This window comes from Peromyscus maniculatus, chromosome 7, assembly GCF_049852395.1.
Source record: "Peromyscus maniculatus bairdii isolate BWxNUB_F1_BW_parent chromosome 7, HU_Pman_BW_mat_3.1, whole genome shotgun sequence".
Lineage (NCBI taxonomy): Eukaryota > Metazoa > Chordata > Mammalia > Rodentia > Cricetidae > Peromyscus > Peromyscus maniculatus.
Genome location: NC_134858.1, coordinates 34,621,400 through 34,907,426, shown reverse-complemented (window position 1 = coordinate 34,907,426; position 286,027 = coordinate 34,621,400). Strand labels below are relative to the sequence as shown.

General features: G+C 42.8%; 5 protein-coding genes and 1 long non-coding RNA gene across 20 annotated transcripts; 2 read left to right on the top strand and 4 right to left on the bottom strand.

Moving 5' to 3' along the window:
* The first annotated feature begins 50,102 nt into the window (after window positions 1-50,102).
* Window positions 50,103-57,954, top strand: Nrgn (neurogranin). The gene is made up of 4 exons (XM_006998268.4): window positions 50,103-50,324; window positions 56,268-56,494; window positions 56,727-56,745; window positions 57,112-57,954. The coding sequence occupies exons 1-2, from the start codon at window positions 50,310-50,312 to the stop codon at window positions 56,487-56,489; spliced, it is 237 nt and encodes a 78-aa protein (XP_006998330.1). The 5' UTR covers window positions 50,103-50,309; the 3' UTR covers window positions 56,490-56,494; window positions 56,727-56,745; window positions 57,112-57,954.
* Window positions 57,955-58,211: 257 nt separating this feature from the next.
* Vsig2 (V-set and immunoglobulin domain containing 2) lies at window positions 58,212-63,525 on the bottom strand. Its single transcript, XM_076576047.1, has 7 exons — window positions 63,241-63,525; window positions 62,635-62,798; window positions 62,122-62,329; window positions 61,123-61,281; window positions 60,148-60,267; window positions 59,889-60,033; window positions 58,212-58,414 (listed from the first exon to the last, which is right to left on the bottom strand). Exons 1-7 carry the CDS (start codon window positions 63,302-63,304, stop codon window positions 58,285-58,287), a joined length of 990 nt encoding a protein of 329 aa, XP_076432162.1. The 5' UTR covers window positions 63,305-63,525; the 3' UTR covers window positions 58,212-58,284.
* On the top strand, window positions 62,792-65,329 carry LOC143274228 (uncharacterized). The gene is made up of 2 exons (XR_013052701.1): window positions 62,792-63,324; window positions 63,519-65,329. It is a non-coding gene; the product is annotated as an uncharacterized LOC143274228 (long non-coding RNA).
* On the bottom strand, window positions 64,297-74,309 carry Esam (endothelial cell adhesion molecule). The gene is made up of 7 exons (XM_006998266.4): window positions 74,080-74,309; window positions 70,583-70,770; window positions 68,330-68,531; window positions 67,990-68,145; window positions 65,822-65,944; window positions 65,418-65,544; window positions 64,297-65,176 (listed from the first exon to the last, which is right to left on the bottom strand). The coding sequence occupies exons 1-7, from the start codon at window positions 74,147-74,149 to the stop codon at window positions 64,858-64,860; spliced, it is 1,185 nt and encodes a 394-aa protein (XP_006998328.1). The 5' UTR covers window positions 74,150-74,309; the 3' UTR covers window positions 64,297-64,857.
* Window positions 74,310-79,417: 5,108 nt separating this feature from the next.
* Msantd2 (Myb/SANT DNA binding domain containing 2) lies at window positions 79,418-114,373 on the bottom strand. 15 transcript variants are annotated; one of them, XM_076576041.1, is made up of 5 exons: window positions 94,510-109,627; window positions 89,514-90,032; window positions 86,166-86,265; window positions 84,870-84,930; window positions 79,421-80,916 (listed from the first exon to the last, which is right to left on the bottom strand). In XM_076576041.1, the coding sequence occupies exons 3-5, from the start codon at window positions 86,239-86,241 to the stop codon at window positions 80,064-80,066; spliced, it is 990 nt and encodes a 329-aa protein (XP_076432156.1). In that variant the 5' UTR covers window positions 86,242-86,265; window positions 89,514-90,032; window positions 94,510-109,627; the 3' UTR covers window positions 79,421-80,063. The 15 variants fall into 15 exon arrangements, 10 of the variants coding, with proteins under 10 accessions (XP_076432153.1, XP_042136588.2, XP_076432156.1 ...); XM_076576042.1 differs by having other exon boundaries at window positions 89,943-90,032; XM_076576038.1 differs by lacking the exons at window positions 89,514-90,032; window positions 94,510-109,627 and adding an exon at window positions 113,208-113,804 and having other exon boundaries at window positions 79,418-80,916.
* Window positions 114,374-135,621: 21,248 nt separating this feature from the next.
* LOC143274227 (uncharacterized) lies at window positions 135,622-270,371 on the bottom strand. The gene is made up of 52 exons (XM_076576037.1): window positions 270,272-270,371; window positions 266,684-266,733; window positions 265,459-265,483; window positions 262,097-262,168; window positions 261,849-261,926; window positions 260,870-260,947; window positions 258,039-258,103; window positions 256,758-256,782; window positions 253,954-254,061; window positions 252,519-252,605; window positions 249,787-249,845; window positions 248,964-248,988; window positions 246,084-246,185; window positions 239,766-239,807; window positions 237,440-237,504; window positions 236,164-236,188; window positions 233,358-233,465; window positions 231,926-232,012; window positions 229,195-229,253; window positions 228,371-228,395; window positions 225,438-225,539; window positions 219,071-219,112; window positions 216,724-216,788; window positions 215,448-215,472; window positions 212,634-212,741; window positions 211,202-211,288; window positions 208,470-208,528; window positions 207,647-207,671; window positions 204,755-204,856; window positions 198,438-198,479; window positions 196,112-196,176; window positions 194,836-194,860; window positions 192,030-192,137; window positions 190,598-190,684; window positions 187,867-187,925; window positions 187,043-187,067; window positions 184,110-184,211; window positions 177,743-177,784; window positions 175,396-175,460; window positions 174,120-174,144; window positions 171,306-171,413; window positions 169,874-169,960; window positions 167,142-167,200; window positions 166,319-166,343; window positions 163,427-163,528; window positions 157,010-157,051; window positions 154,706-154,770; window positions 153,426-153,450; window positions 150,466-150,573; window positions 148,444-148,485; window positions 144,597-144,638; window positions 135,622-136,078 (listed from the first exon to the last, which is right to left on the bottom strand). The coding sequence occupies exons 1-52, from the start codon at window positions 270,294-270,296 to the stop codon at window positions 136,020-136,022; spliced, it is 3,234 nt and encodes a 1,077-aa protein (XP_076432152.1). The 5' UTR covers window positions 270,297-270,371; the 3' UTR covers window positions 135,622-136,019.
* Window positions 270,372-286,027: the final 15,656 nt, after the last annotated feature.

Genomic DNA, 286,027 nt, shown 5'->3' with positions numbered 1-286,027 from the left:
AGAATAAGTAAAGATCCTGCCTTCCTGTAAATTGTACCCACTGATGTTTACTTGTCATAACAAGCAATCATTCATTGAAAATGTATTGCAGACCATTTATATGCTGGATCAGTGGTGAATATTTACTGCTTTGACCACACAGCTTACAGTTTTATTTTGTGTTCTGTCTTCTTGAGACAGGCCTTGAGTATGTAGCCCTCCCTGAAAGTCTTTTTGCATCCCTCCAGCTCCAACCTTGTATAGGCAACTGCCACTTAAAATTCCTATTGGGGTGTCAGGTTTCTCAAAATGAACTTGCCCAAACAACTCCTGATATTGCCATCTCCAGTCTGTAATTCTTTTGGTGGTTCCCACTTTAGAAAATAGTGTTCTATGTCATCTGGAGAATGGTCTATGATAGCCATACTTTCAGTTTTGAATGAGTGAGTTTATTAAGTATATAGTATGCCTAACAAAAGAATAAATGGGGATGGATGACAGAGGATAAATGGATAGACAGACAGACAGATAGAAACTGAATGCTTATTAAAACATGTAGCAGAAATCAACTGGTAAAGCCCCGTTGAGGCAGCCGGCTAGAGTTCCTGACAGAGAACATCCTGGGCAAGAACAGCATCCCCTGGTGAGGCTTCTAAGTGAAAGAGCAAATAACAGCAGGTATAGATGACATCATCAAAGTGGGCATTCATGCTATCCAGCAGAAACCAACCAGAGAAACTCAGGCTACCAGTTGGAGTTCCCAGTTGAGCTTCCTGTCCGTGGATGAGATTTCCCATGGCTGAACTTGTGGATTCTCCTTATAGGGTGGGTAAACAAGGAAGCAGAGTAACATCTGTTGGAGGCACTTCACCTTCTATCTGGCTGGTTTCAGGGGAAAGTTTTTACTCTTGGGCTGTTTTGAGGTTCTCTTTTCTCCCCGTCACATAGGTATGGGGCAGCCCATCCTCAGACAAGTGGCTTAGGAAGGACACTTTTGTTTTTTGTCTTTTGCAGACAGGGTCTCGCTATGTAGCTCTAGCTGTCCTGGAACTCACTCTGTAGTCTAGGCTGGCCTGGATCTCATAGAGATCTGCCTGCCTCTACCCTCAGAGTGCTAGGACTAAAGGCGTGCACCAGTACACCTGGTTTGGAGGACACTTTTGAGACAGACATGTCTGAAAATGGATGTTGGGGCAAACCAGCTTCCAGTGCCAGCTTCTCAGTGAATTCAAACAACACATGATAACTTACAAATATAACGTACATTGCAAATGGCCACTCCTGTCAGGGTGCTGAAGAAAGAAGGCACTCCAAGATGAAATTTTAAGGCCTATGTGGCAGCAGGAAGGTCCAGCCTCTCTGATAAACTGAACCCCAAACAGCCATACAAAGGCATATTTATTGAAAGTTACACAAAGTATTTCCTCATACCAAGGTCCATAATCTAATTTACATGTTTTACTAAAGGAGAGTATCACATACCCCCATGACTCTAGTCCTTTATTATGCATCATTCGTAAAAATACACAATAATACAAGAGCCTCTGGTTGCCTAAAGCATCTTGTGACCAAAGTCATGGGGTGGCTACAGTGCCCCTTCAGCAAAGCAATCACTGTCTTCCACATGGATTCTTCAAGGTCAAAGTACTTCTAAAAAAACAGCTGTTCATTTTAATATCTACCCCAAACACAGGGACCCTGCAAAATTCCTACAACACACTCCATTCTTCCATTTTTCCAGGCCCAACTCTCGAGATCCATCCTTAACTCACCACTTTCTCTCCCATCGAATAAAGGCTGGGCAAATCTGTGGTATCTACCCAGGAAGGACACTCAGAAGCTGACCGCCTCTCAGCACTCCCACTGTACACGTTGATCCTAGTTCCCATCATCCCTCCTGTGCGTTACTACAGTAGCCTTAACATGGAGGCATACTGTGTGCTCTCATCTCAGGTCACCTGCAGTGCCTCTCCCGAAAGGTACAACCCCAGACAAGCCCTTCCCATGATGGCCACAGAGGCAAAAGCAGGAAGACCCCAGGCAAATATCTCAAGTCTTTGCACCTGTCGCTTGGGCTCCAATCCCATTGACCAAAGAAAGTCACTTGGCCAAATACAAAGTCAAAAGGATAACCCCTTGCCTATTTGCAGCATAACAAAAGATTCTGTATACAAAATACTATTTTAGTTTAGGGTAGGGAATAATGGGGACCAATTTAACCTTCTGTAGTCTGCTTTCTTGGTTATAATTAACATCCTCCCCACATGCGAAATACATTCACTCTTGATCCTAACCCCTTAAAAGGTCCATCGAATCAAGTCTAGAAGCTCATGACCTCTACCAGGTCCAGGTGTCCCTTTTCCTGATGTAAAAACCTTTGAATTAAAAAAGCAAGTAATAGTCACAATGATGAAATTCCACTGAGTAGTCAGGTCCTGTGTCAGGTAAAAGGTGGAATAATGTTTCATGAATAGACACCTGGTACGTCCCCTGTACCTGAATCCCAAGTTTTCCTCAGGTATTTACAAAGAACAGCGGGGTTTCTCAACCTGCTTCCTGTTTGTAGGAAATTGAGGGCCTAAGGAGCTGTTTATAACTTACAGGAGTTTTTCTCTTTTTTTTTTTTTTTTTGTTTTTGTTTTGTTTTTTTGTTTTTTTGTTTTTCGAGGCAGGGTTTCTCTGTGTAGCTTTGTACCTTTCTGGGATCTCGCTCTGTAGATCAGGCTGGCCTCCAACTCACAGAGATCCGCCTGGCTCTGCCTCCTGAGTGTTGGGATTAAAAGTGTTGGGATTAAAGCCATCACCGCCCAGCTGAGTTTTTCTCTCTTTTAATTGGTGTTAATACTTATTTATAAATGACTTCTAAGCTTTATTTTTATTTTGTATGTATGAGTGTTTTGCCTGAGTGTATGTATGTGCACCAACTGTGTGCCTGATGCCTTTGGAGATCAAAAAAAAAAAAAAAAAAAATGCCCTGAAATTGGCATTACCAATGTTAGTGCTGGGAATGGAACCTGTGTTCTCTGCAAGAGCTGAGACATCTCTCCAGGCATTAGGTAATACTTGTGCTAATAAAGTTATCTTTAAATTAGTGAAGTACCCTTGTATTTGACTACCATCAACTCTATGTACTAAAAGCTAGAACATCTTTTCTATCTTTAAGATTTTCAAGAATTGAAACCAAATTTCAATAGAGCCAGTAACTGTAATATCTAACTAATCTCTCTGCTTCTATTCTGTCTTAGAATTTTCCAAAGGAAAAGAAAGAACTGCGCGGGCGCATATGTGTACACACACACACACACACACACACACACACACACACACACACACACATACTGGTTTAATTATGGAGGCTCGGAATGGTATGCCATCAGTAAGCAGGAGAATCGGGAGAACCAGTTATGTAATTCAGTCAGAATCGGAAGGCTCAGGAGAACCAGGGGCCAAAAGTGTAATTCTCAGTCCAAGACCAAAGGCCTGACAATGGGAAGGTGCCTGTGCTGTAAGTCCTGGGGTGAAAAAGGTCTGAGTCCAGAAGCTCTGCTATCTAAGGCCAAAAGAAGATGGGTTACCCCAGCTCCAAAATGGAGAATTCACTCTTCCTGTGCACTTTCATTCTGTTGAGGCCTCCTAGTGAGAGGAGGACTACGTCCCTTAGCATACTGATTTAAATGCTGATCACTAATAGAAATATCCAGAAGTATGTTTGGATAAGCTGTCTGGGCATTCCATAACCCACACAAAATCACCCATCTAGAACCACCCAGGAAGAGAGTCTCAGTGAGGGATTATCTACCCACTCCCAAAACCTCCAGCCCTATGAAATGTCCCTCTGCTTAAACCCTCAATGGCTTTTCATTTCACTGAGAATAGAAGCTGAAAGCATTAAAATGGGCCACAAAGGCCTTTGCAGATCTTTTTATTTCCAGCCCTGCTTTGCTTATTCATTAGGATCCAGACACACTGGCATCAGCGTCTTCATCAGACATTCTAGGCTTGCTTTCATCTTAGGGTTTTATGTGTGGAACGCTTTTTGCCAGATACCATCTCAGTTCAGGTCTTGACTCAGCAAATGAAAGTCAGTGAAATCTTCTCTTGATGTAACTTAAAAAAAAAAAAAAAAAAAAAAAAAAAAAACAACTTGGCTTCTGTCTTAGTTAGAGGTGATATTGCTGTGAAAAGACACCATGACCATAGCAACTCTTTTTTTTTCTGAATTTTTTATTTAAAAAATTTTTTTTATTCATTTTCATACACAGATTCCCCCTCTCATCCCTCCTCCCGCAACCACCCCTAGTCTTCTCCCCCTCTGACCCAACCTCCCATCCCTTCTTCCAAAAGGGTAAGGCCTCCCATGAGGAGTCATTTAGTTGAGGAAGGACAAAGCCCTTCCCCCCTGCATCAAGGCTGACCAAGGCATCCCACCATAGGTAATGGGCTCCAAAAAGCCAGCTCATACACCAAGGATAGATCCTGATCACACTGCCAGGGGCCCCTCAAATAGACCCAGCTACACAACTGCCTCCCGTATGCAGAGGGCCTGGTCCAGTCCCATGCAGGTTCCACAGCTGTCAGTCTAAAGTTCGTGAGTTCCTATGAGCTTGGTTCAGTTGTCTCTGTAGGTTTCCCCATCATGATCTTGACCCCCCCTTGTTCATATAATCTTTCTTCCCTCTCTTTGACTGGACTCACAAAGCTTGGCCTGGTGCTTGGTTGTGATCTCTGCATCTTACTGGATAAAGGCTCTATGATGACAGTTAGGGTATTCACCAATCTGATTACCAGGGTAGGGCAGTTCAGGCTCCCTCTCCACTATTGCTATTAGCCTAATCTGGGGTCATCCTTGTGGGCTCCTGGGAATTTCCCTAGCACCCCTTACCCCATAACAGCTCCCTCTATCAAGATTTCTCTTTCATGGCCGGGCAGTGGTGGCACACGCCTTTAATCCCAGCACTCGGGAGGCAGAGCCAGGCAGATCTCTGTGAGTTCGAGGCCAGCCTGGGCTACCAAGTGAGTTCCAGGAAAAGGCGCAAAGCTACACAGAGAAACCCTGTCTTGAAAAACCAAAAAAAAAAAAAAAAAAAAAAAAAAAAAAAAAGATTTCTCTTTCATTGCTCTCCCACTCCTTCCCTCTCGCAGCTCGGCCATCTCATTCCTTCATATTCTCATCCCCCATCCCCATCCCTCTATTCCCCCCCCCCCCATCATCCCCAATTTACTCATGGAGCTCTCTGTTTCCCCTCCCCAAGACAATCAATCCTCTTAGGGTCCTCCTTGTTTTCTAGCTTCTCTGGAGCTGTGGGTTGTAGTCTGATTATCCTTTGCTTTACATCTAGTATCCACTTATGAATGAGTACATACCAGACCATGGCAACTCTTATAAGAAAAACATTTAATTGAGGGGGCAGCTTACAGCTTCAGAGGTTCAGTCCATTATCATGGCGGGGAACATGGTGGCCTGCAACAAGAAGTCAACTGAGACACTGGGCATTATCCTGAGCATAGGAAACCTCAAAACCTGCCCCTACAGTGGCACACTTCCTCCAACAAGGCCACACCCACTCCAACAAAGCCACACCTCCCAATAGTGCCACTCCCTATTGGATTATGGGGGCCAATTACATTCAAACTACTACACCTTCCTTCCTCAATTTATCTTGTTGATTCTAAACACCAGCCAGTATATCCTAGAGAAGTGTCAAGAATGAAAGGAAAATATTAAAACAATAGGTGGAAGGTTAATATGATATGGAAATATGGAAATTTGGGTAGCCTGTCATGATTGTTTTTTAATTGTCCACTTGACACAATCTAGAACCACCCAGGAAGAGGGTCTCAGTGAGGGATTATCTAGATTTGACTGGCCTGTGGGTATGTCTATAGGGGTTTGTCTTAATTGCAAAAATTGATGTAAAACACATATCCACTGTAGGCAGGACCATTCCCTGGTTTGGGTACTGGACTGTATGGGTGGAGCAAATGAAGCCAAAGCAATGGCTTAGAGCACATACTGCTCTTATGGGAGACCTGAGTTTAGTTCCTAGCGCCCACATCAGGCAGCTCACAACCAGCTGCTGCTCCCACCAGCTCTAGCTCCAAGGGAATCCCATGCCCTCCCCTGGTCTTTGCAGGCACCTGCATTCCTGTGCACATTCCAACACGGAGACACACACGTAATCTACATTACACACATGTAATCTAAAAATAAAGCTTCAATGTGTTTAAGAGTGCACAAAACGAGCTGAGGAGTAAGCGTGCATGCATCCATCCCTCTCCGCTCCTGACTATGGATGTGACTGGTCATGTGACCAGCTGTTTCTGCCACCTTGACTTCCCTGCTGTGGTGGACTGTGAGTTAAAATAACGCCTCTCTTTCCTAAGTTACTTTTTGTCAGTATTTTATCACAGTGGCAGAGATGACAGTAAGACACCTGCCGCATAAATTGTACTCGTTAGAGTTGCGTTTGGAGTTAGAAGAAAATGAAAAATCACGTAAAGGGAAGGAACTTAAAATAGTTAGAAACATTGTGGTGGTTTGAATGGAAATGGCACCTATATGTTGTAGGGAGTGGTACTGTTGGAAGTTGTGGCCTTGTTGGAGGAAGTGAGGCCTTGTTGGAGGAAGTGTGTCACAGGGGTTGGGCTTTGAGGTTTCAAGTGCTGAAGCCAGGCCCACTGTCACACTCTCTTCCTGCTGCCTGCGGATCCAGAGATAGAATTCTCAGCTTTCTCTCCAGCACCATGTCTGCCTGCATGCTGCCATGCTTCCCACCATGATGAAAAGTTACTGAATCTCTAAACTGTAAACCAGCCCCAATTAAATGTTTTCCTTTATGAGAGTTGCTATGGTCATGGTGTGTCTTCACAGCAATAAAACTGTAGCTAAGACACACACAGTGTGCTCTGTAGGAAGATAAGTTCAAAGTTTGTCAACATCAATTTTTCATTAAATATTACTGGCAATGTACCTGGACAAATGCAAATGGAGTTGCCATTATGGTCATCGATCAATCCTTTCCAATAAATAAAATCCAAAATACCGGGGGTGGGGCTGTTCTTTTGTAGTGTGATAAGGGGCTTGGTCAGTCAGTGTCTCTCTGACTCAGAAATTAACCAGGATAAGCTCCTAAACTGCCACTGCCATTCTGCCTCTGTTCATATTATAGCATACACTTTTTTTGTCCTAAAGCAAACTGAATAAGGTTCTGCTGCTTAATTTCTCTAAGTTAACCCATTAATTTCTATCAAATCAACTTGAGTTGTAGCATATATATTTTTTAAGTTTTTTTTTCTCCATGAAATTATTCCCTTGTTTTGGGAGAGAATAAATGTGGGGTGTGGTTGGTTGGTCTGTAGTTGATTTGTCTGTGGTTAGTTGGTCTGTGGTTGGTTGGGTTGTGGTGGGTTGGGCTGTGGTTGGTCAGCTGGGCTGTGTTTGGTTGGGCTATGCTTGGTCAGTCTGTGGTTGGTTAGTTGGTTGGTTGGTTGGTTGGTTTGGTTGGTTGGTTAGATGAATGGTTGGTTGATTAGTCATTAGAATTCCAAAATTCCAAATAGTAGTAATGTTATAGACTGAATTGTACTCAGCCCTTTTGATAGATTGGGTCCCTAATTGGATCATAGTATTTGAATATAAAATCTTTAGGAAACAATTAGAATTAAAAAGTCCATGAGGTCAGGGTCCTTTTTTCCTTTGTGCCACTTGATGCCAGACTTCAGAACTATGAGCTAAATACACTCTTTTATTAGCCCATATCAGATGTTCTAAAAAAAAGAAAATGAAATAAGATAGTCAGGGCCAACAAGAGTTGATTTCCTACCTCAAGAGACACAGTCAATGTCTGGAGACATTTTCTGTTGTAACAGCTCTGGCAGGGAGGAAGAGGGTTCTAAATATCTGTAGGTAGAAGGCCAACATGCTTTCTACGCATTGTGCAGCACGCAGGTTAGATGCACCACCACCATAAACAACATTATCCAGGCCAAATGTCTACAGTTTAAAGATGGAAAACCCCTGAACTGAGTATTAAAAAATGTCATGTAGTTCCAAGCGAGGACAAGATTTTAGACAAAACTGACTGAGCAGGAAGTAGGGACAAAAGAAACACACCATGTCTGTTTGCTTAGTGATTATGTCAACAACATACTGAAGAAAAGCTACAATCCTTGGCCTTTGACTTGTGTGCACAAACTTCTCCATTTTTAATCATTTTCAGTAATGTATAAGAGACTGAAAACTCCTGTGCTATATAAGTGCTAGGGAGAGGGATAGAAAGGAAAGCTGAAGATAAGAAGGGAAAGGGAAAAGTGCGCAGATATGAACTATCAGCTAAAGGCAGCAGCCAGATCTGGATGCGCACAGAAGCACAGCCAGCCATAGCCCGCCTGGATCTACCACCTGGGGAGCACGGGGCTGGTGTCTGTAGAGGCTGGATGAAATACATCAAGTCGACTTTTCCTCAAGGGAAATTCCACATTCCCTAAAAAAATGAGACACACATTCACAAAAAGAGCACAGAGAACAGAGGCAGGCCTAAAGAGGACAGAAAAAAGCACAAGCTATAGAGAAACATTTGATAAATGTGACCACATTAAAATTTGACTTTCATATATTAAAAAAAGAAAAACACCACAAGCAAGGTAAAAAAAAAAACAGAATGAAAAAAGATATTTTCCATTTAAACTGCATAAAATTCACAAAAAAAATGCTAGTGTACGGAATACAAACTCCTACTCAGTATACATGGGAAGAGTGAATACTAAACTCGCAGTACTGATTATGGTAGCAGAGGAACAAGAGAAATCAGGATGGCGGCAGGCCACAGAAACACATATATGGAGTGTTTTGTTTCTCTTTTTTTTAAGGTTTGTTATTTTTAATTTTGTGTATGTGTGGGTGAGGGATATGTGCACATGAGTGTAGGTACCTACAGAGGCTAGAGGCATCCATCAGATCACCCTGGATATGGAGCTATAGACAGTTGTGAGACACCCGAAGAGAGCTGGGAACCCACCTCTGGCCTTCAGCAAGAGAAGTACTAGCTCTTACAGGCTGAGTTACCTCTCTAGCCCCTGTTTTATTTCTTAAGAAAGAAAGAGAGAGAGAGAGAGAGAGAGAGAGAGAGAGAGAGAGAGAGAGAGAGAAACGCTGGTTTCAGTGGCATACGCCAGTATTTCCAGCACTCACAAAGGTTGAGGCAGGCAGATTGTGAATTGGAGGACAACCTGATTAACTAAAATGGTGTTGAGTGATAATGAGGCTGGGTAGTGGCAACATGAATTATTATAACTTCCGTTCTTATTTATATACTTCAAATATGTTTCAGGAAAAAGAAACTGTAAGCATGCTTACAAGTCAATAAGAAGAAAAAATAGAAAACCAGGCAAAATGAAAGAACAGAAAAAGAAAAACCTGACTCTAGTGAGCATATGGAAAAATGATGCTAAGGCTCCCTAACAAAGAAAATATCAGTTCAAGCCAGGTATAGTGAGGCATGCCTGTAATCCAGACTCTGGAGGCTAAGGCAGGATGATCAGGAGTTAAAAGTCATCCTTGGTAATATAATAAGTTCAAGGCCAAATGAACTTATTCATGTAAATGAATGTAAATGAAACACAATCTTGGGGTGGCTCAGTGGTTAAAAGAACTTCGTGTTCTTGCAAAGGACCCAGGTTTGGCTCCCAGCACCCATATGGCAGCTCACAACCATCTCTAACTCCATTTTGAGGGCCCCTGATAGACTCTTCTGGCTTCTGTGGACATCGGGCATGAATATGGTGGACATACATACAGGCAAACAAAAGATTCATACACACAAAAATAAGCTTTTTAAAAGGAAAGACACTCACTATCAAAAACACAGACAACTCCCTTGTAGTATACTTGATAAACTATGCTTCCAAGGAAGAGAGAAAGGAAGGAAGGGGGAAGGGAAGAGAGAGGTGTAGCTGGACTTCCTTTGGGTCACCAACTCCCAAATAATGACACAGAGATTTCTTTGGGTTTTATTTTTTTTGTTTTGTTTTGTTTTGTTTTGTTTTGTTTTGTTTTGTTTTGTTTTGTTTTGTTTTGTTTTGGCTTTTGGTTTTTTGAGACAGGGTTTCTCTGTGTAGCTTTGTGCCTTTCCTGGAACTCGCTTTGGAGACCAGGCTGGCCTCGAACTCACAGAGATCTGCCTGTCTCTGCCTCCCAGATCTACCTGGCTCTGCCTCCCGAGTGCTGGGATTAAAGGCGTGCGCCACCACCGCCCGGCGAGATTTCTTATTAAGTATGAAAGCTTAGCTTTAGCTTAGGCTTTTTTCCAACTTTTCCAAGCTCTTAAAACTTAAATTAACCCATTTGTATTAATCTACATTCTGCCACGTGGCTCGTTACCTCTCCTCCATACTGTACATCCAACCTGCTCCACATCTTGTTAGTAAATCCCACCTTTCTTCTTCCCAGAGTTCCTATCTTCTCCCAGAAGTCCCACCTATCTTCTCCTGCCTAGCTATTGGCTGTTCAGCTCTTTATTAAACCAATCAGAAAGTGCCTCAGCAGAGACACATTTTCACAGTGCACAAAAAGATTATCCTACAATAGAGAGGTGTGATACAAATTTTTGTGTACAGCCTGGCAAAATTTTTTAATTTCCCCTAAATGGATGTCATGAACCAGAACCCATTTATACTGCTCTTAGAAATGAGATTTGCCACACTTGTGATAAAATTTATGATGAGCATACTATGGAACTTTAAGAAAGCCAACTGTGTTAGTCACCATTCTATTACTATGAAGACACTGACACCATGACCAAGGCAACTCTTACAAAAGGAAGCCTTTTATTGGGGATTTGCTGGTAGGTTCAGAGGCTTAGTCCATTATCATCGTGGCAGAAAGCATGGTGGCAGGTAGGTGTAGTGCTGGAAAAGTAGCTGAAAGACATCCTGATCCACAAGCAGAAAGACAGAGAGAGAAAGACTGGGCCTGGCACGGCCTTATGAAACCTCAAAACTCACCCCCATTAACACACTTCCTCAAACAAGGCCACACCTCCTAATCCTCCTCAAATAGTGCCACTTTCTGGTGACTAAGCAGTCCAAAATATGAGCCTATGGGGATCTTTCTTATTCAAACTGCCACACCAACAGAACACCTCCCTTCCCTATCCTAAACTGAACCAGCTGAGGAGGGAACAATGCAAAAGACAGCCTGTAGCTCTGTTGTGGGTTGAATGAGAACGGCCTGCATAGGCTCTTATATTTGAGTGTTTTGTCCCCAGCTGATGGAAATGTTTGGGAAGGATTAGGAAGTGTGGCCTTGTTGGGGGGCGGGGTGTCACTGGGAATGGGCTTTGAGGTTTCAAAAGCCCACACCATTCCGAGGTAGCACTCCCTGCTGCACACTTGTGGATCAAGATGTAAGCTCTCAGCTACTGCTCCAGCACCATGTCTGCCTGCCTGCTGCCATGTTCCCCACCATGATGGTCATGGATTCTAACCATCTGGAACCCAAATTCAGTTGCCTTGGTCATGGTGTTTTGTCACAGCAATAAAGAAGTGACTAAAACAAACTTTTTTTTTTCACATTTTAAAAAGCTCTGTGTGTGTGTGTGGGTGTGCGCGCGCACATACTTCACACTGCTGAGTGGAGGTCAGAGGACAACTTGTAGCAGTCAGTTTTCCCCATCCACAGTATGGGGTTCCAGACAGTGAACTCGAGTCACTAGGCTTGGTGGCAAGTGCCCTTACCTACTGAGCCATCTCCCTGGCCAAAAAGATGTTTAGAAACAAAATGTTTAGATGGAGCTCCAACTGGATTTGACATGTCATCAGTATTTCCCAGTAATAAATAGATCGTGAGACTTCATTCCCCTATGTGAGTACAAAGGTCATTGGGCTTTGCATCTCCTTTTTTGCAGAGAGCCAGAGACAGGGAAGGAATGAGGATTGGCTTTAATTATAGGAAGGCAAAATGCATGAAAATCCTGAGTATCGGATTTAGTAAGCTGAGGGGACAGTTACTGAGCTGTCCTCTCTGTTCCAAGGCCACTGTGACTGCCTCTGTGATGCAGGGCTGATCTCTGCACACCACATGTTTCCTTTGCCAGCTGCACCTCTTTAGGCTCTGGCCACAAGAAAAGACTGGCCTTCAGAAGAGACTTCAAGGCCACAGGAGGAAGATGCACCTCCTGTCTACTCCCTGTCCGCCCCCTGTACCTGACAGTGCTACCAACAGTGCTTTTTCCTGTCCCCAGAGCAGCAGCCCAGTCCAGAAGCATGCACAGCCAGTTTGCAGCACTCAGCCACCCACCAGGATCCTCACATGTCCAAGTTCCAGCTCCAGGAGACCCCTAAGCAAGTGTTAGTAATTCCAACTTCTCTTTGTCCTTTTAGACCAAGAATTGGCAAGTAGTTGCTTCTGGCCATGTCTGTTTCTGTAACAGCTATTGTCTCTACAACATTCTCAGTCATGTGGTAACTTCTGTGCACCTGACTAATAATTCTTAACATTCAATTCTATAAAGTATAGTGGTTTCTGATAAGACTGTGATTGATTCAAAATACCACATTGTGTTTTACTTAGAGACTTGTGGATTGAGATAGAAAGTTGAGCATGTGCCCCAAATTCTTTGTCCTCCAGAAACATCATTATTTTAAAAGCTAAGCCTGGTTTGGACAACAGAGAGAGAACAACACCAAGACTATATGAAACCTAGAAACCAGATTTACCTAGCAGAACAGGGACCCCTGAACCCCAAAGCCTCAGTGAGGAAGTCTGAGAAACAGTTTGTGCCACAAAATCCACAAGATAAAGGACTAGTTGGTGTCAGGTGTCAGAACTGGAAGTAAAAGACAGGGTAAGGGGGTGAGCATTTTTAAAAAGAAAGGACAGTCAAGGCCCTTGGAAAGTCAGTTATGTCCCTTGACTCTTTCCTGTGTTCATTCCTTGCCCTGACAGCTGAGGTTTATAGTCCCAAGAGTAGCATGATCTCTGAACTGGGAGATGCAGACCTTATAAAGACAGGAATGCCATGTCCAGTGTCTTAGTTGGGTTTTCTATTGCTGTGAAGAGACACCATGACCACAGCAACTTTTTTTTTTTTTTTTTTTTTTGAGACAGAGTTTCTCTGTGTAACAGCTCTGGCTGTCCTGGAACTTGATCTGTAGCCTAGGCTGGCCTTGAACTCACAGAGATCCGCCTGCCTCTGCCTCCCAAGTGTTGGGATTAAAGTTGTGCGCCACTACTGCCTGGCCAACCCCAGCAACTCTTATAAAGGAAAACATTTCATTGGGGCTGGCTTATGCGTCAGTGGTTTAGTCCATTATCCTCATGGCAGGAAGCATGGCAGCATGCAGGTAGACGTGGTGCTGGAGAGTAGCTGAAGAGTTCTACATCCCAATCTGCAGGGAGCAGGAAGAGAGAGACACAGGGCCTGACTTGGGCATCTGAAACCACAAAGCCCCAGTGACACACTTCCTCCCACGAGGCCACAGGTCCTAATCCTTTCAAATAATGCCATTCCCTATGAGCCTATGGGGGCCATTTTCATTCAGACCACCACACCCAGAGAGAGTGAACTCAGCCAGAGCACACTATGCCGTGAGTACAGAGGCTTCCCGACTCCTGACTCTTTTCCTCCAGAGAGGAGAAAGTACAGTGTCCTCGGGGCTGGCGAGATGGAGCAGTGGTGAAAGAGTGTTTACTCTTCTTGTGGAGGACCAGAGTTTGGCTCCCAGCACCCACCTTAAGTCTCTCACAACCATCTGTAATTCCAGCTCCAGGAGATCCGATGCCCTTTTCTAGGCCCCACAGGTACCACGCGCCACACACACACACACACACACACACACACACACACACACACACACACACACGTAAAAATCAATATTACAAGATCCTTTCCTAAGGCTAAGTGGCATTAGGTGATCTCAGCTACTATGCCATCAAATCAGCTAGATTTCAGTTCTGACTGTTAGAAACTCACAGGACCAAGACCATGATGCAGTTGGCTTTCTGGTTCTGCAATGTTGAATAAAATCACTACTAAACAGCCAAGGACCAGGTAGCTTCTAATACAGAAAATGAGGGTGGGTGAGGGAAAGTTGTTATTTTTGCAACCCAATGGTTTTTTGTTTGTTTGTTTGTTTGTTTGTTGCTTGCTTGTTTTTCTTGTTTTTTCACCCCTTATGCCATGAACCCAGGGGATCCAGCAGCCCAGGCTCCCTCTTTGTGGTTCTCACATAGTGAGCGTATTTGAACCAAGCAGGCTGGCACCTCCCTTGAACCAAGGCACCCTCTTCTTTGGCTTTTTTCCTTTGCTGACCCTTTTCCTGCACACTTTTCCAGAAGCTATCTTGGCTCTCAACACACAGACCAATCATCTTGAAAGAAGCTTCCCAGGAGGACCATTTGACCCCAGAAGTTTTGCATTCGACTGGGTAACAAAAGACCCTGTTTCCAGTGGTGAGGAAGGAGGAGGATGAAGAAGTGAGAGAGAAAAACGAGGAAGAAAAGGGAACAAGGGGAGGGAAGAAGGGAGAGGAGAAGAAGAAAACAGAGAAAAGAAAGGGGGTGAGAGACGGTTCAGTGGCCAGGAGTGTCCTGATGCTTTTCCAGGAGACTCTAGTTCAGTTCCCAGCAGTCACATCAGGGGGCCTGCTACCACCTGGAACTCTAGCTTCAGAGGGATCCAACACGTCTGGCCTCCATGGACACCTCTTTTCACATGCTACATACTACACACACACACACACACACACACACACACACTTAATAAAAACAAATCCCTAAGTTTTTAAAAATGAAAAAGAAAATTTTTAAAAAGAACAGAGAAACAGGAGAGGATTAAATTACGGAGGGCTGCTGAGATGGCTCAGTGGGTAAAGGCGCTTGCCACAAAGCCCGACAACCTGAGTTCAATCCCTGTGACCCATGTGGTGGAAGGAGAGAGCTGACCCTCAGATGTGGTCCTTGGACCTCTGCATGCATGTCCTGGTGTGCACACACCAGATAACACACATACACAACAAAGAGAAGTGTGGTTCTTTTAATGAATAATTCAAGAAGTAGTTGCTGAGTGGAAAGACTCTATAAATTGTCTAGAATAATGGATAAAGGCAGATCCACTGGAAGGAACATGCTATAAATTGGTAAAATCGGATTGAGGCAAAAGGAAAATCCCACTAGTTTCCAGGGATGGAAAACAATGAATGGTTCACACACAAAAGTTAAGAGTGCTGAGGAAGACAAGTGGTGGCAGTGCACACCTTGAATTCCAGCACTTGGGAGGCAGAGGCAGAGGCAAGCCGATCTCTGAGTTCCAAGACAGCCAGGGCGATACAGAGAAACCCTGTCTTGGAAAAAAAGAAAAGAAAGAGTGCTGAAGACCTGCCAATCTCTCACTAGTCTACTGGAAACTCCTTCACATTTCTGCAAGGAATCATCCCTAGCCAAAAATCCTGTACCCATCAAACTATCACATAATCACAAGAGTAGAACAGACATTTTCAGCAATGCAAAGTACATCCAACATTTTCTATTTTCCTGTCCAAATCTTCATCCTGCTTCAGTTGCTATGAAGAAGTGAGCTGTACTAATGGAGTCCTTGGAGAGCAGAAGACAGAAAGGTGATGCTGGTTATTCCCCTTGGCTACCACTCTGGCTTCCATGGATCCATCACCAAAGGTCACAGCTCTAGCCAAGTATCCTTTCCCATAACTACTCTCACTAGGTCCTAGTAACTTCTTCCTCTCAATCTTTTAGGCTCCGTCTGTACCATCTGTCTCATCCCTTTGTTTACTCTGGTGCACCAGGTTACTGTGACACCATGCGGCAAAGCCACTGTGTGTTTCTATAATCTCCAGGTCCAGGTCCACTAGAACTTGCTTGAGTCAGATGAGCTCAGCTAGACATCATTACTTCAAGCTTAAGCACCTAGAACAATAGAGTTTCACACTGTACATAATGTGTGGTTGCAGCTACTCTATTCCTGTATCTTTCATTCTCCTTAGCAGCCATATTTCTCTAGTGGCTGTGACAGTCTCATAAGTACAAACAAGCACAGATGTTCCTCAACTTACGATGGGTTACATCCAATAGACCCACCAAAGTTGAGAATATCAAAAATGGAATGACCCTGATACCACAGAACAACTCACCTACCTTAAATGTGCTCAGAACATTCATATTAGCCTGAAGTTGGACAAATCATCAGCATAAAACCTGTTCAAAGGTTGGATATCTTACACAAATTGCTATTATAGAAAAATTAAAATGTAAGCAACACAATATGCTACAGAGACTTAGTTGCTGATCACCTACAATCAATCATGTTACCATGTGTTGTATCACAAAGAGCTAGCCTGGGCAAATAGGAATTTCTGCTGAATCTGTATCACTTCCACACCATCATACAGCTGAAGATTTCTAAGGCAAACCATCATAAAGCAGGGGCAATATTAGTTTTCTTTCTCATCCCTGTGATCAATTTACTTGATACAGAACAAACTTATGGAAGTGTTTGTTTTAGCTCAGTTTCAGATTTCAGTACTTCAGAGCAGAGAAGCATGGAAGAGTTCATGGCCGTGGGAGTGGGTCAAAGGCTCCTCACTTACGGGTGAGCAGTCAGAATCAGGGATTGGTCTATGACTTTCAGAGGCCCGCCCCAGTGACCTACTTCACCAGCTTGGCCCCACTTTCTAAGGGTTCCACAACCTTCCAAAATAGGACCACCAGCTGAGGAACAACTATTCAAAACAAGAGCCTCTGCAGAACCTTTCACATTCTAATAAGAACAGGAATTGTCTTCCTGTGGTATCTCTTAGGCCTAAAATTAGAAATAGCATGACCTCACATTTCACCACCTGCTTGCTATTGGCCTCCTATGGCCAATCTAGCTCCTACCCACACTGAGGACCCGAGAGGGTATGGATGAGATAGAGCTGAAGAATTAAAGTCCATTGCTCTGGGGCTAGAGAGAGATGCTCAGCAATTAAGAGAGCTTGCTATTCTTTTAGAGGACCAATTTAGTTCCCAGCATCCACATCAGGCAGGTTACAATCATCTGTAACTCCAACTCTAGGGAATCCAATGCCCTCTTCTGGTCTCCACATGCCCTCTCATACACACGTGTACACACACACACACACACACACACACACACACACACACACACACACACTTCTGGTCTCCACAGGCACTCTCATACACATGTGTACACACACACACACAGAGAGAGAGAGAGAGAGAGAGAGAGAGAGAGAGAGAGAGAGAGAGAGAGAAATAAAACAAAAATATTTTAATTAAGTTGGGATTGGAGAGATGGCTTAGTGATTAAGAACACTTACAGGGGACCCAAGTTTTCCCTACACGGTGGCTTATAACTGTCTATAACTCCAGTTCCAGGGAATAGGATGTCCTCTTCTGGCCTCCAAGGGCAGCAGGTACATACATACAATACATACATACAATACATACATACATACATACATAAATACATACCAGCAAAAACACCTGTACATATAAAATCAATCTTTAAAAAGAATAAAGTCCATTACTCAATCTGCCACCCCTGCTTACATCTTTATAAATATTTCCTTTATTAAATCCATCTCAATTACCCCCATTTGAGTGTGCCATATGTTGCCTTCCTGGCTGCAGATAGATGCGGGGATAGGTACCAGGAGAGGCTCAAGAAAACACACTCTCAAAATAGTAGTCTGATATTTTGTTGCTCCCGTGTATTTGAGAAGCACACCACCACCCTCCTCACCAGGAGAAAGCAGAACGCTGGCAACCCAAGGCATTCAGCGAAATAACAGTGACGGCCTCTCTCTCCCTGGTGACAGCGCCAAGTGAATTCAGGTGGAGGGCAGAGGAAATCAAGTGACGATGGTACTTAGTTGCCATGGTGACAGTAGTGATCGTAGAGACTATAGTCAGCTGATGGCTTCTGATGGCTCTAAGGATGATAAACAAAGGGGAAAAACACATCAAGTGACTTGAATACCCACCTCAGAATCTGATGGAAAGTCGGAGGTTTCTATGGCATCTTTAAAAGAGTCCATCTCCTTTGGTCATTGAACTGATAGAAATGAGGACCGAGACTGAAAACTGTTTTAATAGTTGCAGGGTTAAAAAAACAAAAATATATAAAAAAAAAATCAGTTAAGTACTGAAATCTGGAAAGCTGGTGGTAAAACCAGTCTAGAAGAAAGAATCTTGTGTCCCTCACTTTGGCATTCAGACTACAAAAACAATATCTCTGAGAAATTACAGTCTCCCCAGGAATCTCATCCTAGGAGAAGACTGAAGCCGAATGGCAGCCAGAAGAAGAAATTGTCTGCTAGAAGGGAAACAGACTAAACTGTTTGGGCATACCTTGGCTGGGGCTACTGAGCTGTTCACACCTTGACTCCACTACTGAACCTCATGTCAGGGCCTTAAAGACAGACTAGGAGGGCTGCCGGCCATCTTTGCCCCTCTTTCCATGTGTAAATTACGTAGGTTTCCTTTTTCTGCTTTTCTCTATTTCTTTTCTCTGTGTTGATCTATTGAGAACAGAGGGCCAAACCTGGCTTATTTATAAGATCTGACAGACTTAGGCTTGGGCCTAATAATTCTGCTAACAGTATGACAATTACATGACAAGGCATTTGGCTAGCATGTAGAAGATTAGATCCTCACCGTTGGAGGGAAAATACCTCCAAGTCTCCAGCCTCAGTCTCCCACAATAAGCAAATTGTACTAAAGGAAAGTAGGGAGACCTTGAGATGTTGGAGAGATTTATACAGATACAAGTGAGACCAGAATCTGAGCGGAAAATCACCCTCAACCTCCAACAGGAGGTTTACAGCTGTTCATTTGTAATGAATTTAAAAAAAAAAATTCTGAAGACCATACCTTGGAAAGATACCATAAAATGAAATGTGATTTTCCTAAATATCTATTTCCAGGGTCTTCCATTGCTTCCAAACCCATAAGGAGAACTAAATGCCAATACAGTCCAGATGATAAAAATGTAAAACCCAAGAGGATCTGGAGTTTCTCCCTAGAGAGTAGCAGAAGTTCAAAACCTTAAACCGGGAGTCTGGGGATCATGTGTCCCAGTGAGGTTTAGAGTTGTTAGGCCAAGAGGAATATAACACGATTTGATTAGGAGGAGTGTGCTGAAGTGGATGCACGATGGGAAATTGGGGTTTACTGACATGATCCGAGGAACTAGCATGGAGTCAGCTAAGCCGTCCAAAAGTGACAGAGACAGCAGAACTTTCCTGGAACATAGCAGACATGGGTAAGTAGTTAAAATGCTAAAGGACATTACAAAAGAAAACTAGATACACCATATGTGCATTGATCCACGGCTGGCTGGTCATGCTCTCCTCAGAGGACCAAGGACATTAAGAAATCAACTGAAACTCCTACAGCTGATAAACACTTTCAGCAAAATGGCTGGATACAAATTAATTCTCTTTCCTCTCTCTCTTTCTCTCTCTCTCTCTCTCTCTCTCTCTCTCTCTCTCTCTCTCTCTCTCTCTCTCTCTCTCACACACACACACACACACACAGACACACACACACACACACACACAGCCTTCTTTATACACAAACGACAAATGGACTGAGAAAGAACCCAGGAAAACAACACCTTTCACAATAGCCTCAAATAATATACAATATCTTGGTATAACTCTAATCAAGCAAGTGAAAATCTTGTGTGATAAAAACTTCAAGTCACTGCAGGAAGAAATTGATAAAGGTGTCAGAAGATGGAAAGATCTCCCATAGTAAACTTGGCCATCCTACCAAAAGCAATCTACAAATTCAATACAATCCCTATTAAAATTCCAATCCTAGCCGGGCGGTGGTGGCGCACGCCTTTAATCCCAGCACTCGGGAGGCAGAGACAGGCGGATCTCTGTGAGTTCGAGGCCAGCCTGGGCTACCAAGTGAGTTCCAGGAAAAGGCGCAAAGCTACACAGAGAAACCCTGTCTCGAAAAAACCAAAAAAAAAAAAAAAATTCCAATCCAATTCTTCACAGATCTTGAAAGAATAAATTTCAGCTTCATATAGAAACACACACACACACACACACACACACACAGAAAAGAAAAGAAAAGAAAAAAAGCCAGAGTAGCTAAAACTATCCTAAATAATACAAGAACTGCTAGAACTATCACCATTCTCCAATTTCAAGTTGAACTACAAAACTATAGTAAATGAAAGTAGCATGATTTTGGTGCAAAGACAGTCATATTGATCAACGGAATCAAACTAAAGGCCCAGACCTAAGTCCACGCATGTATGGATACCTGGTTTTTTAAACAGAAGCCAAAAATACCCACTGGAAAGAAGACAGCATCTTCAATAAATGGTGCTGGTCAAACTGGGCAACTGCATGTAGAAGAATGCAGAGAGATCCACACTTAACACACTGTACAAACTAACTCCAAATGGACCAAGGACCTCAGCATAAAGCCAGATGCAAGGAACAAGATAGAAGAGAGAGTGAGGAATAGCCTTGAACTCACTGGCACAGGAAAAGACTTTCTGAACAGAACACCATTAGCGCAGGCACTAAGATCAACAATTAAATGGGACCTCATGAAACTGAAAAGCTTCTGTTCCTATCATTCAGACAAAGTGGCAGCCTTCAGAATGAGAAGGGATTTTCTTACCAACTACAAATTCAATAGAGGGCTGATATCCAAAACATATAAAGAAACCAAAAAACTAGATATCCAGAAAATAAATAACCCAATTTTAAATTGGGGATATATATATCTAAACAGAATTCTCAATAGAGGAATTTCAAATAGCTGAGAAACACTTAGAGAAATGTTCAATATCCTTAGGCATCTGGAAAATGCAAATTAAAACTACTTTGAGATTTCATCTTACACCTGTTAGAGTGACTAAGATCAATAAAACAAGTGACAGCTCATGCTGGTGAGGATGTGGAGTAAGGGGGACACTCATCCATTGCTGATGAGAATGAAAACTTGTCCGGCCACTGTAGAAATCAGTGTGGCAGTGCTTCAAGAAGATGGAAATCAATGTACCTCAAGATCCAGCTATACCATTCTTGGGCATATACCCAAAGGATGCTTCATCCTACCCGAGAGACACTTGTTCAACCATGTTCATTACTCTTACATTCATAACAGCCAGAAATTGGAAACAACCTAGATGCCCCGTAACAGAAAAATGGATAAAGAAAATGTAATATGTTTATACAATGGAGTATTACTCATCTGTTTTTTTAATGAGATTATAAAATTCATAGGCAAGAGGACAAAACTAAAATAAATCATCCTGAATCAGATATCCCAGACCCAGAAAGACAAATATGATATGTATTCACTTATATGTGAATATTAGCTGTTAAGTCATTGAGAAGCTACAATCTGTAGAACCACCAGAGGTTAGGCACACAGTAAGGGACTAGGGGTGACAGAGAGATCTCATTAGGAAAGGGGAAGAGAATAGATAGTTATGGATGGATGGAGGTCTGGAACAGAAGGATCAAATGGGGAAGGAAATAGGGAGAGGGGAACAAGGGAAGGAATACTGGGAGAGACAGCTCAAATTAATGACCATTCGAGGGGTGGCACTGAAACTTAATACAGTAGAATCTTCCTTTAGGCATATAAAGGCGATCTAAATGAAATAACCAAATAATGGGAGAAACAGTCCCGACTATACATCTCCTGTCACCAAATGAAGCTTCCAGTCCCAGGACTGGGTTACATCTAATTGAGTTGTTGGCCAAAGGGATCCCATGAGAACCCCCAAACAATCTAGCCCTTTGCCAAGACTATAAGTTGCTCTCCACAAACTGACAGCAAGAGCGCATTGCTAAAGAAAACACCTACACAACTCATGAAACATGGAGAAGCCAAGCTGGTGCCTGCACAGAGCCTTCACGCCTACGTTCTAGCATCTTCAGTGCAGGAAGGTGCTCTGGATGCTACCAAAAGAGAAACGTAAACACCAGTCCAGCCACAAACACTTTGATCTGCAATGGTGTCCTGCCTTTAAGGTATCACAGGGCAATGGTGGCACAAGACTTGTGGGATTAACCATCCAATATCTGATTAGACTTAAGGCCTGTTGTACAAGATAGAACCCATACCTGACACTGCTTGGGTGACCAAGAACCAGAGACTAGATAGATAGCCCAGGGACCCCAGGTAAAACCAAATACTCTGCTTTTCAAAACAAACAAACAAAAAAAAATAGCAATAAAATGACTCCTAATGACATTCTGCTATACTCATAGATCAGGGCCTTGATCAGCCGTCATCAGAGAAGCTTCCTCCTGCAGCTAATACAGAGACCCACAGACAGACAGACATGAAAAGAGTAAGAGACCTTGGAACACTCAGGCCTAAGTGGGATATCTCCATAAAATCCCTCCCCTCAGAGCTCATGGAACCCTAGAGAAGAAGAGGTAGAGTGTAAGAGCCAGAGAGGATGAAAGACACCTGGAAAATAAGGCCCTTAAAAAAAAAAGTTCATATGAACTCACAGAGACTGAGGTAGCATGCATAGGCCCTACACCAATCTGCGCCAGCTCCAGTTTAGTGTTTTTATAGGATTTCTGAGTGTGCAAACAAGTGTGTAGCATGAATCTTAAAAGATCTTATTAATAAAAACAAACCCAGAGCCAGGTATTCAGGTGAATGCTGAAAGATCAGAGAGACAGAACCAGCCACAGCCACCTCACCTTGCCAATTCCTCAGCTGATCCTGTTTCCTCAAACTGGAAGCCTCTGTGTCCTCATCCGAATGGATCTCAGCTGAACTGCTGCTCAAAAGCCAAAAAGCTTAACAGACTCTAGTTCCTGGTTTTCATGCCTTATATACCTTTCTGCTTTCTGCCCTCAATTCCTGGTATTAAAGGTGTGAGTCACCATGCCTGGCTGTTTCCAGTATGGCTTTGAACTCACAGAGATCCAGATGGATCTCTGCCTCCAGAATGCTAGGATTAAAGGTGTGTGTGCTACCATTGCCTAACCTCTATGTTTAATATTGTGGCTGTTCTGTTCTGTGACCCCTAGATAAGTTTATTAGGGTACACAATATATTGGGGAACACAATATCACCCACCACACAAATGGGTCTCTGCTTCTTGCACCTTCTCTTGGGTTCTTTTTTTTTTGTGTTTGTTTGGTTGGTTTTTGTTCAATTCTGATGTGTTAGCTTTTGTTTTATCTTACTGTATTTTATTTTATTATTATCCCTTAGAAGCCTGTTTGTTTTCTAGTTAGAGACAGGAAGGAAGTTGGTCTGGATAGGAGGAGAAGTGGAGAGGAGTACAGGAAGTGCAAACCATAATCAGGATATATTGTGCAAGGAAAAAATCTTTTTTAGTAAAAGGGGAGAAAACAACATGCTTTAAAATAAGAAAAGAAGAGAAAAAGAAAGAAAGACAGGAAGGAAGGAAGGAAGGAAGGAAGGAAGGAAGGAAGGAAGGAAGAAAGAAAGAAAGAAAGAAAGAAAGAAAGAAAGAAAGAAAGAAAGAAAGAAAGAAAGAAAGAATAATGATAAAACCTGAAATGCTAACTTGGTTAACTAATCCAAGTATCCTTCTTAAAAACAGATTCCTGGGGGCTGGAGAGATGGCAGCTCACAACTATCTCTAACTCCATTTCCAAAGGATACAACTCTCATGCCTCAGCCTCCTAACTGCTAGGATTTTAGGTGTGAGCCATAATGACTATTTAATTTGTTTTTAATTATCCCTAGAAGCACAGAATTGTACATATTTATGGGCTACCATGTAATTTTTCAATAATATGTAATCATAGTATAAGGTTTAAATCAGGACAGACATTGATCTCAAACACTCAACATTTATGATGACAACATTTAAAACTAGTATTTTGGGGGGGGTTGTAATTTGATTTGGCTTTGCTTTTGGTTTTTTGAGACAGGGTTTCACTGTGTAGCCCTGGCTGTCCTGGAACTCACTCTATGCATACTTTAGAAGCAATGTGACCTGTGTCACATGTGAAAATTTGCTTTCACTCTTTGTTCTGAAAACTCTATAGACCAGGCTGGTGTCTAACTCAGAGATCTGCCTGTTTCTGTTCCCAGGCACTGGGATTAAAGGCATGCACCACCACCGCCAGTTTAAAACTAATACTTTTTAGAAACATTTCCTACTACAGTTCCCTGAAAGACAGACTTCTTTATAGGAAAAGGACTTGGATATCTAGAGCTAGCTTCTGAGAATCTTTTTCTTTTTAATATTTATTTATTTGTCTATTTATTTTATGCATGTATGTATATGAGTATATACATGCCTGTGTATATGTGTGTCCACACAGAGGCCAGAAGAGGGTGTCAGATAGATTCCCCTGGAATTGGAGCTACAGACGGTTGTGAGCCAGCTTGTAGGTGCTGGGAATCAAACCTGGGTCCTCTGGAGGAGCAGCCAGTTCTCTTAACTGCTGAGCCATCTCTCTGGGCCCCAAATCAGCACTGAGAGGCCAGAGAGAGGGGAGGGACAGATGCCCGATGTCTGGCTCTGGCCAGGTTGAAGGTAAGTGGTGCCACGCACACACCTTCCTGACACTTGTGAGCAGGTGGGAACACCTGTGTTTGTCCTCCTCATGACTGGAGCCTATTCCCATGAGATGGCATTTTAACATGGAGTCTTTAGAGGCAGTTCAGCCTTGGGGGTGTGCTGTGGATATTGCTCTATATAAATAAAACACTGATGGCCAGTGACCAGGCAGGAAGTAGGTTGCCAGGCAGGAAGTAGGTGGGACAAGGAGAGAGGAGAATTCTGAGAAGCAAAAGGCTGAGGGGGGAGACACTACAGCCACCACCAGGAGAAGCAGCATGTAAAGACTCTGGTAAGCCACCAGCCACGTGGCAAGGTATAGATTTATAAAAATGGGTTAATTTAAGATAAAAGAACAGTTAGCAAGAAGCCTGCCACGGCCATACAGTTTGTAAGTAATGTAAGCGTCTGAGTGATTATTTTATAAGTGGATTGTGGGACTGCGGGGCTTGGGGAACCTGGAGAGAAGCTCTCCAGCAACAGGGGTGATTCCCTCCTGGTGAGATGAGTGACCTTTTCAGAAGAGAGGCCTGGTGGCCCATGCCTATGGTCCCAACACTGGAAGCAGAAGCAGGAGGATCACTCACAAGTTTAAGGCCAACCTGGGCTATGGAGTGAGTTTCAGGCCCATGTGGGCTTCATAGTGAGACCTTGACTCAAAAGAAAAACAAAAACAAATAGAACTGCTTTCCCCGATGTCTTCCCTCACCACCATGGGAGGGCACACAGAGAAGACCGTTGTCTGTAGAACAGGAAGACAGCCCTCTCCAGAGACACTGGATTAGCCAGCACCTAGATCTTGGTCTCTCAGCCTCCAGAACTGGGAGACATGAACAGTTGTCATCTAAGCCATCTGTCTCCAGTGTATCAGTGACAGCCATGGGCAGCACTAGCTAACAGCCAGTGGATTATTGATGTGCTTTCTTAGAAATCTTTTTGTTTTTATTTTTCTGGTTTTCAAAGTAAATACATATTAATGAATCTTTTTAAATGTTTTTGAGAATTTCGTACCTGCATACAATACATTTGATCATATTCATCCTCTCCTGGATACACCTCCACTCAAACACGTTACCCCTACCTCCTGCCCCTGCATTTCTTCTTCTTCTTCTTCTTCTTCTTCTTCTTCTTCTTCTTCTTCTTCTTCTTCTTCTTCTTCTTCTTCTTCTCCTCCTCCTCCTCCTCCTCCTCCTCCTCCTCCTCCTCCTCCTCCTCCTCCTCCTCTTCCTCCTCCTCCTCCTCCTCCTCCTCCTCCTTCTTCTTCTTCTTAGTAGCCCACTGATTCCAATTTGTGTTACTCATATACCCATGAATGTAGGGCCACACTGGAACATGGCTGACCTATCAGAGACCGCACCATTAAATCAAATTTACTGTCTGTCCCCCAGAAGCCATCAACTGTTAGCAGCCTCTCTGCTGACGATGGGGCTTTTCAGTTCTTCCCCTCTCCGTGCTGGAATATTGACCGGCTTGATTTTGAGCAGGTCTGGTATAGACATCTACAACTCCTATGAGTTCAGGAGTGGAGCAGGCCCTGTCATGTCCAAAAGGCATCGTTTCACTCTATTACTCCCTACAATCTTCCTGCCTCCTCTTTCACAGTGGTCTCTGGGCTGTGGGAGGAGAAGGGGTGAGTTAGAGGTCTCATTTGTGCCTGAGCACTCCACAGACATTTATTCTCTACATTTTGAACAGTTGTAAGTTTTTGCACTAATGGCCCATTCATTGCACAAAGAAACTGCAGTCATCAGTCCATTGATACAGAGATGCAAGTGTAGATGGTAGTACTACATCCATTCAGCCAGATAATAGTAATAGTTTTACAGCCATGGATTCCTAGGTGGATTTACAGTACCAGGCACACATTTCCTCCTGAAGAGCAGGCCTTAAATCCAATCACAGAGCAGTTGGTTAGCCCCATCGCAGGCAGGCCACGGCTGCACCCAGGAGCATATCTTGCCATGCTTGCCATTATAATTCACAACTGGGTAAGACTTTATATAACTTTTATACTCCCACAGCCTGCAAAGCTGCTTCAGAGAGGAAGTTTCCTGGTCAGTAGCCACTTGATTTCTCGCTGTCCTGTGTTGTGGAATATCTGTACACTGTGTGAAGATATATTGTTGTGATTGGTTTAATAAACAGCTGAGCAGCCAATAGCTAGGCAGGAGGTATAGGCGGGACTTCCAGGCAGAGAGAGGAAGTAGGAGAAGATAATCGAGGCATAGAGGAGAGCCAACAAGACATGGGGAGAACTGGACATACAGAATGAAAGAAAGGTAAAAAGCCATGAGGCAAAATGTAGATTAATATAAATGGATTAATTTAAGTTATAAGAGCTAGTGGGACAAGTCTCCATGTTGTTATTTGTAACCTGGCAGCCGACAACAAAGCTTACTATAGTCCTCTTGCTGTGTTTTGTGGCGTCTTCAGTAGCAAGAGCTTTTACCATCACGCTCAAGTGGACAACCAAAAGCAATAACAATGTATTATTGGATAGGTGGGGTCTCCAGGATACCCCTGGCCAACAACTAAAGGTAGGCTGATCTACACATGGCACTGGCCTTTTCATTTGGCATCCTGTGGCTTGACATACCAGTTGAAGTCCATGTACCCTATGGCTTCAACCACCATCTCCATCTCTTCAAGAAATGCATTAACAGTGAATGTCTGACCAGCTGAGTGTGCAGTGGCTGAGAAGCAAAGAGCACAGGACAACTTCGGAACAGTGAGCAGCCTTTGGAGTGGGAGAGCAGGAAAGAGTGTGATCTGGTCGCGATGTGCAGGCCCAGGCAGCAAAAGCATGGTGTTTGCACCATTTCCCAAAGGAGGGGGAGCAGGCAACCATGTTCCCAGGCCCTCCTTGCAGAGCTGCTGCATGGACAGAAAAGAGTGCAGAGCGCAAGCAGAGGCCAGCTGCAGCAGGGGCATCAACTGTCAGGCAGTCCCGGAGCCAAGGTGTCAGAGGCGCCCACACGCGAGTGCACGCCCTTCTGAAGGGACTGTGATGACGCCCCGGGGAGTTCTAGGCAGCATAATGAGTTGTTGCTCCCGAAGCACACAGTTGTCAGTGGTGGCGGAGCTGGTGTTATTGTTGTGGTTTAGCGCTTGGCAGCCTCCAGGCGCTGGTTTGCTGGCTCTCAACAGCGGTTCTCAGCAGCTCTCTGCCAACCCCTGGGCACAGCCTCCCCAGCACCTAAGTCCGAGGCAGGCTGGCCGCCTCCTCTCTCTCCTCCTCCTCTCCCTCCTCCAGGACCCAGGCAGAGCGCAGCTAGAGTGGGGGCAGAGGAGATGCTGAGGTACTAATTGTATTAATGAAAATGGCAAACACACATCCTTTCCATCTGGCAGCACAAAGAAGAAGCTGTTGGGGATGCAATTACCCACTACAGGAGAGAGTAAAATATTTGTCAGGGTTAGCAATAAAATTAATATCCCCCAATTACTAGAGCCTCGCTAATGAGATGAATACAAATTGCCTTCCTTAGTTGCAAGAAGAAGAACCTGTCACATAAAATCCAAAGTGTTATGTTTTGTTTTGCTTTTTTCTAAACCTGGGGATCTCTGCCACCAAGACAGGCATTTTGCATACCTGACAATTCGGAGTAGAGAAGCTAGAGATGACGCTCTGATGGCTGCTGGAGTCCCCTGTCATCACAAATGGGGGTGTTGGAGTGGGTGTCTTCTGTGCCAGAGGGCCCACAACTATCCCAGACTTCCCAGACAAGATGGCTAAGGACTCCAGCACCCTGACCCACTTAGCCACTTACCCACTCCATCTTCCAGGACTCCTGCAGTTCAGTGGAATAGTAGCCCACTTTCCATCAGATAATGCAATTTCCGACATATTTTTCCTTTGTGAAATTTGTATATAGCAAAAGCTGGGTTTGCTTTGAGCAGAGCATATGCTTCGTATTTATTGGAATAAGTTTCCTAGTTCCTTAGCATTCTGTTCACTGATATTCCGTATGTTAAAAATATCTCTGCTTTTCCCCTGATACTCAGTAGTAGGCAGCCACAGTTTTCCTCTATAGTTTTTCTGGGCAGAAACCAGAACATGTTCTCTACAGCCTGAGGGAGTTTGCTATACCTTGGCAGAGCCTGACCTGATTTCCTACCCATGAAGAGAAATACGACTCTCTTACTTTCCACCAGTTTCACAGATAATGATATCAGGCAGCTTCATTCCTGGGAGCCAGGACCTTTATTTCAGAAAGGAAAAGTCAAACACCATGTTTCTCACTGTGGAAGTCTGCGATTATAATCTCTGATCAATGAGTAGAATGAGTTTGTGCAGGAGGGAAAGGGAAAGGAATCTAAACTCCTGTGCTTTTGGCACTCCAGGAGATGTGGTGAGCTCAGCAGGTGAATACTTCCCAGGAGGGGTGGACTGTGATTCTCTGGGGACCTCACCTGCTGAGCACAATGGTAGGTTGTCTCTGTGATTCCCCAGAGGTCCAGTGCAGAGCCCCTTTAAATGCAGGAGCCACCATCTCAGCAATGGGATACTGATTTTTTTTTTTTTTTTACAACTCCATCATCAAGGAAACAACTAACAAGCCAGCACTACTCACAGTAATAAGAACTAGAGTTAAAATGGCAGGATCAAAATCCAAACTCACAGCTCTGTGTATGAGAGGGAGAGACAGTCAGGCAGACTGAGGTGGAGGGGGTCTGGAGTCATAACTAAGAGAAAAGAACAAATTCCTTGGAAGAGACTTTGGTGAAATGTGTCTTCATCTGTGCTGCTGGAACACACAGACATACACACAGAGAGACACAAACAGACTCTCTCTCTCTCTCTCTCTCCCTCTCTCTCTCTCTCTCTCTCTCTCTCTCTCTCTCTCTCTCTCTCTCCCCCACCTCTTCAAAATCTACTTACAAGAGTCCTTGCAAGCCTGTTGTCTTCATTGCTTCATTGAGTGAAGGAGCTGTCCACAGTAGGGTTACCGCTTGATAGGCTGTCTTCCTAGACCCAGCCTCAGAGAGAACCCTAAAACAGACCAACCATCCACTCATTGCCTTCAATATTCTTTTGTCAATTGGCTATCCATAGTTTGATGTATCTTTTGATATGTAAACAGCTTCTTCGGCAAATGTCTACTGTATGCTTGCTGTACTGGGGGATACAATGACGAACAACAAGACAGAGAAATGGCATGCCCAGATCAACCCATGAAAGCTGATTCCACCAATTATAAGAGCAAAGCCTTTTCTGTGTGAGAAAGAATTGTAATCACAGCTCCATCTTGGGCTACCTGGAAAATAGCATTCCCTGTCTTGGCAATAGCAGTTGAATCTCCCACCTGGTCTCTGAGCAACTGCAACCACAAGTAAGAAGTGTAGCAAGCAATATTTTTGAGTGCCTATTGTATGTCTGGCTATACCAGTTTTTCACATAGTTCTTTGAAACAGACTCATTGCCCTCATTTTACAGTTGAAGAAGTCGATACTCGGGAGCTAGGGAAGCTGTCACCGATCACATAGTTGATAACCTAAAATTACAGACACTAAAACTCCATGATCCTTCTAGTCCTCAGCTGCTCACCTCCATTTGGGACATTGACCAGGATGGGGAGGGCAGCAAAGGAAAACAAGAGCTGAAGACAGACACTCTGGGGTGCTGTGGGGATGTCCATGGGGAAGTGAAGCACACAGATGCGCATAGAGAGATCATATGTAGGCCAGTGTTAGGCCAGCGGCTCTGAAATCAAGCTCTGGATACACTAGTCTTCCAGATGCCTTTGTTTTTCTCTACCCCTGGGACCTGTAGGAGCAACCGTGTACCCAAGTCTCCAGTATCCAGCTGGAACTAAACCCTTTTCTCCCTGGTGTTTTCTAGGTGAGATGCTGTAGGAGTATTGCAGAAGCAAGCCAGGGTGTGAGTAATGAAGGAATTGCTTATGTAACAGGGATCCACACCATCTAAGGTACGCAGACCTCTCTGGGATTCCAGGAGCCAGAATCTTCTCCAAGGTTCTGTCTCCAGTCCATTTGGGTTAGTCCTCTTGAACAAGATGTAGTCACCTTCTCCAGTCTCCCAGTCAAAGAAGTGTTCTTCCTCCCTTTTCTCCAGGAAAGACCCCATCCCTACCCCACCCCACCAAGGTGTGCCAAGAACAACGCCTGGTATTCTTGCTGTCAGCCCCAGCTTGTGCTTTTTTTCTCGCTTTTACATGGCACCTCTCTGGGCTCGTGGCCACTCCTAGTTTCTTGCTCAAATGTCTTCAGCCTTTTTGGAAGTGCCTAAGATGACTGGGTCCCCCCCCCCCAGGGGCCCAGCAAGGTTATCATGGCTTCTAATTATCAAGCTGTGAGCAGAGGAGGGATGTCAGCAGCTTCTACTTCAGATGAAATGTCTCAGCCTGGAACCCTGTTTTCCAATTCCTCCTCCGCTACTAATTACTTCTGTGTCCTGGGAAATTCACTTACCTCCCTTGACCTCAGTTTCTTCCTTCAGAGCAAGGGATTAAACCAGATGTCTTAGAGAGTCTGTCTCTGCAGCTTCCCGGTGTTGATCTCTGTACTTAGGAACCCGAACTACCTGGCATCTTCTTTCTTTTCCTAACTTTGGAAATGACGAAGTCCCATGGGTTGGTCGCCACGAACCACGTAAGCGTGCTCACAAACCCAAGGCCCTTCCCAGCAGCTGTCCAGCCACTCACTGAGTTATCCCTCTTGCAGCAGGTTCTCTGAGAGATTTGGCTCCATCCACCCCACTAGGGAAGGGTGTCACACTAGGGCATGGCTCTCTGACCCCGGCTGTTCATCCTGCACCTTCTCTCCACACTTGGTCCTCTGACGATCCAGTTTATAGGTTTCCTCTGCCCAGCAGGTGGCTGCCTACTAATCAGTCCCTCCCAGAAGTTAGAGGAGGGCAGCTGGAAGAGGAGACTTCCTCCTCGCCCCAGCCACCCGCATCTCAGCCACAGGACAGTTTTGCACTGCTCTACACGCCCTGCGTGGGCTGGCTCCTGTTGCTAGGAGAACCTGACCATTTACATTTCCTGCTGTTTTTATTTTAGATTAGCAGCCACACTGCTGCAAGAACACGGGGTATTTTAAGAGAGACAGAAAAAGAAAGGGTGAGGGGAGAACCTAATGAGAGCCCTCCTCCCCAAGGTCCTCCCAAATACGCGGATCGAAGCGATAACCACGCCAGATCCCAACCCAGCCAGCTTCTTGCCTCCTCTTTTTTCCCTAACAGCACCACAGACCAGTTCTGAGACCTTCACCAGCACCTTTCAGCCAAACAGGAACATGACAGCACAGTATTCTTCCAGGAAAGGCAAAGGGCAAACCTCAAAATTAACCTAACACATACAGCACCAGTTTCCTTTTCTTAAAAAAAAAAATCAACCAAATAGAAACACTTCGAGACCCCAAACACCTGATGGCTAGACGCGTTGCAGCTTTCTCCTTTGCACTGGTTCGTTCCCTCCCGGGTCTCCCAGATACATGTGTGACTTTTCCTGCGAGTCATCACAGAAACCTGTGTTACCTTCCTAGGCTACCTTCTCTTCTAAAATCCCAGACCCTTATACCACTGCCTTTTCATGAGACCAATAGTTGAGTCTTCTGTCTCTGTGCTTCTAGAAGCTGATGTCTACATCATTTTTAATGCTAGCTCCTTTCTTGCTTTTGTAATGTTTTGCTCATAGTAGCTGCTCCTTAATACCCTTTAAATTTCAATGTGATAGTTTTTTTTTTTTATCATATCTTTATTTGGTTTTTCAAGACAGGGTTTCTCTGTGTAACAGCCCTGGCTGTCCTGAGACTCTCTTGGCAGACCAGGCTGGCCTCGAACTCACAGAGATCCACCTGCCTCTGCCTCCCAAGTGCTGGGATTACAGGCACCACCACTGCCCAGCCATCTTACTATATTTTATTGTGTTATCTTTTAATATTATCTTTTAGAAGCTTGTTCATTTCTAATGAGAAACAGAAATGGAGTGGATCTGGGTGGAAAGAGAGGTGGGGAGGAACTGGGGACATAGAGGCAGGGGAAACTACACTTAGGATATTATGTGAGAAAGTAATCTATTTTCAATAAAAAATAAATAAGCTGGATGATGGTGGCTCACACCTTTAATCCCAATACTTAGGAGACAGAGGCTAGAGGATCTCCAAGTTTGAGGCCATCCTGGTCTACAGAGTGAGTTCCTGGACAGCCAGGGCTACACAGAGAAACCCTGTCTCAAAAAACCAAACAAATAAAAAATGTAAATGAAAAACAAATAAACAAAAAACTTTATCTATTCCCCACCAGGCACATACTGAGCCCCACTAAGAAGTATATGCCATGAAAGCTTCTCTACCACTAGAGAGCTCTGTCCCTATGAAGGCAGAGACTTTAAACAACATGATGAATATGGTAATGAAGATATGAGACAGAGAGCTGCAAGAGAGCTCCTAGGATAGGGTCGGGATAGAGAGGGTCAGGGAGAGTAATTAAGGATGGCTTCTTAGAGCAGACCCTTGGAGAAGGGTTGAGAGTCCACTACAGATGTCCACTGATGTCAGTCAGACCAGCTTGTGCCAAGGTGCAAAGAACTAAGAGAAATAACCTGAACTGAGTACACCCCCTCCCTGTGGTCCTAAGCAGACAGACTTTCAATTCGCCCTCCTACATCTTTCCCGATTGTAGCTTTTTCAAGGCGAGAGAAATGTCTTCTCTTCCTTTGTCCATCTGTTCCAGATGTAGGGAGCAAAGTGCTGCTAGGATGGTGATAATTATCAGGGACCAAGCACAGCCATTCCTAGACACACACCACAAAGCTCCCTGGCCAAGCTACGCTCCTCAGTGAAACAAGCGCCTCTTTTATTCTTATCGTTATTATCGCCATTATTATTTGACAGTTTCATACATGTCTAATGTATTCTGTTCACTTTCAAGCTCCCCATTATATTCTTCCATCCTTCTCCCACTCCCACTGAACCCCTTCCTCTTCCCAACACATCCTTCTCCTATCTGCATGGCCCTTTCCTGTTGTTCTTTTTCGTGTGTGACCCACTGAGATTGATAGGGGTTGCTTTCGTGAGCGTGAACGAGGGTTTATTTGCTAAAGCATGGGTAATTTACTAATAACTGCACCTACACAGAAAATAACTTGCCCTCCCTCAGCATCCAAAAAGGGCTCCTCAGCTGAAGGAAGGGCCCCATGAGCTCCTCTCATATTCATGATGGAATGTTCACAGCCTCCATCTGGTACAGATCTTGCACAGGCAGTCACAGCTGCTGTGAGTTCGTGAGTCCTGTGGCCATGTCATGTCCAGAGGACGGTTTTCACAGCACTCTTCTACATCCCCTAGCACTTACCCGCTTCCCACCCCCTTTGTGATGATCCCCGAGGCTCCGGGTTTGGGGTTATATAGATGTCCTGTTTAGGACTGAGCGCTCAGCAGTCACTTTATTCTCAGGGCTTCTACCGGTTATGAGTAAACAATCGGTTAACCATTGCTCACTTCAGTCAGACGCTACTCTGGCCAAGGCAGACAGCAGCACTGATCTATAGGTACAAATGAAAATATTTGGAAAGTGATTTGATATCTTGTCCATGGAGCAAAACAACAATCATGGGTTGCCTGCTAGGACCTAGGACCTCCTCAGCCCTGGGCATTTGAACAGATTTAAAGTAATAGGTATAAGTTCCCTTTTGTAGAGGAGGAGGTCTCAGATCTTTAAAAAAAAAAAAAAAAGCAGTTTTTTTAATACCCCCACAACAATCATGCCACTATTCATCAGGGGGCACATCTGGCCCGGCAGATTGATGCTGTAGTTTCCAGAGTCCATAGCTGAGTAAGATAAGCATCTCCTTTGTAAGCCCCCTTTCAAATGACTGAGCCCTGCCAGCCTCAGTTAGAACAACCAGCTTCAGAAGCCCGATTGTGAGCTTAGGAGAGGCTGTGGAGACTCAAACCAAAGCAGCCATTTCAAGGCCAGGCACCTCCCTTCCGGTCGGTGTTGTCTGAGGATTTGGACTTGGAATCTTCCTAACATCTCTCTTCCCAACATCAAATGTTCTTATCTTTTCTGAGGCAGAGAATAGCAGAAACTTCTAGTCCATCTTCCATTTGCTCCTCTTTGCTCTTCAGTAACAAAAACACTGGTTTTATGTGGAGCTACATGTAGTCAGCGAGAAGACTATATTTTCCAGTCTCTCTGGCAGGTTTCTCTTACTTCCACCGGTAAGTTAGAAGGGAATTTCCAGGGAAACTCATTAACCCGTTTACCTGTTTCTCTGACTCATCTCTTTTTTCCTCTTCCCTCCTAGAATACAATCGTTCAGCAAGGGCTGTAGCAGACGTCTTAAGCACTGGGTGCCTCAACTGATAAATAGCACACCATGAGAATGATGCTGTAGATCTAGTAGCCCCTCTAGAAACCGGCAACTCTGTCTCCAACTTGCCTATGTGCACTCGCGCAGTTTCGAAAGCCGTTTCCAGAGTCTGATAAACCATCAAAGCGAATACATAAAGTTCAGGCTCAGAGCCTCACTTTACTCCAGAACACACAGGTTACAGGAACGTGCTCCGGACTTTGCCAAGATAGTCTCTTAGTCACAGGACTCTCCTGGGTACACTGGGTACACATCTACTGCAAGAGGAGACTCAGTGTCAAATACTGACCATTTATATAGTTTGTTACATTCCTGTTGCTTTGTTCATTGTTCTGTTGGTGGTGGGTTTTGCTATCTGGGTTTTAACCTACGGCCTCTTGCATGCTGAGCAAGTACTTTACCGCCGCGCTATATCCACTGCCCTTTTTCAACTTTTTGTTTTGATACAAATCTTCAAAGCTAACCAAGGCAGCCTTGAACCTATAGAACCCCCTTGCTTCAGCCTCCCAAGTGGTTGGATTGCAGGCCTGAGGCATCAAGCCTGGGTGTATAAGTATTTTTTGAATCATAAGAGATTTGTGTAAAGAACACAAATAAAGAACTCTGTCTAATAGACGTGAAAGGAGCCGCTACTATCCTGACTTCTCAGATCACTGTTGTTAGAAGGAGAGAGCCTAGAACTTCAGTGGAACCATGTCCTCTGTGATCAGCCAACCCCAGGCCTTCCTCTCAAATGCCAGCACCCAGATCTTCCCTGCCTCACGACCCTCTTAGTAGTTATGACGACCCCCGACCCTCACCATCCATCTCCTGCTTCCTTTCCTTCTCCAGCTAGGATCTCTGGGCTGCCAATCCCACCCCAGAGTTACTTTATACCTGTAAGGAAATTAGCATTTATGTTGGGACAGAAAGTGACACTGTTCAGTTCTCACTGTCATTCTGCTCTTAATTAATATTTAACCTCAGAGAGATTGTGTAGCAGACGGAAGTGGCTGATGGGAGAACAAAGCCCTGGCTGGCTCTCCTTGTCAACACTGCCTCCCCCACTTCCATCTCGAATGGAAGGGTTCTGAAGGACCCAGAGGCCCAGGGGGGAATGGAGAGGCGTGCCAGGAGCACCCTGAGGACCCTCCACTATACTTTTGGCGGATTACTCCCCCAGATCTCGAAGAGTGCCAATCCTTCTACCACTCAGTGAGAACAGCTGGTACCCAGAACCTGTCTCCCAGTGCCCAGAGCTGGACCCAGGCCTGGCACACCGATAAGGATGGAGAGATAGGCAAGGGGGAAGAAAAGCAATGCAAATGTGCCCCTCAACAGATTATATTTAATGCACTATTTTTAGTTGCCTTCAATCCCTCGGGGCTGTCAGGGCGGTTGCAGCCCCACTCCCCCGGGAGAGGAAATGACAGGCATTATTACCCAGCCCAGGAACACTGGTGCAGTGAGTGTGTGGTGGGTGGGGGAGGTGCGGCCTTGCCAGCTCCAAAATTTGGGAACTTAACTTCCAACGGGAAATCGAGGACACAGAGAGGCAGCCACAGGACCACCTCCTCCTCCGTTTGCAACCAGCCAGCCGGATCAGCCCCGCGTACTTGTCCACTGGGCCCAGACCAGGAGTGTGGGAGTCTCTTCAGTCCTCAAGTTGTCTCAAAAAGTAGGTTATACAACATCCTTCACTGCCAAGTTCTTCCTGCTCTCTAATCTTAGCCCTGCCTCCGGTCTAAGCCCAGTTCCCTTTGCTCCGCATGCAGAGGCAACAGAGGACAGCTGGCCATCATCCCCCAGCCAGAGCCCTTCTTTGTCTTGAAGAAAATGATTCAGTTTCCTCTCAGCCTTCTCTTCTCCAACCTGAGTCATCCAAAGTCTCTAACCTTTCCACGTGTCACTTTTTTTTTTCCCAGCTCTTATTGCTCCTCTAACCCTGCCTTGAATATGTCCCCAAGTTCCTCCTGGGGACCTGAAGAGACCCTAGACTTCTCCCCAGAAAGCACCAGAGCTTAAATGGAGAAACTTGTTACATGTCGTCCTGGAGAGGTTCGCTAATTGCCGAGGTTATCCTGTCTCTCCACAAGATCAGAGGCTCCACATAGGCTGCACCTCCCCTCTATTCCTGCAGCCTCCCTCACCTCCTCTGCACCCAGCTGAGTGCAAGGCTTATAACATGTGGCACATAAATTTTCATGATGTCTGATTTGAAATGAGGTGCACACAAAAATTTTTTTTGGCAAAGTACTTATAATTTACCGATAAATTATACAGACGCTTTTGAGTTCCAGTTTTTATTATTGTGGCCCACACTAGACAGACCTTTGGAGAATGCTTATAATTTTAACCACCGCATTGTAAACTATATAAACCATAGCGGTATATAACATTCATTCAGTAAATATTTCTTGAACTCCTACCATATGTCAGGCACTAAGCTAAATGCTGGGGTGTCGAAATGAAAGGCCAAATTCTGGTTCTGCAGGCATTGACAGCCCCCGTGGAGAAGAAAAGAGGTCCATTGAGCAAGCACTGTTACCAATGAGGTGCCAGGGGCCACTAAGAAGCAAAGATACGGCCCTCCGGCCCTATGGCTCGGGGTCCTAATGATTTCACCTTGCTAGAAATTGATGGAAATGGTTTTAACAGCCCATCCTTTCCCGGGGTTGGCCCACCATCTCCCTGCCTCCACACAGTCCTGGAGTGTTTGTCAGTATGGTGGGTGTTACGGTTTGTATCCTGAATGCTCTCCAAAGGCCCATGTGCGTTCAAGGTTCCATCTCCAGCCAGGGGCATTTTTGAGAGGTCAATAGTTTCTTCCTCATGGGAGGCAGTCAGGTCCCTTGGAAGCACCCTCTTGAAGGGGTTATCAGGAACCTGACTCCTTCCTCTCTCTGTTTCCTTGCCCCATGAGGTGAACAGGCTCTTATACCACACAACTGCCACCACAGTGTACTGCCCCACCACAGACCCAAAGCAACAGAACCAAGTAGATGTGGACTGAAACCTCGGAAGCTATGAGTTGCTAAAAACCATTCCTCCTTACGGCTGATTGTCTCAGGACTTTGTCATAGTAAAGGACAGCGACTGACATGGTGGGCAAATGCCCAAGGAGTCCTTAGAGCCCTTCCACAAAATATAGCAATACACAGAAAGACGATCTCTTTTCTCTTAAAGGTTTAGAATGTCACCAACTGTATTTCTTATGCCAGACCTATCTAAGGGGATAGCCAGCAGAAAGCCTCTGAGGGAACCCTTGCTGAAAGATGGGGAGAAAAATAAAAGACCCAACATCATTCTGAGCCCTGGGTCCAGCCCAGCTAAGCATCCTAATAAATGCCTGGTTTGGTTTAGGCTAGTTACTCTAGGGCAGTGGTTCTCAACCTTCCTAATGCTGCCACCCTTTAATACAGTTCCTCATGTTATGGTGACCCCCAACTATAACATTATTTTTGTTGCTTCCTCATAACTGTAATTTTGCTACTGCCATGCATCATAATGTAAATATATGATATGCAGGATATCTGAGCTGCACTCCAAAGGGATTGAGACCCACAGGTTGAGAACCACTGCTCTAGAAGTAAGCACACGCTTCAAAGGGCCTTTGATGCCAAGGTGGCCTCTCCTAGAAGAGAGCAAGGGGTTGAAAATTTCCTGATGTGCAAATGGATTTCTGACACTATGATATACAGATTGAGGAGAAATTGTCAAGGCAGTAGAGATGACCAAATGGTGTAGTGGCTGGAATTAAAGGGAACTCTAGGTTTTCTGCTCATCACCTGTATGCCCTTGCTCAATCTACTTAGCCGTTCTTTCCCCTTGGGGTCCTTACCTATGAATATATTTGCTTCATTGGATTATCTTGAGCATGACATGACCTGATGTACATTATTATGACAATCAGCTGAAAGAGTCAATTACAAGGAAGAAAGGTTTCTGGCTCACAGCTTCAGAGGCTCCAGCTCGTGCTTGCTTGGTCTTGTTGCTTTAGTCTGGTGACACCATACTTCACGGTAGAAGCATGTGGTAAAAAGGGTCAGTTTACCTCATGGTGGTTGGTTTGCTCATGAAACTCAACACCTGGGCCCTTCCAGTAAATGGATGCTTATGCTAAGGTAATTTGGATTTCTAGGGCCTTGATGGACACAGCATGGGTGCACTCAGTATAAAACAGATAGAATCTAATACATGCTCATAATAATGCAGGCAGATCTCTGTGAGTTCAAAGCCAGCCTGGTCTACAAGTTCCAGAATAGGGCTATTACACAGAGAAGCCCTGTCACAAAAAATTAATTAACTAATTATTAATATAATAAATAAAATAATTTTAAAGAGATAATGAAGTAAATGCTCATAATAAATATTTGACACAAGAAGTGCTCCCAAAAAACGGTTTGAGGCCTTCCACACTTACACACTCTATGCTTTAACATAAGATAAACTCAGAGTCCCATGCGCACATGCATGTGTGCAGGGTGAATGCTGGCTTATAATAACAATAATGATGGTGCTAATAATAATAATGAACAAGAGAGAAACAAAAAGAACCACACTCCCCTTTCCAGTGTCCCAGAGGTCTCAGCTTACCAGTACAAGCCAGACCTACCAAGTAGTTTCAAAGGAAACAAGCCCACATTTGCTGGAAAATGGGTAGCGAATCTTCATCATTGGGGAGTTTAATTGCCCCTTCTGAATATTGGGATAGCTAGATTGGTAGCTGTATGTGGATCATCAAGTACTCTCATTGCCTGAGGAACTGTAAAGGTTAGATGAACAAGCAGCTCGGCACAAACTCCCTTCCAGAGCTAACCTTAAAAGGCTTCACTTTTAAAGAAGTAGCAGACAGACCTGTTATCTGGCTAGAGATAAAATGCTCAAAGCCATCTCGTCCTCATCTTTCTCTTAAGGGACACCTCCTTAATTGCTGGTAATTCTAATGGTGGCAAGCTTGTGCCCCAGACACGAAACAACCGGGAAAGGTTATAGATGCTATAGGAATAATGAGACACTGGCGGACCAGGCTTTGAGTGTGACTGCAGAAACTGTGCGTGGTCCTCTCAAGTTCTATAATGGTTCCTTCGGCCAAGCAAAACTAAACTAAAACAACCAATTCAGAGAGCAAAGCTGCTTGAGGCTGCATGAACTCTTCTGTCTGAATTGCTGGTTGTCCCCGGAATTGTCAGAGACTGTCATCAAAAAATCCGTAGAAGTAACTAACCTGCATCCTGTCAAAACAATGGGTGCACTGTCATGACCTGGCACACTCTTGGCATATTGTAATCTCTCAGGGCTACACCCGTGCCTTCTACCCAGGGGCCCAGGATGTGTTGTGTCTTTTTTTTTTTAATAAACGATATAAGACTGTGTAAACCCAGTCTGTCCTGAGACTAAAGGACTGTGAAATTTCCTGATGCCTCAGGGTCAGAAGGAAGCATGGTTTTGCCTAGCATGTCTTCTCTCGAAGCGGCAGGAACATTCCCACTAACAATCCAATCCAGAAACAAGTCATGTTCGGCTCTCCTCCCACTCACCCCACTCCAACACACAACCCAGTGAAGGCAAAGCAAAAAATAACACAAATACATCAACCCAAACAACATGAACGCATACACTTCACTGTTCCACATGAACTGCTGAATAACAAGAGCTTAAGTTTAATCATCTCTTTTTTTTTTTTTCAGGGCTCTAGTCTGACCAAAATTTACACAAAATAGAAATCAAGAAAACAAATTCACTTCCCAAGGTTCTGCAGGAAGGGCGTGTTATCTAGATAAAAGTATTCTTATTTTTACATATGGAAATACATTGGCCCAAATAACCAAATTGCTAACATGATCCCACCCCAAGGTAGTGTGCAATGCCTTTCATTCCGGGTAGCACCCACAAGGAAGCTGCAATGACTGAGTGCTGATTGTTCGCCTCTCTCATGGCCATGTTGCACGGTAGCTGATGCAAACAATTCTGTTAACGTGCCCTTCCTCCCGAAGTTCAAGGTAAGAGATGTCTCTACACTGACGGGTTTACTGTGAGAAAGAAGCACCTGTGAAATTTCAGCAGGATATGATTTTTGTAGGTTTGAAGATGTGGTTGGTATGTGTTAGGCCCTTAACGCCGTATAATCAGCAGCCACACTTTAGTCTTTATTCACTCAAACAGGATACTCGCTTGTCCCAGTAGGCAGAAGCCATGGCAATGCTTGGTTTTTTTATCCACTCGACACAAACTAGAGTCACCTGGGAAGTGGAAACCTCAACTGAATGAGGAATTACCTCCATCAGATTGGCCTGTGGGCACGTCTCTGGGGAAGTCTCTTGATTAATTATTGATGTGGGAGGGCCACGTCCACTGTGGGTGGTGCCACCCTCAGGCAGGCAGTCCTGGATTCTATAGGAAAGCAGCCTGAGCAAGCCACGGGGAGCAATCCAGTAAGCGGCATCCCCTCCGGTTCTGCTTCAGTTCCTGCCTCCAGGTTCCTGCCTTGAGCTCCTTCCCCAGCTTCCCTTGATGGTGAACAGTAAACCACGAGATGAAATAAGCTCCTTCCTTCCCAAATTGCCTTTTGGTGGTGGTGTTTATCATAGCAACAGAGAGCAAACTAGACACTCATTAACATATGAACTTATTCAAGGAATGTGGGGTCGATAACATCTCACTAGCCCATGAGGGAAATAGCCTGACTTTTTAAAAATAAAAATAAGACTTCCTGAGATTATCCCTAGAAAGAGACTCTCTGAATGAGAGAGCTCTAAGACTTCAAACTCTGAGGCAAGTTTCTCTTGTGGGACCTGCTTAGAGTCACTGCTACCAAACTGGCTGCCTCACCTTGGCCTCTCTTATCCAATACCTAGGACACAGGTTTACCTTGAACATCCCTGGGCATAGGTGAGATGATGTTGGAATGCTTAACCAAGCCAAAGAAAGGAATATTAAAACTGATATAAAAATAACAGTAAGCCAAGTCAAAGGTACAAACATTGCTTCTTCCTGGTTTTCAGGCTCCGACATTCTTTATCTGCCATGCTCCCATGAAGCAGCCACCTCAATGAGGATATCTCCATGTCTCAGCTCATCAGAATGGAAACCTGACACCAGATTTCAGAGCCACGAAAATCTGTCTCCTTCAGAAAAGCTTGCCTTCTTATTACTTTGTTTGTTTGTTTGATTGATTGATTGATTTTCGAGACAGGGTTTCTCTGTGTAGCCTTGGCTGTACTGGAACTCGTTCTGTAGACTAGGCTGGCCTGAAACTCAGAGATCACCTGCCTCTGACTCCTGAGTGCTGGGATTAAAGGTGTACCCCACCACCACCTGGCTCTTACTTCATCTTTTAAAAATATTTATTTGTTTGTTTGTTTGTTGTTTGTTTGTTTTATGTATAGAGTGGTTTACCTGCACATATGTGTATGTACAATATGTGTGTAGTGCCACCAGATGCCAGAAGAGGGCATCAGATCCCTTAGAACTGGAGTTATAGATGGTTGAAAGCCACCATGTGAGTACTGGGAACTGAATTTGGGTCCTCTGCAAGAGCAGCAAGTGTTCTTGTTGAAGAGGTACTGAGCCTCTAATAGAACCATGTCCCACTTCCAGGAATGTTATATCTGATTATTGCAATGGTCAGTAATCTAAATCTTCATTCCTCTTGACATATATTCATTAATTTCACCCTTTATTAATTCAATTATTTGAAAAGTATTTATTGAGTGCTACTATATACCATAGTGTACTAGAGCTACAATGATCAAACAGTTCTAATTTTTCCTTATTGTTTTACATTTTATGTTTTCCCTAATAGTATAATTGACAAACGAAAATTTGTATATATTCAAGTATACAATGTGATGATTTGGAATAGGTGTACTGTGTTGGCTAGTTTTATGTCAACTTAACACTAGCTACAGTCATCTGAGAGGAGGGAACCTCAATTGAGAAAATGTCACCGTAAGATCAGGCTGTAGACAAGCCTATAGGGCATTTTCTTCATTAGTGATGGATGTGGGAGGGCTCAGCTCACTGTAGGTGGGGCCACCCCTGGGATGAATGCACTGGTTTCTATAAGAAAGCAGGCTGAGCAAGCCATAGAGAGCAAGTCAGTAAGCAGTACTCTTTATGGCCTCTGCATCAGCCCCTGCCTCCAGGTTCCTGCCCTTTGAGTTCCTGCCTTGACTTCCCTCAATGATGGGCTATGATGTGGAAGTGTAAGCCAAATAAACTCTTTCTTCCTGAACTTGCTTTTGGTCATGGTGTTTCATCATAACAATAATAACCCTAATTAAGACATATACATTATAAAATGATTACCACAATCAAATTAACTCAACGCACACACAGTTATTGGTGTCTGTGTGGTGTATATTAACATGTCACTCTCTTGGGAAATGTTACCATGTTACACTGGGTCCCAAGAATTTCACCTGTTTCCTTGTAGAAATCAGTATAATGATCATGTTTTAAAAATAAGTACTAAAGAGTCTTATATTTCAGACATACATAGTTGAGTATTTATGGATAAAATAATAATGAAAAATTATGAGACATAAATTGAAAGTTTGGTGATGAGTTGAAGAATACTGGTTATGAATGATGGGCACAGTGGAGATCATTATATACTGTGTGACTAGCTTTTGTATAAGTAAAATCAAAAGGCATTTTTAAAGTATTAGTACAAGGCAATAAATTCTAGCTGACCAGTGAACCACATATCCACAGACCAAAGCATATGATCAGAACAGCCCCTCCAAGCTTGCAGGGGGCATCAAAACATGGTGAAGCACAGGGCTGTGACACTGACCATACACACACACACAGGTCAGGAGATGGTCATTCTAGGTGGTTTTCAGAGGATCCTCATCCTGGATGAGTTGCCCCCAGGCTCCCCTGAGGGAGACAGCAACAGCAGAGTAATCAGAACCCTCATTTGGACAAGTAGACTCACTGCTGCTCAAACCAATAATTGTTTGTTGTGTTTTACCTAAGTGACCGACCAAAGGAGCCAGGGTCCTTAAATGGACTATGGGATAATATAAAAATTATAACTCATTAAGTCTCTCTGTAGAATTTTTAATTTCAATTAAAATGCTGCTGTGAATGCAGCTCAGTAGACAACGTGCTTTCCTAGCAAGCACAAATCCGTGGGTTCCATCTGCAGTACCACATAAACCAGGTGTGGTAGCACACGCCTGTAAACCCAGCTTTCCAAAGGTGAAGGCAGAAGCAGAGCAATTTGAGATCCTTGGCTATATATAGCAAGTTTGAGGCCAGCCAAGTCTACATACATGAGATTCTGTCTTTAAAAAAATAAAATAAAATCAGTTACAACAGACATGTGTCTAGACCTCTGACTGACGAGGTTATTTTTAGGTTTGTTCTGGAGTTTACTATTCAAATAATATTAGCTATTAAAATGCTCATGTTGGGCAAATGTTCCAGGAAGATGTGTTAGCCCAGCAGGTACACACACACTGGTCAGCCAGCAGAAGCTTTTACTCATGAACTTAGCAGGAAGCAAAAGGAAGGGAGGGAAGAGGCAATCTCTTAAGAACAATGAGGCTGAGCACCATTTGGTATGCTCCTCGGGACCCAGACACGCTCAGCATGTCCCCATAAATGGCACTGAGACACTGAACGTCAAACATCAAAACCCTGAGTGTAGGGAAGGAGATCAAGTCTTCCATCATCTGGGTTCCTCCAGCCAGGGGCAGAGATGCCATGAGTTCAGTGACATGAAATGGACGTTGTGGCTCACCACGCTTGCCCCCACCTTAAATGTCCTCCACCCTCTCTCAGCCCTCTCTCTTCACGTTCTTGAGTCCAAAGCTTGCCTCAGGCCAGCCTCCTTCAGAAAGTCTTTGTGATCATCCAAGTTCTCAGCTCCCATACTAGTTACGATCTGTGTCATTCACTCAGGGTCTATCATTTATTACCTTTTTATGCGTGAGACGTAAGAGAGAAGTGGATATGACTCATTTTTTAATCAAATACAACTCACCATACCAAGCCCAATATGATGTGAGAGGTTGGGGGTGGGGGAAGGTATGCATGCCCGTGAGAGAGTTGCGTGCTTGTAGAGACTTAACATTATGTGTCTTCCTCAATAACTCTCTAACTCGTTTTTGAGACAGGGTCTGTCACTAAACCTGGAGCTCACTGATTAGGTAGGCTAATTGGATAATGAGATCTAGACAAATATCCATTTCTTCCCCTCCCCGGCACCCAGGTTTTACAGGAAGGCTGGTATCCAAACAGGTCCTCATGTTTGCACGCCCGGCACCGTCTCCCCAATCCTATAAGGTGCTTTTGGGAAGAAAATCAATGTGCTGCAGCCCCAGTTCTGTATCACACTGGAGACCCGATACCACACAAACAACAGGGCATTCATTTCACATTATCTTGGTCCCAGAAAAGGGGGTTAAAATGCTAGTCTGTTCTTAAAAGTGCCACATTGAATGACACCACGGAAGTCCTTTGAACACACTATTTGGATTTAGCTTAGTATTCACTCATCATTGTTGGTTCTTTTTCTGTCTGAGTCTGTCCTGAATATTCACTGGGGGACTCCTAGAGGCTCAAGTCTCTAATACAAAATGACATATTTGGGGCTGGAAAGATGGCTCAGTCATTAAGAGCATGGACTGCTTTTACAGAGAACCTAAGTTTGGCTCCCAGAACTCCTGTCAGGTGACTGACTCACAATTGCTTGTAACTCCAGCTGCAGGGGGACCTAACGCCCTCTTCTGGTCTCCGTGGGCACCTGCATTCACATGCACATACCCACACAGAGACATATACATACACACATAAAACATTTTTAAAAATAATTTAAAGTGGCATGTATGCATGTAACCTATGCAGATCCTTCTGTATATTTTAAACTTTCTCTAGCTTATGCATAAGACTTAATTCAATGTAAATGCTATGCAAATGACTCTTATACTGTATTATGGAATGATGACAAGAAAGGAAGTCTGAACGGTATAGATGGGTTTATTTCTCCTGAATATTTTCAGCCTGCAGTTTGCTGAGTCCATACCTTCAACCCCATAGGCACGGAGGGTGAACTACATATTATACAGTTCTAGACTGTGTCCCTATAGCGTTATTCACAGCGCACGTTCTGGAAATATTTACTCTTCCTGATGATGTTGTGGACGGCAAGGCTGCTGGTGACGAACGATGAGTGCTAACAAAGATGACTTGTTGGTCACCTGCGTCCCGCCACCCTGGGTTTGAAGTGTGAGTGCACCCCTTCCACCATGCGCCCTCTTTCTCCCCCTCTTTTCTGACATGGAGGTTAAGGGTGGAAAGAGCCCTCCAGTCTGGCACAGGCCCCTTTAAAAATGTACCCAGGCTCCTCCTCTGCCAACCAGGTTGCTAAAAATACGGCTACAGCAAAAGCTGAAATATTTGCAGAGAAAACTGAATTTCCTGCTGCTACCCCCACTCCCTCCACTCAAATGGGTAAAACCCTGACCTTAGAAGACCCAGCGCAGCTCTGCCGAAGGCACAAGCCTCCAGTTTTCCCACCCCTTCTTATTATGGAGTCTCTCTGTGGGCTTGAGCGGGGATGTTATGTTCAGAGAGGGCCCACTCCCAGGAGGGGAAGCCACAAGTATTGGCAAATAGATTGTCACGTGACACCTCAGCTTTTTTTTTTCTCCCCTCTGCTTACTAGGACCAATCCTCTCCAAAACCCTCTCCGCCTGTCCCAAGAAGGATATGTATTGGACCGCAGAAGCTCTACACTAATTTATGTTTTAGCCTCTCACTGGGCCAACCATCTCTTCTACCTGCCTTACCTTCTAATCTTTACCTCTGCAATCCCTGCTGGCTCCAGCCCAGGGCAATAACATGCCCTGGCTCCCTCCCTACCCTGGCCTTATCTGGAACTCTTCTTCTTTCCAGGTATGCGATCCTTTCCCTCAGCAGCTGTGGGAGCTGGCCAATGGGCAGGGGAGTTGAAACTAGAAGAGTTAAGAAGCATATGGCCTAAGCCAAATTAGCTCATAAGTAGTTCTCTAAAACTCGACCTCTGGCACCAGGCCCTGAGGTGAAGCAGGCAATGGTGGGAAGCATAACCTGACACCCCTTTGCCAAAGGCCAGACTCACGCAGTCACACTCAAGGGCCCCAGACTTGCACCTGTCCCTTCTCCAAGCTCACCTAGAAATTCACAGGCAACAGTCCCATCAGCTCACCTGGCTGACCAAGTTCAGGCTCCTGGTCCAGAAGAGGGGCTTCCTACCAGCCTCAATGTGTGTGCCCCAAGGCAGTGAGGGAGTCCAACAGGATGAAGCGGTGTGACAGCCTGCTTGGGGTGTTTCTGAAGATATATAAGCAGCCAGTGTTGCGTGCCTTTGAGGCTGCATATATATGTCACTTGCCTCTGTGTGTTTGAATTGTGAGTGTGTCTGTCTTCTCATTCTGGGCTCTGCCTTCCTCTCTGTCTGTCTTTCCTCACCTTGAAGTCTGCCCATCCCCCAGGCCAAGCACTGAGGCCAGTTCTGTGTGGGCACTTCAAGTGGGCTGTTACTGAAATGGTTGTTTCGTGGATGGAGCTGACAGTTGCCGTATCTGGTATGCCATGGGTCTGCCAGTGTTCAGACACCCTCACCCCACACAAAGGTGTCTTGCAGGAGGAAGGGAGGGAGGTGCTGTGTGGGAGTTGGAAGAGGGGGATAAAGATACCCCTCCTTTCAGTTCTGACCAGCAGGAAGAAGGGCCCAGAGGCAGCACAGCCTGCAGAGCGATGTTGCCTAGCAACTCGGGAGACTTTACTGCAAACTCACCAAATCCCAGATTCCTCGGCTCTAATTTGGGAAAAGCAGAGTCCAGACCTGATATCCTCTCTGCCCCTCAGTTTCCCCCTTCTTTCCCCCCTCCCTCTGGATTCTGGAGTAAAAGCATAGAGGAAGCTGGCAGAACTAGGGGCTCCAGATGTGTTTGTCATTTAGGCAAGGACCTGAGTTCCTAGGACATCCTGCCATTTGGTGGAGGTGGGGGGGAGTAAAGATGTGCCAGAGACAGATTGGGGAACAGATTTGCTGTTACAGGGGTGGGTGGGTCCCAAACATGCTGGGAGAGACACCCCTACACCCCAACTCTGGAATCCCAGCCAGCCTCCAGCTCAGCTTGGAGCCCCAAGCTGGCTAATCCTGTCCCCAACCTGAGTGGACACTGGTATATCCCTCCCACTCATTCTCCCTTTAGCAAGGAAAGCCATGGCCCAAGTACTCAGTGAAATGGACATTCAGCAGTCCCATTGCTGGGACTGGCCTGTGACAGCGGATCCATTGCACCTCTGCTGTTTGGGGTGCCCTGTCCTGCTCAGAGCCACAGGGCATTTCTTCCTCTCTGCTTTAAGCAGTAGCCTTCCTTCCTTGTAGCCTCAGAGACCTCAGCTGAGCAGGACTTGAGTTTTCTCAGAGGTGTCCCAACCGCCTGCATAACATGATACAATCAGCTATACTACCTGGACAGTCTGGGAAGTTAAGTGACCGCAAAAAAAGAGCAAGTTGCCTGCCCTAGATGTCCCTTCCACATCTCTGCTTCCCAGCCTCTCCCCAACCCACATCCTTCTCCAGCATGGACTCAAGGGGCCAATACTAGTGATAACCCCCACGCTACTCGAGTTGACAGCAAGTGTGAGGGTGGCCAACTTTTGACTTATTTTGAGGCAGTGAATCAAAAGTTTAGGAAGTCTAGTGTGTGGAGTGGGATGGGTGGATGTGTTAAGTCTGTACCAGCACATAAGTACATTCAAAATAGGTGCTGGGCACAAGTGATTTCATTTGGTGCAGATGGGTGGAAGGACAGATCCATGGGTAGACAGACAGATCCCAGATCCATGGATAGATACAAAATAGATACTTGGTCAGTGACGACTGCAGACACTTATAACTAGCCAAAGTACTGATAATAAATGGCTATTGAATGCCCAGCCATAGAGTGGATATACGTATTGACCCTTCCAAGGCCCAGAAAACATCGTGGGAAAAACGGTGGAAAGAATGTAAGAACCGGAAGAAAGGCGGTGAGGTATGGAAGTCTGACTTGCAGGATCGATCGACTTGGCTGCTGCACTCTTGGTCCCACAGCAGCTTGGTTACCTGAACAAGATCTGGACGAGATTGGACCATCAACACTCTGTCATGGAAAGGGGCGGGGCTCATGAGGTCCCATCTCCCCCCTGAAGATTTATATGCAGTTAATGGTTGGTGAGGTAGGGAGGGACATTTTCTTCAGTGATGAGTCACTAATAAGATGCCTACCTATGCTCCTGTAAACAAACCTTTACCCATGCTCCTGCAAACAACCCTAATAAAATTCAATGGGTTCCTCTCCTCAAAAAACATGGTAGTAAAAGGGATACTTGGGGAAAGGATGGGGATTATAGGGAGGGGGGAAGAGAGGGTAACCAGGTGAAAATTATTTAAATACATTATGTACATGTATGAAAAGGTGATAATAAAACCATTTATTGTGTAGAATCAATATATGCTAACACAATGTTTTAAATAAAATTTTTAAAAAGGAATTTTTTATTTAAGTATTTTATTAAGTATTTAATGCAGATATTGCCAGTAGCGAGAATGCAAGCATTTTTTGTCTGTGTGCTAGCGCCCAATCCCAAAACAGGAAGTTTGCAATTTACCTGTGCCTCATAGGGTGTGTGTACAAGGCCCGTGTGGTTGTTTTTGCCTATTGTGTCTGCGGTGTCTGTATGTGGGAAGATAGGCACACTTCACCGAACCCGGGAGTGTATATGAATGCCTGAGACTTGACGCGTCTGCATCGCTATGTACCCATCTTGCAGGCTGTGTATCAACAGCTTTCTCCGTAGCTAGAGTGGTAAGGGCAGTTTCCTTGCAGTTTCTGGAGCTTTTCTTTGCAGAGTGGGGAGATAGAGGGAGCGATGTTTGGAACTCTGGGCTGTGAAAGTGTAGGAAGGTGGGTGGGGTGCGTGGTTTTCTATCTATGGGCGGTAAGGCGTGCTGCGCCCAGATGTGTGTTTGTGCCCTGGATGTTGGGGGCCTTGTGCCTACTCCGACATACATCTGCCTGGCAGTCTGTGGTTTAGAGCAGAGGGATTGAATTTGGGAGATGGGGTGTGTAGGAGGATGGATGGAAGTGTGTAGGCGGAGGGGTTGGGGCACCAAAGCGAGCAGGGCGGAGAGAGCCGAGAGAGGGAGTGGTCCTCGCTCCAGCTCTCCCCGCCCACCCTGCTAAAAGTGCCTCCTGATTGGCTTCGAGGCCGCAGGGCTCAGGTTACATTCGCAAGAGTTGCAGAGCGCGGGAGACCGGACCCAAGAGGAGAGAGGTTGGTTCTGCAGGGGTTCTGATCTGGTCGGGGAGTGCCGGACAGCCCCTGAGCTGCCACCCAGTATCGTACAGACCCACCCCCAGCTCTGCGCCAGGCTCCATCCCAGCCAAGGACCCTCAACACCAGCATGGACTGCTGCACGGTAAGTCTGTGCTCGAACTCAGCTTGGTCTGGGGCAAGGGGCGCCCGAGAACCCCTGGAGGATGAGTGGGGGATGTAAGTAGGTGCGGAGGACTTAGGAGTCATGTGGGGAAGGAGGGTGCTGAGATATTGTATCCGGTGGTGGAAGGCGCCTGCCTGATCTGAGCCAAGCCCCAGGGAAAAATGCTCCCCAGCTCGCGGGGGCGTCTGAGCGCCCAGGGGCCAGGCAGTCTATGTTGGCTCACAGCTGAGCAGAGCTTTCCTGCTGGGAAGCTGCAGGTTAGACGACAGGTGGAACTTCCCCCAGGGAGACACTGGAAACTGTTGCTTGTGTGCAAGTCCTTTCCCTTGGTATTTTTTGGCCCCATACCGTTTCCTATCCCACTGCTGCCGTCGTGGACCGTGGCAAGATCTTCACGACCCTCTCACGATCATCTGGCCCTTATATGGCTAAGACGGGGAGAATCCACCTGGTCTTGGTGGTGATGGGCAGCAAAGAGCCTAGTCAGTGTGGTTCTGGGGAGGAGCTGGCCCGGCCCCCAACGCCTTCTCTTTTAGAAGGTGCTGGGTGAGTGACCGTGACAGAGCCCTGCTGGCGAGGGGAGGAAGTGTCTGTGTCAGCGCCCACACGGAAACTGGATCCTGCAAGTGCCTAACGTCAAAGCAGATCCTGTTAAATGCACTTGTAAAAGGTCCGGCACAGGACCTGGCTCCTTAGCTGGCTAAAAGAGTAGAGTGGCCAGACCTATATAAAACGTGTTTGCTTATTCTTAGCCCCTATCTGCGGAGAAAGACGACTCCAAACTCCTGTCCGCCTGGCTAAAGATTCCAGAGGGTACTTAACGAGGGCACCCCACCTTTCATCCACAGTGTGCAAATAAATGAATGAATGAATGAGTTTGGAAGGAAGGATTAGCCCATTTCTTTAAGGGGTGAGACTTTCTGATGTCTCAGTGCCAAAAGGCAGCGAGAACTTAGGGGCAAGCCATGGTTGAAATTTTGACTCTTGTTAGAATCAGTAACAGCTGCCAGTGTGCCAGTTCCATGAGGCAGGTCTTTTGCAGTTATACAAACGGAGGTTTAGAGATGTGGTTTTTCCCAGGTAGGCATCGCTGGCAAATGTGGAGCCCTGTCCTCTCAAAAGGCTGCCCTCTAATCCCTCTTTGAAGTATATTGCTTTTCCATTGCTGTAAATGCTCATAGCCGTAAATGTAGAGACCAGAAAAACTGTGAAAAAGAATCATGCCAATCACATATAGTCCCAGCCCCTGAAGAAAACTGACAGACAGTTCCAGGGAAGCTGTTTGTTATTCTCCAGAGAACAGTTTGTTTTCTTATTTATTTATTTATTTATTTATTTATTTATTTATTTTACTTCCTTACTTATTTTTGGTGCTGGGAATTGAACTCTAGGTCTTCTGGGTGCTAAATATACACTCTGCGTCTGAGCTACACACCCAGCCCAGGAACCACTTCTGGGCTGTGAAAGGAGAAATGCAGGTCTTCAGTCTTGGTTGAGGAAGAGCTCCTCATCTCCAGCAGTGCATCATTAAGTACAGAAAATAAATCGATGGCAGGTTATGAGATATGAGCCAATGGGGGAAGGGTACTGCTGAGCAAGGAAGAATGGGATGAGAAGGCAAGGAGGATGGGGAAAGGGATCAGGAGACAGGGTCAGTGGGAAGACAAGAGTGAGTGAAGACTCTGGGAAGCCTGGGAAGGGATCTGCAGGGTGACGAGGGTGAGATGTGGGACCCCCGGCCTGCAAGCCCTGTCTGTCCTGGCTAGTGCTTGTGAATATCCAGGAAGCCACTGATGCATGGCTGCATAACAGTGAGCACCCAGGAAGCCATTGATTGGTACAAGGCTAGTAGATAGCCACAGAACAGATACCTGATGCTGGTAGTCAATAACTGAGGGTGTGGTTGACATGACTGAAATCGGTATCCCCTAAGAAGAGAAACTATCCACCTAGTAGGGCTACCAGAGGTAGTGAACACCCCAGGGCACCTCCTCCAATGGACCCTGACACAGAGTCTTCCGTTTTCCTGTCCCAAGTCCACTGAACTAAAGGGCCAGACAGTGGTCAGTGTCAATCTCAGCCTGTGGTGGTGGTGGGACGCAGGAAGAAGGAAAGGGGGCAAGAAGGGCGAGGGCTGGGGAAAGACAAGGCTGCTACCAGGCCTCTATCCTCTCCTAGGCTGTAGAGAGAGCAGTGTGCCTCGCCTCTTTAGCTTTTACCCCGGGGGCTCTCCTCCACGACCAACGCATCTGATGTTTGGAAAGAATCTAGTCTTTCCTTACTTGGTTTTTTCCCCCTTTGGTAAGCAAGCTTCGACGGAAATAAGGAAGAAGAAAACAGATCTGTGTTCTTTTTTTCAGGGAATGTTTTTTAAAGAGCTATTATTCAATGTTCCAGTGGCTGATTGACACAGCCAACATACGTTACTTTCCTGCCTCCATTTAGTAGGAAAGGGGAAAGAAATCTGTTTTGATATCTCACCCTCTACTTTTTTTTGTAGTCTAGTTGACTCTATACCAGTTAAGAGCATAGAAGTAACTGCCTGCCCCGATGCAGGGGATAACAGCACAAGCTTCTGAACCAGATCAATTCACTATCTGTTTGCTGTGCAACCTGGGGGAGTTATAAAATGCCTCTGAGGTTGTTTCTTCACTTCTAAAATGGGGATTACATAGGATAAAATGTGCCAAGTGCTTAGCACACGGCCTGACATATAACAGTCAGCAGACAGGCATAGTTCTTATAGCTGTTCAGATTTGGGGAGCTGAAGGATACTATTTACCTGAGCTCAGCTCTACTTGGCACTGAAGAAAATGAGAGTCGCAGAGGCAAAGTGATGTGCCCATCGATGGCTCCTCCTCTTTTGGCAAGTGCATTCCTCCACCCCCAGATGTCCCCAGTTCATTCAGAGCCCCCTCAGCACAGACTAACATCAATCAGCACAGACCAAGCACCAAGACCAGTGAGCGGATCCCGGGTTCCTTACCTCCAGTTCTACCAATGGGCAGCCAGGAGCCTCCTGCCCTAAGGAACCAGCCAGAGGGCCAGGGAGCAGACTCAGGGAGGAGCAGCATAGCCTTATGCTAGGCCCTGTGCGGGTGGCTTTGCTTCTTTTTCCAGGTTTTGATTCTGGAGCATCTGCGGTTGGTGATGATAAGAAAATACTCCTTGGGCACTCAACCCCACATGTCCGCAGCCTCTACAAGCTGCCAAGACTAAGGAGAGGGGATCTGAAATAGGTCTTTTCTGCTTGCTGTCCTCTTTCAAGATGCCTTTCTATTTCCTGAGACTATTCCAAGAAAGACTTGCACTCAGAGAATCAGAAAACCCAAAGGAGTTGATTTGGATTTTACGTGAAGAATAAGATGTCAGGAGAGCCCTAGAGCGAAGAAAGACAAAAAGACAAAGGATGTTTTAGGCCCATCCATCCACACTCATACTAGCCTCTTGGCAACTCCTTGAAACTGTGTTTAAATCGATTGAGAAACATCTTGAGCACAAATTAAGGAACTCTGAGGCCCAGGAAATGAGGACAGCTGGGGAAACATGATGAGCGGGGAGTCGTTTGTAAACTTGGGCTTGGGCTTCTGGAGTAGAAAGCTATGCTTACAGGCTGGGTATGGTGGTTCACACCTGTATTCCCAACACTCAAGAGGCAGAGGCAGGAGAACTGTGGGAAGTTCAAGACTAGCCTGGCCAACCCAGCAAGTTGCACATTGCCCAATACATGAGGAGTCCTTGTCTCAAAAAGTTAATTAATTAATGTCCCTAAGGCAAACCTGTCAAGGATAGAGGACACTGAATCCTCACTCATACCCTGCTCATTTCTGACAATTAAATAGCTGATGACCAGGATGAGGCAGAAGGAAAACTAACTTACAATATGAGGTCATGGCCACCCAATATGAGAAGAGAGAGACAGTGAAAACAGTGAGCACTATTCATCAAGAAACAAAGACAAAACCTCCGAAGCCATAGGAGGCAGATGAAGAGAAAATGCCCTTCTGACATCATAGCAACATCCCTCCCAGTCATTACTGATGCTGCAAGTGTTAAGCCTTGAAATTGATATCATCAACTTCCTCATCCTTCCTTTATTCTTGTTTTGTCTTGAGAAAGGATCTCCTGCAGTCCAGGGTGGCCTCAAACTCTTGATCTTCCTTCCTTGGGCTTCATAGCTTCGTAGTACTGAGAGTACAGGCATCGACCACCATGTCTGGTTTTAATCCTTTCCATTCGTACCTAGAGCAGGGTGACAGAGGAACAGACATTGGACATGAAAACATGCCCACAGAACCCTGTAGGTAGAGGCAGTAAGATTGTGGGTTCAAAGCTTGCCTAGAACACAAGTCACCTTCTGTAGGGATGTAGCTAAATGGTAATCATTTGCCTATCATGCACAAGGTCCTAGATTTGATCCACAGCTCTCTGAGAAACAGTAGGAGTGAGAGGAAGGAAAAGACAGGGAAGGAAAGGGATGTTGGGGCATAGAGAGGGCTTTAATTATATCACACATTCTTTAATGATGGGATATGTTCTGAGAATTGTGTCATTCGACAACTTCACGATGGTGCAAACATTACAGGGTATATTTATAAAACTAAGATGGCTATGGCATCACTAGTTGATATGATCATGTGGGGCTGCCATCATACATATGATGTGACCTGTCATTGGCCAAGCTATCGTATGGCGCCTGACATATTATTAGGAAAAACTGTGCAAGGTTGTTGTTATAGGACCACTTTGGGCTTACATAATCCATCATTTTACATCACCTTATTGTTTGACAAGACAATCGTCGCATGGCTACTGTTTGCTGATCAACGAGATTATGCCAGAAACGTTCTGGATACCATGCGATTTACTCTTCTCTAGAACCCAGAGAGGTAAATGTTACCATCCTGATTTTCTCAAACAGAAGAGTGAAGGCCTGGAAAGCTCAGATAACTTCCCCAAACCACACAGTTACAGCAAAGAGTAAGCTAAGCTGGTCAGCTGGTTGCATTTCCTCTCTTCGGCATTAAGATAAACCCTAGAACTTGACATACAAGGTTCAAATCTACCAGCTACTGATAATTGTCTGGGACCCTAGGTAGGTTTTTTTGTTTTGTTTTGCTTTTGACATTCTACTCATCAATTTTATCATGGTAAACTCAAGTAAGAGTGGGAAAGTGTCGCAGCTTTATTGTTGAGAAAGGATTAAAATGCCGGGAAAACAGAGCTGTTGCACCTGGAACAAGGTAAGGGCTTAAATGTAGCCGTTGGCCTAACTCCTTTCTTCTCAGGAGGACCCTGACGAAAGGGCTTTCTTGCCTTGTGTTTCTTTTCCTGTTATTGTTGTTAAACCTCTTTTTGGTGTTTGAGCCCAACTTGGAGCCCAGCAGGACATGGCGAGCCCAGTGTGAACACAGAATCCGGGCCCCCGGCTGAATCAAGGAGCGGTGGCCCTATCTTCTCTCGAAATTCCAGTCTTGAGCGCTGGTGCAGTACTACTCCAGGGGAAAAATGGCTCCTTAGCAGATACTTGTGTCTGCTCCCTGGGGGATCCTGTACACAGAACGGCCCTTCTGAGCGGGAGGCAGCTCGGAGCAAAGGGTGGTCAATTTCAGGAGTGCCGGCTGCTTTTTCTCCGCTTTTCCAGACCTTGCACTCAGCCACGCAGCCTCCTGAAACTAAAGGCTGCTTTCCGCAGGGCTAGCTGACTTTCTCCATCCTCCCATGCACTTCTTTCTGTGTCCGCCTGGCCCAGAACCTTCTTGGTGACTGCTGAGCTTCGCCTGCCTCTCGCCCCTCGAGGCTTCCCCACTCTGCTTCTCCCACCGTCCTCGAGGTCCCCTCAACCCTCCAGGGCATTAGTTTTACCCCATCCCCTCGCAGTCTGGGCCTTATCAGCCATAAGAACCCCTGCCCCATCCTCAGGAGAGCGCCTGCTCCAAGCCAGACGACGATATTCTAGACATCCCGCTGGATGATCCGGGAGCCAACGCCGCTGCAGCCAAAATCCAGGCGAGTTTCCGGGGCCACATGGCGAGGAAGAAGATAAAGAGCGGAGAGTGCGGCCGGAAGGGACCGGGCCCGGGGGGACCAGGCGGAGCTGGGGGCGCCCGGGGAGGCGCGGGCGGCGGCCCCAGCGGAGACTAAGCCAGGTGAGGCTGGCTGGAGAGCTTGGCAGGCCGGAGGCTCTCATTTTCCGGGCCTGCTCGGGAAAAGCTGGGGAAGTTTAAAGTTGGGCTGGGAGTGGAGAAGAATGCGGAGGGAGTTAAGGGTGGGAACCTACGATACCGAGACTGGTGGATGGAAGAAGGCTAAGGATGCTGACGTGCCAAGAGTTCACCTGTTTCTCCCTCTCTCTCTCTTCTGCCTCACCTTGGACCGAAGAACTGAACGTTTTTAGAAGGTAACTAATACGACTCCAAAGCTGCACAGTGTGTAGGAGAGGATGCTGGGTGGGAGAAATGACCCAGTTGCCCAGTCCTTCTCTCTGCTTGCCCCAACCCCTCCCTGCCAAGGAACATAACTTTTTGGAACCCCTGGTATGTCGAGACGCCTGAGGCTGCGGCAGGGACACATTTGAACCAACACAGACACGCAGTCAGTCACCCGAGGGCCCTAAGCACAGGGAGAAGCTCGCTCACATACCTGCCCTGGGGCTTATTTCAGCTCAGTGAGCAGGGGTGGGGTGTCTGGGTGACACTCCCGGAAAGGGAGGGGTGGGGAGATGGCGCTAGCAGAGGACCAATCCTCAGACCTTCTCTCTCCTCAGTTCCAGAGGACAGATGGATGCCGCGTCCCCTTCGCAGTGACAAGACTTACCTACTGTGTTTGTGATCCCCTCCTTCCCACCAACCAGCCAGCTTCAGGAGCCCTCCCCCATCCCCCATCCCCCACCCCCGCCCCGCCGCGTCCTAGAGACTCCCTCTCCCAGGCTGGCTTCGTAGCGGCGTCGCCAAGTCCGTACCCTTTTAGTTAGCTCTCCAGTCTAACGTGGCCCCCTTTCGCCTTTTCTCCCCACCCTCGTCCCAAACCCCATATTCGCAAAATTGTCCTTTTGCTTCACGCCCACCTGTCCCTGCGCCCAGCATGCAGCTCTGCCTCCGCAGCCTCGGTGCGCTTCGCTGCGCATACTGCAGAGGGCGCCCGATGCGTCGCCCAAGTACTCTCAAAAAAAAAAGAAGAAGAAAAGCAACCAAGTCCTTTCGTTCTGTGGGCAACGAAAGGGGGCGCCCCGCGTCTTTGTGCCGTTTCCACCCCAGCCTAGCCTCAACTCCTTAAACCTGGGGCTAGGAAAAAGAAGAAGAGGATTTTCATGGTGTCTGATGATGCCCCTTGCTCTGATGGGAAGAGAAGTCCTATCCCACACCTGCCTGTCACCCCCTTTTCCTTCCCAGCGCACCCTGAGAGCAGCCCCTCCCGCTCTCCTTTGTTTATGCAAAAGCCTCCTGAGCGCCTGGAGGCTCGGTAGGAGGAGTCTTCCGCGGCCCTGCCTCCAGATAGCCCCTCCCCCGCTGGGCTCCTGGGGTTGTGGCTGGAAGGTTTTTAATCTCTGCGTGTGCATGTTACCATACTGGGTTGGAATGTGAACAATAAAGAGGAATGTCCAAGTGTTCGGAGGGTGCAGGGTGGGAGGCGGGAGGGGATGGGAAGTGAGGGGGGCGGGGTTTGCACGAAGCCACTAATGGGAGTCCAAACAAATGGAATTGAAGGGTGGGAGCTGTGCAAAGACACCTGGGTTGAAACCTATCCTTTTGACCCAGCCGAACTCTCTGCTTGCCGCATCATCTCTGGGATTTCAAATCTATTCCTTCCCTTCACTGGTAGTGTTCTTTGGGTCACGAGGAATTCACCACGCCAGGAAAAAGAAAAAGGAGGTAACACGGTACCCAACGGCTTTAATTATTAACATCCCTCCCCCCACCACCCCTTCAGGGATCAGAAGTCAGACAACCATAGAGAGTTTGGACTTGGTCGTCACGGTGCTGGTGGATGGGGACTTCTCCAGGAGCCCTTTGCTGGAATCGGCCCTCACAGAGGCTTGGTCAGAAACCCCAGGAGCCGTGGCATCCTCCCTGAAGGATACAAGCAAAGTCATACAGAGGCTAGAAACATCCTTCAGGCAACTGTGATCCTCTAACACAGGAACATTTAAATTTTGCTGTCCTGATAATCATCTATAGAGCTTTGTTTAAAATCAAGAGAGTCCAGGCCCAGTCTCCCCTGACACACACATACACTTTGCCTTAGGAGGCACAGGAAATGGCCTGAATCTGAGTATATAAAAAAGTTCCTGGTGGATTTCTCTAGGTCATCTGAAGGCCACACTTTAAGCCCTGTCCGGAGAGTCGAGGTGATGGCTCAGTGAGTCAAGTGTTTCATTTTGAGTCAGGAAGACCTTACCTTACCCCAGAATCCTTGTAAAAGAAGTCAGACGCAAGCTTGTCACCCCACAACTGCAAAGGTGGAGGCAGATGGGTTTCCGGGGCTCACTTGCCATCTAGCTTACTTAGTCAGCTCCCAACCAAGGAGAAATGACTCCAAAAAGTTGTCCTCTGAATTCCACATGGGGGACAGAACACATATACCCCTCCACACAGGTACAACATGAACACACAATTAATTAAAATAAACAGAAATAAAGTGGACGGCCTTCCTAGAAAGGCCAGGCTATCTTCTGGCCACACACTCACGCACTTACCTGCACGAACACACGCACACATGTACAATTGTGCACATGCATACACAAAAAGAAACGATCAAGTATGGTGGTGCGCACCTTTAATCCTAGTACTTGGGAGCAGAAATATGAGGATCTCTGTGAGTTTAAGGCCAGTCTAAAATACACAGAGAGGTCTAGGCCAGCCAAGGCTACCTAGTGAGACCCTGTCTACAGAAAGAGAAATGCCATACCAATCCCTGTTCTGACTCCATGTCTTGCAGCTAAAGTGCCAAGTGTATATAACAAAGAGAGCTTTGGTCTTTTGTGTTTGCCCTACCCAGAATAACTAATCTCAAGACAAATGCAACTCTTGGCATCCACCATCCACCTTCCCCCAGTACCTCTATATATATATACACATAAATGCATTAAGTGAGGTGTGTGCATATATATGCACATGTGTGTGTGTGTGTATATATACACTAGGAACAGAAAGAAGCTAGCGATGGTGGCACCAGCCTTTAATCCCAGCACTTGAGAGGCAGAAGCAGGCAGATCTCTGAGTTCGAGGCCAGCCTGGTCTACAGAGTGAGTTCCAGGACAACCAGAGCTACACAGAGAAATTCTGCCTTGAAAACAAACAAAACAAAAAGAACGGGACAGAAAGAAAACACATGTTCGTTGTGAAGAGGAGGATCAGGGCAGTCCTGCCGACTGAGCCATTCCTAGCCTAGCTTGTGAACCAATCCCTCCATCCTCTGCCAGAGCTGGCAGTAACTTCCGCCCCTCAACACTTCTAATGACATCTGCTTGAAGGCTGAGGACATCCACTTTGAGCCCAAGATCTTTTCGTTCCCCTCGGCACTGCCCCCAGCTCCCCTGCTCACCGAAGGTCACTTCCCCCATATGTCTCCTTGGGTTCCTTTTTCCTCTCTTTCTGGAACCTGATTAGGCAGAATGCAGCCACTGACAGCAGCAGCACACCCAGGAGCACCCCAATCAGAGTTCCGGCCACTCGGCCTTCCGATGAGTCTAGGGAGACAGGACCCGCAGAGTTGCAGAAGTTTTTGGCCCACCCTCAGACAACGTCATGTAGTCTCCCCCAAGGCAAGCCTTTGGAGCAGGCTCTATCCAGCATCCCCCTACCAGTCACTGAGAGGTTCAGCTCGCAGGAGGCACTGCCCATCTGGTTGCTGGCCACACAACGGTAGGTGCCAGAGGAGGTCAGGGAGAGGTTGGTGAGAATGAGCTGGCCAGACACTTCATCTAGAGAGTGAGAAGGAAGTGTGTTACCATGCATTCAACTCACAGGGAGCCAGCCCATACTGCTACCACAAAAGCTCCATGCATTTAGTCCTTAAAACAATCTACCCAGAAAGGTCTAACCCCACTTATTGGTGGGAATCCTGGCTCAGAAAGGGAGTAATTTGAGAAGACCCAGGGAGGAACTCCAAAGCCATCGCAACTTCTGCTCCCTCGCCACCCCACACAGCTGCCTTCTCAGGGGAGGAGGAATGACGTGTACAGGAAGGTGATAACGGAAGGTGGGGTGCTTACTGGATAAGCTCAGATCCTGGATGGCAGCAAAAGTCTTAAGAACTAAACATCCATCCTCCAGAATAGATCTAAGCTGACCCAACTACTTTTCTGAACTCTACTGCCTCACAAGGCCGAGAACACATCAGGAAATGATCTGGGGGAGGAGACTTGCTGGATCAAGGACTTTACTGGGATGGTAGGTAGCTACAGAACAAAACAGGGCATCTGGAACCAACAAGAGGAAGCTAAGGCTCCAGAGAGATCTATCAAATGTTTGAGCCAGTCCATGCTACTCTCTGCTTTCCTCTCTAGGAGGTTTGGAAGCAATTTGTGAGCCTTAAGAAATCTCCAATGAGTGGACAAGCAGGAACAGTAAGACTGTTCCCTGCCCTCTACTCTCTTCCGGGCTATTAGGACATTTAGAATTATTTCCCAAGCACCAACAGGAAGACAGACAGGAAGGCATCAATAGAAGGAAGGAGGAAGGAAAGGTCCTTAGTCAAGAACTGATGTGGGGGCATGGGCTTTAGAGATCGGATCTTAGGTCTCCAATCCCATCTTCCCAATGGTCTGCACTCTTACCTTGAACCATGCTGCCAGGAGGAGGTGTAGGAAAAGATCCGAGTCGTACCCAGTTGTATACTGGCTTGGGCGCTCCCTCAGAGGAGCTGCATCTCAGGGCAGCGGAACCTCCCACAGAGGTTTGCCCACTGCGGCTGCATAGGGGGTTACTGGGGGGCACTGCAAAAACCACAGAAGACCCTCAGTGATCCTCTAACCCCAGACCTGTTGAGTCCAGCGTTTCCTGTTTGAACATCTCTGCCAAATCATGGTCCATGCCTCGGAAGTGATTTCCACGACTGGGAATTCTGAGTCTTAGAAAAGGCTTCCTCATGCTGAGCCCAGACACGTTGATAATAGAATATACACTGATTGGTTTCAGTTCTCACCACCGGGGCCCCATAAAGAGAAATTACAATTTCTCCTCCACCTGAAGGCCCTTCAGACATTTGAATATACAGGACACACAGCAGATCTTAGGCCTTCTCTTTTTCATAAACACCCCTGTCTGCTTTCAAAACTTCTTATTGCTCCGCTTTGAACAGGCTGTGATTTATGGAGAACACAATGTGGTACTCAGTTATGGAGGCTTTGTTCCTCTCGGCCTTTCCCTTCTTTGTCACTGACATTGGGAGGGGCAGAATGCAAACCTGAGTTACCAATAGGAAGTTCCTGGATGAGTGATGGAGCCAGTGGAATATGACTCAGCTCCCTGCCGCCTCTATGGTTCGTTCTGTTTCTCCCTCTTTCTCTCTGTCTCTGTTTTTCTCTCTTTCTGTCTCTCTCTTTCTCTGTCTGTCTCTGTCTGACACATCGATCCTAGGCCCTAAGGGAGATACTGTGGGGTGGAGTTTTAGTATGACCATCTAGATTAAAAGTCTTCAGAGGGGGTTGTTTTTTCTTGAGGCTCCCAAATGCATCTGTGTACCTGGACTGCAAATCAGGACGGAGGGGTTTGGGCAGGGTCAGTGCACACTTACAGGGTGGGAGAGCGGCTGGTGCATCCCCAGCATGCCTTACCCAGCACAGTAAGGTTGATTAACCCCAACCCATTGGTGTAGAAGTCTGGTGGGTTGTTAACATTGCAGAGGTAGGTTCCAGTGTCTGAGGGGCGGAGGTCAGTCAGTTTCAGGGTAGCCACTCCTCCTGTGGGGGGGTTGTGGAGAAGGCTGGCCCGATCTGCTTTGGAGCCGGTGGGATACAGGTGGTCATTGGTGAAGTACAGAATCTGAGAAGAGGCCCAAGGCAGTCATGTCCCCTTTTCTGCCTAGCAGCAGAATATATACTATATATAGATAAATAGATACATAGCGCTATACTATCAATCACAACACCTAAGGTTCAGTCAACGTAATAACTGAATCGGGTTACATTTGCTTAGGGGGGTTGGACACAGGAGCTGTGGGAAAGGAAGGGAGAATGTAGGGCCAAACTAGCTGAAGCTCCAGGAGGCAAACGCCCTGCCCACCCTTCATCCTGGGTGACTCCTCTGTCCCCGGCCAACCCCAGCAGGCACATCGGCTCTCAACTCACAGGAAGAGATGTGGAGATGGGCCTCCCAGGCTGGACAAAGCTCCACTCCAAGGCGAAGCTGTCTCCCACCGACGTCTTGTAACTGCAGCTCAGCTCGGCTGTCTTGCCCATTGGCATGCTCAGTGGCTCAGCGGGCACAGTCACCTCCACGGCTAGCCCTGGGACTGAGGACCCCAAGCCCACTGATCTGGAGGGTCTATCCTACACTACCGTGGTTGTTAGAGGCTGGGGCTTCCCTTGCCAGGACGCAACCCCGCTCCTTCAATTCAACCCCCTCTCTCCTGAAACGAGGTTTCCGGGAGGGAGGAGCCCACGGCCCAGCCCGGTTTTTGTGGGTAAAAGGTTCAAGACTGGGCCAGGAATGAGGATGTATTGACAGAAAAGGAAGCAAGAAAGGGCCCTGCAGTGGTAAATCCTTAGATGGTGAGAGAGGCCGAACTCATTAGCTGGCCAGCTTGCCTCTCTGCTCCTTCCTCCCCGCCTTCAGTGGCCCCTTCCCAGCCTGGCACAATGGCTCCTGGCCTAATGGACTGAGCCGGCCAGGGAAGCCCAGCCCTCCCCCCAGCTCTCTGTCGCCTGGGTTCGGCCCTCCCCACCTCTCCTCACCGCTCAGGCACAGGAAGCCCAGCAAGGGTCCGCAGAGGAAAGCCCCCACCAGGGCCCAAGCCATGTCTCCTGGTGCTGTGGTCGGTAAGTCTGGAGGACGTGAGGGTCTAGGAAAACCCGAAGGGCAGCTGCCTTGTGCTGGGCAGGAGAGAGACTGCCTATCTCAGAGCAAACAAGGGCAGAGGCGGGCACCCTCAGGTAAGGGAAATGCTCCTCCCTCCTCCAGGCCTGATTATGGGATACTTCTTCCTCCCTAATTTCCCCCCTAATTTCTGAAGCTTTCAGGCCCTGGAGAAGGAGCTGAGCTTGGGGAGGGCACCCTAAAGACAAAGATTCAGAACTGGAACTCCGCAAGGAAGTGTCTTTGTCAGGAGGGAAGGCATTCTGATACCCACTGGCCGATGCTGTCACCTTGGGGGCCAAAGACAGTGAGCATCCATCCCTGGGAGTAAGCTGTCCGGGACTCTTCAGACATTCTCTTCCCACCACTTGCTGGGGGTAAATAAGAGTCTCTCCGGGGAAACTATACCCACTTCTTCATTGGACAATCACTGGGGACAGAGAAACTGAGGTCCGAGGACCCCACTCTGGGTAGGAAAGAACAGGGTGGTATTAGGACATCAACCTGTACCACACCCTAAGTCTTCTCAACTGTCAAAGGGGACTGCTACCCGGAGAGTCGGAAGGCGTGTTTGTTAAGGATGCAGAGGCATGGGAAAGAGAACACAGGGGAACCTCACCCTGGAGAGGAAAAGCAATGCAGTGTGCGGTATGGAGACCCAAGCCCGGGGCACCAGCAGCAAGTGCCCCAGTTTCACGTCACCTCCTTGTTCAGATGAGGTGAGGAGCTCGGCAGCCCCGGGTTCTTGGCACCTTCCCTTTGCATGTGACCGTGAATGGCCCCTCTGCAGACTCTAGAAGAACCATAAGGCAGTATTCCCTGCAGTTGTAGTAAGGCTCCTGGATGCACAACCTGAGGAGGCAGGATCAACTTCATAGCCTCCCGCAACTCAGTTTCTGTGAAGCCCGGGTTAGCGAAAGTGATTGGATTACTAGTTCGTGAAAATGCAAAGTATCTTTATTGAAATTTGCAAAATAAAAACAAAAACACCGATTTCAAGTTAGTTTAAAAAAAAAAAAGTCTTCCTTATCCCCCGCTCCAACAAAACCCAGCCAAGCCAGCAGGACAGGTTATATTAATACAGGGAGCTAGAGTGGGTGGCAAAGGACAGCATCAGATGGGGTGTTTGTACAGATCCCAGAGCCAGCGGCTTCACTAATGGCGGTCTCCTCCAAAGCCCTTGGAGGGTAGCCAGTCTAAGCGCGTTCATCTGGCTTCACAGAGAGAAGCAGGGAAGAGGTGGAGCGCCCCTCCCCCGTGGAACCCCACCCCACCCTACTCCCACCCCCACCCCTCACCCCCCACCCCACTTCTCAGGTCCATTTCCTTTGTTTCTCCTTCGACCCCCACTTTAGTTTTCCAACAATAAAAGGAGGTAGGGGCAGAGGACTGGAGGTCTAGAGTGTGGCTATCCCCCCAAGATTCATTCCTCTGTACCACAGGTGACCTTTACAAGGAGGTGAGTTACCAGATTTAGTCAATGAGTGCCTGGGCCATCACACGAGAGACCCAGCCTGACTCTGAGCAGGCACCATCACAGGCACGGCGCCCATACGGCTCAGAGCAGAAGAAGAAACCCCACCTGGGCTCAGAGATACAGCCTGAGGTGGGGGCCCGTCTGTCCTGGGCAGTCTTGGTGAGGACAGGGCTTGGCTAGAGACACTGGGTGTGGGAGTAAATGTGCCAGGTCTTGGAGGAGCAGCCTTGGGTGGCCGGAGAGCCCGTGCTGAGGTGACGGAGGAAAGCGTCCCATTTTTGGAGATTGTGTCTGAGCCTTTGGTCCAAGGCAAAGTCCGGGGAGCTACAGCATCTTCCCTGGTCATCAAATAAGTCACACATCAGAAGCCAAAAGGAGAAAAGGGAAAAGAAGTCCCACATGTCTGTCTTACCGCCCCTCCACACACATCAAATCCCTTGCTCTCTTCCTTTAAATCTTCTCTTAGGAATGTGACGGCTACCATCCACCTTCCCGTTAAAAATGGGAGAGGCCTGAATTCCCAGACTCCAGAGAGGAGTCACAAGAGTTCCCACCTCCTCAAAGATCAGGGACACCTACTTGATATCATTGGCCAGCTCCTCCAGGGTCTTGCTCTGGCGTTGGTATAACAAGACCAGTCCAGCCAGCAGCACCAACCCAAGCAGAGTGCCCACAACTGCTCCAGTGACCATAGCAGCCTTAGATCCTGAAAAACCCTTAGTGTCAGAGGAGGGGACACTTACCTGTTCCTTATCCCCTCAAGTCCCACTACTCATTACATTCCCCTCTTTTCTCTGTTAGGATGGGGGTAGAGGACAGTCAAGTGGAAAATGGCTGGACAGTGACCAAACATTTGTCCCTGCCTTTGGCCATGTCCAATTCCCAGTCGTGATTCAATGAGAAGCCTCATCAGACAGGCGTCTTCCTCTCCTGTAAAGCCATCCACTGATCGTACTTCTTCACCACACTTACCCCTCACTGACCTGTCATCACTTCCAGGGTCACGTTGCACCGGCTAAAGCCCACTCTGTTTTGAGCCTTGCAGACATAGACGCCAGACATGGAAGTGGAAACGTTGGTGAGCTTTAAGGATCCACGGACAGCATCTACGGATGCAATTTAGCTATCAGTCGAGGAGCCAGCTTTTCCATTAAGAAAACATATACCATGCCCTACTTCTGGAATGCCCTCTTCTAGTCTCTGAAAGTCACTGCTTATCCGTGGCCTTATGAGCAGGAAGCATTGTGGCAGCACTCTGGGCTCTGCAGAGAGGCTAGCTCAATGCCTGCTCCATTTCCATTCCTCAGTAATTCCAACTGATGTCTAGAAGGAAGTGCCACACAGAAAATCAAAGCATCATTTTGACATTTGTTTCTGAAAGGCAATGTGAAGAGAGGAGGGAACAGAAGGAACATTTGAGTAGGAACTAAAAAAACTGGGGTCTCAAACACCTCATGTGACCCTTGTGGGTCCCCACTTCTTCATCTGTGAAGTGGGGACGATGCTCCTTACCTGGTGGGGTTGAGAAGATTGTAAAGATTTGTCATTCTGATCCTTTGGCTGTTGACTCTGTGCTGAAGCCCAGCCTGGGCTCTTTACGTGTACTAGCTTATCAAACAGTCACAAAAAACCTATTCACGGTGCCCTTTTAAAATTCTTATATAATTCTTTAAATGCTCAAATGAGGGGCTGAGGAAATCTTTCAGTTAAAGTGGTGGCCAGCCATGCTAGCCAACTCCGTAACCATAGATCCCAGTGAGAGACGCTGTCTCAAACACTAGAGCAGATCGCTCCCGAGAATGACACCCATGGTTGAGAGCCGGCCTCCACACATGTGCTCAACTTATATTTGAGGGAGAAAGTCAAATGGGTCCCAGGGGTTTAGTTTAGTAGTAAAATCAATGTTCAGTGTGTGAAAGATCCTGGGTTCCATCTATAGCACCAATAAAATAAAATAAATAGGTCCAGTGGAAAGTAGAAAAGGAGAGAAATAAAAATATTTATACCCACACCTACACCCAGCAGTTGTTAACACTGCTATACTTATGTATTTCTTCCTATTCCCCCACTGACACTTTAAAGTAATATTTTGGGGCCAGTGAGTAAAGACACTTGCCACACAAGCCTGGCCACCTAAGTTCAATCCTTGAAACCCACACAAAAGTGGAAAGAGAGAACCAACTCCACGAAATTGTCCTCAAGCACATGCCATGGCACACATGCTCACACACCCATCATACACACACACACACACACACACACACACACACACACTAATAACTTGTTTAAAATATTTACAATAATACTTCAAAATATAGCTTCAAAAATGATATCCATTGAGCTGGGCATAGTGGTGCCCACCTTTAATCTCAGTACTTTGGAGACAGAGGCAGGCAGATCTCTGTGAGTTTAAGGTCAGCCTGGCCTACAGAGTGAGTTCCAGGACAGCCAGAGATATTTAGTGAGACCCTGTCTCAAAAACAAAAACAGAAACAAACAACAACAACAACAAAAAACCCTCCTGTTATTTTATACAATCAAAAAACTATTGCAAACCAACAATTAATAATGATTTTCTAAAATTATCTAATGCTTATATTTAAAATATTCCAGTTGCTGAGCATAGCGGTGTAATCCTAGCACTCAGGAGGCTAACGCAGAAGGATTAGTTTGAGGCCAGCCTTAGCTATTTAGTAAGACTGTCTCAAAAACCAAAGATGTTTGGGGTGTGACTCAGTGTTAGAGTGCCTGCCTTTCATGTACAAGGTCCTGAGTTCAATTGCCAGCAACACACACACACACACACACACACACACACACACACACACACAGAGATATTTTCCATCGTTGGTGTGTATAAATCTCAGTTTAGAAATGGGGGATGGGAGCACAGTCACAGTTACTGAGTGGCAGGACTGGAATGTGAGGCAGGCAGTTTAGCTCCAGACCACAGTAACAGTATACTTGGAAGTTCGTGGGAGCATCGCGCATACAGCACCTCCACCTAATAGGACATCCTTCTCGCCCTCTTTCCACGTCTTCCTCCTGTCCCGTTCTGTCATGCCTACCCTTGTCACCCTAGTCTGTGGAACACCTCCCATCCTTCCCCATCTTCAGTCACCGTGTCAGTGACCTCCAGAAATTCCCTTACCTAAGGCTGGTCCAAAGAAGACCTGGGGGGATGGGGCCAGCTTCTCCCATTGGTATTGCGCAGTAGGCTTACTCCTTGGGGACTTGCAGTTCAGGGTCACATTGGTCCCCACATAGGGTACACCCTGGAAACTACAGGATGGAGGAGCTGGAGGGACTGGAGAAGGGAAGATGGGTTAAAATCCAGACCCGAGGGACCCACAGGTTCCCGTCCCCCCACTCTCTTTTGTCATTCCACATTTCATCCCCAGGTCTTCTACTTGGCCACTGGAGAGGGAGACCCAGCTGAGCTCCCTGTGCCAGGGTGGGAAGGGATCCGGAGAGGTACCCTCTCTACTCACCCAGCACTTTGAGTTCTAGGCTTTTGCTGCTGTGACCCAGGCCTGCGCTGTCACTCTCCTGTACATTGACAAAGCAGCGGTAGGTTCCAGAGTCTTCCTCCTGGACGGCCTCCAGCCTCAGAGACACGTTCCGTGAGGAGATAGAGTGGACAAGGGATAGTCGAGGTTTTTTTGTCAAAATTCCATTGATATAGGACAGCACCTAGTGGGGACAGGATATCCGTTACTAGTCTTTGAAGCATCTGTTCACACACAGGCTCAGCCTGTGCCCCTCCTCCAAAATGGATTTCTTCTCAGCCTCCTCACTTGTACCCAGCCTTCTGACCTGAACCACTTTTCATTTACCCATCTTCCTACCTACCCGCTCACAATGCCTGGCCGTTCTCCTTTCCCATGTGGACCATCTCTCAGCTTTTATGGTGGCTTTTTAGGTGAATACGTAGTGGGAGAAGAAGGGGAAATGCAAGAGGAAGTGTATATGGAAGAAACTTAGATTGTAGATTGTAAGATGGAAACGTTCTACCATTAAAGGGCACATCTTTTAAAAAAGAGAAAAGATTTTTATTTCTTTTTTTTCTTTTTTTTTTTTGGTTTTTCGAGACAGGGTTTCTCTGTGTAGCTTTGCACCTTTTCCTGGAACTCGCTTTGGAGACCAGGCTGTCCTCGAACTCACAGAGATCCGCTTGGCTCTGCCTCCCGAGTGCTGGGATTAAAGGCGTGCGCCACCACCGCCCGGCTTAAGATTTTTATTTCTTAATGTAAAAAGGTATGGCTGGCCAGGTGGTAATGGCGTTTGCCTTTAATCCCAGCACTCAAGAGACAGAGGCAGGTGGATCTCTGAGTCTGAGGCCAGCCTGGTCTACATAGGGAATTCCAGGACAGCCAGGGCTACACAGATGAAGCCTGTGTATGTGTTGGGGGCGGAGGGCAGGGTATGGCTGGGAGAGATAACTCAGTCTCTGAATGTGCTTATCCAGCAAGTATGAAGATCTTTAAAAAAAAAAAAATCAAAACAACCAAAAAACCCTAGCAAGGTAGAGCACTTATAACCCCAAATCTGGAAAGCTGCAAACAAGCGGTCTCTCGGACTAGCCCACTGGGTGCACTCCAAGCCTAGTGTGAGGCTCTCTCTCAAAAACAAGATAGATAGTGCCTGAAGAATAACACCCAAGCTTGACTTCTGGCTTTTACATGCATGTGCACATGTACACACACGTACAAACATCAACACATGCACACACACACACACATACAGACATGCATATGTGCAAAAAAAAGTGTCAGTGGGGGATTGAACGAAAAGGTAAATTGGTAAAGTGCCTGCCTCACGCGTGTGTGCAGGAATCCCTAGGTCCACACCCAGCATTGCATAATTCCAGCCCTTGGGAGGTGGAGGCAAGAGAATCATAAGTTTAAGGCCAGAATAAACTATGAGACTCTGTCTCAAACAAAACAAGACCAGGCATGGTGGCACACACCTTTAATCCCAGCACACAGGAAGGCAGAAGCAGGGAGATCTCTAGGAGATCTGCCTTCACAGATATAAAGAGTTTAGGGGCAACGTGGGGTTGGCAAGATGGCTCACTGGATAAAAGCATTTGCCACCAAGCCTGATGATCTGAGTTCAATCCCTGGAACGCATATAAAGACAGAAGGAAAATGCTGATTCCTAAAAGTTGTTCTTTGACCTCTGTACTAGCACCATGGCACATACAAGCCCATACATACACAAGCATGATGATGATGATGATGATGATGATGATGATGATGATGATGATGGGGGAAGAGGGGGCTGGAAGGCAAGTGGATCCAGGAAGAGATGTGGCCTGTACTTAACAACATCTCAAGCTCAGAAAATGCCTACACACAGCACATGTGGCGCTTTTAAAACTGATGATGCAGGCCATGGTGCCTCTGCCTTTAATCTCAGTGTTCAGGAGGCAGAGGCAGGAGGGCCTCTGTGAGTTTTGAGGCCAGATGGGTATATAGGGTGAGACCAGGTCTCCAAGAAGAAAAAGGTTGTGTTTTACTCACCCGGTGTTTCCTCGATCCTCAGCCCTACCCCCCCCCCCCACCCCCCCCCACACCTGCTGTGCTTTGACCAGGTTTTATCCACTGGATTTTACAATAAGCGCCAACCCTGATACTGTGAGGCCACTTGCTCTTTCCTAGGCTGTCGTCCTGCACCCTCATTTTCTTCGAGCTCAGTCCTACACACCCCTAGGTTGTCATTGGCTAAGATTTTCCCCTCACCTGGTTCAGTTCCTTCCCTTCTTGTTCCAAGAACCAAATCAGGGTGGGCACCTCCCAGGGGTGGGATGAAGACTCCTCCCGTGTCATCGTGTACCAGGCGGGCAGCACCACGTCCTCTCCCTCTACCGCCTCCAATTTGTTGAGGCCGGTGGGCATGTGCAGCTCCAGCTGAGCCAGTGAGAAGGAAGCTGAAAACAGAGCAAGGAGATGTGACCTCCCAGGGCTAGTTCCCTAGTCAGCCCAAGGGCCCTGTACAACGTCTGTCCCTTGAGGGGTGGGGGGTGGGGATAATGGAGGAGTGACAGGAGACCTCTTTCCAAAGGTCCTGCTCCTCCTCACTCTGAAGTCTTGCGTCTAGAGTGGGGGGTGGGGCCACAATTTTATGAATTCATACTAATCCAGAGGTACAGAATCTGAGCAGATTCCACGTCGAGGGAGGGCGATTTCAGAAGGGAAGGCAGACCTGCATTTGATCCACACCCCCAACGTTATACACTTGCTCTTCCAATCTCTTTGGTGAAAGGCAAGGGAGAATGGGGGTGCCGGTCCAGGTCACCCGGACTCCTCACACCCGGATGGATGACAGATCGAGGGGGTAGGCTGATCAGTTACTCATTAAACCCACAGCTGCGTCTGAACACCAGAGTGCGAATGTTAGTACTGTGCTTCCCAGCTTCATGCGGGAAACTAGGGGAATCCCAGACCTCGGCTCTGTCCCACTGAGTCTGCTCCCCTAAGAAACCGCACGACTGAGACCCAGCCAAATCCTCAAGAACACTTTTGGGTTCCTGGCTATCAAAACGAGTGCCGCTGGGTTGCAGGGAGTTTCAGGGAGGAAGGTGAGGACAATCTTCTCACAAGTACAAAGCTTGCCGGACGTGCATCCTGCGTCCTGCATTCGGGTGGACAGGGGTGTCAACTTCAGTGAGGGAAACACTGTTGGCACTACAGTGCTCAGATCACTTGCTTTTCGCCCTTTGGAGAACGGAGCGGGCGTGGAGTGCTAAAGCCTTTTGGGAAATAACTTTGGGTAAGTACAGAACCGAGCCTGGGGACGCTGACGGCCCTGGTCCTGGGCCCTGCTCTTCCCGGATCACAGCACTCGGCACTCAGGACAAGTTGCCACCTTGGGGAAGGTGAGCAGGCAGCAAGAGCTTAGAGGCCGCAGGCGGTCTGTGTTGGCAGAGCCGGGCGGAAGGCCGGGGAGACCCAGAGCCCACCGAGCCAGGATGCGCGCCTCCCCCATCGCTTCCCGGCCTCATCTTAACTCGGGACCCCACCCCTATTCCTTGTCCTTCGTGGCATCCCCCACCCCTGACATTTCCTGGCGGGTCCCTGTGGTAGGAGCAGGAAACTTGCGCCTGCCGATAAGGCAGAAGACAATGAAGCCGGGGCCGCTAGACCGGAGGCTCAGCAGGCGAAAACAACCCCGCCTTGAGAAGCTCCACTTCCCCCGGGGACTCCGCCTACAGGCGCACCTGGAGACACCAGGCGGCGGCCGCTCGTGCCAGCCTTTTCAGAAACATTCGCCAAAGACGGGAAATTGTCTGCGCCCAGATGGACTCGAGCATCACTCGCCAAGGGTGCCCTATCCACCTCCTCCTGGTTTTGCATTTGTAGTTTGCAAAGTGAGGGGCGGGGGATGGGGGGCGGGAGTGAGATGCAGCGATAGACACACTTATTCGAATCTTCAGTGAGAAACTAGGCGTGCAAGAGGTCCTAAGACTTCCCAGCCTTCTGCTCTGGCGTCACTTGGAGCCGAAGACCCCTGCTTGGTCAGACCTTTTGGTAACTGAGTGCCACAGGAGAAGAATGGGGAGAAGCTGGGTTCCAATGAAGACCTCTGGAGCAGCTCAAGAATAGCATCATTTGGCCGGATCTGAGAGACCAGAGAGAACAGGCGAAGGGCCTAAGCAGAGCGAATGGGCCCTGCTCCCCAGGGCTACTATTTTTAGTTTCCCTCTTTCTCTGAGAAACTCCCCTTGTGGGCTTCTCACGCTCCAGGGGCAGCTCTGAGCCATGAAAGAGCACTTGAAGCCGGAGGGCCTGGTTGCCTTGTGCCTTCCCCAGGAGCAGCGAGCACAAATTTAACCCTCCAGAGGCCAACAAGGGCAACCTTCATGCCAACAGCAACAACTTAGGCTCTGGGTCTTTGATATGACAAACTAGATGCAAGGCTGAAAGAAAGAAAAAAAAAAAGGAGGGGACCACGGGTGACCTGCAGAGGATGCCTGTGATGCCCAGGCAGCCAATGTAGGTTTTTCCTCCCTTGCTTCGGGACTGACGCTGCCCCTTCCAACACAGAAGGGCCAAGTTGAGGAAGAATGTAGAAAAGAAACAGAAGCCGAGGTTGAAGATGCAAAAGTAGAGCGGAGAAGCTGAAGGAGCAGGAAACTCTCGAAGCTTTGGACTGACTAGGGAGGGCGGAAGCTCATGAGACTTGTATCTGGGGACCTTAAGATTTCATGCCCTCCACACTACTAGCACACAAACTGAAAGACTGTGGGCAGGAGCAAAGAGATCACCATCAATGCGACTGAATTTTACTCAACCTTCTTTAGGGCTTGCTTGCTCTGGCATCCTGTAGCCTGAGAAATGAGTTAAAGCAGAAGATGCCAAACCCAGATAGCAAAACGGCCCAGGGGATAGCTAACAATGGACTTCATTTCTACTGGGTCTTTTCTCTCCAGATAAAGCGCTGGGTCACCGTCAACTCCCGCTAGAAGTCCTGGGGAGCTCTCCCAAGCACTTGTTTCAGGAGATTTCCTTCCTCTTGGACACTTCAGCACCCCCTCCCTGTTTTCCTTGGTCCTTCAGATCTGAGAAAAGATAAGGATGATGGTAGACCTGAGAATGTGCTGTGTGACTAGTCTCAGAATTTGACCTCTTTCCGAATTTCCTGTGTCCAAATGACCTCATGGTCAGGCTTTGGGGGCATCTCCTTTGATTTCCAGGGCAGGAAGCAGGAGGGAAAGAAGGGAACTGGTGGGGGAAATGCTGTGACGTGAAGTACTGACTTGAAGTACTTGCGTCAAGGCTGCGGACCAGATATTCCCCCGGGGATCTTTCGTATCAGCTCGAGTGTGTGTGTGTGTGTGTGTGTGTGTGTGTGTGTGTGTGTGTGTGTGTGTGGTGTGGGGGGAGGGCTGGAATTAAGTCTTTAAGCTCTTTAGTCACTGTTTCATCTAGTGCCTCAGCTTATCCAGCTGTGATGAGTGGGGGTGGTGAGGAGACTAACTCCCATAACTCATCCCAGGGGTCTTGCCTGGAGAGGCCCCTATCGCCCTCCCCCAAACCACACCCGACACCGAAGTTGGGAGCTGTTCTGGCCATAGAAGGGAGAAGACACAGCACCAACCATGGACACCCTGAAGTGGAGGGTGATGAAGAAAGACAAGAATGTCAAGCATAAGTCCCATCACAATTACTCCCCCAAAGTCCTCCCTAGGATCGGATCTATCTGATCAAAGACCCTCCAGGCCCGAGGTTTGACTCACCGAGGGTGCTCAGTCCCAGGAACAAAACCCGCAGCAAGCTGGTCTCGGGGGTGCCAGCCGGAATGATCATGGCCCTCTTTGGCCCAGAGTACTCAGGACAGTTGGGGGCACACACTGCCTACAGGTGCTATGGTGAGCGGCGGCGGCAATTTCCAATGTGCACAGGAACCGGGCTACTGGCAAGGGTGGCTCCAGCCCAAGTCTGCGAGTGTGCGGATGGAGAGGTGGGGTGGGGACCAACTGGGCAGGGGGCGGGGCATTCAAAGGGGTGGAGAGGTCACCGTCCTGACGGGCGCGGCGCGCTAGTGACCCGCTGCGGGGGAGGAGAGCTCTCTCCGGGCTCCGAGAGCCGGATCCCGCTGCCTCTACCCTAGTTGACTCTTCAGACTGGGGTTGGCGAGGTCGTGGTACCCCATGAGCCAGCCCTGGGAGTCATACACACCTTCCGCGCAGGTATCCGGCGTAGAGGTGACAAAGGAGGCATGCGGGACTAACCTAAGTCTAGGAGCCACCCTCGCCTGACACTTAAAGCCCAGCGGCTGCCGCCAGAACGGCCCGCTCCAAGCCTGGAGTGCCGCGTCCTCAGCCTAAGCAGGGCGGCCTTCTCGGAGGAAGAAGGGAGCCTTGCGGTGTATGGAGTGCTAGGTCAGGTAGGCCAGGTGCAGCTGCCGAGGTGGGGATTCGAACTTTCGCCTAGCCCCCTCTCAGCCCGGCTCAGGCTTGATGCTTCCGGGCGAGGAAGTCCAAGATAGCCCGACAAACCACAGGCCTTCCTTCTCCTAGGGCGAGAGAGGGGCGGGTTCTCCAGGGCTCCAGAAACTGAGCCCCGAGGCCTGGCCCTTTGCCTTATTGCTGAAGACAGGGAAGACTGGTACAAGAAAACTGAGCGGGAACCCTAACCCTAACCCTAACCCTGAGGCGACTGTCCCCAGCTCCTCATCCATGAGCTGCCCATAGGCTTAGTGCTGACTGGGGAGGGGGGGCAGCTGCGGGGGGGGGCGTGTATAAATTTCCTTCCCTTCTGTACAGCCGCTGGCGTCTTCGCTCCTGCTCATCCTTGCAGTGAATAGCTTAGGCTGCCTCTGATCCTTTAATTCCCAGGACTAGATCTTTCCTCTACGAATTTAATTTCAACCCCACACCCCTCCCCACGCCATTCGGTGGAGGCACCTCTGCGCCCTCTGATGGCCGAGGCTGCACCTCTGACGGCAGCCGCCAAAGCTGCACCTCTGACGCACCGGTTCTTGCCTTTGCCCAACAGCCAAGAAATAACTGGAAAAGATGCTCCAAACCGTTTGGGCAGAGCTTCACCACTGAACAAAGTTACGGGGAGCAGAGGCATAACCACGGATGCCTGGCGTGGCCTCTTCTGAGGAACAGACTGCCTGGTAGAAGACCCGAGCCGGGCCTCCTCAGCAGCACACACTCCACCCGCTCCAGCATTGTGCAATGGCTTTCCCTACCTGTAGAAACCCGGTAACGTTTCCCCCAGTGCAGCCAGCCTGGCTCCTCTTCAAATACCCGTCATGCAGTGGCTCTACGAAATGCCTGCACAAACACTAGACTGCTCCTGACATCTCTGGAATCTACCTCTTGGCAGCTCAGCCAAGTGCAGAGACCTTCAAACTTTGGGACTATCAAAGAGGTGGTGCTAGGGGGTAGGCTGGCTTGGTTCTCCTCGTCTATCAAACTCAAATTTTTCTAGATTTCAGAATAATATAAGCATTTAAAAAAAAAAAAACATGTTTGAGCATTTTGCCTGCGCACCATGTGTCCAGTGCCTGTAGAGGCCAGAAGAGGGTGTTGCACCTCCTGGAACTGAAGTTGTAGTTTGTTTTAAGCTGCCATTCTGAGTGTTCAGAATCAAACCCTTGTGCTCTGGAAGAGCAGCAAGTGCTCTTAGCCTCTGAGCCATCTCTCCAGGACCATAAAGTTCCTCTTGCAAAAGTCCTCATTTGTTTCTGGACCAGAGTTGTCACTCTAAATAACTCCTCCCAGGAAAAGGGAGTACAAAGCCTTGGGTCTAGCCCAGCGACACTGACGCATCTGATGACTCAGGTGTGCCCATCCCAGTCCAAAAGCTGCTTGCCAAATAGCTTACCTCGGGTAAGGGACATCACAAGGGTCTGAGGGGAGTGACTGTATCCATGTGACACAGATGCAGTCTCCTCGGGCTTTTACCCAAAGGAAATTTCCTCACTGCCTCCTATTCCAACCACTTCTGACTCTGATGAAGTCAAGATGTGGGCAAGGAAGCTCTATTACACCCCACAAGCTCTGGCTCACGTTTTAGGGTAGACAGCTCTGTCGTGTAAAAGTCGATGTCAAAACACACCTGTGCTATGAACTGCTTACATAAACATTTGATGTGTGCAAGCCTAGTTCACAATTTCATACTTTTCCTTCAACCACACTTCTCAGATCTTCCGAAGAATTTATAAACTGGGCTGGAGAGACAGACTGGGCAGAGGCCAAAGGTTTGATTCCCAGCATCCACATGGTTTACAACCATCCAGAACTCCAATATTAGGGGATCTGATGCTCTCTTCTGACCTCCAAGCACACATGTGGTACATATACATAGATGCAAGCAAAACACTCATACATGTAAAAAAAATTAAATAAAAAAAAAAGAATTCTGAAAGCTTTTGAAAAACATTTGACTAAAGGGCCTCCATCCCTCCTGGATCAGATAAAAAGCATACTTAAGGCCTCAATTAGTCTACTTGTTTTTAGCAATGTTCAGTTACCAGACAACCTGTTATCTTTTTTCCCCCTAGAATTTATTTTTATTTTATGTACATTGGTGTTTTGATATGGGTGTCAGGTCCCCTGGAACTGGAGTTCCAGACAGTTGTGAGCTGCCATGTGGGTGCTGGGAATTGAACCCAGTTCCTCTGGAAGGGCAGTCAGTGTTCTTAACCACTGAGCCATCTCTCAGCCCACCTGTTATCTTTTCTAAACTGCTTTGGTCAAACAGATAGGATACTCCTATCAGTAAATTACTGTCCTGACAAGCCTCCAATTCCCAATGCTCAATTTTGTCCACTTCCCTCACCTTTGAACCATTTCAAGCCAAATGGAAACTCAGGCTTCATTTCTTCTTTGTTCTCCATCTTGATCACAGGAGTCTAACAATGCCACACTCCCAGTAATACACAAGTAGACCAAGTCCTCACCAAATGTTCCTAAAACATTCTGCCCCATCTAGTAACTACTAGCCAAGGAAGGGATAGAGATAGATAAATTCAGTATTAAGGTTAGTTCCGGATTGGTCAGTGGCTGTATTGGAGGGGCCATGTAGTATTCCTGGTGATGCTTGTTCCTCTGGCTTAGCACTGGTAATTATGAGATTACTGCTGTCTGATCATCCACACACCTTAGCCTTAGAACCAAAGCTTAAACTCACAAGAATTTCCCAAGGCCTCTACACACACGCTGCACACTAAGCAGACGCTGCACTGAGTCTCAGGATATTTATACTCTCCCTGAGTGGCACCTATTTTTAGCAGCTTACATCAGAAAAAAAGGTAACTCCATAAGCCCAGACTCAAGTAAAGCATCCCAGTGGTTAAAAGTGCCCTAGATCACTAGAAAACCATGTAAGTATCAATTAGCCAAATGGTGTCAAAATAAAAAGGGGACAAAGTCACTGATTTGACTTCACTTTGTGAGTTGTGGGAAATAATTTAAATATGCAATTTTATTTTACCTCTGGTTTTTCAAGACAAGGCTTCTCTGTTTAGCCCTGGCTGTCCTGGAAATCACTCTGTGGAACAGGCTATCCTGGAACACAGAGATCCTCCTGCCTCTGCCTCCTGGGTGCTGGGACTAAAGGTGTGCACCACCACCACCACCACCTGGCTTGTGATTTTAATTTCAACTGTATAGAGTATCAGAGACTTAGGGAGACATCATGAGGTTAGGGAGAAACCTGGTTAGGGAAGTTCCCAGGAATACACAAGGATGACCCCAGCTTAGACTACTAGCAATAGGTGCCTGAACTGGCCTACCCTGGTGATCAGATTGGTGAATACCCTGTCATCATAGAGCCTTCATCTATTACTGATGGAAGCAGATGCAGAGATCCACAGCCAAGCACACCGAGCTCCAGGAGTCCAATAAGAGAGGGAAGAGACATTCTATGAGCAAGGGGCATCAAGAACATGATGGGGACATCTACAGAGACAACTGAATCAAGCTCGTGGGAACTCATGAACTCTACACCAACAGCTGTGGAGCCTGCATGGGACTGGATTAGGCCCTCTGCATAAGCGAAGACAGTTGTGTAGCTTGGTCTGTTTAAGGGGCCCCTGGTAGTAGAATCAGAATCTATCCCTGGTGAATGAGCTGGCTTTTTGGAACACATTACCTATGGTGGGATGCTTTGCTCAGCCTAGATGTGGGGGGGGGGGGAGAGCTTGGACTTGCCTCAACTGAATGTACCAGGCTTTGCTGACTCCCCATGGGAGGTCTTACCTTTTTGGAGGAGGGGATCGGAGGGTGGGTTGGGGGAGAAAGCTGAGGGGGGAGTGAGAGGAGAGATGAGAGGGGGATCTGTGGTTTGTATGTAAAATGAATAAAAACTTTCTTAATAAAGAAAGACAGGGACTTAAGAGTTCTCATCTGGATTTGCTGCCCATTTAAAGCAGAATGCCTGAGAGATGTTGAGGAACTATTAAAGACAAATACCAAACTAGCAAGCTCCTGCCAGGAGAACAAGTGACCGTTGACTACTAGAGACCCTTCTCCTCCAAGTGTGCCAGCCTCCAGGTGGAGTGCTGCCTGACCCACTGAAATCTTGGGAAAGGTCTGTGCATGCATCGTTGCCTAATAGACTGACACCTTCCCACTTCTTCTCTCATGGATCGCTTTCCAAAGGCATTAGGATTGTGTTTCTACTGGCTCCTCACTTCTTTTTTTAGACAAAGCAAGATGGCAGCAAGTCCTTTCAGTACTTAGGAGACTTAGCCAATTACTAAGTGAAAAAGATGAGGAGTCAAAGTACCCTGTAAATTTATACTCCTAAGTCAGAAGGAATATCACTGCAGTCATTTTCTAGTAAGAGATACAGTGTTGTTCCTAATGACCTCTGGAACTCTTACAAGAAATGACTATGGCCATTGTTAATATAGAGAGAAAACAGAGCATTTTTTGATTGGTCTGGTCACTCTTTTCTTTTCGTACTGGGGTCTGAACCCAGGGTCTTGTGCATTCTAGATGGGCACTAGCTCTGGGCCACATCCCAGCCTGGGTTTGTTCACTCTTCCAGCAAAGTTGGACATACTCCCCATAATCAATGCAGCCACACTCTGGTACAAAAAAGCTCAACTAACACACCCAAAAGGTCAGGAATTCTTTTTTTTTTTTTTAATTTAAATGGTAACACAACCATAAAAGTTGTACATCACATAAACAAAAGTCTTTGCAGGCAACACTGATTGGAAATAGCAAAACACTTGGTTGGTGAAAAAAATGAAACTCTAAATTATATACAATAGTAGCTAAAGGTAATATTGAAAAACAGCCTTATTTGCTGTGGCTCAAGATTTACTTGCCATTATCTATTGCTTATTTATTCAAGGTTGTAAATAATACTTATAGAGATGTGTAAAAATGAAACATTGTGAAAAAAATACAATTTTCAATTTCATATGAAACTCAAAGTATAAGTTTTGTCCAATATGGAATGTACCTATATTTGTTTACATCAGGGCTCTAAAATCCATTTAAAAACAGATGTTTTCTTTTTTTAAAAAAGAACTGACCCACCATGCAAGACCTGCTTACTCAAAATGAGCATTTCAGGTGAGGTCTGCTTTTTCTGCCCAGAGTCTACTATGATTCCTTAGAGGTTGCATTGGTCTCATCGTGGAAAGAGTTCCCATGAAGAGTCTGATGGCAGCATCTGGTTGTGGGGTAGTCTGGATAACGGGAAGAAGGGAGAAGAATGCACACGCCCAAATCCTTATGAAGGATGACATTCAGTTGTTAAATTTTAAGGGGTATCCGATGGCTTTTTCCAGGCACTCAACTAATGAGCCTGCAGAAAGAAAATCCCTCTCAACTTCTACAAATTTGATATAGATGGATTTGGGGGAAATTCCAGGATCCACAATACAGTTCTGAGACAAAAACCCATTAATACCAACCCAATCTTTACTGAAGGTTTTGGTATTTGCTTGAAAATGTAAAAACAAGCACTGCTGCAGAGTCCTGACCTCAGCAATACCTAGGTAGCAGTAGACGATCCGGGTGGGCTCTATTTCCACCTGTAATGAGGCTTGTGCAGAGAGGGTTTCCAGGCCAACCCGGCCCTCCTTTGCTGGGTCCAGGGCCTGGCGCTCCTCATCTGGTGAGAGAGGCCTCTCAATACATTCTTCATAGCCAATGGCATAAAGACCTGGACTTTTAGGAATCCCTCCTGGCAGTAAATACTGAACAACATTCCCACCAGTTGGCTTGGAGTGGGCAATGGGTATCCAGTCAATTTCCATGTGCAGCTCTAGGCATCTAGCTTCACTAATGGTGATCTCTAAAAATTTGTAGTACACGTTCTTCCAGTTCATTTTTTGCACTCGGGTCATAATTATGCGTCCCTCAGGCTTCTCAGAGTTGAAGTACTCCCGAAGACGCTTGCCAAGGGGCACCTGTGAGCTGATCTCGGCATAATGGTAACGGATATCCTCTTTCCAGCGGGTGTTATAGCCAATTCCAAAAATGGCCAGTTTATTGGAAAGATGGAGTCTTGAAAAGTCTGTCCAACTCTGAAACAGTTCCCATTTCAACTGCACTGACTCCAAAATCTGTACAATATTCTGCATAGTGTCTCGTTTCCTAGAAAGAGAAATTAACAGTCAAATTAATTAATCAGCAGCGACATCTAACAGAATTTTTTATGATAGAAATGTTCAATGCCTAGACCGTTCACTATGGGAACCACTATAACTTAAAACACAGCCAACAAGAGTAAAGTGTTACATTTAAACACCCACACCTGAGAAAGGCTTCCTTTCACACTGGAAGATCACTGCATTAAATGTCAGAAATATTCCATCAAGTCCCTAGAATTAAAAACAAACTGCTTTTCATGATCTCACTCTATCAAATTTAATAAATATAAATACTTAAGCTTCCAGGTGAATTTCAGGAACCATGAGCTTTCAGAGAAATAATTATTGTGTGTAGGTATGTGCCACGTCACTTGTGTGGAGGTCAGGAGAAAACTTTGTAGTAGTTCCTCTCCTACTTCTCCATGCATTCTGGGGACTGGAGTCAGGCTTTCAGGCTTGATCAAATGCCACCACTGACCCACTCAGGATCATGAAGGTTTTTTGTTTTGGTTTGGTTTTTGATTTTTGAGATCAGGGTTTCTCTGTGTAGCTCTGGGTATCCTGGAACTCACTCTGTAGACCTCAAACTCAGAGATCTACCTGGCCCACCTCTGCCTCCTGAGTGCTGGGATTAAAGGCATATGCTACTACTGCCCAGCAGATCACAGATTTTTTTAAGTGGCTATGATAACCCTAATAATAGGCTTCAGACCAAAGTGCCAAAAAGCAAAGGCTACTTTAACAGAGCCCCAGTGCTGCCTCAAATAACACCTTACTTTCTAACATGGGATTTATGACAGTCCAGTAATTTTTATACAGGTGCTGGAGGAAAATAATTCAGTGGTTATGACTAAGGACCTATTACAAGAGCAATATGCCATTTCCAATTAAATGAATTAGTATGAACTCATTACTACTCTCAGATTTAAGTTAAAACATTAAAGGTGAAATTACAGAAATGTTTCAGTTATGACTTGCATAATTAGCAGATCAAGATAGAACATGCTATGAAATTCTTGTTCCACAGGCTGCTTAACTAATGTACTGACTGATACTTCATGTAATTTACATAAATGCAATTATAAGTTATTTCTCGATAGGAATAGTGGTGCACTATTAATCCCAGAATTTGGGAGACTGGGACAGGTAGATCTCTTTGAGTTCAAGGCCAGCCTGGTCACATGGTGAGTTCCAGAATAGTCAGGGCTATATAGAAACCCTGTCTCAATAAAAAGGAGAGGTGGTGGTGGGGGGTTTGCAGAGATAGCTCAGCGGTTAAGAACACTAGCTGCTGCTCTTCTAGAGGATCTGGGTTCAATTCCCAGCACTCATATGGCAGCTTACAATTGTCTGTAACTCCAGTGCTAGGGGATCTGACACCCTCACATAGGCAAATGTGCACATAAAATAAAATATTTTTAAAAATGTTTAAGTATGGCCAAACTTTGATATGGTAAGACTGGCTTATTAGATATTAACTTGGCAATCAAGTTACTACATTTTCAAAAATTAATTGTAAGTTTAATCTACAAAAGTGCTCATTCCACACCCACAATCAAGAACAGGGGATTTGCTACGGGTATTTTTGTTATTACTATCTGAGGTGGGGAGGCAGTGAGTGTACATAGTGCTGATGGAGGCCTAGCAGTTAGAGGCAGCTGTGAGCCTCTGGACAGTAATGCTGGCACCTCAGCTTGAGGCCTCTACAAGAGCACCAAGCACTCAATCACCGAGCTTCTCTCCAGTCCTCTGCTAACAGCATCTTCAAAAGAGAGCCCCGGTCCTCCAGACTTTCCTTTTAAAATCTTGTCTCTTCTAGAGAGCTCTGAACAGTCTGGAGAGGCCTCACAGAGCCATTCTGTGTGTCCTCTTATCTCCTTGGCCTATCTTTGCAAAATGCAAAAAGCTAACACTGTGTTTTCGGCTGCTTCTTGGGACCTAAGAGTGCCCTAAGTTTATCCTTCACCCATGAGTCTGGCTTAGAATCTTCCACAGTGACCAAGCAGGCACCTACATGAAAGCACTGGATTCCTGGGAACTATTCCTCTCCTCAGGAAACATGAAGGTACTCACTCGATCACTTACACTATTTGATTGTGATGCTTTGTGAGGCAGATATGTACCTGGGACAATACTTGAAAAGAAAATTATTTTTCACAGCCATCAAATTGTTTTAAATTTTCCTTCTCTTAAAGTTTTGTATGTGTGAATGTGTGTTTGTTGTGTGCACACCTGTGTATGCATGTACAGAAGCCAGAAGAGGACATGAGTATCCTCCTGTGCACACCTGTGTGTGTGTGCATGTACAGAAGCCAGAAGAGGACGTGAGTATCCTCCTGTGCACACCTGTGTGTATGCATGTACAGAAGCCAGAAGAGGATGTGAGTATCCTCCTGTGCACACCTGTGTGTGTGCACACCTGTGTGTGTGTGTGTGTGTGTGTGTGTATGCATGTACAGAAGCCAGAAGAGGACGTGAGCATCCTCCTCTGCCATTGTCAGCGGTATTTCTTTGAGGTGGTGTCTCTCACTGAAGCTGGAGCATTAATTTCTTGAGTAGGGAGGCAGCTGCCAAGCCCAGAGATGGCCCTGGCTCTCTCCCTCAGTGCTAGCTTTACAGGTGAGAACACGACCATGCCCAGCTTTCTTACACAGGTGCTGGGATCTGAACTGCCATCTTCATGCTTTTACAGGAGGTGCTCTTAACCACTAAGCCATCTCTCCAGCCCTTACAATGTCTTATTGACCTCAGGCAGGACTACATTTAGGAGACGGAGTTGAGGGCAGAGATTTTTGTTCATTTTGTTCACTGAAATATCATAATGCTTTGCATACAGCAGATATTTACAAAAAAAAAGTTAACGGAATGACTAGGTGAGTATTTTTTGTGAAGCATGGATCAGTTGATTAACTAACCCCACAGATGCTGAGAGGGAGAGAACAAAACCCATCCCATGGCCCAGATCGAGGTTATTTTTATTTTATTCAACACTTCACATTATGAGCACTAGTTAGACACTGCAAGGAATTTCAGAAGTACTAAACTGAGAAGTAACTGGCCTACTGGAAGCTCTTTCAGAACCTCGCGCTCCTAGTTGAGCTGGCACCCAGAAAAAGAGCAGCAGAGGACACAGCATACCAAAGAGTGCCACTGGCCTCAGTACGAGGGTATTTCAGAAGCTTGGAGCAATTTGGCACCATAGTTATTTGAGTAGTCCCTGAGAACTGCCTACTTCCTGGTTTCTGAAGATCCAATGCCAAAAAAGTGCCAGGGTTTAAGGCTAGTGACAAGTGGCAGCTTGTCTCTTCCTGTCTCTCGAACGTCAAGATCAAATATGTGGAATGCAACACACAAGGCATGGGTACTACGAGTTCACGGTTACCAGAAGATGAGTGAGCAGTGCTCTTCACTTAGCCCCAAATTTTAGCTTTTCTTTTTTATGGCTTCGGTAAGGAACTCACTTGAAGCCATTTAAAAAGAACTGTGAATGTAACAGATGGTATTAAACTCTCAGGGGTAAGAACAACAGTTGGGCCAGTGAGGGGCTCCATCCTGGACCTCCTCAGTCCTTCCTCCAGGAGCTGTTTTCCACACGCATAAGTAAGTCGGTCACCTAAGATCTTAATTTCTGATTCTCAATATTATAAAGAATTTAAATGCTCCTTTGGCTTTCTACTGTTCCACCCAGTGCCATTTAAACTCAAGTCCTTGTGGCTCATCTTATCTCTTAGCAAGCACGTCCATACAGGGAAACACATATTTTCATGTAACATTTTTTTTCCTTCTTCCTGAACATAAAATTAGGCATTTCAGGTCCCCAGTGGTAGAAAGAAGAATGAGCAGACATGCTTCCATGGTGGTAAGGCTGGAGTTTCTACAGCATGCCTAGGTACCCATGATCCTCCCAGGTCACTAAACTTAAGACACGTTGGTACAAAAAACAAAACATCTACTTACTGTGCTTCTTCAGAAGACTCTTGTTTTATTTTTAACGTTCTCTTTGAAACTGGCATTTCATCTGAAAAACAAAGAATTTTGAAACATATTTTTGTAAGTGGTGGCATACATTTATGTGGATAAATAGCTCTATATACTGCCCTCTACCAGACTTAAAAATATAACTTTATATAATGAGATGCAAACATTTATATGCAAGATCAGAAACCAGGCTCCCCAAGTATAAAATTCTTCAAGGTCACCAGTGGATTTCAGGCAAGGAGCTTAAAGCTTAATTTCACTGCAAACATGATTTTAAAAGAACAAGAATGAAAATGACTCTGCTCTATTTAGGCTTTTCTACATAGGTTTTACAGAGTAAGTAATTACTCTCCCAAATACGAGGATCAGCATATTCTGCATGTTATTTTTTCTCAAGGTCTGGGTGATTTAACTCTTCACAGCAAACAGGGTCATGAGACACTGCAGCAGTCTAGGCCTTATTCTTCTTGTGAGATGGAACGGCAAGATCATTTAGCATCTATTCTTATTCTTCCAATCTTCATTTTCTTACATATGGCTGATAATCTTAACAATTGGAGAGCCTCTTTCTTTTTCCCTTCCCATATTTGGGAGAAGTTATAATAGTATTAATAGAAAATAAGCTAACAGTCTGCCCCTTTTCTTTATTTCTCTGTCACTGGGCAAGATTTCTGTAATTTTTTCCTTAAGGAAGGGAAACAAATGTACACAGCCAATCCGGCCTGCACTTTCTCAGAAGTCATCTGAGCACAGCACACGGGGAGGCCATTTACTCCTGACTTACTCATCACACAACCTGCTGCTGATGCACACGGGCTACAGCTAAAACCGGACCAGTACTTCCCAAGTAAGAGTGGAAATGGGAATACTTGACATAAAGAGATGCAACAAAATCTACATGTATCTTCTCAATGCAGCCACTCAAATGTCGATTTACAGGAGCTGGACCAAGATTAGTGCTCTTGGCAGAAATCTTAGAGCTACAAAGAGCAGGATACTTTGAGCTGCAGAAGATTCTGTCAGTGAACCACCTTGTATGACTCAGATTAGGAATTCTCCTATCTTCAGGGAGCTGAGTGGTACCCAAACCACCAAGTAACCAATACCAAGCACTACTTGGCAGTTCGATGCTAAGCCAAGGATGCGCACATTGGCTCAAATAGTTTAGCAATATGCCTTGTGCTGACAACACTAGAAGCTATCAGATACCAGTGCACATACCAGGTATACACACGCACGCACGAACGCACACAGCACATGCATTGGTGTTCTTACCCAATTCCTGATCTGTTGGGTAGCCATGGAGATCCTGACTGTGGTTTCCCCAGTCCTCCTGTGAATAGTCCTCCATAGTGCTGCCATCTGACTCCAGCTCCTGGTACAAGCCACTACTGTTAATAAGTACAGGCTGGCAGGGCTGAGCATCCCATCCTCCCTGACCAAACACCTGTTCCAACTGTTCAAATGTGTAACTGCTCTTTCTTTTCCCAACACCATGTTCTTTCACCCGACTGTAACACCTGCGAAGGGTCTAAGACACAAAGTCTTTTGTTATTCCTTTAAAGCTGTACTTCCTCCTCCAGATACGGACCACAGATATTAATTACTATCAGACAGACACAGACAGACAAACAAAGACACATTGTTACAGGAATGCTAGATTTCAAATTCATTATTATATTAGAAAAATACTAATTTAGCATTTACTCAAACATGTTATAATTCAAACAATTATTTTGCAATTATCAATTAAAACAACAAGAAACATTACAACATTATTGCATGTACCCATACACATACTTTATGCCCCCTCCCCCATTTAAAAAGGGTAAGGGGGAGAAAAAAAAAGAAATACCAGCCAGCCAATAGGATGCACACCTGCCCCAGGAGAGAGCTGTGGTGCCCAGAATTTGGAAGACGTGAGGGAAAGAGGACAGAAAGAAGAATTCCCCAAGTGAAGAACACCTTCCTTACCCTTGGTTAAGGAGTACAGGGGAAAACAGTTGCCTAGACAACGTAGCTAACAAAACAGGTCTCTACAGAGTCTGTGGTCCTCACTAACTCACTCTGTCATGGTAAAAACTTCTACAATTTAAGCAGAAATCAAATCAATAATGTCCTAAGTCTCCAGACTCAAACACAATGACCAAGAAGTAGTACATTAATTCCTACATTTTACTAGTCTACCAAATGAAACTGCCAGCTAAACAAACCAACAAACAAGGCCAACAGTCTCTCTTCGGAGGTGAGGGGAGTTACCTCACTCTTTCTGTCGCTCGACACACAGCAAATAAATACCATCTCCAAGTTCAAGGACAAAATCTGGGGAACATTGCTGCCTGTTCGACTCTCGTTTTTTGTGGTCTTGTTTCTATTACATATTTCAGACTAGCCCAGTTTCCCATATTTAATGGTACACACCTTATGCTCTTACTTGACCCATCAAAAGATAAATCAAGGACTTTGTCGTCTCAGCTTAAAAATCCAGTCACCTTCAGGCTCTACTGACTCTGCCTTCCTTCCCTCCTTCTAACGACTCTTCTACTTTATGGGGTTCCACTCAGAATTTTCTTGAGACAAAATCCCCTTTCCATGGTGGCTCCTAAATATTTTCTAACTTAACTGTTAAAACTAGTTTATCGCTAACTAGATATTATCAAGACTGTAAGATTCTCCTAAAGGAGAAGTTGCCTTCCATAAGCTAATACATGATCTATCTCACCAAACGAAAACAAGTCTGAGTCTTTAGGGCTCTCCATGAGTGCAGTACCTTTAAACCACAGCTGACAATCTGCAGACACTCCCTCAAAGACTCTTTAACTCTGTTCCTTGAGGCCAGAAATCCAAACAGGCAAAAAGAATAATAAAAGCATGAGACATGATCATCTCCCTCAGACAGAGTCACCCTCCCTGGAGCCTTGAACCCCCAAACAAGCATCTCACGTTCACAGCATCTCTCCCACCACCTCAAATGATAATACCTTACAGAACCGGGGCTTCCCATAGACCCTTTAAAAATCCTCTCAGCTTTCTTTTTGCAACAGAGAATCATGACCCCATAGAACAAAACTTTCTAGAACAATCCAGAAACATAAACTTGGAAAATGTGTGTCATGGTCAAATCTCCCAACGGAGAGAAGTGCTGCAAATCTCACTTGACCCTGCATATACTCCCCTTTCCCAGCACCCTCTGCCTCCTCAGAGATCGGAATTTGAATCGCAAACAACCCCTGACAATTTATTTTTATCTTACAATGTCTAGTTTCTGCCTCCAAGAACACCCCAACCACTCCACTCCATTCCTAAGGACTGTAAATAGAGTCCCAGTCCTGTCCCTTTCCCCTTCTGAGACCATAAATGGAGATGGAAAGCCGACCCTTCTCACTGCTTACTGGCTGCCTACAGAACAGCATTCGGAACACCCAAGTCCAGCTGACTGGCTGTCACTGGGTTACTCCAGAAGCCAAGGAACAAAGCTAACGTTTCCTTTCAAGAAAGGTGCCACACTTGTGAGAAGACGCCACACTCGTGAGGAGGTGACATGGGCACAAGCAAGTCTACCCATTCCTTCCTATATTTGCAAGCATTTATTCTCTTGATCAAAAATAAATTTAGCAAATTGTGATAATATACATGGGGAGGAACCAGAGAAACGATATTCTTCAAAGCCCACCAAGTTGAGCTTATCATTTCCTTTGGTTGTGTAATTGTGAATACTGAAATCAGCCATCTCTGACAGCTCTACACACCTCTTAGTTGCAGTATACACCTGTAACACATGTTTACAGTGTGCTGATATCTACCAGGTGTTTCGTAATGTCTAAAACCATAATAATCTGATATACTGAAATGACATTAAAAAAATTTCCAAATCAACTTCCTCTCTTTCAAAATACAAATACATGTAAGCAGTACCTTGTAGGTCTAATAAGTACCCCAAACTCAAGAACAGTCTGCTTAAACAGAGCACATCCACTAAGATGGTGGGGGTGAGGGGCTGACTCAAACATCGGCTTAACTGCTACCCTAAGACCCACTGGGATTCACTTGAGGGCTTAGACATAGATAAAAAGGACATTTGGAGATCTTCCAATTCTTACCACCCACAGAAAAGATTATACAATACATTATCCTCTAAATGCTTAATCAAAGCATATAATTAAAAGACTGGGCGGCTGTATCAACAATCCTAAATAAACCAACTAAAAATGCTCTCTAAATCAGGCATCATGATGCTCTAGAGTCCAGGAAAATGAGGCTGCAGCTCCCATTTGAGTCAGCCACCAATCCAACAAGACACACCATTTGGCTTTCTTGGTGAACCACGGCCTACTTCAACATTTAAAAAAATCTTCCTTCACTTTCTTCATTTACCTCAATTTAATTTCTAATTAGAAAAACTTAAAACTACTAAAGGCTATTCTACTAAAAGACAATAGTTAACTTCCTTACTGTGAGAAATCTCTCTGGTAAGTTGACTGCATGCTTTCATCTCCTCTCTGGTGGAGGGGCTGTAAGACTGTACTATCCACCCAGACAGAGGTCATGAGGAGGTAAGGAAATCTAGACAGAACTAAGCAGGGTAACAACTTCAGGGGGCCAAACCAGAGCTGTTCCCAGTACCTGATTCAGAAACTCCAGGTGAATGCTTATCAATCCACCTTAGCAAACGCTTGGTTTCAGGACTACGAACGGACAAGGACCAGAGAAAAGGCTTGAGGGGTGCTCCACTACCGAAGCAGGGTGAAAAGCTGGCTGACAGCAACAACTGATAGGACAGAGTGAAAGTCTCGCCAGAGCTTAAGATAAAGGAAAAGGAAACCGGAGAATAAAAAGATGGCATTCATTGTGGATGAATGCACGGGGAGTCTATGGGGAGGAGGGCAGGTAAACAGAGGCAGGAGCTTTAGATTGGCAGGGTTGGGGTTGACGGCAGCAATGCAGAGAAAGACCCAGGGTTACAGTACACGTAACATTAAATACAGTGCACAATGCAGCTATCTTGCCAAAGTAAGTAAATCCAGCATTGGGTTGTATAAGCAGAGGAATCACATGTAAGCTATGAAGGTGGCTCTTCCTCTCTATTCAGCACCGGTGAGGCCACAGCTGGAGCACAGCATTCAGTTCTGGGCATCGAACCAGCTACAAGAGAGGGAAATTGTAGAGTTCAGAAAAGGGCAAATCAAATACCGAAAGGCTTGGAAAATAAGATCTACAAGCAGGGCCAGTGGCTTCAAAGTCTGTCCTGGCATTATTAAGTTACTAAGGGTGAGACGGAGTTTTTTACTTCAGTGTCCTCTAATCCTGCTCTTGCACTCAGGAAGTGGGAAGAGCTAGTTCCTCCCTGGTTGGGGAATACGGAGGCAAACTACATAGCTCATCCAGGCATAGGCCAAGATTTCTGCTACTGGCTCCACACTTAACCCACTTCATTTAATAAAAGTCACTATGACAAAAACCACTGTTCTAACAGAGCCGAGAGCAAGTGGAACAGAGTATGTGATGAGGAGAAGCAGTAATCCGTCACAATGGCGGTATAAACCTGCTGTTTGGAAAACACGGGCTTCACTGTCTAAGATGTCAGGAGAAACCAAGTGCACCCGCGGGGGGGACAGCTCCGTCAGAACAGCAGGAAACGGTGGGAAAGAAAGAACAGCAGGGCACGGTTTTTCAGATGCAGTTGTCCAATGGCCACACTGAACATACCCAGCAGCCACCTGAACAGGACAAACCCAAAACTCCTCTCACTCAAACGCTTAAGACAAGTCCTCAAAACTCATAAACACCAAGAGATGGGGAATTACACAGGAAATGAATCTCCAAAAACTGGTTTTCTTATAAAAAGTGTCAAAATAACACTTCAAACTGGGCATGGCAGTTCACATCTATAATCCCAGCATGCAAGGCAGAAAGACTGCTGCAAGTTCAAGGCCAGCCTGGTATACAGGGAGACATTGTCTCTGGAAACAAAACCACCAAACTAATACCTCTAAGACAAATGAGTAGTCTCTGTAAAATAGATTTATTTCCTTTAAACTCCTATTATAATTACTACTAGTGGCTCTTAACAAAGGCAACAAAAAACAAAGTTTAATAAAAACTCAAAAGGTTCAGTGGAATACTTGCCTAGCATGTATAAGGCCTTGGGTTCAATCTTAAGCAACACACACACACACACACACACACACACACACACACACACACACACACACACACACACACACACACTAACATCTAGGGGCTGGGGATGTAACTTAGTTGAAAGAGTGCTTGCCTAACATGCTAACAGTAGCTGGCACATGCCTGTAATCCCACCATTGGGAGACAGAGGTTGGGTTGGAGAATCTCTTCTGAGTTCTAGGCCAGCCTGGTCTACATAGAGCTCCGAGACAGCCAGAGATAGAGAGGTCTGTCTCAAAAAAAAAAAAAAAAAAAGAAAGAAAGAAAAAAGAAAAGAAAAATAAAAAAAATCAAACCAATACAAAACAAAAGCATAAATTTGCAATTATATCTTTTGACATACAATTGCAAATTTGGGGGTAGAAAGTACCTAAAACAAAATCATTTGGGCAAAAATCTTAGTATTTATCAGACTGGGTTTCTGTACACTGATATCTAGCAAACTGACTTTCCAATTGACTAAATCCTTTAAAAACAAACAAACAAAAATAAGAATAAGAAAAAATATAGGAAAGTTTTGTCATTCCCCACCCCACGCCCCCACCATTCTATTGTTAAGAGAAAGCTTTGTCAAGTAAAAACCTTCTGTTCTAAACCCTTTGCTTTCCCTTTTTCCATCCAGGAGAGTCCTAGCTTATCAGGGCTGTGGATCCCCTCCTGAGGGAAATGTTCACATTACCAATGTCACACCATCTCTGAGGAGCCCATAGACCTCTGCTTCAAAGCTGCTGTGCACACCGGCTTTCTTCTATAAAGAGCGTGGTAGGTATTAGGAAGTCTAAGATAAGCAGACTTCATTTGTATGACAGGCTTCGGAAGAGATTCTAAAGACTGGCACAACCAGCGCCGGCAGGTGAGGGCTTCACCGCCATACATGGTAAACTGAGTGTAATCCTCAGGGCAAGTCTCACTGTGTTGCCAAGGCCGAACTCAAAATCAAGAGATTTCCTCACCTCAACTTCTCATAAGCTGGAGCCAAAGACATGCTACATAGCACCCAGATCTCCTGTTTTGTTTTGTTTTCCAAGAAATTTTAGTAAAGCTCACAATAAACAAATAAGTAAATAAAAACAAAAGAGAACAGTATCTGATTCAGAAAAAAAATATCTTATTGCTTGGTTTCTCAATTCATTTTAATCAATTATTTAAGTAAAAAAAAAAGTATCCCAGATGTGGTGGTGCACACTTGTAATTTTAGCACTAGAGAAGTAGAGGCAGGAGGATAGAAAATTCTGGGCTATCCTGGGCTAAATAGCCAGACCCTACCACAATAAAACAAAAAGAATGTACAAAGATCTCACTTTACTTGTTTGTTTGTTTTTTAAGGCCCCTTTTTTTTCTATGAAAAGCAACAATTTGTTTCTCTGAAGTGGCAAAAAGCAATATTTTAAAATTCATTCATTCTGGAAATACAAGGTCAGTCTAGGCTACTTAAGATCCCATCTCAAAACAAAACTAAAGAACTCCAACAAAACTGGCAGGTACTATGGAAAAGCTTGGCAAATGCTATATATGCAAGATTGGGAATGGACTCTCGGGCATGCTAGGGAATCACTTATAATGGAGCCTGACTTGGAAGGGAACGTTGAGCAGGGTGTGATATCCATATGGGATGGTACTCCGGGAAAAGCATCCCTCTAAAGTTGTTACATCAGCATCTTTTCCCAAGTGTTTGTTTTCTCAACACTTCACACTTGAGGCTCTGACTCCAAGTGGTATTCCAATAACATTAAAATTGTCACTAATTTACTAATAGGTGATAACAAGGCTGGAGGCACATTCACAAAAGCACTTCTAGCATAGCAGAAAGAAACATTCCTCCCCCCCCTTTTTTTAAATGTTTATTTATTATGAATACAGTATTCTGCCTGCATGTGTCCCTGCAAGCCAGAAGAGGGCACCAGATCTCATTACAGGTGGTTGTGAGCCACCATGAGGTTGCTGGGAATTGAACTCAGGTCCTCTGGAAGAGCAGCCAGTGCTCTTAACCACTGAGCCATCTCTCCAGCCCCATTCCTCCCCTTTTTAAAGTCTCCACACGGGACAGAAGAAATGGCTCAAGGGTTAAGAACACATATGGTTCCTGAGGAGGACCTGAGTTTGATTTTCAGCATCCACATCAGGAAGCTCACAATAACCTGTAACTCCAGCTCCAAGTGATCGGACACCCATCTGATCTCCTCAGACACATACACATAAGTAAACAATAACACAATATTTAAAACGTAAGTCCCCATACAAACACTTTATATTATGATTCCATAATCATGTTACTCCTCTAACAACAAAAACCCAAATAACAATAAAAATCCTGACCAGCTTTTATTGTAGTAACATTACCTTGCTGCTGAAACACAAAAGTGGGCTCTACTCATTCAAAGTTTACAAGTGAAACCACCGGATCAATGAGAAGGCTCATCAAGGAAAGATGCTTGCTCAAGAGGCCTGGCCACCTGACTTCCATGCCCAGAACCACACAAAGGGGGACAGAGAACCAACTGCAGAGTTGTCCTCTGACATCCACAAGTACTGTGGGGCACACCCAGAAAGTTTTTAAAAATGAACAGAATAGTAGGCCACTTAATCCCTTTCATATGCTGTCCACATGATTATCTCATTTTGAACTTGTTTTCTTTCTTCCTTCTTTCGAGACAGTTTCCCTGTGTAGCCCTGGTTGTCCTGGAACACCTTGTGTTGACCAGGCTGGCCTCAAACTCAGAGATCCGCCTACCTCTGCCCCCTAAGTGCTGGGATTAAAGGTGTGCATCACCACCGCCAACTGTACTTGTTTTCTTACTGGAAACTACAAGTGTTTCCACTAGTAAGTTTATGTATTTATGAAATCAATCCTGACATCCATAAGAGCTCACCTAAAAACTTAAGCTACTAGAATCCCCCATCAAGACATCTACCCCATGGCTGGAGAGATGGCTCAGTAGTTAAAAGCACTGAATGATCTTGTAGAGGACCCAAGTTCAATTCCTAGCACCCACATGGAGGCTCTCCATTGACTATAATTCTAGTCCCAGAAGATCTGATGTCCTCTTCTGACCTCTGAGGGCAACCAGCACATATATGCTGCAGATATACAGGCAGGCAACACACTCATACACAATTTGAAGATTAAAAAAAAATAAAAGGAAAAAGAAAAAAAGACTTCTAGGCCTAAACATTAAATCAAGATTTAACCAGTTCTAAAAATGTAAAAAAAAAATTTTTTTGTATTTACATGGTATAAACTATAAACTGCACGAGATCTTTTACCATTTCTATGAAAATTTAACAGAAGAGCAAGTTCTAACTTTACTCTAAGTTTCTGCCTTGGGGTAACCTAAGCTTATTTAGGAAGTTGTAAGAAATTTAGATGATCAGCATAGGACATGGTGGGTATATTCCTGTAATTCAGGCACTGGGAGGTGGAGGCAGAAGCATCACTCACTCAAGCCATCTTCAGTTACACAGGAAGTTTCAAATCAGCCTGAGCTACATAAGACCCTGTCTGAGGGTGGGAAAAAAAAAGGAGAAGAAATATACTGTTAGATCCTTTTGTCACGAGCAGAAATTATAGTGTACTTACTCAAACTTAACAGGCATGGGTCTATCATTGTACATGGCCTCTTAACTAGTATATGAGGGGCAGCCAGTGTAGTGAGTCTTACAGTAATGACTTTAAGTCAATACATTATAAAATGACTATAAAGTACGCAACTACACCACCAGTAGCACACTATCATTTTCAAGTCTTATGTACTATCCATAATTAAATGTGAGACTGTATGATATCTTTTTTGTTGTTGCTGTTTTAAATGATAGTCTCATTCTATAACTCAGAGTACCCAAGAACTCATAGAAATCCTCCTGCATCAGCCTCCCCTGCTAGCCAATTTTTTTGTCAACTTGACAGAAGCTAATGGCATCTGGCAAGTGGGAACCTAAAATGAAAAAAAGGTCTCTTTCAGATTGGCCTATGGCATGTCTATGGGACATTTCCTTGATTGATGCGGGAGGGCCTAGCCCACTATGGTCAATGCCACACCCAGGCAGGTGGTATAATAAAGCAAGCTGACCAGCCAGAGGGAGCAAGCCAGGAAGCTGCTTCAGGTCTTGTCTTCAGGTTCCTAAATGAGTCCAGGCCCTGACTTCTCTTCATGATGGATTGTAAGCTGTAACAATGAAGTAAACCCTTGCTTCCTCAATTGCTTTGGCCATGTTTATCAAAGAACAGAGAAAGCAAACTAGGAGAGCCTTCCAGTTGCTCAGATTGCAGACGGGAGCCCCGGCTTGGCTGTCTATACTTTTACTGACTGGCAACAGAGTAGGTTCATTCTACCAGTATCACGACATGTTGAGTCATGTTTTGTCATGGAACATAAGGATAGCTACAACAACTTGACTAAATGACAACAAATTTTTGGCTCCATTATAATGGGACTGCCTCTGTGTGCATCTCCATTGTCAACAAAAATGCCATTGTGTGGAACACAACTTGTATACACTATAGTTCATCTCATCTCCATTCTTATCGCTAAGGAGGTAAGTCTCCAACCATTTACTCATACAGCAAATAATAAAAAGCATGAGGAAATGGCCATAATCTATAACATCCTTTGGCAAGTAAGCATCATACTTACCTGTTTTAACAGTCAAAAAGTAATGGTACCTTGTAGATGTTTCCTCTGCTATAATCCAAGCGCCTCATTTAAGAGGAGTTGACTTGAGATGTGAATGAATGACAATGAATCTTCTATAATAAAGACTTTAATTTTATTTTCACATTTTAAATTCTTCCTTAAAACTTCCAAGCAGAACTTGTATTTGTTGTTGAGTAAGTCCTCTTTTGCAACCCAAAACTTGTTTACCATGAGTTTTGACACATAAGAAGGAATGATACAGCTCAAAGTTATGATGGCATTGATAATAAGGATGGATCTAGGAAGAAAAAGCTTATTGGAGGCTAGGAAGATGGCTTAGCAGTTAAGAGCACTGGCTGGCTACTCTTCTAGAGGATCCAGGTTCAATTCCCAGCACCACATGGCAGTTTACAACAGCCTGTAACTCCAGTTCCAGGGGATCTGATGCCCTCTTCTAGCCTCCTCTAGCACTGCATGCATATGATAGGCTTATATGCAGGCAAAATATTCATATAATAAAATCTATTTTTATGTTGATAATTTAAAAGCATAAGTGATGACAAAACTCGGATGTAATGGTTCATTAAGCCTTCCACTTCTCATGGGATAGATGAAATATGCCCTTTAGTTAAGGCCTCTGTCTTGGACATATCTGCAGTTGATATATGTCTTGCTGTAGATGGATGTTGAATGTAGCAAGCACATTATATTGTCACATTAAATCTTCATAGGTTTCACTTTAAGAGTTGGCTTTAATGTCCAACCATGACACAGACTTCCAAAAAGCAGCCTTAGATTCCAACATTCCCTAGTGATGTGGTGCCAGTTTTTATTTTACAAGAATTTTTGAGGAGTTCAAACCCAAATGACTCTGGAGAACAACTGTATTTCCCTGATCAACCACACAACATTATTTGAAATCAATACATAATTTCAAGTGAGATACAAGATTTATCACCATAATATAAAAAAGAATATAGCAAGCTCTAAGATTCCATAAATCGGAACGATGAAAATCAATTCAATGAGAAATACAGGCACATGCCCAGTATATAAAAGGACCTGGGTTTAATCTCAGAAACACACACACACACACACACACACACACACACACACACACACACACGGAAAAAAAATACTAAGAGGGTTGGAGATGTAGCTCGGTTGCTAAGTTGGTAGAATGCTTACTTAGCATGCATGTAGTCTAGTCCTGGGTCTGATCCCTAGCACTACTCAAATGAGAAATAATGACAAATGCCTATAATTGTAGCACTAGAGAAGAGACAGGAAAATCAGCAGTTCAAGGTCATCCTCAGCCACATACTGACTTTGAGGCCAGCCTGGGCTAAATGAGGACCCCTGCTTTGTTGGGGGGTGGGAGGAGATAGAAAAGAAAAAAGAAAAAATATGTAAGCACAGTGGTGTGTCCATCTGGATGCTACTATAAGGTTTGGGTATTACATTTATGCTTTATGCTCCAAAAACATTACTGCAGTTGTCAAATTTAAAGAAAGTGGGCTGATGATTTACAGGAGGAAATCAACCAAGTTGTCATAAACACAGGGTCTGGAGTGAGACTGCTTATTCCACTGTTGCCACCTGCTAGCTTTGTGACATTAGCCCAATTCATTTCTGTGCCTTAATTTCTCCATCTGTACGGCGGAGCTGAAGATAGGACTTCATCACAGATTTGTTGTGAGCATTAAATGAGAAGTAGAGCATTTAAAGCAATGTAGCTAATTGCTTTGATTCAACACATATTAGCTATTATAACTTACAAAATGATACAGCCGCAATGTGTGCAGACTGAGGAGCTTATGAACAAAGGTAAACTCAAGTACAGCCAAGTGGGAAATGAAGGTGTTATAGCAAAGCACACTGTAAGAATAAAGTGTGAATGGTACCTTCAAATGAACCCCACCACCAGGAGTGATCCCGGCACTTGGAGAATGGTCCCAAGTTCAAGGCCAGCCAGGACTACATAAAAGGACTCTATTTCAACATCCTTCAAAACCACAAAAAGAACCTTACTACAGTAATCAACATCAAGAGATGCTGGGTGATGGTGCACACTTTTAATCTCAGCACTAGGAAGGCAGAGACAGGTGGATTTCTGTGAGTTTGTGGCCAGTGTGGTCTACAGAGTGAGTTCCAGGACAGCCAGAGCTACACAGGAAAACCCTGTGTCTTGAAAAACAAAAGATTAAAAAAAAAAATTAAATGTACATGAATCGCCCATATAGTTTCTTGGAGTTTAATAGAATAAAGCCATCACATTCCTGTCTTGTTTTGGTTTTATTTTTTAATTTTTAATGATTTATTTTCATTTTGTGTGCCTTGGTGTTTTGTCTTGCATGTATGTATGTGTGATGGTGTCTGAGCCCCTGTAACTGGAAGACAGTTGTGAGCTGCCATGTGCGTACTGGGAATTGAACCCAGGTCCTCTGGAAGAATAGCCAGTGCTCTTAACTGCTGAGCCATCTCTCCAGCCCAAAATTCTTGTTTTTGACACATGAAAATATACTGAAATTAAAAGGTTTACCAATTTTGTTGAAAAATGAATATTTTAGGAATGTGTGGCTATACTATGGTGAAGAAACTAAAACTTCTATTTTTTTCTTAGTTTTGTAGTATGGATACATTGTTATATAAAGGGAAAACAATATTTTATTTTGTTCTAAAATGGGCACAACCTTGACCTCTCAAAGCCCACCTGCTGTTTCCTAATTTGAAGAAGAGAAGAAAATTGCCTGGCTTGGCTCCAGACTGGACACTGCATGGAACCTGCTTCAAGAGAATGTGGGTACTCTGCACCAGTCACTGGCAGAACAGTAACACAGTACTTTGCTGCTCAGTGAGGCAAATCTCAGGGTCACCTGGATGCATACAATGCAAAAGAATTGAAAAACACAGGGGCTGGAGAGATGGACCAGAGGTTAAGAGCACTGGCTGCTCTTCCAGAGATCTTGAGTTCAATTCCCAGCACCCACATGGTGGCTCACAACCATCTGTTACGGGATCCGATTCCCTCTTCTGGTGTGCATGAAGACAAGTCACTCATATACATAAAATAAATATATATTTTAAAAAAGAATTAAAAAGCATGAAAACCATTCTCAACAAAACAAAAGCCAATGGACCTATTCCTCTGGCAAAAGTTCAAAAGTATGGTGTTCAAACTGGGGCCAATAACACACTAACAGAAATATCATATCTGAGGTGCTTCTGTCCTTCCTGTGTTAATTGTTCTTACTTATTTTTGAAACAAGGTTTCTACTATGTAGCCAAGCTGGACTCAAACTCTTCTGCCTCCTACTGTCAGGTGCTGGAATTACAGGAGTAAAACCACTTGGTTTGAATTAGCGATTTACATAAACCTCTTTTCTCAGGACTAGAGTATGTGGCATCACGATAGAGTGCCTACCTAGCAGATGCAAGGCTTTACGTTCAATCCCCATCACTGCAAGAACATAACTATTATCATTTCTATTAGAATATAGGATCTGTGCTTTGTTTTTTAAAATCAGTTTTGTAACCAGGTTGGTAACAGCCCTGTAATCCCAGAATTTGAGAGACGAAGGTGGGCCAAACAGAAGTTCAGTCATCAGTTACACAGTAAAGACAGCCTGAGCTAGAATATTATTTGCATTGATATACTCACGGTGTCTTCAATACCTGGCATATGAAAATGGCTCCATAAATCTTTGATGGATGAGTGAATAAACATTCCTTAAGATTGTGTGTTAAGTAGTTCAGATACCACATATAACACAGAAGATTACCGTGCTGTCCTAACACAGTCTTCTTTATAAATTACAAACCAATCTTTCCATGGAAAGAAAAATACTTATAAATTAAATAAATAATAAAAAGCAGTTTTTGATTGATATGAACTTTTATTTTGGTTTGATTAACATCACTTATAAACATAATTGGCACATTTGAATAAATGAAGTCACCTAAGGAGAAAAAGTACTATAAATTTCAGAAGTTTGAGTATTACAATAAAGGAGTCTCACAGACTGAGGAACAACTAGAAAACACAGAAGTAAACAACTTCCTGTCTACTCTATCAATTACACCGAATCAATACTATTTGCTAGAGCAAACTATGTTATTCATTAACAGAGCTGAGAACACACAGAAAACAGAAATGATGACTGCTATTCCTAGAATACCTGAGAACAGATACAGATTTATTATTTCCCCAAGGCTTAAATAGCACATCCTAAGTGAAAAGGTAACACTCAGTTAGTGACAAGAAAAACAAGTATTTCCACAGGCTCTCGAGGATTCTAAGCTACAAGTGGGTGATAATTACAAAGATTTAAATATATGTCTTTTTCCAAGTGCAGATCCCTTTCACCTAGTATCAAAACAGTGGAAAGGCTCAGCACAGATTACAAACTCCAAATAATTGTGGCATATTCATAAGAGGCACTGGCTCATTAAGCATCCATTTTAAATATGGAAGTTTCTGCAAAGGCAAAAGTTTGCAGACTAGATAGAACATGGTGCATAAGTTCCCCCCTACAGTGATAAAATTATCCCCATAACCCTAAAAACTCTTCTAAATCTAAGGCACTGCCAGGCTTGGTGGTGCATGTCTTGAATCCCAGCATTCAGGAGGGAGAACCAGGTGAATCTCTGTGAGTCTGAGGCCAGCCTGGTCTACGAAGAAAGTTCCAAGACAACCAGAGCTACATAGTGAGACTCTGCCTCAAAATCACAAATAAATAAATAAATATCCAAAGCACTAGTAGTACTTGTTAGTTATTTTTGAAACTCAGATTTCTTTCCCATTTTATTTCATTTTCTAAACATGACTTTCCATAGCAGTGGGGGTGGGGTGGAAGGTAGGGCGTGCCTTTCCCACAAGGGTAAAAAATACAGTTAATGCAGCAGGTCTCAACCTTCCTAATGCTATGGCCCTTTAAAACAGTTCCTCATGTTGTGGTGACCCCCAACCACAAAATTTTCACTGGTACTTCATAACTGTAATTTGCTACTATTATGAATCGTAAATATCCTAATATGCAGGATATTTCATATGTGACCTCTGTGAAAGGGTCATTCAACTCAAGGGGTTGAGACCCACAGGTCAAAAACTGGTGTGCTAATGTATCTCAGCCTAGGGATAAAAGAATACTTGTATGACAATTAACACATGAAATCTAGCCCCATCTGGTGGCATACTCTTAAATCTGAGCATTCCAGAGGTGGAAACAGAAGACTGCTGCAACTTTGAGGCTAGCCAATCCGCCTAGGGAGTACTAGGCCTGCCAGAATATCATGTCTCAAAGTACTTTCAATTTGTTAAACTGAAATCTTAGATCTGAATTTAGTTCTTACCCTCTGGCAATGTTAAAAGAAAGAAAAAAGGGTAAGATAATCTACCTTCTGTCCACACCAGACAGACTGGAGGCTAAAAGAATGTATCTTCCAGGCCACAGGGCAGGGCTGTCCTGACATGGTGTTCTATTTGTGTCTCCCTGGGTTGTGAGTAATGAAGCCTAAAACTTAGCCATAAAGTCCCACGAAGGTCATCTGGGACCACAGCAAAGAACTGGCAGAGGTAGACAGGCAGTTCTAGAACAAGTGAAGATCCAACAAATCCCTCCACAACTGAGCCAGGTATGAAAGCTGCTCTCTGCTTCCAAGCTGCCACTGCCGCTGCTCTCCCATCCGCCAAACTCACTGCGAGGATGACTTCCAAGTGAACGCCATGTCTCCACTCTTAGCCTTCCTAGTCACACTGCTGCTAGTGACTGCTATAAAATGAAGGGTGGCCACAGCAGTAGGTGGCTGGAAATGCTTTGTTACATGATGATAAAGCCCCACTTCCCTGGGATATCACCTGACCTCCAGTTTCTCACCAGTCTCCTTTCTTCTTACTACTATTTTCCTTGGCCCTTCACTCAACCAAGTGCTCCACTGGAGACTCTGGGACTTCATGCCATGTTGTAATAACTCTAGAAGAGCACAGTGTGCGAAGGTGATGGATCAGCAGGCAGGTAAAAGCACTTGGTCTGCTGACCTAAGTTTGATCCCTAAAACACACCTTTGTCTGGCCTCTGTAGGCACCAAGCACAAGTGATGCACAGACACATATGCAGGCAAAAAGCCCAAACATACACAATAAACCATTTTAAATATAAAATAAAAAATGTTAGCAAGAGTACAAGGCTGGCAAGACAGCTCAGTGTGTAAGGGTGCTTGCCACCAAGCCTGACGACCTGAGTTCAATCTCTGGGATCCACACTGGTAAAAGGAGAGAATCATCTCCCAAAAGCTGTTGTGCTGACTTGCAAATGTGTCATGGCACTCGAACACCTAAGAACACACACCATATACACACTAAATAAATGTAATAAAATTTTCAAAAAGAGCAGAATGAAAAATGTTGGTTTCACCTCTGTATCCTCCAGGTCTTTTGCGGGGAGGTTAGGGAGTGGGTAAAGGAGAAGGTGAGACAGGGTCTCATGCCATACAGCCCAGGGTAATCTTCCCACCTCTATTCCCAAATGCTGGGATTATAGCTCAGCTCGGTTCTCGTGTATCAAACTGTAGGATGGGTTGAGAAGTCAATTTCAGGGCCTTATGACAACAGCCCACATCAGAGCTAGAGAGACAGTGCACACTGGTACCAGGCTATAGTCCCAGTATTATAGAAAGCTGGGGCAGGAGGAAGATCATGAGTTCAATACCAAACTGAGCTACACAGTGAGTTCTAGGCCAGTCTGAGCTACAAGGCAAAATCTTGCCCCCCTGCCAAAAAAGGGGAGTAAATGGGGAGCAGGAAGGGGAGGGGGTCATAGTGCTGCAAGAGGGTGGCTGGTAAGATGGTTGAACAGGGGCTGCCTTCAGTCAAAAGGATGGATTCAAGCAAGGGACATGTGAGGAAGGCCAGTCTGGGGAAAGGGATGGGTTAGTCTGTGGACACAGAGTAACAGGTGGTGTCCTGGCCCCTCTAGTGTCACCTTATAGCAAACTTTATCAAGGGGGCCTCAAGTATCTCTGGGCTACTCCATGACCCTGCGAATGGGTCCCTGCTGCTGCTGTAGACTCAAGGCAAAGGCTGACACCTACCATTGTTCTACTGCAGTGCAAGAGCGTAAAGAACCATACCCACAGAATTGCTAATGTAACAGGCTGGTTCATGAGAAGCACACAACAGACAGGAAGTCAGGCAGGCCTCTCTCCCCAATGTAAAGCTTGTGGGGTGGGACCATGGAGGAAGGGGCTCCATGAATCTTCCCTTTCTGTCTCTCCAGCTCTTCTATTCTGCCATCTCCAGAGTATACTCCATGTGGGGACAGCAGGACCCCGGGCTGCCGGTGTCCTCCTTCCTTTCATTTTCCTCCTATCACTTTTAGTGCACAATGTTTGGAGACCACTAGACTGCGCTACGGAATGGATGATGAGCAGTACCTCAGGTGGAGTTACCAGGGGACCAACACCGGCAAAGACAGGGCAGAAGGAGCAGCAGAGTGATGCCAGGGGGCAACAAAGAGGGCACAGCAGGGGCAGGGCGATCTCTGTTAGTGTCTCCATATCTATAGTTATTAAAGAGGCTCCAAAGCTGCTCTATGTTCAAATAGGACAGAACCTACTGGAGTAAAGTGCACAAAGTCTCAGTAAGTTAACGTTTGTAAAGCACTTAGTACACTGTGGCACATGCTTAATGCTACATTTATCATAGCACTATATAGTGTAAGCTATCGTAATTATTTTTGAAACTTATTTCTATTATATGTACATGTTATATTAATGTGAGTACTAGTCCTCAGAGTAAAACATATTCTTCTTGTGGGTTGTAGTCAAATAAAGATGTACAACTTTGGGTTTTCTTAAAATCAATTTTAAAAAATGCAATTATAGATATTTACACAAATACAGTTCAATACTACAAAAAATACACAACTCATGAAAAACATTACCTAGAATTGGCACATTCACTCAAATGCCATCCTGAAATTACCAGTTTACTCTTTCAGATATTTCTTTAAGATACTATGAAGCAATCATTCACAGATCCTAAATCATACCTTTACCACAGGCCATGTACTACATAGCAAATTGTTCTTTAATTAAAAGGCACTGCTTTTTAAATAATCACTTAAAATTTTTCTAATACGGCCAGGCGGTGGCAGAGCATGCCTTTAATCCCAGCACTCAGGAAGCAGAGTTCAGGGAATCTCTGAATTCAAGGCCAGCCTGGTCTACAAATCCAAGTTCCAGGACAGCCAAGGCTACACGGAGAACGTCTGTCTCAAAAACAAAACAAAACAACAAATTGGAACAATTTCACTATTTAGAAGGATCCAGATTACATTACTCCTGAGAACCACACAACTACTCATCTACTCTATCTACTGCCTTCTGCCCAAGTGAGCACCACTTTACCTTCAGGGAAAGCCGAGAGCCTGGGATGCCATGTGCTCGGCACTACAACTGCAGAGCCCACATCAGCTTCACATCAATGCCAACACAACCACACAAACTTCACTACCCAGTAACTGGTTCTTCAGTGTAGAACTCCGGTAAGGTAAAGGCACACCAACCACTGTACTTCTCAAATACTTACGGTAAATAATGAAAAATGAAGGTCTTCATTTCAGACCTTATTACTTAAACACTGGATCTCAAGGATTGAGTCCCACTGTTTTCAGGCAAGAAAGATATCCAAAAGCTACCCAGGGCTTTCCTCTGCTGATTGATCAGGGACCTGAAAACCGTGGAGATTAGTATCAACCCACTGTTTAATTTTAGGAATAAAGTTTGGCCTCTGATTCAGAATAACTAAAGCAACAATGGGTTCAAGACACTGCCTCTTTCAAATGTAACTAGACTATTTCCTACTCTATAAATCTGCTAACACAAGAATATTACTAGGATTCTTAAGTTTCAGAGCACATTATTCATAAATTTTACAGCCATCTTTGTCTTACTCATCCCAAACCATGTTTAGTATTTTAAGTATTAGTAATTCCCTATAAAATTTTAGAATATTTTTAGATTGATTTTCTTGTGTATATGATTGTTACCCACATGTATTTATGTGCACCACCTTCTTACTTGGTGCCCACAGAGGTGAAGAGAGTAACAGATCTCTTAGAACTGGAGGTATGAATAGCTGTGAGCCACTATGTGGTTGCTGGAAACCAAACCAAGGTCCTTTGTAATAGAAACAAATGTTCCTAATTGCTGAGCCATTTCTCCAGCCCCTCGTCTAAATTTTTACTATCTGCCTAAAAATGTTTTAGAGGGTATATGTAGTCTTGGGGACTACACAGCAGAAAGACCTGCACACCCTAATTCCAAAGTTGCCTTGGCCAATATAACAGCCCTGAGACATGTGGCTATTCACATTTATATTAAAGTAAATTCCAAACTCATCTGCAGTCACTCTGGTAACGTTTCAATTTTTCAACAGCACCTGTTAAGTGTCTGCTGTAGCAGGTAATGCAGGTGTGAAGAGGTCTTTCACCTACCACATAAAGACCTCCTGAACTTTGTGTGCTAGAGAACCAGGAACTCAATACCTGCCCTAGTCAATGTAGGTTAGAATACTTTTAGTTCTTCAACTAAAATCACCACCTAGATAGAACAGTGTACCATTTCAAGGTTCCTCCTAACGAGAAATAGAATGGTATGACAAGTCAAAGGAATTTTGACCTTCCCCTAGAGCTCTGTATGTGGCCAAGAGAATCCTTTTAAAGAGTGTTTTAGAGCTGGGCCGTGGTGATTAAGTAACTTAATGGAAACAAAAAATAATTTAAAATCCAGTTACTTGGGCACACTAGTCACATTCCAAGGAGCCAGTAGTCACATGTAACTGATAGCAATCAAGCTGAACTAACAGACATAAACATTTCCATCATCACTGAAAGTTTTATTGGATGACATTGTTTATTCTACAGGGCTTGTTTCATATTTTCCCTTTTTTGGGTTTTCAGATACGATCTTATGTAACCCAGGTCAGCCTCTCTATATAGCCAAGAATGACCTTGAGGTCCTGATCTTCCTGCCTCCACCTTCCAAGTGTTGGGATTTTGCTGTTCCACCATGTCCCCTCTGCTGTCCTGGGAGAGGAACCCAAGGCTTTTATCCATCCATGCTGGGCAAGTGTTTCTACCACAGCTATATACCTAGTTACACCTATACACTTTTTAAATGTTTCCCTTTACTTTTCTTGGTTTTTGTTTGTTTGTTTGCTTTTGTGATGGTTAAGATTGAATTTGGACTCACTTATGGAAACACAACTATGAACATATCTATGAAGATGTTTTCAGAAAGGTCTGAGGAAGGAAACCAACTGAACGCTGGTGGCATCATCCCCATGTGATGGGGTCTCAGGCTGAATAAAAAAAAAAACAGACAGCAAGCTACACAGCAGCATTCATCTCTCTGCTTCCTCACTGTGAACACAACACATTCCCAGCTGCCTTAATTCCTGCTGCCATGACTTTCCTGCCACCGTGGACTCCATGTGCAAACTGGTAACCAAAATAAATCCTTCCTTCCACAAGTTGCTTCTCTCAGATATTTTGTTACAGCAATGGAAAAAAGTAACTATACAGGATCACGCTGTGTATCCCAGCTTGGCACGTTTCAAGAAGCTCATGCCAGCCTTGAATTTGCAAGCCTCCTGCCTCTGCCTCCTCCTGAGTGCTGGAACTACAAATGTAAGCCACCAGACCCAGATAGACATTTAACTCTACTCTTCATTAGATAAAAGATTTTAAAAAAAAAAAAAAAAAAAAAAGGCCAGAATATAACTAAGAATCCTACTCATTCACAGTTCTAGTGGGAGCTAGTTTTATCTCTTTAAAGCTGAAAGCCCTAGTATAAGATTCATGAGACAGACAGGGCTTTGATAACTTAGCTCAGGAAGACCTTGACCTCTCTATATAGCCAGGCTGGCTTTAATCTGCTCAACCTCCCAAGTGCTGGAATTATAGGCATGAGCCACCATACTCTGCTCAAAGAAAACAGGTTTTGGTGGCTGTTACAGTTTCATACAGTGCTATGGATACAACCCAAGGTCTTACAATGCTTGGCAAATAAATGTTCTACCACTACCACTGAGCCACACTCCCAACCCCAAACAAGTAAACTTTTAAGTGATAAACAAGCTTTCACGTGACAGTAAGACAGGAACAACAGAATATGTAACAAACGATAAGAGAAAGATCTAACTGGATCTATTGATGTGGCTTACAACATTTCTTGGAGATCTTTCAATACAAAGAAGAAAAGTCTTATCAAAAACACCACAGAAAGTCCTCAGGGATGGGTAGTCCATTAAAATGCTTGTAAAGAGAGTGGCCTCTTTTGGCTCCAAGTTATCTCGGCTCTATTGGTTCTCACAAACAGATAATACATTGTATTGTGATTTGGGTGCTACACTACAAAATGTTTTTCAATGCACAAATCTAAGCAGTGTCCCAAAAAAACTGTTTTCTTTGCTAGACAGAAGACTACTGTGATGGGTAACCAGGAACACATACAGCAAAGTTAAGTTTGTTAGGTCACACACACCGTCACCTTGGCTTTCAACTGCAGGCAAAGCTAGACATACACATCTGTTCAGAGACATAAAGCCAACTCTCAAGAGGCACATTTTTGGTGAACATCCAAAAAGATGGGACTTGAGAATGAGGTTTGCAGTGCATCAGATTGACTGACTGAAGTGTGAATGCGGCATCTGGCTCAGAAGTGAATGCTTTCGTGAATTCTAAGTCAAGATAGATCTCTCAACTACTGAGGATGGATGGAGAAGATGGCTCCCCTTTTGAAGTTAGCACAGTTACAGTTTGCTTTTAGTCCTGTGTCATTTAATCAAGTACCACTCTGTCTACCATCATTTGTGCTTCACACATCTTCTCAACTCTTCGGTGTGTGTACACAAGGTTCAGCTGGAGTAAAAGCCCTTCCAACTACAGAAACTGTATTTAGCAGTTCTTTTTGTATCCTAACGACTAGCAGACAGCCCCACACATAACAAGGTCCATTTGGTGAACGAATATACAAAGAAAAAGTTTACAGAAAAAGGGAAAAAAAACATACAAGGTAAACAAAACAACACCAAAAAAGAAAAAGAAAAAAAACAGCCCTCTATATTTGTTTATCTGACTCCAAAACGAGGCTGGAATTGTTAGCGAACACATTTTCTTCTGGCAAACAAAATGCAAGAAAATTTCAGAATAAACAATCTGTGTAGCAAAGCAGTTTCAAACACTTCTATTTTGTCCAAAAAAAGAAGAAAGAAGAAAACCAGAACAAATACTAACATCGTGGCAGCCATCAAATGAAACTCTACAACTCTAAACAATGTTTATATCTGACCTTCAATTAAAATATAGCCACGTGAACAATATTAAAAAGTTGAACTTCAGTAACAGAATCCAAGTTATTAATGTTTATAATCTTAACACTTCCATTGTATAAATAACAAGCACACTCCAGAGAAGTAATACACTTAAAGAAAGTAACTGGGCAAGGGGCTACAAGAGGAGTCAACTTTCCCATGCTTTCTTATGAGGAAGGCTGCTCCATGTTAGAAATTATCTAAATGGGGCCAGGCAATGGTGGCGCACACCTTTGATCTCAGACTCTGGAGGCAGAGGCAAGTGGATCTCTGTGAGTTTGAGGCCAGCCTGGTCTACAGAGTGAGTTCCAGGACAACCAGGGCTACGGAGTGAGACCCTGTCTCGAAAAATCAAGAAAGAAAAGGAGAGGGAGAGGAAACGAGAGAGAGAGGAAGAGAGGAAGAGAGGAAGAGAGGAAGAGAGAGAGAGAGAGAGAGAGAGAGAGGAATTTTTCAAATTAAGAAGAAATTATTTACTAGAGATGGGCATGGTGGCACAGTCCTATAATCCCAACACTCACAAGGTAGAAGCAGGAGAATCAGAAGTTCAAGACCAGCCTCAACTACATATCAAGTTCAAAGACAGCCTAGGCTACATGAAACCCCGTCTCAAAAAACTGAACAATTTTACTGGTATCTATCTTTAAATACACCCCACACCCCATTTAAGATGTATGGGTATTTTGTCTGCATGTATGTCTGTGCATCACTGTGTGGCTGGTATCCCTGGAGGTCAGAAGAGGACATCAGATCCCCTGGAATGAGATGTTTGTGAACCTACATATGGATGCTGAGAACCAACCCCAAGATGCTGTGGAAGAAGAGCAGTTCTCTTCTCAACCGCTGAGACATCTTTTCAACTCCCCTTTCTAACTTTACATAACTGAGTATTTACAGCAATTTCAAATATATTACAAAAGAAATATAACTGACTCACATGGTATCTTTCTTCATGCAAGCCTGTTATTAAAGCTTTTGTTAATTTGTACTTCTAATAATTTATAGAGAACACTGCAATGGAGCAGTGGGTTGGGCAGTAACTACAGTATTGCCTACATCCTGTTAAGGAGTTTTTTTTTGTCTGCTCCGCAATGTTGAGAATGGAACCCAGGGCAATTCCACAAACTAGCACAAGCTCTAACACCTCTAACACCCTACCCCTGAGCTTACATTTAAATAAGCTGCATTATAAGGACTTCCTGGTTTGATGGCTGGAGAGATGGCTCAGTGGTAATGAGCACTTGCTCTTGCTGAGAACCCAGGGTTTGGTTCCCAGCACCCACCCACTTGGTAGTTCACAACCATCCATAGCTCCAGTTCCAGGTATCCAATGCCCTCTAGCTAACTTTGGCAATTGCACACACATGCAGGCAAAACATTCACTTAAGATAAAATAAATAGCTGGGTGGCGGTGGTGCAAACCTTTAATCCCAGAACTCGGGAGGCAGAGGCAAGTGGATCTCTGAGTTCAAAGCTAGCCTGGTCTACAGAGCAAATTCCAGGAAAGCCAAGGCTACACAGAGAAACCCTGTCTCAAAACCACCCCACCCACCCCACCAAAAGATACGTAAATCTTAAAAAACAAAAAACAAAAAACTTTCTGGTTCTCTTCATTTATTTTCTACAACTAAAGACAAAGGTTTTGTTTTTTTTTTCAGATTTATTTATGTGCATGAACGCATGCCTCTGTGTGTGTGTGTGTGTGTGTGTGTGTGTGTGTGTGTGTGTGTGTACCAGCATTCCATGTATGTGTGGGGGCCCATGGAGGCCAGAAGAGGAGGGCGTTCGATCCCCTGGAGGTGAAATTACAAGTGGTTGGAAGCTGCCCCATGAGTGCTAAGGAACCAACTCGGGTGCAGCAAGCATGTTTAAGCCAAGTCCTATCTCCAGCCCCTGCGTTTGTCTTTCATTTCTCATCAACACAACAGCGACAAGAGGCTTCCAAATTACCTGTTCTAAAAAGTGGAACCCAAAGATTTGTTTTCAGGTCAAGGACTCTGAGACCTTAAGGCTGCATTTTTCCTAAGTACAATCTCCATTCCCCGGGCAGCTTTCTCATAAGTACATGATTTCAGTGACTACATTTGCATCAATGCTTAGATCACATTTATACAGTTTTCTAAAGGGACAAAGCTTGGGAGTTTCTTGCGAGTTTGTTTTATTTGTCCACAGTGCTGGGGATTGACTGTAAGGCCTTGTAGAAAAATAGGCAAGCACTCTACCACAGAGTTGTAACGCCTCAGCCCTTCAAAGCTTAGCTTTAATACACTATTTTTTCAAATTTGGCTCCAAAATCTTTATGTTTAACTTTCCTAACAATGCTAAAAACTTTTACCCATTCAATCAGTTTTTATCAACTTGACGGAAACCTAGACATTCCTGAGAAGGAGGAACCTCAGTTGGAAAAAGGCCTCAGTCAAACTAGTTGTAGCCATGTCTGTAGGGCATTTCTCAATTGCTAACTGATAAAGCAGGGCCCAGCCCACTGTATATGGTGCCATCCCCAGGAAGGTGTCCTGGGCTAGTAGAAAAGGGTTGCTGACCAAGCCAGGGGAAGCAAGCCAGGAAGCAGTGTTCCTCTGGTGTCTCTGCTTCAGTTCCTGCCTACAGATTCCTTCCTTGAGCTTCCGCCCTTGTGTGGTGATCTGAAAGAAAATGGCCCCCACAGGCTCATATATTTAAATGTTTGGTCCCTAGTTGGTGGAACTATTTTAGGGAGGATTAAGGTATGTCCCTGGGGGTGAGCTTTAAGGTTTCAAAGGCCCAGCCAGGCCCAGTTTCTTTCTCTCTGCCTTCTGCATGAGGATCAGATATAAGCTCTTAGCTACTGCTCCAGCCCCATGCCTGACTGCCTGATGCCCTGCTTCCCACCGTGATGGCCCTAAACTCACCCTTTGAAACTGTAATCAAGCCCCCAATTAAATGCTGCCTTTAATAAATTACCTTGGTCATGGTGTCTCTTCACAGTAATTAAAAACTTAACCAAAATACGGTGGCTTCCCTAAATAATAGACTGTAACCTGTAAGCCAAATTAAAAAATAAACCCTTTCCTCCCCACATTGTTTTTGGACAGTGTTTTATCACAGCAACAAAAAGCAAAAAAAAAAAAAAAAAAGAACACCTTCCAAAATTCCTTCTAACTTCATTTGGTGACCGAAGTATTCAGTGCTTACTGTGTGGTGGTACACTGATGGACAAGGCAGATCAGAGCTTGTCCTTAAAGAATCTTTAATTCTGGCAGGAAATGGCAACATTAGCAAGAGAGTCTGAGTTCCTTGACCCACATTGTTTAGAGCGAAGCACTTTACAAAACAAAACATGTATCATCCCGTCTTGTCTGTGAATTGCTGCAGTGTATCAGAGAACCATCATCTCAGAATCTCAAAACACTCAAAGTTGGAGGTCAACTTGGTCTTACCTGTCTGAAAACAGGTAAACTGATCCTCTAAATTCTTCAGAGGCTCAATCTCCTTTCTTTGCTTTAGATTTCCTTCTCATAACTGGACAATGAAGCATTCCAACTAGATATTCCCTGGTTGTTTGAGAAACAATTTTATGGAGAGATTTATATTCAGCAAGGTTTTGATAGTACACTTTGAAAGTCCTATGAATAAAAATCAAGAAAACAGGCATAGTTTACAAATGCCCAAGACACTCTCTGAACTCCAGAAAAGTTAGTGGACAGCAGTGCAAAGAAACTGCCCCAAACTTAACAAGAATGACCTTGAACAGAGAGCAATGAATGAAATCCGAAGAACAACAGTTTTTCACCGTTACAATTATTTCAATGACTTTCTTGTTTAACAACGGAGTTCAGTAAGAATCCTCCAATGTACATTATCAAATAATCTAACGTAACTTTCTAATGGGTGCCAAATTCTGCGAACAGTTGGCAGTAATGAAACAGCTGATTCTAGACCAAGTTTTCTAAGTAACAATGTCTTCAAGTAAACAACACAGAAGCCAAGACTTCATGAACTCTGGCACAATCTCCTCGATTCAGTGTGCCTACTCTTAACAACTGTTCTTATTGGGTTCTACAGCTGTTTGCTAATGTGGTTATTCTCAGCTATGACTATTCTTGGTGGTTTTTCATTCCCCAGAAAAAGTACCTGCACTATCAGAAATGAACACTATGACTAAGTACAGTAAATGTTTTCAATGACAACTGGGAAAAAAAAAACTTTTAGCAGACTCTAGAATGAGGAAAAGAACCTAAAATACAGCTCCTTGTCTGCAAAGACAGATACGAACGCCTAGACAAATCATTAGAAAGAAACAGCAAAGCGATACTCGCGGGCTGATGGTAAAATTTAGCCCACATTAAGCCTCCGCATTTAAACATGCAGATGCACAAGGATAGCCAGATGCACCCTGTTTTACTTGTCAGCATCGGGCACCGTAACTAAAGCAGTATAAAAACTGGGTGTCAAGAAGGGGCATCCTCAGAAAATAGAAGCCCTCCGGCCAAGCTAACTTTAAAGACATCGCCAATCCAAATTCCAATGCATCCCTCATCCAGACTAGCGTTCAAGGTGTCCTTTACCTCCACGATAACAATACACCACCTGTCTCTCACTAAGCCTTTCCAGGTCTCCAAAAGCATCTCAAATCTTGCTAGTCCTTACCGCCTCAAGTGACAAGCAATGCGGCCGGCACAAAAGGCCAGCCGTCCCAAGGTTCTTTCTTAAAACTCCATCGCTTACTGAAAAATCTTCCACTGGACGTTCATCCGGCCCCCTGCTGCCCTTCCTCAACCCCATCCCAACTGGAAAGCTTCAGCCTGAAGAGCCCCTCTACCTGGGAACAAAGCAGGAAGGGGGCGACAGCACCGGCGACGGTGCGGCCCCGCGCACAATAAGAAACTTCAGAGCGCAGGAACATCCTCAATTGGCAAGAAAGAGGGGCGGCGGCAGACACGCCCAACTTCAAACTCAGGAAACCTACGGGCTGGCGGCCATCTGGAAAGAAGCGCCCCTTCCCAGCGAGAGAAGAAAGAGGCGGAGGAGACGCGAGGGGCACCCGGGGCCCGGGAGGGGAGCCCCGCGCTCGGCCCGGCCCCCGCCCCCAGGCCCGCTTCCCCCGCCTTCTAACGCCTCTGGTTCGCTGCCCCGGGCAGGGCGGCCGGTTACCTTGATGCGCTCCCGGCACTGGGACGGGGTCCGTTCGTAGCCCAGCTCGGCCAGGGCCCGGGACACGCGCTCGTACATGGCCGGCCCGGGGGCCTTGCTGCCGAATACCGTGCCGGCTCCCTCCAGCTGCTGGTACCGCGCCTCCACCAGCCGCTCGTTGCCCCACACAGCGATGAGCGCGTTAGTCTCTGCCGGTGTCCACGACATGCCCCGGCAGGCGGCGGCAGCGGCCGCCGCGGCCCCGCCACTGCCACCGCCGCCGCCGCCACCGCCGGGCGAGAAGGAGACCGAGGACGAGGCAGCGCTGCGGCCCCCCAGCCCCAGCCCGAGACCCCCGGACGCCGCGGTCCCCGAGCCCGCCGCGCTGCCCGGCCCGAGAGGGGAGGCTCCTCGCGGCGTGGAAGGGTCGGACAGGGATGGGTTCCCGTCGCTCAGGTCGCCGGGAGAAGCTGGGGAGAGCACCTCCATCTTAGGGATTTTTAGCGGCGAGTTGGCGGGCAGCTCCGAGCCACAGGGCGCAGCCATCTTCCAAGCCGCCGCCGCTGCACCGCCCGGAAGTGACGCGCCCGCGCATCCGGCCACCGCGGTCTCCGGGGTTGCCCTGGGGCCTGGCTCGGGGCTGGGCGGCTCGCTGCAGGCTCAAGGCGCCGTGGACCTGTCGGGTGGGCTCGAGCCGCCCGTGGATCTCCACTGTTGCCCCGGAGCGCGCTGGCGCCGGCCGCTCCCCTCCGGAGGCGACGGGCGGGGACCCGGCGCGCCGGAGCCCCGAGCGGAGGAGGGTGGGGGCATGAGGGCGCGGGAGTGAGGGACCGATTGGAGCCTCCCCACTTCCTCTCCAATCTCGGCCCCCACAGCAGGGTGAGGCCCGTGAAGGGCTCCAGTTAAGGACGAATTGACTTATTTCTGTTTTCCTGTCTCCTCCCCGTGCCTATCCTCCCTCCAAGCCCGCCTTTAGGTACAGAGACCGATGTCCAGCGGGGAGACTAGGGAACCCTGCGGAGGGTGTGTCCGGGAAGCAGAAAGCAGTTTTGGACGAGGCTTTTTTTAAGAGCAGATAGGAGCTAGAGTGTGTACGCTAAGCTTCGCAAAAAACTCATCTGCTATAGTAACTGATTCCACTCACGTGTTCTGCTGGGCAAACACCCTGCCACTGAGCCACACCCACAAGCCCTGGGTTCCACGCCTGGTCTGTTTTGTTACTAGGAGTAGGTGTGTGTAGCCAGTGAGTCACTACATGCCTTTCTTGCTTTTGTACAGTATTTATAATGGGGGCGCGAAAGAGCTCCAGAGCCCAGCGGAATAGCTACTCCAGTATCTCAATCCTCTGTGATCTGGAAGTCGTATACAACCTACCAGTTTTCCATAGGGTCAAATACAAGGAAATCAATAGCACCGCCAGTTGTGACAGCTTTTCTGGACTGGTGATAAGTTAGCACACATCTGCCTCTCCTGAATATTTCTGTAAAATCTTGAACACCGAAGTAGCACATAGCTGTAAGGTATATCTGTATTCTTTGTTTGTTTGTATGTTTTGGGGTTTTTTGGTTTGTTTTTCAACGCAGGATTTCTCTGTGTAGCTCTAGCTTTCCTGGAACTCGCTCTGTAGACCAGCCTAGCCTCGAACTCAAATCCACCTGCTTCTGGAGCGGCCAATTTTCATATTCCATATTCCTTAAAACTGGAAATTTTAGCTGGGCGGTGGTGGTGCATGTCTTTAATTCCAGCACATGGGAGGCAGAGGCAGGCGGATCCCTGTGAGTTCGAGGCCAACCAGATCTACAGAGTGAGATCCAGGACAGCCAGGGCTACACAGAGAAACTCTGTCTCAAGAAAACAACAACAAAAAAAACCCTGTAAACCTTAACTTGGTTAATCTAAATTAATGTTTATCTTGGATCATTAACTTTAAAACCTCTGTAGTGGCTGGATAGATAGCGCAGCAAGGTAAGGTATTTACTGCTAAGCCCTAAATTCCATCCCCAGGGACCCACCTGGTACAAGGAGATAACCAACTCCCATTTGTTGTCCTGTGGCCTTCACACAGGTGACGCGCCACCAGTGTTCCCACATATACACACACACAATTCATTTTAAATATGTTTGTTTTTGTTTTATATGTATAAATGTTTGCCTGCCTGTGTGTGTACCCTGTGGGGCTTGGTCCTAGTCAGGGCAGAGAAGGACATCAGATAGATCCCCTGGAACTGGGGTTCCAGGACTTTGTGAGTCATCACGTGGGTGTGAGCCCCTGTCAGGGTAACTACTGACCCGTCTCCCCAGCCTCCACACGAGATAACTAAAACAAAAACAAAAAACAGCGTTTAAGTCTCCAGGTTTCTTTTGTTTTAAAGCAGACTTGTAATGAGGCAACTGACCAATGATATTAATAAACTATGTGGTAGGTTTATTTTTTTTTCTTTTGTGTGTGTGTGATGTGTTTTTAACTAACAAATTTATGTTAGGTTTTTGAAAGGAAAAGAAAAAGCTGAGGTCAGCCACAGTTACAGAATGCTATGGTAGTTGTTGGAAAGCCAAAGGATTATGTAATTGATAATAAAGTCAGAGATAACTACCTTCATCTGCCATATTAAAATGCCACTATAGCCTCAGGAGGCAGAGGCAGATGTGCTGTGGGATGTTAATGTATGTCCTGTGGGAGCCCTTCTTGGGTTCCTTGTGGCGTTACCCAGCAGGTTTGCATAGAGGGTGATTAGGACCATGGGCCTGAGTGCAGGTGTCTGAGATGGTCTGCACTTGGCTGTACTGGGGGATGGTCTGTATGTCAAGTTGCTCTGATTGGTCAATAAATAAAACCTGATTGGTCGTGGCTAGGCAGGAAGTATGGGCGGGACTAACAGAGGAGAAATAAAAGAACAGGAAGGCAGAAGGAGACGCTGCCAGCCACTGCCAGGACAAGCAGCATGTGAAGATGCTGGTAAGCCACCAGCCTCGTGGCAAGGTATAGATTTGTAGAAATGCGTTACTTTAAGATGTGAGAACAGTTGACGGGAAGCCTGCCACGGCCATACAGTTTGTAAGCAATATAAGTCTCTGTGTTTACTTGGTTGGGTCTGAGCAGCTGTGGGACTGGCGGGTGACAGAGATTTGTCCTGACTGTGGGCAAGGCCGGAAAACTCTAGCTACACAGATGGAGTTCTGTGAGTTCAAGGCCAGCCTGTTCTACATGAGTTCAAGGCCAGAACTACATAATAAGACCTTGTCTCAAATACACACATATATACACATACTGCCACCATTGTTTATTAAGTTTGAAGAATAAGGAAGTTATGGAATTTATTTATTTGGACAAGTTCTACTATAGCCAAGGACTCCTTGTCTTCCTGGCTCTACCTCTTGTGTATTAGTGGTTCCCATTTACCTAAGAGTAAGACACAGTCATCTTGGGTAAGTCTACGGATTCTAAAATCTGAATGCCTGGCTTCAAATTCCACTTCTTTGACCTACAACAAGTTCTTCATCTAAGAAATGAGGCTAATCTCACAGCATTATTAAAATAATTAAATGGTTAGCTGGGCGGTGGTGGTGCACGTCTTTAATCCTAGCACTCTGGAGGCAGAGGCAGGTGGATCTCTGTGAGTTCGAGGCCAGCCTGGAGTTCCAGGAAAGATGCAAAGCTACAAAGAAACCCTGTCTCGAAAAACCAAAAAAAAAAAAAAAAGAATTAAATGGTTTAATACAGGAAGAATCTAGAATAGTGGACAATTTACAATAAACATTATATGAGGGCCCAGTTCTTTTTCTTCTTCTTCTTCTTCTTCTTCTTCTTCTTCTTCTTCTTCTTCTTCTTCTTCTTCTTCTTCTTCTTCTTCTTCTTCCTCCTCCTCCTCCTCCTCCTCCTCCTCCTCTTCCTCCTCCTCCTCCTCCTCCTCTTCCTCCTCCTCCTCCTTCTTCCTTCTTCTCCTCCTCCTCCTTCTTCTTTTTGGTTTTTTGAGACAAGGTCTCTCTGTAGCCTTGGCTGTCCTGGTACTCACTCTGTAGACCAGGCTGGCCTCGAACTCATATAGATCCGCCTGCCTCTGCTTCCAAAGTGCTAGGATTAAAGACCTGTGCCACCACAGACCTGCTAGGCCAATTTTTTTTTTTAATATAAATTATTTAGCATACATGAAAGGGAGAGTCATTCTTAAATCATATAAAAAACCAGAGTTTCCAAAGAGTTTTTAAATTTCTGCTTTATTTTTCTCTTAATATAGGCCTGCTAACAGTCCTTCCTTCTCCTATTGCCTGATTCTGGATGATTCTCAAATCAACTCTGACTTACTCAGGAAGCCTTTCTAGATAAAGCTGACTGAGAGGTCTCACCTCCCATAAACTTCAGTTACTATTTGTTATTTCTGTATTATTTCTCTTCCTTCCCATACCTTTGGGTTTACCTAATAAGAAAAAAACTGTATCAAGATTAAAATTTGCAGGAGCAGCCTAAAAGTAAGATTGAATGCAAATGATAGTTGTCAGTAGATAAACATCTATTTGTAAGGTAGTGTATGAAATGGAAGAGTATAAAATAATATACACTATCTACCTACTTCTGTTAATTTACACCATCCCTTTATTCTTTCAATCACTTCCTCCATAATCTATGTCAAGTGTTTGCCTGGATTTTAAATATTAATTTGTTGTGGGTAGCCATTCCAGCTTTGGTCTGGAAGTTCCAACCCCCATTGAGACTTAGGTAACTGTCACACCTACAAGGCAGGGCCAAGAGAGGACCCTGAAGACCCGAGCTCCGGATGTGCCGGCCCTCTTGGTTCCTGGACCCTGGACGCTGGAGGTAGACTGAGCAGAGTTCTCCAGAGAACACCGCCGGACTGCACTGCGTCTTTCCCAGATCCTGCACCCTACCTATCCCTTCATTTGTAAGTTATGCCACTAAATAAATCTCCCTTTTAACTACATGGAGTGGCCTTAATAATTTCACCAATATTAATTTGCTTTGATTTTATGTATATGTATGAGTGCTTGCAAGTATACATGTGTCTGCTGGGGCATATCCATCTGTGCACTGGGAATATGTGTTTCTCTCATTGGTTGATAATAAAGTTGTTGCCGGGTGGTGGTGGCTCACGCCTTTAATTCCAGCACTTGAGAGGCAGAGGCAGGCGGATCTCTGTGAGTTCGAGGCCAGCCTGGGCTACAGAGTGAGTTCTAGGAAAGGCGCAAAGCTACACAGAGAAACCCATCTTTTGGCCTATAGCCAGGCAGAATAAGGCTGGGAGGGACAGCCAAATGGAGATACAGGGAGAAGAAGGGTAGACTCCCAGCAACCCAAGCAGCAGCATCCCCATCCCCCCCACCAATTATCCCCCACTGTATCATTGACCACAGCTTCCACCTGCATTTATTGGCGGAAGAGGTGAGTGTCTGAGATGCTGGCTGGACACCCCTACCCTCTAGGTCCTAGCCCCCAGGGACACATCCCAGACTCCTCCCCCTCCCACCTCAGTCTCAGCAACAGCAGCAGCACCCCCCCCCAGCTATCCTCCACCACATCAGCGACCACGGGAGCCACGGTCCTCACCTGCACCTGATTGTCAGAAGAGGTGAATGACCTAGCACCTGCTGGACAGCCTAGCTGTCTAGGTCCTAGCAAGGGCACACCCCTCACCCTTCTCCCACCCACCTCAGTCCCACGTTGGTGGAAGAGCAACCATTGGAGCCACAGGCCCTACCTACACTGATTGGAGGAAGAGCCCCAAGCAACCTGGCAGCAGCATCCTCCCCGCCCCCCACCAACCTTCCACAGAAGCCTCAGCAACCCCCAGAGCCACAGACCCCACCTGTACTGATTAGAGGAAGAGACAGGTAGACACCGGTGCAAGAATACATTCAGCAACATAAAGAGCAATATACTACCACCAGAACCTAGTGGTTCTAAAACAGCAAGACCTGAACATCCCAACACAGATGAAACAGATGAAAATGACCTTAAAAATAACTTTATAAAGATGATAAAGGCCCTTAATGAGGAAATGAAAAATTCCCTTAAAGAAATGGAGGAAAAGACAAACAAAAAATGGAAGAAATCAATAAATCCCTTCAAGAAAGCCAAGAAAAAACAATCAAATAGGTGAAGGAAACAGTTCAAGACTCAAAAATGGAAATAGAGTCCATAAAGAAAACACAAACTGAGGGAATTCTGGAAATGGAAAATCTGGGTAAACAAACAGGAACTACAGATGCAAGCATAACCAACAGAATATAGGAGATGAAAGAGAGAATCTCAGGTGTTGAAGATACAATAGATGAAATAGATTTATTGATCAAAGAAAATATTAAATCCAACAAATTCTTAACACAAAACATGCAGGAAATCTGGTACACCATGAAAAGACCAAACCTAAGAATAATAGGGATAGAAGAAGGAGAAGAATTCCATCTCAAAGGCACATAAAATATATTCAACAAAATCATAGAAGAAAATTTTCTTAACCTAAAGAAGGACATGCCCATGAAGGTACAAGAAGCTTACAGGACACCAAATAGACTAGACAAAAAAATAAAATGCCCTTACCACATAATAATCCAAACACTAAACATACAGAATAAAGAAAGAATATTAAGAGTTGCAAAGGAAAAAGGCCAAGTAACATATAAAGGCAGACTCATCAGAATAACACCTGACTTCTCAATGGAGACTCTGAAAGCCAGAAGGTCCTAGACAGACGTTATGCAGACACTAAGACCATGGATGCCTTCCCAGACTACTATAATCAGCAAAACTTTCAATCACCATAGACAGAGTAAACAAGATATTCTATGACAAAACCAGATTTAAACAACACCTGTCCACAAATTCAGTACAAAGAAAGCACTAGAAGTAAAACTCCAAGCCAAGGAAGTTAGATGCACCCATGAAAACACAGGCAATAGACAATCCCACACTAGCAAATCCCAAAGAAGGGAAACACACATACCACCAAAAAATAACAGGAATTAACAATCACTGGTCATTAATATCCATTAATATCAATGGACTCAATTTGCCTATAAAAAGACACAGGCTAACAGGATAGATATGAAAACATAATCCATCCTTCTGCTGCATACAAGAAACACACCTCAACTTCAAAGGCAGACACTACCTCAAAATACTTTGCAATCAAACAGACCTAAGAAACAAGCTGGTGTAGCTGTCCTCATATCTAACAAAATGGACTTCACACTAAAATTAATCAAAAGAGATGGAGAAGGACATTTCATATTCATCACAGGAAAAATCTATCAAGATGAGGTCTCAATTCTGACCATTTATGCCCCAAATACAAGGGTACACACATAGATAAAAGAAACATTACTAAAGCTTAAACCACACATCAAACCCCACACACTAATAGTGAGAGACTTCAACACCCCACTCTCACCAATGGATAGGTCTGCCAGACAGAAACTTAACAGAGAAATAAGGGAACTAACAGATGCTATGACTCAAATGGGCTTAACAAACATCTATAGAACATTCCACCCACACAAAAGAATATACCTTCTTCTCAGTATCCCATGGAATCTTCTCTAAAACTAAGCACATATTGGTCACAAAGGAAATCTCAACAAATATAAAAAAATTGGAATAACCCTCTGTATTTTATCATATCACCATGTCTTAAAGTTAGAATGCAGCAACAACACGAATTACAGAAAGCCTACAAATCCATGGAAACTAAATAATGCTCAACTGAATTGCCACTGGGTCAAGACAGAAATAAAGAAAGAAATTAAAGACCTCCTAGAATTTAATGAAAATGAATGTACAACATATTCAGACTTATGGGACACTATGAAAGCAGTGCTAAGAGGAAAGTTCATAGCACTAAGTGTCTACATTGAAGAAAATGGAGCAATCTCACACTAGCAACTTAAAAGCACACTTGAAAGTTCTAGAACAAAAAGAGGCAAGCTTACCCAGGAAGATGATGCCAGGAAATAATCAAATTGAGGGCTGAAATCAATAAGATAGAAACAAAGAGAACAATACAAAGAATCAATGAAACAAAGAGTTGGTCTTCGAGAAAATCAGCAAGATAGACAAACCCTTATCCATATGAACCAAAAGGCAGAGAGAGAGAGAGCATCCAAACTTACAAAATCAGAAATGAAAAGGGGAACATAACATCAGACACTGAGGAAATCCAGAGAATCATCAGGTCATACTTCAAAAACCTGTACTCAACAAAATTGGAAAATATAAAAGAAATGGACAATTTTCTGGATAGGTAACAGATACCAAAATTAAATCAAGACCAGACAAACAACTGAAATAGAGCTATAAACCCTAAGGAAAGTCTCCCAACCAAAAAAAACAAAAAACAAAAAACAAAACAAAAAAAAAACTGCCCAGGGCCAGATGGTTTCAGCACAGAATTCTACCAGAATTTTAAAGAAGAGCTAATACCTATATTCCTGAAATCATTCTGAACAATAGAGACAAAAGGAACACTACCAAACTCCTTCTATGAGGCCACAGTTACACTGATACTCAAGCCACACAAAGATGCAACAAAGAAAGAGAATTACAGACCAATCTCCCTCATGAACATTGATGTAGTAATACTCAATAAAATATTGGCAAATTGAATCCAAGAACACATCAAAAAAATCGTCCACCATGATCAAGTAGGCTTCATCCCAGAAATGAAGGGATGGTTCAACATATGAAAATCTGTCAATGTAATCAACCATATAAACAAACTGAAAGCAGGGTAATGGAGGGCAAGGGTTGGGGGAAAGAGAGCTTAGGGCAGTGGGAGGTCCTAGCTGGGTCAGGAACAGAGTGGGAGAACAAAAAAAGAGATACCATGATAAATGAAGATACTATGGGAATAGGAAGAAGCAGAGTGCTAGTGAGGTCCCCAGGAATCCACAAAGATGATCCCACTATAGACTACTGGCAATGGTCGAGAGGGTGCCTGAGCTGACCTACTCTGGTGATCAGATGGCCAAACACCCTAACTGTCATGATAGAACCCTCATCCAGTGATTGATGGAAGCAGATGCAGAGATCCATGGCCAAGCCCCAGGCAGCGCTCCAGGAGTCCAATCAATGAGAGAGAGGGAGGGGAGGGGGAAGGGGAGGGGGAAGGGGAGGGGGAGAGGGAGAGGTGGGATTATATGAGCAAGAGATATCGAGACCATGATTGGAAAAAGACAACTAGCCAAACTAGTGGAAACACATGAACTGTGAACCAATAGCTGAGGAGCCCCCATGGGACTGGACTAGGCCCTCTGGATAAGTGAGACAGTTGTTTAGCTTGAAGTGTTTAGAGGGCCCCCACGCAGTGAGACCAGGACCTGTCCCTAGTGCATGAGCCGGCTTTTTAGAACCTAGGGCCTATGCTGAGACACTTTGCTCAGCCTTGATGCAGGGAAGAGGGGCTTGGACCTGCCTCAACTGAATGTACCAGGCTCTGCTGACTCCCCAGAGGAGACCTTGCTTTGTAGGAGGTGAGAATTGGGGATGGGTTGGGAGGGAAGGCTGGAGAGTGGGAGGAGGGAGGACAGGGGAATCCATGGTTGATATGTAAAACAAATAGAAAAATCTCTTAATAAAAATAAATAAATAAATAAAAAGAAAAAAAGTTGGCTAGAAACAAGTCAAGCTAAGGTTGGGCATTAAAAAAAAAACACATGATCATCTCATTTGATGCTGAAAAGCATCCTCTTGCTTCCTGTGGACACAAAAGCAGAGCCTCCTTTCCAAAGAAACATATTCTTAGATCCAAATTTTGAAGTCAAGATAACCTTTTAATATATATATATAAAGGTTTATATATATAAGGTTTAACTTAACAGCCTTTATAATCAAATGTCTTTCTGCAGTCAGCTCATTAACAGTCAAAAATTTAAAGAAAACATAATATACATAATCCAGACTCTGTAATTTCCATCTTTACATGGCTATTTTTACATTACTTTTATTGTCTCTTTAAAGACTTTATTTTTAAAAACTATTTCATTTCTTTATATAACTGTCTATATTCATTTTCCTCTGTCTTCTAAGCCTATGTACATTTTTACATACATTGTAAACCGTTTAGAGACTTATTCCATCTGAATCTGTCTTCTTGTGTATCTGTGATTCTTTTCTGACCAGGAGAGATTTTAACCTGCTAAGCTGCGTGGCTAGGATGAAAGCGGCGGCAGCCCTGGCTGCTGGTTCCACCCTGCTGGGCTTTTCAACATGGCGTGGGTACCTCGGGTACCAAGGTGTCACATTCACACCCCCAATTCTAGGAAGCAGTATTAAGCAATATGCCTGTGTTTTTAAGCCTCAGGCTGTGCTCCCAAGTGTAGATGTAACCAACCATCTTATTAAATAAGAAACACAGAAACAATGTAAAAGAGAGAGCCGAGAAGTCAGAGCTCAGAGCCAAAATCTCACCCTTCCTCCTGCTGTCCCAGCTTCGCGAAAAGAGACCTACTTCCTGTCGGTTCATTTTTTTAAAGTATGTTGTTCTGCCTTCTCATTGGTTGTAAACCCAAACACATGACTGCCTCGTCACTGTCTGAATGTACAGCCCCCTAGGTCTTAAAGGCATATGTCTCCAATGCTGGCTGTATCCCTGAACACACAGAGATCTTATGGGATTAAAGGCGTGTGCCACCACCGCCACACTCTTGCTATGGATCTAATAGCTCTGACCCTGAACACACAGATATCTATGGGATTAAAGGCGTGTGCCACCACCGCCACACTCTTGCTATGGCTCTAATAGCTCTGACTCCCAGACAACTTTATTTATTAACATACAATCAAAATAATAATTCAGTACAATTAGATTATCACCACATTTCCCCTTTTCTATTTTAATAAAAAGAAAAAGAAAGCAAAAGGTTATAACTAACAAAAGAAAAACTATATACAAAAGTACAATAACTATATACAATATATACAAGTAATAAATACCTAAACAGGTATTTGACAAATCAGAGAAAATAATTCCATTATCTATCCTATTTTGGTAATTCCAAGATGTATCTAATGTACTTTCTATCCTAATTAATGTTCAACTATAACTAACTAATCTTCAACCATAACTAACTAATCTTCAACTCCCTCAGAGACCCAAGAAGGGAATAATATTAGCTAACAAAAATAAAAACAGGAAGTGCATGCAAGCAACTTCCAAAAAATTTTGTGAGTTGACAGAAATAGCCAGCTGCCTGGGCAGTCACCTGAGGTTTCTCTGCAGTGTTGGGGCATCATCTTCAGCCTATAGGCTTAGTGTATCTGACAGACTCATTTGTGAAGTAGGATGTACACAAGGTCAACAGTTCAACCTCACATTGGGTGAGAGCAGTCCACGTACCAGAAACACCTGAATTCCACTAGTGTCCTGTCATGATTCAGGATTTTAAATTCTGGAAATTGTTGACAGTTTTTAAATTCAGCTGTCCATTCTTCTTGGCTGTGTATATATGGCTTCATCTCAGCATCCCCTTCTTCTCCACATCCCTCTATTAAATGCCAGTCTACTTTTGAGAGGCATGAGCTTTCAGCTGCTGTTCCATTGTACAACAGAATCCATCGGCCCTCTGTCTGTTAAGCTGCCTTCGAAGAAAAGGGCACCGTACCTTTTCCGGATGCGAAGGCCACTTCAGGGATGGGGCCATATTGTCCTGGCCTCAGAAGATGCCTTTTGATAAAGCCATAACCACACTTGTTTTGGCAAGAATCAGTAGTCCCTTGTTTCGTGATCTGTCTGTCCATTTTGTCCTGTTGATTCGAGGATACTTTGTTGTCCAGTGGCTAACTTTTGCCAGAATGAAAGTTGACTCCATATGCAGTTTCTTCAATGCCCATATTTTCTCTAAAGTAGATTGGTACTGCCAGGAGCCGACATGTCTCAAAAAAGAAAAATTTTCTAAGTTATTAAAACATTTTAAATGCCATATTCTGTAGATCTCTGAAGGGTTTGAAGATGACCTGTCTAAAACATCTCTGCTCAATTTTTAAAACATATCCAATATGACTACAAGTTCTATGATAATGTCTAACTACTAGCTTTCATTTCTTTATATCCTAATAGTTGATAATAATAACATTCAAGGATCAGAAATTTGCATTACATTGTTAAATGGATGGAATAAATACAATTAGAAATATACATATAGCATTTTCTAACAATATCAGTTTCAAATTTGTGTACAATATAAAACAATTCAATCCAATGTAAAGTATTTAAAACTAGTAATTGTCTTTCTCTTTTCTTTCTTTTTTCTTTTTTCTTTCTTTCTTTCTTTCTTTCTTTCTTTCTTTCTTTCTTTCTTTCTTTCTTTCTTTCTTTCTTTCTTTCTTTCTTTCTTTCTTTCTTTCTTTTTAAAACAAGAACCTTAAATCTAATCTCCTTTGCTTAGCCTTTTTCCTAACCCTTGACAATAACTTGTAACCAACCCCCCTAAATACTGAAAATTATCCCAGACCCAAAACCCATTATAAAGACCAAAAAACCACCTGCCCCACACCACCTCTTTGGGAATGTGGGCGTCGTATTCTTAAAATTGCTTCCTGCTGGGTATGGGCGAAGTTTTCTTTATCCTGAAAGAAAAATTTTAGGTTAATTGTCAAATTCTAAGAGAGGTAACTATATCCTTCACTATCCAGTCTGTGTATAATGCCAAAGTTCAGGGTTTATCTCAAGTCCTTATTCAAGTAGTCTTTGAGACTGGATCATCTCAGCTAGTCATCTCAAAATTGCTCTGAGCACCTTGTAGTTCAAAGCTGATCTGTGGATGATGTTGTCAGCTTAATGATATTATTATTGTCCACGTGGAATTGTTGTTGTTGTGGGGCCCCATCTTCTTTCTGGAGACTTCAGTTGATGTTAGGCCTGGCCGTGATTTCCTGCAGAAAACTGATAAGAGACTCGAACACAAAGACATATATATGCAGCTAGCCTTTTTTCTAGAATTAGTTAGTACTCTATGTGACCATTCATATCTTAACAAAGTTTAAAATGTATATATATATTAATCTTGTAAATTTTGATATAAAATTTATACTTTGAGAAAAGTTTAAAGAATCAGAATAGAATCAAAGAGTTGAGATTAGTAATAGAATAGTCCCTTAATTTTGCTTTTGTCCTGTACCATAGCAGAAGATGGCTCTTATTCTGGCATGATACAGGGAGTTTGCATTTTCCTTTTAACAACATGCTTGATTTTAAAGAAGGAGAGAGCCATTCTCCAACTCCAAAGTCAGCTTTAAATTTTAATTGAACTGGGACTATTAGAAAACCAAGAGTGTTAAATCTTTAGAGAAAAGCAGAAACAAACATTTAGGAAGACATAAATTTTTTTTTAGATAATATATACCCATACACCGTTTCACTCTGTTTCTTGGGATAGATGATTTGTCCCTTTTCTTCAGTTGTCTCATTTGTCCAGTGTTCTTCAGATTCCTTAACCTTCATTCTCCTAAAAGACAAAAACAAAAACCTTTCCCCAAGACTAATTTTGGGGATGTTCCTTTTTGGCAAGTTATTATCTGATGAAATGAAAAGGCATGTTTTATTGATACAAGTTAGTTTAAATTGGATGTTCATGCTGGTTGATGAACTATCCTCTAATTAAGAGGTCTCTCTTGTTCAAATCGAACCTTTATCAATTTTGATGGTACCCACAGCTTATCTTCTCCTGTAGAAACAAAAGCAAAACCACGTCCCCAATGTAATACATACCCTGGTTTCCATTCTGAGGTCAGCACATCCTTAAAGTATATAGGCTGATTTAATTCTGTAGTTTTTTCTATTATCCAATGTCTCTCTGCAGCTGTTGTTCCTTTCTCATTGGCATTCAGAAAATTCAAAGTTAGAAGAGCATTATGCAGTCTATTTCTGGGGGTTTTTGTTACCCATTTCTGTTTATTTAGCATATCCTTTAGAGTTCTGTTTGATCTTTCTATAACTGCTTGACCTGTAGGATTATGTGGTATGCCTGTAATATGCTTTATATTGTAATAAGCAAAAAACTGTTTCATTTTAACAGAGACATATGATGGAGCATTGTCAGTTTTGATTTGTGCAGGTATACCCATGATGGCCATAACGTCTAGCAAATGAGTGATTACAGAATCAGCTTTTTCAGAACTCAAAGCAGTTGCCCATTGAAATCCTGAATAAGTATCGATAGTGTGGTGTACATATTTCAATTTTCCAAATTCTGCAAAGTGAAACACGTCCATCTGCCAGATTTCATTTCTCTGAGTACCCTTTGGGTTACATCCTGCTGGTAATGGCGTCTGATTGTAGAAGGAACAAGTAGGACATTTCTTTACTATTTCTTTGGCTTGTTGCCAGGTTATGGAAAAATCCTTTTTTAAACCTTTACTATTGACGTGATGTTTTTTATGAAATTCTGAGGCCTCCAGCACATTTCGTATCAATAATTTATCAATCTCATCATTGCCTTGTGCTAGAGGGCCTGGCAGACCAGTATGGGATCGAATGTGAGTTATATATAAAGGATGATTCCTTTTCCTGATTGTATCTTGTAATTGAATAAATAGTGAAGTTAATTCTGAAGCATCAGGGATAAATTCTGCAGTCTCAATATGTAACACCACTCTTTCAGCATACTGAGAGTCAGTTACTATGTTGACAGGTTCTGAAAAATCCATTAATACCAACAGAATAGCATACAATTCTGATTTTTGAACTGAATTATATGGACTTTGAACCACTTTACTTAAATTTTCTGATTTGTAACCTGCCTTTCCTTCTTTGTTGGCATCTGTATAAAATGTATGAACTCCAGATATGGGTTTTTGCCGTACAATTCGAGGCAAGATCCAATCAGCTCTCTTTATAAGATCAATTCTATTGCTTTTGGGATATTTGCTGTTAATTTCTCCCAAAAAATTACTGCAAGCTCTTTGCCAAGGTTCACTTTCTGTCCATAATTTTTCAATGTCCTCCTTAGTTAATGGTACGACAATTTCTGCTGGGTCTATGCCTGCTAATTGACGAAGTCTCATTTTTCCTTTGTAAATCAAGTCAGAGATTTTTTCCACATAAGTTTTTAATTTTTTATTTGGTTTATTTGGTAAAAATATCCATTCCAATATAATATCTTCCCTCTGCATTAATATTCCAGTAGGAGAACGCCTAGAAGGTAAGATAACCAAAATGCAATCCAGCTTTGGATCAATACGATTCACGTGTCCTTCATGCACTTTCTTTTCTACCAAGGCTAATTCTTTCTCAGCTTCAGGTGATAATTCTCTTGGACTATTTAAGTCCTTGTCACCTTCTAAGGTTTTGAACAAATTAGTCAGTTCATCATTTTTTACCCCAACAATAGTTCGTAGATGAGAAATATCTCCAAATAATCTTTGAAAGTCATTAAGAGTCTGTAGTCTATCTCTCCGAATTTGCACCTTTTGGGGTCTAATTTTTTGTAGCTCTATTTTATATCCTAAATAATTAATAGAATCTCCTCTTTGTATCTTTTCAGGAGCAATTTGTAATCCCCAGCAAGGCAAAATTTTCTTTACTTCTTCAAACATTATTTCTAAAGTATCTGCATTTGAGTCAGCTAGTAAAATATCGTCCATATAATGATAAATTATAGATTTAGGAAATTTTTTACGTATCACTTCCAATGGCTGTTGCACAAAATATTGGCACAGAGTTGGGCTATTCAACATTCCCTGTGGGAGGACCCTCCATTGAAATCTTTTAACCGGTTGAGAATTATTATAAGTAGGCACTGTAAAAGCAAATCTTTCTCTGTCTTTTTCTTGTAAGGGTATTGAAAAGAAACAGTCTTTTAAATCAATAACTATGAGAGGCCATCCTTTTGGTAACAGAGTAGGCAAAGGCATCCCAGATTGTAGAGAATCCATTGGCTGAATTACTTTGTTAATTGCCCTAAGGTCTGTTACCATTCTCCATTTACCAGATTTCTTTTTAATAACAAATACAGGAGAATTCCAAGGGCTGGTTGATTCTTCAATATGCTGAGCATTTAACTGTTCTTCTACCAGCTCTTCTAAAGCCTGGAGTTTCTCTGTTGTTAAAGGCCATTGCTGGACCCATACAGGCTTGTCTGTTAACCATTTTAAAGGTAGAGCTGTTGGTGTCTTTGGAAGATCATCAGTTATTGTGCCCTGTTCTTGTATAATATGGATGGCTGGTGACCACTCATTAGAACAATATCTTCTAATATTTCTCTCAGTAACATGTGCTAGTTTATGATTTGTTTCTGAGATTGGAGGGATGTTAATCTGAGTATTCCATTGTTGCAACAAGTCTCGACCCCACAGGTTCATAGTTATGTTAGCCACATATGGTTTTAATTTTCCTCTCTGTCCTTCTGGACCTATACATTCAAGCCATCTTGCACTCTGTTTCACCTGAGATAATGTCCCAATTCCTAACAGTTGAACGTTTACCTCCTGAAGAGGCCAAGTTGGATGCCAAAATTCTGGTGCAATTATGGTAACGTCCGCACCTGTGTCTACCAGACCAGACAACAAAACACCATTTATTTTTATTGTTAATTTTGGTCTTTGTTCATTAATAGAAGTTTGCCAAAATATTTTCTTTATGTTTTCTCCTGAATTTTCTATTCTCTCTGTTTCATCATCCTGACCAGCATGATTTATTCCAATAGGCATTTGGTTATTTAATCGCTCTCCAGAGCAGGCATTTCCTCTATGGCTGCCGGAAAGGTTTGAACTGGATTTGCACTGGGGGCCTGCCTGAGGCCCCTCTGGGAGTTTCCCGAAGACTGAGGCAAAGGATTACCCTGTCTGTCCTTTGTTGATCTACATTCGTTGGTCCAGTGTTTTCCCTTACCACACCTTCTGCATACTCCAGAAGGAAGGGGCATTCTGTTGCCATTGTTCCTTGAAGAAACATTGTTTCTGGAAATGACCTGTCTACAGTCCCTTTTCAAATGTCCTTGCTTTCCACATCCAAAACATCTAACACTCCTCAAACCTTTTGAAATTACTTCTCCTACCCATGTATCATCATGCTCATCAGCTTCAACATTAATTGTTTCTCTAATCCAATCTTCCATAGGTGCAGATCTTGCCCTTAATGGCCTGATTATTCTTTTGCATGCTGTATTCGCATTCTCAAAGGCCAAAGATTCAATTATTGCCTTACCAGCTTCTGAATCCGAGACCATTCTCTTTACTGCTGAAGCCAGTCTTTGTAAAAAATCTGTAAAAGACTCTTTTGGGCCTTGCTTCACCTTTGTAAATGACTCAGATTTTTTTCCTGGTTCCTCAACTTTGTCCCATGCATTCAAGGCTGCCGTTCGACATAAAATTAGGGTTTGGACATCATATAAACATTGTGCTTGTGCTGAAGCATATTGGCCTTCGCCCATAAGCTGATCCTGGCAAACTTGTACTCCTTTATCCCTCCATTGTTTTTCTATGTTTTTAGCCTCCTCCTTAAACCAAGTCAGAAAATGAAGTCTCTGGCTGGGTTCCAGAACACCTTGTGCGAGGTCCCGCCAGTCCTGTGGTACTATCCTATTATATGTTGACCAAGTGTTTAACATTTGCTTTACATATGGGGAATGCATGCCATAAGATACTATTGCCTCCTTAAACCTTTTTAAATCCAACATTTCAATTGGAGCCCAAGTATTTTGTGTAGCCATTTGATCAGGCATCTGCTGTACTGTTACAGGATAAATTAAGGGTGACTGTGTGAAAACAGGCTTTCTTTCTGCAACCTTATGATCCCGACTTGAAACAACTTCACTGTTAATTTCTTCTGTCTGAATTTTTACAGGTTTAACAAGTTCTTCTAAAGCTGTTATCCTGGCACTTAAATTGACTATCTTTTTAAATATTAAAATGTGGATTATTATAGTGATAAGGTGCATAATTCCACCAATACTAATATTATATAGTTGTTCCATTGCCAGACTGCCTAAAATTTCGAACAAAAACCAATTTTCTTCCAATGTACACATAAAACCCATTTGTTTTTTAATGTGGAAAAAAATTCTCTTTTAGATAGTTTCCTTTAAAATATCTGATATATTATGACTTACCAAATCTGCGTAGAACAGTAGAAATCCGAGGGGATTTTCAAAGCAGCCACCTAGTGTCCCAGGTGTAAATCCAGAGAGAGAGAGAGAGAGAGAGAGAGAGAGAGAGAGAGAGAGAGAGAGAGAGAGGAAAGAGAGAAAGCACAAGAAAGCGTAGCCGGCTAAAGCTTAAATGCAGCCACGTGTTCCCTCTTGTGCCAAGTCAAGGCTTGGGTCTGGCTTCCTTAAGCTCCGACCACGTGCGTTGGCTTTACAGGCAGGGCCCTGTTCGGCAGGGCAGGTCTGAGTTGTTTGTAGCACCGGCTTTAGGCAAGCTGCTCACAGACCTAGGCCCGGGCTAGAAGTTGCTACCCGGACTAGGACGCCGGTAGCTCGGACTAAGACGCCGGCCGCTTCCTGCCGCTTCCTCCGCCGCCTGCCACCGCCTGCCGCCCTTGCGGGAAAGCGGACCTGCCGTCAAGCCAAGCGGTTTTTAATGGATTCTTGTCACGTTGGGCGCCAGATGTAGATGTAACCAACCATCTTATTAAATAAGAAACACAGAAACAATGTAAAAGAGAGAGCCGAGAAGTCAGAGCTCAGAGCCAAAATCTCACCCTTCCTCCTGCTGTCCCAGCTTCGCGAAAAGAGACCTACTTCCTGTCGGTTCATTTTTTTAAAGTATGTTGTTCTGCCTTCTCATTGGTTGTAAACCCAAACACATGACTGCCTCGTCACTGTCTGAATGTACAGCCCCCTAGGTCTTAAAGGCATATGTCTCCAATGCTGGCTGTATCCCTGAACACACAGAGATCTTATGGGATTAAAGGCGTGTGCCACCACCGCCACACTCTTGCTATGGATCTAATAGCTCTGACCCTGAACACACAGATATCTATGGGATTAAAGGCGTGTGCCACCACCGCCACACTCTTGCTATGGCTCTAATAGCTCTGACTCCCAGACAACTTTATTTATTAACATACAATCAAAATAATAATTCAGTACAATTAGATTATCACCACACCCAAGCCCACAGGCAGCAGCTGAGAGAAGCCTCTTTGTATTGTGGCCCATGAGAGGCCACCAGAGCCCACTGTGTAGCCGCTGAAGCCTGCCATGACCAAGGGACTCGTCTCTCCGTACCACTGCCAGTGATGAGATACACAAACTAGGAAACTGTTCTTAGCTCCATTTAGGATCTCCTTTTAAGTTCTCTCAGGTTTTAGGTGGAAACTCTTGCCCCGTATTGGGTGCCATTTGTAGGTGGTCATGGTCCCACCTGGCCCCGTGGTTTGGACAAATCTCTCCCATCCGCAGTCCCGGGACCACTTCAAAAGTAATTACACAGAGGCTTGTATTATTTACAAACTGTATAGACTATGGCTTTAATTTATATTAGCTAGCTCTTTCAACTTAATTCAACCCATGTCTTGTCATGTGGTTTCAAGGCTTACTGGTACTTTCATGTCTTCCTTTTTGTGTGGCGGGATCATCTTTCCTCACTTTGCCTTTCTTCTCTCTGATTTCCTGCCTGGCTGTAAGTTTTCTTGCCATAAGCCCAAACAGCTTTATTTATTAGCCAATGGAAGCAACACATATTCATAGCATATAGAAAGACATACCACAGCATGAGTGCAAATTTGTACAGCCATTTTGGAAATCAGTAGGGTGACTTTTCAGAAAATTGGAAATCAATTTGCCTCGGGACCTAGCAATACTACTCTTGGGCATATACCAAAGGGATACTCAATCATACCACAAAGACATTTGCTCAACAATTTCATATAAGCATTATTCATAATAGCCAGAACCTGGAAACAACCTAGATGCCTCTCTACCAAAGAATAAATTTTAAAAATGTGTTACATATACATAATGGGGTATTACTCAGCTGTAAAAAACAATGGCATCATGAAACTTGAAGGTAAATGAATGGAACTAGAAAATATCATCCCGAGATAACCCAGGATAAGAAAGACAAACAAGATGTACTTACTCATAAGTGGAAACTAGATGTAAAGCAAAGGATAACCAGATTACAACCCACAGCTCCAGAGAAACTAGGTAACAAGGAGGACCCTAAGAGGGACACATGGATCATGCTGAGAAGGGTAAATAGGTTAAACTGGGGGTGGGGGTGGTACACCCATGATGGGGGATGAGAACATGAGGGAATGGATGGTTAATCTTGGGGAAGAATGGAGGGGGAAAGCAATGAAAGAGATATCTTGACAAAGGGAGCTATTAGGGAGAAATCTGGTGCTAGGGAAATTTCCAGAAATCCACAAGGATGATCCCAGCTAAGACTACTAGCAATAGTGGAGACGATGCCTGGACTGACCTTCCTGTAATCATAATGGTGAATAACCCAACTGCCATCATTGAGCCTTCATCCAGTAACTGATGGAAGCAGACACAGAGATTCATAGCCAACACCAGGCTGAGCTCCAGGAATCCAGCCAGAAAGGGAGGAAGGATTGTATGAGTAAGGAGGGTCAAGATCATGATGGGGAGGTCTGCAGAGACAACTGAATTAGGCTCGTGGGAACTCACGAACTCTAGACGGAGAGCTGTGGAGCCTGCATAGGGCCTAATTGGGCCTGCTGCATATGGAAGACAGTTGTGTAGCTTGGTGTGTTTGAGGGGCCCGGGCAGTGGGATCAGGATCTATCCCTGGTGCATGAGTTGGCTTTTTGGAGCTCATTCCCTATGCTGGGTTGCCTTGCTCATCCTTGACGAAATGGGGACGGGCTTGGTCCTGCCTCAGCTGAATGTACCAGGCTTTGTAGACTCCCCATGTAGACTTACCCTTTTGGAGGAGTGGATGGGGGTGGAGTGGGGGTGGGGAGGTGGCAGGGAGAGCAGGAGGAGTGATGGGAGGGGCAACTGTGGCTGGTACATAAATTTAAAAAAATATGGCATGGTGAAATCCAGCAGCCTTCACAATCCAGTGTGTCTTAGTAGATATCACTCCTTTCCCAGCAGTCAAAAGGTCCAAAGACAACACAACATACAGTATCCACACTCTGTGTATTTTTCATCTTTATGTGGCTTAATATAATATATATGTATATATATTTCGTTTTTTAAGAATTTTATTTTAAAACTATATTTTTTATTCTAAGACTATTTTTTTTCTCTTCTCACTCCTGAGCACATTTTAAAAGACAGTGTGACCCTTTTAGAGGCTCTCTTTGTCTGAATCTGTCCTTATTGTGCATCTGTAACCTTTTTTTGTCTGCATGAGCAAAATCCAAACTGTTGTGGAACTTTGATCAAGGTGTGCTGGTGGCTGGCTCCTCCCTGACTTGGTTCCCTGAGAACTTAGCCTTACTGTGGAGGTCCCTGTGGGAGCCATGGTTACCTCACCAACTCTGGGGAGTTTTGGGGTCCACACTGCCACCAAGTAGTGAGCTGCCCAGTGTTTGATGCTAATGCTAAGTCAGGAAGCCATCTCTTAAAGGAGCTGTGCCTCTGCTCACTGCAAGAAAGCAGAGCTTACTCAAGAAAAAACGGTTACCAAGAAGCCGAGTTTGACTCCATTCATGTACGCCTAGAATCCTTTTCCAAGCTCTCTCAGGTTTCTCAAGGAAATTCAGGCCCCACATTGGGCACCATTTGTAGGCAGAAGATCCCCCTACCCCACATTCCCAAATAATCAACACAGAATTTTTTTAATTTAATTTTTTATTTTTATTAAGAAATTTTCTATTCATTTTACATACCAACCACAGATCTCTCTCTCCTCCTTCCTCCTGCCCCACTGCCTTCCTCCCCAACCCACCCCCATTCCCACCTCCTCCAAGGCAAGGTCTCCCATGGGGCCAGCAGAGCCTGGTACGTTTAGTTGAGGCAGGTCCAAGCCCCCCTCCCCCTGACCCCTGCACCAAGGCTGCACAAGGTGTCCCACCATAGGCACTGGGCTCCCAAAACCTGGCTCATGCACCAGGGACAGTTCCAATCTCACTGCCTGGGGACCCCCCAAACAGTTCAAGCTAAACAACTGTCTTGCCTATCCACAGGACCTAGTCCACTCCCATGGGGGCTCCACAGCTACTGGTCCACAGTTCATGAGTTTCCACTAGTTTGGCTAGTCATCTCTGTATGTTTTCCCATTATGTTCAACATAGAAGTTTAACATGAATTACAAATACTCGGCCAGTAGTTCAGGCTTGATAATAGCTAACTCTTACTCTTAAATGAGCCAATATTTCTTATCTATGCTTTGCTTAGTATCTTGTTACCTTATTTTTTACATGTCCTGTTTTCTCTGCATCTAGCAGCAGCTCTCTCAGATGCCACCCTTCTTCATCCCATCATTCTGAGTTTGGCTTTCCTGCCTAACTTTCCTGTACAGCTATTGGTCAGTCAGCTTGTTTATTAAACCAATCATAGCCATATATATTCCCACAGGTTTATTTCTCAGCATAGGCCAGGACCGTACTGCCTCCTCAGTGCCCAGGGTACTCTGCCCCAGGCCTGTGTGCATGTTTATCTTTGCCCAGCTGTCTGTCCATGTGCCGAGCAGCACCATACAAACTCCTCAGTGCCTGGGGTACTCTGCCCCGGGCCTGTATGTGTGTATACCTTCACCCAGCTGTCTGCTGATGCGCTGGACCATACTGACTCCTCAGTGCCTGGGGTACTCTGCCCGGTCCTGTGTGTGTGTATGTGTCTGTGTGTGTGTGTGTGTGTGTGTGTGTGGTGTGTGTGTGTGTGTGTGTGTGTGTCTGTGTCTTTGCCCCATCAGTTCGTTGTGGAGTTGGGCAGGATCATTTTTTCTCTTCCTTCTCATTCCTCTCATTCCTCCCATGCAGCCCGTGGAGGTCCGACAGAGGCTGTTTCCAGCTCAGCTGGATCTAGAAACAGAATAAGTTTCATCAGGAGACATGGATGAGGTTTTGACCAAGTTTTTTTTTTTTTTACAATGTTTGATATTCCCCAGACAGATCCAGGTGAGGTGACCACCCTAGGTCCCATCCCTGCTACCCTGTGTTTGGGGAAAGTTTCTGCTGGTTTTGATTCTTTTTCTGTGTCTTGTCTCAAGCTGGGAACAACACTTGTTAGGGCACTGAGCTCTTCCCTCTTGGGGCAATTCTCCTGCTTGTCACCAGCAACCTTCACATCTGTTCCCCAGTAAAAGGACCAAAACAGATGATGTACTATGTCTCACATGACTGTCTTTCTAAGAATATTCCTAAGAAGTGCTCAGTTATTCCTTTTCACCACTGGGCTTAAGTCTGTGGGAGCAGCTCTGTGAGGGACTCATGAGAAAGGGACAAGGTACTCGCATGGAGACATAGCAGATAAATGAAGAGTTATTAATAAAACACTCAGTTCTGAGGCTGGGGAAACACAACGAAGGTTTAGGTCAGGTCATGTGGGCAATGAGGCCAGGGACACAGGTCAGGAGCAAGTAGAGGGTAAAAAAGATCCCAAAGCCTCCATGGACTGCCAAGTACAAAACTCAGTGCCAAAATGGCAACTGGAGGAGGAGGGGAGTGGGCTCTGGGTAAGAAGAGGTAATCAGAGAAAGTGTGATTGAAGGATGTAGCCAGGGAGGTTCTTGCTCTTGACGCTCTAGGCAGGACACACAGGACAATCCCAATGGATGAACAATGAGAGAATGTGGTCATCACATCTAGTGATGAGCAAAGGCTATGACATCACTGCAGAGGCTCCTGGGAAGACAACTGGAGGAAAAAATAGTTTACAAACCAATGCCTACAGAAGAGGAGAAAGAGCTCAGAACTCATTGACTGGAACACACAGGAGTCCCACAGACCTCAGGGGGCAAACAGAGGTGGCAGGAAGCAATGACAACGTGATAGTACAAGATGGGAACAGGAAAGTGAGGGTTGCACATGTGTGAGTCTGTGGCCCTCACGTTCTAAGGAAAGGTGATGCCCAAGTGTCCAGGCTTTTTAGCCCTACGAATGTCTACCATAGTCATAGGGAGGACTGCAAGGCCCACCCTCTGCATCGTGAGTACTCACGCAAGAATATTTGAAATGCAGGCCAAAACCGGATCACAAGCCCATATCCCTCATCACTCACTAGGTCTGAGGCTCCCAGATGGACAGGCAGTGCTCTAACCTCCTTTGCCTGGTACCCGATAGCACCTCACGTGTGAAGAGCACAGGCTGCAAATGACGTGAAAGTAAGTTCTGTGCTCACCTCCCAGCTCCACGGTGAGCAGACCAGATGCAGAATCACTCTGTTCTCACTGCACGTGGGCCTTTTAAAGTGTGACTGTCAGGACAGAAGGAAACCTGCATGTGGTTGCACATGTATGCACAGACCAGAAAGAGATGTTCTTCTCTAGCACTCAGGGACCCAATCTCTAAGACTCATGTCTGCAGGTTTGTGCCACGGGCCCATGAGAGAGTTGTGCCCCACCAAGTAGATCCCTCTATCACGGGTCAGCATCCCAAAGCCAGACTTTGATGGACACAGTTGACTAGAGTGAGCACCACAAAGGAGACAGGAGGGAGCAGATGTTCTGGCAAAGATCCATTTGAATGGCGGAGCCTCCAGCACGCACGGCAGCGTCCACAGCCAGCGCTGCTCACCCTAGTGCATTGAAAGGAAAAGCATCTCTACCCACACAGATCTCAGCCTCTTCTCTGTTCCCTCAGCCTCTGAAGCACAAGGTGACCTGGCTGCTCCTGGTCCCTCACTGCATCCCACAGGGATGTGTTGACTTTATCCCATTCTCCTCCTCCCTCTTCAGGGTCCTTATATCCCAATGTACCATAACTGCTCTACTTGTCAAGAAGAATAGATGCTGGTTCCTACATTCCTGTCTTCACCAGATGAAGCCATACTGCCTCTCATAAGATCAACTTCAGTTTTCCTCTGGTTCATAGACTATCAATGGAGTTTTCTAAATACCAACATACAACAGTTTAGAAAACCAATTACGAGGCTAGAGAGATGGCTCAGCAGTTTAGACCTGAGTTGAGGTCTCAGCACCCATTTCAGGCATTTCACGACCACCTGTGATCTCAGCTCCAGGGATGGGATCCAACACACAGTTCTGACCTTCACAGGCACCGCACACATGTGGCATGCACTCACAGGGGTACACACACACACACACACACACACACACACACACACACACACACACACACACAATTAAAAAAAAGAAACATCAAAAATGTACTCAAGTATTTCTCACAGCATTTTGTCTACATACCCTTTTGTTGCCCTATGATGAGGAGTCAGAGGTTTTGGCCACTCTCCCTAAAGTTGCTACCCTTGAGATCTGGTCTCATTCTCAAAGGTCAAAATCATGGGGCTTCTGCACTTCCTGATGTCTGGTATTATAAACTGCTGCCCACTAGATTTACGTGAAAATTTAGGGCTGAACTCCAGTCCTCACAAGCATGTTCCTAGCTCCTGTCTTCTGGATGCGAAAAAGAACATCCAGAGGTTTGCTTTTGCATCCCATGTCTATGCCATCAGACATACAAAATGGTTTTTAGGGCTTCACAGATTTTTTTTTTCATTCAGTGATGCATGTTCATTGTCTTTTCTCTAATGTCAAAATATATTCTCTATATATGAGACTCTCCACCAAAGACAACATGTAATAAATAACTAAAATTCTAATAAATGCAAGAACAGAGAGGACCAGGAGACAGGAAAGCAAACTTGACTGGGTTTGACCATTTAGATAGTAACAAACTATTTTAAAATCTTGGGCAGATAACACAGGCGTTACTTTCTTCCTGGAACACACTATCTTCCTGTGTTGAAGGAAGACAAGGAACAAAGTATTAAAGAGAAGTTGAATCCTGTGTTGATGCTTAGACAACACAGTATGGGATGTGCAATGCCACTCTAGACGAGCGTGGAACCGCAGCCCTCTGCTCCAGTGACGCAGGCAGAGCACTACTCCCACACACCTGAAAACCACTGCCCGGACTCTCCCAGCCCTTTGCTGCCCCTAACGGAGGTGCAAACTCTCCACTCCCGGGTCCTTTCCCATTGAACCTGACCGGGGATGCATTATTTACCACTCCTGTATCCTGTATTTCTCAAGCTGACCACGTCATTCTTTGAGTCTGTAGTGTATGGAATAAAGTGAGTACAGAAAATAACTTACACACACATCATTGCCTCTAGCAGGGGAAGCCACACTGCTTCACTAAAGGACCACCTCAGCTTTCCTTTCATTCATATCATTCAATGAGTATTAAAATGGGTGTTTAAACACATTTGAAAATCCTGTGGTTGTAGTTGTACTGATGACTACATAATGTACACTTAACATAGTAAAAAATATTATAAAACATCATATACTTATGAAGTGCAAAATATTATATGATTACTCTAAATAACTCAAAGTAATTACAGAAACAATCTCTCTTAGATCAGGAAATTACTGAAATAAGTATTATAATTAAAAGAGATTTCTATCACTTCTTCGGGCCATTTTCAAACCAGGAAAATTGGCACTATTTTAAACATCAGTCAAACTGCTTTTCTCCACTGCAGATCAAATTCTATATATTGCGTTGTTAACCAAATATGCCTTTATTTTTAATTGCTTTTATATTATTATTAATAATACAATTATCATTATACCCGTGTAGGTACATGAAGTATGTGTTAGAGTACATGCCATGGCACATGTGTGGGGTTCAGAAGACAACTTGGAGCAGATGGTTCTCTCCTTTCAACTTTCTGGAGGTTCCAGGAACCTAACTCATGTCACCAGTTATAAAAGGCAAGTACATTTACTAAGGAAGCCATTTCCCTAGACAATTTAAATCTTGATAGAGTATACACTGTTTTAGAAAAAGGAACATACCACCAAGCATATGATGTAATCATACTGAAGTATTCACTCTTTGTGATACAGTGATAGCTTATTGGAGAGTGGGTAATACTTATTACACTTAAAAACCAACTACTACGTATCATTTATTCCTCCTTCTGGTTTTCCTTTATAATGAAATCATTTGTATTCACTGCATAAAGTATCTGCCCGGGTTCAGACCAGCAAACTGACATTAAGGTGAGCAAGAATAGTGATTTGGACCCTGCTCAACACCGTGGCTTGGAAACAAAGTTCCAAATGAGAATTTTCACAAGAGTGAGGCATTAGGTAAATACTGAGTGCTGCTCTGAGTAGTTATCTACTTCTGCCCCAGGGTGTGCAGCTCACACAGCCTCACAACTTCTAGATGCCACTTACACTGCCTTGACCTATCACTAAAGCATCTTCCCATTCCTAAATGCACTAGGACAGGGTGAGGGGTGATCTGGTACTCACAGGGTGTGGTTCTCCCAAATCGTGAGCCTCGACACTGTATCACCATTGGTTCTTTCTATGTGCTTTGGACATCACCACAGTGATGAGATCAGGATTCCTGCAGCAATGACTACCCTGGCCTATGTTACCTCAATCTCTACCTTATCGTATGCATTCATATTGGATTTGGAAATCCAGAAATTTACACAGACTACAGAACCTCTTGTATGATGGTTAATGATCTCAGATCCCTTTTTTTTTTTTTTTTTTTTTTTTTTTTTTTGAGACAGGGTTTCTCTGTGTAGCTTTGCGCCTTTCCTGGAACTCACTTGGTAGCCCAGGCTGGCCTCGAACTCACAGAGATCTGCCTGGCTCTGCCTCCCGAGTGCTGGGATTAAAGGCGTGCGCCACCACCGCCCGGCAGATCTCAGATCCTAATAATGAGCCCAATAGTGAGATTTAGAGCCACAGAATTTGGAACTCTGTGTGGGATTCCCCTCTCAGCCCTCTCACCTAAAAGCAACACAGGTTTGGGTCCATTCATCATTGTGTCTCCTTGATTCCACCCAGGGGATGTGAATAACTAAAGACATATTGTAGTGCTGTTCCTGAGTGACTCAATGAACACAAGGCATGTGGTGTAAATGCTGAGGAAGGTTAGTTATTGGCAGAATGTGCTGCCACAGACCTCACAACTTAGTTGGTTCACAGACACATAAACCCACGGGTAACACATTCTCAAGCAATTGTTCTTCTGGAACATAACCATGCTTTTTGTGAAAGTGTTCGTTTTTAATTTCACATGGACTTGGCTTGGACAGAGTTATAAAAAGGTTTTAAAATAGTTCCTAATTTGGCCTGAGTGCATCCTCAGAATCTACTTCTAACATAGGCCACCATTATTCTCCAGAATGTTGTCAATTCCTAACTATGGCTATTATATCCTGTTTGAATGAGAACTCAGAAACACTGAGTAGACTGAAATTCTACTGAAGGTCTACTATGGCTACAGAAAATTGACCATCCTACATTCATTTTTTTTTTTAAAGATTTATTTATTTATTTATTTATTTATTTATTATGTATACAGTGTTCTGTCTGCATGTATCCCCACAGGCCAGAAGAGGGCACCAGATCTCATTACAGATGGTTGTGAGCCACCATGTGGTTGCTGGGAATTGAACTCAGGACCTTTGGAAGAGCAAGCAGTGCTCCTAACCTCTGAGTCATCTCTCCAGCCCCACCATCATACATTCTTAATGCCTCACAAATATGAGGGCTACTATGTTTAGCCACTGGCCAAATCATAGGAAAGGCCATTTTATCAAGGTAAGCACTACATCTCCTGAGCTACCAACACAGCCCTCAAAAGGGGCATAAAGGACATAAAGTCTGACAGGTTTACCAAATGGAGTTTTTATGTTCAGTTTCTAAGTCATTAGACATGCACAATAAATCTCAGGAATTTGTTAATGTGATACATGTTCCTTCTGTCTGCATTCCCTATACCATAGGTGATATATGTTCCTCCCTTCTGCATCTGCCGTACCATAAGTGATATATGTTCCTTCCATCTGCATCCTCTATACCATAAGTGATACATGTTCCTTCCGTCTGCATCCTCTATACCATATGTGATATATATTCCTTCCATCTGCATCCTCTATACCATAAGTGATACATGTTCCTTCCATCTGCATCCTCTATACCATATGTGATATATGTTGCTTCCATCTGCATCCTCTATACCATAAGTGATATATGTTCCTTCCGTCTGCATCCTCTATACCATATGTGATACATGTTCCTTCCATCTCTATCTTCTATACCATAAGTGATATACGTTCCTCCCCTCTGCATTTCCCTATACCGTGGGTGATATATGTGCCTTCTGTTTCAGTAAGAAGTGGCACATGGAAAATAACTAAAATACATAATACTGAAAACTGTCAGGTCAAGGACACACGAGAAAATGGGATTCAGTCTGAGGAACTAAATAAGGATAAACAGAAACACAACAATGTCTTTGTACTCAGATGCTTTTGAAGAAGATGAAATAGAAGGAATAAATGAAGAAGTGAGTCTTCTTTTTTACAATTCACATTCATGACATGATGTGGATAATTCATACAAGACCATAAACTGATGACTACGTGTTCTAGTTTGAATGTAAAATGTCCCCCATAGCTTTGTGTGTTTAAACGTGTAGTATGGAGCTGGTGGTGCTGTTTGGGAAGGGTTTGGATCCTTTAGAGGTGGAGCATCCTTGGATGAAGTGAGGTTCTGAGAAGACCCCATTCCCACCTCAGTTAACTCTCTGCCTTCTGATTGTGGATGTGAATGCAATGTTAATGTTGTTGTTGGTTTTTGCTCTTTTGAGGGGTCCACCACCCAGTTCCCAAATAAATCACACACAATGGTGTATTCTTAATTATAAATGACTAGCCTTAGCTTGACTTGTTTATAACCAGTTTTTCTTAACTTAAATTAACCCATCTATTGTAGCATGAATCTTAAAAGGTCTTCTTAATAAAAAACAAACCCGGGAGCCAGGTATTGGGGTGAATGCTGAAAAGATCAGAGAAGCAGAACAAGCCACATCCAACCTCACCTTGACAATTCCTCAGCTGATCCTGTTTCCTCAAACTGAAAGCCTTTGAGTCCTCATGTGAATGGATCTCAGCCGAACTGCTGCTGAAAGCTAAAAGCTTAACCAGCTCTAATTCCTGGTACTCATGCCTTATATTTCTGCTTCCTGCCGTCACTTCCTAGGATTAAAGGCATCTATCACCATGCCCGGCTGTTTCCAGTGTGGCTTTGAACTCACAGAGATCCAAACGGATCTCTGCCTCCAGAATGCTAGGATTAATGGCCTGTGCTACCACTGCCTAAACCTATGTTTAATATGGTGGCTGTTCTTTTTTCTGACCCCCAGATAAGTTTATTGGGGTGCACAATATGTCAACCACAGTCTATCTTTTGCCTCTGGGTTTTTCTGCTTTTCTATTTCTTTTTCTTCTTTCTTCTTTCTTCTTTCTTTTCTTTCTTTCTTTCTTTCTTTCTTTCTTTCTTTCTTTCTTTCTTTCTTTCTTTCTTTCTTTCTTTCTCTCTTTCTCTCTCTCTCTCTCTCTCTCTCTCTCTCTCTCTCTCTCTTTCTTTCTTTCTGTTTGTCTGTCTGTCTGTCTTTCTTACTCTGTTGCTAGCTGTGCAGCTGGGGGGCTGGCCCTTTGCATCCTTCTCTCCTTGTTCTCGCTCTTTCTTCTTTTTCTCCCAGATTTCTTCTTTTTATGCTCTCTGCCTGCCAGCCCCACCCATTTCTCTCTGCTGCCTAGCTGTTCAGCTCTTTATTAGACCATCAGGTGTTTTAGACAGACAAAGTAACACAACCTCACAGAGTTAAACAAATGCAACATAAAAGAATGCAAACCAGTTTTGAATCATTAAACAAGTGTTCCAGAGAATAAACAAAAGTAAGACACCCTAAAATAATATTCTACAAGATGTTACTGTTGTCCCCTATACCTACAGCCCTCCCTGCCCTGCCAGCTTCCATGTCTCCACCAACATGATGCAGTGACCCACTTTAACAATAAGCCACAATAAACCCTTCCTCCATCAACCTGTTTCATGTCACTTATTTCATCATAGCAATGAGAAAAGGAGCTGAAACACGATGATTCCGGAATAGACCCTGGCTGATACTTCTGTCCAGTGAAGGACCCTTGAGGGGACTTTCTTCCCCTGCCTTCCAAGCAGAAGGAATAACTTGATTGCTGCTAGATTGTTCATTGGATCTGACCAGGAATGCCTTTACCTACCACTAACAGGTTCAGCATTTGCAGGTTGGTCTTTCTACCCAAGTCATTATCAATGTTGTCCTCATCCATTCCATTGAAATCTGGAGAAAGTCAGTAGGGAGATGGATCTGACCAGGAATGACCTACCACCACCAACATCATTGCTTTGAAGGCTGTTCTCCTTACCCAAGTCATCCTCAGAGTCATCCTCATCACTATCATTGATACATGGATATCAGTGGAGAGGTGGATGTGGCCAGGAATACCATTACCTACTACTACCAAGAGCATCACTTTGAAGGTTGTTCTCCTTACCAAAGTCATCTTCATTGTTGTCCTCCTCCATATCATCGATGTCTGGAAGGAAAAGTGGAGAGAGTGAGTGAATGACTCATACTTCAGTGACTGTAGTAGGTGAAGCCTTGCTACCTTACACAAGAACAAACTCAGCATTTCTTTGGTTCACATCACTCACTGAGAACCACAATAGACATTCTACTCATGAGTTAAAGTAATACTTCACATATTAAAAATACTGCAAACTATGTTCATTCTTTTTACAGAGGAGATACCATCTTATTTGCAGCTACTGTTAATAACAAACTAGGGACTTGAGAGATGGCTCAGTGGTTAAGAGCACTGCTCTTCCAGAGGACTAGGGTTTGATTCCCAGTACCAACACAGTGGTTCACAACCATGTGTAATTCCAATTCTTGGTGATCCAATGCCCTCTCTGGCTTCCACTGGTACTAGGCAACATGTGTACCAACATACATGGCAGGTCAAATACATTCAAATTGCTTAAATCTAAAACACACACTTGAATTTCCACAGTACCGTCATAAGTGCTACAGGACTTTTCGACTTTTTGCAAGGTCTTTTTTTGAGGTATGTCACTCTGTTCAGAGACCTTGGTACTTCTGAAACCCATTTTTTTCTGTGTAGCAGAAACTAGAATGCATCACAGCAAAAATAGGTTAGGTGAATCATAAAATGAAAGGAAAATTAGTCTTTGTTCTATGATAAACATTTGATCTCATTGCTGATTTGTAAGCACATTGTTTTAATTCAGAATGTCACTTCTGGAAGATCAAGGACATCAGTGAACATTTAAAGCACAGCCAACATGGTCAGTGTATGTAAGATCTCAATCCAGGTAGATGAGACAGTATTGACAGAAGAGCATTTGACTGAGTGTGCAGAATGGCCAGCATCCAAATTATCTTAAGAGCTATGTAAACACAGTGAAATCTGTGTAGTTCCTCACTTCTCTGTTCTTGAACCTGACAGTACAACTTCCTAAGGACTCCCATTAAGCCTAACGAATCTAAAAAAGTAAATGAATGTCGAACCCCAAAGAAAATCACTAGCACTAAAAGGGAGCTCTGTGGGGTTTGCCAAAGGCCAGAAAAATCAGCAAGAGGCCACAGTCAGATTCAGGGATAGTGTATGTACACTGCCAGGTCAGGGGAAATGGTTGCTTCTTTTCTTTTTCTTTCTTTCCTCTTTCTTTTTTTCTTTCTATTTCTTTCTTTCTTTTGAAATATTAAATTTCCTTTTTATTTGCTTCACCACGTTTCATTCCTTACATAACATGATGTTTTACAATCCGTGTAAAATATATAAGATCACCAACAAGCGGAGGCACTGGTAAGGGACCATCTCTACTTCTTGTTATTGTCTGAGGACACTGTAATAGTCACTTTAAGATTACAGACCAAGCTGGGCGGTGGTGGCTCACGCCTTTAATCCCAGCACTAGAGAGGCAGAGCCAGGCAATCTCTGTGAGTTCGAGGACAACCTGGGCTACCAAGTGAGGTCCAGGAAAGGCACAAAGCTATGCAAAGAAACCCCGTCTAGATAAAACCAAAAAAAGCAAACAAAACAAAACAACAACAACAAAAAAAAAGATTACAGACTGAATTATCTGACAGTACAAAGAAACTGAAACAAGGATCGCTATTCTACTTTTCCAACCCTGACTCATGAAAAATAAATAAATAAATAAATAAATAAATAAATAAATAAATAAATAAATAAATAAATAAATAAATAAATAAAAGACCATTTCCTTTAGAAGAAGCAATATGAGGAACCAGGTTAGTTCAAATGACTAGTAATTTATCACTACAATGTTAGGCTTCTCTCAGTGCAAATTTATAATGATCAGACAACCACACTAGGAGAAGGCCCTCACCAGGAGTCTGACTCCAAGTCACTCTGAAACACTTGTCACGTGATGACTGAGAGAAAAGATTCCCTTCAGTCAACAAACCCTGCATAAGACCTCAATCTTGACTGACAGGCTGGGACAAATCTGGGACCACACAGAACCCTGTCTCAAAAAAACCAAAAGAGAAAAAAAAATAGATTTCTCCTTTCTCTTACTTCTTCAGAACATTTTGAAGTCAGGACAACTGGCACTTCTTTCTAGATATCAGTCAAACCTCTTTTATCCCCATAGGCCAGCATCTATCTAGATGCATTAACCACATATGATTTTCAAAATCATTTTTATGTACTAATTGTGTGTGTGTGTGTGTGTGTGTGTGTGTGTGTGTGTGTGTGTATACCATGTCATGGGTGTGGGTTCAGAGGACAGATTTTTGGAATTTCTTCTCTCTTCATGTAATCTGGGAATCAAACACGTTGGGCTCTTTGTTTGTTTGTTTGTTTGTTTATCTATGAGTGCCTGTGTGGATGTATGTGCACCACTTCCATGCCTGACAACATCACCTACTCCATGCCTTGGCCAAAATCCACCGTATCACTGCAACGGAAGCCAAAGTTGTTTTCTTCCATTGTGATTCAGGTGTTTTATTATAGTAACAACAAAACAACTAATACAGAAAACAGTGCCAGAAAGATGGGTTATTGCTGTGACGGACATGATCATGTCGCTTGGGGGAGGATTATGGAAATGTGGTGTTTTGACACAGAAGATCCACTGAATGCTCAAAACTGAATAAGCTTGCATGTAGAAATTTGGAAAACAAGAATGGTGAAAGGAAGGTAGACAAGCCAGTCTTGGCTTGTGGAGGGGGAGAGGGCAGCCACGTCTCTTGGGAACTGCTTGTGAGAAGTTTGGGTTAAGAATCTGTGAAGTGAAACCTTCTGTCCTTTACTGGGACAATGGCTACTGGGTGTCCAGGACTGGGAAATCAGATGACTAGGGGACCAGCATCACAGCCACAAGCTCTTCTTAGAACTATTTCCTTCACATCTGCACACAGAAGCTCTGGCTCAGAGCGGGGCCAGGCCGCATCCCAAGCTGGCACCCAAACTTGGTGATGTGTCGGAGTCTCCTATGTGCTACTTGCTATGGTGGCAGAAAAGCTACAGGACTGAGGGGTCACGGAAAGAAGCTGAGGCTTGCCACCATGTGGAAGGGCCAGAGTCCCTAGAGAGAGGCTAGGCAAGGCCATTGGTGGATGTCCAGGCTCGGTTACTAGGAGACCTCAGCATATTAGAGATGGCAGGATGTGGAAGGCAGTGTTTTTGGAGGGGAGCTGGCATGAGCCTCCAAGACAGGCCTGTACGCTGTGGGTGGCTGTCTGAGAGCTACAACTCTGCAAGCCTTTGAGTTCCCTGCCAGCTTCCATGTCTCCACCAACATGATGCAGTGATCCACTTTAACAATAAGCCACAATAAACCCTTCCTCCATCAACCTGTTTCATGTCACTTATTTCATCATAGCAATGAGAAAAGGAGCTGAAACACGATGATTAGGGAATAGACCCTGGCTGATACTTCTGTCCACTGAAGGACCCTTGAGTGGACTTTCTTCCCCTGCCTTCCAAGCAGAAGGAATAACTTGATTGCTGCTAGATTGTTCATTGGATCTGACCAGGAATGCCTTTACCTACCACTAACAGGTTCAGCATTTGCAGGTTGGTCTTTCTACCCAAGTCATTATCAATGTTGTCCTCATCCATTCCATTGAAATCTGGATGAAAGTCACTAGAGAGATGGATCTGACCAGGAATGACCTACCTCCACCAACATCATTGCTTTGAAGGCTGTTCTCCTTACCCAAGTCATCCTCAGAGTCATCCTCATCACTATCATTGATACATGGATATCAGTGGAGAGGTGGATGTGGCCAGGAATACCATTACCTACTACTACCAAGAGCATCACTTTGAAGGTTGTTCTCCTTACCAAAGTCATCTTCATTGCTGTCCTCCTCCATATCATCGATGTCTGGAAGGAAGAAAGTGGAGAGAGTGAGTGAATGACTCATACCTCAGTGACTGTAGTAGGTGAAGCCTTGCTACCTTACACAAGAACAAACTCAGCATTTCTTTGGATCACATCACTCACTGAGAACCACAATAGACATTCTACTCATGAGATAAAGTAACACTTCACATGTTAAAAATACTGCAATGTTCATTCTTTTTACAGAGGAGATGCCATCTTATTTGCAGCTACTGTTATTAACAAACTAGGGACTTGAGAGATGGCTCAGTGGTTAAGAGCACTGCTCTTCCAGAGGACTAGGGTTTGATTCCCAGTACCAACACAGTGGTTCACAACCATGTGTAATTCCAATTCTTGGTGATCCAATGCCCTCTCTGGCCTCCACTGGTACTAGGCAACATGTGTACCAACATACATGGCAGGTCAAATACATTCAAATTGCTTAAATCTAAAACACACACTTGAATTTCCACAGTACCGTCATAAGTGCTACAGGACTTTTCGACTTTTTGCAAGGTCTTTTTTTGAGGTATGTCACTCTGTTCAGGAACCTTGGTACTTCTGATACCCATTTTTTTCTGTGTAGCAGAAACTCGAATGCATCACAGCAAAAATAGGTTAGGTGAATCATAAAATAAAAGGAAAATTAGTCTTTGTTCTATGATAAACATTTGATCTCATTGCTGATTTGTAAGCACATTGTTTTAATTCAGAATGTCACTTCTGGAAGATCAAGGACATCAGTGAACATTTAAAGCACATCCAACATGGTCAGTGTATGTAAGATCTCAATCCAGGTAGATGAGACAGTATTGACAGAAGAGCATTTGACTGAGTGTGCAGAATGGCCAGCATCCAAATTATCTTAAGAGCTATGTAAACACAGTGAAATCTGTGCAGTTCCTCACTTCTCTGTTCTTGAACCTGACAGTACAACTTCCTAAGGACTCCCATTAAGCCTAACGAATCTAAAAAAGTAAATGAATGTCGAACCCCAAAGAAAATCACTAGCACTAAAACGGGAGCTCTGTGGGGTTTGCCAAAGGCCAGAAAAATCAGCAAGAGGCCACAGTCAGATTCAGAGATAGTGTATGTACACTGCCAGGTCAGGGGAAATGGTTGCTTCTTTTCTTTTTCTTTCTTTCCCCTTCCTTCCTTCCTTCCTTCCTTCCTTCCTTCCTTCCTTCCTTCCTTCCTTCCTTCCTTCCTTCCTTCCTTCCTTCCTTCCCCCCCCCTCTCTCTCTCTCTCTCTTTCTTTGAAATATTAAATTTCCTTTTTATTTGCTTCACCACTTTTCATTCTTGTTTAGGTAGCCATACTGTTAGGTAGCATGGATGAAGCTTCCCTGCCATTTCTAGGAGACAACCTCACAGCAGAGTTCCTGGTCTTCTGGCTCTTACAACTTTTCTATGCCTTCTTTCTTAATGGCCCCTGAGCTTTAGGTGTATTGCAGATGTATCAATTGGGGCTGGGTACCCTCTGGGGATTTTTCAAGTTGAGCTAAAGGCATTTTGCATTATAATACGGTCATTAGCCTACAGAGGCCAGGAAGTGGAAAGTGGTTGTATGCTGAGAAATGTTTCTCATAGGCTCCTGTAATTGAAACCTTGGTCTCTGGTAGTTAATACTGTTTGGGAAAGTTGTAGCATGTTTAGGAAGTGGAGCATTGCTGGAGAAAATGCATCACCGTGGGCAGGCTTTGAGAATCTCTAGCCTCACCCAACTTCCAGTTTGCTGTTTCCTGTTTGCTGTTGAAAATGTGATCTCTCAGCCTACTGCTCCTGACAGTATGCCTGCCATGACTTTCACCCACCATGATTGATATTTACCCCTCTGGAAACGTAAGTCAACATAAACTTTTTCTTCTGTAAGTGTTTTTGGTCATAGTGTATTATCATAGCAGCAGAAAAGTAACTAGTACAATTATCATCACCAATGACTATTAATAACTCAAACTAATTACTGAATATCCACAGTACCGTCACTGGTGCCGCATGCCTTTTCCTTCACATGCACTGTCGATGTTTCAGATCTCACACTGAAGGTCTTGCTGTGCCTAAGCCCCAGCTTTTGCATCATAGATCGCACTGCAACGCATTCACAACAAAAAGAGGTCAGCTCAATTGCATTTAACAAATGCACAAATAAACAAATAAACAAATGACCCCTACCCCTGGGGAAAACTAACAACTGTCCTGTGTATAAACATTTGACCTCATTAGTGATTTCCAAGCATGACTCAGAATGTTACTCTGAATGGAGGATCACAAACATAAGTGTCCACTTAACACAAGAATGGCATGGTCAGTAAGGTCTCAATTCATGTGAATGGCCCAGTATTAGCAGAGAAGCAAAGTGACTCAGTGTGTGAGACAGCCAGCATCCAAATCATTTTAGGATCCATGTAAACCTAGTGAAATTTATGCAGCTACTTATGACACCAATTCTTGGCACTATGACACTGCAACTACCTAAGCACTTACATTAAACCTGATGAATCTAAAGCAGTAAGTAAACATGAAGCCTTACAGAATAGTACTAGTCTAGAGAAGTGGTCGGTGAGGTTTACTGAATGCTAGAACAATCCCAAGACAGCAATGGGTGGATCCAGAGACAGCTCCAGAACAGTGGACAACAGCTATTTCTTTTCATTCTTTACCTACCCATGGTGTTTTACAGTCCATGAAGATTGTGTACCACATTGAGGTAGGAAGCAGGTAAGGGGTTATCTTCATGCCACTGTGACATAATTGCCCTGACAGAAAAACCTCAAAACAGGGAAGGAAGTTCTACTTTTCAGTTCTTTTCTCCAAAAGAAGTGATATGAGAGAGTTTGGTTAGTTCAAATGTGTCCATCTCTTCTACACTGTCTTTCTAATGATGAGACAACCATGCTGACCAGACACCACATAATGACTCAGACTCCAAGTCATTCTAACACTGATATTACATTACAGTCGTGGTGGGGATAGGGAACACTTCCCTACAACTGACATACTCTGGATAAGATTCAAACTCAGATAACAGGACAAGAAGTTAGGTGGCGTGGTGATTTAATGGATGTGTCTGCGCACATCACTTTCTAGGTCACGACTGCCCTTGGCACTATCTGTGGAGCCTGAAAAAGTCCAGAGAAGAGAAGGGCAGAGCCTTCACTAGCTCTAAGTGCGCACCTCCCCTGCTCACGCTTCCTCAACCATGTCCAGTTTCTAAACTACAAACTCTACTATTCACAGTCCATCCCCAAGCAAGATACACAGTCCTATCTGCCCTTAACAAAAACAATCTGTAGCAGATGTCTTCAACCTATAGAGGTACTCTCAGTCACAAGGCATTTAGAAATCCTGACATGAAATCAAATTGTTCCATAATGACTGTATATATCCATTGAGTGTAATGGCTCCCTATGCTCACATTTCTTGGCCAACATGGAAACAGAGCATCTGTGAGGGGAAGTTCCCTTCAAGTATAAATGTACCTCATCTTGAAAAAAAGTGTGGTTGCCGGGTGGTGGTGGTGGTGGTGGTGGTGGTGCATGCCTTTAATCCCAGCACTTTGGAGGCAGAGCAGGCAGATATCTCTGAGTTCAAGGCCAGCCTGGTCTACAGAGTGAGATCCAGGACAGGCAGCAAAACTACTCAGAGAAACCCTGTCTTGAAAGAAAACAAAACAATACAAAAAACAAAAAAGAATAGAAGTATGGTCAAAATAATGAGACTGTATTAATAACTTAGAAGGCTTAAGTTCTGATGGGTGGCTCTTTGGACTTATACTAATGCCTTCTACAATGCTGAAGAATTCACCTGGAATCAGCCATGTTCAAGTAAAACCCAATTATGACACATGTCCACCATGTTTTCCAATGTAGAGTCCCCCATTGTCAAAATCAATTTGAGAACAAGCAGATAAGCTTTAACTTTTTTGAGTTTTGTTGTGGTGGTAGCTGTTTTAATTTTTCAGACAGGGTCTCATGTCACAATCTGGGCTGGCCAGAGAATGCTTCAGATTGATCACCATACACCTTACTCTACAGTCCTAGAATTACAAGAATTACCAACTTCCCAGGGTTTGCAGTGCTGAGGATCAAACCCAACACTTTCTGTATGATAGCCTAGTTTTCTGTAAGCTAAACAATCTGAGCCTACCTAGGCTTTATTTTTTAAACTTGTATCTCCAGCACAATACATAGATGCTATCTTCAGTTTTGACCAATGAGACAGCTAAGAGTTCTCTGTCAGTTGGAATTATTCTAGAAATGGAAAGCTAGGATTCCTCCATAATTTCTACCCATTTCTTGACAGGGTCAGAGGCAGAGTTTATAGCTGGGAATGTGACCTATATACTTCATATCTGGGAACACATTTTGTCCTTGTATTCCCTAGCTTGCCCTCTTGCTCATGTGCCTCCCTGTCCTGGTACATTCTTCTTTAGTAAGGTTATGCTGAGAAATGAATTCATCATATGTATCTGTAATGAGTTTTAAATTAATTGAGAGAACAACTCTTTAATTTTTTTTTTTTTTTTTTTTTTTTTTGGTTTTTCAAGACAGGGTTTCTCTGTGTAGCTTTGCGCCTTTCCTGGAACTCACTTGGTAGCCCAGGCTGGCCTCGAACTCACAGAGATCCGCCTGGCTCTGCCTCCCGAGTGCAACTCTTTAATTTTTTCATTGAAATTGAAAATTTGTTGGAAAATCAAGATATTTTGGGGGGAAGCACACATAAAGATATTGTCAGACACACAAAATCCCAAGGTTAGTAAGGTAAATAAGAGAGAACTAAAGACACATAACCATGATGTGTCTCTTGGAATATCAGTAGTTGTTTGAAACTAAACCTGCCATCCTCATGGCTACCAGGTCTCTCTGAAAATAGCGGTACAGTAAATATGCAATTCTTATCTACAGTGTGACTTTAAAAAAAAGTCATTCCAGAATACATACGGCATCGGCACTTCTTTGACTGGACCTGCAATTTAGAGAAAACACTCTTAGGTTCAGGTAATACTGAGTTCTGTTTGTCTTTGGTTCTTCTAGTGACTTGGGGAAGAGTGGCCAAGTGAAAGATTCTGTATTAATTTGTTATGTGATACTGCTACAAAACACCTGAGGCTGGGTAATGTGTGAAAAAAATAAGTGTTTTTCATACTCTTGATCATTTATCCCAGATCAGGCAAACATACCTCTTTGTCCCCTACAAATGCTTCCTGGAAGCTACACTGAAAAATGGCAGAGAACTATTAAGACAATCTGGTACTGTGAGATGAATCCCTACTAAGGGGTGCCTCTGTGTCAGATTATTTACATTAACTTCACACTTTAAAGATCTCAACACCTAATGTCCTTATAATGGACTTAAAAATCTTTTACCACATCAATAATTAGGAAAATACATTCCAATTGCCTTAACCTTAGAAGTCCCCTGAAGAAAGGTAAGAGGACACTTAGAAAAGAAACTTTTCACAGGTAATGTGTGTGGTGATATTTTATTTGTACTGAAATGTGATTTTATTTGTATGTTAATAAATAAAGTTGCCTGGGGGTCAGAGCTATTAGCAAGCCATAGCAAAAGCCGGGTCGTAGTTCAAGCCTTTAATCCCAGCACTTAGTAAGCAGAGCCAGGAGGATCTCTCTGTGTTCAAGGATACATCCAGCATTGGAGACACACGCCTTTAATCTCAATACCAACCATAGAAGACCTGGAGGTCTGTACAGACAGGCAGTGACAAGGTGGTTATGTGGTTGGGTTTGCAACCAATGAGAAGGCAGAACAGAAAGTCTTTATAAAGACAGACACACAGCAAGTAGGTCTCTTTTGGAGAGGAAGGACCACCGCGAGAGGAAGGGTAAGGTTTTTAGCTCTTAGCTCTGACCTCTTTGGCTTTCTTCTTTGCATTGGTTCTGTGTTTCTTATTGAATAAGACGGTTACTTCTACAAATGTGTGCCAATTTTTGAGTGAAAATTACTCAAGTTTTAATCTAGACAGAAAAACTTTTGCCAGAAGAAAGGTCCCCTAAAAATACGTGTGGAAACTGGCACTGGCATTTTTTTTACACCTTACCAAAAACTGCTTGATCTAGTTCTACTTCCTCCTTTTACTTAGAAAATACTGGAATACCTATAGTGTAGGTAATCAGTTTTATCATCCCAATGTGATAAAAGAAAATATAAAGGAATCCTAAATCCAACCTTTTTGTTTTAGAAAAGGGAAAAGATATTTTACCTTAATTAGTGATGGATTTATCTTCTCTTTTGGGGGGGTTTTCATCTGGTCCTTGTCAGACATCACTAGGAGAACACAAAATAAACCTGAGATCATGGTACCACTTATTGTATCACAGGGGATCTTGGATTGATGTGGACAGAGTTCTATGGATTCAATCTAAACATTCAGGCTTAATGCACATAGTTCATTAATAAACATAATTGTGTTGATGCAAGAACATCCTGTTGACTAGGGAGAAAAAAATCAAGACCTTGAGAAATGAGAAAGGTAAGTGTTGCCCTTCTATATAATGTGAATCTAAAGCAACCTGAAAATGTTTCATTGGGCAAACACTGAAATAAATGTTAAATGATGGGTTTCTAGCCAGGTGTAGTGGCCCATGCCTTTAATCCCAGCACCTGGGAACCAGAGGCAGATGGATCTCCAAGTTCAAGACCAGCCTGGTCTACAGAGTCATTTCTAGGACAGTCAGGACCACACAGAACCCTGCCTCAAAAAAACCAAAAGAGAAAAAAAATAGATTTCTGCTTTCTTACTTCTTCAGAATATTTTGAAGTCAGGACAACTGGCACTTCTTTCTAGATATCAGTCAAACCTCTTTTAACCCCATAGGCCAGCATCTATCTAGATGCATTAACCACATATGATTTTCAAAATCATTTTTATGTACTAATAGTGTGTGTGTGTGTGTGTGTGTATGTGTGTGTATACCATGTCATGGGTGTGGGTTCAGAGGACAGCTTTGTGGAATTTCTTCTCTCTTCATGTAATCTGGGAATCAAACACCTTGGGTTTCTTTGTTTGTTTGTTTGTTTGTTTATCTATGAGTGCCTGTATGGATGTATGTGCACCACTTCCATGCCTGACAACATCACCTACTCCATGCCTTGGTCAAAATCCACCGTATCACTGCAACGGAAGCCAAAGTTGTTTTCTTCCATTGTGATTCTGGTGTTTTATTATAGTAACAACAAAACAACTAATACAGAAAACAGTGCCAGAAAGATGGGTTATTGCTGTGACAGACCTGATCTTGTCGCTTGGGGGAGGATTATGGAAATGTGGTGTTTTGACACAGAAGATCCACTGAATGCTCAAAACTGAATAAGCTTGCATGTAGAAATTTGGAAAACAAGAATGGTGAAAGGTAGGTAGACAAGCCAGTCTTGGCTTGTGGAGGGGGAGAGGGCAGCCACGTCTCTTGGGAACTGCTTGTGAGAAGTTTGGGTTAAGAATCTGTGAAGTGAAACCTTCTGTCCTTTACTGGGACAATGGCTACTGGGTATCCAGGACTGGGAAATCAGATGACTAGGGGACCAGCATCACAGACACAAGCTCTTCTTAGAACTATTTCCTTCACATCCGCACACAGAAGCTCTGGCTCAGAGCGGGGCCAGGCCGTATCCCAAGCTGGCACCCAACCTTGTTGATGTGTCGGAGTCTCCTATGTGCTACTTGCTATGGTGGCAGAAAAGCTACAGGACTGAGGGGTCACGGAAAGAAGCTGAGGCTTGCCACCATGTGGAAGGGCCAGAGTCCCTAGAGAGAGGCTAGGCAAGGCCATTGGTGGATGTCCAGGCTCGGTTACTAGGAGACCTCAGCATATTAGAGATGGCAGGATGTGGAAGGAAGTGTTTTTGGAGTGGAGATGGCATGAGCCTCCAAGACAGGCCTGTACGCTGTGGGTGGCTGTCTGAGAGCTACAACTCTGCAAGCCTTTGAGTTCCCTGCCAGCTTCCATGTCTCCACCAACATGATGCAGTGATCCACTTTAACAATAAGCCACAATAAACCCTTCCTCCATCAACCTGTTTCATGTCACTTATTTCATCATAGCAATGAGAAAAGGAGCTGAAACACGATGATTAGGGAATAGACCCTGGCTAATACTTCTGTCCACTGAAGGACCCTTGAGTGGACTTTCTTCCCCTGCCTTCCAAGCAGAAGGAATAACTTGATTGCTGCTAGATTGTTCATTGGATCTGACCAGGAATGCCTTTACCTACCACTAACAGGTTCAGCATTTGCAGGTTGGTCTTTCTACCCAAGTCATTATCAATGTTGTCCTCATCCATTCCATTGAAATCTGGATGAAAGTCAGTAGAGAGATGGATCTGATGAGGAATGACCTACCACCAACAACATCATTGCTTTGAAGGCTGTTCTCCTTACCCAAGTCATCCTCAGAGTCATCCTCATCACTATCATTGATACATGGAAGTCAGTGGAGAGGTGGATGTGGCCAGGAATACCATTACCTACTACTACCAAGAGCATCACTTTGAAGGTTGTTCTCCTTACCAAAGTCATCTTCATTCTTGTGCTCCTCCTTGTCATCGATGTCTGGAAGGAAAAGTGGAGAGAGTGAGTAAATGACTCATACCTCAGTGACGGTAGTAGGTGAAGCCTTGCTACCTTACACAAGAACAAACTCAGCATTTCTTTGGTTTACATCACTCACTGAGAACCACAATAGACATTCTACTCATGAGATAAAGTAACACTTCACATATTAAAAATACTGCAAACTATGTTCATTTTTTTACAGAGGAGATACCATCTTATTTGCAGCTACTGTTAATAACAAACTAGGGACTTGAGAGATGGCTCAGTGGTTAAGAGCACTGCTCTTCCAGAGGACTAGGGTTTGATTCCCAGTACCAACACAGTGGTTCACAACCATGTGTAATTCCAATTCTTGGTGATCCAATGCCCTCTCTGGCCTCCACTGGTACTAGGCAACATGTGTACCAACATACATGGCAGGTCAAATACATTCAAATTGCTTAAATCTAAAACACACACTTGAATTTCCACAGTACCGTCATAAGTGCTACAGGACTTTTCGACTTTTTGCAAGGTCTTTTTTTGAGGTATGTCACTCTGTTCAGGAACCTTGCTACTTCTGAAACCCATTTTTTTCTGTGTAGCAGAAACTCGAATGCATCACAGCAAAAATAGGTTAGGTGAATCATAAAATGAAAGGAAAATTAGTCTTTGTTCTATGATAAACATTTTATCTCATTGCTGATTTGTAAGCACATTGTTTTAATTCAGAATGTCACTTCTGGAAGATCAAGGACATCAGTGAACATTTAAAGCACATCCAACAAGGTCAGTGTATGTACGATCTTAATCCAAGTAGATGAGACAGTATTGACAGAAGAGCATTTGACTGAGTGTGCAGAATGGCCAGCATCCAAATTATCTTAAGAGCAATGTAAACAGAGTGAAATCTGTGCAGTTCCTCACTTCTCTGTTCTTGAACCTGACAGTACAACTTCCTAAGGACTCCCATTAAGCCTAACGAATCTAAAAAAGTAAATGAATGTCAAGCCCCAAAGAAAATCACTAGCACTAAAAAGGGAGCTCTGTGGGGTTTACCAAAGGCCAGAAAAATCAGCAAGAGGCCACAGTCAGATTCAGGGATAGTGTATGTACACTGCCAGGTCAGGGGAAATGGTTGCTTCTTTTTTTTTTCTTTCTTTCCTCTTTCTTTTTCTTTTTCTTTCCCTTTCTTCTTTCTTTCTTTCTTTCTTTCTTTCTTTCTTTCTTTCTTTCTTTCTTTCTTTCTTTCTTTCTTTCTTTCTTTCTTTCTTTCTTTCTTTTGTTCTTTTGAAATATTAAATTTCCTTTTTATTTGCTTCACCACTTTTCATTCCTCACATAACATGATGTTTTACAATCCATGTAAAATATATAAGATCACCAACAAGCCGGGCACTGGTAAGGGACCATCTCTACTTCCTGTTATTGTCTGAGGACACTGTAATAATCACTTTAAGATTACAGACCATGCCGGGCGGTGGTCGCCCACACCTTTAATGCCAGCACTATGGAGGCAGAGCCAGGCAGATCTCTGTGAGTTTGAGGACAGCCTGGGCTACCAAGTGAGCTCTAGGAAAGGCACAAAGCTATGCAAAGAAATCCTGTCTCGAAAAACCAAAAAAAAAAAAAAATGATTACAGACTGAATTATCTGACAGAACAAAGAAACTGAAACAAGGATCACTATTCTACTTTTCCAACACTGACTCAAGAAAAATTAAATAAATAAATAAATAAATATATAAATAAATAAATAAATAAATAAATAAATAAATAAATAAATAAAAGACCATTTCCTTTAGAAGAAGCAATATGAGGAACCAGGTTAGTTCAAATGACTAGTAATTTATCACTACAATGTCAGGCTTCTCTCAGTGCAAATTTATAATGATCAGACCACCACACTAGGAGAAGGCCCTCACCAGGAGTCTGACTCCAAGTCACTCTGAAACACTTGTCACGTGATGACTGAGAGAAAAGATTCCCTTCAGTCAACAAACCCCGCATAAGCCCTCAATCTTGACTGACAGGCTGGGACAAATCTGGATGCTTTGCCGAGTTAATGGACTGCATCTGTACATACCACTTTCTTCATAACTACTGCCCTCAGTGCTATCTGTCTTGCCTGGACTAAACATGCCTAAGACGAGGGCAATGGCTTTTCTAGCTCAAAGTATGTACTTAAACTTGCTTGCTCCTTTCTCAGAGTCCAGTTTCTGCTCTACAAAATTTTCTGTTCATACCGTACCCAAGAGCAAGATAGTCCCACATTCCCTTAACCAAAGGCCCCCTTTACCTAATGCCTAATCACATAGATATGCCTCAGGGAACAAAAGGCATCTTAGAAATGATGACTTGTCAATGCTGGCTGTTTGGATCCACTGAGTACACGTGTTCCCCATGTTCTCCCTTACCAGCCAACATGGAGAACGACCATCAGTAAGGGCAAGTATTTTGTGGAGACACAGTCTAGATCCCCTGAAATATTTATGGTCAATAGAATGAGTGAAACCAGATTAGTAACTTAGTGTTGGGGGCAGGAGAGATGGCTCAGAGGTTAAGAGCACTGGCTGCTCTTACAGAGGTTCTGAGATCAATTCCCAGCAACCACATGGTGGCTCACAACCATCTGTAATGAGGTCTGGTGGCCTTTTCTGGCCTGCACGCATACTTGCACACAGAATACTATACATACAATCAATCAATCAATAAGTAAATAAAATAACTTAATGTTGACTGGGGTCTTAGTAGATAAGAGCTCTAAATGGCCTTACGATAGGGTGAGGGGAGATCTGGTAGTTACAGGGTGTGGTTTTCCCTTTTCCCAGATTGTGAGCCTCAACACTCTGTATCAGCATTGGTTCTTTCTATGTGCTTTTGACATCACCACAGTGATGAGAAAAGGATTCCCACAGCAATGCCCACCCTGGGCTATGCTTTAACATATTACCTTAAACTCTACCTTATCCTATGCATTCACAAAGGCTTTGGAAATCCAGAAATTTACACAGACTACAGAACCTCTTATCTGGTAATGACAGCAGAGGGGAGCCTCCAAATCTGGACCCACACGTTGGAGTCCCTCATTGTCCCTTTCACATAACAGCACTGGGTGTTTTCATTCACTCATCATTGTGTCTCTTTGAATCTGCACAGGGAATGCAGATCTTAATTGAAAATGGACACACATCTGTGCTGTTCCTGAGTGACTTAATGAACACAAGACACAGGACAGAAATGCTGAGGAAAGTTAGTTAGTGGCAAAATGCTCTGCCACAGACCTTACACGGTCCCACAGAAGGCCCACATCACGGTCTCTAAAGTGATTGTTTTTGCATATATCCTGCATAACATGACAGCAGTGTCCTCTCACACAGGGCTGGGTTGAACAGACAGAATCAAAAGTTTTAAAATAATTCCTATGTTTGCCTAAGCGCATAGTCAGTGTCCACTCCTAAGGAAGGTCAGTAATGGTCTCTACAACGTTCCAATTGCACAACCGTGGTGAATAGAGATTCTCTGAATGACATGAGCTGAGAACTCTGGGAGGAATCGCACTGTCTATGACAATGTCTTGTACTGTTAGGCCTAGAAAACGCACCATCTTACATTATTAATGTGGTGATATATTGTGAACCCTAATAAAGTTTACCTGGGGATCAGCGGACAGAGGCAGCCACTAAATTAGACATAGCTATCAGGCTGTGGTGGCACACGCTCTTAATCCTATCACTCAGGAGGCAGAGATCTGTCTGGATCTCTGTGAGTTCAAGGTCACGCTGGACTACACATGAGAGAAACAGAATCAGGCAGTGGTGACACACGCCTTTAATCCCAGGAAGCAATATGGCAGGACATAGAAAGGTACATAAGGTGTGAGGAAACAGGAACTTGCTCTCTTGAGGCTGAGGATTTCATAGAGGTAAGCTAGGGGCTGGCTGTTCTGCTTCTCTGATCTTTCAGCTTTCACTCCACTATCTGACTCTGGATGTTTTATTATAAGACCTTTTAAGATCAGTGTTACAAGTAATGCCTCACAAAGACGAGGGCTTCCCCCTTGAGCCACTGGCCTGTTTGTAGGAGCAGAAGAAGCCCTGAGGGAGTGAAGTCCTGAGCAAGTGTGTATTATTGACAAGGGCACAGCCCAGGGGAAATGGGCAAAGCCTTTCTCCCAGGTGGGCCAGGCTGGAAGTCGGCAAAGCCTTCTTCTTGTTCAAGTGCAAGTGTTTACTGGTGCCTGATCACTGTGTACAAAAGCCAGCAGCTGCATCTTCCTGGTCTGGAAGGTTAGGCCTGAGACTGCTTGCCTCTGGAGACTTCCTGCCAGCAAGCAGCCAGTCACTCCCCCTGTGATGTACCTAACACACACACACCGAAATTTCAGGTTGCTAGAGTTAGTAGATGCCCTGCATCAGAGCTTACACCTCAACCCTACACTCTGACCCCGTCTTTCTGTACATGTGTCTGTGTGTCTGTCCTTTCTTCACTCCCTAACATCCAACTCTAGCCCAGTGTGTTGATGTGCCAATGCATGGCAAAATTGTTATGTTAGTGAGGCAGGCACCTGATCGCCTGAAAAACCCACCCTATCAAGATGAATATAAACAGGGATAGCAACAACGCCTTTTTTTTGGGGGGGGGGTGAAATTCTACCCTTTCTACCAAAGTATAATTTTTGCATTTGCAGTCTCCACAAACTATCTGTGAGATGTATATTCATTCTGTCTGAATGTCTGTCTGACTATGATGATCCTGAAGATACTAATTTTACTTTCACACAGACTCAGGTTTGGAAGACTTAGAGAAAGGTTTACAAATAACTCCACTACTGGCAATAGTGCCTGTTCTTAAAGTAAGTCCAGCATTGTTCCCCAGAGTGTTCCAGTTGCCTAGGATCCATAGATCCTGCTTGAATGAAATGAACCCCAGAACAGAGGATGGATTAACATTATATATTAAGATTTCAAGTGTTGTAAGATAAAGAAAGGCCATCATCTTACATCATTAAGGCCTCATACATATGAAGGTGATTCCCTTTAGATGTGGGCCAATTGATGGAAGCCTCAGGCTTACAAAGCAAACACTTTATCAAACGAGTTACCTCCTTGGCCCTCAAAAAGATATAGAAAGGGACATGGGAAAACTTACTGTTCAGAGACAGGCTGATCTTTATACAACAAGTAAGTCCTTCCATTCTATTTATTCACATGCCCCTAGACAATAATTTTTAAGATTTCAAAGATTTTTGTTTGTATGACATGTGTTCATCTGATTGACCTTGTCAACAATCAGTCCCTACTTTCATATGCATATTTTCCATAAGTGATGGCATGAAGGAAATAATTATAAATGAAAGCATTGGGAAGAGAAGCCGGCAGGAACATGGGCTTTGGTTTGCTAGCACAGATGAAAACAAACTACATTCATTTTTGGACCACACAACACAGTCATTTCTTTGTACTTGGAATTTACTGTCTTCCTCTGTGAAAAAGAATGGCAAAGGGGCAATAAAATAGAGTGGGTTCTTGTAGCCTCTCAGTTTCCTAAGTAGACTCATATTAAGTGGCAGGACACGGTCAATGTACATGGCTATGTGTGTTCTGGATTGAATTGTATGCAGGTGGTGCTGCATGTGGAGTGTTTGGGAGCTTTGGGGTGTGGAGCCTATCCTGAGTTAGTGAGTCATTTAGGGCCAACCTCCAGGTGTTGGAGTCCAGTTCCACCTCTGCTTATTCTGTTTCCTTGGTATGGATGCAACATACCAAAGTGGTCTCCTGCAAATGAGGCCACCTAGCCTTCCCTGCCAGCTGCCAGGTACTCTCAAACATTACAGAATGATCCTCCTTCAATAAGTCACATGGACACTTCCTTCCTTTAGTGAATCTTCTTAGCTCATATGAAGGTGGAAAAAAAAAACCAAACAAAACCAATGAATGATTCCATGAGAGTCTCATCATGGTTTCTGTCTGTTTAGAAGGCCTCACACTGTATCTGACCCAGAGTCCATGACCTACAGGTAAGAGTCTTTGTTTTTCAGGTGGGTCTGACCACACAAGTCATTCTCAGCACTGTGATCATCATCATTAACCATGACTGAAAGAAAGCCAGGGAAGAGAGTGGATCACACACAGTGTCTGCCATAGGTGAAGCCACACTGCCTCACACAAGAACCAGCCCTGCTCTCCTTTGGTTCATATCATGCCACCAGAACCAAAATAGGCATTTCAATGTGGTTTTATGCTCTGTGGTGGTAGTTCTACTGGTGGACTAGAGAAATTAAATTCCACTTTAAAACTACTACAATGATTCTTCATTCTCTTTATAGTGGGGATACTATACAATCTACAACTACTGATAATAACTATAATTAATTACTGAATTTCCACTGTACCGTCATTAGTGCCACAGGTCTTTTGCAGCATTGTTTCAGACCTTTCATTGATTGTAGAGGTAACGGAGCACCGAATGCCTAGCTTCCGCAATATGGCTACAACTTGAATGCAATCAAAACAAGAATGTTTAGTTCTGCTGAATTCATTTAAAAAAATAAGGAACTAACAACTGTTTTATGTTTAACATTCCATCTCATTACTGATTTGGGAGTACACTCATCTGATTCAAAATATCACCTTTGGAAAATCCTGGAAATCAGTGTTGACTCATTGGAGATATGACATGGTCGGTATAGGTGGGGTATCAATTCACATGGATGAGACAGTATCAACAGAAGGGCAGTGTGACTGTGTGAAGTGACCAGCATCCAAATCCCTCGAATAGCCATGTAAACACATTGAAAATGCAATTGCTCACTTCTGCATTCTTGACTCTTGACACTGTAGTTTCCTAAGAACTTACATTGCACCTAAAGAATCTAAATAAGCAAATGAAGGAAGAGCTCTGGTTTGCTGTGGATAGTGCTCTGTATACTGTGAATGTGTTGCTATGATTGGTTAATAAATAAAATGGTGATTGGCCAGTAGCTAGGCAGGAAGTATAGTATAGGCGGGAAGAGCAGAGAGGAGAATTCTGGGAAGAGGAAGGCTGAGTCAGGAGTCTCCAGCCAGACACAGAGGAAGCAAGATGTGAAGACAGAACTGAGAAAAGGTACCAAGCCATGTGTCTAAACATAAATAAGAATTATTGATTAGTTTAAATGTTAGAGCTAGTCAGTGGTAAGCCTGAGCTAATGGCCGAGGAGTTTTAATTAATATAAGCCTCTGTGTGTTTATTTGGGTCCAAGTGACTGCAGGACTGGCAGTTGAGAGAGGTTTGTCCTGAGCATGGGCCAGGTGGAACACAGGAAAACTTCAGCTACACTGGTAACAAGCACTAGTACCACAAAGGTGCTCTATGGTGCTTGGTCTCTCCAGAACCACCACCTGGATGGTGATACTTACAACCAGAGAGGCTGTTTGGATGACTTCTGTTAAGAGCATAAACATATGCTTGCTTCATTATTTATACAGCACAGCTTTTTAAAGTTCACAGACATATCTTGTATTACCTTCACAGAAAGGCACTAGAGAAGAAGACAATCAACATCTCCTACTTTGGACCTGAAGGCACTGTGCTAGTTAGCTACTAATGGCACTGTGCCTGAGTAGATGACAGAAAAAAAGAACAGGACAGATGTTCTACTTTTCAATCCCTACTACAAAAAGTCACCATTCCTCACAAAGGAGTGGAGTAAGGCAACAACGCTTGTTTAATTGTATGGCATTCCTCTGCCACTACTTCACATGGTCAGCTCCTCTCAGTGAGTCTTTCAGGCATTTTCTTATGGCCTAGACTGGCCAGTGATTGGAGATGAGATTAAATTCATGAGAACCATGAGCCCCCTTCTAGAGTTCTAGATTAACCAACCTATGTTGTGTCCACATCACACTTTATGCACTGTTGAGTATCAAACCCAGAGACTCCTAAATGAAAACCTGCTACTCCAATGACACAGCAAAAGCACAAACCCAGTACACCATAGCTTTCTCTGTCTTTCACAGTTGTGAATGACTGTCACCTGATCCATGGATGCTACCTATGTTTTCTGATCACTGATACAGAAAGGGTACTGTTTGTGTTCTCTATAGGCAGGATTATTTCTGGGTATATGCTGGAAAGCTGAATGGATTCATGCAAAATGACAGCTCATGTCTCCATGGGGAGAAAATCTGAGCTAATTCTAAAAATGTCACTTTCATCCCAAATATCTGGGAACATGGTTGGCTCTTGTAGTCCCTAGCTATCTAGCTTGGTCACTCACATCCCTCTCCTAGTTGGCTGTCCTGTAGCAGCAGGGTATGCTGAGAAATGAATCCAGCATATATGGCTATGGTGAGCTCTGAACCAAGTAATGTAGGAAAGGCATGGCCTCAGAGCTCTTCATTGACAAAATTGGCATGTGTAATTGGAAAATCTCTTGGGAGAAAACACATAAAGATGTTTGTTGATACATGAAATCCCAACAAGAGTAAATGAGAGAACCACATACACAGGACCATGATAGGTCTCTTGGGATAGCTGCTGTTATCTTACCTAAATTTACAATCTTGTTGCCATTAGATTGCTTTGAAAAGAATGAGGAACCAATATGACCACATAGAGCCTGTGACAGCTTGACTTCACAGGTTTAAGCCAGACAGGCTCCTAGAGCTGAGAGTTGGAAGTAGACGTGGGCTCCCATCCCTAACCAAGAAGCTATCTGCAGCTGACAAGCTCTCACAAAGGAAAAAGTACTTTTCCCCAATGGTGTGTCAACCACACTCCAGGGCAGTCCCCATGCCCAACAGGAGATGGCCAACACAAAACAAACTCAATGGTGTTTTTCTAGATTTCTGTGTCTTACATTGTTTTGTTTGGCATTTTCTGTCTTACTGAGCTTTTCCTTGTATATTATAGTTTCTGATTCTGTGTTTATATGCGGGTGTGTGTGTATGTGTGTGTGTGTGTGTGTGTGTGTGTGTGTGTGTGTGTGTGCGTGCGTGCGTGTGTGTGTGTGTGTGTGTGTGGTGTGTGTATATGTGTGCTTTTTCCTTTTTTTTAAATTACTTTTATTGTTTTTCACCTGGCCTGTTTGCTTTCTAAAGAGAGAGGAGGCATGGAGTTATCAGGTGGGGAGGTGGGGAAGATCTGAAAAGAAATGGGAGAGGGGAATATGATGATTTCTTAAAATTTAAAAAAGATTTGTACATAAACAAGTAAATAGAAGTTGTGAACCAGACAAAGACAACAAGTATATGCAGAGTTCTTATCTACAGTGTGTCCAAAAATGTCATTCCAAGATACATACTGTATCTGTGCCTCCTTGACTGGACCTGCAATTCAGAGAAAAGACTCTTAGATCAGATCATACTGAGTTATGTTTGCACAGATTTCTGTTTTTTTTTCCTGTGACTTAGGACAGTTTGTAAACAGGACTGGGAAGAACAGCCAATTTGAAGATTCTATATTAGTCTGTTATGTGATTCTCTTACAAAACACCTGCAGCTAGTTACTGTGTGAAAAATATAAGTGAATTTTACACCTTTGCCTGTTTAGGCCACATCCGGCAAACTCACCCCTTTATTCTCTACTGAGGGTTTCCGTAAAGCTTCTTTGAAAGGTGGCAGAGAAATATTATAAGAATTGTGAGGTGAATCCCTCCAAGGAGTGTCTCTGTTGCTCAAGTATCTACTCTAACATCATGCTTTAAAGGTCTCACTGCCTCAATATCTCTTAACGGACACCAGAATCTTTTGCCACATCAATATTTGGGGAAACACATTCCAACTGTGTTAACCTTAGGAGACCCCAGCAGAAAGACAAGAAGACACTCACAGAAGAAACAGGAACTTTTCCTATGTAATATGCCTGTTGGCTTCTTATACATGTTTTAGTCTGAAGGGGAATCTTATGTGAGAAGAAAAGCTCCTGAAACCCACTGTGGTAACTGACATGGTTTACAATTTCCTCTCATGCTGTGTCGTATCATGGGTGACTTGTGTCCTTTTCCTATGTAAACACTCTAATACCTATAGTGTATGAACAGTTTTTTTATTGAGATCTGATGCCCATAAAAATAAAGTATCATGAAAGTAACCTTTCTATGTTAGGATATGGAAAGGCCATCTTACCGAAACCAACGATGGTTTTGACCCTTCTTCTGAGGCCTGAGGATGCTCCTCACACAAATCTAGGGGAACAGGATATAACGTTCAGCTCATGGTACCACCTGTTATATGTCAAGGGCTTTTACGTTGCTAGGGACAGTGACATGTGGACTTAGTCCCTATGCCTTGCCTCAGTGCACAGAATTAATAAACATGGCTGAAGGGCTGCACGACAGTTTTCCCTGCCAGGAAAAGTGAAAACAAGGCAAGACCTCAAGAGACATGAAGTAGAGACTTTTTGTTCTCCTACGTAAAGGGAATCTAACACACTGTGAAATAATCCATCTTGGATTAGGTTACACTTAAATAAATGTTATGTTAAATGACAGATTTCTATCACTTTATGACCATTTCAAGTCTTTCTAGATCTCTGCTAACCTCTTTCAGCTGCTACAGATCAACATAGACAGACTCTTCATTCATTTACTATGATCTTATTTTTTAAATTGCTTATTCGCCATTGCCTGTGTATATGCATATACAAAGTGTATGTACAGGAATACATACTATGTGACATCTGTCCAAGGGTCATAGGACAAGATTGTGGATTCTCTCTTTCTACCTTCATATGGATCTGAGAAATGACACTCAGGTACTAAGCACTGGAAGAAATATACATTTACCCTTTGAATCATATTGTCAGCCCTAGCATATAGAATTTTAATCTTCAAAATGTACACATTGTTCAAGAAAAATTCATACAGTATCAGGAACATGATGTAATGACACTAAATTTTTCACTCCTTGATACATAATCATACTTTACTGATAAGTGCAAGATACTGACATTATTACACTTGAAGAACCATTATAGATTGTTTTTTTTTTCCTGCTAGTTTTTCTTTACTGGGTCATCCTTTGTATTCATTCTATGAGGTGAATGTCCAGGTTCAGACTACCCAACTCACATTAAGGCAGAGAACACTGATCATCTGTCCCCTGGAATTCTACTTGCTTCCACAATTAAGAAATTTAGATAGAAGATAGATTCTTTTGTACGGTTGTTAATGTCCTCATAGCCTAAATATAAGTTAATGGTAACAGTTTGGAACCTCATACTTGGGGGCTATAATTCTGATTTCAACCTTGGCAGTTTCACCTGAGAACATCATGACCTTGAGTCTATTCATCATCACATCTCTTCAATTCCTGTGCATCATCATTAAAGAAGTAAACAATGTCCGTGTCTCTTTTCCTCCTGAGCAACTTAGTGAACCTAACTTATTGGTGTAAATGCTGAGAAAGGCTAGTTGTCAGCACAATGTACTGCCATAGACAGTGCATCCTCACATACTCCACAGAGTCACCAAAACCCTATAACAAATCCTCAAGCTATTGTTCTAGATAAATCCTGTTTTTCCTAAAAGTATTCATTTTAATTTCACACAGACATTTGTTGCACAGAGACAGCTAAAACTTTAAAAGTAATGCCTATGTTGTTCTGTGTTGGCCTAGATACATATTCAGATTCCATTTCTAAAGTATGGTCAGTATTGTTCTTTAAAATGTTCCAATTGCATGACTTCAGTTATTAGATCTTGAATGAATTGGCCAGAAAAGACTAGTAGGTTAACATTGTTTGTTTAAATGTCTAGTACTCTTAGACTTGGAAAATCCACCATCTTATATCTGCCTCAGAAATGTGGTCACATAATGGGAAAGTCTCTGTGCTTGAAAGCAAGTACTGTGTCAGCTAAGCTAGCCATTTACTGGTCTAGAAGAATGCAAAGACCCAGGAACTAATGATTCTGAATGAAAGATGGTCCTGTTACATAACAAATGAGGTCACGTGCTTTCTATGCCATTAGACATGCATAACAATCTTAAGTGTACACAGATGTCTGTGTTTTATATTTTCATTTTGTCTAACTTCCCCAGTATCCAAGCACATTCCCTACATCAGCTGTGCAGTCTCAGCAAAAAGAAGTACACAGGAAGTTACTAAAATACTTATTAATGAAAGGACAGGTAGGATAAAGACACAGGAAAGCAAGCAGACTTCAAATCAATTGCCAGGATTATGACAAACTATGTTAAACTCTTGATCAGATGTCATGGTCATTTCTTTGTTCCTGAAACATATTGTCGTGCTCTGAGAGAAGATGACAAAGTGGAAAAAATAAGAAAGCAGGTTCTTGTATTTTTGCCTAGAGTTCAGATTGTGTGACATGAAATGGTCAATCTATATAAAGCCTTAAACCATACCCTGTGTGTTCTGGTTTGATTAGGGAATGTCCTGCATAGTCTCATGAGTTTGAGCACTCTATCCTCAGCTTATGGTACTGCCTAAGAAAGGCTTCAGGAGATGGAGCATCCCTGGAGAAAGCAAGCCCCTGGGGAAAGACCTCTGTCTAACTTCTGTTTAGTCTCTGCTTCCTGAGTACATGTGTATGCAATTATGTACAGACGCAATGTGACCAGCCAGAGCCATACACCTGCTGAGACATTTTCCCTGCCAGAATGACCACCTTGTCATAATAGCCCAAATAAACCTTTCCTCCATTAAAATGCTTTTCTCAGTTATTTGGTCACAGAAAATAAGAAAAGCCACTAATCATTAATAGAATCTCATCATTGTTTCTGCCCATCTGGAAGTCCTTAAATTGACTTTCCTCTTTTGCCTCTCAAGCAGAAGGAACAACCTGACTGTTGATAGACCCTTTCACAGAGATCTGGCCAAGACTGCCAGGACCTACCATGATCTTCGAGATACTCGTTGGTCTCAGGAGACAACTCATTTTCAGTTTTGCCATCCTCCATGATGTCAATGTTTGGAACTATGTCTGTGGAGAGTGATTTACATAGTACTGTCAATAGTGGGTGAAGCCACATTGCCTCACCCGAGAACCCGCTCTGCTTCCCTTTGGTTCAGATCATTCAGGGAGAAGCACGACAGTCATTGAGATGCATTTTGAAGTTCTATCATTGCAGTTCTACTTTTGAATACTTCACACATTAAAAATACATGAGGCATTTTCCACCTTTTTAATAAGAGATGTAGACTGGGGTTTGAATCAGAAATATCCTGTTTAGGTTCAGCTATTTGGATATCTGGTACCCAGTTTGGGGCACCAGTTGGGAAGATTGTAGATCCTTTAGGAGCTAGCCTTGCTGAGTGAATTGTATTACTGGAGGTAGGGTTTGAAGCCTCATAGCCTCACCCTAATTCCAGTTCATTCTCTCTCCTTCCTATTTGTAGTTTTTTGAACATGTGACTTCTCAGCCTACAAATATAAATATAACTTATTCAATCCATCTGTTGTTACTTGTATGTATATGATTTCAGGGTTGACCACTTGTTATTGAATAAGCAACTGGGGCTTCGTCTCTGAAGAAGACTATATCTCCTGCTCTCAGTATTCCTTAGTTGTCTATATTTCTTTTTCTGTGAGTGGGGCTCCATGAGATCCCCCACTTCCATGTTAGCATGTCTATTGGTGTTGTACTTCCAGTCTTGTTTAGGTAGCCATACTGTTAGGTAGCATGGATGAAGCTTCCCTGCCATTTCTAGGAGACAACCTCACAGCAGAGTTCCTGGTCTTCTGGCACTTACAACTTTTCTATGCCTTCTTTCTTAATGGCCCCTGAGCTTTAGGTGTGTTGCAGATGTATCAATTGGGGCTGGGTACCCTCTGGGGATTTTTCAAGTTGAGCTAAAGGCATTTTGCATTATAATACGGTCATTAGCCTACAGAGGCCAGGAAGTGGAAAGTGGTGGTATGCTGAGAAATGTTTCTCATAGGCTCCTGTAATTGAAACCTTGGTCTCTGGTAGTTGATACTGTTGGGAAAGTTGTAGCATGTTTAGGAAGTGGAGTATTGCTGGAGAAAATCCATTACCGTGGGCAGGCTTTGAGAATCTCTAGCCTCACCCAACTTCCAGTTTGCTGTTTCCTGTTTGCTGTTGAAAATGTGATCTCTCAGCCTACTGCTCCTGACAGTATGCCTGCCATGACTTTCACCCACCATGATTGATATTTACCCCTCAGGCAACGTAAGTCAACATAAACTCTTTCTTCTGTGTCTTTTGGTCATAGTGTATTATCGTAACAACAGAAAAGTAACTAGTACAATTATCATCACCAATGACTATTAATAACTCAAACCAATTACTGAATATCCACAGTACCGTCACTGGTGCCGCATGCCTTTTCCTTTACATGCACGGTCGATGTTTCAGATCTCACACTGAAGGTCTTGCTGTGCCTAAGCCCCAGCTTTTGCATCATAGATCGCACTGCAACGCATTCACAACAAAAAGAGGTCAGCTCAATTGCATTTAACAAATGCACAAATAAACAAATAAACAAACGACCCCCACCCCCAGGGAAAACTAACACCTGTCCTGTGTATAAACATTTGACCTCATTAGTGATTTCCAAGCATGAGTCAAAATGTTACTCTGAATGGAGGATCACAAACATAAGTGTCCACTTAACACAAGAATGGCATGGTCAGTAAGGTCTCAATTCATGTGAATGGCCCAGTATTAGCAGAGAAGCATAGTGACTCAGAGTGTGAGACAGCCAGCATCCAAATCATTTTACGATCCATGTAAACCTAGTGAAATTTATGCAGCTACTTATGACACCAATTCTTGGCACTATGACACTCCAACTGCCTAAGCACTTACATTAAACCTGATGAATCTAAAGCAGTAAGTAAACATGAAGCCTTACAGAATAGTACTAGGTCTAGAGAAGTGGTCTCTGGGGTTTACTGAATGCTAGAACAATCCACAAGACAGCAATGGGTGGATCCAGAGACAGCTCTAGAACAGTGGACAACAGCTATTTCTTTTCATTCTTTACCTACCCATGGTGTTTTACAGTCCATGAAGATTGTGTATCACATTGAGGTAGGGAAGCAGGTAAGGGGTTATCTTCATGCCACTGTGACATAATTGCCCTGACAGAAAAACCTCAAAACAGGGAAGGGAGTTCTACTTTTCAGTTCCTTTCTCCAAAAGAAGTGATATGAGAGAATTTGGTTAGTTCAAATGTGTCCATCTCGTCTACACTGTCTTTCTAATGATGAGACAACCATGCTGACCAGACACCACATAATGACTCAGACTCCAAGTCATTCTAACACTGATGTTACATTACAGTCGTGGTGGGGATAGGGAACACTTCCCTACAACTGACATACTCTAGATAAGATTCAAACTCAGTGAACAGGACAAGAAGTTAGGTGGCGTGGTGATTTAATGGATGTGTCTGCCCAAATCAGTTTCTAGGTGACGACTGCCCTTGGCACTATCTGTGGAGCCTGAAAAAGTCCAGAGAAGAGAAGGGCAGAACCTTCACTAGCTCTAAGTGCGCACCTCCCCTGCTCACGCTTCCTCAACCATGTCCAGTTTCTAAACTACAAACTCTACTATTCACAGTCCATCCCCGAGCAAGATACACAGTCCTATCTGCCCTTAACAAAAACAATCTGTAGCAGATATCTTCAACCTATAGAGGTACTCTCAGTCACAAGGCATTTAGAAATCCTGACATGAAATCAAATTGTTCGATAATGACTGTATATATCCATTGAGTGTAATGGCTCCCTATGCTCACATTTCTTGGCCAACATGGAAACAGAGCATCTGTGAGGGGAAGTTCCCTTCAAGTATAAATGTACCTATTCTTGAAAAGCAGTGTGGTTGCTGGGCAATGGAGGTGGTGTGTGCTTTTAATCCCAGCACTTTGGAGGCAGAGCAGGCAGATATCTCTGAGTTCAAGGCCAGCCTGGTCTACAGAGTGAGATCCAGGACAGGCAGCAAAACTACTCAGAGAAACCCTGTCTTGAAACAAAACAAAACAAAACAAAAAGCAAAAAAGAAGAGAAGTATGGTCAAAATAATGAGACTGTATTAATAACTTAGAAGGCTTAAGTTCTGATGGGTGGCTCTTTGGACTTATACTAATGCCTTCTACAATGCTGAAGCATTCACCTGGAATCAGCCATGTTCAAGTAAAACCCAATTATGACACATGTCCACCATGTTTTCCAATGTAGAGTCCCCCATTGTCAAAATCAATTTGAGAACAAGCAGATAAGCTTTAACTTTTTTGAGTTTTGTTGTGGTGGTAGCTGTTTTAATTTTTCAGACAGTGTCTCATGTTCACAATCTGGGCTGGCCAGGGAATGCCTCAGATTGATCACCATACACCTTACTCTACAGTACTAGAATTACAAGAATTACCCACTATCCAGGGTTTGCAGTGCTGAGGATCAAACCCAACACTTTCTGTATGATAGCCTAGTTTTCTGTAAGCTAAACAATCTGAGCCTACCTAGGCTTTGTATTTTAAACTTGTATCTCAAGCACAATACATAGATGCTATCTTCAGTTTTGACCAGTGAGACAGCTAAGAGTTCTCTGTCTATTGGAATTATTCTAGAAATGGAAAGCTAGGTTTCCTCCATAAATTCTACCCATTTCTTGACAGGGTCAGAGGCAGAGTTTATAGCTGGGAATGTGACCTATATACTTCATATCTGGGAACACATTTTGTCCTTGTATTCCCTAGCTTGCCCTCTTGCTCATGTGCCTCCCTGTCCTGGTACATTCTTCTTTAGTAAGGTTATTCTGAGAAATGAATTCATCATATGTATCTGTAATGAGTTTTAAATTAATTGATGTAGCAAAAGTGAGAACAACTGTTTAAGTTTTTCATTTAAATTGAAAATTTGTTGGAAAATCAAGATATTTTGGGGGGAAGCACACATAAAGATATTGCCAGACACACAAAATCCCAAGGTTAGTAAGGTAAATAAGAGAGAACTAAAGACACATAACCATGATGTGTCTCTTGGAATATCAGTAGTTGTTTGAAACTAAACCTGCCATTCTCATGGCTACCAGGTCTCTCTGAAAATAGCGGTGCAGTAAATATGCAATTCTTATCTACAGTGTGACTTTAAAAAAAAGTCATTCCAGAATACATACGGCATCGGCACTTCCTTGACTGGACCTGCAATTTAGAGAAAACACTCTTAGGTTCAGGTAATACTGAGTTCTGTTTGTCTTTGGTTCTTCTAGTGACTTGGGGAAGAGTGGCCAAGTGAAAGATTCTGTATTAATTTGTTGTGTGATACTGCTACAAAACACCTGAGGCTGGGTAATGTGTGAAAAAAATAAGTATTTTTCATACTCTTGATCATTTATCCCAGATCAGGCAAACATACCTCTTTGTCCCCTACAAATGTTTCCTGGAAGCTACACTGAAAAATGGCAGAGAACAATTAAGACAATCTGATACTGTGAGATGAATCCCTACTAAGGGGTGCCTCTGTGTCAGATTATTTACTTTAACTTCACACTTTAAAGATCTCAACACCTAATGTCCTTATAATGGACTTAAAAATCTTTTTCCACATCAATAATTAGGAAAATACATTCCAATTGCCTTAACCTTAGAAGTCCCCTGAAGAAAGGTAAGAGGACATTTAGAAAAGAAACTTTTCACAGGTAATGTGTATGGTGATATTTTATTTGTACTGAAATGTGATTTTATTTGTATGTTAATAAATAAAGTTGCCAGGGTGTCAGAGCTTTTAGCAAGCCATAGCAAAAGCCGGGTGGTAGTTCAAGCCTTTAATCCCAGCACTTAGTAGGCAGAGCCAGGAGGATCTCTGTGTGTTCAAGGATACATCCAGCATTGGAGACACATGCCTTTAATCTCAATACCAACCATAGAAGACCTGGAGGTCTGTACAGACAGGCAGTGACAAGGTGGTTATGTGGTTGGGTTTACAACCAATGAGAAGGCAGAACAGAAAGTCTTTATAAAGACAGACACACAGGAAGTAGGTCTCTTTTGGAGAGGAAGGACCACCGCGAGAGGGTAAGGTTTTTAGCTCTCAGCTCTGACCTCTTTGGCTTTCTTCTTTGCATTGGTTCTGTGTTTCTTATTGAATAAGACGGTTACTTCTACAAATGTGTGCCAACTTTTGAGTGAAAATCACTCAAGTTTTAATCTAGACAGAAAAACTTTTGCCAGAAGAAAGGTCCCCTAAAAATACATGTGGAAACTGGCACTGGCATTTTTTTACAATTTGACCAAAAACTGCTTTATCTAGTTCTACTTCCTCCTTTTACTTAGAAAATACTTGAATACCTATAGTGTAGGTAATCAGTTTTATCATCCCAATGTGATAAAAGAAAATATAAAGGAATCCTAAATCCAACCTTTTTGTTTTAGAAAAGGGAAAAGATATTTTACCTTAATTAGTGATGGATTTATCTTCTCTTTTGGGGGAGTCTTCATCTGGTCCTTGTCAGACATCACTAGGAGAACACAAAATAAACCTGAGATCATGGTACCACTTATTGTATCATAGGGGATCTTGGATTGATGTGGACAGAGTTCTATGGATTCAATCTAAACATTCAGGTTTAATGCACATAGTTAATTAATAAACATAATTGTGTTGATGCAAGAACATCCTGTTGACTAGGGAGAAAAAATCAAGACCTTGAGAAATGAGAAAGGTAAGTGTTGCCCTTCTATATAATGTGAATCTAAAGCAACCTGAAAATGTTTCATTGGGCAAACACTGAAATAAATGTTAAATGATGGGTTTCTAGCCAGGTGTAGTGGCCCATGCCTTTAATCCCAGCACCTGGGAAACAGAGGCAGATGGATCTCCAGGTTCAAGACCAGCCTGGTCTACAGAGTCAGTACTAGGACAGTCAGGACCACAAAGAACCCTGTCTCAAAAAAAACAAAAGAGAAAAAAAATAGATTTCTGCTTTCTCTTACTTCTTCAGAACATTTTGAAGTCAGGAGAACTGGCACTTCTTTCTAGATATCAGTGAAACCTCTTTTAACCCCATAGGCCAGCATCTATCTAGATGCATTAACCACATATGATTTTCAAAATCATTTTTATGTACTAAAATTGTGTGTGTGTGTGTGTGTGTGTGTGTGTGTGTGTGTGTGTGTGTGTGTGTGTGTATGTGTGTGTATGTGTGTGTATACCATGTCATGGGTGTGGGTTCAGAGGACAGCTTTGTGGAATTTCTTCTCTCTTCATGTAATCTGGGAATCAAACACCTTGGGTTTCTTTGTTTGTTTGTTTGTTTGTTTGTTTGTTTGTTTATCTATGAGTGCCTGTATGGATGTATGTGCACCACTTCCATGCCTGACAACATCACCTACTCCATGCCTTGGCCAAAATCCACCGTATCACTGCAACAGAAGCCAAAGTTGTTTTCTTCCATTGTGGTTCTGGTGTTTTATTATAGTAACAACAAAACAACTAATACAGAAAACAGTGCCAGAAAGATGGGTTATTGCTGTGACGGACCTGATCATGTTGCTTGGGGGAGGATTATGGAAATGTGGTGTTTTGACACAAAGATCCACTGAATGCTCAAAACTGAATAAGCTTGCATGTAGAAATTTGAAAAACAAGAATGGTGAAAGAAGGTAGACAAGCGAGTCTTGGCTTGTGGAGGGGGAGAGGGCAGCCACGTCTCTTGGGAACTGCTTGTGAGAAGTTTGGGTTAAGAATCTGTGAGGTGAAACCTTCTGTCATTTACCGGGACAATGGCTACTGGGTATCCAGGACTGGGAAATCAGATGACTAGGGGACCAGCATCACAGACACAAGCTCTTCTTAGAACTATTTCCTTCACATCCGCACACAGAAGCTCTGGCTCAGAGCGGGGCCAGGCCGCATCCCAAGCTGGCACCCAAACTTGGTGATGTGTCGGAGTCTCCTATGTGCTACTTGCTATGGTGGCAGAAAAGCTACAGGACTGAGGGGTCACGGAAAGAAGCTGAGGCTTGCCACCATGTGGAAGGGCCAGATTCCCTAGAGAGAGGCTAGGCAAGGCCATTGGTGGATGTCCAGGCTCGGTTACTAGGAGACCTCAGCATATTAGAGATGGCAGGATGTGGAAGGCAGTGTTTTTGGAGTTGAGCTGGCATGAGCCTCCAAGACAGGCCTGTACGCTGTGGGTGGCTGTCTGAGAGCTACAACTCTGCAAGCCTTTGAGTTTCCTGCCATCTTCCATGTCTCCACCTACATGATGCAGTGATCCACTTTAACAATAAGCCACAATAAACCCTTCCTCCATCAACCTGTTTCATGTCACTTATTTCATCATAGCAATGAGAAAAGGAGCTGAAACACGATGATTAGGGAATAGACCCTGGCTGATACTTCTGTCCACTGAAGGACCCTTGAGTGGACTTTCTTCCCCTGCCTTCCAAGCAGAAGGAATAACTTGATTGCTGCTAGATTGTTCATTGGATCTGACCAGGAATGCCTTTACCTATCACTAACAGGTTCAGCATTTGCAGATTGGTCTTTCTACCCAAGTCATTATCAATGTTGTCCTCATCCATTCCATTGAAATCTGGATGAAAGTCAGTAGAGGGATGGATCTGACCAGGAATGACCTACCACCACCAACATCATTGCTTTGAAGGCTGTTCTCCTTACCCAAGTCATCCTCATCACTATCATTGATACATGGAAGTCAGTGGAGAGGTGGATGTGGCCAGGAATACCATTACCTACTACTACCAAGAGCATCACTTTGAAGGTTGTTCTCCTTACCAAAGTCATCTTCATTCTTGTGCTCCTCCTTGTCATCGATGTCTGGAAGGAAAAGTGGAGAGAGTGAGTAATGACTCAAAGCTCAGTGACGGTAGTAGGTGAAGCCTTGCTACCTTACACAAGAACAAACTCAGCATTTCTTTGGTTTACATCACTCTCTGAGAACCACAATAGACATTCTACTCATGAGACAATGGAACACTTCACATATTAAAAATACTGCAAAATATGTTCATTCTTTTTACAGATGAGATACCATCTTATTTGCAGCTACTGTTAATAACAAACTAGGGACTTGAGAGATGGCTCAGTGGTTAAGAGCACTGCTCTTCCAGAGGACTAGGGTTTGATTCCCAGTACCAACACAGTGGTTCACAACAATGTGTAATTCCAATTCTTGGTGATCCAGTGCCCTCTCTGGCCTCCACTGGTACTAGGCAACATGTGTACCAACATACATGGCAGGTCAAATACATTCAAATTGCTTAAATCTAAAACACACACTTGAATTTTCACAGTACCGTCATAAGTGCTACAGGACTTTTCGACTTTTTGCAAGGTTTTTATTTGAGGTATGTCACTCTGTTCAGGAACCTTGCTACTTCTGAAACCCATTTTTTTCTGTGTAGCAGAAACTCGAATGCATCACAGCAAAAATAGGTTAGGTGAATCATAAAATGAAAGGAAAATTAGTCTTTGTTCTATGATAAACATTTGATCTCATTGCTGATTTGTAAGCACATTGTTTTAATTCAGAATGTCACTTCTGGAAGATCAAGGACATCAGTGAACATTTAAAGCACATCCAACAAGGTCAGTGTATGTAAGATCTCAATCCAGGTAGATGAGACAGTATTGACAGAAGAGCATTTGACTGAGTGTGCTGAATGGCCAGCATCCAAATTATCTTAAGAGCAATGTAAACAGAGTGAAATCTGTGCAGTTCCTCACTTCTCTGTTCTTGAACCGGACAGTACAACTTCCTAAGGACTCCCATTAAGCCTAAGGAATCTAAAAAAGTAAATGAATGTCGAACCCCAAAGAAAATCACTAGCACTAAAGAGGGAGCTCTGTGGGGTTTGCCAAAGGCCAGAAAAATCAGCAAGAGGCCACAGTCAGATTCAGAGATAGTGTATGTACACTGCCAGGTCAGGGGAAATGGTTGCTTCTTTTCTTTTTCTTTCTTTCCTCTTTCTTTCTCTTTATTTTTCTTTCTCTTTCTTTCTTTTTCTTTTTCTTTCTTTCTTTCTTTCTTTCTTTCTTTCTTTCTTTCTTTCTTTCTTTCTTTCGTTCTTTTGAAATATTAAATTTCCTTTTTATTTGCTTCACCACTTTTCATTCCTCACATAACATGATGTTTTACAATCCGTGTAAAATATATAAGATCACCAACAAGCCGGGCACTGGTAAGGGACCATCTCTACTTCCTGTTATTGTCTGAGGACATTGTAATAATCACTTTAAGATTACAGACCATGCCGGGCGGTGGTCGCCCACACCTTTAATGCCAGCACTAGGGAGGCAGAGCCAGGCAGATCTCTGTGAGTTCGAGGACAGCCTGGGCTACCAAAAGAGCTCTAGGAAAGGCACAAAGCTATGCAAAGAAATCCTGTCTCGAAAAACCAAAAAAAAAAAAAAAATGATTACAGACTGAATTATCTGACAGACCAAAGAAACTGAAACAAGGATCACTATTCTACTTTTCCAACACTGACTCAAGAAAATTTAAATAAATAAATAAATAAATAAATAAATAAATAAATAAATAAATGACCATTTCCTTTAGAAGAAGCAATATGAGGAACCAGGTTAGTTCAAATGACTAGTAATTTATCACTACAATGTTAGGCTTCTCTCAGTGCAAATTTATAATGATCAGACAACCACACTAGGAGAAGGCCCTCACCAGGAGTCTGACTCCAAGTCACTCTGAAACACTTGTCACGTGATGACTGAGAGAAAAGATTCCCTTCAGTCAACAAACCCCGCATAAGCCCTCAATCTTGACTGACAGGCTGGGACAAATCTGGATGCTTTGCCGAGTTAATGGACTGCATCTGTACATACCACTTTCTTCATAACTACTGCCCTCAGTGCTATCTGTATTGCCTGGACTAAAAATGCCTAAGACGAGGGCAATGGCTTTTCTAGCTCAAAGTATGTACTTAAACTTGCTTGCTCCTTTCTCAGAGTCCAGTTTCTGCTCTACAAAATTTTCTGTTCATACCGTACCCAAGAGCAAGATAGTCCCACATTCCCTTAACCAAAGCCCCCTTTACCTAATGCCTAATCACATAGATATGCCTCAGGGAACAAAAGGCATCTTAGAAATGATGACTTGTCAATGCTGGCTGCTTGGACCCACTGAGTACACGTGTTCCCCATGTTCTCCCTTACCAGCCAACATGGAGAACGACCATCAGTAAGGGCAAGTATTTTGTGGAGACACAGTCTAGATCCCCTGAAATATTTATGGTCAATAGAATGAGTGAAACCAGATTAGTAACTCAGTGTTGGGGACAGGAGAGATGGCTCAGAGGTTAAGAGCACTGGCTGCTCTTACAGAGGTTCTGAGATCAATTCCCAGCAACCACATGGTGGCTCACAACCATCTGTAATGAGGTCTGGTGGCCTCTTCTGGCCTGCAGGCATACTTGCACACAGAATACTATACATACAATCAATCAATCAATAAGTAAATAAAATAACTTAATGTTGACTGGGGTCTTAGTAGATAAGAGCTCTAAATGGCCTTACGATAGGGTGAGGGGAGATCTGGTAGTTACAGGGTGTGGTTTTCCCTTTTCCCAGATTGTGAGCCTCAACACTCTGTATCAGCATTGGTTCTTTCTATGTGCTTTTGACATCACCACAGTAATGAGAAAAGGATTCCCGCAGCAATGACCACCCTGGGCTATGCTTTAACATGTTACCTTAAACTCTACCTTATCATATGCATTCACAAAGGCTTTGGAAATCCAGAAATTTACACAGACTACAGAACCTCTTATCTGGTAATGACAGCAGAGGGGAGCCTCCAAATCTGGACCCACACGTTGGAGTCCCTCATTGTCCCTTTCACATAACAGCACTGGGTGTTTTCATTCACTCATCATTGTGTCTCTTTGAATCTGCACAGGGAATGCAGATCTTAATTGAAAATGGACACACATCTGTGCTGTTCCTGAGTGACTTAATGAACACAAGACACAGGACAGAAATGCTGAGGAAAGTTAGTTAGTGGCAAAATGCTCTGCCACAGACCTTACACGGTCCCACAGAAGGCCTACATCACGGTCTCTAAAGCGATTGTTCTTGCATATATCCTGCATAACATGACAGCAGTGTCCTCTCACACAGGGCTGGGTTGAACAGACAGAATCAAAAGTTTTAAAATAATTCCTATGTTTGCCTAAGCGCATAGTCAGTGTCCACTCCTAAGGAAGGTCAGTAATGGTCTCTACAACGTTCCAATTGCACAACCGTGGTGAATAGAGACTCTCTGAATGACATGAGCTGAGAATTCTGGGAGGAATAGCACTGTCTATGACAATGTCTTCTACTGTTAGGCCTAGAAAACGCACCATCTTACATTATTAATGTGGTGATATATTGTGAACCCTAATAAAGTTTACCTGGGGATCAGCGGACAGAGGCAGCCACTAAATTAGACATAGCTATCAGGCTGTGGTGGCACACGCCCTTAATCCTATCACTCAGGAGGCAGAGATCTGTCTGGATCTCTGTGAGTTCAAGGTCACGCTGGACTACACATGAGAGAAACAGAATCAGGCAGTGGTGACACACGCCTTTAATCCCAGGAAGCAATATGGCAGGACATAGAAAGGTACATAAGGTGTGAGGAAACAGGAACTTGCTCTCTTGAGGCTGAGGATTTCATAGAGGTAAGCTAGGGGCTGGCTGTTCTGCTTCTCTGATCTTTCAGCTTTCACTCCACTATCTGACTCTGGATGTTTTATTATAAGACCTTTTAAGATCAGTGTTACAAGTAATGCCTCACAAAGACGAGGGCTTCCCCCTTGAGCCACTGGCCTGTTTGTAGGAGCAGAAGAAGCCCTGAGGGAGTGAAGTCCTGAGCAAGTGTGTATTATTGACAAGGGCACAGCCCAGGGGAAATGGGCAAAGCCTTTCTCCCAGGTGGGCCAGGCTGGAAGTCGGCAAAGCCTTCTTCTTGTTCAAGTGCAAGTGTTTACTGGTGCCTGATCACTGTGTACAAAAGCCAGCAGCTGCATCTTCCTGGTCTGGAAGGTTAGGCCTGAGACTGCTTGCCTCTGGAGACTTCCTGCCAGCAAGCAGCCAGTCACTGACCCTGTGATGTACCTAACACACACACACCGAAATTTCAGGTTGCTAGAGTTAGTAGATGCCCTGCATCAGAGCTTACACCTCAACCCTACACTCTGACCCCGTCTTTCTGTACATGTGTCTGTGTGTCTGTCCTTTCTTCACTCCCTAACATCCAACTCTAGCCCAGTGTGTTGATGTGCCAATGCATGGCAAAATTGTTATGTTAGTGAGGAAGGCACCTGATCGCCTGAAAAACCCACCCTATCATGATGAATATAAACAGGGATAGCGACAACACCTTTGGGGGGGGGGGTAAAATTCTGCCCTTTCTACCAAAGTATAATTTTTGCATTTGCAGTCTCCACAAACTTTCTGTGAGATGTATATTCATTCTGTCTGAATGTCTGTCTGACTATGATGATCCTGAAGATACTTTTACTTTCACACAGACTCAGGTTTGGAAGACTTAGAGAAAGGTTTACAAATAACTCCACTACTGGCAATAGTGCCTGTTCTTAAAATAAGTCTAGCATTGTTCCCCAGAGTGTTCCAGTTGCCTAGGATCCATAGATCCTGCTTGAATGAAATGAACCCCAGAACAGAGGATGGATTAACATTATATATTAAGATTTCAAGTGTTGTAAGATAAAGAAAGGCCATCATCTTACATCATTAAGGCCTCGTACATATGAAGGTGATTCCCTTTAGATGTGGGCCAATTGATGGAAGCCTCAGGCTTACAAAGCAAACACTTTATCAAACGAGTTACCTCCTTGGCCCTCAAAAAGATATAGAAAGGGACATGGGAAAACTTACTGTTCAGAGACAGGCTGATCTTTATACAACAAGTAAGTCCTTCCATTCTATTTATTCACATGCCCCTAGACAATAATTTTTAAGATTTCAAAGATTTTTGTTTGTATGACATGTGTTCATCTGATTGACCTTGTCAACAATCAGTCCCTACTTTCATATGCATATTTTCCATAAGTGATGGCATGAAGGAAATAATTATAAATGAAAGCATTGGGAAGAGAAGCCGGCAGGAACATGGGCTTTGGTTTGCTAGCACAGATGAAAAGAAACTACATTCATTTTTGGACCACACAACACAGTCATTTCCTTGTACTTGGAATTTACTGTCTTCCTTTGTGGAAAAGGATGACAAAGGGGCAATAAAATAGAGTGGGTTCTTGTAGCCTCTCAGTTTCCTAAGTAGACTCATATTAAGTGGCAGGACACGGTCAATGTACATGGCTATGTGTGTTCTGGATTGAATTGTATGCAGGTGGTGCTGCATGTGGAGTGTTTGGGAGCTTTGGGGTGTGGAGCCTATCCTGAGTTAGTGAGTCATTTAGGGCCAACCTCCAGGTGTTGGAGTCCAGTTCCACCTCTGCTTATTCTGTTTCCTTGGTATGGATGCAACATACCAAAGTGGTCTCCTGCAAAGGAGGCCACCTAGGCTTCCCTGCCAGCTGCCAGGTACTCTCAAACATTACACAATGATCCCCCTTCAATAAGTCACATGGACATTTCCTTCCTTCAGTGAATCTTCTTAGCTCATATCATGGTGGAAAAAAAAAAACAAACAAAACCAATGAATGAATCCATGAGAGTCTCATCATGGTTTCTGTCTGTTTAGAAGGCCTCACACAGCATCTGACCCAGAGTCCATGACCTACAGGTAAGAGTCTTTGTTTTTCAGGTGGGTCTGACCACACAAGTCATTCTCAGCACTGTGATCATCATCATTAGCCATGACTGAAAGAAAGCCAGGGGAGAGAGTGGATCACACACAGTGTCTGCCATAGGTGAAGCTACACTGCCTCATACAAGAACCAGCCCTGCTTTCCTTTGGTTCATATCATGCCACCAGAACCAAAATAGGCATTTCAATGTGGTTTTATGCTCTGTGGTGGTAGTTCTACTGGTGGACTAGAGAAATTAATTTCCACTTTAATACTACTACAATGATTCTTCATTCTCTTTATAGTGGGGATACTATACAATCTACAACTACTGATAATAACTATAATTAATTACTGAATTTCCACTGTACCGTCATTAGTGCCACAGGTCTTTTGCAGCATTGTTTCAGACCTTTCATTGATTGTAGAGGTAACGGAGCACCGAATGCCTAGCTTCCGCAATATGGCTACAACTTGAATGCAATCAAAACAAGAATGTTTAGTTCTGCTGAATTCATTTAAAAAAATAAGGAACTAACAACTGTTTTATGTTTAACATTCCATCTCATTATTGATTTGGGAGTACACTCATCTGATTCAAAATATCACCTTTGGAAAATCCTGGAAATCAGTGTTGACTCATTGGAGATATGACATGGTCGGTATAGGTGGGGTATCAATTCACATGGATGAGACAGTATCAACAGAAGGACAGTGTGACTGTGTGAAGTGACCAGCATCCAAATCCCTCGAATAGCCATGTAAACACATTGAAAATGCAATTGCTCACTTCTGCATTCTTGACTCTTGACACTGTAGTTTCCTAAGAACTTACATTGCACCTAAAGAATCTAAATAAGCAAATGAAGGAAGAGCTCTGGTTTGCTGTGGATAGTGCTCTGTATACTGTGAATGTGTTGCTATGATTGGTTAATAAATAAAATGGTGATTGGCCAGTAGCTAGGCAGGAAGTATAGTATAGACGGGAAGAGCAGAGAAGAGAATTCTGGGAAGAGGAAGGCAGAGTCAGGAGTCTCCAGCCAGACACAGAGGAAGCAAGATGTGAAGACAGAACTGAGAAAAGGTACCAAGCCATGTGGCTAAACATAAATAAGAATTATTGATTAGTTTAAATGTTAGAGCTAGTCAGTGGTAAGCCTGAGCTAATGGCCAAGGAGTTTTAATTAATATAAGCCTCTATGTGTTTACTTGGGTCCAAGTGGCTGCAGGACTGGCAGTTGAGAGAGGTTTGTCCTGAGCATGGGCCAGGTGGAACACAGGAAAACTTCAGCTACACTGGTAACAAGCACTAGTACCACAAAGGTGCTCTATGGTGCTTGGTCTCTCCAGAACCACCACCTGGATGGTGATACTTACAACCAGAGAGGCTGTTTGGATGACTTCTGGAAAGAGCATAAACATATGCTTGCTTCATTATTTATACAGCACAGCTTTTTAAAGTTCACAGACATATCTCGTATTACCTTCACAGAAAGGCACTAGAGAAAAGAAAATCAACATCTCCTACTTTGGACCTGAAGGCACTGTGCTAGTTATCTACTAATGGCACTGTGCCTGAGTAGATGACAGAAAAAAAGAACAGGACAGATGTTCTACTTTTCCATCCCTACTACAAAAAGTCACCATTCCTCACAAAGGAGTGGAGTAAGGCAACAACGCTTGTTTAATTGTATGGCATTCCTCTGCCACTACTTCACATGGTCAGCTCCTCTCAGTGAGTCTTTCAGGCATTTTCTTATGGCCTAGACTGGCCAGTGATTGGAGATGAGATTAAATTCATGAGAACCATGAGCCCCCTTCTAGAGTACTAGATTAACCAACCTATGTTGTGTCCACATCACACTTTATGCACTGCTGAGTATCAAACCCAGAGACTCCTAAATGAAAACCTGCTACTCCAATGACACAGCAAAAGCACAAACCCAGTACACCATAGCTTTCTCTGTCTTTCACAGTTGTGAATGACTGTCACCTGATCCATGAACGCTACCTATGTTTTCTGATCACTGATACAGAAAGGGTCCTGTTTGTGTTCTCTATAGGCAGGATTATTTCTGGGTATATGCTGGAAAGCTGAATGGATTCATGCAAAATGACAGCTCATGTCTCCATGGGGAGAAAATCTGAGCTAATTCTAAAAATGTCACTTTCATCCCAAATATCTGGGAACATGGTTGGCTCTTGTAGTCCCTAGCTATCTAGCTTGGTCACTCACATCCCTCTCCTAGTTGGTTGTCCTGTAGCAGCAGGGTATGCTGAGAAATGAATCCAGCATATATGGCTATGGTGAGCTCTGAACCAAGTAATGTAGGAAAGGCATGGCCTCAGAGCTCTTCATTGACAAAATTGGCATGTGTAATTGGAAAATCTCTTGGGAGAAAACACATAAAGATGTTTGTTGATACATGAAATCCCAACAAGAGTAAATGAGAGAACCACATACACAGGACCATGATAGGTTTCTTGGGATATCTGTTGTTATCTTACCCAAATTTACAATCTTGTTGCCATTAGATTGCTTTGAAAAGAATGAGGAACCAATATGACCACATAGAGCCTGTGACAGCTTGACTTCACAGGTTTAAGCCAGACAGGCTCCTAGAGCTGAGAGTTGGAAGTAGACGTGGGCTCCCATCCCTAACCAAGAAGCTATCTGCAGCTGACAAGCTCTCACAAAGGAAAAAGTACTTTTCCCCAATGCTGTGTCAATCACACTCCAGGGCAGTCCCCATGCCCCACAGGAGATGGCCAACACAAAACAAACTCAATGGTGTTTTTCTAGATTTCTGTGTCTTACATTGTTTTGTTTGGCATTTTCTGTCTTACTGAGCTTTTCCTTGTATATTATAGTTTCTGATTCTGTGTTTATATGCGGGTGTGTGTGTATGTGTCTGTGTGTGTCTGTGTGTGTGTGTGTGTGTGTGTGTGTGTGCATGCGTGCGTGCATGCGTGCGTGTGTGTGTGTGTGTGTGTGTGTGTGTGTCTGTGTGTGTGTGTGTGTGGTGTGTGTATATGTGTGCTTTTTCCTTTTTTTTAAATTACTTTTATTGTTTTTCACCTGGCCTGTTTGCTTTCTAAAGAGAGAGGAGGCATGGAGTTATCAGGTGGGGAGGTGGGGAAGATCTGAAAAGAAATGGGAGAGGGGAATATGATGATTTCTTAAAATTTAAAAAAGATTTGTACATAAACAAGCAAATAGAAGTTGTGAACCAGACAAAGACAACAAGTATATGCAGAGTTCTTATCTACAGTGTGTCCAAAAATGTCATTCCAAGATACATACTGTATCTGTGCCTCCTTGACTGGACCTGCAATTCAGAGAAAACACTCTTAGATCAGATCATACTGAGTTATGTTTGCACAGATTTCTGTTTTTTTTTCCTGTGACTTAGGACAGTTTGTAAACAGGACTGGGAAGAACAGCCAATTTGAAGATTCTATATTAGTCTGTTATGTGATTCTCTTACAAAACACCTGCAGCTAGTTACTGTGTGAAAAATATAAGTGAATTTTACACCTTTGCCTGTTTAGGCCACATCCGGCAAACTCACCCCTTTATTCTCTACTGAGGGTTTCCGTAAAGCTTCTTTGAAAGGTGGCAGAGAAATATTATAAGAATCTGTGAGGTGAATCCCTCCAAGGAGTGTCTCTGTTGCTCAAGTATCTACTCTAACATCATGCTTTAAAGGTCTCACTGCCTCAATATCTCTTAATGAACACCAGAATCTTTTGCCACATCAATATTTGGGGAAACACATTCCAACTGTGTTAACCTTAGGAGACCCCAGCAGAAAGACAAGAAGACACTCACAGAAGAAACAGGAACTTTTCCTATATAATATGCCTGTTGGCTTCTTATACATGTTTTAGTCTGAAGGGGAATCTTATGTGAGAAGAAAAGCTCCTGAAACCCACTGTGGTAACTGACATGGTTTACAATTTCCTCTCATGCTGTGTCGTATCATGGGTGACTTGTGTCCTTTTCCTATGTAAACACTCTAATACCTATAGTGTGTGGACAGTTTTATTATTGAGATCTGATGACCATAAGAAGAAAGTATGATGAAAGTAACCTTTCTATGTTAGGATATGGAAAGGCCATCTTACCGAAACCAACGATGGTTTTGACCCTTCTTCTGAGGCCTGAGGATGCTCCTCACACAAATCTAGGGGAACAGGATATAACGTTCAGCTCATGGTACCACCTGTTATATGTCAAGGGCTTTTACGTTGCTAGGGACAGTGACATGTGGACTTAGTCCCTATGCCTTGCCTCAGTGCACAGAATTAATAAACATGGCTGAAGGGCTGCACGACAGTTTTCCCTGCCAGGAAAGTGAAAACAAGGCAAGACCTCAAGAGACATGAAGTAGAGACTTTTTGTTCTCCTACGTAAAGGGAATCTAACACACTGTGAAATAATCCATCTTGGATTAGGCTACACTTAAATAAATGTTATGTTAAATGACAGATTGCTATCACTTTATGACCATTTCAAGTCTTTCTAGATCTCTGCTAACCTCTTTCAGCTGCTACAGATCAACATAGACAGACTCTTCATTCATTTACTATGATCTTATTTTTTAAATTGCTTATTTGCCATTGCCTGTGTATATGCATATACAAAGTGTATGTACAGGAATACATACTATGTGACATCTGTCCAAGGGTCATAGGACAAGATTGTGGATTCTCTCTTTCTACCTTCATATGGATCTGAGAAATGACACTCAGGTACTAAGCACTGGAAGAAATATACATTTACCCTTTGAATCATATTGTCAGCCCTAGCATATAGAATTTTAATCTTCAAAATGTACACATTGTTCAAGAAAAATTCATACAGTATCAGGAACATGATGTAATGACACTAAATTTTTCACTCCTTGATACATAATCATACTTTACTGATAAGGGCAAGATACTGACATTATTACACTTGAAGAACCATTATAGATTGTTTTTTTTTTCCTGCTAGTTTTTCTTTACTGGGTCATCCTTTGTATTCATTCTGTGAGGTGAATGTCCAGGTTCAGACTACCCAACTCACATTAAGGCAGAGAACACTGATCATCTGTCCCCTGGAATTCTACTTGCTTCCACAATTAAGAAATTTAGATAGAAGATAGATTCTTTTGTACGGTTGTTAATGTCCTCATAGCCTAAATATAAGTTAATGGTAACAGTTTGGAACCTCATACTTGGGGGCTATAATTCTGATTTCAACCTTGGCAGTTTCACCTGAGAACATCATGACCTTGAGTCTATTCATCATCACATCTCTTCAATTCCTGTGCATCATCATTAAAGAAGTAAACAATGTCCGTGTCTCTTTTCCTCCTGAGCAACTTAGTGAACCTAACTTATTGGTGTAAATGCTGAGAAAGGCTAGTTGTCAGCACAATGTACTGCCATAGACAGTGCATCCTCACATACTCCACAGAGTCACCAAAACCCTATAACAAATCCTCAAGCTATTGTTCTAGATAAATCCTGTTTTTCCTAAAAGTATTCATTTTAATTTCACACAGACATTTGTTGCACAGAGACAGCTAAAACTTTAAAAGTAATGCCTATGTTGTTCTGTGTTGGCCTAGATACATATTCAGATTCCATTTCTAAAGTATGGTCAGTATTGTTCTTTAAAATGTTCCAATTGCATGACTTCAGTTATTAGATCTTGAATGAATTGGCCAGAAAAGACTAGTAGGTTAACATTGTTTGTTTAAATGTCTAGTACTCTTAGACTTGGAAAATCCACCATCTTATATCTGCCTCAGAAATGTGGTCACATAATGGGAAAGTCTCTGTGCTTGAAAGCAAGTACTGTGTCAGCTAAGCTAGCCATTTACTGGTCTAGAAGAATGCAAAGACCCAGGAACTAATGATTCTGAATGAAAGATGGTCCTGTTACATAACAAATGAGGTCACGTGCTTTCTATGCCATTAGACATGCATAACAATCTTAAGTGTACACAGATGTCTGTGTTTTATATTTTCATTTTGTCTAACTTCCCCAGTATCCAAGCACATTCCCTACATCAGCTGTGCAGTCTCAGCAAAAAGAAGTACACAGGAAGTTACTAAAATACTTATTAATGAAAGGACAGGTAGGATAAAGACACAGGAAAGCAAGCAGACTTCAAATCAATTGCCAGGATTATGACAAACTATGTTAAACTCTTGATCAGATGTCATGGTCATTTCTTTGTTCCTGAAACATATTGTCGTGCTCTGAGAGAAGATGACAAAGTGGAAAAAATAAGAAAGCAGGTTCTTGTATTTTTGCCTAGAGTTCAGATTGTGTGACATGAAATGGTCAATCTATATAAAGCCTTAAACCATACCCTGTGTGTTCTGGTTTGATTAGGGAATGTCCTGCATAGTCTCATGAGTTTGAGCACTCTATCCTCAGCTTATGGTACTGCCTAAGAAAGGCTTCAGGAGATGGAGCATCCCTGGAGAAAGCAAGCCCCTGGGGAAAGACCTCTGTCTAACTTCTGTTTAGTCTCTGCTTCCTGAGTACATGTGTATGCAATTATGTACAGACGCAATGTGACCAGCCAGAGCCATACACCTGCTGAGACATTTTCCCTGCCAGAATGACCACCTTGTCATAATAGCCCAAATAAACCTTTCCTCCATTAAAATGCTTTTCTCAGTTATTTGGTCACAGAAAATAAGAAAAGCCACTAATCATTAATAGAATCTCATCATTGTTTCTGCCCATCTGGAAGTCCTTAAATTGACTTTCCTCTTTTGCCTCTCAAGCAGAAGGAACAACCTGACTGTTGATAGACCCTTTCACAGAGATCTGGCCAAGACTGCCAGGACCTACCATGATCTTCGAGATACTCGTTGGTCTCAGGAGACAACTCATTTTCAGTTTTGCCATCCTCCATGATGTCAATGTTTGGAACTATGTCTGTGGAGAGTGATTTACATAGTACTGTCAATAGTGGGTGAAGCCACATTGCCTCACCCGAGAACCCGCTCTGCTTCCCTTTGGTTCAGATCATTCAGGGAGAAGCACGACAGTCATTGAGATGCATTTTGAAGTTCTATCATTGCAGTTCTACTTTTGAATACTTCACACATTAAAAATACATGAGGCATTTTCCACCTTTTTAATAAGAGATGTAGACTGGGGTTTGAATCAGAAATATCCTGTTTAGGTTCAGCTATTTGGATATCTGGTACCCAGTTTGGGGCACCAGTTGGGAAGATTGTAGATCCTTTAGGAGCTAGCCTTGCTGAGTGAATTGTATTACTGGAGGTAGGGTTTGAAACCTCATAGCCTCACCCTAATTCCAGTTCATTCTCTCTCCTTCCTATTTGTAGTTTTTTGAACATGTGACTTCTCAGCCTACAAATATAAATATAACTTATTCAATCCATCTGTTGTTACTTGTATGTATATGATTTCAGGGTTGACCACTTGTTATTGAATAAGCAACTGGGGCTTCGTCTCTGAAGAAGACTATATCTCCTGCTCTCAGTATTCCTTAGTTGTCTATATTTCTTTTTCTGTGAGTGGGGCTCCATGAGATCCCCCACTTCCATGTTAGCATGTCTATTGGTGTTGTACTTCCAGTCTTGTTTAGGTAGCCATACTGTTAGGTAGCATGGATGAAGCTTCCCTGCCATTTCTAGGAGACAACCTCACAGCAGAGTTCCTGGTCTTCTGGCACTTACAACTTTTCTATGCCTTCTTTCTTAATGGCCCCTGAGCTTTAGGTGTGTTGCAGATGTATCAATTGGGGCTGGGTACCCTCTGGGGATTTTTCAAGTTGAGCTAAAGGCATTTTGCATTATAATACGGTCATTAGCCTACAGAGGCCAGGAAGTGGAAAGTGGTGGTATGCTGAGAAATGTTTCTCATAGGCTCCTGTAATTGAAACCTTGGTCTCTGGTAGTTGATACTGTTGGGAAAGTTGTAGCATGTTTAGGAAGTGGAGTATTGCTGGAGAAAATCCATTACCGTGGGCAGGCTTTGAGAATCTCTAGCCTCACCCAACTTCCAGTTTGCTGTTTCCTGTTTGCTGTTGAAAATGTGATCTCTCAGCCTACTGCTCCTGACAGTATGCCTGCCATGACTTTCACCCACCATGATTGATATTTACCCCTCAGGCAACGTAAGTCAACATAAACTCTTTCTTCTGTGTCTTTTGGTCATAGTGTATTATCGTAACAACAGAAAAGTAACTAGTACAATTATCATCACCAATGACTATTAATAACTCAAACCAATTACTGAATATCCACAGTACCGTCACTGGTGCCGCATGCCTTTTCCTTTACATGCACGGTCGATGTTTCAGATCTCACACTGAAGGTCTTGCTGTGCCTAAGCCCCAGCTTTTGCATCATAGATCGCACTGCAACGCATTCACAACAAAAAGAGGTCAGCTCAATTGCATTTAACAAATGCACAAATAAACAAATAAACAAACGACCCCCACCCCCAGGGAAAACTAACACCTGTCCTGTGTATAAACATTTGACCTCATTAGTGATTTCCAAGCATGAGTCAAAATGTTACTCTGAATGGAGGATCACAAACATAAGTGTCCACTTAACACAAGAATGGCATGGTCAGTAAGGTCTCAATTCATGTGAATGGCCCAGTATTAGCAGAGAAGCATAGTGACTCAGAGTGTGAGACAGCCAGCATCCAAATCATTTTACGATCCATGTAAACCTAGTGAAATTTATGCAGCTACTTATGACACCAATTCTTGGCACTATGACACTCCAACTGCCTAAGCACTTACATTAAACCTGATGAATCTAAAGCAGTAAGTAAACATGAAGCCTTACAGAATAGTACTAGGTCTAGAGAAGTGGTCTCTGGGGTTTACTGAATGCTAGAACAATCCACAAGACAGCAATGGGTGGATCCAGAGACAGCTCTAGAACAGTGGACAACAGCTATTTCTTTTCATTCTTTACCTACCCATGGTGTTTTACAGTCCATGAAGATTGTGTATCACATTGAGGTAGGGAAGCAGGTAAGGGGTTATCTTCATGCCACTGTGACATAATTGCCCTGACAGAAAAACCTCAAAACAGGGAAGGGAGTTCTACTTTTCAGTTCCTTTCTCCAAAAGAAGTGATATGAGAGAATTTGGTTAGTTCAAATGTGTCCATCTCGTCTACACTGTCTTTCTAATGATGAGACAACCATGCTGACCAGACACCACATAATGACTCAGACTCCAAGTCATTCTAACACTGATGTTACATTACAGTCGTGGTGGGGATAGGGAACACTTCCCTACAACTGACATACTCTGGATAAGATTCAAACTCAGTGAACAGGACAAGAAGTTAGGTGGCGTGGTGATTTAATGGATGTGTCTGCCCAAATCAGTTTCTAGGTGACGACTGCCCTTGGCACTATCTGTGGAGCCTGAAAAAGTCCAGAGAAGAGAAGGGCAGAACCTTCACTAGCTCTAAGTGCGCACCTCCCCTGCTCACGCTTCCTCAACCATGTCCAGTTTCTAAACTACAAACTCTACTATTCACAGTCCATCCCCGAGCAAGATACACAGTCCTATCTGCCCTTAACAAAAACAATCTGTAGCAGATGTCTTCAACCTATAGAGGTACTCTCAGTCACAAGGCATTTAGAAATCCTGACATGAAATCAAATTGTTCGATAATGACTGTATATATCCATTGAGTGTAATGGCTCCCTATGCTCACATTTCTTGGCCAACATGGAAACAGAGCATCTGTGAGGGGAAGTTCCCTTCAAGTATAAATGTACCTCATCTTGAAAAGAAGTGTGGTTGCTGGGCAATGGAGGTGGTGTGTGCTTTTAATCCCAGCACTTTGGAGGCAGAGCAGGCAGATATCTCTGAGTTCAAGGCCAGCCTGGTCTACAGAGTGAGATCCAGGACAGGCAGCAAAACTACTCAGAGAAACCCTGTCTTGAAACAAAACAAAACAAAACAAAAAGCAAAAAAGAATAGAAGTATGGTCAAAATAATGAGACTGTATTAATAACTTAGAAGGCTTAAGTTCTGATGGGTGGCTCTTTGGACTTATACTAATGCCTTCTACAATGCTGAAGCATTCACCTGGAATCAGCCATGTTCAAGTAAAACCCAATTATGACACATGTCCACCATGTTTTCCAATGTAGAGTCCCCCATTGTCAAAATCAATTTGACAACAAGCAGATAAGCTTTAACTTTTTTGAGTTTTGTTGTGGTGGTAGCTGTTTTAATTTTTCAGACAGTGTCTCATGTTCACAATCTGGGCTGGCCAGGGAATGCCTCAGATTGATCACCATACACCTTACTCTACAGTACTAGAATTACAAGAATTACCCACTATCCAGGGTTTGCAGTGCTGAGGATCAAACCCAACACTTTCTGTATGATAGCCTAGTTTTCTGTAAGCTAAACAATCTGAGCCTACCTAGGCTTTGTATTTTAAACTTGTATCTCAAGCACAATACATAGATGCTACTTCAGTTTTGACCAGTGAGACAGCTAAGAGTTCTCTGTCTATTGGAATTATTCTAGAAATGGAAAGCTAGGTTTCCTCCATAAATTCTACCCATTTCTTGACAGGGTCAGAGGCAGAGTTTATAGCTGGGAATGTGACCTATATATTTCATATCTGGGAATGTCCTTGTATTCCCTAGCTTGCCCTCTTGCTCATGTGCCTCCCTGTCCTCGTACATTCTTCTTTAGTAAGGTTATTCTGAGAAATGAATTCATCATATGTATCTGTAATGAGTTTTAAATTAATTGATGTAGCAAAAGTGAGAACAACTGTTTAAGTTTTTCATTTAAATTGAAAATTTGTTGGAAAATCAAGATATTTTGGGGGGAAGCACACATAAAGATATTGTCAGACACACAAAATCCCAAGGTTAGTAAGGTAAATAAGAGAGAACTAAAGACACATAACCATGATGTGTCTCTTGGAATATCAGTAGTTGTTTGAAACTAAACCTGCCATTCTCATGGCTACCAGGTCTCTCTGAAAATAGCGGTGCAGTAAATATGCAATTCTTATCTACAGTGTGACTTTAAAAAAAAGTCATTCCAGAATACATACGGCATCGGCACTTCCTTGACTGGACCTGCAATTTAGAGAAAACACTCTTAGGTTCAGGTAATACTGAGTTCTGTTTGTCTTTGGTTCTTCTAGTGACTTGGGGAAGAGTGGCCAAGTGAAAGATTCTGTATTAATTTGTTGTGTGATACTGCTACAAAACACCTGAGGCTGGGTAATGTGTGAAAAAAATAAGTATTTTTCATACTCTTGATCATTTATCCCAGATCAGGCAAACATACCTCTTTGTCCCCTACAAATGTTTCCTGGAAGCTACACTGAAAAATGGCAGAGAACAATTAAGACAATCTGATACTGTGAGATGAATCCCTACTAAGGGGTGCCTCTGTGTCAGATTATTTACTTTAACTTCACAATTTAAAGATCTCAACACCTAATGTCCTTATAATGGACTTAAAAATCTTTTTCCACATCAATAATTAGGAAAATACATTCCAATTGCCTTAACCTTAGAAGTCCCCTGAAGAAAGGTAAGAGGACATTTAGAAAAGAAACTTTTCACAGGTAATGTGTGTGGTGATATTTTATTTGTACTGAAATGTGATTTTATTTGTATGTTAATAAATAAAGTTGCCAGGGTGTCAGAGCTTTTAGCAAGCCATAGCAAAAGCCGGGTGGTAGTTCAAGCCTTTAATCCCAGCACTTAGTAGGCAGAGCCAGGAGGATCTCTGTGTGTTCAAGGATACATCCAGCATTGGAGACACATGCCTTTAATCTCAATACCAACCATAGAAGACCTGGAGGTCTGTACAGACAGGCAGTGACAAGGTGGTTATGTGGTTGGGTTTACAACCAATGAGAAGGCAGAACAGAAAGTCTTTATAAAGACAGACACACAGGAAGTAGGTCTCTTTTGGAGAGGAAGGACCACCGCGAGAGGGTAAGGTTTTTAGCTCTCAGCTCTGACCTCTTTGGCTTTCTTCTTTGCATTGGTTCTGTGTTTCTTATTGAATAAGACGGTTACTTCTACAAATGTGTGCCAACTTTTGAGTGAAAATCACTCAAGTTTTAATCTAGACAGAAAAACTTTTGCCAGAAGAAAGGTCCCCTAAAAATACATGTGGAAACTGGCACTGGCATTTTTTTACAATTTGACCAAAAACTGCTTGATCTAGTTCTACTTCCTCCTTTTACTTAGAAAATACTTGAATACCTATAGTGTAGGTAATCAGTTTTATCATCCCAATGTGATAAAAGAAAATATAAAGGAATCCTAAATCCAACCTTTTTGTTTTAGAAAAGGGAAAAGATATTTTACCTTAATTAGTGATGGATTTATCTTCTCTTTTGGGGGAGTCTTCATCTGGTCCTTGTCAGACATCACTAGGAGAACACAAAATAAACCTGAGATCATGGTACCACTTATTGTATCATAGGGGATCTTGGATTGATGTGGACAGAGTTCTATGGATTCAATCTAAACATTCAGGTTTAATGCACATAGTTAATTAATAAACATAATTGTGTTGATGCAAGAACATCCTGTTGACTAGGGAGAAAAAATCAAGACCTTGAGAAATGAGAAAGGTAAGTGTTGCCCTTCTATATAATGTGAATCTAAAGCAACCTGAAAATGTTTCATTGGGCAAACACTGAAATAAATGTTAAATGATGGGTTTCTAGCCAGGTGTAGTGGCCCATGCCTTTAATCCCAGCACCTGGGAAACAGAGGCAGATGGATCTCCAAGTTCAAGACCAGCCTGGTCTACAGAGTCAGTTCTAGGACAGTCAGGACCACACAGAACCCTGTCTCAAAAAAAACAAAAGAGAAAAAAAATAGATTTCTGCTTTCTCTTACTTCTTCAGAACATTTTGAAGTCAGGAGAACTGGCACTTCTTTCTAGATATCAGTGAAACCTCTTTTAACCCCATAGGCCAGCATCTATCTAGATGCATTAACCACATATGATTTTCAAAATCATTTTTATGTACTAAAATTGTGTGTGTGTGTGTGTGTGTGTGTGTATGTGTGTGTATGTGTGTGTATACCATGTCATGGGTGTGGGTTCAGAGGACAGCTTTGTGGAATTTCTTCTCTCTTCATGTAATCTGGGAATCAAACAGGTTGGGTTTGTTTGTTTGTTTGTTTGTTTGTTTGTTTGTTTATCTATGAGTGCCTGTATGGATGTATGTGCACCACTTCCATGCCTGACAACATCACCTACTCCATGCCTTGGCCAAAATCCACCGTATCACTGCAACAGAAGCCAAAGTTGTTTTCTTCCATTGTGGTTCTGGTGTTTTATTATAGTAACAACAAAACAACTAATACAGAAAACAGTGCCAGAAAGATGGGTTATTGCTGTGACGGACCTGATCATGTTGCTTGGGGGAGGATTATGGAAATGTGGTGTTTTGACACAAAGATCCACTGAATGCTCAAAACTGAATAAGCTTGCATGTAGAAATTTGAAAAACAAGAATGGTGAAAGAAGGTAGACAAGCGAGTTTGGCTTGTGGAGGGGGAGGGGGCAGCCATGTCTCTTGGGAACTGCTTGTGAGAAGTTTGGGTTAAGAATCTGTGAAGGGAAACCTTCTGTCCTTTACTGGGACAATGGCTACTGGGTATCCAGGACTGGGAAATCAGATGACTAGGGGACCAGCATCACAGCCACAAGCTCTTCTTAGAACTATTTCCTTCACATCCGCACACAGAAGCTCTGGCTCAGAGCGGGGCCAGGCTGTATCCCAAGCTGGCACCCAAACTTGGTGATGTGTCGGAGTCTCCTATGTGCTACTTGCTATGGTGGCAGAAAAGCTACAGGACTGAGGGGTCACGGAAAGAAGCTGAGGCTTGCCACCATGTGGAAGGGCCAGAGTCCCTAGAGAGAGGCTAGGCAAGGCCATTGGTGGATGTCCAGGCTCGGTTACTAGGAGACCTCAGCATATTAGAGATGGCAGGATGTGGAAGGCAGTGTTTTTGGAGTGGAGCTGGCATGAGCCTCCAGGACAGGCCTGTACGCTGTGGGTGGCTGTCTGAGAGCTACAACTCTGCAAGCCTTTGAGTTCCCTGCCAGCTTCCATGTCTCCACCAACATGATGCAGTGATCCACTTTAACAATAAGCCACAATAAACCCTTCCTCCATCAACCTGTTTCATGTCACTTATTTCATCATAGCAATGAGAAAAGGAGCTGAAACACGATGATTTGGGAATAGACCCTGGCTGATACTTCTGTCCACTGAAGGACCCTTGAGTGGACTTTCTTCCCCTGCCTTCCAAGCAGAAGGAATAACTTGATCGCTGCTAGATTGTTCATTGGATCTGACCAGGAATGCCTTTACCTACCACTAACAGGTTCAGCATTTGCAGGTTGGTCATTCTACCCAAGTCATTATCAATGTTGTCCTCATCCATTCCATTGAAATCTGGATGAAAGTCAGTAGAGAGATGGATCTGACCAGGAATGACCTACCACCACCAACATCATTGCTTTGAAGGCTGTTCTCCTTACCCAAGTCATCCTCAGAGTCATCCTCATCACTATCATTGATACATGGAAGTCAGTGGAGAGGTGGATGTGGCCAGGAATACCATTACCTACTACTACCAAGAGCATCACTTTGAAGGTTGTTCTCCTTACCAAAGTCATCTTCATTCTTGTGCTCCTCCATATCATCGATGTCTGGAAGGAAAAGTGGAGAGAGTGAGTGAATGACTCATAGCTCAGTGACTGTAGTAGGTGAAGCCTTGCTACCTTACACAAGAACAAACTCAGCATTTCTTTGGTTTACATCACTCTCTGAGAACCACAATAGACATTCTACTCATGAGATAAAGGAACACTTCACATATTAAAAATACTGCAAAATATGTTCATTCTTTTTACAGAGGAGATACCATCTTATTTGCAGCTACTGTTAATAACAAACTAGGGACTTGAGAGATGGCTCAGTGGTTAAGAGCACTGCTCTTCCAGAGGACTAGGGTTTGATTCCCAGTACCAACACAGTGGTTCACAACCATGTGTAATTCCAATTCTTGGTGATCCAATGCCCTCTCTGGCCTCCACTGGTACTAGGCAACATGTGTACCAACATACATGGCAGGTCAAATACATTCAAATTGCTTAAATCTAAAACACACACTTGAATTTCCACAGTACCGTCATAAGTGCTACAGGACTTTTTGACTTTTTGCAAGGTCTTTTTTTGAGGTATGTCACTCTGTTCAGGAACCTTGGTTCTTCTGAAACCCATTTTTTTCTGTGTAGCAGAAACTCGAATGCATCACAGCAAAAATAGGTTAGGTGAATCATAAAATGAAAGGAAAATTAGTCTTTGTTCTATGATAAACATTTGATCTCATTGCTGATTTGTAAGCACATTGTTTTAATTCAGAATGTCACTTCTGGAAGATCAAGGACATCAGTGAACATTTAAAGCACATCCAACAAGGTCAGTGTATGTAAGATCTCAATCCAGGTAGATGAGAAAGTATTGAGAGAAGAGCATTTGACTGAGTGTGCAGAATGGCCAGCATCCAAATTATCTTAAGAGCTATGTAAACACAGTGAAATCTGTGCAGTTCCTCACTTCTCTGTTCTTGAACCGGACAGTACAACTTCCTAAGGACTCCCATTAAGCCTAACGAATCTAAAAAAGTAAATGAATGTCAAGCCCCAAAGAAAATCACTAGCACTAAAAAGGGAGCTCTGTGGGGTTTGCCAAAGGCCAGAAAAATCAACAAGAGGCCACAGTCAGATTCAGGGATAGTGTATGTACACTGCCAGGTCAGGGGAAATGATTGCTTCTTTTCTTTTTCTTTCTTCGCTCTTTCTTTCTTTTTCTTTTTCTTCCTTTCTTTCTCTTTCTCTTTCTTTCTTTTGAAATGTTAAATTTCCTTTTTATTTGCTTCACCACTTTTCATTCCTCACATAACATGATGTTTTACAATCCATGTAAAATATATAAGATCACCAAGAAGCAGAGGCACTGGTAAGGGACCATCTCTACTTCTTGTTATTGTCTGAGGACATTGTAATAGTCACCTTAAGATTACAGACTGAGCCGGGCGGTGGTGGCCCACACCTTTAATCCCAGCACTAGGGAGGCAGAGCCAGGCAGATCTCTTTGAGTTCGAGGACAGCCTGGGCTACCAAGTGAGCTCCAGGTAAGGCACAAAGCTATGCAAAGAAACCCTGTCTCAAAAAGGAAAAAAAAACAAAACAAAACAAAAAAAAGATTACAGACTGAATTATCTGACAGTACAAAGAAACTGAAACAAGGATCGCTATTCTACTTTTCCAACCCTGACTCATGAAAAAATAAATAAATAAATAAATAAATAAATAAAAGACCATTTCCTTTAGAAGAAGCAATATGAGGAACCAGGTTAGTTCAAATGACTAGTAATTTATCACTACAATGTCAGTCTTCTCTCAGTGCAAATTTATAATGATCAGACAACCACACTAGGAGAAGGCCCTCACCAGGAGTCTGACTCCAAGTCACTCTGAAACACTTGTCACGTGATGACTGAGAGAAAAGATTCCCTTCAGTCAACAAACCCCGCATAAGCCCTCAATCTTGACTGACAGGCTGGGACAAATCTGGATGCTTTGCCGAGTTAATGGACTGCATCTGTACATACCACTTTCTTCATAACTACTGCCCTCAGTGCTATCTGTATTGTCTGGCCTAAACATGCCTAAGACGAGGGCAATGGCTTTTCTAGCTCAAAGTATGTACTTAACGTTGCTTGCTCCTTTCTCAGAGTCCAGTTTCTGCTCTACAAAATTTTCTGTTCATACTGTACCCAAGAGCAAGATAGTCCCACATTCCCTTAACCAAAGCCCCCCTTTACCTAATGCCTAATCCCATAGATATGCCTCGGTAAACAAAAGGCATCTTAGAAATGATGACTTGTCAATGCTAGCTGTGTGGATCCACTGAGTACACCTGTTCCCCATGTTCTCCCTTACCAGCCAACATGGAGACTGACCATTAGTAAAGGCAAGTATTTTGTGGAGACACAGTCTAGATCCCCTGAAATATTTATGGTCAATAGAATGAGTGAAACCAGATTAGTAACTTAGTGTTGGGGGCAGGAGAGATGGCTCAGAGGTTAAGAGCACTGGCTGCTCTTACAGAGGTTCTGAGATCAATTCCCAGCAACCACATGGTGACTCACTACCATCTGTAATGAGATCTGGTGGGCTCTTCTAGCCTTCACGCATACTTGCACACAGAATACTATACATACAATCAATCAATCAATAAGTAAATAAAATAACTTAATGTTGACTGGGGTCTTAGTAGATAAGAGCTCTAAATGGCCTTACGATAGGGTGAGGGGAGATCTGGTAGTTACAGGGTGTGGTTTTCCCTTTTCCCAAATTGTGAGCCTCAACACTCTGTATCAGCATTGGTTCTTTCTATGTGCTTTTGACATCACCACAGTAATGAGAAAAGGATTCCCGCAGCAATGACCACCCTGGGCTATGCTTTAACATATTACCTTAAACTCTACCTTATCATATGCATTCACAAAGGCTTTGGAAATCCAGAAATTTACACAGACTACAGAACCTCTTATCTGGTAATGACAGCAGAGGGGAGCCTCCAAATCTGGACCCACACGTTGGAGTCCCTCATTGTCCCTTTCACATAACAGCACTGGGTGTTTTCATTCACTCATCATTGTGTCTCTTTGAATCTGCACAGGGAATGCAGATCTTAATTGAAAATGGACACACATCTGTGCTGTTCCTGAGTGACTTAATGAACACAAGACACAGGACAGAAATGCTGAGGAAAGTTAGTTAGTGGCAAAATGCTCTGCCACAGACCTTACACGGTCCCACAGAAGGCCCACATCACGGTCTCTAAAGTGATTGTTTTTGCATATATCCTGCATAACATGACAGCAGTGTCCTCTCACACAGGGCTGGGTTGAACAGACAGAATCAAAAGTTTTAAAATAATTCCTATGTTTGCCTAAGCGCATAGTCAGTGTCCACTCCTAAGGAAGGTCAGTAATGGTCTCTACAACGTTCCAATTGCACAACCGTGGTGAATAGAGATTCTCTGAATGACATGAGCTGAGAACTCTGGGAGGAATCGCACTGTCTATGACAATGTCTTGTACTGTTAGGCCTAGAAAACGCACCATCTTACATTATTAATGTGGTGATATATTGTGAACCCTAATAAAGTTTACCTGGGGATCAGCGGACAGAGGCAGCCACTAAATTAGACATAGCTATCAGGCTGTGGTGGCACACGCTCTTAATCCTATCACTCAGGAGGCAGAGATCTGTCTGGATCTCTGTGAGTTCAAGGTCACGCTGGACTACACATGAGAGAAACAGAATCAGGCAGTGGTGACACACGCCTTTAATCCCAGGAAGCAATATGGCAGGACATAGAAAGGTACATAAGGTGTGAGGAAACAGGAACTTGCTCTCTTGAGGCTGAGGATTTCATAGAGGTAAGCTAGGGGCTGGCTGTTCTGCTTCTCTGATCTTTCAGCTTTCACTCCACTATCTGACTCTGGATGTTTTATTATAAGACCTTTTAAGATCAGTGTTACAAGTAATGCCTCACAAAGACGAGGGCTTCCCCCTTGAGCCACTGGCCTGTTTGTAGGAGCAGAAGAAGCCCTGAGGGAGTGAAGTCCTGAGCAAGTGTGTATTATTGACAAGGGCACAGCCCAGGGGAAATGGGCAAAGCCTTTCTCCCAGGTGGGCCAGGCTGGAAGTCGGCAAAGCCTTCTTCTTGTTCAAGTGCAAGTGTTTACTGGTGCCTGATCACTGTGTACAAAAGCCAGCAGCTGCATCTTCCTGGTCTGGAAGGTTAGGCCTGAGACTGCTTGCCTCTGGAGACTTCCTGCCAGCAAGCAGCCAGTCACTCCCCCTGTGATGTACCTAACACACACACACCGAAATTTCAGGTTGCTAGAGTTAGTAGATGCCCTGCATCAGAGCTTACACCTCAACCCTACACTCTGACCCCGTCTTTCTGTACATGTGTCTGTGTGTCTGTCCTTTCTTCACTCCCTAACATCCAACTCTAGCCCAGTGTGTTGATGTGCCAATGCATGGCAAAATTGTTATGTTAGTGAGGCAGGCACCTGATCGCCTGAAAAACCCACCCTATCAAGATGAATATAAACAGGGATAGCAACAACGCCTTTTTTTTGGGGGGGGGGTGAAATTCTACCCTTTCTACCAAAGTATAATTTTTGCATTTGCAGTCTCCACAAACTATCTGTGAGATGTATATTCATTCTGTCTGAATGTCTGTCTGACTATGATGATCCTGAAGATACTAATTTTACTTTCACACAGACTCAGGTTTGGAAGACTTAGAGAAAGGTTTACAAATAACTCCACTACTGGCAATAGTGCCTGTTCTTAAAGTAAGTCCAGCATTGTTCCCCAGAGTGTTCCAGTTGCCTAGGATCCATAGATCCTGCTTGAATGAAATGAACCCCAGAACAGAGGATGGATTAACATTATATATTAAGATTTCAAGTGTTGTAAGATAAAGAAAGGCCATCATCTTACATCATTAAGGCCTCATACATATGAAGGTGATTCCCTTTAGATGTGGGCCAATTGATGGAAGCCTCAGGCTTACAAAGCAAACACTTTATCAAACGAGTTACCTCCTTGGCCCTCAAAAAGATATAGAAAGGGACATGGGAAAACTTACTGTTCAGAGACAGGCTGATCTTTATACAACAAGTAAGTCCTTCCATTCTATTTATTCACATGCCCCTAGACAATAATTTTTAAGATTTCAAAGATTTTTGTTTGTATGACATGTGTTCATCTGATTGACCTTGTCAACAATCAGTCCCTACTTTCATATGCATATTTTCCATAAGTGATGGCATGAAGGAAATAATTATAAATGAAAGCATTGGGAAGAGAAGCCGGCAGGAACATGGGCTTTGGTTTGCTAGCACAGATGAAAACAAACTACATTCATTTTTGGACCACACAACACAGTCATTTCTTTGTACTTGGAATTTACTGTCTTCCTCTGTGAAAAAGAATGGCAAAGGGGCAATAAAATAGAGTGGGTTCTTGTAGCCTCTCAGTTTCCTAAGTAGACTCATATTAAGTGGCAGGACACGGTCAATGTACATGGCTATGTGTGTTCTGGATTGAATTGTATGCAGGTGGTGCTGCATGTGGAGTGTTTGGGAGCTTTGGGGTGTGGAGCCTATCCTGAGTTAGTGAGTCATTTAGGGCCAACCTCCAGGTGTTGGAGTCCAGTTCCACCTCTGCTTATTCTGTTTCCTTGGTATGGATGCAACATACCAAAGTGGTCTCCTGCAAATGAGGCCACCTAGCCTTCCCTGCCAGCTGCCAGGTACTCTCAAACATTACAGAATGATCCTCCTTCAATAAGTCACATGGACACTTCCTTCCTTTAGTGAATCTTCTTAGCTCATATGAAGGTGGAAAAAAAAAACCAAACAAAACCAATGAATGATTCCATGAGAGTCTCATCATGGTTTCTGTCTGTTTAGAAGGCCTCACACTGTATCTGACCCAGAGTCCATGACCTACAGGTAAGAGTCTTTGTTTTTCAGGTGGGTCTGACCACACAAGTCATTCTCAGCACTGTGATCATCATCATTAACCATGACTGAAAGAAAGCCAGGGAAGAGAGTGGATCACACACAGTGTCTGCCATAGGTGAAGCCACACTGCCTCACACAAGAACCAGCCCTGCTCTCCTTTGGTTCATATCATGCCACCAGAACCAAAATAGGCATTTCAATGTGGTTTTATGCTCTGTGGTGGTAGTTCTACTGGTGGACTAGAGAAATTAAATTCCACTTTAAAACTACTACAATGATTCTTCATTCTCTTTATAGTGGGGATACTATACAATCTACAACTACTGATAATAACTATAATTAATTACTGAATTTCCACTGTACCGTCATTAGTGCCACAGGTCTTTTGCAGCATTGTTTCAGACCTTTCATTGATTGTAGAGGTAACGGAGCACCGAATGCCTAGCTTCCGCAATATGGCTACAACTTGAATGCAATCAAAACAAGAATGTTTAGTTCTGCTGAATTCATTTAAAAAAATAAGGAACTAACAACTGTTTTATGTTTAACATTCCATCTCATTACTGATTTGGGAGTACACTCATCTGATTCAAAATATCACCTTTGGAAAATCCTGGAAATCAGTGTTGACTCATTGGAGATATGACATGGTCGGTATAGGTGGGGTATCAATTCACATGGATGAGACAGTATCAACAGAAGGGCAGTGTGACTGTGTGAAGTGACCAGCATCCAAATCCCTCGAATAGCCATGTAAACACATTGAAAATGCAATTGCTCACTTCTGCATTCTTGACTCTTGACACTGTAGTTTCCTAAGAACTTACATTGCACCTAAAGAATCTAAATAAGCAAATGAAGGAAGAGCTCTGGTTTGCTGTGGATAGTGCTCTGTATACTGTGAATGTGTTGCTATGATTGGTTAATAAATAAAATGGTGATTGGCCAGTAGCTAGGCAGGAAGTATAGTATAGGCGGGAAGAGCAGAGAGGAGAATTCTGGGAAGAGGAAGGCTGAGTCAGGAGTCTCCAGCCAGACACAGAGGAAGCAAGATGTGAAGACAGAACTGAGAAAAGGTACCAAGCCATGTGTCTAAACATAAATAAGAATTATTGATTAGTTTAAATGTTAGAGCTAGTCAGTGGTAAGCCTGAGCTAATGGCCGAGGAGTTTTAATTAATATAAGCCTCTGTGTGTTTATTTGGGTCCAAGTGACTGCAGGACTGGCAGTTGAGAGAGGTTTGTCCTGAGCATGGGCCAGGTGGAACACAGGAAAACTTCAGCTACACTGGTAACAAGCACTAGTACCACAAAGGTGCTCTATGGTGCTTGGTCTCTCCAGAACCACCACCTGGATGGTGATACTTACAACCAGAGAGGCTGTTTGGATGACTTCTGTTAAGAGCATAAACATATGCTTGCTTCATTATTTATACAGCACAGCTTTTTAAAGTTCACAGACATATCTTGTATTACCTTCACAGAAAGGCACTAGAGAAGAAGACAATCAACATCTCCTACTTTGGACCTGAAGGCACTGTGCTAGTTAGCTACTAATGGCACTGTGCCTGAGTAGATGACAGAAAAAAAGAACAGGACAGATGTTCTACTTTTCAATCCCTACTACAAAAAGTCACCATTCCTCACAAAGGAGTGGAGTAAGGCAACAACGCTTGTTTAATTGTATGGCATTCCTCTGCCACTACTTCACATGGTCAGCTCCTCTCAGTGAGTCTTTCAGGCATTTTCTTATGGCCTAGACTGGCCAGTGATTGGAGATGAGATTAAATTCATGAGAACCATGAGCCCCCTTCTAGAGTTCTAGATTAACCAACCTATGTTGTGTCCACATCACACTTTATGCACTGTTGAGTATCAAACCCAGAGACTCCTAAATGAAAACCTGCTACTCCAATGACACAGCAAAAGCACAAACCCAGTACACCATAGCTTTCTCTGTCTTTCACAGTTGTGAATGACTGTCACCTGATCCATGGATGCTACCTATGTTTTCTGATCACTGATACAGAAAGGGTACTGTTTGTGTTCTCTATAGGCAGGATTATTTCTGGGTATATGCTGGAAAGCTGAATGGATTCATGCAAAATGACAGCTCATGTCTCCATGGGGAGAAAATCTGAGCTAATTCTAAAAATGTCACTTTCATCCCAAATATCTGGGAACATGGTTGGCTCTTGTAGTCCCTAGCTATCTAGCTTGGTCACTCACATCCCTCTCCTAGTTGGCTGTCCTGTAGCAGCAGGGTATGCTGAGAAATGAATCCAGCATATATGGCTATGGTGAGCTCTGAACCAAGTAATGTAGGAAAGGCATGGCCTCAGAGCTCTTCATTGACAAAATTGGCATGTGTAATTGGAAAATCTCTTGGGAGAAAACACATAAAGATGTTTGTTGATACATGAAATCCCAACAAGAGTAAATGAGAGAACCACATACACAGGACCATGATAGGTCTCTTGGGATAGCTGCTGTTATCTTACCTAAATTTACAATCTTGTTGCCATTAGATTGCTTTGAAAAGAATGAGGAACCAATATGACCACATAGAGCCTGTGACAGCTTGACTTCACAGGTTTAAGCCAGACAGGCTCCTAGAGCTGAGAGTTGGAAGTAGACGTGGGCTCCCATCCCTAACCAAGAAGCTATCTGCAGCTGACAAGCTCTCACAAAGGAAAAAGTACTTTTCCCCAATGGTGTGTCAACCACACTCCAGGGCAGTCCCCATGCCCAACAGGAGATGGCCAACACAAAACAAACTCAATGGTGTTTTTCTAGATTTCTGTGTCTTACATTGTTTTGTTTGGCATTTTCTGTCTTACTGAGCTTTTCCTTGTATATTATAGTTTCTGATTCTGTGTTTATATGCGGGTGTGTGTGTATGTGTGTGTGTGTGTGTGTGTGTGTGTGTGTGTGTGTGTGTGCGTGCGTGCGTGTGTGTGTGTGTGTGTGTGTGGTGTGTGTATATGTGTGCTTTTTCCTTTTTTTTAAATTACTTTTATTGTTTTTCACCTGGCCTGTTTGCTTTCTAAAGAGAGAGGAGGCATGGAGTTATCAGGTGGGGAGGTGGGGAAGATCTGAAAAGAAATGGGAGAGGGGAATATGATGATTTCTTAAAATTTAAAAAAGATTTGTACATAAACAAGTAAATAGAAGTTGTGAACCAGACAAAGACAACAAGTATATGCAGAGTTCTTATCTACAGTGTGTCCAAAAATGTCATTCCAAGATACATACTGTATCTGTGCCTCCTTGACTGGACCTGCAATTCAGAGAAAAGACTCTTAGATCAGATCATACTGAGTTATGTTTGCACAGATTTCTGTTTTTTTTTCCTGTGACTTAGGACAGTTTGTAAACAGGACTGGGAAGAACAGCCAATTTGAAGATTCTATATTAGTCTGTTATGTGATTCTCTTACAAAACACCTGCAGCTAGTTACTGTGTGAAAAATATAAGTGAATTTTACACCTTTGCCTGTTTAGGCCACATCCGGCAAACTCACCCCTTTATTCTCTACTGAGGGTTTCCGTAAAGCTTCTTTGAAAGGTGGCAGAGAAATATTATAAGAATTGTGAGGTGAATCCCTCCAAGGAGTGTCTCTGTTGCTCAAGTATCTACTCTAACATCATGCTTTAAAGGTCTCACTGCCTCAATATCTCTTAACGGACACCAGAATCTTTTGCCACATCAATATTTGGGGAAACACATTCCAACTGTGTTAACCTTAGGAGACCCCAGCAGAAAGACAAGAAGACACTCACAGAAGAAACAGGAACTTTTCCTATGTAATATGCCTGTTGGCTTCTTATACATGTTTTAGTCTGAAGGGGAATCTTATGTGAGAAGAAAAGCTCCTGAAACCCACTGTGGTAACTGACATGGTTTACAATTTCCTCTCATGCTGTGTCGTATCATGGGTGACTTGTGTCCTTTTCCTATGTAAACACTCTAATACCTATAGTGTATGAACAGTTTTTTTATTGAGATCTGATGCCCATAAAAATAAAGTATCATGAAAGTAACCTTTCTATGTTAGGATATGGAAAGGCCATCTTACCGAAACCAACGATGGTTTTGACCCTTCTTCTGAGGCCTGAGGATGCTCCTCACACAAATCTAGGGGAACAGGATATAACGTTCAGCTCATGGTACCACCTGTTATATGTCAAGGGCTTTTACGTTGCTAGGGACAGTGACATGTGGACTTAGTCCCTATGCCTTGCCTCAGTGCACAGAATTAATAAACATGGCTGAAGGGCTGCACGACAGTTTTCCCTGCCAGGAAAAGTGAAAACAAGGCAAGACCTCAAGAGACATGAAGTAGAGACTTTTTGTTCTCCTACGTAAAGGGAATCTAACACACTGTGAAATAATCCATCTTGGATTAGGTTACACTTAAATAAATGTTATGTTAAATGACAGATTTCTATCACTTTATGACCATTTCAAGTCTTTCTAGATCTCTGCTAACCTCTTTCAGCTGCTACAGATCAACATAGACAGACTCTTCATTCATTTACTATGATCTTATTTTTTAAATTGCTTATTCGCCATTGCCTGTGTATATGCATATACAAAGTGTATGTACAGGAATACATACTATGTGACATCTGTCCAAGGGTCATAGGACAAGATTGTGGATTCTCTCTTTCTACCTTCATATGGATCTGAGAAATGACACTCAGGTACTAAGCACTGGAAGAAATATACATTTACCCTTTGAATCATATTGTCAGCCCTAGCATATAGAATTTTAATCTTCAAAATGTACACATTGTTCAAGAAAAATTCATACAGTATCAGGAACATGATGTAATGACACTAAATTTTTCACTCCTTGATACATAATCATACTTTACTGATAAGTGCAAGATACTGACATTATTACACTTGAAGAACCATTATAGATTGTTTTTTTTTTCCTGCTAGTTTTTCTTTACTGGGTCATCCTTTGTATTCATTCTATGAGGTGAATGTCCAGGTTCAGACTACCCAACTCACATTAAGGCAGAGAACACTGATCATCTGTCCCCTGGAATTCTACTTGCTTCCACAATTAAGAAATTTAGATAGAAGATAGATTCTTTTGTACGGTTGTTAATGTCCTCATAGCCTAAATATAAGTTAATGGTAACAGTTTGGAACCTCATACTTGGGGGCTATAATTCTGATTTCAACCTTGGCAGTTTCACCTGAGAACATCATGACCTTGAGTCTATTCATCATCACATCTCTTCAATTCCTGTGCATCATCATTAAAGAAGTAAACAATGTCCGTGTCTCTTTTCCTCCTGAGCAACTTAGTGAACCTAACTTATTGGTGTAAATGCTGAGAAAGGCTAGTTGTCAGCACAATGTACTGCCATAGACAGTGCATCCTCACATACTCCACAGAGTCACCAAAACCCTATAACAAATCCTCAAGCTATTGTTCTAGATAAATCCTGTTTTTCCTAAAAGTATTCATTTTAATTTCACACAGACATTTGTTGCACAGAGACAGCTAAAACTTTAAAAGTAATGCCTATGTTGTTCTGTGTTGGCCTAGATACATATTCAGATTCCATTTCTAAAGTATGGTCAGTATTGTTCTTTAAAATGTTCCAATTGCATGACTTCAGTTATTAGATCTTGAATGAATTGGCCAGAAAAGACTAGTAGGTTAACATTGTTTGTTTAAATGTCTAGTACTCTTAGACTTGGAAAATCCACCATCTTATATCTGCCTCAGAAATGTGGTCACATAATGGGAAAGTCTCTGTGCTTGAAAGCAAGTACTGTGTCAGCTAAGCTAGCCATTTACTGGTCTAGAAGAATGCAAAGACCCAGGAACTAATGATTCTGAATGAAAGATGGTCCTGTTACATAACAAATGAGGTCACGTGCTTTCTATGCCATTAGACATGCATAACAATCTTAAGTGTACACAGATGTCTGTGTTTTATATTTTCATTTTGTCTAACTTCCCCAGTATCCAAGCACATTCCCTACATCAGCTGTGCAGTCTCAGCAAAAAGAAGTACACAGGAAGTTACTAAAATACTTATTAATGAAAGGACAGGTAGGATAAAGACACAGGAAAGCAAGCAGACTTCAAATCAATTGCCAGGATTATGACAAACTATGTTAAACTCTTGATCAGATGTCATGGTCATTTCTTTGTTCCTGAAACATATTGTCGTGCTCTGAGAGAAGATGACAAAGTGGAAAAAATAAGAAAGCAGGTTCTTGTATTTTTGCCTAGAGTTCAGATTGTGTGACATGAAATGGTCAATCTATATAAAGCCTTAAACCATACCCTGTGTGTTCTGGTTTGATTAGGGAATGTCCTGCATAGTCTCATGAGTTTGAGCACTCTATCCTCAGCTTATGGTACTGCCTAAGAAAGGCTTCAGGAGATGGAGCATCCCTGGAGAAAGCAAGCCCCTGGGGAAAGACCTCTGTCTAACTTCTGTTTAGTCTCTGCTTCCTGAGTACATGTGTATGCAATTATGTACAGACGCAATGTGACCAGCCAGAGCCATACACCTGCTGAGACATTTTCCCTGCCAGAATGACCACCTTGTCATAATAGCCCAAATAAACCTTTCCTCCATTAAAATGCTTTTCTCAGTTATTTGGTCACAGAAAATAAGAAAAGCCACTAATCATTAATAGAATCTCATCATTGTTTCTGCCCATCTGGAAGTCCTTAAATTGACTTTCCTCTTTTGCCTCTCAAGCAGAAGGAACAACCTGACTGTTGATAGACCCTTTCACAGAGATCTGGCCAAGACTGCCAGGACCTACCATGATCTTCGAGATACTCGTTGGTCTCAGGAGACAACTCATTTTCAGTTTTGCCATCCTCCATGATGTCAATGTTTGGAACTATGTCTGTGGAGAGTGATTTACATAGTACTGTCAATAGTGGGTGAAGCCACATTGCCTCACCCGAGAACCCGCTCTGCTTCCCTTTGGTTCAGATCATTCAGGGAGAAGCACGACAGTCATTGAGATGCATTTTGAAGTTCTATCATTGCAGTTCTACTTTTGAATACTTCACACATTAAAAATACATGAGGCATTTTCCACCTTTTTAATAAGAGATGTAGACTGGGGTTTGAATCAGAAATATCCTGTTTAGGTTCAGCTATTTGGATATCTGGTACCCAGTTTGGGGCACCAGTTGGGAAGATTGTAGATCCTTTAGGAGCTAGCCTTGCTGAGTGAATTGTATTACTGGAGGTAGGGTTTGAAGCCTCATAGCCTCACCCTAATTCCAGTTCATTCTCTCTCCTTCCTATTTGTAGTTTTTTGAACATGTGACTTCTCAGCCTACAAATATAAATATAACTTATTCAATCCATCTGTTGTTACTTGTATGTATATGATTTCAGGGTTGACCACTTGTTATTGAATAAGCAACTGGGGCTTCGTCTCTGAAGAAGACTATATCTCCTGCTCTCAGTATTCCTTAGTTGTCTATATTTCTTTTTCTGTGAGTGGGGCTCCATGAGATCCCCCACTTCCATGTTAGCATGTCTATTGGTGTTGTACTTCCAGTCTTGTTTAGGTAGCCATACTGTTAGGTAGCATGGATGAAGCTTCCCTGCCATTTCTAGGAGACAACCTCACAGCAGAGTTCCTGGTCTTCTGGCACTTACAACTTTTCTATGCCTTCTTTCTTAATGGCCCCTGAGCTTTAGGTGTGTTGCAGATGTATCAATTGGGGCTGGGTACCCTCTGGGGATTTTTCAAGTTGAGCTAAAGGCATTTTGCATTATAATACGGTCATTAGCCTACAGAGGCCAGGAAGTGGAAAGTGGTGGTATGCTGAGAAATGTTTCTCATAGGCTCCTGTAATTGAAACCTTGGTCTCTGGTAGTTGATACTGTTGGGAAAGTTGTAGCATGTTTAGGAAGTGGAGTATTGCTGGAGAAAATCCATTACCGTGGGCAGGCTTTGAGAATCTCTAGCCTCACCCAACTTCCAGTTTGCTGTTTCCTGTTTGCTGTTGAAAATGTGATCTCTCAGCCTACTGCTCCTGACAGTATGCCTGCCATGACTTTCACCCACCATGATTGATATTTACCCCTCAGGCAACGTAAGTCAACATAAACTCTTTCTTCTGTGTCTTTTGGTCATAGTGTATTATCGTAACAACAGAAAAGTAACTAGTACAATTATCATCACCAATGACTATTAATAACTCAAACCAATTACTGAATATCCACAGTACCGTCACTGGTGCCGCATGCCTTTTCCTTTACATGCACGGTCGATGTTTCAGATCTCACACTGAAGGTCTTGCTGTGCCTAAGCCCCAGCTTTTGCATCATAGATCGCACTGCAACGCATTCACAACAAAAAGAGGTCAGCTCAATTGCATTTAACAAATGCACAAATAAACAAATAAACAAACGACCCCCACCCCCAGGGAAAACTAACACCTGTCCTGTGTATAAACATTTGACCTCATTAGTGATTTCCAAGCATGAGTCAAAATGTTACTCTGAATGGAGGATCACAAACATAAGTGTCCACTTAACACAAGAATGGCATGGTCAGTAAGGTCTCAATTCATGTGAATGGCCCAGTATTAGCAGAGAAGCATAGTGACTCAGAGTGTGAGACAGCCAGCATCCAAATCATTTTACGATCCATGTAAACCTAGTGAAATTTATGCAGCTACTTATGACACCAATTCTTGGCACTATGACACTCCAACTGCCTAAGCACTTACATTAAACCTGATGAATCTAAAGCAGTAAGTAAACATGAAGCCTTACAGAATAGTACTAGGTCTAGAGAAGTGGTCTCTGGGGTTTACTGAATGCTAGAACAATCCACAAGACAGCAATGGGTGGATCCAGAGACAGCTCTAGAACAGTGGACAACAGCTATTTCTTTTCATTCTTTACCTACCCATGGTGTTTTACAGTCCATGAAGATTGTGTATCACATTGAGGTAGGGAAGCAGGTAAGGGGTTATCTTCATGCCACTGTGACATAATTGCCCTGACAGAAAAACCTCAAAACAGGGAAGGGAGTTCTACTTTTCAGTTCCTTTCTCCAAAAGAAGTGATATGAGAGAATTTGGTTAGTTCAAATGTGTCCATCTCGTCTACACTGTCTTTCTAATGATGAGACAACCATGCTGACCAGACACCACATAATGACTCAGACTCCAAGTCATTCTAACACTGATGTTACATTACAGTCGTGGTGGGGATAGGGAACACTTCCCTACAACTGACATACTCTAGATAAGATTCAAACTCAGTGAACAGGACAAGAAGTTAGGTGGCGTGGTGATTTAATGGATGTGTCTGCCCAAATCAGTTTCTAGGTGACGACTGCCCTTGGCACTATCTGTGGAGCCTGAAAAAGTCCAGAGAAGAGAAGGGCAGAACCTTCACTAGCTCTAAGTGCGCACCTCCCCTGCTCACGCTTCCTCAACCATGTCCAGTTTCTAAACTACAAACTCTACTATTCACAGTCCATCCCCGAGCAAGATACACAGTCCTATCTGCCCTTAACAAAAACAATCTGTAGCAGATATCTTCAACCTATAGAGGTACTCTCAGTCACAAGGCATTTAGAAATCCTGACATGAAATCAAATTGTTCGATAATGACTGTATATATCCATTGAGTGTAATGGCTCCCTATGCTCACATTTCTTGGCCAACATGGAAACAGAGCATCTGTGAGGGGAAGTTCCCTTCAAGTATAAATGTACCTATTCTTGAAAAGCAGTGTGGTTGCTGGGCAATGGAGGTGGTGTGTGCTTTTAATCCCAGCACTTTGGAGGCAGAGCAGGCAGATATCTCTGAGTTCAAGGCCAGCCTGGTCTACAGAGTGAGATCCAGGACAGGCAGCAAAACTACTCAGAGAAACCCTGTCTTGAAACAAAACAAAACAAAACAAAAAGCAAAAAAGAAGAGAAGTATGGTCAAAATAATGAGACTGTATTAATAACTTAGAAGGCTTAAGTTCTGATGGGTGGCTCTTTGGACTTATACTAATGCCTTCTACAATGCTGAAGCATTCACCTGGAATCAGCCATGTTCAAGTAAAACCCAATTATGACACATGTCCACCATGTTTTCCAATGTAGAGTCCCCCATTGTCAAAATCAATTTGAGAACAAGCAGATAAGCTTTAACTTTTTTGAGTTTTGTTGTGGTGGTAGCTGTTTTAATTTTTCAGACAGTGTCTCATGTTCACAATCTGGGCTGGCCAGGGAATGCCTCAGATTGATCACCATACACCTTACTCTACAGTACTAGAATTACAAGAATTACCCACTATCCAGGGTTTGCAGTGCTGAGGATCAAACCCAACACTTTCTGTATGATAGCCTAGTTTTCTGTAAGCTAAACAATCTGAGCCTACCTAGGCTTTGTATTTTAAACTTGTATCTCAAGCACAATACATAGATGCTATCTTCAGTTTTGACCAGTGAGACAGCTAAGAGTTCTCTGTCTATTGGAATTATTCTAGAAATGGAAAGCTAGGTTTCCTCCATAAATTCTACCCATTTCTTGACAGGGTCAGAGGCAGAGTTTATAGCTGGGAATGTGACCTATATACTTCATATCTGGGAACACATTTTGTCCTTGTATTCCCTAGCTTGCCCTCTTGCTCATGTGCCTCCCTGTCCTGGTACATTCTTCTTTAGTAAGGTTATTCTGAGAAATGAATTCATCATATGTATCTGTAATGAGTTTTAAATTAATTGATGTAGCAAAAGTGAGAACAACTGTTTAAGTTTTTCATTTAAATTGAAAATTTGTTGGAAAATCAAGATATTTTGGGGGGAAGCACACATAAAGATATTGCCAGACACACAAAATCCCAAGGTTAGTAAGGTAAATAAGAGAGAACTAAAGACACATAACCATGATGTGTCTCTTGGAATATCAGTAGTTGTTTGAAACTAAACCTGCCATTCTCATGGCTACCAGGTCTCTCTGAAAATAGCGGTGCAGTAAATATGCAATTCTTATCTACAGTGTGACTTTAAAAAAAAGTCATTCCAGAATACATACGGCATCGGCACTTCCTTGACTGGACCTGCAATTTAGAGAAAACACTCTTAGGTTCAGGTAATACTGAGTTCTGTTTGTCTTTGGTTCTTCTAGTGACTTGGGGAAGAGTGGCCAAGTGAAAGATTCTGTATTAATTTGTTGTGTGATACTGCTACAAAACACCTGAGGCTGGGTAATGTGTGAAAAAAATAAGTATTTTTCATACTCTTGATCATTTATCCCAGATCAGGCAAACATACCTCTTTGTCCCCTACAAATGTTTCCTGGAAGCTACACTGAAAAATGGCAGAGAACAATTAAGACAATCTGATACTGTGAGATGAATCCCTACTAAGGGGTGCCTCTGTGTCAGATTATTTACTTTAACTTCACACTTTAAAGATCTCAACACCTAATGTCCTTATAATGGACTTAAAAATCTTTTTCCACATCAATAATTAGGAAAATACATTCCAATTGCCTTAACCTTAGAAGTCCCCTGAAGAAAGGTAAGAGGACATTTAGAAAAGAAACTTTTCACAGGTAATGTGTATGGTGATATTTTATTTGTACTGAAATGTGATTTTATTTGTATGTTAATAAATAAAGTTGCCAGGGTGTCAGAGCTTTTAGCAAGCCATAGCAAAAGCCGGGTGGTAGTTCAAGCCTTTAATCCCAGCACTTAGTAGGCAGAGCCAGGAGGATCTCTGTGTGTTCAAGGATACATCCAGCATTGGAGACACATGCCTTTAATCTCAATACCAACCATAGAAGACCTGGAGGTCTGTACAGACAGGCAGTGACAAGGTGGTTATGTGGTTGGGTTTACAACCAATGAGAAGGCAGAACAGAAAGTCTTTATAAAGACAGACACACAGGAAGTAGGTCTCTTTTGGAGAGGAAGGACCACCGCGAGAGGGTAAGGTTTTTAGCTCTCAGCTCTGACCTCTTTGGCTTTCTTCTTTGCATTGGTTCTGTGTTTCTTATTGAATAAGACGGTTACTTCTACAAATGTGTGCCAACTTTTGAGTGAAAATCACTCAAGTTTTAATCTAGACAGAAAAACTTTTGCCAGAAGAAAGGTCCCCTAAAAATACATGTGGAAACTGGCACTGGCATTTTTTTACAATTTGACCAAAAACTGCTTTATCTAGTTCTACTTCCTCCTTTTACTTAGAAAATACTTGAATACCTATAGTGTAGGTAATCAGTTTTATCATCCCAATGTGATAAAAGAAAATATAAAGGAATCCTAAATCCAACCTTTTTGTTTTAGAAAAGGGAAAAGATATTTTACCTTAATTAGTGATGGATTTATCTTCTCTTTTGGGGGAGTCTTCATCTGGTCCTTGTCAGACATCACTAGGAGAACACAAAATAAACCTGAGATCATGGTACCACTTATTGTATCATAGGGGATCTTGGATTGATGTGGACAGAGTTCTATGGATTCAATCTAAACATTCAGGTTTAATGCACATAGTTAATTAATAAACATAATTGTGTTGATGCAAGAACATCCTGTTGACTAGGGAGAAAAAATCAAGACCTTGAGAAATGAGAAAGGTAAGTGTTGCCCTTCTATATAATGTGAATCTAAAGCAACCTGAAAATGTTTCATTGGGCAAACACTGAAATAAATGTTAAATGATGGGTTTCTAGCCAGGTGTAGTGGCCCATGCCTTTAATCCCAGCACCTGGGAAACAGAGGCAGATGGATCTCCAGGTTCAAGACCAGCCTGGTCTACAGAGTCAGTACTAGGACAGTCAGGACCACAAAGAACCCTGTCTCAAAAAAAACAAAAGAGAAAAAAAATAGATTTCTGCTTTCTCTTACTTCTTCAGAACATTTTGAAGTCAGGAGAACTGGCACTTCTTTCTAGATATCAGTGAAACCTCTTTTAACCCCATAGGCCAGCATCTATCTAGATGCATTAACCACATATGATTTTCAAAATCATTTTTATGTACTAAAATTGTGTGTGTGTGTGTGTGTGTGTGTGTGTGTGTGTGTGTGTGTGTGTGTGTGTGTATGTGTGTGTATGTGTGTGTATACCATGTCATGGGTGTGGGTTCAGAGGACAGCTTTGTGGAATTTCTTCTCTCTTCATGTAATCTGGGAATCAAACACCTTGGGTTTCTTTGTTTGTTTGTTTGTTTGTTTGTTTGTTTGTTTATCTATGAGTGCCTGTATGGATGTATGTGCACCACTTCCATGCCTGACAACATCACCTACTCCATGCCTTGGCCAAAATCCACCGTATCACTGCAACAGAAGCCAAAGTTGTTTTCTTCCATTGTGGTTCTGGTGTTTTATTATAGTAACAACAAAACAACTAATACAGAAAACAGTGCCAGAAAGATGGGTTATTGCTGTGACGGACCTGATCATGTTGCTTGGGGGAGGATTATGGAAATGTGGTGTTTTGACACAAAGATCCACTGAATGCTCAAAACTGAATAAGCTTGCATGTAGAAATTTGAAAAACAAGAATGGTGAAAGAAGGTAGACAAGCGAGTCTTGGCTTGTGGAGGGGGAGAGGGCAGCCACGTCTCTTGGGAACTGCTTGTGAGAAGTTTGGGTTAAGAATCTGTGAGGTGAAACCTTCTGTCATTTACCGGGACAATGGCTACTGGGTATCCAGGACTGGGAAATCAGATGACTAGGGGACCAGCATCACAGACACAAGCTCTTCTTAGAACTATTTCCTTCACATCCGCACACAGAAGCTCTGGCTCAGAGCGGGGCCAGGCCGCATCCCAAGCTGGCACCCAAACTTGGTGATGTGTCGGAGTCTCCTATGTGCTACTTGCTATGGTGGCAGAAAAGCTACAGGACTGAGGGGTCACGGAAAGAAGCTGAGGCTTGCCACCATGTGGAAGGGCCAGATTCCCTAGAGAGAGGCTAGGCAAGGCCATTGGTGGATGTCCAGGCTCGGTTACTAGGAGACCTCAGCATATTAGAGATGGCAGGATGTGGAAGGCAGTGTTTTTGGAGTTGAGCTGGCATGAGCCTCCAAGACAGGCCTGTACGCTGTGGGTGGCTGTCTGAGAGCTACAACTCTGCAAGCCTTTGAGTTTCCTGCCATCTTCCATGTCTCCACCTACATGATGCAGTGATCCACTTTAACAATAAGCCACAATAAACCCTTCCTCCATCAACCTGTTTCATGTCACTTATTTCATCATAGCAATGAGAAAAGGAGCTGAAACACGATGATTAGGGAATAGACCCTGGCTGATACTTCTGTCCACTGAAGGACCCTTGAGTGGACTTTCTTCCCCTGCCTTCCAAGCAGAAGGAATAACTTGATTGCTGCTAGATTGTTCATTGGATCTGACCAGGAATGCCTTTACCTATCACTAACAGGTTCAGCATTTGCAGATTGGTCTTTCTACCCAAGTCATTATCAATGTTGTCCTCATCCATTCCATTGAAATCTGGATGAAAGTCAGTAGAGGGATGGATCTGACCAGGAATGACCTACCACCACCAACATCATTGCTTTGAAGGCTGTTCTCCTTACCCAAGTCATCCTCATCACTATCATTGATACATGGAAGTCAGTGGAGAGGTGGATGTGGCCAGGAATACCATTACCTACTACTACCAAGAGCATCACTTTGAAGGTTGTTCTCCTTACCAAAGTCATCTTCATTCTTGTGCTCCTCCTTGTCATCGATGTCTGGAAGGAAAAGTGGAGAGAGTGAGTAATGACTCAAAGCTCAGTGACGGTAGTAGGTGAAGCCTTGCTACCTTACACAAGAACAAACTCAGCATTTCTTTGGTTTACATCACTCTCTGAGAACCACAATAGACATTCTACTCATGAGACAATGGAACACTTCACATATTAAAAATACTGCAAAATATGTTCATTCTTTTTACAGATGAGATACCATCTTATTTGCAGCTACTGTTAATAACAAACTAGGGACTTGAGAGATGGCTCAGTGGTTAAGAGCACTGCTCTTCCAGAGGACTAGGGTTTGATTCCCAGTACCAACACAGTGGTTCACAACAATGTGTAATTCCAATTCTTGGTGATCCAGTGCCCTCTCTGGCCTCCACTGGTACTAGGCAACATGTGTACCAACATACATGGCAGGTCAAATACATTCAAATTGCTTAAATCTAAAACACACACTTGAATTTTCACAGTACCGTCATAAGTGCTACAGGACTTTTCGACTTTTTGCAAGGTTTTTATTTGAGGTATGTCACTCTGTTCAGGAACCTTGCTACTTCTGAAACCCATTTTTTTCTGTGTAGCAGAAACTCGAATGCATCACAGCAAAAATAGGTTAGGTGAATCATAAAATGAAAGGAAAATTAGTCTTTGTTCTATGATAAACATTTGATCTCATTGCTGATTTGTAAGCACATTGTTTTAATTCAGAATGTCACTTCTGGAAGATCAAGGACATCAGTGAACATTTAAAGCACATCCAACAAGGTCAGTGTATGTAAGATCTCAATCCAGGTAGATGAGACAGTATTGACAGAAGAGCATTTGACTGAGTGTGCTGAATGGCCAGCATCCAAATTATCTTAAGAGCAATGTAAACAGAGTGAAATCTGTGCAGTTCCTCACTTCTCTGTTCTTGAACCGGACAGTACAACTTCCTAAGGACTCCCATTAAGCCTAAGGAATCTAAAAAAGTAAATGAATGTCGAACCCCAAAGAAAATCACTAGCACTAAAGAGGGAGCTCTGTGGGGTTTGCCAAAGGCCAGAAAAATCAGCAAGAGGCCACAGTCAGATTCAGAGATAGTGTATGTACACTGCCAGGTCAGGGGAAATGGTTGCTTCTTTTCTTTTTCTTTCTTTCCTCTTTCTTTCTCTTTATTTTTCTTTCTCTTTCTTTCTTTTTCTTTTTCTTTCTTTCTTTCTTTCTTTCTTTCTTTCTTTCTTTCTTTCTTTCTTTCTTTCGTTCTTTTGAAATATTAAATTTCCTTTTTATTTGCTTCACCACTTTTCATTCCTCACATAACATGATGTTTTACAATCCGTGTAAAATATATAAGATCACCAACAAGCCGGGCACTGGTAAGGGACCATCTCTACTTCCTGTTATTGTCTGAGGACATTGTAATAATCACTTTAAGATTACAGACCATGCCGGGCGGTGGTCGCCCACACCTTTAATGCCAGCACTAGGGAGGCAGAGCCAGGCAGATCTCTGTGAGTTCGAGGACAGCCTGGGCTACCAAAAGAGCTCTAGGAAAGGCACAAAGCTATGCAAAGAAATCCTGTCTCGAAAAACCAAAAAAAAAAAAAAAATGATTACAGACTGAATTATCTGACAGACCAAAGAAACTGAAACAAGGATCACTATTCTACTTTTCCAACACTGACTCAAGAAAATTTAAATAAATAAATAAATAAATAAATAAATAAATAAATAAATAAATGACCATTTCCTTTAGAAGAAGCAATATGAGGAACCAGGTTAGTTCAAATGACTAGTAATTTATCACTACAATGTTAGGCTTCTCTCAGTGCAAATTTATAATGATCAGACAACCACACTAGGAGAAGGCCCTCACCAGGAGTCTGACTCCAAGTCACTCTGAAACACTTGTCACGTGATGACTGAGAGAAAAGATTCCCTTCAGTCAACAAACCCCGCATAAGCCCTCAATCTTGACTGACAGGCTGGGACAAATCTGGATGCTTTGCCGAGTTAATGGACTGCATCTGTACATACCACTTTCTTCATAACTACTGCCCTCAGTGCTATCTGTATTGCCTGGACTAAAAATGCCTAAGACGAGGGCAATGGCTTTTCTAGCTCAAAGTATGTACTTAAACTTGCTTGCTCCTTTCTCAGAGTCCAGTTTCTGCTCTACAAAATTTTCTGTTCATACCGTACCCAAGAGCAAGATAGTCCCACATTCCCTTAACCAAAGCCCCCTTTACCTAATGCCTAATCACATAGATATGCCTCAGGGAACAAAAGGCATCTTAGAAATGATGACTTGTCAATGCTGGCTGCTTGGACCCACTGAGTACACGTGTTCCCCATGTTCTCCCTTACCAGCCAACATGGAGAACGACCATCAGTAAGGGCAAGTATTTTGTGGAGACACAGTCTAGATCCCCTGAAATATTTATGGTCAATAGAATGAGTGAAACCAGATTAGTAACTCAGTGTTGGGGACAGGAGAGATGGCTCAGAGGTTAAGAGCACTGGCTGCTCTTACAGAGGTTCTGAGATCAATTCCCAGCAACCACATGGTGGCTCACAACCATCTGTAATGAGGTCTGGTGGCCTCTTCTGGCCTGCAGGCATACTTGCACACAGAATACTATACATACAATCAATCAATCAATAAGTAAATAAAATAACTTAATGTTGACTGGGGTCTTAGTAGATAAGAGCTCTAAATGGCCTTACGATAGGGTGAGGGGAGATCTGGTAGTTACAGGGTGTGGTTTTCCCTTTTCCCAGATTGTGAGCCTCAACACTCTGTATCAGCATTGGTTCTTTCTATGTGCTTTTGACATCACCACAGTAATGAGAAAAGGATTCCCGCAGCAATGACCACCCTGGGCTATGCTTTAACATGTTACCTTAAACTCTACCTTATCATATGCATTCACAAAGGCTTTGGAAATCCAGAAATTTACACAGACTACAGAACCTCTTATCTGGTAATGACAGCAGAGGGGAGCCTCCAAATCTGGACCCACACGTTGGAGTCCCTCATTGTCCCTTTCACATAACAGCACTGGGTGTTTTCATTCACTCATCATTGTGTCTCTTTGAATCTGCACAGGGAATGCAGATCTTAATTGAAAATGGACACACATCTGTGCTGTTCCTGAGTGACTTAATGAACACAAGACACAGGACAGAAATGCTGAGGAAAGTTAGTTAGTGGCAAAATGCTCTGCCACAGACCTTACACGGTCCCACAGAAGGCCTACATCACGGTCTCTAAAGCGATTGTTCTTGCATATATCCTGCATAACATGACAGCAGTGTCCTCTCACACAGGGCTGGGTTGAACAGACAGAATCAAAAGTTTTAAAATAATTCCTATGTTTGCCTAAGCGCATAGTCAGTGTCCACTCCTAAGGAAGGTCAGTAATGGTCTCTACAACGTTCCAATTGCACAACCGTGGTGAATAGAGACTCTCTGAATGACATGAGCTGAGAATTCTGGGAGGAATAGCACTGTCTATGACAATGTCTTCTACTGTTAGGCCTAGAAAACGCACCATCTTACATTATTAATGTGGTGATATATTGTGAACCCTAATAAAGTTTACCTGGGGATCAGCGGACAGAGGCAGCCACTAAATTAGACATAGCTATCAGGCTGTGGTGGCACACGCCCTTAATCCTATCACTCAGGAGGCAGAGATCTGTCTGGATCTCTGTGAGTTCAAGGTCACGCTGGACTACACATGAGAGAAACAGAATCAGGCAGTGGTGACACACGCCTTTAATCCCAGGAAGCAATATGGCAGGACATAGAAAGGTACATAAGGTGTGAGGAAACAGGAACTTGCTCTCTTGAGGCTGAGGATTTCATAGAGGTAAGCTAGGGGCTGGCTGTTCTGCTTCTCTGATCTTTCAGCTTTCACTCCACTATCTGACTCTGGATGTTTTATTATAAGACCTTTTAAGATCAGTGTTACAAGTAATGCCTCACAAAGACGAGGGCTTCCCCCTTGAGCCACTGGCCTGTTTGTAGGAGCAGAAGAAGCCCTGAGGGAGTGAAGTCCTGAGCAAGTGTGTATTATTGACAAGGGCACAGCCCAGGGGAAATGGGCAAAGCCTTTCTCCCAGGTGGGCCAGGCTGGAAGTCGGCAAAGCCTTCTTCTTGTTCAAGTGCAAGTGTTTACTGGTGCCTGATCACTGTGTACAAAAGCCAGCAGCTGCATCTTCCTGGTCTGGAAGGTTAGGCCTGAGACTGCTTGCCTCTGGAGACTTCCTGCCAGCAAGCAGCCAGTCACTGACCCTGTGATGTACCTAACACACACACACCGAAATTTCAGGTTGCTAGAGTTAGTAGATGCCCTGCATCAGAGCTTACACCTCAACCCTACACTCTGACCCCGTCTTTCTGTACATGTGTCTGTGTGTCTGTCCTTTCTTCACTCCCTAACATCCAACTCTAGCCCAGTGTGTTGATGTGCCAATGCATGGCAAAATTGTTATGTTAGTGAGGAAGGCACCTGATCGCCTGAAAAACCCACCCTATCATGATGAATATAAACAGGGATAGCGACAACACCTTTGGGGGGGGGGGTAAAATTCTGCCCTTTCTACCAAAGTATAATTTTTGCATTTGCAGTCTCCACAAACTTTCTGTGAGATGTATATTCATTCTGTCTGAATGTCTGTCTGACTATGATGATCCTGAAGATACTTTTACTTTCACACAGACTCAGGTTTGGAAGACTTAGAGAAAGGTTTACAAATAACTCCACTACTGGCAATAGTGCCTGTTCTTAAAATAAGTCTAGCATTGTTCCCCAGAGTGTTCCAGTTGCCTAGGATCCATAGATCCTGCTTGAATGAAATGAACCCCAGAACAGAGGATGGATTAACATTATATATTAAGATTTCAAGTGTTGTAAGATAAAGAAAGGCCATCATCTTACATCATTAAGGCCTCGTACATATGAAGGTGATTCCCTTTAGATGTGGGCCAATTGATGGAAGCCTCAGGCTTACAAAGCAAACACTTTATCAAACGAGTTACCTCCTTGGCCCTCAAAAAGATATAGAAAGGGACATGGGAAAACTTACTGTTCAGAGACAGGCTGATCTTTATACAACAAGTAAGTCCTTCCATTCTATTTATTCACATGCCCCTAGACAATAATTTTTAAGATTTCAAAGATTTTTGTTTGTATGACATGTGTTCATCTGATTGACCTTGTCAACAATCAGTCCCTACTTTCATATGCATATTTTCCATAAGTGATGGCATGAAGGAAATAATTATAAATGAAAGCATTGGGAAGAGAAGGCGGCAGGAACATGGGCTTTGGTTTGCTAGCACAGATGAAAAGAAACTACATTCATTTTTGGACCACACAACACAGTCATTTCCTTGTACTTGGAATTTACTGTCTTCCTTTGTGGAAAAGGATGACAAAGGGGCAATAAAATAGAGTGGGTTCTTGTAGCCTCTCAGTTTCCTAAGTAGACTCATATTAAGTGGCAGGACACGGTCAATGTACATGGCTATGTGTGTTCTGGATTGAATTGTATGCAGGTGGTGCTGCATGTGGAGTGTTTGGGAGCTTTGGGGTGTGGAGCCTATCCTGAGTTAGTGAGTCATTTAGGGCCAACCTCCAGGTGTTGGAGTCCAGTTCCACCTCTGCTTATTCTGTTTCCTTGGTATGGATGCAACATACCAAAGTGGTCTCCTGCAAAGGAGGCCACCTAGGCTTCCCTGCCAGCTGCCAGGTACTCTCAAACATTACACAATGATCCCCCTTCAATAAGTCACATGGACATTTCCTTCCTTCAGTGAATCTTCTTAGCTCATATCATGGTGGAAAAAAAAAAACAAACAAAACCAATGAATGAATCCATGAGAGTCTCATCATGGTTTCTGTCTGTTTAGAAGGCCTCACACAGCATCTGACCCAGAGTCCATGACCTACAGGTAAGAGTCTTTGTTTTTCAGGTGGGTCTGACCACACAAGTCATTCTCAGCACTGTGATCATCATCATTAGCCATGACTGAAAGAAAGCCAGGGGAGAGAGTGGATCACACACAGTGTCTGCCATAGGTGAAGCTACACTGCCTCATACAAGAACCAGCCCTGCTTTCCTTTGGTTCATATCATGCCACCAGAACCAAAATAGGCATTTCAATGTGGTTTTATGCTCTGTGGTGGTAGTTCTACTGGTGGACTAGAGAAATTAATTTCCACTTTAATACTACTACAATGATTCTTCATTCTCTTTATAGTGGGGATACTATACAATCTACAACTACTGATAATAACTATAATTAATTACTGAATTTCCACTGTACCGTCATTAGTGCCACAGGTCTTTTGCAGCATTGTTTCAGACCTTTCATTGATTGTAGAGGTAACGGAGCACCGAATGCCTAGCTTCCGCAATATGGCTACAACTTGAATGCAATCAAAACAAGAATGTTTAGTTCTGCTGAATTCATTTAAAAAAATAAGGAACTAACAACTGTTTTATGTTTAACATTCCATCTCATTATTGATTTGGGAGTACACTCATCTGATTCAAAATATCACCTTTGGAAAATCCTGGAAATCAGTGTTGACTCATTGGAGATATGACATGGTCGGTATAGGTGGGGTATCAATTCACATGGATGAGACAGTATCAACAGAAGGACAGTGTGACTGTGTGAAGTGACCAGCATCCAAATCCCTCGAATAGCCATGTAAACACATTGAAAATGCAATTGCTCACTTCTGCATTCTTGACTCTTGACACTGTAGTTTCCTAAGAACTTACATTGCACCTAAAGAATCTAAATAAGCAAATGAAGGAAGAGCTCTGGTTTGCTGTGGATAGTGCTCTGTATACTGTGAATGTGTTGCTATGATTGGTTAATAAATAAAATGGTGATTGGCCAGTAGCTAGGCAGGAAGTATAGTATAGACGGGAAGAGCAGAGAAGAGAATTCTGGGAAGAGGAAGGCAGAGTCAGGAGTCTCCAGCCAGACACAGAGGAAGCAAGATGTGAAGACAGAACTGAGAAAAGGTACCAAGCCATGTGGCTAAACATAAATAAGAATTATTGATTAGTTTAAATGTTAGAGCTAGTCAGTGGTAAGCCTGAGCTAATGGCCAAGGAGTTTTAATTAATATAAGCCTCTATGTGTTTACTTGGGTCCAAGTGGCTGCAGGACTGGCAGTTGAGAGAGGTTTGTCCTGAGCATGGGCCAGGTGGAACACAGGAAAACTTCAGCTACACTGGTAACAAGCACTAGTACCACAAAGGTGCTCTATGGTGCTTGGTCTCTCCAGAACCACCACCTGGATGGTGATACTTACAACCAGAGAGGCTGTTTGGATGACTTCTGGAAAGAGCATAAACATATGCTTGCTTCATTATTTATACAGCACAGCTTTTTAAAGTTCACAGACATATCTCGTATTACCTTCACAGAAAGGCACTAGAGAAAAGAAAATCAACATCTCCTACTTTGGACCTGAAGGCACTGTGCTAGTTATCTACTAATGGCACTGTGCCTGAGTAGATGACAGAAAAAAAGAACAGGACAGATGTTCTACTTTTCCATCCCTACTACAAAAAGTCACCATTCCTCACAAAGGAGTGGAGTAAGGCAACAACGCTTGTTTAATTGTATGGCATTCCTCTGCCACTACTTCACATGGTCAGCTCCTCTCAGTGAGTCTTTCAGGCATTTTCTTATGGCCTAGACTGGCCAGTGATTGGAGATGAGATTAAATTCATGAGAACCATGAGCCCCCTTCTAGAGTACTAGATTAACCAACCTATGTTGTGTCCACATCACACTTTATGCACTGCTGAGTATCAAACCCAGAGACTCCTAAATGAAAACCTGCTACTCCAATGACACAGCAAAAGCACAAACCCAGTACACCATAGCTTTCTCTGTCTTTCACAGTTGTGAATGACTGTCACCTGATCCATGAACGCTACCTATGTTTTCTGATCACTGATACAGAAAGGGTCCTGTTTGTGTTCTCTATAGGCAGGATTATTTCTGGGTATATGCTGGAAAGCTGAATGGATTCATGCAAAATGACAGCTCATGTCTCCATGGGGAGAAAATCTGAGCTAATTCTAAAAATGTCACTTTCATCCCAAATATCTGGGAACATGGTTGGCTCTTGTAGTCCCTAGCTATCTAGCTTGGTCACTCACATCCCTCTCCTAGTTGGTTGTCCTGTAGCAGCAGGGTATGCTGAGAAATGAATCCAGCATATATGGCTATGGTGAGCTCTGAACCAAGTAATGTAGGAAAGGCATGGCCTCAGAGCTCTTCATTGACAAAATTGGCATGTGTAATTGGAAAATCTCTTGGGAGAAAACACATAAAGATGTTTGTTGATACATGAAATCCCAACAAGAGTAAATGAGAGAACCACATACACAGGACCATGATAGGTTTCTTGGGATATCTGTTGTTATCTTACCCAAATTTACAATCTTGTTGCCATTAGATTGCTTTGAAAAGAATGAGGAACCAATATGACCACATAGAGCCTGTGACAGCTTGACTTCACAGGTTTAAGCCAGACAGGCTCCTAGAGCTGAGAGTTGGAAGTAGACGTGGGCTCCCATCCCTAACCAAGAAGCTATCTGCAGCTGACAAGCTCTCACAAAGGAAAAAGTACTTTTCCCCAATGCTGTGTCAATCACACTCCAGGGCAGTCCCCATGCCCCACAGGAGATGGCCAACACAAAACAAACTCAATGGTGTTTTTCTAGATTTCTGTGTCTTACATTGTTTTGTTTGGCATTTTCTGTCTTACTGAGCTTTTCCTTGTATATTATAGTTTCTGATTCTGTGTTTATATGCGGGTGTGTGTGTATGTGTCTGTGTGTGTCTGTGTGTGTGTGTGTGTGTGTGTGTGTGTGCATGCGTGCGTGCATGCGTGCGTGTGTGTGTGTGTGTGTGTGTGTGTGTGTCTGTGTGTGTGTGTGTGTGGTGTGTGTATATGTGTGCTTTTTCCTTTTTTTTAAATTACTTTTATTGTTTTTCACCTGGCCTGTTTGCTTTCTAAAGAGAGAGGAGGCATGGAGTTATCAGGTGGGGAGGTGGGGAAGATCTGAAAAGAAATGGGAGAGGGGAATATGATGATTTCTTAAAATTTAAAAAAGATTTGTACATAAACAAGCAAATAGAAGTTGTGAACCAGACAAAGACAACAAGTATATGCAGAGTTCTTATCTACAGTGTGTCCAAAAATGTCATTCCAAGATACATACTGTATCTGTGCCTCCTTGACTGGACCTGCAATTCAGAGAAAACACTCTTAGATCAGATCATACTGAGTTATGTTTGCACAGATTTCTGTTTTTTTTTCCTGTGACTTAGGACAGTTTGTAAACAGGACTGGGAAGAACAGCCAATTTGAAGATTCTATATTAGTCTGTTATGTGATTCTCTTACAAAACACCTGCAGCTAGTTACTGTGTGAAAAATATAAGTGAATTTTACACCTTTGCCTGTTTAGGCCACATCCGGCAAACTCACCCCTTTATTCTCTACTGAGGGTTTCCGTAAAGCTTCTTTGAAAGGTGGCAGAGAAATATTATAAGAATCTGTGAGGTGAATCCCTCCAAGGAGTGTCTCTGTTGCTCAAGTATCTACTCTAACATCATGCTTTAAAGGTCTCACTGCCTCAATATCTCTTAATGAACACCAGAATCTTTTGCCACATCAATATTTGGGGAAACACATTCCAACTGTGTTAACCTTAGGAGACCCCAGCAGAAAGACAAGAAGACACTCACAGAAGAAACAGGAACTTTTCCTATATAATATGCCTGTTGGCTTCTTATACATGTTTTAGTCTGAAGGGGAATCTTATGTGAGAAGAAAAGCTCCTGAAACCCACTGTGGTAACTGACATGGTTTACAATTTCCTCTCATGCTGTGTCGTATCATGGGTGACTTGTGTCCTTTTCCTATGTAAACACTCTAATACCTATAGTGTGTGGACAGTTTTATTATTGAGATCTGATGACCATAAGAAGAAAGTATGATGAAAGTAACCTTTCTATGTTAGGATATGGAAAGGCCATCTTACCGAAACCAACGATGGTTTTGACCCTTCTTCTGAGGCCTGAGGATGCTCCTCACACAAATCTAGGGGAACAGGATATAACGTTCAGCTCATGGTACCACCTGTTATATGTCAAGGGCTTTTACGTTGCTAGGGACAGTGACATGTGGACTTAGTCCCTATGCCTTGCCTCAGTGCACAGAATTAATAAACATGGCTGAAGGGCTGCACGACAGTTTTCCCTGCCAGGAAAGTGAAAACAAGGCAAGACCTCAAGAGACATGAAGTAGAGACTTTTTGTTCTCCTACGTAAAGGGAATCTAACACACTGTGAAATAATCCATCTTGGATTAGGCTACACTTAAATAAATGTTATGTTAAATGACAGATTGCTATCACTTTATGACCATTTCAAGTCTTTCTAGATCTCTGCTAACCTCTTTCAGCTGCTACAGATCAACATAGACAGACTCTTCATTCATTTACTATGATCTTATTTTTTAAATTGCTTATTTGCCATTGCCTGTGTATATGCATATACAAAGTGTATGTACAGGAATACATACTATGTGACATCTGTCCAAGGGTCATAGGACAAGATTGTGGATTCTCTCTTTCTACCTTCATATGGATCTGAGAAATGACACTCAGGTACTAAGCACTGGAAGAAATATACATTTACCCTTTGAATCATATTGTCAGCCCTAGCATATAGAATTTTAATCTTCAAAATGTACACATTGTTCAAGAAAAATTCATACAGTATCAGGAACATGATGTAATGACACTAAATTTTTCACTCCTTGATACATAATCATACTTTACTGATAAGGGCAAGATACTGACATTATTACACTTGAAGAACCATTATAGATTGTTTTTTTTTTCCTGCTAGTTTTTCTTTACTGGGTCATCCTTTGTATTCATTCTGTGAGGTGAATGTCCAGGTTCAGACTACCCAACTCACATTAAGGCAGAGAACACTGATCATCTGTCCCCTGGAATTCTACTTGCTTCCACAATTAAGAAATTTAGATAGAAGATAGATTCTTTTGTACGGTTGTTAATGTCCTCATAGCCTAAATATAAGTTAATGGTAACAGTTTGGAACCTCATACTTGGGGGCTATAATTCTGATTTCAACCTTGGCAGTTTCACCTGAGAACATCATGACCTTGAGTCTATTCATCATCACATCTCTTCAATTCCTGTGCATCATCATTAAAGAAGTAAACAATGTCCGTGTCTCTTTTCCTCCTGAGCAACTTAGTGAACCTAACTTATTGGTGTAAATGCTGAGAAAGGCTAGTTGTCAGCACAATGTACTGCCATAGACAGTGCATCCTCACATACTCCACAGAGTCACCAAAACCCTATAACAAATCCTCAAGCTATTGTTCTAGATAAATCCTGTTTTTCCTAAAAGTATTCATTTTAATTTCACACAGACATTTGTTGCACAGAGACAGCTAAAACTTTAAAAGTAATGCCTATGTTGTTCTGTGTTGGCCTAGATACATATTCAGATTCCATTTCTAAAGTATGGTCAGTATTGTTCTTTAAAATGTTCCAATTGCATGACTTCAGTTATTAGATCTTGAATGAATTGGCCAGAAAAGACTAGTAGGTTAACATTGTTTGTTTAAATGTCTAGTACTCTTAGACTTGGAAAATCCACCATCTTATATCTGCCTCAGAAATGTGGTCACATAATGGGAAAGTCTCTGTGCTTGAAAGCAAGTACTGTGTCAGCTAAGCTAGCCATTTACTGGTCTAGAAGAATGCAAAGACCCAGGAACTAATGATTCTGAATGAAAGATGGTCCTGTTACATAACAAATGAGGTCACGTGCTTTCTATGCCATTAGACATGCATAACAATCTTAAGTGTACACAGATGTCTGTGTTTTATATTTTCATTTTGTCTAACTTCCCCAGTATCCAAGCACATTCCCTACATCAGCTGTGCAGTCTCAGCAAAAAGAAGTACACAGGAAGTTACTAAAATACTTATTAATGAAAGGACAGGTAGGATAAAGACACAGGAAAGCAAGCAGACTTCAAATCAATTGCCAGGATTATGACAAACTATGTTAAACTCTTGATCAGATGTCATGGTCATTTCTTTGTTCCTGAAACATATTGTCGTGCTCTGAGAGAAGATGACAAAGTGGAAAAAATAAGAAAGCAGGTTCTTGTATTTTTGCCTAGAGTTCAGATTGTGTGACATGAAATGGTCAATCTATATAAAGCCTTAAACCATACCCTGTGTGTTCTGGTTTGATTAGGGAATGTCCTGCATAGTCTCATGAGTTTGAGCACTCTATCCTCAGCTTATGGTACTGCCTAAGAAAGGCTTCAGGAGATGGAGCATCCCTGGAGAAAGCAAGCCCCTGGGGAAAGACCTCTGTCTAACTTCTGTTTAGTCTCTGCTTCCTGAGTACATGTGTATGCAATTATGTACAGACGCAATGTGACCAGCCAGAGCCATACACCTGCTGAGACATTTTCCCTGCCAGAATGACCACCTTGTCATAATAGCCCAAATAAACCTTTCCTCCATTAAAATGCTTTTCTCAGTTATTTGGTCACAGAAAATAAGAAAAGCCACTAATCATTAATAGAATCTCATCATTGTTTCTGCCCATCTGGAAGTCCTTAAATTGACTTTCCTCTTTTGCCTCTCAAGCAGAAGGAACAACCTGACTGTTGATAGACCCTTTCACAGAGATCTGGCCAAGACTGCCAGGACCTACCATGATCTTCGAGATACTCGTTGGTCTCAGGAGACAACTCATTTTCAGTTTTGCCATCCTCCATGATGTCAATGTTTGGAACTATGTCTGTGGAGAGTGATTTACATAGTACTGTCAATAGTGGGTGAAGCCACATTGCCTCACCCGAGAACCCGCTCTGCTTCCCTTTGGTTCAGATCATTCAGGGAGAAGCACGACAGTCATTGAGATGCATTTTGAAGTTCTATCATTGCAGTTCTACTTTTGAATACTTCACACATTAAAAATACATGAGGCATTTTCCACCTTTTTAATAAGAGATGTAGACTGGGGTTTGAATCAGAAATATCCTGTTTAGGTTCAGCTATTTGGATATCTGGTACCCAGTTTGGGGCACCAGTTGGGAAGATTGTAGATCCTTTAGGAGCTAGCCTTGCTGAGTGAATTGTATTACTGGAGGTAGGGTTTGAAACCTCATAGCCTCACCCTAATTCCAGTTCATTCTCTCTCCTTCCTATTTGTAGTTTTTTGAACATGTGACTTCTCAGCCTACAAATATAAATATAACTTATTCAATCCATCTGTTGTTACTTGTATGTATATGATTTCAGGGTTGACCACTTGTTATTGAATAAGCAACTGGGGCTTCGTCTCTGAAGAAGACTATATCTCCTGCTCTCAGTATTCCTTAGTTGTCTATATTTCTTTTTCTGTGAGTGGGGCTCCATGAGATCCCCCACTTCCATGTTAGCATGTCTATTGGTGTTGTACTTCCAGTCTTGTTTAGGTAGCCATACTGTTAGGTAGCATGGATGAAGCTTCCCTGCCATTTCTAGGAGACAACCTCACAGCAGAGTTCCTGGTCTTCTGGCACTTACAACTTTTCTATGCCTTCTTTCTTAATGGCCCCTGAGCTTTAGGTGTGTTGCAGATGTATCAATTGGGGCTGGGTACCCTCTGGGGATTTTTCAAGTTGAGCTAAAGGCATTTTGCATTATAATACGGTCATTAGCCTACAGAGGCCAGGAAGTGGAAAGTGGTGGTATGCTGAGAAATGTTTCTCATAGGCTCCTGTAATTGAAACCTTGGTCTCTGGTAGTTGATACTGTTGGGAAAGTTGTAGCATGTTTAGGAAGTGGAGTATTGCTGGAGAAAATCCATTACCGTGGGCAGGCTTTGAGAATCTCTAGCCTCACCCAACTTCCAGTTTGCTGTTTCCTGTTTGCTGTTGAAAATGTGATCTCTCAGCCTACTGCTCCTGACAGTATGCCTGCCATGACTTTCACCCACCATGATTGATATTTACCCCTCAGGCAACGTAAGTCAACATAAACTCTTTCTTCTGTGTCTTTTGGTCATAGTGTATTATCGTAACAACAGAAAAGTAACTAGTACAATTATCATCACCAATGACTATTAATAACTCAAACCAATTACTGAATATCCACAGTACCGTCACTGGTGCCGCATGCCTTTTCCTTTACATGCACGGTCGATGTTTCAGATCTCACACTGAAGGTCTTGCTGTGCCTAAGCCCCAGCTTTTGCATCATAGATCGCACTGCAACGCATTCACAACAAAAAGAGGTCAGCTCAATTGCATTTAACAAATGCACAAATAAACAAATAAACAAACGACCCCCACCCCCAGGGAAAACTAACACCTGTCCTGTGTATAAACATTTGACCTCATTAGTGATTTCCAAGCATGAGTCAAAATGTTACTCTGAATGGAGGATCACAAACATAAGTGTCCACTTAACACAAGAATGGCATGGTCAGTAAGGTCTCAATTCATGTGAATGGCCCAGTATTAGCAGAGAAGCATAGTGACTCAGAGTGTGAGACAGCCAGCATCCAAATCATTTTACGATCCATGTAAACCTAGTGAAATTTATGCAGCTACTTATGACACCAATTCTTGGCACTATGACACTCCAACTGCCTAAGCACTTACATTAAACCTGATGAATCTAAAGCAGTAAGTAAACATGAAGCCTTACAGAATAGTACTAGGTCTAGAGAAGTGGTCTCTGGGGTTTACTGAATGCTAGAACAATCCACAAGACAGCAATGGGTGGATCCAGAGACAGCTCTAGAACAGTGGACAACAGCTATTTCTTTTCATTCTTTACCTACCCATGGTGTTTTACAGTCCATGAAGATTGTGTATCACATTGAGGTAGGGAAGCAGGTAAGGGGTTATCTTCATGCCACTGTGACATAATTGCCCTGACAGAAAAACCTCAAAACAGGGAAGGGAGTTCTACTTTTCAGTTCCTTTCTCCAAAAGAAGTGATATGAGAGAATTTGGTTAGTTCAAATGTGTCCATCTCGTCTACACTGTCTTTCTAATGATGAGACAACCATGCTGACCAGACACCACATAATGACTCAGACTCCAAGTCATTCTAACACTGATGTTACATTACAGTCGTGGTGGGGATAGGGAACACTTCCCTACAACTGACATACTCTGGATAAGATTCAAACTCAGTGAACAGGACAAGAAGTTAGGTGGCGTGGTGATTTAATGGATGTGTCTGCCCAAATCAGTTTCTAGGTGACGACTGCCCTTGGCACTATCTGTGGAGCCTGAAAAAGTCCAGAGAAGAGAAGGGCAGAACCTTCACTAGCTCTAAGTGCGCACCTCCCCTGCTCACGCTTCCTCAACCATGTCCAGTTTCTAAACTACAAACTCTACTATTCACAGTCCATCCCCGAGCAAGATACACAGTCCTATCTGCCCTTAACAAAAACAATCTGTAGCAGATGTCTTCAACCTATAGAGGTACTCTCAGTCACAAGGCATTTAGAAATCCTGACATGAAATCAAATTGTTCGATAATGACTGTATATATCCATTGAGTGTAATGGCTCCCTATGCTCACATTTCTTGGCCAACATGGAAACAGAGCATCTGTGAGGGGAAGTTCCCTTCAAGTATAAATGTACCTCATCTTGAAAAGAAGTGTGGTTGCTGGGCAATGGAGGTGGTGTGTGCTTTTAATCCCAGCACTTTGGAGGCAGAGCAGGCAGATATCTCTGAGTTCAAGGCCAGCCTGGTCTACAGAGTGAGATCCAGGACAGGCAGCAAAACTACTCAGAGAAACCCTGTCTTGAAACAAAACAAAACAAAACAAAAAGCAAAAAAGAATAGAAGTATGGTCAAAATAATGAGACTGTATTAATAACTTAGAAGGCTTAAGTTCTGATGGGTGGCTCTTTGGACTTATACTAATGCCTTCTACAATGCTGAAGCATTCACCTGGAATCAGCCATGTTCAAGTAAAACCCAATTATGACACATGTCCACCATGTTTTCCAATGTAGAGTCCCCCATTGTCAAAATCAATTTGACAACAAGCAGATAAGCTTTAACTTTTTTGAGTTTTGTTGTGGTGGTAGCTGTTTTAATTTTTCAGACAGTGTCTCATGTTCACAATCTGGGCTGGCCAGGGAATGCCTCAGATTGATCACCATACACCTTACTCTACAGTACTAGAATTACAAGAATTACCCACTATCCAGGGTTTGCAGTGCTGAGGATCAAACCCAACACTTTCTGTATGATAGCCTAGTTTTCTGTAAGCTAAACAATCTGAGCCTACCTAGGCTTTGTATTTTAAACTTGTATCTCAAGCACAATACATAGATGCTACTTCAGTTTTGACCAGTGAGACAGCTAAGAGTTCTCTGTCTATTGGAATTATTCTAGAAATGGAAAGCTAGGTTTCCTCCATAAATTCTACCCATTTCTTGACAGGGTCAGAGGCAGAGTTTATAGCTGGGAATGTGACCTATATATTTCATATCTGGGAATGTCCTTGTATTCCCTAGCTTGCCCTCTTGCTCATGTGCCTCCCTGTCCTCGTACATTCTTCTTTAGTAAGGTTATTCTGAGAAATGAATTCATCATATGTATCTGTAATGAGTTTTAAATTAATTGATGTAGCAAAAGTGAGAACAACTGTTTAAGTTTTTCATTTAAATTGAAAATTTGTTGGAAAATCAAGATATTTTGGGGGGAAGCACACATAAAGATATTGTCAGACACACAAAATCCCAAGGTTAGTAAGGTAAATAAGAGAGAACTAAAGACACATAACCATGATGTGTCTCTTGGAATATCAGTAGTTGTTTGAAACTAAACCTGCCATTCTCATGGCTACCAGGTCTCTCTGAAAATAGCGGTGCAGTAAATATGCAATTCTTATCTACAGTGTGACTTTAAAAAAAAGTCATTCCAGAATACATACGGCATCGGCACTTCCTTGACTGGACCTGCAATTTAGAGAAAACACTCTTAGGTTCAGGTAATACTGAGTTCTGTTTGTCTTTGGTTCTTCTAGTGACTTGGGGAAGAGTGGCCAAGTGAAAGATTCTGTATTAATTTGTTGTGTGATACTGCTACAAAACACCTGAGGCTGGGTAATGTGTGAAAAAAATAAGTATTTTTCATACTCTTGATCATTTATCCCAGATCAGGCAAACATACCTCTTTGTCCCCTACAAATGTTTCCTGGAAGCTACACTGAAAAATGGCAGAGAACAATTAAGACAATCTGATACTGTGAGATGAATCCCTACTAAGGGGTGCCTCTGTGTCAGATTATTTACTTTAACTTCACAATTTAAAGATCTCAACACCTAATGTCCTTATAATGGACTTAAAAATCTTTTTCCACATCAATAATTAGGAAAATACATTCCAATTGCCTTAACCTTAGAAGTCCCCTGAAGAAAGGTAAGAGGACATTTAGAAAAGAAACTTTTCACAGGTAATGTGTGTGGTGATATTTTATTTGTACTGAAATGTGATTTTATTTGTATGTTAATAAATAAAGTTGCCAGGGTGTCAGAGCTTTTAGCAAGCCATAGCAAAAGCCGGGTGGTAGTTCAAGCCTTTAATCCCAGCACTTAGTAGGCAGAGCCAGGAGGATCTCTGTGTGTTCAAGGATACATCCAGCATTGGAGACACATGCCTTTAATCTCAATACCAACCATAGAAGACCTGGAGGTCTGTACAGACAGGCAGTGACAAGGTGGTTATGTGGTTGGGTTTACAACCAATGAGAAGGCAGAACAGAAAGTCTTTATAAAGACAGACACACAGGAAGTAGGTCTCTTTTGGAGAGGAAGGACCACCGCGAGAGGGTAAGGTTTTTAGCTCTCAGCTCTGACCTCTTTGGCTTTCTTCTTTGCATTGGTTCTGTGTTTCTTATTGAATAAGACGGTTACTTCTACAAATGTGTGCCAACTTTTGAGTGAAAATCACTCAAGTTTTAATCTAGACAGAAAAACTTTTGCCAGAAGAAAGGTCCCCTAAAAATACATGTGGAAACTGGCACTGGCATTTTTTTACAATTTGACCAAAAACTGCTTGATCTAGTTCTACTTCCTCCTTTTACTTAGAAAATACTTGAATACCTATAGTGTAGGTAATCAGTTTTATCATCCCAATGTGATAAAAGAAAATATAAAGGAATCCTAAATCCAACCTTTTTGTTTTAGAAAAGGGAAAAGATATTTTACCTTAATTAGTGATGGATTTATCTTCTCTTTTGGGGGAGTCTTCATCTGGTCCTTGTCAGACATCACTAGGAGAACACAAAATAAACCTGAGATCATGGTACCACTTATTGTATCATAGGGGATCTTGGATTGATGTGGACAGAGTTCTATGGATTCAATCTAAACATTCAGGTTTAATGCACATAGTTAATTAATAAACATAATTGTGTTGATGCAAGAACATCCTGTTGACTAGGGAGAAAAAATCAAGACCTTGAGAAATGAGAAAGGTAAGTGTTGCCCTTCTATATAATGTGAATCTAAAGCAACCTGAAAATGTTTCATTGGGCAAACACTGAAATAAATGTTAAATGATGGGTTTCTAGCCAGGTGTAGTGGCCCATGCCTTTAATCCCAGCACCTGGGAAACAGAGGCAGATGGATCTCCAAGTTCAAGACCAGCCTGGTCTACAGAGTCAGTTCTAGGACAGTCAGGACCACACAGAACCCTGTCTCAAAAAAAACAAAAGAGAAAAAAAATAGATTTCTGCTTTCTCTTACTTCTTCAGAACATTTTGAAGTCAGGAGAACTGGCACTTCTTTCTAGATATCAGTGAAACCTCTTTTAACCCCATAGGCCAGCATCTATCTAGATGCATTAACCACATATGATTTTCAAAATCATTTTTATGTACTAAAATTGTGTGTGTGTGTGTGTGTGTGTGTGTATGTGTGTGTATGTGTGTGTATACCATGTCATGGGTGTGGGTTCAGAGGACAGCTTTGTGGAATTTCTTCTCTCTTCATGTAATCTGGGAATCAAACAGGTTGGGTTTGTTTGTTTGTTTGTTTGTTTGTTTGTTTGTTTATCTATGAGTGCCTGTATGGATGTATGTGCACCACTTCCATGCCTGACAACATCACCTACTCCATGCCTTGGCCAAAATCCACCGTATCACTGCAACAGAAGCCAAAGTTGTTTTCTTCCATTGTGGTTCTGGTGTTTTATTATAGTAACAACAAAACAACTAATACAGAAAACAGTGCCAGAAAGATGGGTTATTGCTGTGACGGACCTGATCATGTTGCTTGGGGGAGGATTATGGAAATGTGGTGTTTTGACACAAAGATCCACTGAATGCTCAAAACTGAATAAGCTTGCATGTAGAAATTTGAAAAACAAGAATGGTGAAAGAAGGTAGACAAGCGAGTTTGGCTTGTGGAGGGGGAGGGGGCAGCCATGTCTCTTGGGAACTGCTTGTGAGAAGTTTGGGTTAAGAATCTGTGAAGGGAAACCTTCTGTCCTTTACTGGGACAATGGCTACTGGGTATCCAGGACTGGGAAATCAGATGACTAGGGGACCAGCATCACAGCCACAAGCTCTTCTTAGAACTATTTCCTTCACATCCGCACACAGAAGCTCTGGCTCAGAGCGGGGCCAGGCTGTATCCCAAGCTGGCACCCAAACTTGGTGATGTGTCGGAGTCTCCTATGTGCTACTTGCTATGGTGGCAGAAAAGCTACAGGACTGAGGGGTCACGGAAAGAAGCTGAGGCTTGCCACCATGTGGAAGGGCCAGAGTCCCTAGAGAGAGGCTAGGCAAGGCCATTGGTGGATGTCCAGGCTCGGTTACTAGGAGACCTCAGCATATTAGAGATGGCAGGATGTGGAAGGCAGTGTTTTTGGAGTGGAGCTGGCATGAGCCTCCAGGACAGGCCTGTACGCTGTGGGTGGCTGTCTGAGAGCTACAACTCTGCAAGCCTTTGAGTTCCCTGCCAGCTTCCATGTCTCCACCAACATGATGCAGTGATCCACTTTAACAATAAGCCACAATAAACCCTTCCTCCATCAACCTGTTTCATGTCACTTATTTCATCATAGCAATGAGAAAAGGAGCTGAAACACGATGATTTGGGAATAGACCCTGGCTGATACTTCTGTCCACTGAAGGACCCTTGAGTGGACTTTCTTCCCCTGCCTTCCAAGCAGAAGGAATAACTTGATCGCTGCTAGATTGTTCATTGGATCTGACCAGGAATGCCTTTACCTACCACTAACAGGTTCAGCATTTGCAGGTTGGTCATTCTACCCAAGTCATTATCAATGTTGTCCTCATCCATTCCATTGAAATCTGGATGAAAGTCAGTAGAGAGATGGATCTGACCAGGAATGACCTACCACCACCAACATCATTGCTTTGAAGGCTGTTCTCCTTACCCAAGTCATCCTCAGAGTCATCCTCATCACTATCATTGATACATGGAAGTCAGTGGAGAGGTGGATGTGGCCAGGAATACCATTACCTACTACTACCAAGAGCATCACTTTGAAGGTTGTTCTCCTTACCAAAGTCATCTTCATTCTTGTGCTCCTCCATATCATCGATGTCTGGAAGGAAAAGTGGAGAGAGTGAGTGAATGACTCATAGCTCAGTGACTGTAGTAGGTGAAGCCTTGCTACCTTACACAAGAACAAACTCAGCATTTCTTTGGTTTACATCACTCTCTGAGAACCACAATAGACATTCTACTCATGAGATAAAGGAACACTTCACATATTAAAAATACTGCAAAATATGTTCATTCTTTTTACAGAGGAGATACCATCTTATTTGCAGCTACTGTTAATAACAAACTAGGGACTTGAGAGATGGCTCAGTGGTTAAGAGCACTGCTCTTCCAGAGGACTAGGGTTTGATTCCCAGTACCAACACAGTGGTTCACAACCATGTGTAATTCCAATTCTTGGTGATCCAATGCCCTCTCTGGCCTCCACTGGTACTAGGCAACATGTGTACCAACATACATGGCAGGTCAAATACATTCAAATTGCTTAAATCTAAAACACACACTTGAATTTCCACAGTACCGTCATAAGTGCTACAGGACTTTTTGACTTTTTGCAAGGTCTTTTTTTGAGGTATGTCACTCTGTTCAGGAACCTTGGTTCTTCTGAAACCCATTTTTTTCTGTGTAGCAGAAACTCGAATGCATCACAGCAAAAATAGGTTAGGTGAATCATAAAATGAAAGGAAAATTAGTCTTTGTTCTATGATAAACATTTGATCTCATTGCTGATTTGTAAGCACATTGTTTTAATTCAGAATGTCACTTCTGGAAGATCAAGGACATCAGTGAACATTTAAAGCACATCCAACAAGGTCAGTGTATGTAAGATCTCAATCCAGGTAGATGAGAAAGTATTGAGAGAAGAGCATTTGACTGAGTGTGCAGAATGGCCAGCATCCAAATTATCTTAAGAGCTATGTAAACACAGTGAAATCTGTGCAGTTCCTCACTTCTCTGTTCTTGAACCGGACAGTACAACTTCCTAAGGACTCCCATTAAGCCTAACGAATCTAAAAAAGTAAATGAATGTCAAGCCCCAAAGAAAATCACTAGCACTAAAAAGGGAGCTCTGTGGGGTTTGCCAAAGGCCAGAAAAATCAACAAGAGGCCACAGTCAGATTCAGGGATAGTGTATGTACACTGCCAGGTCAGGGGAAATGATTGCTTCTTTTCTTTTTCTTTCTTCGCTCTTTCTTTCTTTTTCTTTTTCTTCCTTTCTTTCTCTTTCTCTTTCTTTCTTTTGAAATGTTAAATTTCCTTTTTATTTGCTTCACCACTTTTCATTCCTCACATAACATGATGTTTTACAATCCATGTAAAATATATAAGATCACCAAGAAGCAGAGGCACTGGTAAGGGACCATCTCTACTTCTTGTTATTGTCTGAGGACATTGTAATAGTCACCTTAAGATTACAGACTGAGCCGGGCGGTGGTGGCCCACACCTTTAATCCCAGCACTAGGGAGGCAGAGCCAGGCAGATCTCTTTGAGTTCGAGGACAGCCTGGGCTACCAAGTGAGCTCCAGGTAAGGCACAAAGCTATGCAAAGAAACCCTGTCTCAAAAAGGAAAAAAAAACAAAACAAAACAAAAAAAAGATTACAGACTGAATTATCTGACAGTACAAAGAAACTGAAACAAGGATCGCTATTCTACTTTTCCAACCCTGACTCATGAAAAAATAAATAAATAAATAAATAAATAAATAAAAGACCATTTCCTTTAGAAGAAGCAATATGAGGAACCAGGTTAGTTCAAATGACTAGTAATTTATCACTACAATGTCAGTCTTCTCTCAGTGCAAATTTATAATGATCAGACAACCACACTAGGAGAAGGCCCTCACCAGGAGTCTGACTCCAAGTCACTCTGAAACACTTGTCACGTGATGACTGAGAGAAAAGATTCCCTTCAGTCAACAAACCCCGCATAAGCCCTCAATCTTGACTGACAGGCTGGGACAAATCTGGATGCTTTGCCGAGTTAATGGACTGCATCTGTACATACCACTTTCTTCATAACTACTGCCCTCAGTGCTATCTGTATTGTCTGGCCTAAACATGCCTAAGACGAGGGCAATGGCTTTTCTAGCTCAAAGTATGTACTTAACGTTGCTTGCTCCTTTCTCAGAGTCCAGTTTCTGCTCTACAAAATTTTCTGTTCATACTGTACCCAAGAGCAAGATAGTCCCACATTCCCTTAACCAAAGCCCCCCTTTACCTAATGCCTAATCCCATAGATATGCCTCGGTAAACAAAAGGCATCTTAGAAATGATGACTTGTCAATGCTAGCTGTGTGGATCCACTGAGTACACCTGTTCCCCATGTTCTCCCTTACCAGCCAACATGGAGACTGACCATTAGTAAAGGCAAGTATTTTGTGGAGACACAGTCTAGATCCCCTGAAATATTTATGGTCAATAGAATGAGTGAAACCAGATTAGTAACTTAGTGTTGGGGGCAGGAGAGATGGCTCAGAGGTTAAGAGCACTGGCTGCTCTTACAGAGGTTCTGAGATCAATTCCCAGCAACCACATGGTGACTCACTACCATCTGTAATGAGATCTGGTGGGCTCTTCTAGCCTTCACGCATACTTGCACACAGAATACTATACATACAATCAATCAATCAATAAGTAAATAAAATAACTTAATGTTGACTGGGGTCTTAGTAGATAAGAGCTCTAAATGGCCTTACGATAGGGTGAGGGGAGATCTGGTAGTTACAGGGTGTGGTTTTCCCTTTTCCCAAATTGTGAGCCTCAACACTCTGTATCAGCATTGGTTCTTTCTATGTGCTTTTGACATCACCACAGTAATGAGAAAAGGATTCCCGCAGCAATGACCACCCTGGGCTATGCTTTAACATATTACCTTAAACTCTACCTTATCATATGCATTCACAAAGGCTTTGGAAATCCAGAAATTTACACAGACTACAGAACCTCTTATCTGGTAATGACAGCAGAGGGGAGCCTCCAAATCTGGACCCACACGTTGGAGTCCCTCATTGTCCCTTTCACATAACAGCACTGGGTGTTTTCATTTACTCATCATTGTGTCTCTTTGAATCTGCACAGGGAATGCAGATCTTAATTGAAAATGGACACACATCTGTGCTGTTCCTGAGTGACTTAATGAACACAAGACACAGGACAGAAATGCTGAGGAAAGTTAGTTAGTGGCAAAATGCTCTGCCACAGACCTTACACGGTCCCACAGAAGGCCCACATCACGGTCTCTAAAGCGATTGTTCTTGCATATATCCTGCATAACATGACAGCAGTGTCCTCTCACACAGGGCTGGGTTGAACAGACAGAATCAAAAGTTTTAAAATAATTCCTATGTTTGCCTAAGCGCATAGTCAGTGTCCACTCCTAAGGAAGGTCAGTAATGGTCTCTACAACGTTCCAATTGCACAACCGTGGTGAATAGAGACTCTCTGAATGACATGAGCTGAGAATTCTGGGAGGAATAGCACTGTCTATGACAATGTCTTCTACTGTTAGGCCTAGAAAACGCACCATCTTACATTATTAATGTGGTGATATATTGTGAACCCTAATAAAGTTTACCTGGGGATCAGCGGACAGAGGCAGCCACTAAATTAGACATAGCTATCAGGCTGTGGTGGCACACGCCCTTAATCCTATCACTCAGGAGGCAGAGATCTGTCTGGATCTCTGTGAGTTCAAGGTCACGCTGGACTACACATGAGAGAAACAGAATCAGGCAGTGGTGACACACGCCTTTAATCCCAGGAAGCAATATGGCAGGACATAGAAAGGTACATAAGGTGTGAGGAAACAGGAACTTGCTCTCTTGAGGCTGAGGATTTCATAGAGGTAAGCTAGGGGCTGGCTGTTCTGCTTCTCTGATCTTTCAGCTTTCACTCCACTATCTGACTCTGGATGTTTTATTATAAGACCTTTTAAGATCAGTGTTACAAGTAATGCCTCACAAAGACGAGGGCTTCCCCCTTGAGCCACTGGCCTGTTTGTAGGAGCAGAAGAAGCCCTGAGGGAGTGAAGTCCTGAGCAAGTGTGTATTATTGACAAGGGCACAGCCCAGGGGAAATGGGCAAAGCCTTTCTCCCAGGTGGGCCAGGCTGGAAGTCGGCAAAGCCTTCTTCTTGTTCAAGTGCAAGTGTTTACTGGTGCCTGATCACTATGTACAAAAGCCAGCAGCTGCATCTTCCTGGTCTGGAAGGTTAGGCCTGAGACTGCTTGCCTCTGGACACTTCCTGCCAGCAAGCAGCCAGTCACTCCCCCTGTGATGTACCTAACACACACACACCGAAATTTCAGGTTGCTAGAGTTAGTAGATGCCCTGCATCAGAGCTTACACCTCAACCCTACACTCTGACCCCGTCTTTCTGTACATGTGTCTGTGTGTCTGTCCTTTCTTCACTCCCTAACATTCAACTCTAGCCCAGTGTGTTGATGTGCCAATGCATGGCAAAATTGTTATGTTAGTGAGGCAGGCACCTGATCGCCTGAAAAACCCACCCTATCATGATGAATATAAACAGGGATAGCAACAATGCCTTTTTTTTGGGGGGGGGGGCTGAAATTCTACCCTTTCTACCAAAGTATAATTTTTGCATTTGCAGTCTCCACAAACTATCTGTGAGATGTATATTCATTCTGTCTGAATGTCTGTCTGACTATGATGATCCTGAAGATACTAATTTTACTTTCACACAGACTCAGGTTTGGAAGACTTAGAGAAAGGTTTACAAATAACTCCACTACTGGCAATAGTGCCTGTTCTTAAAGTAAGTCCAGCATTGTTCCCCAGAGTGTTCCAGTTGCCTAGGATCCATAGATCCTGCTTGAATGAAATGAACCCCAGAACAGAGGATGGATTAACATTATATATTAAGATTTCAAGTGTTGTAAGATAAATAAAGGCCATCATATTACATCATTAAGGCCTCATACATATGAAGGTGATTCCCTTTAGATGTGGGTCAATTGATGGAAGCCTCAGGCTTACAAAGCAAACACTTTATCAAACGAGTTACCTCCTTGGCCCTCAAAAAGATATAGAAAGGGACATGGGAAAACTTACTGTTCAGAGACAGGCTGATCTTTATACAACAAGTAAGTCCTTCCATTCTATTTATTCACATGCCCCTAGACAATAATTTTTAAGATTTCAAAGATTTTTGTTTGTATGACATGTGTTCATCTGATTGACCTTGTCAACAATCAGTCCCTACTTTCATATGCATATTTTCCATAAGTGATGGCATGAAGGAAATAATTATAAATGAAAGCATTGGGAAGAGAAGCCGGCAGGAACATGGGCTTTGGTTTGCTAGCACAGATGAAAAGAAACTACATTCATTTCTGGACCACACAACACAGTCATTTCTTTGTACTTGGAATTTACTGTCTTCCTTTGTGGAAAAGGATGACAAAGGGGCAATAAAATAGAGTGGGTTCTTGTAGCCTCTCAGTTTCCTAAGTAGACTCATATTAAGTGGCAGGACACGGTCAATGTACATGGCTATGTGTGTTCTGGATTGAATTGTATGCAGGTGGTGCTGCATGTGGAGTGTTTGGGAGCTTTGGGGTGTGGAGCCTATCCTGAGATAGTGAGTCATTTAGGGCCAACCTCCAGGTGTTGGAGTCCAGTTCCACCTCTGCTTATTCTGTTTCCTTGGTATGGATGCAACATACCAAAGTGGTCTCCTGCAAAGGAGGCCACCTAGCCTTCCCTGCCAGCTGCCAGGTACTCTCAAACATTACACAATGATCCCCCTTCAATAAGTCACATGGACACTTCCTTCCTTCAGTGAATCTTCTTAGCTCATATCAAGGTGGAAAAAAAAAACCAAACAAAACCAATGAATGACTCCATGAGAGTCTCATCATGGTTTCTGTCTGTTTAGAAGGCCTCACACAGCATCTGACCCAGAGTCCATGACCTACAGGTAAGAGTCTTTGTTTTTCAGGTGGGTCTGACCACACAAGTCATTCTCAGCACTGTGATCATCATCATTACCATGACTGAAAGAAAGCCAGGGGAGAGAGTGGATCACACACAGTGTCTGCCATAGGTGAAGCCACACTGCCTCACACAAGAACCAGCCCTGCTTTCCTTTGGTTCATATCATGCCACCAGAACCAAAATAGGCATTTCAATGTGGTTTTATGCTCTGTGGTGGTAGTTCTACTGGTGGACTAGAGAAATTAATTTTCACTTTAATACTACTACAATGATTCTTCATTCTCTTTATAGTGGGGATACTATACAATCTACAACTACTGATAATAACTATAATTAATTACTGAATTTCCACTGTACCGTCATTAGTGCCACAGGTCTTTTGCAGCATTGTTTCAGACCTTTCATTGATTGTAGAGGTAACGGAGCACCGAATGCCTAGCTTCCGCAATATGGCTACAACTTGAATGCAATCAAAACAAGAATGTTTAGTTCTGCTGAATTCATTTAAAAAAAATAAGGAACTAACAACTGTTTTATGTTTAACATTCCATCTCATTACTGATTTGGGAGTACACTCATCTGATTCAAAATATCACCTTTGGAAAATCCTGGAAATCAGTGTTGACTCATTGGCGATATGACATGGTCGGTATAGGTGGGGTATCAATTCACATGGATGAGACAGTATCAACAGAAGGGCAGTGTGACTGTGTGAAGTGACCAGCATCCAAATCCCTCGAATAGCCATGTAAACACATTGAAAATGCAATTGCTCACTTCTGCATTCTTGACTCTTGACACTGTAGTTTCCTAAGAACTTACATTGCACCTAAAGAATCTAAATAAGCAAATGAAGGAAGAGCTCTGGTTTGCTGTGGATAGTGCTCTGTATACTGTGAATGTGTTGCTATGATTGGTTAATAAATAAAATGGTGATTGGCCAGTAGCTAGGCAGGAATTATAGTATAGGCGGGAAGAGCAGAGAGGAGAATTCTGGGAAGAAGAAGGCAGAATCAGGAGTCTCCAGCCAGACACAGAGGAAGCAAGATGTGAAGACAGAACTGAGAAAAGGTACCAAGCCATGTGGCTAAACATAAATAAGAATTATTGATTAGTTTAAATGCTAGAGCTAGTCAGTGGTAAGCCTGAGCTAATGGCCGAGGAATTTTAATTAATATAAGCCTCTGTGTGTTTACTTGGGTCCAAGTGGCTGCAGGACTGGCAGTTGAGAGAGGTTTGTCCTGAGCATGGGCCAGGTGGAACACAGGAAAACTTCAGCTACACTGGTAACAAGCACTAGTACCACAAAGGTGCTCTATGGTGCTTGGTCTCTCCAGAACCACCACCTGGATGGTGATACTTACAACCAGAGAGGCTGTTTGGATGACTTCTGGAAAGAGCATAAACATATGCTTGCTTCATTATTTATACAGCACAGCTTTTTAAAGTTCACAGACATACCTTCACAGAAAGGCACTAGAGAAAAGACAATCAACATCTCCTACTTTGGACCTGAAGGCACTGTGCTAGTTAGCTACTAATGGCACTGTGCCTGAGGAGATGACAGAAAAAAAGAACAGGACAGATGTTCTACTTTTCAATCCCTACTACAAAAAGTCACCATTCCTCACAAAGGAGTGGAGTAAGGGAACAACGCTTGTTTAATTGTATGGCATTCCTCTGCCACTACTTCACATGGTCAGCTCCTCTCAGTGAGTCTTTCAGGCATTTTCTTATGGCCTAGACTGGCCAGTGATTGGAGATGAGATTAAATTCATGAGAACCATGAGCCCCCTTCTAGAGTACTAGATTAACCAACCTATGTTGTGTCCACATCACACTTTATGCACTGTTGAGTATCAAACCCAGAGACTCCTAAATGAAAACCTGCTACTCCAATGACACAGCAAAAGCACAAACCCAGTACACCATAGCTTTCTCTGTCTTTCACAGTTGTGAATGACTGTCACCTGATCCATGGATGCTACCTATGTTTTCTGATCACTGATACAGAAAGGGTCTTGTTTGTGTTCTCTATAGGCAGGATTATTTCTGGGTATATGCTGGAAAGCTGAATGGATTCATGCAAAATGACAGCTCATGTCTCCATGGGGAGAAAATCTGAGGTAATTCTAAAAATGTCACTTTCATCCCAAATATCTGGGAACATGGTTGGCTCTTGTAGTCCCTAGCTATCTAGCTTGGTCACTCACATCCCTCTCCTAGTTGGTTGTCCTGTAGCAGCAGGGTATGCTGAGAAATGAATCCAGCATATATGGCTATGGTGAGCTCTGAACCAAGTAATGTAGGAAAGGCATGGCCTCAGAGCTCTTCATTGACAAAATTGGCATGTGTAATTGGAAAATCTCTTGGGAGAAAACACATAAAGATGTTTGTTGATACATGAAATCCCAACAAGAGTAAATGAGAGAACCACATACACAGGACCATGATAGGTTTCTTGGGATATCTGTTGTTATCTTACCCAAATTTACAATCTTGTTGCCATTAGATTGCTTTGAAAAGAATGAGGAACCAATATGACCACATAGAGCCTGTGACAGCTTGACTTCACAGGTTTAAGCCAGACAGGCTCCTAGAGCTGAGAGTTGGAAGTAGACGTGGGCTCCCATCCCTAACCAAGAAGCTATCTGGAGCTGACAAGCTCTCACAAAGGAAAAAGTACTTTTTCCCAATGCTGTGTCAACCACACTCCAGGGCAGTCCCCATGCCCAACAGGAGATGGCCAACACAAAACAAACTCAATGGTGTTTTTCTAGATTTCTGTGTCTTACATTGTTTTGTTTGGCATTTTCTGTCTTACTGAGCTTTTCCTTGTATATTATAGTTTCTGATTCTGTGTTTATATGCGGGTGTGTGTGTATGTCTGTGTCTGTGTGTGTGTGTGTGTGTGTGTGCGTGCGTGTGTGTCTGTGTGTGTGTGTGTGTGTGTGTGGTGTGTGTATATGTGTGCTTTTTCCTTTTTTTTAAATTACTTTTATTGTTTTTCACCTGGCCTGTTTGCTTTCTAAAGAGAGAGGAGGCATGGAGTTATCAGGTGGGGAGGTGGGGAAGATCTGAAAAGAAATGGGAGAGGGGAATATGATGATTTCTTAAAATTTAAAAAAGATTTGTACATAAACAAGTAAATAGAAGTTGTGAACCAGACAAAGACAACAAGTATATGCAGAGTTCTTATCTACAGTGTGTCCAAAAATGTCATTCCAAGATACATACTGTATCTGTGCCTCCTTGACTGGACCTGCAATTCAGAGAAAAGACTCTTAGATCAGATCATACTGAGTTATGTTTGCACAGATTTCTGTTTTTTTTTCCTGTGACTTAGGACAGTTTGTAAACAGGACTGGGAAGAACAGCCAATTTGAAGATTCTATATTAGTCTGTTATGTGATTCTCTTACAAAACACCTGCAGCTAGTTACTGTGTGAAAAATATAAGTGAATTTTACACCTTTGCCTGTTTAGGCCACATCCGGCAAACTCACCCCTTTATTCTCTACTGAGGGTTTCCGTAAAGCTTCTTTGAAAGGTGGCAGAGAAATATTATAAGAATTGTGAGGTGAATCCCTCCAAGGAGTGTCTCTGTTGCTCAAGTATCTACTCTAACATCATGCTTTAAAGGTCTCACTGCCTCAATATCTCTTAACGGACACCAGAATCTTTTGCCACATCAATATTTGGGGAAACACATTCCAACTGTGTTAACCTTAGGAGACCCCAGCAGAAAGACAAGAAGACACTCACAGAAGAAACAGGAACTTTTCCTATGTAATATGCCTGTTGGCTTCTTATACATGTTTTAGTCTGAAGGGGAATCTTATGTGAGAAGAAAAGCTCCTGAAACCCACTGTGGTAACTGACATGGTTTACAATTTCCTCTCATGCTGTGTCGTATCATGGGTGACTTGTGTCCTTTTCCTATGTAAACACTCTAATACCTATAGTGTATGAACAGTTTTTTTATTGAGATCTGATGCCCATAAAAATAAAGTATCATGAAAGTAACCTTTCTATGTTAGGATATGGAAAGGCCATCTTACCGAAACCAACGATGGTTTTGACCCTTCTTCTGAGGCCTGAGGATGCTCCTCACACAAATCTAGGGGAACAGGATATAACGTTCAGCTCATGGTACCACCTGTTATATGTCAAGGGCTTTTACGTTGCTAGGGACAGTGACATGTGGACTTAGTCCCTATGCCTTGCCTCAGTGCACAGAATTAATAAACATGGCTGAAGGGCTGCACGACAGTTTTCCCTGCCAGGAAAAGTGAAAACAAGGCAAGACCTCAAGAGACATGAAGTAGAGACTTTTTGTTCTCCTACGTAAAGGGAATCTAACACACTGTGAAATAATCCATCTTGGATTAGGTTACACTTAAATAAATGTTATGTTAAATGACAGATTTCTATCACTTTATGACCATTTCAAGTCTTTCTAGATCTCTGCTAACCTCTTTCAGCTGCTACAGATCAACATAGACAGACTCTTCATTCATTTACTATGATCTTATTTTTTAAATTGCTTATTCGCCATTGCCTGTGTATATGCATATACAAAGTGTATGTACAGGAATACATACTATGTGACATCTGTCCAAGGGTCATAGGACAAGATTGTGGATTCTCTCTTTCTACCTTCATATGGATCTGAGAAATGACACTCAGGTACTAAGCACTGGAAGAAATATACATTTACCCTTTGAATCATATTGTCAGCCCTAGCATATAGAATTTTAATCTTCAAAATGTACACATTGTTCAAGAAAAATTCATACAGTATCAGGAACATGATGTAATGACACTAAATTTTTCACTCCTTGATACATAATCATACTTTACTGATAAGTGCAAGATACTGACATTATTACACTTGAAGAACCATTATAGATTGTTTTTTTTTTCCTGCTAGTTTTTCTTTACTGGGTCATCCTTTGTATTCATTCTATGAGGTGAATGTCCAGGTTCAGACTACCCAACTCACATTAAGGCAGAGAACACTGATCATCTGTCCCCTGGAATTCTACTTGCTTCCACAATTAAGAAATTTAGATAGAAGATAGATTCTTTTGTATGGTTGTTAATGTCCTCATAGCCTAAATATAAGTTAATGGTAACAGTTTGGAACCTCATACTTGGGGGCTATAATTCTGATTTCAACCTTGGCAGTTTCACCTGAGAACATCATGACCTTGAGTCTATTCATCATCACATCTCTTCAATTCCTGTGCATCATCATTAAAGAAGTAAACAATGTCCGTGTCTCTTTTCCTCCTGAGCAACTTAGTGAACCTAACTTATTGGTGTAAATGCTGAGAAAGGCTAGTTGTCAGCACAATGTACTGCCATAGACAGTGCATCCTCACATACTCCACAGAGTCACCAAAACCCTATAACAAATCCTCAAGCTATTGTTCTAGATAAATCCTGTTTTTCCTAAAAGTATTCATTTTAATTTCACACAGACATTTGTTGCACAGAGACAGCTAAAACTTTAAAAGTAATGCCTATGTTGTTCTGTGTTGGCCTAGATACATATTCAGATTCCATTTCTAAAGTATGGTCAGTATTGTTCTTTAAAATGTTCCAATTGCATGACTTCAGTTATTAGATCTTGAATGAATTGGCCAGAAAAGACTAGTAGGTTAACATTGTTTGTTTAAATGTCTAGTACTCTTAGACTTGGAAAATCCACCATCTTATATCTGCCTCAGAAATGTGGTCACATAATGGGAAAGTCTCTGTGCTTGAAAGCAAGTACTGTGTCAGCTAAGCTAGCCATTTACTGGTCTAGAAGAATGCAAAGACCCAGGAACTAATGATTCTGAATGAAAGATGGTCCTGTTACATAACAAATGAGGTCACGTGCTTTCTATGCCATTAGACATGCATAACAATCTTAAGTGTACACAGATGTCTGTGTTTTATATTTTCATTTTGTCTAACTTCCCCAGTATCCAAGCACATTCCCTACATCAGCTGTGCAGTCTCAGCAAAAAGAAGTACACAGGAAGTTACTAAAATACTTATTAATGAAAGGACAGGTAGGATAAAGACACAGGAAAGCAAGCAGACTTCAAATCAATTGCCAGGATTATGACAAACTATGTTAAACTCTTGATCAGATGTCATGGTCATTTCTTTGTTCCTGAAACATATTGTCGTGCTCTGAGAGAAGATGACAAAGTGGAAAAAATAAGAAAGCAGGTTCTTGTATTTTTGCCTAGAGTTCAGATTGTGTGACATGAAATGGTCAATCTATATAAAGCCTTAAACCATACCCTGTGTGTTCTGGTTTGATTAGGGAATGTCCTGCATAGTCTCATGAGTTTGAGCACTCTATCCTCAGCTTATGGTACTGCCTAAGAAAGGCTTCAGGAGATGGAGCATCCCTGGAGAAAGCAAGCCCCTGGGGAAAGACCTCTGTCTAACTTCTGTTTAGTCTCTGCTTCCTGAGTACATGTGTATGCAATTATGTACAGACGCAATGTGACCAGCCAGAGCCATACACCTGCTGAGACATTTTCCCTGCCAGAATGACCACCTTGTCATAATAGCCCAAATAAACCTTTCCTCCATTAAAATGCTTTTCTCAGTTATTTGGTCACAGAAAATAAGAAAAGCCACTAATCATTAATAGAATCTCATCATTGTTTCTGCCCATCTGGAAGTCCTTAAATTGACTTTCCTCTTTTGCCTCTCAAGCAGAAGGAACAACCTGACTGTTGATAGACCCTTTCACAGAGATCTGGCCAAGACTGCCAGGACCTACCATGATCTTCGAGATACTCGTTGGTCTCAGGAGACAACTCATTTTCAGTTTTGCCATCCTCCATGATGTCAATGTTTGGAACTATGTCTGTGGAGAGTGATTTACATAGTACTGTCAATAGTGGGTGAAGCCACATTGCCTCACCCGAGAACCCGCTCTGCTTCCCTTTGGTTCAGATCATTCAGGGAGAAGCACGACAGTCATTGAGATGCATTTTGAAGTTCTATCATTGCAGTTCTACTTTTGAATACTTCACACATTAAAAATACATGAGGCATTTTCCACCTTTTTAATAAGAGATGTAGACTGGGGTTTGAATCAGAAATATCCTGTTTAGGTTCAGCTATTTGGATATCTGGTACCCAGTTTGGGGCACCAGTTGGGAAGATTGTAGATCCTTTAGGAGCTAGCCTTGCTGAGTGAATTGTATTACTGGAGGTAGGGTTTGAAGCCTCATAGCCTCACCCTAATTCCAGTTCATTCTCTCTCCTTCCTATTTGTAGTTTTTTGAACATGTGACTTCTCAGCCTACAAATATAAATATAACTTATTCAATCCATCTGTTGTTACTTGTATGTATATGATTTCAGGGTTGACCACTTGTTATTGAATAAGCAACTGGGGCTTCGTCTCTGAAGAAGACTATATCTCCTGCTCTCAGTATTCCTTAGTTGTCTATATTTCTTTTTCTGTGAGTGGGGCTCCATGAGATCCCCCACTTCCATGTTAGCATGTGTATTGGTGGTGTACTTCCAGTCTTGTTTAGGTAGCCATACTGTTAGGTAGCATGGATGAAGCTTCCCTGCCATTTCTAGGAGACAACCTCACAGCAGAGTTCCTGGTCTTCTGGCTCTTACAACTTCTCTATGCCTTCTTTCTTAATGGCCCCTGAGCTTTAGATGTGTTGCAGATGTGTCATTTGTGGCTGGGTACCCTCTGGGGATTTTTCAAGTTGAGCTAAAGGCATTTTGCATTACAATACGGTCATTAGCTTACAGAGGCCAGGAAGTGGAAAGTGGTGGTATGCTGAGAAATGTTTCTCATAGGCTCCTGTAATTGAAACCTTGGTCTCTGGTAGTTGATACTGTTGGGAAAGTTGTAGCATGTTTAGGAAGTGGAGCATTGCTGGAGAAAATGCATCACCGTGGGCAGGCTTTGAGAATCTCTAGCCTCACCCAACTTCCAGTTTGCAGTTTCCTGTTTGCTGTTGAAAATGTGATCTCTCAGCCTACTGCTCCTGACAGTATGCCTGCCATGACTTTCACCCACCATGATTGATATTTACCCCTCAGGAAACGTAAGTCATCATAAACTCTTTCTTCTGTAAGTGTTTTTGGTCATAGTGTATTATAGTAGCAACAGAAAAGTAACTAGTACAATTATCATCACCAATGACTATTAATAACTCAAACCAATTACTGAATATCCACAGTACCGTCACTGGTGCCGCATGCCTTTTCCTTCACATGCACGGTCGATGTTTCAGATCTCACACTGAAGGTCTTGCTGTGCCTAAGCCCCAGCTTTTGCATCATAGATCTCACTGCAACGCATTCACAACAAAAAGAGGTCAGCTCAATTGCATTTAACAAATGCACAAATAAACAAATAAACAAACGACCCCCACCCCCAGGGAAAACTAACAACTGTCCTGTGTATAAACATTTGACCTCATTAGTGATTTCCAAGCATGACTCAGAATGTTACTCTGAATGGAAGATCACAAACATAAGTGTCCACTTAACACAAGAATGGCATGGTCAGTAAGGTCTCAATTCATGTGAATGGCCCAGTATTAGCAGAGAAGCAAAGTGACTCAGAGTGTGAGACAGCCAGCATTCAAATCATTTTAGGATCCATGTAAACCTAGTGAAATTTATGCAGCTACTTATGACACCAATTCTTGGCACTATGACACTCCAACTGCCTAAGCACTTACATTAAACCTGATGAATCTAAAGCAGTAAGTAAACATGAAGACTTACAGAATAGTACTAGGTCTAGAGAAGTGGTCTGTGGGGTTTACTGAATGCTAAAACAATCTGCAAGACAGCAATGGGTGGATTCAGAGACAGCTCTAGAACAGTGGACAACAGCTATTTCTTTTCATTCTTTACCTACCCATGGTGTTTTACAGTCCATGAAGATTGTGTATCACATTGAGGTAGGGAAGCAGGTAAGGGGTTATCTTCATGCCACTGTGACATAATTGCCCTGACAGAAAAACCTCAAAACATGGAAGGAAATTCTACTTTTCAGTTCTTTTCTCCAAAAGATGTGATATGAGAGAGTTTGGTTAGTTCAAATATGTCCATCTCTTCTACACTGTCTTTCTAATGATGAGACAACCATGCTGACCAGACACCACATAATGACTCAGACTCCAAGTCATTCTAACACTGATGTTACATTACAGTCGTGGTGGGGATGGGGAACACTTCCCTACAACTGACATACTCTGGATAAGATTCAAACTCAGTGAACAGGACAAGAAGTTAGGTGGCGTGGTGATTTAATGGATTTGTCTGCGCACATCACTTTCTAGGTGACGACTGCCCTTGGCACTATCTGTGGAGCCTGAAAAAGTCCAGAGAAGAGAAGGGCAGAACCTTCACTAGCTCTAAGTGCACACCTCCCCTGCTCATGCTTCCTCAACCAAGTCCAGTTTTTAAACTACAAACTCTACTATTCACAGTCCATCCCCGAGCAAGATACACAGTCCTATCTGCCCTTAACAAAAACAATCTGTAGCAGATGTCTTCAACCTATAGAGGTACTCTCAGTCACAAGGCATTTAGAAATCCTGACATGAAATCAAATTGTTCCATAATGACTGTATATATCCATTGAGTGTAATGGCTCCCTATGCTCACATTTCTTGGCCAACATGGAAACAGAGCATCTGTGAGGGGAAGTTCCCTTCAAGTATAAATGTACCTCATCTTGAAAAGAAGTGTGGTTGCCGGGCAGTGGTGGTGGTGCATGCCTTTAATCCCAGCACTTTGGAGGCAGAGCAGGCAGATATCTCTGAGTTCAAGGCCAGCCTGGTCTACAGAGTGAGATCCAGGACAGGCAGCAAAAGTACTCAGAGAAACCCTGTCTTGAAAAAAAAAAAACAAAACAAAACGAAAAACAAAAAAGAATAGAAGTATGGTCAAAATAATGAGACTATATTAATAACTTAGTAGGCTTAAGTTCTGATGGGTGGCTCTTTGGACTTATACTAATGCCTTCTACAATGCTAAAGCATTCACCTGGAATCAGCCATGTTCAAGTAAAACCCAATTATGACACATGTCCACCATGTTTTCCAATGTAGAGTCCCCCATTGTCAAAATCAATTTGACAACAAGCAGATAAGCTTTAACTTTTTTGAGTTTTGTTGTGGTGGTAGCTGTTTTAATTTTTCAGACAGGGTCTCATGTCACAATCTGGGCTGGCCAGGGAATGCCTCAGATTGATCACCATACACCTTACTCTACAGTCCTAGAATTACAAGAATTACCAACTTGCCAGGGTTTGCAGTGCTGAGGATCAAACCCAACACTTTCTGTATGATAGCCTAGTTTTCTGTAAGCTAAACAATCTGAGCCTACCTAGGCTTTATTTTTTAAACTTGTATCTCCAGCACAATACATAGATGCTACTTCAGTTTTGACCAGTGAGACAGCTAAGAGTTCTCTGTCAGTTGGAATTATTCTAGAAATGGAAAGCTAGGATTCCTCCATAATTTCTACCCATTTCTTGACAAGGTCAGAGGCAGAGTTTATAGCTGGGAATGTGACCTATATACTTCATATCTGGGAACACATTTTGTCCTTGTATTCCCTAGCTTGCCCTCTTGCTCATGTGCCTCCCTGTCCTGGTACATTCTTCTTTAGTAAGGTTATGCTGAGAAATGAATTCATCATATGTATCTGTAATGAGTTTTAAATTAATTGTGAGAACAACTCTTTAATTTTTTCATTGAAATTGAAAATTTGTTGGAAAATCAAGATATTTTGGGGGGAAGCACACATAAAGATATTGTCAGACACACAAAATCCCAAGGTTAGTAAGGTAAATAAGAGAGAACTAAAGACACATAACCATGATGTGTCTCTTGGAATATCAGTAGTTGTTTGAAACTAAACCTGCCATTCTCATGGCTACCAGGTCTCTCTGAAAATAGCGGTACAGTAAATATGCAATTCTTATCTACAGTGTGACTTTAAAAAAAAGTCATTCCAGAATACATACGGCATCGGCACTTCCTTGACTGGACCTGCAATTTAGAGAAAACACTCTTAGGTTCAGGTAATACTGAGTTCTGTTTGTCTTTGGTTCTTCTAGTGACTTGGGGAAGAGTGGCCAAGTGAAAGATTCTGTATTAATTTGTTGTGTGATACTGCTACAAAACACCTGAGGCTGGGTAATGTGTGAAAAAAAATAAGTATTTTTCATACTCTTGATCATTTATCCCAGATCAGGCAAACATACCTCTTTGTCCCCTACAAATGTTTCCTGGAAGCTACACTGAAAAATGGCAGAGAACTATTAAGACAATCTGGTACTGTGAGATGAATCCCTACTAAGAGGTGCCTCTGTGTCAGATTATTTACTTTAACTTCACACTTTAAAGATCTCAACACCTAATATCCTTATAATGGACTTAAAAATCTTTTACCACATCAATAATTAGGAAAATACATTCAATTGCCTTAACCTTAGAAGTCCCCTGAAGAAAGGTAAGAAGACACTTAGAAAAGAAACTTTTCACAGGTAATGTGTATGGTGATATTTTATTTGTACTGAAATGTGATTTTATTTGTATGTTAATAAATAAAGTTGCCTGTGGGTCAGAGCTATTAGCAAGCCATAGCAAAAGCTGGGTGGTAGTTCAAGCCTTTAATCCCAGCACTTAGTAGGCAGAGCCAGGAGGATCTCTGTGTGTTCAAGGATACATCCAGCATTGGAGACACATGCCTTTAATCTCAATACCAACCATAGAAGACCTGGAGGTCTGTACAGACAGGCGGTGACAAGGTGGTTATGTGGTTGGGTTTACAACCAATGAGAAGGCAGAACAGAAAGTCTTTATAAAGACAGACACACAGGAAGTAGGTCTCTTTTGGAGAGGATGGACCACCGCGAGAGGAAGGGTAAGGTTTTTAGCTCTTAGCTCTGACCTCTTTGGCTTTCTTCTTTGCATTGGTTCTGTGTTTCTTATTGAATAAGACGGTTACTTCTACAAATGTGTGCCAACTTTTGAGTGAAAATCACTCAAGTTTTAATCTAGACAGAAAAACTTTTGCCAGAAGAAAGGTCCCCTAAAAATACATGTGGAAACTGGCACTGGCATTTTTTTTACAACTTGACCAAAAACTGCTTGATCTAGTTCTACTTCCTCCTTTTACTTAGAAAATACTTGAATACCTATAGTGTAGGTAATCAGTTTTATCATCCCAATGTGATAAAAGAAAATATAAAGGAATCCTAAATCCAACCTTTTTGTTTTAGAAAAGGGAAAAGATATTTTACCTTAATTAGTGACGGATTTATCTTCTCTTTTGGGGAGGTCTGCATCTGGTCCTTGTCAGACATCACTAGGAGAACACAAAATAAACCTGAGATCATGGTACCACTTATTGTATCACAGGGGATCTTGGATTGATGTGGACAGAGTTCTATGGATTCAATCTAAACATTCAGGTTTAATGCACATAGTTAATTAATAAACATAATTGTGTTGATGCAAGAACATCCTGTTGACTAGGGAGAAAAAAATCAAGACCTTGAGAAATGAGAAAGGTAAGTTTTGCCCTTCTATATAATGTGAATCTAAAGCAACCTGAAAATGTTTCATTGGGCAAACACTGAAATAAATGTTAAATGATGGTTTTCTAGCCAGGTGTAATGGCCCATGCCTTTAATCCCAGCACCTGGGAAACAGAGGCAGATGGATCTCCAAGTTCAAGACCAGCCTGGTCTACAGAGTCAGTTCTAGGACAGTCAGGACCACACAGAACCCTGTCTCAAAAAAAACAAAAGAGAAAAAAAATAGATTTCTGCTTTCTCTTACTTCTTCAGAACATTTTAAAGTCAGGACAACTGGCACTTCTTTCTAGATATCAGTCAAACCTCTTTTAACCCCATAGGCCAGCATGTATCTAGATGCATTAACCACATATGATTTTCAAAATCATTTTTATGTACTAATATTGTGTGTGTGTGTGTGTGTGTGTGTGTGTGTGTGTGTGTGTGTGTGTGTGTACCATGTCATGGGTGTGGGTTTAGAGGACAGCTTTGTGGAATTTCTTCTCTCTTCATGTAATCTGGGAATCAAACAGGTTGGATTTGTTTGTTTGTTTGTTTTTTTGTTATCTATGAGTGCCTGTATGGATGTATGTGCACCACTTCCATGCCTGACAACATCACCTACTCCATGCCTTGGCCAAAATCCACCGTATCACTGCAACGGAAGCCAAAGTTGTTTTCTTCCATTGTGATTCTGGTGTTTTGTTATAGTAACAACAAAACAACTAATACAGAAAACAGTGCCAGAAAGATGGGTTATTGCTGTGACGGACCTGATCATGTTGCTTGGGGGAGGATTATGGAAATGTGGTGTTTTGACACAAAGATCCACTGAATGCTCAAAACTGAATAAGCTTGCATGTAGAAATTTGAAAAACAAGAATGGTGAAAGAAGGTAGACAAGCGAGTTTGGCTTTGGAGGGGGAGGGGGCAGCCACGTCTCTTGGGAACTGCTTGTGAGAAGTTTGGGTTAAGAATCTGTGAAGTGAAACCTTCTGTCCTTTACCGGGACAATGGCTACTGGGTGTCCAGGACTGGGAAATCAGATGACTAGGGGACCAGCATCACAGACACAAGCTCTTCTTAGAACTATTTCCTTCACATCCTCACACAGAAGCTCTGGCTCAGAGCGGGGCCAGGCCGCATCCCAAGCTGGCACCCAACCTTGGTGATGTGTCGGAGTCTCCTATGTGCTACTTGCTATGGTGGCAGAAAAGCTACAGGACTGAGGGGTCACGGAAAGAAGCTGAGGCTTGCCACCATGTGGAAGGGCCAGAGTCCCTAGAGAGAGGCTAGGCAAGGCCATTGGTGGATGTCCAGGCTCGGTTACTAGGAGACCTCAGCATATTAGAGATGGCAGGATGTGGAAGGCAGTGTTTTTGGAGTGGAGCTGGCATGAGCCTCCAAGACAGGCCTGTACGCTGTGGGTGGCTGTCTGAGAGCTACAACTCTGCAAGCCTTTGAGTTCAGAAGATGGTGAGTGATTCCTGGGTGTCGGACATTGGGCTTCTTGCACTATTTTAGTTTCGTTTTTCTTTCCTTTCCCTATAGCTTTCTTATTGCTTCTTTGAATAAAAGAGCACATAAAACTTGGTTTTTGACCGGAACCTATAGTTAAAAGACTGGATTTTAAAAGAGTACTTGGACTTTTAAATGGTGGGCATTATTTGAAGACTGTGGGACTTCTACCGTTGTACACTATTTTATATTATATAAACATGAGACCTTGGAGAAAAACAGGAAATGTTATAATCTAACAATGGCCTGCTTATGTGTCAAGTTGACAAGAGGTGACTTGTGCTGTTTAATCTTCTTTATAAACTTCATACACCTAGGAGGGAATCGAAATTGGGGAGTTGCTTCCATTAGATTGGCTTGTAAGAATGATTGTGGGAATATTCTTGACTTCTAATTGATATAGGAGGGCCCAGACCACTATGGGTGGTGTTACTCCTTAGGCAGGTGGGGGTGCACTGTCTAAAAAAAATAACTGAGCAAACTAGAGAGAGCAAATCAGTAAGCAACATTCCTTCATGGTCTCAGATTAGCTTCCTGACTCCACGTTGCTACTTTGAGTTACCATCTTTGCTTCCCTTGATGGTAGGCTATAATCTGATAGATACAACAAGCCTTTCCTCCCTAGCTTGCTTTTGGTCAATATGTTTGTCATACCAATGGAAAGCAGATTATAATATGTGCATTTGACAAAATGTAGGAACAGAATATAATTAAAATACTTATTAATGACTGCACCAGCAGGACAATGACACGGAGAAGTAAGCATCTTTGTTTTAACCACTAGATTATGACAACAACCTACATTAAACTCTGGACCAGATGACATGGTCATTTCTTTGTCTAAGGAGTACAAAAATAAAATATTGAGTCATAACATTGAGAAGAGCAACTAAAGGATGATTCACTAATAGACTCTTATCACTGCTTTTGCCTATTAGGAAGACCCTTAAATTGATTTTCTGTCATCCAAGGAGAAGGAATAACGTGACTAATCCTAGACCCTCCCATTGGATCTGAACAGGAATGCCAGTACCTACCACTACTACAACCAAGAAAACTGCTCTTCTTGCTGTTCATCTCTTCCTCAGAGTCAGTTTCGTCAGGATCATCAGTATCTGGAAGAAAGTCAGTAGAGAGATGGATCAGACCCAGAATGACCTACCTTCCCCAAGTTACCCTCAGTTAAGTGTTTATCAGAGCAACAGAAAACAAACCAGAACAGTATGACAGAGGGCAGAACACAGAAAAGAATTAATGAGAGCAGGAGTAGGACAACAATGCAGGGAAAGAATATCTTTAACTACCTAGATGAGGATAACCTACATTAGATGCTGGACCAGATGAAATGGTCACTTCTTCATCCCTGGAGTATCTTATCTTCCTTGAAGAATGGTTACAAAGAGTGAAATAAGAAGCTGAGCCCCTGCCTTTCTACCTAGAGTCCAGATTATGTGACGTGAGATGGTCAATCCATACATGACCTTACACCACACTGTGTGTTTTGATTTGAGTGTTTAATGTCCCCGTAACTTCATGTGTTTGAATATTTGGTTCCCAGTGGGTGATGCTGCTTGAAAAGGGATTGGCTCCATCATCAGGAGGTGAATATTCCCTGGAGGAAGTGAGTCTCTGGGAAAACTTTTAGGCCTTGGAGCCCAGCCACACTTCTGTTAACTCGCTGCCTCCTGAACGTGGATGCAGTGTGAACAACTGGCTGCCTGCACTGGCTAAGACACATTCCATGCCAGCTGCCATGGCTTCCCCACAATAATGGAATCATCTTTTTAACTATAAGCCACAATAAACACTTTCTCAATTAAAGTGCTTGTCAGGTGTTTGGTTATAACATGAGAAAAACAACTAAATATAATGATTAAATAATAGTTTCATCATTGCTTCTAGCCCACTTGGAAGACCCTTCAAATTAACATTCCCTCATAGATATCCAAGGAGAAGCAATAACCCAACTGCTCTTAGAACCTCACATTGGATCTGACCAGGAATACCAGTACCTACCACTACTGCTACCAAGAAAACTGCTCTCCTTGCTGTTCATCTCGTTCTCAGAGTCGGTTTGGTCAGGCTCATCAGTATCTGGAAGGAAGTCAGTGGAGAGATGGATCAGACTCGGAATGACCTACCACCAAGTCCATTGCTTTGAAGGCTGTTCTTGCTACCCAAGTCATCTTCAGTGTGTCACCACCTATAGTGTTTGTATCTGGAAGAAACCAGTGGAGAATTGGATGTGACCAGATATGACCTACCACTGCCAAGATCATCACTTTGAAGGCTGCTCTCTTTACACAAGGCATTGGCATCTTTGCCCTCATCCATATCTGGAAAGAAGAAAGTGGAGAGAGTGAGTAACTCATACCTAGGTGACTGTAGTAGGTGAAGCCATACTGTCTCACTCAAGGTCAAATTCAGCTTTTTGTTTGTTCACATTATTCACTGAGAACCACAGTAGAAGTTTAAGTGTGTTTTTATATTCTGTGTTTGTATCAGGGTCTACTGATGAACTAGGGAGGTTAATATTTCACATATCAAAAGAACAGTGCAAGAAATCTTCATTCTTTTCATAAATAAAAGGCAGCATAATCTACAACTATTGTTGATAACAAAGTAATTATTGAATTTTCAAAGTACCATCAGCAGTCTGCTGATAAACAGCTATGTCTCAGAGTTTGTGGCACTGGGTACTGCGCCCTTTCCCTCTGGTCCTGAGACCTTGGAACCTTGCATTACTATGGTAATGGCTCTGCTCCTTACTGTCTATTTTAGGAGTGTGCTATGACCTTGAGGGCTGTACAATTTTTCTTAGAATTGTAAGGAGTCTCCGGTTAGACATGTGAGAAGTCAGGCAAGAGAGAGGGATGAGAGAGAAAACTAAGAACAAAGAACAGCAGAAAAAAAGGTACAGAGGACCAAGAAAGAGAGGAGCTAAGTATAAGAGCAGAAAAGAAGCTATGTAGTTAGAATTGACTTAGAGGAATAAAATGAATGGACTGAAAGAGATCTGTGTAGATTCATTTGATATCCCTCAGATTGGAATCCTAGCCTCTGTGAGCATCTTCCCCAGGCCTCTGGGAGAAATCTCCTCAGGGCAGGTACGGGGGGTGGGGGGAGCTTTCCTCACATCGTGGAGGTCAGTGTACACTTAATGTAGGCATTACATGGTCAAGAGAGGTAAGTTCTCTTATGGATATGGTACAGTAACAACAGAAAGCCAGTGTGAAATTTGTACAATTCCTTGCTTCTCTACCCTTTGCACTGGGACACCAAAAATTAAGAATCCTTCATAAACCTCATGAGTGTGAAAATAATTAATGATAAAGCCTTAGTTAAAAGCGCTGGACTACAGAAATGTCACGACATTTGTTAAATGTAAAATACAAACAAGACCCCAGCTCGATTGAGTGGCTACTTGCAAAGAGGGTGTTAGCCTGGCCTTGGGGCAATGGACAGTTATGTTTACTTTTCATTCTTTACACAGCATGATGTTTTTCAGACCATGGAGCACATATAGTGTCACCTTCAGTGGACCATAGCCAGAGAAAATTACACTGTCTACATTTCACCTCAGGCTACTGGAGTGTCTAATTTTATGTCATTGTGACCAAATTGCCTGAGAGAAAAAAAATAGAGATGAATGTTCTACTTTTGAATCCCTGACACAGAACATGAGTTTGCCAAAGAAGTCATTCAGAGACCTCAGAGGTGTAAATGTGTACCTGTCTCTGCCACTGCCTTCACGATGCCTCCTCCCTGTAGTTTCTAATAGCTAAGTCCATGGACATGGGACCCCTTCTATCTGTCTACCACGATGACTCAGAGGCCAGATCATGCCAACACAGTTGTCACGTGATGGTGGGGAGGAAAACAACACTATCTTTCAACTGATCAACCCCGAATAAACCATAAACTGACAGGACAAGATGCCTAGATCACTGTGACTTAATGGACTGAGTGTGTGCATTCTACTTTCTCCCTGACAATTACCCTTGGCAACAGTCTCTGCAGCCAGACCAGGCCTACCTCTGAGAAGGGTGGGGGCTGCATTATCACTGATCAGTATGTGCCTTCCCTACTCACTCTTTCCTCAATGAAGTCCAATTTTTACTAAACAAATTTTGTTTCCATTCACTGGCTACCCAGGGGCAGGACACACAGTCCTGCTTCCTCTGAACTAAAGCCCTCCTTAGCAAATGCCTGAACATACAGACACATCACAATCACACTCTTCAGTCCTGACTGTTTACATATACTGAATGGATAGGCTCCCTATGTTCTCACCAGTCAACATGGAGACTGACCATCAGTAAGAGCAAATACTTTTAGAGCAGAGTCTAACTCATCTTTAAATATGGTCACTTAAAAGAATGAGACTATATTGACTGGAGGCTTCTCTCCCTTCCTTCCTTCCTTCCTTTCCTTTTTTTTTTTTTTTAGTAGACATACACCCTAAATTGTGTGGTGCTTTGAGCTCCTGAGAATGAGCTAAAGCCTTTCACCAGTTCTTACTGAAACCTGTTATTTCTAGAATTTCAATTGTGACACATATACAATTTGTTTTTCTTTGCTGTGACTTTCAGTGTTAGAATCAATGCTCTCACTGGTGGAAGGTCAGCTCTTTTCCCACTTGTCATTTTTTGTTCCCATTTTGTTGTTGTTGTTGTTGTTGTTGTTGTTGTTGTTGTTGTTGTCAGACACAGCCTCAGTGTACAGCCCAGGAGGACCAGAAACTGTCAGAGAGTGAGAATAATCACGAGCTCCTTATAGATTTGTGTGCTGTCACTCAGGTTTATGTGGAACTAAAGATCAAACTGAGGGCCTCCTATGTCACAGGTAGACATTTTACCAAGGGAGCTATTTTCCCACACATGTGGGCTTTCTCTGGCTTTCACACTTGTGGAAGTCTGCACCCAGGCACATGGATGCTGAAATGGGTTTTCATTGTTGCTGTTATTTTCTGTCTCTGGAGATTTGATTTGTTTGAGGTCCAGCTAGGGGCTGGAAACCTTCTACAGTGACTAATGGCATCTTGACAGGGTAGTAAGTGTAAGTGTCATCTCATAGCACTGATATTGGACCCTAAGTTTATGTACACAATGATGGTCTTGGCCTGTGTAGTCACACATCTCAACCACTTACCTCTGTGTCTTGGTTGATTCTTCTATGACAGAGAACACAAAGAAATAATGCCAGCATGCATGGCTGTGATGAGTTCTAAACTAATATAGGGAAAATGTGCACTTTAATTTTTTTTCTCATTGGAGAAATTGATATTGGGTTTAAATAATTGAGATTTCTACCTAGGAGAAATACAAATATAGACACATCCTGGTGCATTAAATCTTAAACTAAAATGATCACAACTAAATGCATGCATAGTAAACATGCTTACAATTGGTTATTTGGGCTATCACTGTGTGTGTGTGTGTGTGTGTGTGTGTGTGTGTGTGTGTGTGTGTGTGTGTGTGTGTGTTTCTTTTTCTTTATCTAAAAGTCTTAAGTGTTACTGTGAGCAGGTGGTAGAAATTGTAGAGTGCACCTGAGAAAAGACAGGCAGTACTTGTAAATTTCTTATCTAAAATGTGTCTTAAGAAAGTGGCTCCATAATACATACGATATGGCTTCCTCCTTGGCTCCACCTACAATTTAGAAAAAAGAAACACTCAGGTACAGAACAAGGTGAGTTCCATTTCCACAGGTTTCTTTCCTCTCCTAGTACTTAGGGTAATTGTAATTAGGATGGGGAAGAATAGTCAAGACAAAGATTATTAGTCTGTCATATGATGCTGTCAGAAAACACCTGACCTTGGATACTTTGGGAAAAAATATCTTTCACACTTTTGCTGATTCAACCCAAATCAGATTTTCCTATCACTCTATTAAGGGTTTTTAGGATACACTGTCACATGGCAGAGAAATCTTTTTAAAACCTGCTCTCAAGAGTCCCCTTTGAGGGGCTAGAGAGATGACTCAGAGGTTAAGAACACTGACTGTTCTTCCAGAGGTCCTGAGTTCAATTCCCGGCCCCCATATGGTGGCTCACAACCATCTGTAATGAGATCTGGCTCCCTCTTCTGGCCCGCAGGGATACATGCAAACAGAACACTGTATACATAATAAATAAATAAATCTTAAAAAAAAAAGAGTTCCCCTTGAGAAGTGCCTCCATGCCCCATTAAATTTCATGCTTTACAGGTCTGGCGACTTCAATGTTCCTATAATTGATACAAGAAACTTCTGCCACAACAGTTCCAAAAACCTACTTACACTGTCTAAAACAGAGAACCCTGCAAGAGAAAGTGGAGATGACACAGATATACACACTCTTCATAAACACAAGTCAGCTGCCTTTGAAAACATTGATCTGTTGTATGTGTGCTCAAGTATATGTATGTGCATCACACGTGTGCAGGAGTCCAGGGAGGCCAGACAAATGGCACAGGGTGTCAGATCCTCTGGGAATGGAGTTACAGGTGGTTGTGAACCACCGTGGTGTAAGTGCTTGGAATCGAACCTGGGTCCTTCGGAAGAGCAGCAAGTGCTCTTAACAACTGAGACATTGCTACAACCCCATCTATTACCTTTTGAGTGTAAATTACACAACTTTAAACATAAAAAGGAACAGCTGTTCAAGAAAAACAAGCCTCCTAAAACACACCTGACAGTGACATTGTGTTTCAGGGATGACTTGGTACAATTTCATTTCATTCACTTCCTAAGTAAACAACTTAATGTGTAGTGTACATGATCTTTTATTTTATTCAAATACAGTATCTATTAAAAGCAAAGGAATCAGGAAAGTAGCCTTTCTATCTTAGAAAATGTGATGTTCATCTTACCTTTGATGACCTTGCCAACTCTTCTTGAGGGGGTGTCAACTGGCTGTCCTCTGGAAAAAGTAGAACACAAAATAACAGCTCAAGGTACAATTTGTACTTGCCGAGAAATCTTTGCTTTATATGGACAAAGATCCATGGCTTTAGTCCATATGGCTGGACTGAATGGATGTAGTTCATTAATGAGCATGATTGGGCTACTGCTGGACCAATCTTTTCAAGAGGAAAGGGAAAGTAGGAGAATACGAGAAGAGAAATAAGGGACAATAATTTTGGCCTAAGTATGGGGAATCTAAGACAATGTGCACTAATCCATGTTTGACTGTGTGAACACTAAAATGAATCTTAACATTATACAGGAGCTCTACCATGTCTTCAGACCATTCTGAAGCCCTGAAGATTGACTTTCCTTTCTAGGAATCTCTTAAATCCATGTCAATGCCCACAAACTGAAATATACAGAATTTGCATTTGTCATTAAGCAAATGGGAATTTAAACTCAATAGTCTACATACTGTACTGGGGAAATAGACTTGGTAGCAGGCACAAGATGTAATTATACTCATCCACTCATCCTTTGATACACAATAAGATTACTGAACAGTAGAAGATGCTGATGTTAATACAGTTTCTAAGTAGTAACTATATATAACGCAGTTCTTCTGGTCTTCCTTCAATATGCTATCCATTTGTTTTTGTGGTTTTGTGTGGCTGTCCATATTCAGATCAGTGGACCCACAGTGTAGTGGGTTGGAATGAGAATCTGGCCTCTGTTGACCACTCCATATCAGAGTTGTCACTAGAATGCTATAGAACATTAATATTGGAATGCTATTCTGAGTTCTTCTACATCCCTGTCTCAGGAGTGCAGCTCATATGGTCTCAGCACTTAACTTCACAGATATCACTAAAAGATATGCCCAGTTGTAACTGACTTTATGGCAGGGTTGGAGACTGATTAAGGACTCTCAGAATGTGCATGCCCAAATCCTCAGTATCAGTGAACTGATCAAAACCATCAGTTCCTTGTGTTTTGCACATAATGACTCGAATGAAATGCTATATTTGTGTAGCGATATCTGCCCTGGGGTTTGAAAGCATTAGTATGAAGTGGATAATGTATATAATTTATGTAGGCCAGCAGAAATCCATACACAGATGATGGCTCTCTTCTATGGTAGCTAATAACTCCACAACTGAATGATGAGCTCAAGTCAACAATTAGGGTGTCACATGAGGGCCACACATCTGTTTCTACATTGGCCCTAAGAGTAGAGGAGCTTGAATACTTCTATCACTCTCTCTCTCTCTCTCTGATTCTACCCATAAGGGCATAGATCTGTGCTGTTGGTAAGTGATTTAATGAACACAAGGCATGTGGTTTAAATCCTCAGGCATGTTATATTTTTGGCAAAATAAACTGCCCAGTTCCTCCAGCTTAGCCTGAACCACAGACTCATGAAAGTCTTGGGTTCTAAATTCCAAAGCCATTATTCTTCTATGACATACTCCTACTTAGCTCGAAAGCAACCATTTTTCTTTCATGCAGACTTGGGTGGACAAAGCGAGTTAACAGTTTAAAACTTATGCCTATGTTGGCCTAAGTACACACTCAATGTCCACTCCTAAAGTTAGGTCAGCATTGTTCTTCAGAATGTCCCAGTTGCAATACCTATTTCAATAAGGCAGCCCCAGAATGCTGGGTGCACTAACATCACGTATTAAAACATGTAACATTTTAAGACCTGGAAAACCCACCATCTTACATTACTGATGTGTCACAAATTTGAGAGTCTCTCCATTTAGCTATTGAGAAAGTCATAGCAAAGTCTAGAACTCAACTTTTGAAAGAGCTCAAAATGAAGGGTCAGGAGAACTAAGCCACACAGCACACTGAAACAGTTTTAGCCATTAACATCTTTTCAAATCTATAGGTAACCACAATTCTCTCTGTGAATAATTCTAATCATATTATATATATACATTATATACTAATTGCTGAATGTAAAACAGTATTAAGTTTCTATGCTCGTATTCATCAGTCTTTACAGTTGACCCTAATCCTCTACTTTTGTGTATTAAAACTGACTCCACACTGAAAAGGCAATTACCACATTTGACGATGCTTAGCTCTGTGGGGAAGTAGGCTCACACATTACCTCTAATTGATATCCCTGGCAATTCAGATGGCTCACAAAGCAAATGTTTTCAGATTAATGAAATATAGAAAGTGCACACTCCCATGAACCATCACATACATGGAAAACACATATCCATATTTTCCTGACTAAAATGAACCTTTCAGAGGGAAAAAAGGAATGTATGTTAAAAATAAAGATACAGCTGGGAGGTGGTGGCTCACGCCTTTAATCCCAGCACTTGGGAGGTAGAAACAGGCGGATCTCTGAGTTCGAGGCCAGACTGGGCTACAGAGTGAGTTCCAGGAAAGGTGCAAAGCTACAGAGAAACTCTGTCTTGAAAAACAAAAACAAAAAAACAACAGAAAAATAAAGACACACACACACTTGTTATATGAAATGTCTCAAAACATCTCCATAATTTTTTGAGATTAATAATTTAAACACATATAACTTAAATCTTATCAAAATATACTTTACAAAAGTTATTGTATTTATACCACAGAGCATCTAGTAAGGAAAAGCTTAACAACATAAGGTATAATAGGAATTTACACACACACACACAAATCCCACACACATACAATAGTTAATATTGGTTGTCAATTTGACTACATCTTAAAACAGTTATAACCCAAGCTGCTGGGCATTCCTATGAGGAATTTCTTTTCTTTTTCTATTTTCCTTTGGTTTTTCGAGACAGGGTTTCTCTGTGTAGTTTTGGTGGCTGTCCTGGATCTCACTTGGTAGCCCAGGCTGTCCTCAAACTCACAGAGATCCGCCTGCCTCTGCATCCTGAGTGCTGGGATTAAAGGCGTGCACCACCACCACCTGGCCTGAGGGATTTTCTTGATTTGATTATTTGAATCAGTAAGATCCAGCTTACATCTGGGCTGCACCTTCTGGTGTCGGCACAGGTACAAGGACATGGAATAAGGAAAGTCTGTTGTTTGCCTGCTTTCCTCACTCTCACTGGTGAGCACAGCGACCCTGCTGCCGAGGCATTCCTTTGCCAGTCTTAGCACCAATTTCCTTGGGACTCCAATGTAGACTGAAGATCAGCAGCTCTCCAGGAATCCTCCAGGACTCCAGTGCCAGACTGAGAATGCTAAGACATCCAGCCTTTGAACTCAACCCCTGCTGGATTCTCAGTCTTTTAAGCATGAGACAGCCTTTGTTGAACTACGCAGACAGCATCCTATAAGCCAATCTAATAAGTCCCCTTGATGTATACATACATATATTCTCTCTATTCTGTTCCTTCAGAGAACCCTATTTATAACATTAGAGAAAGGTTAAAGTCAAATTGCTTTACAGGACAATCAAATACATGAGATAGAATAAAAGTATAAAGCACAATCAAAACTATATATAAAGAAAGAAATATTTGAACAAAATATTTTGAAAACTATTAACCAACTAAAGGCATAGCATCCAGTGGTGAATATCATACCTTTGGAGGTACAGTTATCGCCCATTTTAAACGTTTACCACAATCAAAATATCAGAGTCTATGTTATCCTAGGTGCTAGTTAAGAAGTCTCAATGAAACTGAAATTCAAAACAGAGGCGCAAACATATATAATCACGTAACCACGGCAACAGAATATGCAAGAGTGACATCACAATCTATACTGTGACATCTATCATCTGCTACAAGAGTTATAATACAAGGCAAGAGTCCTAATACAAGTTCAAGACCACATTTATCAATAAGTTAATGGTTTGGCAAAATGGCTCAGCTCTAAGTGTCGTACAAGCCTGACAACCTGAGTTCAGTCACCAGAACCCATGATGAAACTTCCAAAGTCATTTTCTAGTGTACTATTGTGGGGCGTTTACCCACCACCCCCACAGCTTCCCAGAGTTTTCTTGAGTGCGAGCAGCAGGAAATATTAGATAGAAGGATTTATAGCGGAGAATCTTGTGGAGATAAACAGATAGAAAATAAAGGATAGCCTCGAGAGGGCCTGGAACCTATTCCAACGGGCCCGGACTGTCTCTGGTCCAGGGTTTTTATAGAGACGCCAAGGGGTGGAGCAAAAGACCTCCTCCCCCAGCACAGCCAAGTGCAGACCATCTCAGACACCTGCACTCAGGCCCATGGTCCTGATCATCCTCTATTTGGACCTGCTGGGTAAAGCCACGAGGAACCCCAGAACGGGCTCCCACAGGTCCCCCCTTCTTAATATATAAAAAAATAACTATTAATGGCTTACAGCAATCTCCATAGCTGTTACACCTCCCAGTATGGGAGTAGAGGATGATATAGATGGCATTTCTCTTTTGAATTAGGTCCAAGGTGACTACAGCAGTCTTAGCTGCCTCAAGCCCTTTCTAAACCAAAACTCGGTGACTACAAACTTCAAGAATCCCTTAGCTTCATCATTACCATTAACAGGTTAACAAATATTGCTATACATAGTCACAATTCTCTCAATCTTACAACTCAAAGCAAACTCTTAACAGAACCATTTGAATTAGCATATATGGTGCTATATATAGTTAACAATTTTCTCCGTCTTACAACCTTAACTCAATCATTTGAATTTTCTTGTTAACATAGGAAAAACTTCGATGTATTTACATCAAACTTAAATATTTTCTTAACTCCACAAAACCAGGGTGCATTAATATCAATAGGTTTCTGCGAACATAATTCAATCTCATAACTCCTCCTTTTCTTTATAATTTTTTAAACAAAGTCTCAAACCTAGTTAGAGGAACCCAAACTTATCTGTTTGAACAGTTCCATTTGTAACATAAAACCAGTTCCATAAGTAATTTCATTTTTACATAAACAGTTTCACAAAACAACTCATAAATCACCAGTTAATAAAGCATATACGCATACACAAAATTGCATCTTGATTCTAAGTAGAAATACATTTCTTCATTTAAACAGTTTCATTTTTAACCCAATTCCAGAAAACCGTTCCTAGGTCATTACTATAAGTAAACTCAAAATTGTCCCATTGCAATGAAATCTCTATTGTTCATTTCATTTAAGTACCAAAATTCAAATGATAAATATTGGTACTAGCCTTCCAAATTTGAAGAAATCCATAACCAAAATGTTTTTGTAATTTTTATCTCATTTTAAATTCAAAAAGTTCAAACAAGAAATAAATTCTGGTATCAGGCTTTCACTTCCAAATATGAAGAGATGTTTTTCAACCAAAACTTTTTGCAGTTAATTTTTGTTCAAACAAGCGTCTCTGCAACTTTTGTTCTCACAGACAGACCTTTTTAGTATAGTAATATTTTAAACCGCACCGTTTTTGCTGTTAGCTCAGGTTTTTCTGTGCTGCATTGATATTCCATGGATCTCAGCCGCGGATGCCTTGTGCTGGTTCTGGCCTCCGCCATTCTTAGCTTCTTAGCGGCTTCTGGAGCTTTTGAAACCATTCAGACTGCCTACCTTGCAGTCTACTAGGACACTATCTCCTGTGTCTCAGGTGTTTTCACCATATACATTAATAGACTCACACTTAACATTTACACTTTACAAACCCACATAACATGTGCTTAAGCATAAACTCACTCAACATTTACACATTTTTACAAACTCACATATTAACATCTACTTATTTATACTTTAAGGAAACTATAGATCTACTTTAGCAAATATATTTCTTATTAATTCTCATATATTTATATTCATTCCATCTTATTTCTTATTTAAACTTACATTTACAACTAGCATCTTACAAGCTTATTACTACATGTCTTAAGACTACCTTAGATACTTCTTACAAGCTTATATTCTTAAAGGAACTCTATAGATCTATTTTACAAACTTATATAGGCTACCATTAGCATATATCTAACTTAGCAAACACCTAAAGATTTCTTAACACAGATCTAACAAGACAGCATTTTTACAAACTCACATATCTTATTTTTTGTCTTTCTACTTCTTACTCTTAATTATTATCACCATCTCTATCAGAAAGATTCTCTTAACTAGACAGGAAGTACGTACATCATTTCTCAAGTTTCCAGTTTCTAGTTAGCTTTGTTATAAAGCACTGGGATTTAGTGAGTGTTGTCATTATAGAGTTGTGATACTTGTTGCTAGGGGATTGTAACATTCTCCGGACAACGCCACACTCCAAAGTTGCCATTTCTGTCAGCCGTTTGGACCGGCAGAGATGCACTGTCAGCGGTAAACGGTTTTTTAACTAGAGGCTGTCCCTTCACCCAAATTCATAATAGCTCCCCTAAGAACTTCAATTCAAACAAACGTTTCTATCACAGCAGTACTTTTGGTTTGTTCTACTGAAAAACTTTACGCTGAGGGTGAAATTACTGTATTTAGCTGCTGTAAAGCTCTTCGTCAATACTGCACAGCTATTAGGTGATATAAGGTATTTTTCTAAAGGAGCTAGTAAAGCCAAAAGCAGCACAGCTCTGAACTCTTATTTCCTGACTGTTTGCATTAAACCAGTGACAAAACCTCAGAAGCACTAATCGAGCCACTTTCATTCTGGTTCCTTTACAGGAACGTCATTAGAGCTAACTTTTCTTAGTTCCACACTCCTTACCAAATGCTCCGGTAACCACCGAGCTTCATTCTCCTCTTGTGAAAAAACACAAACATGTCCTCGACCCCATATTAACACAGGCTCGGGACCCTTCCATAATCCTGAGCAGGGATCTTTCCATTTCACTTGAGTTTCAGGATTTAGTATTTTCACTTCATTAGCTTTAACTCCTGATGTTATTAGCAGCGGTGATATTTAGCATTGATTTCTTATAAGGAACTTTCAAGTAAAGCAACTCTTTTATAAGACAGATAGATTTTAAGTTTGTTTCCCATCTATAAAGCAGTCATTTCTCTTTTGAATGCCTGTTTCCTTGTCTCCTTATTAGATTTGCAAAGGAATTACTCATTGTAGGTAGTTTGTTCAAAAGGCAAAAACTTTTTTAATTTCAACATAAGTTTCTTCATATCTAAGACAATGTTCAGTGTATAAACTGTTTTCCCTTGTTTTAAGGATTTTAAAGTGGCTTGTTTGCTCTTATAGGTAGCTTTCTGTCATCCAGCTACTGTAAAAACTTTGCACAGCTATTAGGGTAAATAAGGCATTTTACCAACGGCGCCCCAAACCACTACGCACCTAGTTCCGTATCCTTTCAATTTTTCTTTGGAACTGACACTTAAACCCTTAGACGACTTTTCCCCTTATTCTTTTAAAAGCTGTATTTTAATTTTAGAGCTGACAAAAGTGTTTCAGGGCAATGTCGCCATCTTTAGCAGAAAAACTACCTTTCCCAGAATGCATTTCCCTTATATCAGTCCATAATAATATCAGTCCCTTATATCAGTCCTTTATATCATTTCCCTTATATCATTCATTTCCCATAGTTCTTTTTGGGTCTGAGAGTCAACTGGTTCTCTTTTACTAGACTTGCCCGGGAGGTTTGAACAAAGTCTCTTGCCTTTGCAACGGGAGATTTGAACAAGCATTTTACACTTTCAGCTATGGCACATTCGGAGATTCCTATTCTCTCCTCAGCTGGCTTTAACAGGTGTTTCAACTTCATCAGACACTGGCCCCCGAATCAGAACCACACCTGCCTCGTTTAGCCGGCATTGAGGCTGCCATTTCTGATAGCAACTTTCCTTGGGGCTTGTGTTTGTTTTAGCCAGTCAGTGAAAAACAAGATCATTTACAACAGCTTTTTCATAGCTCCTTCAGAGATTTTCTCCCGCTGATCTATCTCATTTTGCTTGTTCCTTCCCCCCCAGATGCAGAGCTTCAGCTATCTGTCTGCGGCTCTGTACCTCTGCTAGCTGCCTTTGAGGTAGGGGCTTTTTTTCTCCCCCCGAATCTGCCTCAAATTCTAGCAGCTTTTTCAGGTCACATATTTTCTGGGGAGGATTATGTCCCTTCTCTGTTTCTTCAGAGTCTTTCTCCCAGACAGTTCCCAGTTTGGTCTCAGTTTATCCCCTCTACTCCAGAAACGGTTTCCGACACTATAGCGGCTGGGCGGCTTTCTCTGCTACTGAAGGTAGGGCTTTTTGTCCGTTTGTTTTCGGGGTCTGTGCGGTTTGCGTACAGACTGAAAATCCAACAAGGGAGGTTTTTGCCATCTCTAAACTCCCATTAGGATGGGTGCTTTGCCTCATATCAGGCCTTCACCTGGCCCAGTCCCCCAGTGGGTTGCTTTTGCTTGTCTGGGTGCTCAGGACAGAGCTTATGCCAGAGGCAATCACCCCTCAGGGCTACACTCCCTCATCTCAGGGAGTCAGTTGAAACAAAGCTTTTCTCAAAGAGATGCTTTGTCTGACAGAAAAGAAAGCTTTATTCCTGGATAGTCCAGTCTTGCCCTGGCTGGGCTCTTTCCCCAGACAGCATTCTGACTCAGCAGCACGACTGCTTCAGACACAGTTCAGCTTTACTGTTTTCCCAGAAAGGTCCTTTCTCTGATAGGAAAGCTTTCTCAGATTTCTTTTTGCAGTTGTGGACCTATCAACCCGGGACTTGTAGGAAAGCGCGCAACTGTGCCGGCTTTAGCTTTGGTTTGTTCATTAGCAATCTTCCCCTGGGTCCTGCACCTTCCTGCCTCAGCTCTGTGCTCCAGGAAGTTTACGACTGCAGGAACCCTAGTATCCCCGAAATGCACTCCTACTCAGAGACGCTGGCCAGTCGTCTCTGGGTTTTTGCTCAGAAGCGAGGATACAATGCTGACAGTTTCAGGGAATCTTTGCATAGGACATTAGGAGCACCTTTTCATTCTGAAATGCTCACTCAAAACCTTTGCTGCCTCAGCTCCGCTGTAACTGAAAAGCTTGGCTTTTTTGCTTTTCTCAGGTAAAGTTTCCTGCCCTTTTGGGCTCTCTGTAGCTCTTCACCCACACTCTCCCAAGCGTTTCCCTCAGGGGATTCTGCCCCACTGTCTTTTACTAGCTTGAAGAGACAGCTTAGAAGAGGTTTTTAGGAACTTGTTCCAGCCTCCTGCATTGCAGGGAGGATTGTTAAAGCTTGAAAGAACTTAGAGAGGTTTTGCTGTCTTAAGTTTGTTGTTTTCCCTTAGAGCTAATCACAGGTGGTCCCCATACTAATATCTTCAGGTGATTCTACTCTCGTCTTTCTGAGAGAAGGTTAGAGGCTTTAGTTTTTAAGTTTCTTAAGAGAGAAAGATTAAGGCTTTTTAGAGAGATTTTCCCCCAAATTTTTCAAGAAAAGCTTTAGAGTTTAAGAGAAAGATTTTTTCCCCCCAGGAGAAAGACCAACATTTCCCAAAACTTCCCAACTTTAAACTTTGACTTCTTACACCCCCATTTTTGCCTCAGGGGAGAAATTACTTTCTCCTGCCACTTGGATTTGGCATTTCAGCTGTCCCCAGGTCAAAAGCTTCCATAGGAAACTTTTTCTTCCCCATAAGCTCAAAGAAGAGCTTTTTTACTACCCGTAAAGCCCAAAGAAAGATTTTTTTCCCAGTTTGCTTTCAAAGCCCCCAAAGTGAGAAAAATGAAGAGTTTTTCTGTCTAGTTGCCTTACTTATTTTTACCCACACAATCTTACACTTCTAAGTTTTTCCTAACTATATTACTACCCTATATCTTATACTTATCACAGATAGAAATTGAGAAAGGGATAGAAGATAGAAAATTTTGACAGAAGAGAATTTCGCTGCAGCATCGGACATCCTTCCAGTCCGCTTTCCTTTTCTCTCGAGGATAAAACCCCTGCCTCACCAAAAATATATATATATAAATATATATATATTCCATAACACCGGCATGCCTTTCCACTGGCAGGGCTGACTCAGCACTTTCACCAAAAACTCTGTAATAAAACTATTATTTTCCTTTATCTTTAGTCCCTATTACTTTGTCTTTAGTCCCTGTTCATTTGTCTTTAGTCCCTTTTTTTCTTTAGTCCCTTTTTTTCTTTAGTCCCTTTTTTTCTTTAGTCCCTTTTTTTCTTTAGTCCCTGTTCACGGCGCCATTCTGTGGGGCGTTTACCCACCACCCCCACAGCTTCCCAGAGTTTTCTTGAGTGCGAGCAGCAGGAAATATTAGATAGAAGGATTTATAGCGGAGAATCTTGCGGAGATAAACAGATAGAAAATAAAGGATAGCCTCGAGAGGGCCTGGAACCTATTCCAACAGGCCCGGACTGTCTCTGGCCCAGGGTTTTTATAGAGACGCCAAGGGGTGGAGCAAAAGACCTCCTCCCCCAGCACAGCCAAGTGCAGACCATCTCAGACACCTGCACTCAGGCCCGTGGTCCTGATCATCCTCTATTTGGACCTGCTGGGTAAAGCCACGAGGAACCCCAGAACGGGCTCCCACATACTATGCACTTTATGTACATGCATCCACTCATGTACCATGGCATACTTGTACCTGTAGTCAGCCCACACACATGCACACAAGTGCACGCACACATGCACACACCGCACAATAATAATACTTTTTTAAAAGAAGAGGTTATTATACATGGTTTTTTGTGTTTCATAGTCTTTCCCTAATAATGTAATTACCAAATTGCATGCTTTATCTCATCTGTTATCACTGTGAGCTTCTTTGTCTAAACTTCTGAATTTATGGAGGAATTTTTCTACCAGTGAATTTAGAGGCTGAGCTACTGCTCCCTGAGGAAATAATAGGAAAAGTCATTTCCTGAGATCATTCTTTTGACAGATTAATTAATGGTCAAGGGCATGAACATAATTATAATATTGCTCAATATATTATCTCAAATAACCTTCACCATGTAGAATTAACTGTGTAACCTAGCTATAAAGGCCACCCGGTCATGCATGCATTTGCATAAAGGCCATCCAAACCCAAACATTCATGTGATCTGCTCATGAAAACAAGCTACGTAAATAAATATAACCTTTCCCAAAATAAATGTAAGTGAAAAAGTAGGGTATATGTGCTGGTTTATGATTCTGAGAAGGTCCTCTTCCTGGTATTTCATAGCACAGGACTATTAATACTAATAGCTCACATATGTCTGGAATAATAACAGAGTTCATCTAAGGAGATATCTTAGGGTTTCTATTGCTGCAACAAAACACCATGACCAAAAGGGAAGTTGGGGAGGAAAGGGTTTATGAGGCTTACACTTCAGCATTGCTGTTCATCACTGGAGGAAGTCAGGACAGAAACTTCAACAGGGCAGGATCCCATAGGCAGAAGCTGATGCAGCAGCCATGGAGGAGGATGCTTACTGGCTTGCTTCCCCTAGCTTGCTCAGCCCACCTTCTTATAGAAACCAGGACCAGCAGCCCAGGGATGGCCCCACCCACCATGATCTGGACCCTCTCACATTGATCACTAATTGAGAAAAAGCCTTAGAGCTGTATCTCATCAAGCCGTTTCCTCAACTGAGGCTCCTTCCTCTCTGATGACTCTACCTTGTGTCAAATTGACACACAAAAGCAGCCGGACACCAACATCTTGGCTCTGCATCCTGTTTGTGAGCCAGGATGTGAGTTCTCAGGTGCTGCTCCAGTACCATGCCTGCCTGTCTGCCGTCACGCTCCCCGCCATGATGTGGGTGCTCTTCTATCCCTCCGGAACTGTGAGCACCAAATAAACCCTGCTTTCTATAAGTTGCCTTGCTCATGTTTTTATCACAGCAATACAAAAGTAACTAAGAAGTGACTAAGATATAAGTAAATCCAAGGGTCTCCAACATCAGGAAATTTCAAGGAGTGCAGGGGTGTGGGGCATGCAGAGATAGTCCTTCTTAGTCAAAGGATAAGTTACTGCACTTGGACCCTCCCACCACCAAGAAAGAAGAACACTTGGTAGGCTTATTTGGACTTTGGAGAAAGCATGTTTCTTATTTGGGTATTTCCAGCCCATATAAGAAGTATAATGGCTCTTCTTGGTTGTCAACTTTACTATATTTGGAATCAACTAAAACCCAAGCTGCTCCAATTCCTCAGACTCCTGCCTAGCACTGCAACAGAACACCAGCTGCTGCTTCCCTTCCCCCCTCTCTACACATCCTGTGGATCCCACAGACTGTCTCCTCCTGACCACCCTTCTCCTACTTGTCCCTGCACCCCACCCTCCAACACCAGAAGGCATTCCCTGTGAACACTCCAGCCTATTTTCCTAATGTAAAGAAGGAGATGCCTATCAAGGTACAAGAAGCATACAGAACACCAATAGATTGGACCAGAAAAGGGAACCCCCTTGCCACATAATAACCAAAACACTAAATGTACAAACAGAAAAAGAATATTAAAAGCTGCAGGGGAAGGAAGCAAGTAATATATAAAGGAAGGCCTATTAGAATTACATCCAACTTCTCAAAAGAGACTCTACAAGCTAGAAGGGCCTAGATAGATACCCTGTGGACTCTAAGAGACCACAGATGCCAACACAGACTACTATACCCAGCAAAACTTTCAATCACCGTAGAAGGAGAAAATAAGATATTCCATGATAAAGTCAACTTTATCTATCTATATAGATAAAGTTGACTATATCTATATAGATATATTTATCTATGATAAAGTCAAGCAATATCTATCTATAGATCCAGCCCTACAGAAGGTGTTAGAAGGAAAACTCCAACCTAAATCAGTTGCTCCACCCATGAAAACACAGGAAATAATGTCACACCAGCAAAACCAAAAGAAGCACACACACCACCACCACCACCACCACCACCACCACCACCACCACCACCAAGAACAACAAAAAAAACAATAGGAATTAATAATCATTAATCACTGATATCTCTCAATATCAGTGGATGCAATTCCAAAATAAAAAGACACAAGCTAACAGAATGAATATGAAATCAGAATCCATTCTTCTGCTACACACAAGAAATACACCTCAACATCAAAGAAAGACCTTACAAAGGGTTGGAAAAGATTTTCTAAGCAAATGGACCTAAGAAGCAACTTAGTATAGAACAACTGGTGTAGTCATTCTAATATCTAACAAAATAGACTTCAAACCAAAATTAATCAAAAGAGATGGAAAAGGACATTTTGTACTCATCAAAGGAAAAATCCACCAAGATGACATTTCAATTCTTAACATCTATGCCTCAAACACAAGGGCACCCACTTTTGTAAAAGAAACACTTCTATAGCTTAAATCACATATTGACCTCACACACTGATAGTGGGAAACTTCAATACCCCACTCTCACCAATGGACAGGCCATCCAAGCAAAAACTAAACAGAGAAACTCTGAAGCTAACTGACATTATAAACTAAATGAACCTAACAAATATTTACAGGACATTCCACCCAAACACAAAAGAATATAACTTGTTCTCAGCACCACAGGGAACTTTCTCCAAAACTGACCACATATTAAGAGACAAAGCAAGTCTCAACAGATATAAAAAATTGAAATAATTCCCTGTGCCCTTTCAGATTACCATGGATTAAGCTGGATATCAGTAACAACAGAACACTCCCTCATTGCTGGTGGGAGTGCAGACTCCTACAGCCACTGTGGAAATCAATATGGCAGTTCCTCAGGAAACCGGGAATCAATCTATCTTAAGACCTAGTGATACCACTCTTAGGCATATGCCCAAAGGATGCTCCATCCTACCACAAGGACACTTACTCAATTACATTCATTGAAGCATTATTCATAGTAGACAGAAACTGGAAACATAGATTTCCCTCAAGAATGGATAAAGAAAATGTGATCAGCTGCTAAAAAAAAAAAAGAAAGAAAGAAAGAAAGAAAGAAAGAAAGAAAGAAAGAAAGAAAGAAAGAAAGAAAGAAAGAAAGAAAGAAAGAAAAAGACATCATGAAATTTGCAGACAAATGAATGCAACAACAACAACAACAACAAGAAGATAACCAAGTTACAATGCATAGATTCTGAGAGGTTAAGTAAAGATGGGGGTCCTAGGAGGGGTGCATGGATCTCCCTGAGAAGGGCAAATGGAATAGATTTTGTGGGTAGACTGAGGATGGGTTGGAACATGAGCCAAAAGGTGGGACTAGGGGGAAATAGAATGGAGGCAAAGAGTTCAGTGAGAGACAGCTGGAATTGGGGGTATTGGTGGGGTGAGGGTGGAAACTTAATGTAGTAGAAACTTCCTGGAATCTGTGAGGGTGATCCTAGTGAGGACTCCTAGTAATGGAGGATATGGAGTCTGAACTGGCCATCTCTTGTAGCAGGCAAGGCTCCCAGTGGCAGGACTGTGTTTCATTAGGTCCAGTTCTTGGCCGAGGGCATCCCATGGAGATCTGCAAACAACCCAGGCTAATGCTGGGACAGAGGGTTGCTCTCCATAAACTGACAGCGGGGCCTCATTGCCAAGGACAACATCCACACAGCTCACTGAACGTGGAGAGGCTGAGCTGGTGTCCACATGGAGCCTTCACCCCTACATTCTAGTCTCTTTGATGTGGGAAAGTACTCTGCAGGCTACTGAAAGGGAAACCTAGATGCCAACCCAGCTGCAAACCCTTTGGCCTATAATTTGTCCTGCCTGCAAGATGTACTGAGGCAATGGTGATACAGACCTTCTGAGAGTGGCCAACCAATGCCTGATTTAACTTGAGGCCCACTTCTCAAGAAGGAACCCAGGTGATACTGCTTGGATTGCCAGGAACCAGAGACTGGATAGCCCAGAGACCCAGGGTAGGAACAAATACGGCTGGTCTTAAAAATAATAATTAATAAAAAATAAATGAAATGATGAAATGATTCCTAAAGATATTCTGATATATATATATATGTATATATATCATTGAATATATATCAATGAATATATATATATATATATATATATATATATATATTCATTCTATCAGTACTGTTTCTCTAGAGAACCCTGACTAATACACCAAGTAACTCTGAATGCTGCTAGCTTTGAGTAGATCCTGAACCAGGCTTTTCAATGGCTACTCTACCATTTAAAACATATGATCCAAAAGACCTGATGGTACCCGAGGTATCAGTGGCAGATAGAGATGCTGTCTGGAAACTTTGGTGGGCTCCTATAGGTGAATCACAAAAAAAACTTGGAGGATTTTGGAGCAATGTCCTACCATCATCTGTAAATAACTATTCTCCCTTTGAAAGAGAGTTTTTGGCATTCTATTGGGCATTAGTGAAAACTGAACATTTGACAATGAGCCACCAAGTTACCATGAGATTGAATTGCCCATCATGTGATGAGTATGATCTGACCCACCAAGTCATAATGTAGAACACGCATAGCAATGAGCTGGTGGCAGGGTGACTATATTGGACCGCTTTCACTGTGGGAAGGACAATGCTTTCTCCTTGCTGGAATAAGGACTTATTCTGGTTATGAATTTGCCTTTCCTATATGTAATGCTTCTGCCAAAACTATCAACCATGGACTTACAGAATGCCTTATCTAACATTATCATATTCCATAGAGCATTGTTTTTGATCAAGGCACTCACTTTGTACCCAGAAAAGTGCAGCAGTGGGCCCATGATCATGGAAGCCACTAGACTTACCATGTTCCCCACTATCCTGGAGAAACTGGCCTGATATAACAGTGGCATAGCCTTTTGAAGACCCAGTTACAAGACCAATTAGGTGGCCGTGGCCTAGAAAGATGGGGCAGTATACTTTTTTAATATGATACTTTTCCCACATGGCCATGATTCATGGGTCTAGGGATCATGGAGTAGGGATGCTTCCATTCAGTATCACCCCTAGTGGCCTACTAAGAAGAACATCTTTGTTTCCTGTTCTGAGGACCAAAAGTTCTGCTGACCTAGAAGTTTTGGTACCAGATGGGGAAGCACTTCTGCCTGGAGACACAAGAAAACTCCCCCTGGTCACTTTGGGATTCTGGTGCTCTTAAGCCATCCATATTTTGAGTTTCACATCAGAAGGACATAGAAGGCTTTTGTGACAAACCTTATCCCCACCCCACCCCCCAAAAGTAACAGCCTAGACAGAAATCTATCAAAGAGAACTCTTAAAACTTGTGGTAAGGATGCTGAAGTGTAGATCTCCACAACTGAGGGCTTCTGGCGGGAGTTCAGGTGGAGAAGAACTCGATTTTCTTTAAGGGGCTGGCCACCTGGAGTTTGACCACGCTTCAGTGAATATATGAGCAGCACAAATTGGAATGTTTTCTCTTCTTTATTTGTCAGAGGGGGCAGTGAAAAGGGTGGGAGGGTGGCCCGGAGGCCTATGAGGTGAGTGTGCTTGGGGTTCACGATGTGAAATTTCCAAATAATCAAAGAAATATTATGATAAGAAAAAGAAAAACAACTAAAGTTCTTGTACAGCAAAAGGTGTCTTGCAGTTATTATTGCTGTAATGAAACACCATGACCAAAAGCAAATTGGGGAAAACAGGATTTATTTCACATGCAATCCTATATAACAGTTCATCATCAAAACAGTCAGGACAGGAACTCAAACAGGGAGGAACCTGGAGGCAGGCACTAATGCAGAGGCCATGGAAGAGTGCTGTTTACTGGCTTGCTTCTCACAGCTTGCACAGTCTGCTTTCTTACAGAACCCAGGATCACCACCCCCAAGTGCGACCCTACTCACAATGGACTGGGCCCTCCCACATCAATCACTAATTAAGAAAATGCCATACAGGCTTGCCTATGGCCTGATCTTACCGAGACTTTTTTCTCAACTGAGGCTACCTCCTTTCTGATGACTCCAGCTCGTGTCAACTTGACATAAAACTAGCCAGCACAAAAGAATATCATCATTCAAGTGGGAAGGCAGACTGAAGAATGAGGGGGGAAATCTTTACCAGCAAAATATCTGACAGAGTGTTAGTGTCTAAAATATTCAAAGAACTAAACAATAAATATATAAACATAAAAAAAACAACCTAAACAAAAGATGGGGCATAGATCTAAACAGAGAGTTCTCAAAAGATAAAATATAAATGGCTGAGGAATATGCTCTTAATATTCAAAATCCTTTGCTATTAAAGAAAGGCAAATTAAAACTGCTTTTAGATTTCATCTTACTCCAGTCAGAATGGCTAAGATTTTTTTAAAAAGAACAAAAATAATGATGGTCAATGCTGGTGCATAAGGAAAAGAGGGCAGTTTTTCACTGTTGGTGTGAGTGAATAATTGAATAAAGCAAACTGGCACAGCCACTATGGAAACCAGTGTGAAGGTTACTCAAAACTGCAACAGATCTACCATATGATCCAGCTACACTTCTCTTGAGGATACACCAAAAAGACTCTATATCCTAATCTAGAAATAGGTGGTCATACATGCTCATTGCTACACTATTCACAATAACCAGGAAATAGAACTAGCCTAGATGCTCATCAACAGATGCAGGAACAATGCCAATGTGGTACATTTAAAAAGTGGAGTCTCATTCAGCTGGTAAGAAAAATGAAATTGAGGGTCAGTTAACTAGAAACAATCTTCCTGAGTGAAGTAACCCAGCCAGAAAGGCAAACATCACAGAGAATTGCACCTAAAGCCTCACACATGCCAGGAAACTACCGTAGCATGAAACCATGCCCCCAGGTCTCTATTTTTTTTTTCTACTCTTTATTTTGAGATAGGGGTGCTCACTAATTTGCCCAGGCTAGCCTTAAACTCACTCTGTAGTCCAGGAAGGACATAAACTTGTTATGCCCTTGCCTCAGCTTCTTGAGTAGCTGGGATTATAGGCCTCTGGCAGCCAGCCTAGCTCACAGTACAGTTTGAACTTAACTTATTGAATTGAGAAATCTCAACTTATTGAGATATAAACATAAAATAATTCTAGCTTTCCTCATAACTACTCAGTTGAATCCTAAACTTGTTGAGTGTGAGTACTAGAATGCTATTTTTTTCAACAACACTCAGTTACAAGAACTAGATAAGAATGAAGTACCCAAGACCCTGCCCAGATCCCGGCCTTGACTATTCTGCAGCCATGACAGGCTGTGGAACACGCCCAACAGAATGCAGGCCCCTGGCATAGCACAATATGCCCTTGAGGCCCCAACCTTGAGCCTAGTTCTAATTACAGGAAAACCCTGCCAGATGTTCTTATACAGTAAAAGATGCCAATTATAAGTTACAGCAAGCAAGGTCAGGATAAAGAAAATATGTAGTAGCAACTGCTAAAAGAGATAATAGTTTTCTTGCAGCTGCAAACTGACCAAGGACAGCACCTCTGGATGAGAGAAAAACATCAAACGTGAGTCTGCTCCTATGTAGCCAATAGACCCCAGACTCCCCTTGCTTCACCCCACCTTGCTCTACTCCCTATAAACACCCTGCCCCCTGGCTACTCAGGGTCTCTCCTGCTCTGCTGCTGCGTCAGATGGATGGAGAGTCCCAAGTTAACTCGTAGTAAAGACTCTTTGCTTTTGTATCAGATTCAATCTCTTGGTGGTCTTTGGGGGATTCTGGGTACAACAAAAAGACGATAACTTTATCATCTGAAGACATCGCACATCATGCAGAGAAATCAAGCTGGAGCTGAGCTGGATGATCGCCCCTCACGGCTAGCTTTCATAGTGCTAGAAGGTACTATACAGGTTGCTGTGGGGAAAGAGGCATCAATGGTTTTACTCATCTGTAAACCCCACAAACTTCAAAGATGAAAGGCAGGATGCACCCACTTATGCAACAGTGGTATAACTGTTATAGGGGTAGCTGGGGGCTCTCTGATTGGATTTGAGGCCCACTCCATGGGAGGAAATTCATGCCTGGTACTGTAAACACACTAAAAAGCCCCATGGTGGGAGAGGTCATAGGTCCTACGGGGGACCTAATTCCGCTGCACAGCTAAACTGACATAGTGTAGTCCCGATGCAATGATTACACAGATGGTTCCAGGTAAACTAAGTCACAAAAGAAAACTAAAAGTCATTCATCTGGGAGAAGAAGGGGTAGGGAGGGTGTATTGAGAGAGGTGGGAGGGAAATATCAGAATGTGGGGGGGGAGTGTAACCAGAATGTATTATATACATGTATGAAATCGTCAAAAAACTTAATAAACCTCTATTTTAATTATTCCAACGGATATACACTTATAATAATACATAAAGGGGATAGAGTGAGGTAATCAATAAAGGTTAATTAACATTTGTAAAAATCATGGTTTTTAATCTCATCTACTGACACCTCATTAGCACAAGTGGCAGGAAAGAGCATAACTTGCTCTTACTGGCTCTCTCTTTCCTTCATCCTCCGCAGCTCTCCTCTGTTGTTGTTGCTCTTTGGGGGGGGGCCACCACCCAGCTTTCAAATAAATCACACAGGGAGGCT

What these genes read in the sequence shown, in the direction of transcription:
- Vsig2 (XM_076576047.1), bottom strand. Translation starts at nt 63,304, where the DNA reads ATGGCTTGGGCCCTGGTGGGGGCTTTCCTCTGCGGACCCTTGCTGGGC. An exon ending in TCCTGGCAGCATGGTTCAAG is followed by an intron (nt 60,268 to 61,122) that starts GTAAGAGTGCAG and finishes CTCACTCTCTAG; the next exon opens with ATGAAGTGTCTGGCCAGCTC. An exon ending in GCTGAACCTCTCAGTGACTG is followed by an intron (nt 60,034 to 60,147) that starts GTAGGGGGATGC and finishes CTGTCTCCCTAG; the next exon opens with ACTCATCGGAAGGCCGAGTG.
- Esam (XM_006998266.4), bottom strand. Translation starts at nt 74,149, where the DNA reads ATGATCATTCCGGCTGGCACCCCCGAGACCAGCTTGCTGCGGGTTTTG. An exon ending in CCTGGGACTGAGCACCCTCG is followed by an intron (nt 70,771 to 74,079) that starts GTGAGTCAAACC and finishes CTCTGTTTTCAG; the next exon opens with CTTCCTTCTCACTGGCTCAG. An exon ending in CCTAGAACTCAAAGTGCTGG is followed by an intron (nt 68,146 to 68,329) that starts GTGAGTAGAGAG and finishes TCCCTTCTCCAG; the next exon opens with TCCCTCCAGCTCCTCCATCC.
- Msantd2 (XM_042280654.2), bottom strand. Translation starts at nt 113,732, where the DNA reads ATGGCTGCGCCCTGTGGCTCGGAGCTGCCCGCCAACTCGCCGCTAAAA. An exon ending in CCCAACAGATCAGGAATTGG is followed by an intron (nt 84,931 to 86,165) that starts GTAAGAACACCA and finishes TTTGTTTTTCAG; the next exon opens with ATGAAATGCCAGTTTCAAAG. An exon ending in GAGTCTTCTGAAGAAGCACA is followed by an intron (nt 80,917 to 84,869) that starts GTAAGTAGATGT and finishes TTCTCTTTCTAG; the next exon opens with GAAACGAGACACTATGCAGA.
- LOC143274227 (XM_076576037.1), bottom strand. Translation starts at nt 270,296, where the DNA reads ATGGGCGATAACTGTACCTCCAAAG. An exon ending in TAAATCCATCACTAATTAAG is followed by an intron (nt 174,145 to 175,395) that starts GTAAAATATCTT and finishes TCTAAATTGCAG; the next exon opens with GTCCAGTCAAGGAAGTGCCG. An exon ending in CGAGTATCTCGAAGATCATG is followed by an intron (nt 167,201 to 169,873) that starts GTAGGTCCTGGC and finishes CTGTTCCCCTAG; the next exon opens with ATTTGTGTGAGGAGCATCCT.